Source organism: Hylobates moloch, unplaced genomic scaffold (genome assembly GCF_009828535.3).
Source record: "Hylobates moloch isolate HMO894 unplaced genomic scaffold, HMol_V3 SCAFFOLD_15, whole genome shotgun sequence".
Taxonomy (NCBI): domain Eukaryota; kingdom Metazoa; phylum Chordata; class Mammalia; order Primates; family Hylobatidae; genus Hylobates; species Hylobates moloch.
Genome location: NW_026652290.1, coordinates 77,898,946 through 78,103,969, shown reverse-complemented (window position 1 = coordinate 78,103,969; position 205,024 = coordinate 77,898,946). Strand labels below are relative to the sequence as shown.

General features: G+C 50.2%; 2 protein-coding genes across 9 annotated transcripts; one reads left to right on the top strand and one right to left on the bottom strand.

The window, feature by feature from the left end:
* Nucleotides 1-15,180: 15,180 nt before the first annotated feature.
* MCFD2 (multiple coagulation factor deficiency 2, ER cargo receptor complex subunit) lies at nucleotides 15,181-25,772 on the bottom strand. Of its 4 annotated transcripts, XM_058428374.1 has the most exons (6): nucleotides 25,688-25,762; nucleotides 20,731-20,823; nucleotides 19,795-20,036; nucleotides 18,944-19,098; nucleotides 17,731-17,890; nucleotides 15,181-15,538 (listed from the first exon to the last, which is right to left on the bottom strand). In XM_058428374.1, the coding sequence occupies exons 4-6, from the start codon at nucleotides 19,090-19,092 to the stop codon at nucleotides 15,407-15,409; spliced, it is 441 nt and encodes a 146-aa protein (XP_058284357.1). In that variant the 5' UTR covers nucleotides 19,093-19,098; nucleotides 19,795-20,036; nucleotides 20,731-20,823; nucleotides 25,688-25,762; the 3' UTR covers nucleotides 15,181-15,406. The 4 variants fall into 4 exon arrangements, with proteins under 4 accessions (XP_058284357.1, XP_032032789.1, XP_032032788.1 ...); XM_032176898.2 differs by lacking the exon at nucleotides 20,731-20,823 and having other exon boundaries at nucleotides 25,688-25,772; XM_032176897.2 differs by lacking the exons at nucleotides 19,795-20,036; nucleotides 20,731-20,823 and having other exon boundaries at nucleotides 25,688-25,771.
* A 140-nt stretch (nucleotides 25,773-25,912) lies between these two features.
* On the top strand, nucleotides 25,913-185,711 carry TTC7A (tetratricopeptide repeat domain 7A). 5 transcript variants are annotated; one of them, XM_058428372.1, is made up of 20 exons: nucleotides 25,913-26,510; nucleotides 61,370-61,533; nucleotides 67,813-67,981; nucleotides 85,903-86,033; nucleotides 90,030-90,145; nucleotides 105,048-105,126; nucleotides 105,948-106,105; nucleotides 106,727-106,790; nucleotides 117,613-117,750; nucleotides 118,332-118,415; nucleotides 123,019-123,123; nucleotides 133,577-133,694; nucleotides 135,128-135,185; nucleotides 136,008-136,080; nucleotides 140,954-141,114; nucleotides 157,988-158,104; nucleotides 161,610-161,707; nucleotides 163,413-163,547; nucleotides 172,325-172,527; nucleotides 185,353-185,711. In XM_058428372.1, the coding sequence occupies exons 2-20, from the start codon at nucleotides 61,480-61,482 to the stop codon at nucleotides 185,572-185,574; spliced, it is 2,283 nt and encodes a 760-aa protein (XP_058284355.1). In that variant the 5' UTR covers nucleotides 25,913-26,510; nucleotides 61,370-61,479; the 3' UTR covers nucleotides 185,575-185,711. The 5 variants fall into 5 exon arrangements, with proteins under 5 accessions (XP_058284355.1, XP_058284354.1, XP_032032784.1 ...); XM_058428371.1 differs by lacking the exon at nucleotides 25,913-26,510 and adding an exon at nucleotides 52,282-52,859 and having other exon boundaries at nucleotides 105,048-105,123; XM_032176893.2 differs by lacking the exon at nucleotides 25,913-26,510 and adding an exon at nucleotides 52,284-52,859.
* Nucleotides 185,712-205,024: the final 19,313 nt, after the last annotated feature.

Sequence of the window (205,024 nt, the reverse complement as noted above, 5' to 3'; positions counted from 1 at the left end):
TTTCTGTGACTTCTCCTATGTCCAACCTAGAAAGTGGTCTCTTTGGCAAGCATCTGAGAAGGTACTTCACACTAAAGGATAAATGACTAGAGACTTTCATTTCAGGAGGATTTTCATTTAACAAGACTCAGAGCATTTACTTATTTATTATTTTATTTTATTTGTTATTCAGACTAGGTCTTGCTCTGTCCTCCAGGCTGGAGTGCAGTGGTGTCATCACATTTCACGGCAGCCTCAACTTCCCAGGCTCAAGTGATCCTTCTGCCTCAGCCTCCCAAATAGCTGGGACCACAGGCATATACCACCATGCCTGGCTAATTTTTTGTTTTTTTGTAGAGATAAGATCTCACTATGTTGCTCAGACTGGTCTCAAACTCTTGAGCTGAAGCAATCCATCTGCCTTGGCCTCCCAAAGTGCTGGAATTACAGGCATGAGCCACCACACCTGGCCTATTTATTTTTTCCCCTGATTCAAAACATTCATGAACACAAAGGACTGGCCCCTCTGTGGGTGGCGTTTGGTTGTCTGGCAAACTGCCTGATGCTCTGGGCAAGGTCAGCCTCCCCTTGAATCATACTGTCCCTGCCAGACCTGCCCATATGCATTGATAAGGTTTCCTTGGTTAAAAGAAATACAGAGGCCGGGCGCGGTGACTCACGCCTATAATCCCAGCACTTTGGGAGGCCGAGACGGGCGGATCACGAGGTCAGGAGATCGAGACCATCCTGGCTAACACGGTGAAACCCCGTCTCTACTAAAAATACAAAAAATTAGCCAGGCGTGTTGGCGGGCACCTGTAGTCCCAGCTACTCAGGAGGCTGAGGCAGGAGAATGGTGTGAACCTGGGAGGCGGAGCTTGCAGTGAGCCGAGATCCTGCCACTGCACTCCAGCCTGGGGGACAGAGCAAGACTCCGTCTCAAAAAAAAAAAAGAAAGAAAGAAAGAAAGAAAGAAATACAGAAACCAAGCTGGCCAGAGTTAGAAAAAGGCAATTCAACAGGAGGTCACTGTAATGCAAGGGAGCATGGAACCCCCCTTCTCAGAGCAGCAGGAACTGGGCAGCTCAGGCCTCTTGGTGATAAGTGTTGTGGGACCTCTCCAGAGCAGAGCTTCTCAAATTTAAATGAGCATGGAAGTCACTGGGGATCTGTTGAAAAGTAGATTCTTCAGTCCTGTGGGATCTGGAGGAAAAAAAGGTAGATTCTGACTCAGCTGACCTGGGTGGATCCTGATGTTCCACATTCATAAACCCCTGGGTGACACTGCTGGTGCGTGGCCCACACATTGAGTAGCAAGGACACGGAGCTCTACCACTCCTGTGCCTTCCCACGCCTCCTGCCTGCCGCTGTGCTCCTCAGGCCCTGTCAAATCCCAGGGGAGAGTATGTGTTGGCCCAACTTGGGTAGGAATCCAGGCCTAGCTCTGAAGCTGTGGTCAGTGAGGCTGGGCAGGTCTGCTTTCTTGGAGGGGATGAACTGTGAGAAGAGCAGAGAGGGAGGCACACAGGTGCCCGAGCTGTAGCCTGGAGGCCCCACCTTGAGGCAGGCGAGGTGGTCAGCTGTGGCCCTAGACTTCCCCTGCTGGACTCTGTGCAGTTACCATCGGCCTCTGCTCCACCTGCACCACCTTCTTCCCATCCCGTGACCTGCTGCGGGACCCCAAGGCTGGGCTGTTGATGAGGTTGTCACGGATGGGTTCCTGGGCTCCCATTAACCCACAGGCTACAAGAACAGGCACTTCCAAAACCCTTTAAGAAAAGACCAAGGGCACCTGGCTTAGCATCCACCACATCTTTGTCCCTTTAGAGATGGTTACCTTGTTTCCTTCTCACACCGGCCAGAGCCCAGGAATTTAACTACAGACACCTGAGACTCCCTCATGGCTAAGCCCTTACTACCTCCTGCACTCTGATTCCCTGGCATGCAAGAGACTCAGGATCTCTCCCCAAGATCTCCTTGATTTGCATGCCTGTTGGATCTCTAGTTTCAGGCTTGCCGTCAATGGCCATGCCCCATCCTCTCCTCTTGGGCTGTACCCTCAGCTGGGGGCAGGGGACCCTCAGCCTGCTTCAGTCCTGTGGGACTTGAGCCACTGAGGCCAGCCCTACACCACCCCCTCAAACTCTCCCTCCCCTCCCTGGGCAGCAGGGCTCATCACTCTGGACAGGCATGACCTGCAGTCCTTCCCCAGCCACCCAGGGAGAATTGGAAATCCATGGACAGAAAATGCCCAGCGATGAGGTTTCCTTTCAATTCTGTCAGAGCAAAGCCAATTCTCTGAAAGCCTCTGCAACAGGATTTTATCGAGAGCGCTACCAATACAGTCCCCAGGGCCAAACACCAAGTAGTGGGCCTAGTGAGATACTGTCCCAGAGGGCTGAAGTTTCAAACTGCCATTGTGGTGTTGAAAAGATTAGGTTGCCTTCAACACTTCTTTTTAATTTTTTTTAATTTTTAAAAATATAAATAGAAACAGTCTCCGGCCGGGCGCGGTGGCTCACGCTTGTAATCCCAGCACTTTGGGAGGTCGAGGCGGGCGGATCACGAGGTCAGGAGATCGAGACCACAGTGAAACCCCGTCTCTACTAAAAATACAAAAAATTAGCGGGGCGTGGTGGCGGGCGCCTGTAGTCCCAGCTACTCGGAGATGCTGAGGCAAGAGAATGGTGTGAACCCGGGAGGCGGAACTTGCAGTGAGCCGAGATTGCGCCACTGCACTCCAGCCTGGGCGACAGAGTGAGACTCCGTCTCAAAAAAAAAAAGAAAAAGAAACAGTCTCACTATGTTGCCCAGGATGGTCTTTAACTCCTGGGCTCAAACAATCCTTCTACCTTGGCCTCCCAAATTGTTGGGATTATAGGCATTAGCCACGGAACCTGGCCTTAACACTTGTTTTTAAAATTACACTTTTTATTTTGATTATTGTAGATTCTCATGCGGTTGTAAAAAATAATGGAGAGAGATCCCGCGTACCCTTGACCTTGTTTTCCCCAATGGTAGCATCTTCCAAAACTATAAAACAATATCCCAACCAGGATGTCGACCCTGGTGCAGTCAAGGAACAGATCATCCCCATCTCTACAGGATCTCTCCTGTTGGTCTTTGATAGCTATACCCACACCCTCCTGTTCCCACCCCTTCCTTAATTCTTGGCAACCACAAGTATGTTCTCCATTTCTATAATTTTGTCTTTTGAGGAACCCAGTATAAATGGAATCATATAGTATATATAACCTTTTGGGATTGGCTTTTTTCACTCAGTATAATTTTCTGGAGATTCATCCAGGCTGTAGCGTGTTTGTTTCCTTTCTACTGAGTTTGCTCCTTTTTATTGCTGAGTAGTGTTCCATGGAACAGATGTGCCACAGTTTGTTCAACCATTCACTGTCTCCAGGTTTGGCTATCACAAATAAAACTGCTCTAAACACTCATGTGCAGGCTTTTGTGTGAACATAAATGCAATTGCTGAGTCATATGGTAGTTGTGTGTTTAGTTTTTTAAGAAACTGCCAATTGTTTTCCAGGGTGGCTCTACCATTTTACATTTGTCATTTTACTACTTAAACTGACATGTAGAAAACTTACTTTTCTTTACATTCTTCTACCCTCCCCCCATTTAAATATCTCTACATACATTTAGAACATTAGACTATGTTACAATTTTTGCTTCAATCACTAACCATAATTTAGAAAATTCAAGAGGAGAAAGAAAGTCTATTGTGTTTATCTATATTGTTGCTTACCATGTTCCTGATATTCTAAGTCTCTCTTATGTATTGTTTTTCTGCTTAAAGAATTTCCTTCAGTTTGTGCCTTTAATGTAGATGCTAAGAAAACAACAACAACAACAACAACAACAACAAAACCAAAACAGAACAACAACAAAAAAAGAATTTCCGGCCAGGCACAGTGGCTCATGCCTGTAATCCTAGTACTTTGGGAGGCCGAGGTGGGTGGATCACGAGGTCAGGAGTTCAAGACCAGCCTGGCCAAGATGGTGAAACCCCACCTCTACTAAAAACACAAAAATTAGCCAGGCGTGGTGGCGGGCACCTGTAATCCCAGCTGCAGGGAAGGCTGAGGCAGAGAATTGCTTGAACTTGGGAGGCAGAGTTTGTAGTGAGCCGAGGTCGTGCCACTGCCCTCCAGCCTGCGCAACAGAGTGAGACTCTCTCTCAAAAAAAAAAAAGAATTTCCTTCTGCCATTCTTTTAGGGTACATCTGCTAGGGACAAATTCTCTTAGTTTTCCTTTAATTGAGAATATCTTGATTTCCCCTTCATTCCTAAAGGATATTTGGAATGGATATAGGATTCTGGATTGATAGTTCTCTCAGTGCTTGAAAAATGTTGTGCCACTTCCTTCTGGCCTCCATGGTTTCTGTTGAGATAGCTGCTGTCATTCCATTGTTTTTCCTTTATATATGAGCCGTTGTTTCTCTTGCACTGCTTTTAAGATTTTTTCCTTTGTCCTTAGTCCTCAGAAGTTTGACTATGATGTGTCTTGGAGTACCTTTACTTAAGTTTACTCTCTTTGGGGTTCACTCGGCTTCTTAAGTCTATAGCTTCACATCTTTTGCCAAATCTATGAAGTTTTCATCCATTATTTCTGTGAGTATTTTTTCAGTTCCACTCTTTTTCCCCTTCTTCTGGAACTCTGATGACAGGAATGATAGATTTTTTTGTTATAGGACACAGGTCCCTAAAGCTCTGGGCATGTATTTTTCAGTCTATTTTCTCTGTGTTGGTCAGAACACTTATTGTTCTGTCACCCAGGTCATTAATTCTGTCCTCTGTCCCCTCCATTCTGCCATTGAGCCTATCCATTGTTTTTTGTTTTTTTTGAGATGGAGTCTGTCACTGTTGCCCAGGCTGGAGTGCAGTGGCATGATCTCGGCTCATTTGTGCAACCTCCACCTTCCAGGTTCAAGTGTTTCTCCTGCCTCAGCCTCCCAAGTAGCTGAGATTACAGGCGCCTGCCACCACGCCCAGCTAATTTTTTGTATTTTTAGTAGAGATGGGATTTCACTATGTTGGCCAGGCTGGTCTCGAATGTCTGACCTCGTGATCACCCACCTTGGCCTCCCAAAGTGCTGGGATTACAAGCATGAGCCACCGCACCCGGCTGCACTGAGTTTTTTATTTCAATTATTGTATGTCTCAGTTCTAAAATTTTTATTTGACTTTTCTTTATATCTTCTTTATATTTATTTGCTGAGATGTGTTGCTTTCATTTGTTTTATATGTGTTCATAATTGTTCATTGAAGCACTTTTAACTATGGATGCTTTAAAATCTTCATCAGATTATTCTGATATCTGTTTTCTCAGTGTTGACATCTTTTTGCTTTATTCGTAATCTTCCTTGTTCTTGGTATGAAGAGTGATTTTTTTTCCTTTTTGTTTTTTTTACTGAAAGCTGAACATTTTTGTAATATGTTATAAGACTGGATCTTAGCCGGGCGCGGTGGCTCAAGCCTGTAATCCCAGCACTTTGGGAGGCCGAGGCGGGTGGATCACGAGGTCAGGAGATCGAGACCATCCTGGCTAACACAGTGAAACCCCGTCTCTACTAAAAATACAAAAAAAAATTAGCCGGACGTGTTGGCGGGCGCCTGTAGTCCCAGCTACTCGGGAGGCTGAGGCAGGAGAATGGCGTGAACCCGGGAGGCGGAGCTTGCAGCGAGCTGAGATCGTGCCACTGCACTCCAGCCTGGGGGACAGAGCAAGACTCCGTCTCAAAAAAAAAAAAAAAAAAAAAAGACTGGATCTTATGTAAACCTTCTGCTTTAGCTGGTGTTCTAGGACACCCCTCTGGCAGGGGAAAGGAGGTATGCCACCGTATCACTGACAGGTGTCCAGGCTCCCTGCTCTGCCTCCAGTGACACTCAAGGAAAGGACTCCTCATTACTGCTAGGCAGGGGTGGGAGTTTGGGCTCCCAAGTGGTCTCTCCTGACACTGTGGTGAACATGACCTTGTTATCACTGGGCGGTGCTGAAAGTCCTGACTCTCCAGTAGGCCTCTTCTGACACCATCCAGCAGGAAGGGGAGGGGAGCCTCCCTACTGACAGTTAGGGGTCCGGGCTTCTTGTATGTTCTCCACTAACCCCGTGGGCAGAAGGGGGGCTCGTTGACACCCAGGGATAATCCCAGCTCCTTCCTTGGCCTCCTCTGATGCTACCACAGCAGGAAGAAGGAGGGGTGCCTTGGCAAGCCGTGGTGAGGGTGGAAGTCTAGGCTCCCCACTCTGCTGCCATGGATGCAGGTGGGTCCACAGCCTTCCTGTGGTGTTTGGTTGGAGCACAGCGGTTATTATCTAGAAGCTTTCTGTCTTGCTTGTCCTTTTCTTCATCCTTTGGGTAGAGAGAGCAAGTTTTTATTGGGGCCTTTCTACATCCTTTGGTGTTTCTGAGCTCCTGCTTCCTTAGCTCCAAGTCTACATATATGAGGCAAAATTAAAAACCGGGGAACTCACTGCCATGTTGTTGCTCAGGTCTCAAGGTCCCTGGACAGTCTGCTTTCTTTTCTCCACTTTTCAGAATCTTTTTGTTGTTGTTTTTATAATGTCCAGGGTTTTTGTTGTAATTTGCAAGAAAAATTAGGGGGAAGTGCCTCTACTCCATCTTCCTAGAAGCAGAAGTCCCGTTTGGTTTTTAAAGATCCAGAAAGTTCAGATATAATGTTCATGGTTTCTGCTATTAATTCCGTGGTTGAAATGATGATAGATAGATAGATAGATGATAGATAGATAGATAGATAGATAGATAGATAGATAGATGATAGATAGATAGATAGAGTTCTTAATATAATGAATTCTCTCTTGAGGTAGAAATGTGACTTAGCTCTTTTTATTCAGGATGCTATGCAAAAATACATCTGTGTCCTCTGATGAAAATACTCTCAGGGGAAGCCTTTAAGCTGGGCATGGTGGCTCACACGTGTAATTCCAGCACTTTGGGAGGCTGAGGTGGAAGGGTCGCTTGAGCCTAGAAGTTTGAGACCAGCCTGAGCAACACAATGAGACCCAGTCTCTACAAAAAATAAAAATTAGAAACAAAAAGTCTGTTTTCTTTTTCTCTTCTTCAGAAGGTATTTAACTCCAGAGCCTAGACCAAAGAAGTAACATGGCAAACACACAATAAATATCCAATTAATGAATCAACAAATAAACAAACTCACAACTGAATAAAATGGTAGATATATATAGTGATAGTGTATACAGCACTAATGTCACCAGAAATTTAAAAGCACTAATATCTCGTTGCTCTATGTTTAGGGAAACGCTTGTTGGGATATGCTATGAGTCTAGCTAAAGGAAATAGCCTCTTTACATACTATGTGAACGAAGTTTTAATTACCGTAACTCTTTGGGACAGCAATTTAGCAATATTGACCAAGGTTTAAAATTGCCCAAACCTCAGTAACTCAATTTCCTCAATAAATAATGGTAAAAATAGAAAAGGTTTTATGCATGAGCATGCCTTTGATAAACCAACAAACATACAATTATATAAATATCACGATTACAACTATGTAAGAAACAAACAAAATAGAAACAGGAAAAAAACATCAAAAGGAGATAGACCATAATACAGTGGCTATATTGGACAATTAGATTGTGTTTTCATCCCTCCTGTATTCTGTATTTTCAAATGATCTTTAATGAAAGGGTGTTTTCTTTATAATAAAACACCAGCATTTTATTCCTGTAGCACCAAGAGTGATAGAGTGAATTACAGTTGTGTAGTCAAGCACAGAGTGGGAAAAGATGTCACATTTATACATTTTAAAGAGCATTACTGTAAAAATCAATTACATTTGACATACAAACTCCCCTCCCTTGAGTTCCCCTGCTAAATATTCATCCTCACACAATATCCTGTAGACTTTCCCAGTCCTGTCCCCATCTGCAATTCAGCACCCTGGTGCCATCGAATCCTGGGCACAGACCAGAACATGGCTGACCTTCCCGTTTGCCTCCCATCTCATCTCTCATGCGCCTTCTTGGCATATTTCCTTTCTCTCTTCCTGGCTATAGGAGTTGGGTGGGTGACTTAATTTTTGTAGGCAGACCTTCCCGCTTGCTCAGGAAGCATCCCCCTGAAAGGATCTGTCAGTCTCCTGCCTGCAAATCAGGCACTCCTCCCTACTAAGGAATGCCTGGGGTAAGGGGAAGCAACCCCAGTGCAGACGCTTTGGGTTAAGATGTTGAAAGGTGTAGATTGGCTCAAATGGCCCTTGCATAGCTGAAGAATTTTTGTTTTCCTAAAATGGTTTTAGACGGGATCGTGTCTGAAAACTACTGTTTGTTCCTGGGAGGTAAGTTTGAGTGATTCCCGGCAGTCAGGGGGCAAAACTGGATGATGATGTGCTGACAGAAAGAATAGGGAACACAGCTTCCCCTATTGTTGATGGTGGGGGCACAGGAGAGAATACGGTGCCCACGGCCCTCTGGACTGCTCTGCTGAAGGCCCGAGCCTTCCAATACGGTATAATAATGGCCCCATCAGAGCCATGAGGCCAGAATACCAGATAGCGGGAGGAAGGAGATTTCTCTGAAAGAAGCGAATAGTCCATTGCCAATCATCCTATGGCATTCCATGCAGCAGCTCTCCACCCGCCTCTTCCGGTAATTGTACCTGGATTTCCATCTTTGAAATGCCTCCTCCCCCTGTCAATCATTTTATTACGAGTGGGGCTCCAGCCCCTCATCCAGGATGCAGCACATAACCAAGGCCTGAGCCAACTGGCCCATGTGGCATGGCCCTGGCCTCAGTGATTTGTCCAGGGGTGGGCTGAGAATAATAATGCTGGCTGTCGCCGAAAAAGTGCTTCCTCTATCCTGGCTTCGTTGTTAGGATTTTACTATGTTAACTCAATTAACCCTCACAGTGGCCAGATGAGGTGATACCATCGTTATTTTCCCTATTGTCATATGAGGAAACTGAGGCACAAAGGCGCAAAGTAGCATGCCCAAGAGACACAGCTAATAAGTGGCTGATACCAAGGACTGATACCAAGATAGGCTGACGCCAGAATTCATTCTCTTAGCACTATGCCATAGAGCCTTCTAGGTCAGCCGTGGCACAGGTGTGTTGCATAGGTGTGCCGTGATGGGCTTTTTTCTGAAGCTGAGGGGCATGCTCTGGAGCGGGCGCCGCCATCTTGCCCCTACGCGGAGCGGGAGAATGCAGATCTGAAGATGGGGAGGAGAGCAGAGCCTGGTGGCAGGGTGAACTCTAAACTTGGTCTGGTCTGAAGCCAGTTCATAATTTGGCAAAAAAATTCTCACGTTCCCACCTCCCGGACCCATTTGTTTCTCATTCCAGGTTGAGTTGGTTTTGGTTACTCTCCTCCCCCTATCGCATTTTGTCTTTTCTTCTTAATAACTCCTAATGATTGGATATTAAATGTCCACGATAGATCCTCTTATTTTCTCATCCATTCTCTGTTATCACTTATCTATTTGTCTTTTTGTTCTGCTTTCTGGGAGATTTCCCTGAGCTTATGCTTTAATCCTTTTAAGAAAAAGCATGGGGGAGGGGTATCATCATTTTTATTTCTGGATTCTCTTTTCCAGTTGTTCGTTTTTTTATTGGCATCTGAATGTTGTTCATGGATGTGATGAAGTCCTACTTCTCTGAGGATATTGATTATAATTTTAAAAAGTTATCTTCTAGTCCCTGCATTATCTCCTTGATGTTTCCTTTCTGTTTGTTTTGATTTCTGTTTCACGTTAAAGCTTTCCTTCAGGCTGGGAGCGGTTGCTCACGCTTGTAATCCCAGCACTTTGGGAGGCCGAGGTGAGCGGATCATGAGGTCAGGAGTTTGAGACCAGCCTGGCCAACACAGTGAAAACCCGTCTCTACTAAAAATACAAAACTTAGCTGGGCATGGTGGCGGGCGCCTGTAATCCCAGCTACTCGGGAGACTGAGGCAGGAGAATCGCTTGAACCCGCGAGAGGGACGTTGCAGTGAGCCGAGATCGTGCCATTGCACTCCAGCCTGGGCGACAGAGTTAGACTCTGTCTAAAAAAAAACGAACAAACAAAAAATGCTTTCCTTCAGCTGTCTTATGATTCTAAAGAATCCATTTAGATTTAAGTGTGAGACACTAGAAAGCTGGTCTGATGCTATCGGGGCATGGAAGGGCTCAGTTTGGTGGCTTCCCTGATGGGGGAGGAGGCCAGCCAGATTTTTCATAGGAACTCCTAAATGTCAGGACTTGAAGGTCCTTTCCCTGGGGGCAGTTCAGTTTCTCCAGAAAAAGAACCTTTAACCTCATTCCCAGGGCATGCGAAACTGGCTGCTGTGATCACATGCAGTTCATTGCTGTTCTGTTTTCAGCATGGTCTCTCATTCCCACTCTCTTTTGCTTGGTATTTCCAAGCTGAGAGTTTCTCTGGCTCAATTTCTTCAGTATTCTGAAGAGACAGAGAAGTCACCTGTCAGACCAGGTGAACCACAAACTACTTTGGTCTGGCTCCTATGTCAATACTTTTGTGTTGTTCATTGTACTTGCCATGACCCTTAGTTCCTCCTTGAGAGAAGTCACTCATTAATTCATCCATTCATTCACTCAGCATTTATATGGAGGAATGTAAGAAGCTGAGAAGACCCTTTGAACCTTGCCCCTGAAGAGTCATCAATTTCTTCAAAGCCCCTCCAACCCCTAGTTTTCAAAGAGGAAGGGGGTCAGGCTCTTCAGCCAGGCTGGGGAACAGATGACTGTTTATTTAGCACCTACTCTGTGCCAGGCACAGCACTAGGTGCTTTATCTACTTTCTCTCATTTTGCTAATCCCGTTAATCCTCTGCAGGTAACTTTTATTATAGTTATATTTTAGATGAGAAACTGAAGTATAGAAACTTCAATGCTAAGAAACAGGCCTAGGATTTCAACTCAGGCCTGCCTGAGTCCAAAGCTTGTGCTCTTTCCTCATCTAAGGCTGCCTCTGCTGAATATATTTACCTCCATTTTAGAGAAAAGGAAACTGGGGTGCAGAGATGTTCCTTATACGTTCTGAAGAATTCTTGAGGCAGGCTGCAAGAAGCCAAGTCCCCACGTGTGGGAGATAGAGGGCATATGCAGGGAAGGGCCCATCATGCTGTGTCCCTGATGTCCCAGGAACCTCTCCCATCAGGAGAATTTTTTATAAGGAAGGGCAGGCAAGGACCACAAAGGCCAGCATGGAATAGTTACTAACAGCAGCCAGCTGTGGAGAAGGAAGGTGTTCCAGCCTTGTCTGTTTGATGGGGTGATTCCACTATCTGAGGATCTGCTTCTCTCCCTCTCCCAGCTGCCAACTACTGTGAGCCCATTCACTAGATCCATCCAGAGGGGCAGTTCTGGATGAAGAAGGGTCAGCGCAAGGTCCCAGGGTCTCAGAGGGTAGGGAGGGAGGCAATGATAATTTCCTTTTAAAAGGCAGAAAAAAGTGTGTCTTCTCAAAATGCCAGGGGAGACTGTTTTTTTGCTTGGGTCTGGTATGTTTTCAATAATGCTATCAAATTAAAAAATAGTCGCCAGACCAGGGGAAAACGCTATGCATTCTCCTAGAGAATGGTGTCATAATCGAAATTTGGCCAGAGAATGACGATCCAAAAGTGATTTCATTCAGAAGAAAAAATGCCTAAAAGGGGAAAGTAAGTTTGAATTCTGAGAATTTACTCTTGCAAAAGGAGCAGGGTATAGCCAACGATAGTCACAGAACTATGATAAGAGCAGGCACATGTGAATATTTGTATTAAACACACCCTGCATGTGGCAGGAGAAGAAGCTGATGTGAACAAAATCAACTGCTCGAGGTTTTGTTTCATCAGTTTTATTGGTCATATATCCAGAATTCATCATATATAAATCTTTCAAAATAATGAGCTATTACAAGAATAGTTTACAAGTCAGCTCTGACTGCACAAATACTTGACACAGGAAACCATTTTTACAAATACATATGTTTTCTTATAATACTTTAATAAACAAAATAAGTCTGTATACATCTTACGGCAAATTTTATGTAGTCTCTTTTTCCCATTCAATCATCGTTTCAGGTTTTCTATTACAGAACGTCCATCACACCCAATAAACCAAATTACAATCTGCTGCTGCTTCTTATTTTCAAATATTATTAAGATTCACACTGTTAAAGGGTTTTCTGGGTTCCTTTTCTAATCTTTCCTGATTTGAAAAGAATCCATGTATCTAGGCTAAAGGAGGTAACTTCAACAATATCCCTCCTGACTAGAACTTCTATCTGATTAATCATTATTTGGTGAATTATCTTTTCACTTCCTACTTAGGCTAGGCCAGGTGGTAGTTTTACCCCTGCTGATAAAGTCCTGACATTCCTAATAGTTCCTAAAATGCAAATAAAAAACCCTAGAAACAAGAGTGAAATAGAAATATTAAGAAAGCTAAAACACTATTGATTAGAGAACACACTTAAATTCAAGGTCTCTCCCAGGTTGAAGAAGACAGAAAAGCAATAAAGTATAAGGATGTGGCAGTAGTTGTACAAAATACTGAAAATCTGAAAAAGAGTCATCACTTAAGCCAGTAGTGTATCATTTCCAAAATGTCAGAGGATACAGAATCTTAGACTCTGTGGCTAGGCTGAACTCAGAATCTCAGACTCTGTGGCTAGGCTGACATTCTTATGCTGTGGCTTTGAAATAGCCTAATAGATATCCACTTGCCCAGAGCAAGTAATCATTTAGGCCAGGGGAACTTTACAGAATACTGACCATGTTTACTTGAAGAGATAGGAACCACCAGGGCAAACATTTGGCATTCACTCCACTCCTTCACTGTTACTGAAAAGCATCCACTTGGCAAAGCCTGTTGTTTTACTTTTCAGGTAACGTGAATTAAAATTAAGAAACTAGCAGTATTCTACTACAGTCAAGTTCCTGAGTACTCAGCTTCAATTATCTAATATTCTTGAAAGGATGCTGATACGGTTTGGTTGTGTCCCCCCACAAATCTCAACTTGAATTGCATCTCCCAGAATTCCCACGTGTTGTGGGAGAGACCTGGGAAAGGGGGGGTAAATGAATCATGGGGGCTGTTCTTTCCCGTGCTATTCTCGTGACAGTGAATAAGTCTCATGAGATCTGATTGGTTTATCCGGGGTTTCTGCTTTTGCTTCTTCCTCATTTTTTCTCACCATGTAAGAAGTGTCTTTCGCCTCCCACCATGATTCTGCGGCCTGCCCACCATGTGGAACTGTTAAGTCCAATTAAACCACTTTTTCTTCCCAGTCTTGGGTATGTCTTTATCAGCAGCGTGAAAACGGACTAATACAGTAAATTGGTACCAGTAGAGTGGGGCATTGCTGAAAAAATACCCAAAATGTGGAAGCGACTTTGGAACTGGGTAACAGGCAGAGGCTGGAACAGTTTGAAGGGCTTAGAAGAAAACAGGAAAATGTGGTAAAGTTTGGAACTTCCTACAGACTTCTTGAATGGCTTTGCCCAAAATGCTGATAGCGATATGGACAATAAAGTCCAGGCTGAGGTGGTCTCAGATGAAGATGAGGAACTTGTTGGGAACTGGAGTAAAGGTGACTCTTGTTATGTTTTAGCAAAGAGACTGGCAGCATTTTGCCCCTTCCATAGGGATTTGTGGAACTTTGAACTTGAGAGAGATGATTTAGGTTATCTGGTGGGAGAAATTTCTAAGCAGCAAAGTGTTCAATAGGTGACTTGGGTGCTTTTAAAGGCATTCAGTTTTATAAGGGAAGCAAAGCACAAAAGTTTGGAAATTTGCAGCCTGACTATGCAATAGAAAAGAAAAACCCATTTTCTGGGGAGAAATTCAAGCCAGCTGCAGAAATTTGCATAAGTAGCAAGAAGCCTAATGTTAATCCCCAACACCATGGGGAAAATGTCTCCAGGCCATGTCAGGGCAGCCCCTGACATGTGTGTGCAGCCTAGGGACTTGGTGTCCTGTGTCCCAGCCACTCCAGCCATGGCTGAAAGGGGCCAACATACAGCTCGGGCTGTGGTTTCAGAGAGTGGAAGCCCCAAGCCTTGGCAGCTTCCACGTGCTGTTAAGCCTGCAGGTGCACGTAAGTCAAGAATTGAGATTTGTAAACCTCCGCCTAGTTTTCAGAAGATGTATGGAAATGCCTCGATGCCCAGGCAAAAGTTTGCTGCAGGGGAGGGGCCCTCTCAGCTGCAGGGGAGAGAACCTCTGCTAGGGCAGTGCAGAAGGGAAATGTAGTGTGGGAGCCCCCACACAGAGTCCCTACTGGGGCACTGCCTAGTGGAGCTGTGAGAAGAGGGCCACCATCCTCCAGACCCCAGAATGGTAGATCCACCAACAGCTTGCACCGTGCGCCTGGAAAAGCCGCAGGCACTCAACACCAGCCATGAAAGCAGCCAGGAGGGCGGCTGTACCCTGCAAAGCCACAGGGGCAGAGCTGCCCAAGACCATGGAAACCCACTTCTTGCATAGTATGACCTGGATGTGAGACCTGGAGTCAAAGGAGATTATTCTGGAACTTAAAAATTTGACTGCCTTGCTGGATTTCGGACTTGCATGGGCCCTGTAACCCCTTTATTTTGGCCAATTTCTCCCATTTGGAACAGCTGTCTTTACCCAATACCTGTACCCATGTTGTATCTAGGAAGTAACTAGCTTGCTTTTGATTTTACAGGCTCATAGGTGGAAGGGACTTGCCTTTTCTCAGATGAGACTTTGTACTGTGGATTTTTGGGTTAATGCTGAAAAGAGTAAGACTTTGGGGGACTGTTAGGAAGGCATGATTGGTTTTGAAATGTGAGGACATGAGATTTGGAGGGGCCAGGGGTAGAATGATATGGTTTGGCTGTGTCCGCACCCAAATCTCAACTTGAAATTGTATCTCCCAGAATTCCCCTGTGTTGTGGGAGGGACCCAAGGGGAGGTAAATGAATCATGGGGGCCAGTCTTTCCCATGCTATTCTCATGATAGTGAATAAGCTTCACAAGATCTGATGGTTTATCAGGGGTTTCTGCTTTTGCTTCTTCCTCATTTTCTCTTGCTGCCATGTAAGAAGTGCCTTTCACCTCCCGCCATGATTCTGAGGCCTCCCCAGCCATGTGGAACTGTAAGTCCAAGTAAACCTCTTTTTCTTCTCAGTCTCGGGTATGTCTTTATCAGCAGCATCAGAACAGACTAATACAGATGCTTTAAGCAAGCGCTTGTCCAATAAGGTATTTAATAGCACTTAGGGACTATTAGATGCCCCATTTCTCTTCTCTTTCATTTCTCTTATCTCTTCTCAACCCAGTGTAACGAATCGCTACAGGTTTTTACCAAAATGCTGCAGCAGTAGTTTGAAATGAGTTATTTTGCATTACTAAAGTGTTCAATCACATTATCACGGGTCACATTTGTATATAACCAGGAGATGGCCAAATAACATCTACTGCAGTGATTTTGCAAATTCAGCATAGTCAATGTATCCATCATTGTTCTTGTCATCATCTCTCAAAACACCATCTATTATGTTAATCAGTTCATCTTCGGTCATTAGTGGTGCCTGTTCACTCCCTTCCTACAAAATACAAATTAGACAATGATGAGTTGCACATTTTACCGGAAGAAGTGCTTAGCTAATGTCCAAAATATCTGTGTTCTTTCATGGCACTGTTTATTTAAAAAAAAAAAAAGGAAAAACAAAACAAGAAAATGTCCACGCTCATATGTGTCCAAAAACTTTCAATGGAGTATGGGGCTACTTCTAGGAATCTAGATATATATAGAAAGAATATGTATTATTGAGTCAATTTATCATAATCCAGTTTAGAAATTATATTTGCCAGTTAAAAGATGGCCCTTCAAAATAGGCTTTTGCTTATTTGTTTCATTACGGCTCATTCTTTTTTAATTGGAAAAGTGCCAGTCCTCCTGAGGGTCAGCTCTGTGCACAAATTTGCCTGATAAAACAGAAACAGTGACGAATTGGACAACAAGTTGGCATCAAAACAAGAGGAGGAAGGCACTGCCGATCAGCAGAACCTGTTATGATCTTTGAGGAGAAAGTATTTCCCATGCTCCAAGAGCAGGGGTAGTGGGCTGAGGCCATTCACATCCTTGGCGGGTTCTTCCTTTGCCACATCTCCCACATTCACCCTTCCCTCTCCTATCACCACCACCATCCTCATCTGCCAGGACTGCTGAGCCCTAATTCCTCTGCCTAACACTAGTCTCTCCTCATGTACTTCAGTCTGTCTCCCACAGCCAAGGATCTTCCCTAAACAATGCCATTCTCCTGTGCAAAATCATTCATGCTCTCTGCCGCCTTCAAACCTCACCTGCACTCCTAGCAGCCAATGTAATCCCACTCACCTGGCTAACTTTGCCTTGCTTTCTCTCTATAGAGGGCAGTGTGGCAAAAGGGGAATGACATTAAATGTGGAGGCACAAGGATTTTTTTTTTTTTTTGAGACAAAATCTGACTGTCACCCAGGTTGGAGTCCAATAGCACGATAACAGCTCACTGCAGCCTCGACCTCCCAGGCTCAGGTGTTCCTCCCCACTACCCTCCCACCCCGTCACCCCAGCAGCTGGGACTACAGGCGAGCATCACTATGTCCAGCTAATTTTTGTAGAGATGGGATATCACCATGCTGCCCAGGTTGGTCTTGAACTCCTGGGCTCAAGCAATCCTCCTGCCTCAACCTCCCAAAGTGCTGGGATAACAGGCATGAGCCACTGTGCTTAGACTGGCACAAGATCTTGATTTCAGTTTCTTCACCTAGAAAATGGGAGGGTTTTGTTTGTTTTTTGTTTTCTGAGACAAGGTCTTGCTCTATTGCCCAGGCTGGAGTTCAGTGGCAAGATCGCAGCTTGCCACAGCCTCAACCTCTCAGGCTCAAGTGATCCTCCTACTTCAGCATCATGAGTAGCTGGGACTACGGGCACACGCCACTGAAAATGGAAGTATTAACAATGCCTGCCACTGCCTACTCAAGATGTTGCAAAGATGCAACGAGATCTCTAACCTACTTGAAAGGGCTTCAGAAACTCTGGAGCACTGTACAGTACCACACAAGCCCTCAATTACTGCCACATCCCTGAATCCCTTGGTCTCAATTCACCATTCTTCCCAAATGAAGTAACTTCTCCCTTGCTCTGCAGTTTGAATACGGTCTGTCTTTTAGGCACTGACTCTCATACTCTGGTGTGTAACAGAAATGCCTGTAGCACTTAAAGATACAAATGCCTAGCCCTGGGACTTCTGCCTCAGCAAGTTATCCTTTGCGGGAAAGATTGTTGGACAGAAAGAGGCAGAACACAGAAGAGAAAGAAACAAAAGCACCTTTTTTTTTCTTTTTTTGAGGCAAGGCCTCACTCTGTTGCCCAGGCTGAAGTGCGGTGGCATGATTATGGCTCACTATAGCCTCGACATCCTGGACTCAAGCAATCCTCCCACCTTAGCCTCCTGAGTATCTAGAACTACAGGCATGCACTACCAGGCCTGGCTAATTTTTTAATTTTTGTTTTGTTTGTTTTGTAGAGACAGGGTCTCACTATATTGCCAAGGCTGGTCTTGAACTCCTGGCTCAAGTGATCCTTCCACTTTGGTCTCCCAAAGTGCTGGGATTACAGATGTGAGCCACCATGCCCAGTGGAGAAGCAGCACTCTTGGCACATAAGGACAACACAAGTCAACAAGACTGGGGACCAAATTAACAAAGGGAAGCCTTTCTGTGATACAGTCCCCCAAGCCACCGCCAGACCTACCTCCTTATGGACATGAGTGATGGCTGTGGAGAGTTCTAAGCCATCAAGCAAATTATTGCCATCATAATCATGCATTTTGAAGTAATGGAGCTGCAATTCTTGTGGTGACATCTCCGCCTCTGGTTTGTTGATGACACCTTCTAGATGCTCCATGATATGCCTAAAAATCAACAGTCAGGTTCAAGCCAATTGACAGACACTGGGATCATGCTGAAATCTTAAGGACTCTGAAAAGTTCAAGATCTTAAACTTCCTCCAGCTCAGAAAAACAAACACCAGCAGCGGCAGACCACATTCGAGGATTACACAGAGATAGACAGGGCCTTGAGAGGAGCAGGAAAAGTCAAATAGACCATCTGTTATGCTGGCAGGATTAGGGTATTCTTTCCTCTTTATTATTAGAATTTTGTTGTAACATTTTCAGGCCATCAATTTAAAAATATGTCTTTTAAAACAATTTTTTTTTTTTGAGACAGGGTTTCACTCTGCCACCCAGGCTGGAGTGCAGGAGCATGATCTTGACTCATTGTAGCCTCAACTTCCCAAGCTCAGTTGATTCTCCCACTTCAGCCCCCCAGGTAGCTGGGACCATAGGCATGTACTGCCACATCCAGCTAATTTTTTGCAATTTTTTAGTAGAGACAGGTTTTCCCTATATTGCCTAGGCTGGTCTTGAATTCCTGGGCTCAAGCAATCCACCTGCCTCAGCCTCCCAAAGCACTGGGATTACAGGCGTGAGCCACTGCGCCCAGCCTTAAAAACAAAGGATAACCGAGTATAATGCGTGAGGCTAACTGGCCCAAGACAAAAGCTGCAACAAATGATTCAATGTTTGAATGTGTTGTTTTAAAAAAGGTCTTGTTATAGTCAAGAAACCTTAGCTATTTTCTGGATTCTGCTACTACGACTGTGTATGTGTACCTGTGTGTCTATTTGTATGTGTGTGTGTCTGTCTGTGGTGAAAAAAAGGAGAGACTGGATTCAGGCAAGTAATGTGCCCCATTTGGGCCTAAAGATCTTCCACCTGTGACACAATGATGAAAAAAGAATACCTGACTTATAGGTGGCAATAAGGAGTAAGAATCATCCTTGAAGAATGTCAAGGAGCCATAGAAACAGGAAGAAGGAAAGGAGGACTGAGCGTGCCCTTGCTGCTGGCTCAGCTGCAGATGATGGGGAGGCCCCTGGACCACAGCCCGGGCTGAATACGTACTCTTGGTCGTGCACTGTGTTCTTATCCAGGCCCATGCTGCCGGGTTGGGAGAAGCTGGCTGCAGGCTCCTCAGCCCTGGCGCCCGGGGCACAAAAGGCCCAGAGCAGGCCACACAGGAAGGGGGTTCTGAGCAGGGATCTCATGGTCATCAATATCTGTGAGATGGGAAACACAGAAGAGGAAGGCAGAGCATCAGAGCAAAGGTTTCGTTCAGGGCTTGACATGGTATGATCCTGGGAAACCTGATGAAGCAGTGAGGTTAGGAAGAGAGCTTGTCAAACAGGGCCCAATGCCAGCTCTGCTTTGAGACTGCGGGATGACCCTGGGCACTCCAAGTCACTCAAATGGCAGGGGAAGGCTCATGAGGTTTCCTGAAGTGCCTGCAGAGTGCCAAGCAACACGTGAAAGCTTGAAGGGACTGGAAGATTATTCCTGCCTCCCAGAAGCTACAGTCCACTGAAAGAAATATTTTCTACCAAGAGCACCAGGAAAGGCAGCCAGCGAGTTATATCAGATTATCAGAGAAAGAGAAAACCCTCTAGGAGTTCAGGGGAAGAAATCTCCTCTGAGTGAAGGAAAATCAGAGAAGGCTGATTGAACTGGTGACACTTCAGCTGGGCCTGGACAGATATGCAGGGACTGAAGGACCACAGGAATGGTGGGAGCAGAGTGGCAGGTGCCCACAAGTGGGAAAGAAACTACAAGTAGTTCAGCTGGGCTGCAGCCTAGAGGGTAGGAAGCAGACAGGACAGAGGTGGCTCCAAGGGCTAGACAGGCTGTACTGAACATGGCTCTGCACACTAGGCCAGGGCTTGACATCTCCTGCAGAGAAAGAGAGGAGAGTCACTTACAATTCATGAATGGGAGGTGACATCAGAGCTTGGTTTCAGAATGACTCATCTGGTGGCACAGTGGGGAAGGCATGAAGTGGCAAAAGCAAGACTAGAGGCAGGAGCATGGTAGCCACGGGAAGTGGTCAGTCAGGTCAGATCAAGGTCTGCGGCAGTGGACAAGGAGAAGAACACCTTAACTCCTCCTTCTGTATCTCCTGGGTGGTGACAGTGGCAAGTAACTTAACCACGGTGAGCAGGCACTGGAAAGGAAAGTTACAGAGAAATCAGGATGCCATCAGGGACTCCCAGGGTTTGGCCACACTTGGAATTGTGGTCAATAAGACGACACAGTCAGCTACAGAGCAAGCTCTCAGAGGGCAGGGAGAACTTTAATCCCACCAGTATTACCCGCCAAGGGTCAGGCAGGCCTTTAATAATTGTTGATTCAACGGAAAGTCTTGGTCTGTCCTAGGGCTGACAGACTGACTTCAAAAAGGAAGGTGAAGGACAGCCAGGTGACCCACATACAAAAACAAAAGACCTGACCAAACACTCACTTCCCAAAAGGCAAAACAGATTGTGCTAGGTAACAAGGCCAGGGATTTCTGACAGGCCAATTGTAGTCCACAGCCCCAAACCAGCAGTGGTAAAGACAAACCATAAGGCACTGGTCATCCCCTTTACATGCTACACACAGGGCTCAGCTCAGAAGCTGCAGCTGTCTCTGTGCCTGGGGCTGAGAGGTAGAGGTGTTATAGTCCCTCTTACCCATCCTAAAAGGCTCTCAGGGCAGAACCCTGAGAGTATGAGTGTGCCACCCTACAACACTTAGAAAAATTTCCCAAATCCATTTTTCCCATTACCAGTATTGCTTCCCATGGCCCCCTCTTTAAAGGGGACAATAGTCACTGGGATGTCTAACTTCCAGGATAGGCCAGGCATGGTGGCTCATACCTTTAATCCCAGCACTTTGGGAGGCTGAGGCAGGAGGATCACTTGAGGCCAGGAGTTTGAGATCAGCTTAGACAACACAATGAGACCCCATCTCTACAAAAAATAAAAAATTAGCTGAGCATAGCAGTGCACCCCTATACTCCCAGCCACTCAAAAGGCTGAGATGGGAAGATTGCTTGAGCCCAGGAGTTCAAGGCTGCAATACACTCCAGCCTGGGTAACAGAGTGAGACCCTATCCTCAACTGCCAAAAAAAGGAAGAAACTTCCAGGGTGCTAAAAAGCACCTAGAATCTAGTCTACTTCTAAACAGTGACATCAAAATGCAATCTGTCTCAGACCTTTTATTTTTTTAATTTTTATTTTTTTGAGACAGAGTCTTGCTCTTTCGCCAGGCTGGAGTGCAGTGGCACAATCTTGGCTCACTGCAACCTCCACTTCCCAGGTTCAAGCAATTCTCCCTCAGCTTCCGGAGTAGCTGGGATTACAGGTGCGTGTCACCACGTCCAGCTAATTTTTGTACTTTTAGTAGAGACAGGGTTGCACCATCTTGGCCACGCTGATCTCACACTCCAGACCTCAGGTGATCCACCCGCCTCGGCCTCCCAAAGTGCTGGGGTTACAGGCATGAGCTACCGTGCCTGGCCACCTCAGACTTTTTATATCCATAGTTAAAAAAAAAAAAAAGCAATCTGTCATACATAATAGGAAAGAATGCTCAATATACATTGAATGAAAAAGAATAGGCTGCAAAAAAGCGATAAAGAATAATACACTTTTGTAAAATAAAAATGTGTATTTCCTACACAAACTAATAACAAAGATTATCTTGAGACATGAGATTAGAATTGTGATTTTCAGCCGGGCACGGTGGCTCACGCCTGTAATCGCAGCACTTTGGGAGGCCGAGGCGGGCGGATCACGAGGTCAGGAGATCGAGACCATCCTGGCTAACATGGTGAAATCCTGTTTCTACTAAAAACACAAAAATAAAAATTAGCCAGGCGTGGTGGCGGGCACCTGTAGTCCCAGCTACTTGGGAGGCTGAGGCAGGAGAATGGCATGAACCTGGAGGCGGAGCCTGCAGTGCGCCAAGATCTGCTACATTTTTTTATGAATATGTATTCAATGTAATCTATCCTATAATTTTGTCCCAATACTATATGGATCGGATACAAAAGGAGTTTCCAGTTAATTCTTATCTCCACAAAATAATTCAGAAACAGTCAGAAACTACACTTCCAATTTTACCAAATAAAAGTGCCCAGACCTTGGCCAGGGACAGTGGCTCACGTCTATGATCCCAGCACTTTGGGAGGCCGAGGCAGGCGGATCACTTGAGGTCAGGAGTTTGAGACCAGCCTGGCCAACACAGCGAAACCCATCTCTACTAAAAATACAAAAAAAAATTGCTGGGCATGGTGGCATGCACCTGTAATCCCAGCTATTTGGGAGGCTGAGGCACAAGAATTGCTTGAACCCGGGAGGCAGAGGAGGAAGAGGCTGCAGTGAGCCAAGATCACACCACTGCACTCCAACCTGAGCAAGAGAGTGAGACTGTCTCAAAAAATTTTTTTAAAAGCGTCCAGACCCTGACAAGGCCACTGCCACTGTACCTGGTACCACAAAACAAGGTTTCAGGTTACTCCTAGCAGTGACTGCCTAGGCCATAGCAGAACAACTTGTTCTGACCACACATCTCAGAGTTCTGGGACAGGAGGGATTAGAGAAGGGAATCAAGCTCCTCCCAAGCCTTTCAGACTCATTTACATCAAATGTCTCTTTCTCCAGTGAGGCCTTTTCAATTCCAAGTCTGGCATAGGTATTCTTCCTGCAGGCTCCCAAGTGCTTCCCTTCAGAAGGCTCCCGTCCACAGCTGATGACAGCTGCAAATTAATTCTTTTTTTTCTTTTGTTTTCTTGTGTGTGAATGAATTCTTGAAAAACTGCCTGATTACTTGTCAGTGCCCCTTGCTGGATGGGCTTCGAGAGGATTTGGACTGAATCCACATTCCCAGTATCAGGCACAGTGCCTGGAACAGAAGCTGCTGGTTCTTAGCCTGTGTGCCATGGTCCTTGGGGAGCTGGGGGGATTACCACCTTTGCAGATATGCTGCCAATTTTTAATGTCACTGTAACAAGATGAAACTTTTCTTTTGGAGATATCTATCATGGAACTCATGGCACCATTTCCTCCAACTATGTGATTGGATGCTTAGTATATCAATTTGGTGTGTGTGTGTTGGGGGTGGGGAAAATTCTATTTAGATAACACCAAAAAGCAAGCAAGCGATTAATCATATAGTAACTATGAGTCCAAAATATCCCTTCTTTAAGGGAGGTGGGATAAAGGCCAAGAACCACTGATTTTGAACTTGTCTCATTTTGGTTTGCTGTTGCAAGTTTCTAACCATTGGAATGCAACAAAAGCCAAATCGATAAACATAAAGAAAAAAAATTCCTCCAAGTAGTACATTGAAAACAGGGAATAGGGCTGGGCATGGTGGCTCATGCCTGTAATCTCAATACTTTGAGAGGCTGAGGCAAGTGAATCACTTGAGCTCAGGAGTTCAAGACCAGTCTGGACAGCATGGCGAGACTCCCTCTCTAATTAAAAAAGAAGAGGAGAGAGAGGAAGAAAGGAAGGAAGGCAAGCAAGGGAGGGAAAGATAGAAAACAGGGAATCTAACTGCTAACTAACAAATTAAACTGCTGACAGTCAAGAGAAAGCATAAGCAACTCCCTCTACCCAAATAACAGGTTGCATCATCCATGCTCTAACTACTTAGCTCAAGGCCATGGGCAAACAGCCTGAAGCCCTAGCTCACTGGCCTTCTTTAGGAAATATATAAAGGCCAGGCTGAAGAAAAACCCAAGGGAGGAGAAATTTCTGCAAAGGGACTTCAGAGCACAACCCATACCTTGGGACAGCCCTCACAAGGCGCAGCCTCAGTCCTGGGAGGGCAGTGCTGGACCACGAGCAGCAATGCACCTCCCAGTGCCTTGGCTGTCATAGTGCTCCCCTCCTGTTCTGCCAGCCTCTTCCTGTACCACAGCCTCCGCTCCTACTGGTTCCATCTGTCCATCTCCAAACTTCCTTCCAGGACAGGTTCAAATGTCACCTCAGGATTCTTCCAGCCAAGACCAATTGCTCTCTCATCTGACCTCAGTCTGCAGCCTCTCACACTCATTTGACCTGAACATACGATCACAGGTTGTTCTCCTTTTCCGTTTTTCTCCTTTCCTCCCTCTCTGAGAGTCAGGACCCTCTCTCCTCTGGCTCTCATTTACCTTACTGATGTCTGCTGAGCTGACCTGGCTCATCATTGAATCAGGGAAGTGAGTCTTGGCACCTAGGTGTATTGTTCCCTATCCCACAGCGAATCTAGCCTAAGCTGGAACTTCCTTTGGAGCCTTCCAGTGGTTTGACCTGGCCCAACCCTTTCCTCCTGGTGTGTCATCAGTCCTATCACCACTAAGAGTTTGCGGCCAGCCTTCCTGCCAGCAGCTAATAGCAGCTTCTCCCTCAAGGGGCCCTTGGTTAAGAATTCAAACCTAAAGCAGCCACACTCACCAACATCCAGACATCCTGTACCCACAGCCAGTGCCAAAGAAAAACTGACCAGTACTGTCTCACTTACCCCTGTCATGGTCCTGGAATGAAGGCAAGAAAATAACCAAGTTCCTACGCTAAAATAAAGAAACCTCTACACGGACTGAGGGTTGAGAATTGGTTCTGAAAAAGCAGGCGTTTAATATTAATAACTTGATCTATTTGTTCATCTAGGGAGCCCAAGGAGCACCCATGCTTCATTTATACATTTAATGACCGTACTAACAGCACAAGGTACTGAAGATAGTACTATGACCTCGACAAACTCCTCTCACACAGATTACAACCTGGTAGAAAAGAGAGATCAGCAGGCAGACACCCACGGGATACCACGAAACCCCCAACTCACACCTGAAATAACACATGAAGGATAAGAAGGATTATTTCAACCAAAGGACAGTGCCTCAGACATAAGGAACATATTGAAGGAACATGTAAGCCCAGAAGGAACTTGCTCTGATCTAAGAACCAAAAAGGATTCAGTATGGTTGAAGACAAAGTACAGTCAAGACAAATGAATCTAAAGTTAAAAGAAGACAAGTCATGAAGGGCTTTGCAAGCCCCGTTCAAGAGCTTGGAAGGGCAATGAGAATCCACCAAAGGGAGGTAAGGGAATAGGGGGACGGTTCCGGTGACATGATCAGATTTCCGTTTTAAGACCATGGCTCTAGCCTGTCCGTATAGAACAAACTACAGAGAATGAAGAAGAGATGCAGGGATCATCAGGAAGACACCGAGGTAGTCCAGAGAAGAAAAGGTGGCCTGAACTAGGTAGGACAGGGGGATGGGACTGGAGAATGAACGTATCCAAGACAGCTTTGCGAAGGATTAGATGTGCGTGGGTAAAGGAATGCAGCAAGTGAGAATGATGCCCAGTTCTGGCTTAGGCACCCGGGTGGATGGCCATGCCCAGAGAGGGAACACAATAGGAGATCAGCTTCCCCCGCCGGGCCCGACAGGACCTGTGATCTCCCCGAGAGGGAGATGGGGGAACAAGGAGCAGAGGGAGAGTAAGGCCTCCGGCCCGCTGCTTTTGGGCCGCGCCACAAGCAGTGTCCACCCGACACAGCTGGTCCCACAGGCCGATCCTCGGGTCCCCAGGGACCAGGGAAGGGGGCGGAGATCTGCCCAGCCGGCCCTGTCTGGCTCCAGAGCCCCCGGGGGGGGCACAGGCTTCCGCCCTGGGAGACAGGCCGTGCTCCTAGCCGGTTAAGCGTTCCGAGACGGCCTGGGGGCCCAGCCCCCGCCCCCAGACCGCTCCTGCCTCTCATCTTGAGCCCAAGCCCCCAGCTCACAAGAGAAGCGCTGGGATCCCGCCAGCTGCGGACGGTGCGCTGGTTCACTCACCCTTACGGTCTCCGAAGCAGACGCGAAGCCCTCCAACGTGAGCCTCACCAGCCCCCGTCCCCAGAACGATCTTCCTCGGCCTCGCCCCGCCCCCCCCGACCTGCCCTGCGCACGCGCGCTCCCTGCCGCCCGCCCATTGGCGCCGCCGGGCCCCTCCCGCTGCGCGGCAGCTGGCTGTGAGAACGGTTCGCGTGAGTCCACGTGTAATGGGCCCGCGCCCAGCACTGGCGGGACTGACGCAGTTTTTCTATCTGCTTTCCCGAGGGCGACACACGGCTCCACTCCAGTTGGGCCACTGGACGCCCTAGGGGCCCGGCAGGTTGCTGGGCAACCCCGGAAGCCCTCAGGAACGTAGTTCCACGTGCGACGTAGGATGGCGGATCCGGATGGGGCGGACTCCAAAGCCGGCTCCCAACTCCGCTCCCTCTCTCATATACGGGGCCCTTGGTTCAGGTCTCTTGGTTCGTCCTGCTGCAAGTTGGGAAGAAAGATAATAGGAATGCTAATTCCTTGCTGATGAAACGACCAGAACACGCTGGAGCCGGCCTTGTACCCTACGTTTCAAGACTGGCCTGCTTCCGGCGTCTGCCCGCTCCACTGCACAAGCTGCGGCAGCCGTTCGCTTCCACTGGAGTCCCAGCAAGACTATGCGACCCAGTTCAAATACCACCTTCCCTGTGTCGTTCTTGAAATCAGCAGCTTTTGTCATTCAAGAGAGGACAGATTACTTAAAAACAGACTCAGGAACAAATAGGGAAACGAATACATCATCCCTGTATAATCCTGCCCTTACACCTGTGCTCCTATACGGGATTACCATTCAGTGAGTATCTATTGACCTGATGGATAAATGAGTGTAGGACTGTCGTTTTGTTTTTGTTTTGTTTTGTTTTGTTTTGAGACGGAGTCTCGCTCTGTCCCAGGCTGGAGTGCAGTGGCACGATCTCGGCTCACTGCAACCTCCGCCTCCCAGGTTCAAGCTCTTCTCCTACCTCAGCCTCCTGAGGAGCTGGGATTACAGGCGCGCGCCACCATGCCCGGCTAATTTTTGTATTTTTAGTAGAGACGGGGTTTCACCGTGTTGGCCAGGCTGGTCTCGAACTGCTGACCTCTTGATCCTCCCTCCTCAGTCTCCCAAAGTGCTGGGATTACAGACGTCAGCCACCACGCCCGGGAGGACGGTCGTTTTTTTAAAGCCCTTCTCCCATTTCTGTCCATAAAGGTACATAATCGTTTTTCAAATGAGCCTGGGTCCGGACAGGAAAGACACAGGAAGTGGCTAAGTAGTTGGATGCCTTGAAAGTTGGCTAACGCCACTGCCATTGACTGTCTCATTCCTTTTCCCACCTTCATCTGAGATTGAAATCTGCCACCCTTATCCCAGAGAAAAATCCCATAATCCCTAATTTTTTTTTTTCTTTTTTTAAAGAAAAGAGTCTCCATGTTGCCCAGCTCGTCTCGAACTCCTGAGTTTAAGCAATCCTCCCACCACCTCCGCCTTCCGAAGTGCTGGGATTACAGGGGTGAGCCACCGCGCCGGGACAAAGAATCCCTAAGTTTTGAGGAAACCCTATTAATTCAAGACCCATTCTTCTTTCCTTGCTCTGAACTTTGGATTAGTTTGATCTAGTTCCTCTTTCTTCCTGCATCTGCCATTCATCCATCTCTTCATTCATCCAACCCTCCCTTTGTTCATTTATTCATTAATTCAATAACATTTCTTGAATATCTTCTGTGTACTAGGCACTCTACTAGGAGCTACTAGAGATAGAAATAAGACAAATGAAGTGTCGATAAATTAGTGTCTGGTAGATGGATAAAGTGTTCTCATTCTAGCCAGTGCTTTCATTTTTTTCCTATGGATGTTATCCTCTGTTATGTCTCTCTTGAATCGATAGTCACTCCCTCTCTACCAGATAATTCCCATCAACATATAAACTTGCTCTATTTTCTCCCCCACCATACCACTGAAACTGCAATCTCCATGCAAATCTAGTGGTCTCTTTGATCTCTTGTTTTTATTTTACTTGCCCTCTCAATACTGTTTTATCAAAGCCAACCACTCTCACTTAGAAACACTTTCTTCTCTTGTTTTCTGACACCACACACTCTGGGTCCTTCTGCTACCTCACTGGTTATCCTTTCTTGGACTTCTTACTTGGCTTCTCAACCTATAATTATCAAAGTGTTCAGGGTTCTGTTCTGAGTCACCTTCTCTACCCACTCTCCCTGTGTGAGTTTACCTAGTCCTGTGCTTTAGATACCATTTATAAATAGATGACTCCAGAATATGTCTCTCTGACAATGACCTCTCTGTGTAATTCCTGACTCCTGTAAATAACTGCCTACTTGACGTCTCCATTTGAATGTCAGACTGGCATCTCAAACTTAATGTGTCCCCCCAAAATCTTGATTTTCACCCCGAAACCTGCACCTCTCTCAGTCTTGTCCATTTTAGTAAATGTCACTGCTACTCATTCTGTTCAAGCTAAAATTCTACGAGCTATTCTTGATTTATCTCATCCCTTTACCTTTAAATCCTTCAGCAAAGCCTGTTGATGCTATCAAAGTATATCCTGAGTCTTTGACTTCTTTCCATCTCCACTAAACCATTCTAGTCCAGTAGTAGATGATGCTGCTGGACTACTTGAGAGAGAGCTTCCTAACTGACCGTCCTGCTTCCATTCTTGCCCCACTGTAGTCCATGAGTGAGAAGCCACCTTTGATTAAGCCATTTTATAGGTGGGTGTTCTGTAACTTGTAGCCGAACCCATTCCTAACAGGCAAATAATTTGGTACCAGAAGCAGGATGCTAAAAACAAGATACTAAAATGTGGAATTGGCCACCTGGAGGTTAAGGTAGCCAGTGTTAAAAGACTCTCTTTCAAATTGGAAAGTTGGTGACCCTTATAAGCAGTAGTGAAACTGTCACTTGCTGGACCTTGGATACAGGCCACGTGCCAACCAAAGCTATATTTTTGGAGAAATCTCAGGAGCAATATGGAACATTAGTGAGTGTTGCCTTTTCTAGTAGCTTTCAGCAAACTCCTTTAAGAGAGGGGCAACTCTACATTAGAAATAACTGATTTGAAAGCAGAGATTAAAGAAAGTAACGACTAGGTAAGAGAGGATCTCTTTACCTGCAACCTACTATTTAAATTGGCCAAGAGTCTCATAACTTGGAACCTTGCTGAAATACCCCATTTACTTTGTGTACTCAGGTTGAAACTAGTACAAGTAGAGACAAAGAGGTGGCTTTATCAGGAGATAAGACGGCCATCCCAAGATACCAGAATGGCCTCTAGGTGGCACCTCTTTCCTCAGCTGTTTTGAATTGTCTCAAGACAATATTTTACCTATGTAGGGGATTCCAGAGTGGATGAGAACAGGGGTGAAAATAAGATTTCAGTTTACACCTTTTAATGTTGCTTTGATGTTGTAAACTATATATTACTTATTTGTAAAAATAAATAGAAAAATATTGAATAAAAACAATTTAAAGACTCTAGATAGGCTGGGTGTGGTGGCTCACGCCTGTGATCCCAGCACTTTGGGAGGCCGAGGCGGCAAATCACCTGAGGTCAGGAGTTCGAGACCAGCCCCGCCAACATGGTGAAACCCTGTCTCTACTAAAAATACAAAATTAGCTGGGTGTGGTGATGCATGCTTGTAATCCCGGATACTTGGGAGGCTAAAGCAGGAGAATTGCTTGAACCCGGGCGGCAGAGGTTGAGGTGAGCCGAGATTGCACCATTGCTCTTCAGCCTGGGCAGCAAGAGCTAAACTCTGTCACTAAATAAATAAGACTTTAGGTAAGTTATTTGTGATTACTATACATGAAATTGATCAGAAGTCTAACAAATGATTGAGGTAATCCTGTGTCCCTAAAATCTCAAGCCTGGTCAACAACAGTCTGTTGCTGTTCAGCCCTGTGGTAATCTCTGAACCCTGGAATTCCTTCCAACAGGGAGTAGGATGCAAAAAGTGTGCGTTCTGCACAACTAGAGGAAAAAACAAGGGTGCGGCTTCCAGATTCTCCAACTGAGAACTTAATACACTGTCACCAAAGAAACTGCAGTTTCGGCCGGGCGCGGTGGCTCAAGCCTGTAATCCCAGCACTTTGGGAGGCCGAGGCGGGCGGATCACAAGGTCAGGAGATCGAGACCATCCTGGCTAACATGTTGAAACCCCGTCTCTACTAAAAATACAAAAAATTAGCCGGGCGTGATGGCGGGCGCCTGTAGTCCCAGCTACGCGGGAGGCTGAGGCAGGAGAATGTCGTGAACCCGGGAGGTGGAGCTTGCAGTGAGCCGAGATCGTGCCACTGCACTCCAGCCTGGGCGACAGAGCAAGACTCCGTCTCAAAAAAAAAAAAAAACAAAAACTGCAGTTTCTTTTGTTTAGAGAAAAGGTCTTGCTCTGTCACCCTTGCATTGCATGAGGGTGACCTCAATGGGTTGCATGTTCTAGGCTCCCCTGTCAGCTGGGATGGGGCTTTGTATTTCTCTCTCCCTTATTCATATTTCTGATAAGGTGAACTGTGGTGTTAAAAGCTTGGAATTTTGGCATGTGTTGTGTTGTTCTGAATTCAGATATACTATAAACTGGGGTGGTGAAAATGATGGCCATCTGCATTTGATGACCTTGCTTCTTCCATCCCTGACTTTATCAAAGCACACATCACTCCTAATGAAAAGTCTGACTGTTGATTTCTTCAAATTCACGTTGGGGGAAGGCATATATATTAATTATGTATACATTAATACATAATGTATGTATTAAGTCACATAAATGAGCATTCCTTAGTATCCCTTTTGTCTCCCTCTCCTCTCTCATCATGTTGTTGTTTGAGGTTTTTGACATTAGTTATTCTAGATAAACATTCTGTTCTTCAGTCTTAGCCTGTTTTTTGAGACGGAGTCTTGCTCAGTCGCCTCAGGCTGGAGTACAGTGGCACAATCTCGGCTCACTGCAATCTTTGCCTCCCGGGTTCAAGTAGTTCTCCTGCCTCAGCCTCCCAAGTAGCTGGGATTACAGGCGACCACCACCATGCCCAGCTAATTTTTTGTATTTTTAGTAGAGATGTGGTTTCGCCACATTGGCCAGGCTGGTCTCGAACTCCTGAACTCATGTGATCTGCCTACCTCAGCCTCCCAAAGTGCTGAGATTACAGACATGAGCCACCATGCCTGGCCTTAGTCTTATCCTTTAAAAAAAAAATAATAGATACAGTTATCAAAAATTTTGATCACCCTGACATCCCATATCTCTTGAAATTTCTCCTGAACTTGCCTATCTATTTAAACACTTCTTTCAAAGGCATTTTCATTATGAATTTTGTGTGGCAAACTTCTGAGGTCTCCCCTGCCTGAGGATATTTGTATTACTCTCACATTAAAATGAAAATGTGGCTGTCTACAAAACTTCTGAGTTCTTTTCCTTCGATACTTAAAGAAATAAATATATGATCATAAGAAAAACTATATGATAATTTTTAAAAAGCATCTGACAAAATTTAATCCCTATTCATGATTTAAAAAAAAAAAACTTTCAGCAAACGGAATAGAGGGATACTCTCTCAATCTGACAGGGCATCTGTTAAAAACCCACAGTTAATATTCTTAGAGTGAAAGACTGAATGTTTTTCTCTTAATATCAGGAACAAAGCAAGGATGTCCACCTTCAACACTATTGAAAGTGCTTTAGTATATTCATTTTACTAGAGCTTTAAGCCATTAGAGAACAAGATATAAAAGGCATACAGACTGGGAAGAAAAAGTAAAACTACCTTTATTCACAGGTAATATGATCATGCACATAGAAAATCCTAAATAACCTAGAAAAGAGCTAGAGCTATTGATTTAGCAATGTCACAGGATACAATATACAATTAATGGTATGTCTGTATATGAGCAATAAGCAAGTAGAAATGGAAATGCTTAAAATACCATTATAATAGCATCCTGGAACATGCAATACTCAGGGGCAAGTCTAATTCAGTTATTTGGAGCATACTTTGTCTTAATAGTCTAGTCATTCTGTTCTCTGAAGTTCTTGTGCTCTAGTCCTGCAACGGTGTCTACTCTTTTGTCTCTTGTCAAAGCATAACTCAAAGACAATAGTTATCTTCATGCAAATGATATGCTCACTTTAAAGAAAATAATCATTAAACTCTATCAACAAAAAAAAAGGGTTTATAAGACAGCAATCCCCAACTTTGGCACCAGGGACCGGTTTCATGGAAGACAATTTTTTCATGGAAGTGGTGGGGGGAGGGACAGTGGTTTCAAGATGAAACTGTTCCACCTCAGATCATCAGGCATTAGTTAGATTCTCATAAGGAGTGTGCAACCTAGATCCCTCACATGCGCAGTTCACAGTAGGGTTCGCGTTCCTATGAGAATCTTATGCTGCCACCGCTAATCTGACACTGACAGGAGGCAGAGCTCAGGCGGTAATGCTCGCTCACCCACCCAGTGCTCACCTCCTGCTGTGCAGCTGACCCACACTAGTTGGGGGCTGAGGGCCCCTGTAAGAAATAAGGGAGATAACAATAAAAAACTAAAGACATTCTGGGAACGAGAAGTTTTTGGATTTTTTTGGTTTTGTATTTGAGTGGAGGAAAGCTGATTAGCTGGCATCCAGCAAAGAGTCTAGTCTGTGAAGCGTGCCCTTGAGCAGGCTGGCTAGGGTCATCAAACAACAACTTTAGTTACTTATAGATTCTGATGACCTGGAGATTTTAACCGTGGAATATTTGTGCCAGGCTGATACTATAATGTTGCATTAGGCCTATACCATTTCCTCCTCAGAATTTCTTGGCTCTTACTCATGGTGGATTATTTCCTTGAGCATTTTTATAATTTTTGATGATGAGTTCATTTTTAGTGGGGCTTTGTCTATGGGAGTCCTATGTGGCCTGGGTTGAGACTGTGTTTTCTCAAAGAGATTTGATGTTTGCTTCTATCTGCCTGCTATACATTTTTAGTTATTTTTTTAACTTGTGGGTCCCTGGTTTCTATAGGTAGTATTAGACTATACTCCAGACCTGAGTGCAGAGTGTAATTATAAATGCTCAGGAAAAAATTTTTTTTCCCCAGTCAAGGGGCAAGGCCAAGATATACAGCTTTACTGTGTTTCTCTGTGCATCTCTGCAAATTTTGTTTCTGGTTCGTATGTACTTCAATCCCTGAAGGTGTGAGAGGTAGAAACCACTCAGAGGTTCTTCCATTCTCTCACTCAACAACAAAAAACACGGAAGACATCTCTACCAAAATGTGGGAAGGGGCGGGGGCTCTTCCCACACTGGAGCAAGCACATCAATTCTGCAGCAGACACCAGCTGGAGGGCCTCCAATTCAATTCAATTCTGATGCCATCTACCTAGAGATAACCTCAGAAACCGCAGGTTGAGGGTTCAATTTTACAGAACAGCCCTCTCTTTCCCGCCAGTCACAAGTCCAAGGCCCTTAAAACATCTGACCGAACAGCTTCTAGATGGGCTTCCCAAGACCCCCTGTTTGTTAAAGTTTATTACAAAGGCTATTTTAAAGTATAAGAATAAACAGCCAGATGAAGAGATACATAGGGTGAGGTCTGGAAGGATCCTGAGCACAGGTGCTTCTGTCCCCATGGAGTTGGAGTGCACCACCCTCCTGGCCCGTGGATGTCTTCTCATTCATCTTCCTGTCAGCCTCCATGTGTTCAGCTCTCTGGAAGCTCTCCAAACCCTGTTCTTTTGGGTTTTTATGGAGGCTTTATTACATAGGCACAATTGACCAAACCATTAGTCATTGGTGATCAACTTAACCTTCAGCACCTCTCTCCTCCCTGGAGGTTGGAGGTGGGGCTGAGAGTCCCAACCTTCTAATCACACGTTGGTCTTTCCAGTAAAGAGCTGTCATTCTGAAGTTACCTGGGGGCTGCCAGCCATCAGTCAACCGTTAGCTAACAAAAAGACATCACTGTGGAGTCTCTAAGGATTGTAGGAGTTGTATGCTAGAAAACAGGGTCAAAGACCAAATATATATTTCACAATATCACAGAAAGTATAGGCCTTGGAGAGTCCTAGCCATATGTGAAAGTATCAGATCTGTCTCTTTACTCTTTTTAACCCAAAATTTCTTCCCTTGTTGCAGTCTCCATTAAAACTCAGAATTGGCCAGGTGTGGTGGCTCATGCCTGTAATCCTAACACCTTGGGAGGCCGAGACAGGAGAATCGCTCGAGTCCAGGAGTTTGAGACCAGCCTGCACAACATAGGAAGACCCTGTCTCTATAGAAAAACTTTTTTTTTTTTTTTTTTTTTTTTTTGAAACAAAGTCTCACTCTTGTCCCCCAGGCTGGAGTGCAATGGCGTGATCTCAGCTCACTACAACCTCCGCCTCCCAGGTTCAAGTGAATCTCTTGCCTCAGCCTCGAGTAGCTGGGATTACAGGTGCCTGCTACCACGCCCAGCTACTTTTTTTTGTATTTTTAGTAGAGATGGTGTTTCACCATGTTGGCCAGGCTGGTCTTGAATTCCTGACCTCAGGTGGTCCACCCACCTTGGCCTCCCAAAGTGCTGGGATTACAGGCATGAGCCACTGCGCCTGGCCTATAGAAATTTTTTTTTTAAATAGCCAGGCATGGTGGTGTGTGCTGGTAGTCCCAGCTACCCAGGAGGCAGAGGTGAGAGGATCGCCTGGGCCTAGGAAGTCAAGGCTGCAGTGAGCTATGATCCTGCCACTGCACTCCAGCCTGGGTGACAGAATGAGATCTTGTCTCTTTTAAAAAAAAAAAAAAAAAAAGCAAACAAACAAAAAAAACCCCAACTAAAGGAACCAAAAAAAAAAAACCTCAAAGTCCCTGTAAACCAGTAAAACTGTAACCCCCTCCAGGGAAGCCTTAGTGTCAGCTCATCAACACTCTTCCCTTCTCTCCACTAAGTTAGCTCCTTCTTAATTTTTTGAATATCGAGAATTTTCCCTACTTTCTTGTGAGCTTAGCTCTCCAATTAACTGAAAGCTTGGGTTTGTATTTATGGAATATAATCATATTTGTGAAGAATTTATATTTTGTATTTGAGTATAATAATATTCTAAAGAAAAATTATAAAATATATTGAGTATGAGTGTTTTGAATAGAGTATGAGAAGAAAACTTGAAGAAAATCTTGAATAAAAATATTCCATGTGATATTCATAAGAGTACCTTACTATTCATTGGATATTTTCTTTTTTTTTTTTTTTTTTCCCTGGAGATAGGGTCTCGCTCTGTCACCCTGGCTGGAGCACAGTGTTGCGATCTCAGCGCACTGCAGCCTCAACCTCCTGGGCTCAAGCCATCCTCCTGCCTCAGGCCCTGGAATAGCTGGGACTACAGGCACACTGCCACCACGCCTGGCTAATTTTTGTATTTTTTGTAGAGACAAGGTTTCACCATGTTGGCCAGGCTGGACTCGAGCTCTGGGCTCAAAACACTCTGCCTGCTTTGGCCTCCCAAAGTCCTAGGATTACGAGCGTGAGCCACCCTGCCACAGCCTTCACTGGATATTTTCAAGAGTACTCTTAGTTTTTGGTAAATCATACATTTGGCAAATGGGGTAGCTTGGATATTGAACTAACTAATCCTTCAACAAATTGGCCTTTAGGGATATGGGCTGCTGCCATTCAGCTTTCAGTATTTTTCTATAATACAGATCTCTTCATTGCACTGCACTTGTTTTTCAATTATTTACTTATTTATTTATTTATTTATTTATTTCAGTGATGGGAGTTGTCTCACTATGTTCCCCAGGCTAGATTTGAACTTCTGGGTTTAAGCGATCTTCCCACCTCAGCATCCTGAGTAGCTGGGACTACCGGCATGCACCACCACACCCACTTGTTTTTTTAACAATATGTTGAGCCGGGTGCAGTGGCTCATGCCTATAATCCCAGCACTTTGGGAGGCTAAGGTAGGTGGATCACTCGAGGTCAGGAGTTTGAGACTAGCTTGGCCAACATGGTGAAACCCCATCTCTACTAAAAATACAAAAATTAGGCAGGCGTGGTGGCGGGCGCTTGTAATCCCAGCTACTTGGGAGGCTGAGGCAGGAGAATCTATTGAACCTGGGAGGCGGAGGTTGCAGTGAGCCAAGATCACACCACTGCACTTCAGCCTGGGAGACAAAGTGAGACTCTGTCTCAATAAATAAATAAATAATATGTTGACACATGCCTGGTCAGAATAAATTAACCTGACTGTATCAACTGGCTCATTTGATGTGAAAAGGCAATTCACAAACCAGTTCCTAAGCTGACTTCTCCCCTGCCACCTCCCCCCAAAAAACCTACGTTTATTTTTCATTTTTCCCTAAGCAACATTAATAATTGATTCTGTCTAGGGAAAGACCATGTTAACCCCTGTTGAAAGGGATTAAAAGTCAGTGGACGATAAAAATAAAGTGGCTTTGGTGGATATAACCCATACTTCCTATGTGTTCAGCATACCAGTTCCACAAGACTCGTTTCTTAAAAACCATTCTGCCTTGAGTTCTTAGATACACTACAACAGTGCCACCCAGGTGTCAGCTAAGATCTTATTTTTTGGAGGTCTAGGTATAATGGGATCAGACTTAACCTGGAAAGTTTGGGTTCGTCCAGTAATATCTGCTCGTTGTCAGAGACTTACTCACTTAAAGTGCCCTTAGTCTCTTATTTCTGTGTCTGTTTTGCTTCCCACCCTGCCACCTCATCAGTGAGGATGCAGAAATCAGCATTTCTTAGCATTCCCTCCACAGAAGACTCTCCTCCAACACAGAGCAGTTGTGAGTTGTGAAGACCTTACTGAAGCCTTACCATCTCCTCAGAGTGGAGCAGTGCTAGATGGTCGGGGAGACATCGTTAGTTGATTTTGGTTTAGTTCCACAACACTTACTGAGTGTATGCCATTGCCCAGATACTGTGTTAAACAATGGAGATTGGAATAAGTGATGCTCACTATCCTCAAGATACAGGCTAGATGGGGAGAGAATGTAAAATAATATGGTAAATGGTAAATGCCTGTTAGAGCCCAGGTTGCCATGGGAGCACACAGTGGGGGCACTTAAGCCTATGGTGAGGGTAGGGAGAGTCAAGGAAGACTTCCCTCTATGATAAAATAGAGGAGTGAATAGATGAGCCTTCTCATGGACCACAGCCGAATGTCAATTGGTCTGGGTTGAGAAAATCTCAAGCCCAGATTTTTTGAATAAGGTGATTTCAGATTGGTAGAGCCCCCCAGGTGCCTAGAAAAAGCAACTGGACATCCTTTCAGAAGAATATAAAATTATCCTAAGCGTCAAATGATTTCTACAATAATTTTTCAAATGCAATGTACTACACAATTAAAGACAACTAGACATGAGGAAACAAGACAGCATGAACACGAACTAGAAGAAAGAACAATCAACGGACCTACACAGCTTGAGACACTGGAATTCTCAGGCAGAGGTTTTAAACACTGCTTACTATCTTCAAAGAAATAAAAGCCAAATTTAAAAATTTTGACACGGGAGCTAAAAGCTACAAAAAGTAACATAACATTAGAAAAAAGAACCAAATAGAAATGTGTGAACAGAAAAATATAAGGGATAGATTGAACTATAGTTTAGACACACAAAAAGAGAGAATCAGTAAATTGGAAAATATGCCAGAGGAAACTATTATTGTATCTAGAATGAAGAGAGACAAAAAGATAGAAAATACAAAAGGATAAGGGTCACAGAGAATTCAGTGATGTCTTACTTGTATGTAGTGGGAGTCACAGGAGGAGAGGAGAGAATGAGCAAAGACAGTAGTTGAAGAGATAATATCTAAAAATTTTCCAGAACCATTGAAAGGTTACAAGTTCAGGATCAAAAAGAGTGACAAATCCCAAGCAAAGTTAATGAAAATAAATCTAAGCTAAGCGCATTAAAATAAGTCTGTAGAAAACCAAAGAAAAATAATATTAAAGATAGAGGAGAAAAAAAGATTTTTTTTTTTTTTTTTTGAGACGGAGTCTCTTTCTGTTGCCCAGGCTGGAGTGCAGTAGCGTGATCTCAGCTCACTGCAAGCTCCGCCTTCCGGGTTCACACCATTCTCCCGCCTCAGCCTCCAGAGTAGCTGGGACTACAGGCACCTGCCACCACGCCCGGCTAATTTTGTTTTTGTGTTTTTAGTAGAGACAGGTTTCACTGTGTTAGCCAGGATGGTCTCAATCTCCTGACCTTGTGATCCACTCGCCTCGGCCTCCCAAAGTGCCGGGATTACAGGCATGAGCTACAGCGCCCAGCAAAAAAAAGATTATTATTATTAAAGGAGCAACAGACAGCCCTAGGAACAATGGAAGCCAGAAAACAGTATATCTTCAAAGTGCAAAAGAAAACTTCTCACCTAAAATACTACAGCCAGCTAAAATATCCTGCAAGAGTAAACGTGAGAAGACATTTTTAGAAAAAAACTGAGTGATTTATCCATCAGCAGAAACACTAATTTTTTTTTTTTTTTTTTGGTACAGGGTCTCACTCTGTCACCCAGGCTGGAGTATAGTGGCATGATCATGGCTTACTGCAGCCTCGCCCTCCTGGGCTCAAGTGATCCTCCCACCTCTGCCTCCTAAGTACCTGACCACAGGTGTACACCACCACGCCCAACTAGTTTTTGCATTTTTTGCAGAGATGGGTTTTTGCCATGTTGCCCAGGCTGGTCTCTAACTCCTCAAGTGATCTGCCCACCTTAGCCTCCCAAAGTGCTGGGATTACAGGTGTGAGTCACTGCACCAGCCTTGTATTAGTTTTCTCTTTCTGCATAACAAATTACTATCAGTTTTGCAGCTTAATATAACACCCATTTATCATCTCACAGTTCTGTAGATCAGAAATCCAGGCAGGTTGTGAAAAAACATTACAAAAAAAAGAAAAAGAACTCCAGGCCAGGATCAACTGTGTCCTCCACACAGTATCACAAGACTGAAATCAGGGTGTTAACTGAGGCTAGAATCTCATATGAGGCTCAAAGCCCTCTTTCAAGCTTGGGTGGTGGAAAGGGAGATTAAAAAAAAAAACTTGGGCCATGTGTGGTGGCTCACACTTATATCCAGCACTGTGGGAAGCCGAGACAGTTGGATTGCTGGAACTCAGGAGTTTGAGACCAGCCTAGGCAACATGGCAAAACCCTGTCTACAAAAAATATAAAAATTGGCCAGATGTGGTGACACACACCTGTGGTCCCAGCTATTTGGGAGACTGAGGTTGGAGAATGGCTTGAACACAGGAGGTTGAGGCTGCAGTGAGCTGTGATTGCACCACTGCACTCCAGCCTGGGTAATGTGAGACTTTGTTTCAAAAGAAAAAAAAAAAGTCCAAAGTTTGAAATCATATAAAGTTTATTCACTGGTATAATGCAGTTACACCGGGGTGGTGGGGGAAAGCTTTAAAAGCCACATTTATTTTGAAATTAAAAAACACTTCTAGTCATGCCTGCAATCCCAGCACTTTGGGAGGTTGAGGTGGGTGGGTCACCTGAGGTCAGGATTTCGAGACCAGCCTGGCCAACATGGCAAACTCTGTCTCTACTAAAAATACAAAAATTAGCCGGGAGTGGTGGCGGGTGCCTGTAATCCTAGCTACTCTGTAGGCTGAGGTGGGAGAATCGCTTGAACCTGGAAGGTGGAGGTTGGAGTAAGATGAGATTGCACCACTGCACCCCAGCCTGGGGCAACAGAGTGGGACTCTGTCTCAAAAAAAGAAAAACAAACACACAAAAAAAACACTTCTAAGCTGGGTGTAGTGGCTCATGCATGTAATCCCAGTGCTTTGGGAAGCTAAGGTAGGAAGACTGCTTGAGGCCCAGAGTTCTGAGACCAGCCTGGTCAATATAGCCAGACCCCATCTCTATAGGAAAAATTTAAAAAATACCTGGGTGTGGTGGTATACACCTGTAGTCCTAGCTACTTGGGAGGCTGAGGCAGGATTGCTTGAGCCCAGAAGTTTGGGGCTGCAGTGAGCTATGATAGCGCAACTGCACTCCAGCCTGGGTGACAGAGCAAGACCCTGTCTCAAAATACATAAATAAATAAATAAATAAATAGCACTTCTAAATAACATGTAGGTCAAATAAGATATCATAAAGGAAATGTAAAAAAATTTATGAACTGAATGTTAACAAAATTTCTGTGTATCAGTGCTTATAGGGTACAGCTAACATAGAAATGTATATCCTTAAATGCATATATCTTAAAAATAAGAAAGTTTGAAAATTAATGCGCTGAGATTGAATTGCAAAAAGCCAGAAAAATAAGATATGGAATGCTATATTATTATTCACAAAGATTCACTGCCCATCTCTGGGCACTGGTATTAGACTGAGTCATATTTCTTCCTCTGGTCAGTGGAATATGTACAGAAATGTTATGTGTCACAACTAGACAGAGGTTTTAAGAGTCAACATATGGTTCACCATATCATCTCTTTTCCTTCTGCCATGATAATTGTCAATGTTTTAGACAGTGGCTGCTTTGCTAGCTTGAGCCCCAGAGTGAAGAAATGTGGAGAAAAACACAGCCAAGCTGGGTGGAATAGGTGGCACGAGTGAGAAATAAACTAAGTTGGTGAAAGACCTGAGATTTTGGGGGGAGTTTTTTACTATGTATCATAACCTAACATTTCCCTACTGTTATATAAGTACAGAAGAAACTTGAATACAATAAGATAAATGAAATAATAAAGGTAGCAAAATTAATGAAGTGGAAAGCAACATGTAATAGAGAGGATCGTTATAAACAAAAACTGGTTCTTTTTAAAAAAGTAATAAAATTTATAAATCCCTGGAAAATTATCAAGAAAAATTTTAAAAAGAGATAATGCACAAATGACGAATATGAATACCAGTAATGAAAATTCAAATAGCACTATAAATTCTACAAACACTTAAAAGATAAGCAGATTTTATAATTAACTTCATGCCTAAAATGTAAAAAGCTAGATGAAACGTATTCCTAAAAAAAAAAAAAAATTTTACCAAAAATTGACCAAAGAAGAAATGGAAATTTGAAGTCCTATAGTTTTTTTTTTGTTTTTTTTTTTGTTTTTTTTTTTTTTGAGACGAAGTCTTGCTCTTGTACCCCAGGCTGGAGTGCAATGGCACAATCTCGGCTCACTGCAACCTCTGCCTCCCAGGTTCAAGCGATTCTCCTGCCTCAGCCTCCTGAGTAGCTGGGATTACAGGCGCCTGCAACCACGTCCAGCTAATTTTTTTTTTTTTTTTTTTTTTTTTGAGACAGAGTCTCGCTCTGTCGCCCAGGCTGGAGTTCAGTGGCGCAATCTCGGCTCACTGCAAGCTCCGCCTCCCGGGTTCACGCCATTCTCGTGCCTCAGCCTCTCTGAGTAGCTGGGACTACAGGCGCCCGCCAACACGCCCGGCTAATTTTTTATATTTTTAGTAGAGACGGGGTTTCACCGTGGTCTCGATCTCCTGACCTCGTGATTCGCCCGCCTCAGCCTCCCAAAGTGCTGGGATTACAAGCGTGAGCCACCGCGCCCGGCCTAATTTTTGTATTTCTAGTAGAGACAGCGTTTCACCCTGTTGGCCAGGCTGGTCTCAAACTCCTGACCTCAGGTGATCTGCCCGCCTCGGCCTCCCAAAGTGCTGGGATTACAGGCGTGAGCCACCGCGCCCGGCCTGAAGTCCTATAATTTTTAAAGAAATCCAATCAGTATTTTTTAAACCTTCCCATAAATAACTGAATAGAAAAATAATGCTTTATACAAACTCTTTGGAGAAAAGAAAAATATATATATATACCCTCCAATTCATTTACAAAGCTATCATAATTTTGATGACCAAAAGCCAATGAAGACAGTTCCAGATGAGAAAATTTAGGTATATCTCATGAACATGGGTACCAGAATTCTAAACAAAACATTGTATTAGCAATTCAAATCAAACAATATATAAAAAGGAAAATACATATTGATCAATGTGGTAGACAGAATAATGGCCCCCAAAGATGTTTATGTCCTAATCCCTGAAATCTATGAATGTTATTTATTTAGAGTGCAGTGGTGCAATCATTGCTTACTGCAGCTTTCAGCTGTAGCTGGGATTATAGGCATATACCATCATGCCTAGCTAATTAAAAAAAATTTATTTTAAATAGAGACAGGGTCTGGCTATATTGCCCAGGATAGTCTCGAACTCCTGGCCTCAAGCGATCCTCTCGCCTCAGCTTCTGGAAGTGCTGGGCTTACAGCCATGAGCCACCATGCCCAGACTGAATGTTATTTTACATGGCAAAAAGGACTTTACAGAGGTGATTAAATTGAGGACCTTGAGATGGGGAGATTATCCTGGATGATCTCCGTGAGCCCAATATAATCACAAGAGTCTTTCTAAGAGGGAAACAGGAGGGTCAGAGTCAGAGAGTAGAGGTGCCCATGGAAGCAGAGGTTGGAGTGATGAGCTTTGAAGATGTAGAAAGGGGCCACCAGCCAAGGAATGCAGTTGGCCTCTAGAACTGATTTTCCCTTTTCATGTTTCTAGAGGCCAACTGGTTCTTTGGGGAAAAAACAAATAGACAAAAAAAAAAAAAACAATAAAATTGATAAATCCCTGACAAATTATCAGTAGTAGATTTGAGAAGAAATGCAGCTCTGCCAACACTTTGATTTAGTTCATAAGACCCATTTTGGACTTCTGACCTCAGGAATTTTAAGATAATGAATACATGTTGTTTAAAGCCATTTAAATGTGTGCTAATTTGTTACAGAAGCAATAGGAAATTAATACAACTAAGTTGATTCCAGAAATGTCAGGATGGTTTAACCTTTGAAAACCAAAGTATTTCACCGTATTAATAGATCTAAGGGAGAAAAATCATATGACAATCTCAGTAAGTGCAAAAAAGTATTCATAAAATTCAATTTCAATCATAATGTTTTTAAAAAACCTTTAACAAACTAAGAATAGGAAAACCTTCCTAAATCTGAGAAAAGATCTCAGAAAGCAATGTAGGGCTTCTGGGATTCTTTTTTTTGAGACAGAGTCTTGCTCTGTCACCCAGCCTGGAGTGCAGTGGCGGGGTCTCGGCTCACTGCAACCTCTGCCTCCTGGGTTCAAGCAATTCCTGTGCCTCAGCCTCCCAAGTAGCTGGGATTACAGGTGCCCCCATCACACTTGGCTAATTTATGTATTTTTAGTAGAGATGGGGTTTCACTATGTTGACCAGGCTGGTCTCTAACTCTTGACCTTATATGATCCTCGCACCTTGGCCTCCCAAAGTGCTGGGATTACAGACGTGAGCCATTGTGCCCAGCCTGAAACCTTATTTATTGACCCTAGTTGATGGTAAATAAGAGTTTGCTGTATAATAATTACATCTATGCACTTTCCTTTGTGTTATTTTTCACAACAAAAATGTTTTTAAAAGAAAGAGAAGAAAAAGAGAAAGAAAAGAAAGAGAAAGAAAGATTAATTTAGAAGCAGGTGGAGGCCAGGTGCAGTGGCTCAGGCCTGTAATCCCAGCATTTTGGGAGGCCAAGATGGGTGGATCACCTGAGGTTAGGAGTTCAAGACCAACAAGGAGTTTGGCCAACAAGGTGAAACCCCATCTCTGCTAAAAATACAAAAATTAGCCAAGTGTGGTGGTGCATGCTTGTAGTCCCAGCTACTCAAGCAGCTGAGGCAGGAGGATCGCTTGAACCCAGGAGGCAGAGGTTGCAGTGAGCACAGATCATGCCACTGCACTCCAGCCTGGGCAACAGAGTGAGACTCCATCTCAAAAAAAAAAACGAAAACAAAAAACAAAAACAGATGGAGCAAAGCGATATTTTAAGGCTCAAAACTGCTGTAATCTCTGAGTGGCCAGACACTGAAGGCTAGCCTTAGGAGTGGTGGGACTTAAAACCAGACCAGCTAAGCTGCGCAGAAAAGGCTCTAAGCCCTTGTGGGTTGGGATGGCTTCTCTCCCTCAGGATAGCAGTAGCTGGGCAGAGAATCAGCGCTGGGCAAGAAATCATGGGCTCCTGCTCTGGAGAGGGGCCCATTGTAGCAGTCTTGCAAAATGACACAGAAGCCACTAACGAGAATTAGGAGTCACCTGGGACCCCGAGGAACAGAAGGGACTGGGATGGTAGGAGGGAGGGCAGTGCATGGAGAGATATTGGTATCTCAATCATGAAGTGAGTGGCTGGGGATAAAAAACACCCCAAAGCTCTCATCTCCCAAGTGTGGGAAAATCTTCAACATTCTGAGATTCTAAAATTAATATAACCAATAATTACTGAGTGCCTACTATGTGCAAGCACAAAGAATTCATGATTTTGAAGCTTGCCTTTGTAGGACTTCATCTCTTAGCGTAATGATTACATGTAGTTTTTCTGGCAGCTGTCAAAGGAAAAGACCATATAGCCAGCTCCTGGCAGAGTTTTAATGTCAACATTCTGGGAGGGCTGGTTCAGTATTGAAATTAAGTAAGACATAAGATACCATGGGCAAGATATGCTCTAAGCCAATGATCATGGTAATGAGTAAAAGTTGATTTCTGAACGTAAGGATCCTGAGCCATGCACATGACTACATAAAATTGGGAAGGCAGTTTTCATTGTGCTTTACATCACATATACTGATTATCTGAGTGGCTGAAATGACTGTTGATCATGAAGCAAATGTTTAATTCATATTTAAATTTAGGATTTCTAGGGTGACAGCAAGGTGAAGTGTCATAAAAAAGGCAGAGCACTGGTCAGAAATTTAGCATGTGCTGGGAACACAGGGCTCTAGGGGACCCCACATGGTAAGTATGAAAGAAGAGGCCAGAGTGGAAGGTGGGGAGGGCATCTCATTAGGCTTGGTGCTCTACTTCTGACGGCTGGGAGCACTTGGTGACCTCCAGCCCAACTTACTCACAGCCACTGTGACAACTAGTATAACAATGATTTGATGAAGGCGAGGAGAATGTCATAATAATCATCCATAATAAATTTTTGAGTCAGTACACAGGAAGAACAGAAACCATCTACACCTAAGGTACTGTTGACATTGACATGGCTTTACTATTGCAGGAAACTCATACCCAGGATGATAAAAGTTCTAAATAACTTCATTGTTTTTTGCAGAAGTTTTCAGAAGAAACCATTTAAAGGAACTCGATGACTTTTGTTTTTGAGAGAGAGTCTTGCTCTGTTGCTCAGGCTGGAGTGCAGTGGCACAATCTCAACTCAGTGCAACCTCTGCCTTCTGGGTTCAAGCAATTCTTGTGCATCAGCCACCTGAATTGCTGGTATTATAGATGCATGCCACCACGCCCAGCTAATTTTTGTATTTTTAGTAGAGACAGGGTTTTGCCACGTTGGCCAGGCTGGTCTTGAACTGGCTGGTCTCCAACTCCTGACCTCAAGTGATCCACCCACCTCAACCTCCCAAATTGCTGGGATTACAGGTGTGAGCCACCCTACCCGGCCTGTGACTTTTCAATAGATAGACTCAAACTGCTTTTTATTCTCTAAAACGCTTTAAAAACCCTCCCCTCATAGGTTGCAGTAAGCCTGGGTGACAGAGGGAGACTCCGTCTCAAAAACACAAACAAACACAAAAACCCACACTTCAAAACCATCACTTTGCCCTGTCCCAACGATCCCAATCCTGGAATAAGGTGTGAAGACTACTGCTTTTTTTTTTTTTTTTTTTTTGAGACTGAGTCTCGCTCTGTCGCCAGGCTGGAGTGCAGTGGCACAATCTTGGCTCACTGCAACCTCCGCCTCCCGGGTTCAAGCGATTCTCTTGCCTCAGCCTCCCGAGTAGCTGGAACTACAAGTGCGCACCACCACGTCCAGCTAATTTTTGTATTTTTAGTAGAGACAGGGTTTCACCATGTTGGCCAGGATGGTCTTGATCTCTTGACCTCGTGATCTGCCCTCCTTGGCCTCCCAAAGTGCTGGGATTACAGGCATGAGCCACCACCCCTAGCCCTAAGACTACTGCTCTTTAAGGCCTTTGATTACTAGACCAATACCCCTGAGAAGCGTTGGTCACTAGAAGGCTGAAGTCTTGTCCCTGCTGGGAAAGAGCTGTGAAGGGGTCAGGCGTGTGTTGAGGAACAGCTCATTACAAATGTGAGCCATGACAACTGTTCCTCCCCACACTCCTTCATCCTGAGCCCAGGAGTTCAAGGCTACAGTGAACTATGATACTGTTGTATCATGATCCTTGCCCAGTCCTAATCAAGTCCCGTCATTGGAAGAGCTGCTTTAAAATAAACTCCTTTCTTGCCACTGAGCTTAAGCAAAAAAAATAAAAAAACAAAACAGACCCCAACACTTCATAACTATTCCAACTTTGCCTTCCCTATTCCAGGTACTGCTATGACTCTGTCAGGGTAGTGTTCTCCCTTCCTGCCATGAGAACAAGCTAAGCTTTGCGTTATCACAAAAATTGTCTTGATGGTATTTGCTGTCACCCAAATGTGTACACTTACTTTTCTAGATAGCATTCAATTATTGAGGCCCGCAATGATCCAACTGAGACCTCCTGAACACTGCGGTCCAAGACCCCTGACTCGGAAATAGGGTGATCCTCTGAGGCTCTTAAGCTTCCTGCTTGGAGTTCTTTCAGACTGAAACAATGAGAGATGCAAGTCTTGTATTGGACCCAAGCTCCAATTTCTTTTTTTAATTTTTCTTTTAGGTGTGATGGGTCACACCTATAATCCTAGAGACTAGGGAGGCTGAGGTGGGAGGATTTGCTAGTGGCCAGGAGTTTTGAGACCAGCCTGGGCAACATAGCAAGATTCAGTCTCTTAAAAAATTAGAAAACATAGCTAGGGGTGGTGGCATGTGCCTGTAGTCCCAGCTACTCGGGAGGCTGAGACTGGAGGATGGCTTGAGCCCAGGAGTTCAAGGCTGCAGTGAGCTATGATTGCACCACAGCACCCCAGCCCAGGTGACAGAGCAAGACCCTGTCTCTAAAAACATGAAAAATAATAAGAAATAAATATATCTGCTTATTTAGCTTCCCAAATACTGAGCCTATTTTCTCTTCTACCAATAAAGAACCCTTTGATTATCTGACCATATTTGAAAATCTTTTCTCCTTGGTAGATATCTGCCTTATTACTAACAACGCTACTACTTGTCTGTGTTCATCCTTGTCACTTTTTTGTTGTGCATCTGTAAAAGGAAAATTTTTGGTGAAGAAGACAGGTGTAGGTCTCAGTCTGTCCCTTAGTCGGCCCAGGGACAAATTTGGTCTCTGATCAAAACTTTATGAGAACTTTTCTCAGATGTGTCTTATTTTGTCTTTAAGAGTTTGGTTCAGGACAATCTCTCCAGACCCTCTGTCTGCTGGGAACTGTAAATTCATCAGGGTTACAGTTGGAAAAGGTCTTGCTATGAGGCTGGGGGGTCCTGAGCCACAGGATCCACAAGCAACTGTCAGCTCACCATTCGCAGACTCTCATGGGTCTGCCTCAATATCAACCTGTCTATGGCTTCCTCGGGCCAGACTTCTGCTTCTTGGCATGTATTTATGCTGTCACCCAAATGTGTACACTTACTTTTCTAGATAGCATCATCATTTCCCCAAAGATAATTTAGAATTGCGGTAGCCAGTATGAGGAATTCCTGATATGAACAAAAGTATTCACTTTAGAATGCAAAGTGAACACAATTCCAAACATCCAGTGGTCTTCGTTTTTTTCATTAGCATGAGCAAGCATACAAAAGAAACAAGATTCCAAAAATTCTTTTTTTTTTTTTTTTTTTTTTGAGATAGGCTCTCTGTCACCCAGGCTGGAGTGCAGTGGCACGATCTCAGCTCACTGCAACCTCTGCCTCCTGGGCTCAAGCGCTCCTCCCACCTCAGCCCCTCAAGTAGCTGGGACCACAGGCACTTGCCCACCATGCCAGGCTAATTTTTGTATTTTTTGTAGAGATGGGGTTTTGCCATATTGCCCAGGCTGGTCTCGAACTCCTGAGCTCAAGTGATCTGCTCACTTTGGTCTCCCAAAGTGCTGGGATTACAGAAGTGAGCTACCACGCCCAGCCCCCAAAATTACTTCCTTAATAGATTTCTTGGCCAAAGCAAAATAAAAAGCTGAACTACTTAAAACTATCTTTTAGACCTCCCCTGCCCCAGTATCACAGCTGAACCCTACTATTTCTTTTCCCCTACCCTATGCTCCTCCATCTCCCTCTGCCCTTTTCTTTCCCTCGGGTCCACTCCCCTTTCCTCCTGGCTGGCTAGATAGCCCAAAGCTCACTTAACTTCAGAATAGAAAAAAAAAAAAAACTCTATGGTGGATTTTTTTTTTTTTTTTTGAGACAGAGTCTCGCTGTCGCCCAGGCTGGAATGCAGTGGCGCGATCTCGGCTCACTGCAGGCTCCGCCCCCCGGGGTTCAAGCCATTCTCCTGCCTCAGCCTCCCGCGTAGCTGGGACTGCAGGCGCCCGCCACCTCGCCCGGCTAATTTTTTGTATTTTTAGTAGAGACGGGGTTTCACTATGTTAGCCAGGATGGTCTCAATCTCCTGACCTCATGATCCGCCTGCCTCGGCCTCCCAAAGTGCTGGGATTACAGGTGTGAGCCACCGCGCCTGGCCTCTATGGTGGATTTTAAGCCCTGTTTTCATTTTTAGCTGAAAGCCATTGTAAAAGACTCTTCAAGGCCTAAATGGGACTTTGAATTGTTTTAGGAACATATCATCCAGAGCAGCCAGATTTATAGCAATTCATTTATATGCCAGTAGGGGCCTCAGATGCAAAACATTGGATGAAAAAGTCAGAATGGAAAACCCCCCAATGATGATTTTTTATTTATTTTGTAGAGACAGGGTCTCACTAGATTGTCCAGGCTGGTCTTGAACTCCTGGACTCAAGTGATTCTCCTGCCTCCTTCTCCCAAAGTGTTAGGATTATAGGCACGAGCTGCCATGCCTGGCCCAATGGGGATTTCAAAGACCATGGATTGCATAGGAAGCCGAAGGGGTTTGGGGAAGCTGTGAATGTTAGTCAAGGTCTTTTGGAGGCTATTGGCAGTCTTCCCTGTGAAAGCAAAATGTGCTCTAATTAGTTCTTTGTCAAGAGAGAAGTCTGTTCAGCAGGCCATGGACTGAAGAAAAATACTATGTATATATATGTAAAAGAGAGAAGTCTGATGGAGACTTCAGGGCTAGGTCCTTTACTATCTAGTGGCAGAATTCTGGAGTAGATCTTGAAGCAGATGTGATGGGACTCTTTTCTCTTTTTGTGAATGGCCTTAAACCAGAAATAGGGGATTTATTACGCAAACAAAAACTAGAATGGGAAACAGCCCCATGGCCAGATCTCCAAAACCTCCTTGAACATTTTGAAAGAGCCCTAGAATTAAGAAACTAAAGAAAAAGAAAAAAGCAAAAAGCAAGTCACCAATGAAGGTGTTCAATTTCCCATTCAGCCTTTAAACCCACAAGGACAACCTTTCAAACTTGATGGATATAGGCACAAAAAATCTTAAAATTGATCACTATTACACCTTTTTTTTCCTTGATATTAGTAAACTTCTTGGGTCGTATGCCTATCTAATAATCCTCAACACAACTTCCCTATGCCACAGCCTAAACCCGTGCCTCGGGCCTTCAACCGAAGAGGCATTCTCTTCTACTTTGTGACACTATACGTTAATAACTTAATAGCAAGGGATTCATTGTGTGAATGGAGTTGCCACACAACATGCTCTCCTGAGGGTTTTTTCCTTCTAGTCCCTGAGGCCCTTCCTATCCATAATAAGGTCATAGCTGGCCGGGCGCGGTGGCTCACGGTTGTAATCTCAGCACTTTGGGAGGCCGAGGCAGGTGGATCACGAGGTCAGGAGATCGAGACCATCCTAACACGGTGAAACCCCGTCTCTACTAAAAATACAAAAAATTAGCCGGGCGTCGTGGCGGGCGCCTGTAGTCCCAGCTACTAGGAAGGCTGAGGCAGGAGAATGGCACGAACCCGGGAGGTGGAGCTTGCAGTGAGCCGAGATTGCGCCACTGCACTCCAGCCTGGGCGACACAGCGAGACTCCGTCTCAAAAAAAAAAAAAATAAGGTCATAGTTAATTTGGATATTGATTTATCAGTCCTTTGGTGTGTAAATCAAGCATTAAGTTGAAGTTCTCTTATAGTCAAAAAATCCTATGGGCCCTGTGTGGTGGGTGGTTCATATCTGCAATCAAAGCACTTCGGAGGCTGGGCGGGGTGGCTCACGCCTGTAATCCCAGCACTTTGGGAGGCCAAGGCGGGCAGATCATGAGGTCAGGAGTTTGAGACCAGCCTGGCCAACATAGTGAAACCCCGTGTCTACTAAAAATACAAAAATTAGCTGAGCATGGTGGTGCATGCCTGTAGTCCCAGCTACTTGGGAGGCTGAGGCAGGAGAATTGCTTGAACCTGGGAGGTGGAGGTTGTGGTGAGCTGAGATCGTGCCACTGCATTCCACCCTGGGCAACAGAGCGAGACTCTGTCTCAAAAAAAAAAAAAAAAAGCACTTTGGGAGGCCAGGGTGGGAGGACCGCTTGAGGCTGGGAGTTTAAGACCAGCCTGGGCAACACAGCAAGATCCCATTTCTACAAACAAAATAATAAATTTTAAAAAATAGTAAAATTAAGTAAAAATTTTATTGATATTCTACAGGAGCTAAACCCATCAAGGTTCAGACTGACCCATCTAAACCTCTACCCAAAATTGTACAATAGCCTCTAAAACAAGGTACTAAGGAAGGAATAAAACTGGCCTGGCGCGGTGGCTCAAGCCTGTAATCCTAGCACTTTGGGAGGCCGAGGTGGGTTCTTGTTCCTAGTTTTTTTACACCCCTGAGAAATGTTGGTCATCAGAGGGCTGGGGTTTTGTCCCTACTGGAAAATAGCTGTGAAGGGGTAAGGCGTGTGTTGAGGAAGAGCTCATTATAAATGTGAGCCATGAAGACTGTTCCTCCCCACACTCCTTTATGCCCACACATTTATGAGTATTGGTGACCCCCTCAAAGCAACAAGCAGTGATTCCCTCTACAGTTAGTTCACTAGGTGCTCTACAACCTGGGGGCAGGGCTGGCAAAGGACTAGGAAAAAAGAGGCAGGAAGGGAGGTCTTATTTCTGCCAAGGTCGCCTCCCTCTTATCAACCCTGCTGTTCACTCCCTGCCCCAGGGCTGACTCCCAGGAATGCCAGGCGTGGGGCAAATCACAGTGTGTTCTCGGGTCACCCTAATCCAACCTCTCTCTCCAAGTGAAATCCGGTTCTGGTGACCATCAAAGGCAGCCAAAGGGTAACAAAAAGCCAGCTTGAGGAGTTGACTGGAGTAAGCCAGGAGTTTACAGGCTGCTTGAGTAAACTGTCTCTAAATTCCAACTGCCAGAGCAGCCTCAGCTTCCCTTCATCTACCTCCTGGCCTCTGGGGGTTTCAGAACAGTCCCCAGGTGCTCAGAGCAGCAACCACCGTTAGGAAATCCTGCCCACCAAACAAGGACTGGAGCTGCATTTAGAACCCGGAGAGGAGGGCCTCCACGTGGGAGTCGGGGGTCAGTGGGAACAGGAAGACTGTCTTCAACTAATCACCCTGTGTGGCTTCATGTGAAAGGCCACACGGGACTGTGCACTAGGAGCCTGGGTTCTGCTTGACATAAAAACCTTTCCTCGGTTACAGTTGTCCAAAATCACTTAAGGCAGTGGTGAAGCCTCCAGAGGGAGGACGTGGAGCACCTTCTAACTCTTAGGAGTCTGCTCAAAAGTTTGCCCTGACCCTGCTGTCTTTTGGGTCTTCAGTCTGGACCATACAATATGTCACTCAAATGCAGGTGGTTTTTGGTTTCGGGTCTTGCTGTGGCTTCTCCAGCACTGGTCTGTGAGCTGCGGAGGCAGCGGGGCCGGTTCCCTGTAACAGGTCTCCCCCCAAGGGTGGACCTTGGCTGCCCCCGCTAGGCCCCGCCCCGCAGTCCTGTGAACTTCTGGGCACCCCACAGCCCTGGGCTAAATCCTGCTAAGCGCTCCATAGAGCTTTGATCACAGTCTTAGACCAGGATGAAGAAATAAATAACAAGTTGGTGAAAGAGCCTAAAGCCTTTAAGAAATCCAGGGCAACAGAGATTCCACAGAGGACAGGTCAAGGGGTTAGGGAAGCCAAGTTGGAAAGAGGAACTCCGCTAAAATAAGAAAATACAAATGCTCCCAGCGGAGGGGCGTCCAGAGAGTCGCCGGCCTGGGAAGGGGCCTGGGTCCTCGCGAGCATGCCTGGCCCGCATCGCAACAGGGCCGGGCGGGCAGCGGCAGGCCAGCTCCCGGGAGGCTCGCCGTCGGGGTTGGGGCCCGTCGGCCGGCCTCTCCCCATCTTTGTGACGTGTCAGGGGCAGCAGCGGTGACGGGGCCACCACACAAAGCCAGGTCGTCGGGCGGTGATCTCCCAGGCCAAGAGCCACGATAGCATGGGGAGGGAGCGGGAAGCTAGGCGCCCCCGGGCGCCCGGGCTCCGCGCGGGATTAAAGTGAGCTCGGACTCCGTGGCTGCGGCGGCGGCGGCGGCGGGGAGCGGGTACCGGGCCGGCCGCGAGCGCCCGTCGCGCGCCTGGCTGCTGTGGCCCCGATGGCAGCCAGCGAGCCGGGCTCGCCGAGGCCTCGCCACGCCCCCGCGGGGGTGGAGCCGCGGCCCGGGGCGGGTCCGCAGCTGGCGGCGCCGGAGCCCGGGGCGGAGGCTGTGGCAGCAGTTGCAGCGGCGGCGGCGGCAGCGCCAGGAGGTGCTACAGCGGAGGCGGAGGTTGCTCTTGTACGCGTCCGGGCCGCTCAGCCGGAGCCGCAGCCCGGAGGCGCCGGGCGGTGCGCTGGGTGCTGCTGGTGGTGCTGCTGCTGCTGCCCGCCCTCCGCCGCCCGGTCCCCCGCTGCCGCCCGGGCCCCGGCTGCCGTCTGCGCCCCCGTCGACCCCGCCCGCGAGTGCGCCCCAGCCAGGACGCCGCCCCCGGCCGGGTTTCTACTTCTTGGCCGCACCTTCCATGACTGCGCCCGCAAGAAGATGGCTGCGAAGGGCGCGCACGGCTCCCACCTGAAGGTGGAGAGCGAGCTGGAGCGCTGCCGCGCGGAGGGCCACTGGGACCGCATGCCGGAGCTGGTTCGGCAGCTGCAGACGCTGAGCATGCCCGGCGGCGGAGGTAGCAGGCGAGGCAGCCCGAGCGCAGCGTTCACCTTTCCGGACACCGGTGAGTAAGGGAAGAGGCTGGCTCGCCCGCAGCGAGCGCGCGAAATTCACCGCCTCCTCCAGGAAGTGCGCCCAGACCGTCTTTGGCCGGCAACGGGCGCCTACCCGCCCACCGTGCTGGGCTTAAGAGCAGCCAGTGTAGTTAGGAAGGTCCTTCTGCCGCGAGAGAAAAATCACATGTAGTTTGGGGGCTTGGAGGGAAGAGAAACGGTTTTTGCTGTCTGTCCTTTAGGATAATGTGGCTAACTCCGTCTACCGTGAAATGGTGGTTTCTGCACATCATGAGATCAGTGCATTGGCTGGACTCTTTGCCCCCCACCGCGGGGTGTCCCTAAACTCCATCAGGTGAAGTGTGTCTGTGTCGTCTTTGTCCATAGTTCTCGCAAGTAAAGTTGAAAACGGAGCTCCGTTCGCAGCAGACAGGGGCGAGGGTTTGACGAGATCCAGGGTGGGGTAGTGGAGAAATGGGGAAGAGGCTTGGCCAGCCTCAGTTTCCTCATCTGTGACGATCTCGGGACACATCCAGCTCTGGCAGTCGGTGGCTTTAGCAGTAGGGCTGGTTTGGCTGGGCCGGGCTCTTGTGCTGGGGCGGGAAAGCACCCTGATGTGGCAGCGGGGAGCACTCCGCCCCAGTCTCTAACCTCAAATCCTGTTCCTGGGGCCTTCAGCTTACCCTCCCTGAGTCCTCTCTGTGTGCACAATCACTTAGGAGGCTTTGTGGAAGGAGGCAAGGAATAAATGAACACAGATATAAAGAATTTTTAAAGACTGCCCAGCCTGTGGAAGGCTCTGAGAGGGACAGATCGTGATAGTAATAGTCAACACTTATTTCGTGCTTCCTGTGTGCCAGACATTGTCCTGAGCACTTTAATCAACCCCGTGAAGCAGGTACTCTTGTTTGTTCCACTTTACAGATAAGAAAACTGAGGAACAGAGCAACTAAATAACTTGATCAGCTAGCCAATAAGTTGTGGAACCAGGATTTGAGCCCAGGTTTCTGAGTACATCCTTTAAAAATCACTTGCACTATTACCTCTCAAAGATGTGCAGCACAAAATCCTTGCCCTTGAAGAGCTCCCACAGTGAATGGGGAGGCAAGAAAGTGATCGGAGGGCAATTGTTTGTGGGGGTTTTTTTTTTTGTTGTTGTTTTTTTTTTTTTTTTTGATACAGGGTCTCTCTCTGTTACCCAGATTGGAGTGTAGTAGTGCTATCTCAGCTCACTGCAGCCTCAACTTCCTGGGCTCAAGCGATCCTTCCACCTCTGCCTCCCAAGTAGCTGGGACTACAGGTGCAGGCTACCATGCCCGGCTAATTTTTGCAGTTTTAGTAGAGACGGGGTTTCGCCATGTTGCCCAGGCTGATCTCCAACTGGGCTGAAGCATTCCGCCCACCTGGGCCTCCCAAAGTGCTGGGATTACAGGCATGAGCCACTGTTGTCTGGCCGCTTTCTCTGTTTTTTAAATTCTTGTAAACAACCCTATTAGGAGGGCAGGAGTTATTGTCCCCATTTTAGACACAGGGACACCAAGGTCCAGAGAGGTCATATAATGTGTATGTGGTTAAAGCCTGTACTCAAGCCTGAGTCTCTTCCACCAAGTCTCCTAGTGTCAGAGTTGGGGACACGGAGCCTGGGCTGGCTTTACTGTGGGAACTGGCCAGTATAAGGAAGGAGATGGAGGGTCAGCAGGGTCTCTCCTGCCAGTTTTGGGGTCTGTGAATGATTTTTCTCCCGGTTAAATCCAGATACACTATCACAAAGCGTGCACTCATACTGGGACGCATAGTCATACATGCATATGCACACACAGAAACACGAGGAACAAAAACAAATGCCTCCCAAAGCCCATGCGTAGAGCATTGTTTGCGTTGACTGCTGTTTTGGTCCTTTCTCTACAGGGTTCCTTGATCACTCAAGGGATTGAGAGCTTGTTCTTTTTTGGGGTTTGATGCAGACTCGCCTGCAGCCCTGAAGGGAGATTCTTAACATCCCACCTGGCCTGTTTGACTCTTACAAGTCAGTGATCTGAAGCTTCCACAGTTACAGAATTGGGAGAGGTTCTGAGACAGGGGGTTGAAACCCATTTTACTGAGGCCTTGAGGTCCAGTGGTGTCTGATATTTCCTACGGAAACGAAAAGTAGCTCCCAGAGGTAGATTCAGGGGGGCAGAAGGGGAAGATGAGCTGTGGGGACTCTTTCTGATCTGGGGGGATGAAAGATCAGGAGATGCTTCAGCAGAATAGGCCCCTGTACCCTTTTCCTGTCTAAGGTTGCTCCTCGCCACCCAACCAGGGGGAAGGTGCTTGCTACTGTCTTCTCACTCACATCCGGTCTAGATTTGGTCAGGATGGAGCAGGGGAACCCCAGAGTCCTGTTTGCTGTGCTGGGGTTTGTTCATGTAAAAACAAAGACCCCATCCAAGTGGTTAAAAAACAACTTTATTATGAAGAATTTTCAAAACATCAAAGAACATAAAAGAATGAGTCCCTCGTATCCATCAACCAACTTCAGTGATAGGAACTCACGAAGTCTCGTCTGAGCTATACTCAACCCATTTCTCTTCCATATTTCAGTTTTTCAGTATGTACTTATTAAATGACAACTCTGGTTTTTTGGGTTTTTTTTTTGTTTATTTGTTTTTGTTTTTGTGAGACAAGAACTTGCTCTTTCACCCAGACTGGAGTTCAGCGGTATATTTATAGCTTACTACAAACTCAAACTCCTGGGCTCAAGGGAACCTTCCACCTCAGCCTCCTGACTAGAAGGAAGGGCAGACTGGGCAACAAAGTGAGATCCCATCTCTACCCCCCCCCCCCCCAAAATATTAGCTAGGCATGGTGGCACACACCTGTAGTCCCAGCTGTTCGGGAGGCCAAGACGTGAGGATCACTTGAGGCCAGGAGTTCGAGACCAGCCCAGGCAACATACCTCAGGCACACGTCAGGAAACTCAGCTAATTTTCAAAATTTTTTGTAGAGATGGGGTCTTGCTGTGTTGCCCAGGTTGGTCTCGAACTCCTGGGCTTAAGCTCTTCTCCTACCTCGGCCTCCCAAAGTGTTGAGATTTCAGGCATGAGCCACCACACTCAGCAATAAGAACTCCTTTTAAAAATATAGCCACTGTACTATTATTATACCTTACAAAAATCTAACAATTAGATTTTACAATTAGCTGAGGCAGGAGAATGGCGTGAACCCGGGAGGCGGATCTTGCAGTGAGCCGAGATTGTGCCACTGCACTCCAGCCTGGGCGACAGAGCCAGACTCCGTCTCAAAAAAAAAAAAAAAAAAAAATTTGCAGTGAACACCTGTGTACCTATTAACCTTTTGCTGTGCTTGCTTTATTACATATCTGTTCTCTACTCATCCTGAGACTTTTAAATTTTTTTTTATTCTTAGAGACAAGGTCTTACTCTCATAGCTCACTTCAGCCTGGGCTCAAGTGATCCTCCTGCCTTAGCCTCCCAAATGGCTGGGATCACAGGTGTGTATGCCACTACACCCAGTTAATTTCTTTTTTTAGTTGGAGTCTCGCTTTGTCGCCAGGCTGGAGTGCAGTGGTGCAACCTCGGCTCATTGCAACCTCTGCCTCCTGGGTTCAAGTGATTCTCCTGCCTCAGCCTCCCAAGTAGCTGGGACTACAGGTGCGCGCCACCACACCCAGCTAATTTTTGTATTTTTAATAGAGACATCACCATGTTGGCCAGGATGGTCTCTATCTGTTGACCTTATGATCCACCCGCCTCAGCCTCCCAAAGTGCTGGTATTACAGGCGTGAGCCACCGTGCCCAGCTACCCAGTTAATTTTTTTTATTTTTTGTAGAGATAGGAATTCACTATATGGTCCAGACTGATTTTGAACTCCTAGACTCAAGCAATCTTCCTGCCTTGATATCCCAAAGTGCTGGAACTATAGGTGTGAGCCACCGTGCCCAGTCTTTGAGTTTCTCTTAATCTGTAGTCACCCTCCCCGCCGCCCTGCTTTTTTTTTTCTTCTTCTTAAGACTGGAGATTGTTTTGAACATTTCTTCAGTTTTAGTTAGAAGGGGTTTGTTTGAGGCAGATGGTCTCTTGCTAGTTTCAGCCTTTTCCTCCTGGCTGTGGTTGGCAGGTCCCAGCCCTCTATAGTCCTGGGAGGTGAGCAGCTGCAGAAACCACTGTGCTCCTCTTTGCCCCAGCGGGGAGGGGCCTGGTCTGAACCCTGGCCTGGCTGGCTAGACCAACGTTACCTGACTGTGAATGGGTGGGTTGTGGAGAGAGGATCACTGTCATCCAAACATGGGGTCTTGAAGGGTATCCCTGTGACCTGGCACTCTTGGAGAGGCCTGGAGAGGATGTGAGCTGAAAGGGCTGTAAGGAAGGTGGGCACCGAGGCCTTCTATACACGATGGGGCTGGGAGACTGGGTGGCCAGTAAGTGGGGCTTTGGGGCTTTGCTGAGGGCAAGGTGCTGAGCAGGGCTGCAGAATCAGTACCCAGAGTCAGATTCACTATCGGTCTGATGGGAAGGTCTTCTTAAACACCCCTGGGTAGAGAGAAGCTGCAGCACTTCACCAGAACTGGGGTAGGGAGTAGGTTTCGGACAACACGATGATACAAAGCAACTTGTTTTCCCTTTGGAAGGACAGTGAAGCCTTTATCCACCTGAATCCTTTTTTTTTTTAAATTTTCTAGAGATGAGGTATTGCCCTGTTGCCTAGGCTGGAGTGCAGTGGCACAGTCATGGCTCCCTACAGCATTGAACTGTTGGGCTCAAGCCATCCTCCTACCTCAGCCTTCCAAGTAGCTAGGACTCTAGGCGTGTACCTCTAACCTCAGCTAACTTTTTTTGTGTGTAGTGACAGAGTCTCACTGTGCTGACCAGGCTGGTCTCTAACTCTTGGTCTCAATCAGTCCTACCACCTCGGCCTCCCAAAGCGCTGGGATTATAGGCATAAGCCACCACACCAGGCCTGAGTTCTTATTTAACAACTAAAAGTCTAGAACTTCTAATTCCAAAACATCCTTCAGTTCCATAGACTGGACAGTTGAGAACAGTTGGATGGAAAGAAAAGAGGAAGGCAAGAGACAGGTAGGGCAGGGAGAGGAGAGTTGAGCAAAGGAGGAAAAGAAAAGTGAATTTCTGCTGCCTGCTGAGTGTCTGGTAAACAAACAAGTAGATTGAGTTGGGGGCTGAAAGGGGCAGGCAGAAAGCCTTCTGAGAAGGACCTGAAGTGTCAATCAACAAAATAGTCTGAAAGTCACAGGTATATGAAGGTAAGGACAGTTCTTATCCCTGTCCTTGGATTTACAACTAGCTTTTAACATACTCTTTTAAGTTGTGAAGACTGTTGTTTATTTTGAAATTACCAGCAGCTCTGCTGTGCATGGGATGCAGGAGAGAGGGGGTATTTTTTTGGCTGTGTCATGTTTTATTCTTGTTACTGGCTGTGACCCTAACAATATTGCACATCTTTATTATCATCTATAAAATGGTGATAATACCTGCCTTCAACAAATATTAGTGCCTCTTTCACAGTCAGTCACTCTTATGGTTTAGAGATATGTGGTGAAGGATCAATTTTGTTTTCTTTAAATTCTCAATCTGGCCAGGCTCAGTGGTTCACATCTGTAATCCCAGCATTTTGGGAGGCCGAGGCGGGCAGATCACTTGAGCCCAGGAGTTCGAGACCAGCCTGGCCAACATGGTAAAACCCCGTCTCTATCAAAAACACAAAAAATCAGCTGAGTGTGGTGGCGCATGCCTGTAGTCCCAGCTACTCAGGAGGCTGAGGCAGGAGAATCCTTTAAACCCAGGAGTGGAGGTTGCAGTGAGCCGAGATCGTGCCACTGCACTTCAGCCTGGGTGACAGAGACCCTGTCCCAAAATAAATTCCCAATCTGTTATGCTGTGATACTTTCATAAAGTACAATAAAAATGAATTACTAGAAAAATAAAAGAAAAATACACAAAGTACTACCTCCCAATTTTTTAGTATTAGATTTCAACAGATTTAAAATTACTCTGTCAAATTTCTAAAGGGGTACTGTTAAGTTTCTGCACTCATCTCCTTGGTATTGGATCACAAGCATTGAGAGACCCACACTAGGCCATGGCCGGCCGCACTTGGAGCAGCCCGGGTCCAAAGGGGCATGCTCTGGGGAGGAAGCTGATTTGTCTTGGCATGAAAGTACCCAACCAGACAGCTCAACCAAGCTAGGAGCTCTGGTCCGGGCAGGTCGATGGCAGAGTGCACGGGATGGCCACCGATGGTGCTGTGTCTGGTGGCACGGTGGCCCAAGGGCGCAAGTCCTGCCAGTGTACAGAGGAAAGGGGGCAACGAGACAGGGACCAGCTGGGGGGCGGGGCCGACGTCCTGAGGGGTGCGTTTCCCTCTTTAGGCTCTGACTTCAAACCCCACCCCTGGCTTTACAGAGGCAAAGCAGGTTAGAAGCAGGGAGCAGCTTTCCCCAAGGCCCACAGCTCTGGAATGTGGCTCTGACTGACTGGGCCTATGGGGATGTGCAAAAATAATTTTTATGTATATTGCCAAATTACCTTAGAGGTTCTACCAACTTATAGTCTGCCAGCAATGAATGATAGTTTGAACCAGGTACTTTTTTGACCATTTCCTTAAAATGTTAATTTTAAAAGTCATGAGGTACGAAGCAAAGGATCCCATAACAGGTGCCTTCAGAAGGAAACCCCCCTGCAATAGTGTTCTTGGGATTCTGGGCTTTAGAACCGTTCTCTGTGGGGAATCTCCCTTATGGTGAGAGATTCTTCTTCAGAGGCATGAAGTTTTTTGTGTTTTTCTAAAGACAGGGTCTCCCTATGTTGCCCAGGCTGGTCTTGAACTCCTGGACTCAAGCAACTCTCCCACCTCAGCCTCCCAAGAAGCTGGGGCTACAGGTTTGCACCATTGTGCCCAGCTAAGGCATGCAGTTTTGGACCAGTGGCTATGAGATGTTAGCAAACTGTGGTATGCTGAGAGTGAGGAGGGAATGGCAGCCCCGTAGATCTGAGAACACTGGTAGCAAAAAGAGCACTTTGAAAAAGATGGCACCAAGCAGGCATTCCTAGGGGCGTTTTTGGATTGGCACGTAACTCTCAATCCTGATGGCTTCCCTGTGGGGTAGTTGAGAGGATCCAATTCACTCAACAGATATTTACTCGGTGCTTATATTGAATGGTGGGCCTGCTCCTCACCCCAGTTGCTGGGAGGGGCAATGAGCACAGCCACCCAAGAACGATGGTGAAACCACCTTGACCTCAGACCCTGCACACTGAACACCCAGCTCCCGTGCTCGAGCCGCCTCTGCTGTAGGTAGCAGGAATCTGGTGGTCACAAGACGAGCTTTCAGTGTGGTAAAGGGAGGCAGCAAATAAACCAAGCAGTATTTTTTTTTTATTTTTATTTTTTGAGACAGAGTCTCACTTTATTGCCCAGGCTGGAGTGCAGTGGTGCGATCTCGGCTCACTGCAACCTCCACCTCCCGAATTCAAGCAGTTCTGCCTCAGCCTCCCGAGTAGCTGGGATTACAGGTGCCCATCATCATGCCCGGCTAATTTTTGCATTTTTAGTGGAGACAGGGTTTTGCCATGTTGGCCAGGCTGGTCTCAAACTCCTGACCTCAAGTGATCTGCCTGCCTTGGGCTCCCAAAGTGCTGGGATTACAGGTGTGAACCACCGCGCTCGCTAAACCAAGCAATATAAAACCACCTACCAGGTGGTGAGGGATGCAAATGAGCTACCCTCATTTGCGGGTATACCCTATACGTGAGAGAACTCCAGAAAATGCAGGTATTCAACATGTTCGAGGATTTGCTTTGGCAACAAGTAGATCTGCTTCCCACCTAACTCTACCATGGCTGCTAGGTTATCCTGAGTCATGTCAAATTACCTTAAAAATGGGATGGTGCGGTGGCTGATGCCTGTAATCCCAGCACTTTGGGAGGCTGAGTCAGGAGGGTCACTTGAGCCTGGGAGTGCCATGATCATGCCAATGCACTCCAGCTTGGGTGGCAGAGTGAGACTCTGTTTAAAACAAACAAACAGACAAAAACACTTAAAAATGCAGAAAACCAATTATGGTTACGTAGAAATTAGGAGCATGTGAAAGTACATTATTAAGCCACTTCATATATTTTTTCTCTTCAATCATTTGGGGAGAATTCTTCTTGGTTTAAGAACTTATTTTCCACAGCACAGCATGTGTATGACTTTGTCCTTTATTTTAAATGCTGAAATTCTGGGAATTTGTCCCCAAGTCCTGGGAACTCTGTCTTCCCAACCATTAAACTACAGCAGAAAATAAATCCAAAGGGGCAATTTGTATTGTGACCATAGTAGAATGCCTGTGTCTTTTCTTTAAAGGCTGTTGAAATTTATGGAAAATGTGCCTTTATTTTCTCAGACCTGAGCCATTCATGTACTGGGTAGGGGTGGTTGGGTGGCTCCAGGAGTGTGCAACTCCCTCCATTATCCGCCTTGTTCAGGGTTTGCTGCTCTGACCCCTACTTTGCTTTTCAGATGACTTTGGGAAATTGCTGCTGGCTGAGGCCCTCCTGGAGCAGTGTTTGAAGGAGAACCATGCCAAAATAAAAGACTCCATCCCTTTGCTGGAGAAGAATGAGCTGAAGATGAGCGAAGCCAAAAATTATCTGAGCAGTATCCTTAACCATGGGAGGCTCTCGGTAAGTCGTCAGCCTTCAAGCCTGAGACCTCCTCTCCTTGTCTGTCTTGCCTCCCATCTGTCCAGCCCTTCCTGAGTCATTTGGTCACCTGAGCAACAAGTCTCCCTTACAAGCTGCCCTTCCACTTACAGTAGCCACTGGCTACACGTGGCCCCTTGAGCACCTAGAGTATGGCTAGTCCACATTGAGATGTGCTGTAAGTATAAAGCATACACAAGGTTTCAAAGACTTAGTACAAAACAAAGAATATAAAAGAGCAGTAACTTTTTATGTTGATTACATGTTCAAATGGTATATTTTGGATATACTGGGTTAAATAAAACATGTTATTAAAATTAATTTCACCTTTTACCTTTTTCAGTGTGACTAAAAAAATCTTTTAAATTTTTAAATTACACATTGGTTCACATTTGTGGCTTACATTATATTTCTGTTGGACAGTACTTGGTTGACTTAATATGTGCCTGGCCCTTTGGGCTCCTTGGTTCAGGGGTCTCTCAGGGAAATAAAACCTCAGTGAACCTGTGACCTAGTTAGAAATAGGCAAACATGCAGAGTTGGCTAGGGACAGAAGAGCTCCATAAGAGGGCAAGCCCATTTAAGTCCACGTGCATTTATCAAGCACCTACTGAGTACAAGACACTGAGGGAGATAGAGGACCCACCTCTTCCTCCCAGAAGTGTAGTCACAACTTTCTCTGCACTTAGCTGCTCAAAATGTGGTCCACCCACCAGCAGTGTAGGCATCATCAGGTAGCTGGTTAGAAATGCAATTAAGAATTAGAATCTGCATTTTAACAAGCTGTCCTAGGTGATTCATATGTGCATCCAAGTTGGAGGCTGTGGCTGTGTCAGATTACAATGTATCCTGAGCTATAATAGTGGCATGGGTATGTCATTAGAAACTCAAAGAGGAGGGGGAGGGGGTAAAAAAAAAAACTCAAAGAGAAAGTGATCCTTCCCCTCCCTCCCTTCCTTCCTTACTTCCTTCCTCTCTCTCTCTCTCTTTCTTTCTTTCTGTCTGTCTTTATTTTCTTCAGGGTCTCGCTGTGTTACTCAGACTGGTCTCCAACCTCCTGGGCTCAAGCGATTCTCCTACTTCAGCCTCCCAAAGCGTTGGGATTACAGGAGTGAGGCACTGCACCCAGCTGATTTTTAAAGAGCTATTCCAAAGTAATATATTCACTTCCTTAAACCTTTTATTCCAACGTGCTGTGTGCAAGGCATTGTGTTGTACACTCTGAGGGCAATCAAGACAAATCCAGCGTGGACCCTGCCCTCAAGGAGGTTGCAGTTCTCTTGGAAAGATAAGTCCTATCAGCAAGTAAATAGCCTTCCTCCAAGGTGGACCATGATAGGAGTGGTATCCACGAGGAAGCAAGTCTGAGGGGGATGCTCTTTGGGGATAAGCAGAGAGCAGACCCCGAGTAATGGCAGTACTAGAATTGGATCCTTCTGGGGCTGGATCTAGACAAGGTTGTAAAGGTACTTTGGGGCTAGTAAGGGCAGACTGGAACACCAGGCCGGGATGTGCAGGGCTTATTCTGTAAGGGAGGGAAGGGCCAGGGGAGAGGTGAGTGTGTACTAGAAGTTGAAGGTTACTGCTTTTAGGCTCCTTGACAGGTATTGTAGCACTGGGAGGTTTGTATTGGGTTAAAATAGCTGCCTGACCCTGAGCATGCTTGACCCCACAGACCTTCCAGTTTCTCATCTGCTGGTCAAAAGGGTTGGACCAGATTGGTGGGGTTCAAGCTTTTCCCACCAAGACCTCTTTTCATTTTAAAAACATTAAATTAATAATTAAATGTTAAATTAAATATTTAAAAATTGTTTTTAAAATAAACATGATTCAGGCTTATCGTAAAAATTCCAGTCAACAAATAAGTAATTTGAGTGATAAATAAAAGTTCCAGCTGGCCTATGGCTCACGCCTGTAGTCTTCTTAGCACTTTGGGAGGCTAAGGCGGGAGGATTGCTTGAGCCAGAAGTTTGAGATCAGACTGGGCAACATGGTGAGACCCCGTCTCTACAAAAAATTTTTTTAATTAGCTAGGCGTGGTGGCTTGCACCTGTGGTCCCAGCTACCCAAGAAGCTGAGGCTGGAGGGTCACTTGAGCCTAGGAGGTTGAGGCTGCAGTGAGTTGTGTTCATGCCATTGCACTCCAGCCTGGGTGACAGAGCAAGATCCTGTCTCACAAAAAAAAAAAAAAAAAAGTTCTTGTTTTCCAACCTCACCCTCATGCCCACACCCATCCTCAGAGCTGAGCACTGGTCAGTATTTGACGTGCATCTCCTATGCCTTTCTTTGTGCATTTACAAACGTATATATACACAGATTTTTCTTTTCATAGAGTTGTAAGATATATATTTTTCACTAAGAAGTTTTATTTAGAGCTTTCTCCATGCCAGTATTGTCTCATTCTTTGTATTGGCTGAATAGTAACCACATATATTGTGACAATAGTTTTATTAAATACAAATTGTACCATATTTTGTTAAACAAAGACATACATAGGCAACAATAACATGGAGAAATTTACTGTTATCCAGGGCAGAACCAAAAACTTAATGTTGATCTGTAAAATAACATATTAAATGTCATTTGTGGGATTCTTTTTTTGAGACAGGGTCTCACTCTGTCACCCAGGCTGGAGTGCAGTGGCGTGAACATGGCTCACTGCAGACTGAATCTCCTGGGCTCAAGTGATCATCCTGCTTCAGCCTCCTAAGTAGCTGGGACTATAGGCATGCACTACCACATCCAGCTAATTTTTAAATTTTTTTGTAGAGACCAAGTCTTGTCATATTGCTCAGGCTGGTCTTAAACTCCTGGGATCAAGCAGTCCTCTCGCCTCTGCCTCCCAAAGTGCTAGGATTACAGGCGTGAGCCACCGTGCCGGGCCATCGTTTGTAGTATTCTCTATCTCACCCCCAAAGATCAGGTTGTAGTTGGGGTGACCTTTCTTGGCAGCTGATGCAGTCTCAGGTGGATTCCTGTGCATCCAAGCAGCCCTGCTGGATGAGAAGGAGAGCTGGGAGAGGTGGGTCCTGAGGCCCCTCCTTGGGAAAGCTTGAAACCCTTTCCTTTTGGTGATCCTAAAACCCTGTCCAGCTCAGTTGTGTGGAAATCAGTGAAAACAAGCCACTTGTCCTAAACTCTGTTCTCCACTAGGTTGAGGCTTTGCACCACCCCATGCAGGCCTCCAAGGAACCTTCTGCAACGGTATTTACTGTTAGCCCCATTTGTTTTTCTTTTTCTTTCTTTTTTTTTTTTTTTTTCAATTTTTTGTAGAGACAGGGTTCTCACTATGTTGCTCAGGCTGGTCTCAGATTCCGGGTTTCAAGCGATCCCCTTGCCTTGGCCTCCCAAAGTGCTGGGATTACAGGCATGAGCCACTGTGCCCTGCCAAGCCCCATCTCTTGAGACCCAAGAAAGGTGATCACAACCCAGGCTTTTGGTGTCTACAGCCCATGCTCTAATGCTGTCTCTCATTTCTTGGTGCTGCCTCCCAGAGTACTGGGGTGGAAATAAAATAATGACTGGGAAAGTTGGATTCATGTGAAAGATGGTGATCACACTCCCACTTTTATAGTTCCCACGTTAGTCTGTGAAGTATTTCCTCATCCGTTCTTTCCTCATACCTGGGTATTTCCATGAAGTCCTTTTTCACCTTTTATTGACAGGGACAGTGAGGCACAAAAGGAGTAGGTGATACGCTGATCCACACAGTAGAGGGGATTGCTCCCCTGGTAAAGCGACCTCCCCCATGGCACCCTCCCACTGGGGAAGGGGTTCTGTTCCCTGACTGTTGGACTGATAGACCAAGAATATTTCACATTCAAATGCATGGGTCCCACAGAGTGCAGTGTACTTTTAATGCTGCCAAGTAAGGACATTAAGAAGCAAAAAATAGCAGCAAAATGATACCATCTTCTGCTCTTACTGTGCTATAACAGAAAAACAGTTTAGCATTGAAGGGCAAGGTAGATGTTCCTTCAGAACTAAGAGCCTTTTTTTTTTTTTTTGAGACAATGGAGTCTCGCTCTGTCTCCCAGGCTGGATGACCCAGAGTGGCGCGATCTGGGCTCACTGCAACCTCCGCCTCCCAAGCTCAAGCGATTCTTCTGCCTCAGCCTCCCGAGTAGCTAGGATTACAGGCGCCCACCACCACGCCCGACTAATTTTTGTATTTTTAGTAGAGACAGGTTTTCACCATGTTGTCCAGGCTGGTCTCAAACTCCTGACCTTAGGTGATCCGCCTGCCTCGACCTCCCAAAGTGCTGGGATTACAGGCGTGAGCCACCGCGCCCGGCCGAGCATTTTTTTAAATAGTGTAAATGTGGCTTTATAAAACATGCCCTGCGTTGTCTAATTTTTCCCCAGCTTGGTGGAAGCTCTGTTGTAAACTGCCACTGGTCCTCCAGGAACCACCACTAGCCACACCCCATCAGCATGCCTGAAATGTCCTTCTCTGCCTCGCTGCCCTTGTCTCCATGTGCAGGATAATGATAATTACGCATACCCTGTATTTATCTTGCTCTTTTCCAAAGAATAGTTCAAAGCTCTTTTCTGGACTTTGCCCTATTAATGCCCTCAGCATCGCTGTGATAGGTGGTGAGGAGTAGGTGTTATTATCTCTCCCTCACCCACGAGGAAGACGCAGCCCAAGCAGGGAGGAAATGAGGCCGTGGCTTGAGACCAGTGCAGGGAACGCAGAGTCACTGCCCAGCTTGGAAGGAGTGTGGGCCGCATACCTCTGGGATGTGTCATCTGTGGCCCTGGCCCAGGGAGTGGGTGGCCTATCTGGGGAGACTAGCAAATCCCCTCAAAAGATTCAGCTTTGGAGAGTTAATTAATAGAGCAAGCAGATCAGGCGTGCAGAGGCTGAATGGGCCCATTGGTAGAGGCATTGGAGGAGTTCAGCTGAAGGGAGCTCCCTGGTAGTCAAGGAGGCTTTCAGGAGAAGGTGGGCCTGAGCAAGGCCCCAAAGGATGGAAGAGGATCTGGTTAGGCCAGGGGGAAGGGGACCTGAGGAAGCACAGGCAAAAGAGGAATGTGGATTTACAAAAGCCAGAAGGACCAGTTGGGAAGGTGAATTTGGCTTGCCTGGAGCCTGTCTGTGCCACGCTCCATTTCTCTTGGCTTCTGAGAGGGCAGTAGATGGTAAGGAGTGCTGGAGGCTTGCCCTGGGGTCACAGGGACCCCAGACTCTTACCTCCCTGCAGGGAGACAGGGGTAGCACCTTCCTGCCAGTGACAAATGCCAGGGGTAGGACCAGAGCTGCATCTTTGGGGAGCTTTATGGACAGAGTGGTGCCTGTGCGGCAGGAGCAGTGCCCAGGGCCTGGCCCATAGGCGTTGTGAGCCAGCTGAGGACAGGATCAGAGGCAGGGGGCCAGAGCAAATGGCCTGAAGAGGCGGGAGGTCACAAGGAGAACTGGGGCCATGTCCAAGGTCAGAACTCACACGCCAGGGTGGCACAGCCCAGGGCCAGCACAGCCTCCCTCAGGCAGCAGCACAGGAGCCCAAGCCACAGTAGGGGTGATCAGGGCTGACCAGACCACTCCAGGCCCTAAGGGAGGCCCTGAGAGTTCCTCTGTGGGGTGGAGATTGAGATGTAAGCAGCTTTTGAAAAAGGAGGGAAAAGAAAACAGGTTTAAATTCAGCCACTCTTGGCCTCCGTGATTCTGCACTTTGACCCATTTCTGATAGGAAGAGGATGGTGATGCAGCAGGCCCTCTCCTCAATCTGTTCCTCCGCCACTGTAGGGGGAGGCATAAGCTTCAGGGTCCCCACAGGCTGTTTCTAAGGCCTTTCACCTAATTATGATTTGCATATACGTGTACACAAGAGGACTCCCAAAATGAGAAGCCTGGGGCTCCACAAAACTTCACTCCATCTCTGACACCCCACTTGTGTTTAGAATAAATGCCTGAGCTTCTGAGTGCCCCACCTGGGCTGCAGTCTTTGAGGGGCTTCAGGAGAGGGAAGACAGGGCCTAGTCTTCAAGGTCTCTGGAGTCTTGCTGGGGGCATAAAACGCACACACATGAAACAATTAGGGACTCATAGGAGAATTTCATCGAGAGCCACAATGTAGGCTGCAGACCATAGGTGAGAGCGGGGAGCTGTTGGCATGTGCTTGAGCATCAAAGAAGGCTTTGTGGAGGAGGAGGGGAGTTCTGAGCAAGGTCTGAGGCAAACGGTCCAAGTTCAGTGAGGGGTGTTCACCCCAAGGTACCTTTGGGGCAGGCGCTGGTAACATGTCCTTGTCCTTTCAGCCACAGTACATGTGTGAGGCCATGCTGATCCTGGGCAAACTGCATTACGTGGAGGGCTCATACCGAGATGCCATCAGCATGTACGCGCGGGCCGGGATTGATGACATGTCCATGGAGAACAAGCCCCTGTATCAGATGCGGCTGCTGTCGGAGGCTTTTGTCATCAAAGGTAGCTGTGGGTGCCAGCCTGGGCTCCCCTCCACTGTGTGCAGCTCGTTGCACTCTGACTCCCAGGGCCCTGCTGGGCTCGTGTCCAGATTCTTCACCCCTCGTAGTGCCCATGCCCTGGCACTGGTGTCCAAGGTGGATGCTGGTGGCAACCAGCCATGTTGACATTGCCTGGTGCCTGGGACATCAGGAGACTCAGATTCTCGCCCTAGCTCTGTCAACAACAATTACCCTACTGTGTGTACCCTTGGGCAATCACGTCTTCACCTTCTTTGGCCTCAGTTTACTTCTTTGGAAGATACGGTTGTAATACCTGCCCTCCCAGGGTTACCATGACCAAGAGTCATCAGCAGAGTTGTGTAGCAAGGTTGAGAAAGGTTTACAAAGTATGACCTCTCACTGGCAGGCTGGCTCTGCTGACTGGTGCTGGCCCCAGAGCAGGTGCTGGATGCTGTAGGAGTCTGCCACTCCTCAGTGATTTGTCGGGCACCTGCCGTGAGTGGCCCAGGGAGCAGGGGCTGAGACCCAGTGATGAACAGGTCAGAACCAGTTCCTGGAGGAGCTCTTAGCCTTCCAGGGGCAAGGGGTGCTCCGGAGGGGATTTAGGGACACGGGTCAGTGATGCAGGAATTTTATGAGGGGGCTGTGGACAGCCCAGCTGGGGAAATCATGCCATTTAACTGGACCACAAATGTGTTCAATGTTAAAGTCATCCTACGGCAAACTATGTGCTTCAGGCTCCTTCTTCCCTGGATCCCTGGCTGCGGGAGCCCCTCTGCCCAGCCTGCTGTCCGGAATCTTGGATGTTTGATCGTCTCTCTAGTGCAGCACAAACCAACCCCCAGAGAAAAGTCTAGAAAACATGCCTGTGGCTCTGTGGGCATTTGGTGCCTGGCATTTGTAGAGGATGTGACACCCTCTATTATAGATAGGGACATTCTCTCCATCTTGTGGGGAAACTGAGGCCCAGAGAGGCTAACTTGCCCAAAGTTACCCAGATTCATGGTGGAGCCAGGACGAGAACCTCCATGCTCTGACTCCGGCCTTGGAATATGAGTTCTCCAAGGCCCTGCAACACACACTCAGTTTCCCCTGTCTCCCCTGGGTCCCAGGAGGAGTGACTGTGACATCTGTGGAGGGCACACCCTTCTTGACTCTGGCTGGTGGGACTTCTGAGGGGGTTCGCCCACCCAAGATCCTTGGATCCCTTTTACGTTGGGTCCACGCCATGCCAGGAAACCTGGCAAGATGGTCACTGTGGGTGGACCCAGCGCCAGCCAGCGGGAGGGCAGGTGCCTTTCTGGGACGGCCCGGTCTATGGGTGGTCTTCTCCCTTTGCTCTCTCATCCCCTGCTCTGCGCCTCTGGCACAGGCCAGTCTTGGGGGTGATCTGCATTTGGCATTTGGGTCTTTCGGGTCTCTTAGAAACCCCTTCAGCCATGGATGCCCTGAGCGGAACCCCCTTCCTCAGGCTTCCTTTCCGGGACTTTCTCCTGAGCCTGGCTCAGGACGGATTGCCCCCTGTCTCCTGCTCTCTCCTCTTTCCAGCATGCCTCCAGCTTCTTGGGGGAACACAGTCCCGGTGGTCAGAGGTCCTGCAGGGGAGGTAAGGAGCCGGGTGCCACGCGGGCTGCTCGGTCGCGGGCTGTGCTAGCTCCCATTCCCCAGTGACTGCACATGGCCTCCCCTTTGCCTGCCTCCTTTCTGCCTGTCCTCCTCCCTGTCCTGCTGCAGTGACCATGCCTGCTGCCCAGCATGCTGAGGTTTGCCTGACCCTGTGTGTGCTTGAGACCATGCACGTGGCCACCAGGGTGTGCATGATGTTGATCTGCCTGGGTTTGGGGGATCTGGTGGGTCTTCCCATGCAGAGTAGAGGCCACACCCTTCAGGGGCTGAGGACTCTGGTCGTTGGTCCTGACTCCGTCTGTGAGCATGAGGGTGGTGGCTGCAGGGGCCACAGAGTTCACAGAATGCTGGTATTTATTCAGCCCCCCTCCATGCCAGGTAGGCCCTCATTGAGTCCCCTCTGTAACCCTCTCAGGTGGTGTTCCCCTCATTCTGTGTCATGGATGAGGAGTTAAGGTTGGAAGAAGTGGGGTGACTCATTCGAGGTCTCACAGGAAGTGGCAGAGGCAGGATTTGAACCCAGGCAGCTGGAGCTTGTGATACTGTTGCTGAGAATCCTAGGATGAAAGGAATCAAGTGATCCAGGCCAAGCCCTCATGTTACAGTTGAGGAGACTGAGGCTGACAAAAAGGAAGCAGCTTGCCCAAGACATCAGTTAGCATGTATGTGAACTGGAGCCCTCCGTCCCAGGCAGCCTCTTGTTCTTGGGCTCCGTTTGACGCTGGGCTGCCTGCAGGAGCCTGACTGACCCACACGCAGCACTCCTTGCCAGACTATTAGGCCATAGCTTGACTGGCCATTTTTCACAGGAGTCTGTTCTGTGGTTCTGTTTGGTACTCTCAGGGGTTGGGGAGTCTCAGGCACACCTGGCTGGAGGAGGAGGACAGGGCCTGTGTGTCACAGGGGAGCCTGAGCTGTCAGGCTGGGAGGCTCTGTGGGGGCCCCAGTGTGGAGTGGTTCCAACATGGAGCTGCTGTTCTTTTTAGGGGAGTCAGGAGCAGGCCCTGGGTCTCTTTGCCTCCACCCTCAAAAGACATAAAAACATACTCCTCTCACCCTCTTTCCCCATCAGAGCAGAGGGACTTGCACTGTGACCCTGTGAGGCGTCACTCACAAAGGCCCGGCCTTCCTCTGAAATGTGCCTCGGTGTGTTACACCCAAAGATGCTTTCTGATTCCCGGAGAGGCTTTAGACATCAACCCAGGAGCCTGAGTGAAGGGGCAGTTGCAGCAGTCTTGGGTTTTCATTAGCCGGAGTGCAGAGACATCACATGCATATTTGTGTATATAAGGTGTGGGGGAGTACATAACCTCTGCCTCCTCTGAGGGGAAAAGAGTTATTTTCCATGTCACATTTGTTTAGAAACAATAGAAAAACCGCATGTTCCCCACTAAGATAGAAAAATAAGACAACTTCATGGGAAGACCTATTGTTTCCATATCCAGGTGGTCTGTGCCCAGCCACCAGCATTCCTGGTCCCCTAACATTTGAGTCACACATGTGCTCAGACTGACCAGGTCCAGCCAGGAGTAGAAGACTGGATTTTAGGGCCTCTTGGTAGCACCTGGGAGGTGGGCTGGGCCCTGCTGGAGGCTCTGGAAGAAGAATCACCTCTTCCCTGGTCCTGCCTTCAGCTGCTCCTGGCTGCAGAGAAGTCATCATGTTGACCTGTTGCTCAGTAATGCCCTGTCCTATGGCCAGCTGCTCCCAAGTCACCTATGGCCTTGGGCAGAGCCTCCCCTGCCTGTCAGAATCCCCTGTTTGGTTCTTCATTTCCCAGGTACCACTTTCCTGAGCTCCTCTGGTATACCTGATATTTGGTGGCATTCCCAGAAACGTGGGGTACAGACCCATCCCTCTGAAAGCTGACCTCTGATGTATGTCTCTGATGTATGTGCATGTAGGGGGATGGGAGGTAGTGGGATGATCACATGTGTACCACCCAGGAGCTTGCAGGGGCCCTTCCCAAACCCACTGAATCAGAATCTACACCTTACAACTTTCCCGGTGATGTACACGCACATTACAGTTGGTGAGACACTGCTCTGGAACACTTGTTTAATAAATATTTGTTGACTGATGGTTAACCTTCATCTCTACTCTGTAAATGGGAGGTGGCTGTTACACCCATTTTAAGAATGAAGAAGCTGAGGAAGTTTATGCAGCCTGTAAGTAGCATTGGTGGCCAGATGGATGTCTCTAAAGCTTGTGTCCCACCTGTAACAGAGGAGCCCACCAGAGGGTGCTGGGAGGCAGATTACAGTTGCCTCCAAGATGGGTCAGACAGTTGAGGACTTTCTCCTCTCTGGGCCTCCTTCAGCCCTGGCTTGAGTAGGGGCTACAGCCCTGGCGAAGCCCTGCAGCCGTTTTCTTGGCATTTGCTTTCCCAGGGCTGTTTGTGGGTATTTGTGGATGAGTTGTTCAGAAAATTTGCTTTTATATTTCACCTAACATCTGTCATCTTGGCCTAGAGTGGAAGCCCGCTCCTCTCCTACCCTACTCCCCAGGCCCTGCCATGGCCCCCTTGTAACTTCTGCCAGCCCACTGACCCCTGACCAACCATGTCAGATCAGGGGAAGGCCCTGGAAAGGAAATGTTCCCAGCCGATTCCAGGTGCAGGTGACAGATATATATTCAGATGAAACAGCTCCATTACCATTCTTGTTTGTTTGGTAAAGAGGGAAGATCCTCCATTTACTCTGTATTAAAAATAATCAGGCCGGGCACGGTGGCTCACACCTGTAATCCTAGCACATTGGGAGGCCGAGGCAGGTGGATCACGAGGTCAGGAGATCAAGACCATCCTGGCTAATACAGGTGAAACCCCATCTCTACTAAAAATACAAAAAATTAGCTAGGTGTGGTGGCGGGTGCCTGTAGTCCCAGCTACTCGGGAGGCTGCGGCAGGAGAATGGCGTGAACCCGGGAGGCAGAGCTTGCAGTGAGCTGAGATCACACCACTGCACTCCAGCCTGGGTGACAGAGCAAGACTCCATCTCAAATAAATAAATGAATGAATGAATGAATGAATAAATAAATAAATATAATAAAAAATAATCTAGGCTGGGTGCAGTGGCTCATGCCTGTAATCCCAGCACTTTGGGAAGCCGAGGCAGGCAGATGACTTGAGGTTAGGAGTTTGAGACCAGCCTGGCCAACATGGTGAAACCCTGTCTCTACTAAAAAAAAGAAAGACAAAAAATTAGCTAGTCCTGGTGGCATGCACCTGTAATCCCAGCTACTCGGGAGGCTGGGACAGGAGAATCACTTGAACCTGGGAGGCAGAGGTTGCAGTGAGCCTAGATCACACCATGGCACTCCAGCCTGGGTGACAGAACGAGACTCCGTCTCAAAAAAGCAAAAATAATCTAGAATGCTTTGGTTTCAAGGCCCTTCTAGGATGGCCTGTCTGCAGTGCTGCCCACTCCCTTGGCAGCACTCTCTGCATTTGACTCCATGTGCTCATGGCTGTGAGCCCTGTCTTCCACTAAATTCCAAGCCTCTTGAGTACAGGTGGTCATTTCTTTTGTACCCTCAACCAGTCGCCGTCTCTCCTTTCCTGAAGCCCCACCTGTCAGCCTAATGAGGTCTGCTCCTGGTGTCCAATATAATCTGTGAAGTTCTTCCCTTCACTTCTTCTTGGGACATTGTCCTTCCCTTTTTTCTTCACTCTGCACATAGCTCTGTCCTTACATTCTCCTCCGACACAGTTCGGTGCTTCCTGTGTCGGGAGCTTCCCTTGGTTGTTCAGCCTGCAGCATCGTCTCCCTCCTCCCAGCTCACTTGGACCTCACCTCAGTATGCACGTCCATTCTACCCAGTTAGGGGTCAGTATGTTCCTCCACTGAGCGTCTGACCTCTTGCAGTTGTATCCCCCAAGGCTCCTGGCCCACCTTCCACAGGAGGAGGTAAAATTTGTCAGCAGTTGATTCAGCAAACACCTGCAGAGGATGCCAAGTTAGGGTCACTTCCTTTGAGGGAGTGGCAGGCGGGTGAGCAAAGCATGCTCCTGGAGGGATGCAGCTCCAGGAGAAGCAGCTGTTTGGAAGACCCCAGAGTGGCTGGTCTGCTGCTCCTGCCATGGCTTGCTGGGGCAGTACGGCAGACTTCCTGCCTGGCCGTGGTGTCTCGGCCATATGGCTGTCTCTAGTTCTGTCCCATGGGAAGCTCTGCCTTGACTCTTGGCCTTTTGGTCACCAGAAAAAGCCATTTGTGAAGAGTCCCCTCTGGGCTGCTGCTTCTGGGCAGCCCAGCCCCTGATGGGAGTGGAACACTTGAGCCTACCTGATAGGTTGAACAGTACAAGGGCTTGTTTGCCAGGTTTGGGGTCTGTCTGCCTCTACAGCTCCTTAAAACTCTGTATTAATAAGCCTTTGGGCAATTGGCATTGCATCATCTTCATGGGTGAGAACCTAGAGATAAAGATTGTGTTGACTTCAAGTCCATGGATCTAGATCCAGGCCTCAAGGGTCTGTCCCTCAGCAGCAGGCCTCAGGGCTCCTCTCAGGCACCCACCCCTGGCTCTCTGGCAGTGCAGTGAGAGCTGCATTAGGGGGTCCATGTGAGTTTTGCATGGGGAGGGATTCAGGCCTTTCCAGCCTTGTCTCCTAATAGAGTCTGGTTCCCTTGTCTCCTCTGGTACTGCCTTCAACAAAGACAGAGAATTTTCAACTCCAGTTATCTGACTTCACTCTCAGCTGTCTTGCATTGTTTTATACAGGCAAAGCTTTCTTATTCAGAGGGGCTGCCAGGAGTGATGCTTGTAAGGCTTTTTTTTATAGGACTTAGCATGGGCCCCAAGAAGCATCCGGCATAGGCCAGTATCCTGAAGTGTTCCACCACATGCCCAAGGTCTCACCTCAAGACAAAATAGGCTGCATTCCAGCCGGTAGTGCTGCTGCTGTGTATCTGGAATTCCAATTTCTTAGCTTGGAGATGGCAAAGTCCTCACTGCCCCACCTGACCTCAGCCCAGCCAACCCTGTATTTCAGGAATTGTCCCCTCGGACACCATGCCTCTGGGGATCAGTTTCTGCATAACCAGACTTATGGTTGTAATGACAAATGTGCAATTCCAAGTAGTTGGAAAGTAGCAACAAAAAGGAGGAGGGACTGGATATTTATGGCCCCTTGTACTAGAAAGTTGTTGGAGCAGCATGGCATCAGGCATAGCTGAATCTGGGGGGCTCAGCTATTGAGATCAGTTGAGGTCTTCCTCAGCAGCTCCAGGAGTAGTACATGGTTCTTACAGCATGGCACCCACAACCTCAGAAGGAGAGAGTGCCTGGGGAAGCTTCTCATGGACCTTGCTTGGTCTCATGCCTACCCTGGAGCCAACTGTGGTGCCCAGCACCTAGGATACTGGGCTGGTGCCAGGGGTGGGATTTCCCCCGCCTGAATCCTGTGGACTGAGATGTGGGAATGGTTCCTCAAAGGAAAACCAGGGTACGGTTACGAAAGTAGGTAAAAGGCATGGAGGCAAGCCCCAGAGCGCAGGCAGAAATGATTCACCTCAGGAGACACCAGTAGTGGCAGGGTCAGGCTGTGGACGTCGCTCTCTCTGACTCCAGCATTCGGGCTTGTTCAGTTGAAGCACTCTTGCAGAGGGAGGTGAGATCCAGCTAGTTGTGGGGCCTTCACAGGCAAGCTGGGTGGTGAGCCTGAACTTGAGGATGAATCACCTACAGTTGAGGGGAAGAGGTGCCTTCCAGCAAGGGAAGGCCAAAGGGAAGCCCCAGAGGAAACAAGGGGAGGTAGCTTGTTTGGAGGTGCAGTGTAATCATACTTCTTGGAGCTAAGAGGAGGTGTGTGTGGGATGGATTGGGAATGAGTGTGAGGGCCAGGTGGGCCCCATGGGAGGGCCCAGAGCGGACAGCCCACAGTAAAGCTCAGGGTGTCTCTCTTCACTGGGTTTCTGGAACTTTGGCTGCGGATCACCACACCATGAGGTGCAGCACAGCCTGTTCCCCCTCAAATCAGGCTCACCTATGAGTCAGCATGCTGTCTAAGGCAGTCTTTTCTAGGGTCTGGAGCTGAGGGGTCTGGGCCCTAGACTAGGATGAAACCTTTGTGGATCCAGAGTAACAAATCACCCACTTTTTTGTTGGTCTGAGCTCTGAGGGTTATTCCCTGGCTTTGATTGGCATCCAGGATGTTTCAGGGCCTGCTCTTTGGACATCTCCAGCTTTAGCCGGTTCAGCCTTCCCAAGCTCCGGTGGGTCTCTTCATTTCTCTATCACTAGCTCAGTGTGCTAATGGCATGGAGAGTGACTCCCATTTCTCCAGCCATTCATTCTACCTTGAGCCTGGCATACCTTAGTCATTGGTGCCTAATTGAGGGTTCACTGTGGCTCCATAGGTGGAGCGCAGGCCCCTTGAGAACGGGTCCTGCCCCCAGCGTCAGCCTGGCCAGCTCGTGTTCTCCTTTACCTCACACCCAGCGCCAGGGTAGTCCTGGTGCCCTGACCCTGGTGCACATGAACTGTGCACTGCAGTGACGTGCTAGGTTGTGAAGTTGCTGTGCAAAGTCAAAAGGTGAAATGCCCTCAGCAGCCAGAAGGGTTATGATCTGCAGATTCTCTTCTCCCCGCCCCTTGAAGATGGGCTTCTTTTTTTACTGTTCTCTTTTGATCAGTGCAACCCCAAGGTATTCTGCTGTCACCTGGAATTGTGTGGCTGATTAAAACTTTTTAAAAAGAAAGAACACTACGCTGCTTCCAGGACAGGATATGATAGCATACTTGGTTTTTGTGTTTTTAGCCCTGGTATGGCAGGAATTCACTGTTGATTTTCGCTTCCCTCTCCAAGGGGTGTGGGCTGTGTGCCTCACATGGACAGGAGCTCAGTCCTTGTGGCACTGCTGTCTTGGCCCCAGGTGAGAGGCTGGCTTCCAGATGGAGAAGGAGGAGCAGGCTGCTAGGGGATCAGGCCTCATCCAGCCGGAGACCTGGAGCTAGTCAACACTGATGCTTTTAGCTGAGGGGTCTTGGAATTCATCTGTTTTCCCTGGATTCATTTTTTTTTTTTTTTTTTTTTTTTTGAGACAGTCTTGCTCTGTCCCCCAGGCTGGAGTGCAGTGATGCGATCTCGGCTCGCTGCAACCTCTGCCCCCTGGCTTCAAATGATTCTCCTGCCTCAGCCTCCAGAATAGCCGGAATTACAGGCTCATACTACCACGCCCGGCTAATTTTTTGTATTTTCAGTAGAGATGGGGGTTCGCCATGTTAGCCAGGCTGGTCTTGAAATCCTGACCTCAAGTGATTCGCCCGCCTCAGCCTCCAAAAGTACTGGGATTACAGGTGTGAGCCACAATGTCCCGCCTAGATTTTTTATTTGTAACTCTGCAGAAGGGTTAAACCCCTACCTAAGAGGTTATTGTGAGTATCACTTGAAAATATTTTCTAAGTGCATACTCTTTTTATTTTTCTTAAGGTGGAGTCTCACTCTGTTGCCCAGGCTAGAGTGCAATGGCGCGATCTCGGCTCACCACAACCTCCGCCTCCCTGGTTCAAGCAAGTCTCCTGCCTCCGCCTCCCGAGTAGCTGGGATTACAGGCATGCGCCACCACGCCTGGCTAATTTTGTATTTTTAGTAGAGATGGGGTTTCTCCATGTTGGTCAGGCTGGTCTCGAACTCTCAACCTCAGATTATCCTCCCACCTCAGCCTCCGAAAGTGTTGGGATTACAGGTGTGAGCCACTGTGCCCAGCTGGCATACTTTCTACTCTTTATAATATTTCATCCAATTTAATGATCATGGCTACACTACGAGCTAGGCATTATTAGTAACTCCATTTTGTATTTGGGGAAACAGACTTAGCACTCTGTGAACATTTTGAGGTATATCTTTCCAGTCTTTTTTCCCTATAGGCTTATATGTGCTTTTAAAATGTAAGTTCATACAGTCATGTTTTATAATCTGCTTTTTAAAAAAGTTAGTATTTCATAAGTCATTTTTCAGTACACCTCTGTGTCACTCTAAGTAACTTCATAGCATTTCATTGTAACATTCTATCCTAATTTTGTGAAGTCCCGTCATTGGACCCATATGCTAAATCTTTTTTTTTTTTTTTTTTTTTTTTCATTAAAAAATTGTGTTGGCCAGGCATGGTGGCTCACGCCTATAATCCCAGCACTTTGGGAGGCCAAGGCGGGTTTATCACCTGAGGTCAGGAGTTCAAGACCAGCCTGGCCAACATGGCGAAACCCTGTCTCTACTAAAAATATAAAAATTAGCCAGGCGTGGTGGCGCGTGCCTGTAATTCCAGCTACTCAGGAGGCTGAGACAGGAGAATTGCTTGAACCCAGGAGGTGGACGTTGCAGTGAGCTGAGATTGTGCCACTGCGCTCCAGCCTGGGTGACAGCAAGATTCCGTCTCAAAAAAGAAAAAAAAAATGTGTTAAATATACATACCATAGAATTGACCATCTTAACCACTTTTAAGTGTATAGTTCGGTACTAAGACACTGTTGTGCAACCAATCTCCTGAACTCTTTTTAACATTTGCATTATTGTGCAACTGATCTCCAGGATTCTTCTACCTTGCGAAACCAAAATTCTATGCCCATGAAACAGCAACGCCCCATTCCCTCCTCTCCAACCCCTGGCAACCACTCTTCTATTTTCTGTTTTTATGAATTTGATTACGCAAGTACCTCATGTAAGAGGAATCATACAGTATTTGCCTTTTTGTGTTTGGCTTATTTCACTTAGTAAAATGTCCTCAAGGCTTATCCATATTGTAGCATGTGTCAGAATTTCCTTCCTTCTGAAGGCTGAATAATATTGTACTGTATGTATGTATAGATGACATTTTGTTTATCCGTTCATCTATCAATGGACACTTGGGTTGCTTCTACATTTTAACTTTTGCAAATAATGCTGCTATAAATGCTAGTGTACTAATATCTCTTTGAGACCCTGCTTTCTATTCTTTTGGGTATATACCTGGAAGTGGAATTGCTGGATCATATGGTAATTCTATTTTTAAATGTTCTAATTTTAACAGAGTGATCTGTGAGGGTTCTTTCCTACCTGGCCTTTCAGTTTCCCCCTGAGAGCTGAATGAATTGCATTTTTTCACTTCGTCCCCTGACTGCAGGGTACCCAAGTCTGGGATTCATCTTCCGTGGGTGCTGCAGCAGTCCCCGTGCCCTTTGACAGGCTGGGTAGGTGGGAGGGAAGGGGTTCTGTTGCTGAGGAAGTTATCTGTTTTCTACCTCTGCATCCAGGGCCCAAGGCTCCAGGATTCCAAGGGTGGGGCTTCTTGGAAGGGTGGCTGCCTGGGATGTGATGAGTCATTCAGACTGAAGGAACTGGGACCAGCCTGGTGTTGGGCCTGAGGCTGTGCCAGGATCAGCTTGGCTCCAAATCAAAAGTTCTGAGTTAATGAAAAAGCAAGTCCTCCTCTTGCAAGGGGCCTCTCCTAGAGCTGGGTATTGGCACAGAAAGGCCCTTGCTGGTGGGAATCACAAGGCAGTGCCTGCCCCGCAGGGCTGCATTACAACCCTCCGATGCCTCAAGGACTGGGCGCAGGGCAGCCCACCTTCATCCTGGATTGAGCGCTGCAGTCTGGCCGCTTGTGCAGAAGCGCTCCCGGGGCAGAGGGTAAAGAAAAGAAACCCAAGCCTGGAGTACCTGGGTGGGCTTCCAGTCAGATGTTTGTGGACAGGAAAATAGACCTTGTCAACCAGGGGACAAATACAAGGTTCCCGGCCCCTTTTTATGGGCAGAACTGCGTGACTGGACTGTGACCTTGCTTAGGAAAAGCCACTGCCAGCCCCAGAAACTTTTTGGCCCTGTATATATTGGACATTGCTTTACAGATGACCACCTCAGTGAATGTACCCCTCTACGTCGAACTTTTATTTCTCTGAATCATGGCAGCTCCCTTCAAAAAGGCATTATCTCCATTATTTTTAGGTAAATTTTCATATAGTGACATGTACAAATCTTAACTGTATAATTTCATGAATTGGGCCAGTGTAAATATCCTTGTGACCAGTACCCTAATAAAGAAAGATACAGAACATTTCTATCACCACAGAAAGTCCCCTTGGGCTCCTTTCTAATTGGTCTCCACCCCAGGCAACCACTGTTTTGTTTTTGTGTGTTTTTTTTTAAGAGATAAAGTCTCGCTATGTTGCCCAGGCTGGTCTCGAACTTCTGGGCTCAACTGATCCCCTGCCTCAGCTCCCACAGTGCTGGGATTACAGACGTGGGCCACCACTCCTGGCCTTATTTTCTATTGATATAGATTAATTTACTTTTTTGAATAAATGAAATCATACAGTATGCATTTTTTTATGTCTGGTTTCTTTTGTACAATGTAATTTTTAAGTAATTCATTTGTGTTATGTGTATATAAGAGTTTGTTTTTTAAAAAAAAATCTGGGCTGGGCACGGTGGCTCACGCCTGCAATCCCAGCACTTTGGGAGGCCGAGGCGGGTGGATCATGAGGTCAGGAGATCGAGACTATCCTGGCTAACACAGTGAAACCCCGTCTCTACTAAAAATACAAAAACAAAATTAGCCGAGCTTAGTGGCGGGTGCCTGTAGTCCCAGCTACTCGGGAGGCTGCGGCAGGAGAATGGCATGAACCCGGGAGGCAGAGCTTGCAGTGAGCCGAGATCGCCCAGCCTGGGCGACAGAGCGAGACTGTCTCAAAAAAAAAAAAAAAAAATCTGAGTAGTATTCCATTATATGACTGTACCACAATTTGTTTATGAATTCTCCAAGAATTTTTTTTTTTTTGAGACAGAATCTTGCTCTGTCACCCACACTTGAGTGCTATGGAGCAATCTCAGCTCACTGCAACCTCCGACTCCCTAGTTCAAGTGATTCTTCTGCCTCAGCCTCCCGAATAGCTGGGATTTACAGGCACGTGCCACCATGCCCAGCTAATTTTTGTGTTTGTAGTAGAGACGGGGTTTCACCATGCTGGCCAGGACGGTCTCAGTCTGACCTTGTGATCCGCCCACCTCGGCCTCCCAAAGTGCTGGGATTACAGGCATGAGCCACCATGCCCGGTCTAGGAAATATTTTTTAAGTAGAGAGGGAGGAACTCCTTTGGGCTGTACACTTGGCTACGTGAATACGCTCATTCATCTACACATTCATCTGCATGCTTCCTAAACCCTAGGCCCTGGCCATCACTGGGGTGCAAAGATCAATCGGAAATGGGTAGAGAGGATGATGACAATGCAGGAAAAAGGCACATACATAGAAGATGCAACCAGACTGTTCAACTGGTTTAGACACAGGGAGGCTTAACTCTACCTGGGAGGGTTTCGGAGAAGAGGTGGCTTTGCTTTGAGCTTTTCTTTAAATTGAGGTGGGTCTTGTTCTGTCACCGAGCTGGAGTGCGGTGGCATGATCTTGGCTCACTGCAGTCTCCGCCTCCTGGGCTCAAGCAATTCTCCCAGCTCTGTCTTCTGAGTAGCTAGAGTCACAAGTGTGCGCCACCAAGCCTGGCTAATTTTTTCTATTTTGGGGGAGACGGGGTTTCACCATGTTCCCAGGCTGGTCTGAAACTCCTAAGCTCAAGCAGTCGCCTGCCTGGGCTTCCCACTGTGCTGGGATTACAGGTGTGAGCCACGTCGCCTGGCCTGCTTTGAGCTTTCAGGAAGGATGGGATTTGGGGTTCTTGGAGAAGCATGGTGGGGAGGCCCCTGCTGGGAGTGGAAGGAACAAATGCCACACGGGGAAGGTGGAGGCCCACAGACCATTGTTCCTGAATTCACAGCTTTGCAGTGGCCAGCCCTCTGGAGGCTTGGGGCTGGCAGCTTGAACTTGCCAGTAGCTGGCATCACCCATCCTAGTGCTGGACCTGGAGGTGTGGCAGGAGGGAGCCCAGCCTCAGCACATCTCTCTGGGGACCACAAGGCAGCTGTGTTGAAACAGATCCACTCTATGTCCCCTGGAATTGGCTGTGCCCTGCTACCTGCAGTTGGTCTCCTGGGCCAGGCCTCTGAACAGTTCATAGGTTCGCCCCACCTTCCTGCAGGGTGGATAGGCTGCATGTCTGGGGAGCAGGGGCTGGCCCAGCTCTGGCAGTGAGCAACGAGGCCTGCCTCCTTGATTCTTTTTCGGTTCCTCTTCCCCCTTTAGTCCTCTGGAATAAGGATCTTCCCCGTCCTCGTTGTGAGTCATTTGGCAATCGTTGACAGCCAGTGACCTGGGCACCTGGGTCTTTGTGTTGAGCAAGGACCTTCATATTCTCTGCCGGCTTTCCTTCAGGCCAAGGCACCTGAACTTTGGATCTGGTCACACCCCAGCCTGGCAAAGGGACAAGGTCACTGAATCTGTGTTCATGGGAATGTGGCTAAGAAAAACAATAATAATTCCTTACCCTATATTTGCAGAGCACTTTGTACTTTGTCAGACATGACCAGGCTTGTGTTTTTTCATCCAGCCAGCAAATGCTTGTCCAGTACCTACTGTGTGCCAGGTGGTAGAAAAGTAAACACGATTAGGTTGATGTCTTGAAGGAGCCTACAGTTTGGGGAAACATATGAACAAATAAGTATAAGAAATGGTGAGTCAGGAATATGTATAGACTGGGGCTTAAAGGAGGAATGTTTGGTTATACCAGGGAGTATCGGGAAGGGCTTTGTAGAGGAGGTGGCATTTAGTGGGTCAGAATGTGAACAGTAATTTTGGGTAGACTTGGTGGGATGGATACTTTCCAGGTAGGCGGAACAACTTGAGCAAGTCAAGAAGGCATCCTACAACCTAGCAGTTGGGAGCAGGAGGTTGGTTGTGGATATGGCAGGTAAGGCGAGAGATGAGGCTGGAGAATTGATACCAGGAGGGCCTGGTTTGGAGCTTCCAGAGGTTGGACCTTACCCTGTAGCAGTGTGGACCCCTAGAGAGTTTTAGAAGGATCCCCCTGGGGATTAGAGTGAGACTGGAGGCAGGGAGGCCAGTTAGAAGGCTGATGTAGTCATCCACTCAGGAGATAAAACCTGAAATAAGGTAGTAGGAAGAGAGGAAGGGAAGGTTTGAAGTGTTGAGGACTTGGTCATTAGGTGGATGTTGGGGCTTATAGGGCAAGAAACAGTTGAGGATTCTTCTATTATACATCCCTTCAGTAAGTTCATCTTGAGCCTCTACTTACTACATGTAAAGTACCTAAAGTACCGTGTGGGCACAAAGATGAGACAGACATTGATTCTCCCCATTGGGAACCAATAGTTCAGAAGGACAGCACTCTCTAGTCAGGTCTATATTAGCTGCAAGTGACAAAACAAAAAACAAAAAACAAAACCGAAAGGAAGGGAGGGAGGCAGTTAGGGAGGGAGGGAGGAAGGAAGGAAGGAAGCAGGGAGGGAGGGAGGAGACATGGGAGCTATTTAATGGCGCTCATACACTGGAAAGTTCCAGCAGGTAGAGCTTCAGGCAAAGCTGGATCTAGGTACTCAGTCTCTTTAGGAATCCACCCTTCTCCATCATGTCTTACATTTTCTCTGCATGGATTTCATTTTTTTCGTGACTAAGAGTTTATTCAGTATTTTTCCTGTCTTAAAAAAAAAGTAACCTGACACAAATAGAGTTGTTTTTCTGTACAGCATTAATTTCTAGTAAGGCTAACAATGCGGTATCCCTTCTGTGTTTCTTACAGGTTATTTTTATTTTTCGAGCTTTTTGGTTTTGGCCTTGAAGCTTTTATTTAAAAAATTTTTTAAATCGCAGTAAAAAAGCCCCATACAACATAAAATTTACGATCTAAACCATTTTTAAACGTACACTTCAGTAGTGTTATTTATGTTCACATTGTGTAGACTTCATTTTAAGGCAGGTTTTCTCTAACATTTCTAAGCCGATGTCTGGTACCAGCTTAACAACCCCAGTGGAAAGAGTGACAATTCTGAGACTGGTTTTTATTGGCCCAGATTGGGCCATGTGCCCACACTTAGCTGATTGCTGTGGCTGTCATGATCAGCTGAGATGGCAAGAGAGGTGGTCAAAAGGAGAGCAAGGTGCTATTACTGATAAATGGGAAAGTGGGTGTCCCCTGCAGGCAGAGACCTGAGCATGGGTAACTTCTGCAGGGAGGAACTGTTGGGTCCCATGGGAAGTGTGCATGTAAAGTGCTGCATAACTCGAGCACCTACTATGTGAGGTGCTGTGCTAGGGTTGTGGTTGTCCAAAAAGGTTCACATTTGCCCCCATGGAGCTTTCAGCTAGGTGGGGAGAGAAGAGCTGGCCAGAGATGACCAAAATACAGTGTAGAAAGTGGTGAGCACCAGGAGGGTGGATGTTTTTCTTCTAACAACTGGAAATGTAACCAAGTAACCCCATCTTCAGGCCAGAATTCATTGTGGCCCAGGTGGTATTGGGTCCAGATAGTATTATGGTTAAATATCCTCTTTTTCCTAGTCATGGGCTCACAACTGTATGCTTTTCAATTAACCAAAATGCACCCCGAGGGGCTCTTTGAGGGGACAGAGACCTTGTTGCCCATGTCCAATCCTATTCCCTCTTTAATTCCAAGGCCCAGGAGCAGAATGGAGCCCCTGAAAATAAGGCTTGTGGAACAGCAAAGTGAAGGGAAGGGGAGAAACTTGTCCTCGCGTTTTACAGAGGAGATAAGAGTATGGAATTTCTGGCTGGCTTTTGCAGCACAGCCAGGTTTTCCAAGAGTGGCATGAGAGAGAGAATGGAAAGAGAGAGGAAAAAGTAGAGTGGCAGAAGAGAAGCTTGAGAGCCTTCCAGCCACCGCACAGTGCAGGGAAACCCTTGCTACCCTCATTTATCCCCTATCAGAGAGGGCCTCAGTGCCCGGTGCGGCGGAGGACAGATCTGTCCGACTGCCACCGGTTGAGGTGAACTGTTTCCACCCGGAGGGAGCTAAGGAAAGAAAGAAATAAGCCTGTACACAAAGTCATACATTCACACAAACAAACGGCCTGCTTCCAAACAAAATCCCCAGTCGAGGGACTGAGTGGAGTTCTGAACCCCCTGCCTCAGCTCCAGATACCTTCACAGGCAGCTGAGTCCCTATAGTGCCACAAATGTAAATGCTCAAAATGCCCAAATGGTGCCAGTAGCGGCCAAGTCTGCACAGAATGAAGTCCCAGGGACACCCAGAAGAGACAGAAAAAAGTTGGGTACAGTCCAACTTGCTCACCCAGTTTCAAGGTTGCCGGCTTCTTCAGAGGTCACTTTCTTTGTACCAGTGAAGCATTGGAGGCAGCAGATGTCGTGCCAATGGGTGAAAGGGAGGTTTCCCCAAAACAAGAACGTTTTGCCAGATGCTGAGCAATCCCCTTAACATTCCTATCCTGGAGTCCAGTAGCCAGGAGCAGCTGGCGCTCCCAGGCAGCCCCCGCCTTGCCTGGTAGTGAAACCAGGCTGATAGGCTCAGTCGTCCAAAGTGTGCCGCAGTCCTCATAGGGGCCACCAAAATTGTAACTGAAATGCAGTTCAGTCACTCGCCACTTGCAGAGTCCAATTAACAAGAGCGAGGTCTGGAATAAAGAAAGTGACTTTATTCCAAAGCTTAGCTTAGGGGAAAAGATACAGGCTCCTGCCTTTAAAGATAACCACTTCAATTCCTGGGCAAAAAGCAGGGGCTTTTAAAGAGGGACTTGGCATGAACGCCATGCAGAGGAGGGAGCGAGCAAGTGCGCAGGGTCTGCATGACTTGCCTTGGTGCCTTACCTGCCAGGTGGTCGAGCTGGCGCCATCGCGGGCAGAGCTAGGCTGTAAAGTGAGCATTGCTTCAAGATACTCTCCGGTTGGGAGAGAGTTCCCTCTCAGTCACACTTTAGGATGTAAATTGACTGTTGTCTCTAGAGGCAGTCTCCTGGTGGGAAAGTTCTGGATCTGGAGCTTCTAAGTCAGCACATGGATAAGCTTGCTGTGTAGGGAGTGTCTGGTGAAGGGAAGGTAAAGGTTATTGCATTTCTAAAGAGCTAAGTAGGAAATGGGGAACTAGGGAAAAGGAGGAAAGAGGAAAGAAAAAAAATAAAATTTTTTTAAAAACCTCATTCTCTTTCGCTTAGAAAAATGGGGATACTGAGTTACAGAGGAGGGGTCAGGAGTGGCTTCCCCGGGGAGTTGGGCTGGGATGATGCAGTGTGATTCCCCACGTGCTGTCCCATCGCTTACTCCCAGCCACTGCTAACACCACCGTCGCTTCAGCTTCCTCCCTCCCCTCCGCAGACCTCCGCCTCCTCCTGGCTGCACCAGAGTGTGTGCCCCCTCGGATAAGCCCACCCTGGGCCCATGGGGAGGGCCTGGAGTCAGGGGGCCCGAGCAGGGCAGGTCTGAGGCACCCTCTTCCTCCTGCAGGCCTCTCTCTGGAACGCCTACCCAACTCTATCGCCTCCCGCTTCCGCCTGACGGAGAGGGAGGAGGAAGTGATCACCTGTTTTGAGAGGGCCTCCTGGATCGCTCAGGTGTTCCTGCAGGAATTGGAGAAGGTGAGCTGGAAATAACACGATGGTAGGGGCTGCTCTCTATTGAGCACCTATGTCTATGGATCCCACTAAACCCATAGGTCACCTATGTGCTAATTAGAAGAAGTCACCTTCTCTGTCCCCCAAAGACACTCTACTTCATAGTTGGAAAACTCATTATAGTATACTGATTCCACTAGAATGAGACTCTTTACTGGAAAATAGTTTGATAAATGAGTCCATGCCATCTGCTAGGATGTTTAATAGATGAGCTTTAGGAGATTGAATCATTTGCTCACCATTCTTTCCCTGGCAGGGGTGGAGTCTGCCTGGGTCTTGCAGCTGGACATCCTTCCCTGCTGTTGGTGTCCCAGAAGCTCCTCCCTGGATCCTGTGAGGAAGCAGGATCTTGGGACTCCTTCTCCGAGCCTTTCAGAGGCTGGTAAAAGAGCTGGTCAGCAGGGCTCTGGCAGTTTTCAGATCCCCCTCCCTCCCCACTCCCTATGGTGGGTCTGGGTTAACTGTCTGCAGGGTATCAAGTACAGGTGGTAGCAGTGTTTACGATAAGTATCCCAGCCCTTCCCCTTCTGGAAGGCTCTGGTTTATTTTTATGGTTTTTTTTTACTTTTATTTTTAATTTTTATGTATTTTATTTATTTATTATTTTTTAGATCGAGTCTTGCTCTGTTACCCAGGCTGGAGTTCAGTGGCATGATCTCAGCTCACTGCAACCTCCGCCTTCTGGGTTCAAGCGATTCTTCTGCCTCAGCCTCTCGAGTAGCTGGGACTACAGGCGCCTGCCACCATGCCCTTCTAATTTTTGTATTTTTAGTAGAGACAGGGTTTCACCATGTTGGCCAGGCTGGTTTTGAACTCCTGACCTCAGGTGATCCACCTGCGTCAGCCTCCCAAAATGCTGGGATTACAGGCCCGCCCCCAGCCTCCATTTTATTCTTTTTCCCTCCACATCTTAATACTATGCCATGAGGGGCCCTTGGTTCAATGCTAAGGGAACAGGCAACTATATTCAACAGAGATCCTGCTAGCCCTTCTTGGGTGCCTGCTTTTGTGTCAGACACAACTCCAAGCACTTTACATTCATTCTACAATTTAACCCTCACACTGACTGGATGAAATAGGCCCTGTTGTCATTCCCATTTTACAAGTAAGAAAACAAATTCGAAGAGGAGTTAGCCTGCCAGAGTTTACCTCATTAATAAGTGGTGCTGGCAGGATTTGAACCCAGGGAGTGTGGCTGTGAATACTCACGGGGAAGATATTGGGGGTGATGCTTAGGTATTCTGTGGAATAGATAATTTAACATGTTAGATGGAAGGTTCTAGAGCAGTATAGATTAGGATTGGTGCCCTGAAGGAGGAGGTGGTCATGGGCCGAGAGACTTAGAGCCCAGGAGACACTTGCACCTCACCTGCCTTGGCAGATGCCAGAATGTCAGTCCAGTACCTGTTTTTGTGATGGGCCATTTTGGAAGAGTCCACCCCAGGCCAGGTCATTTCCCCTAGAGCAAGATTCTCAACCTCAATGCTGTTGACATTTGGGGCTGGAGAATTCTTTGTTGTTGGTGAGGGCGGGGGCTGCCATGTATATTATAGGATGTTTAGCAGCATCCCTGGCCTCTCCCCACTATGCCAGTAGCACTATCCCCCTCGTTGTGACAACCAAAAATGTCTTCAGTTACTGGCAACTGTCCCCTGAGGGCAAAGTCACCCCTCTGCTGACAGCCACTGCTCTAGAAGATGTCTGCTTGATTGGACTTCAGGAGGAAAGGAGAAATGACCGATGGGCTCAGCAAATATGGACTTGAGTGCCTGTTCTCTGGCAGAGGCCACTTAGAGACTCAGCATGGTTGAGTTGACCTCCACCAAGGGGGAATGGGTCACTGCTAGACAGTAGTAGTGTTTTAGGAGCTTTTCATATTTGCATTGCATGTGGTTGGGAGGAAACTTTCATGGAAAAGATAAAGTCGCCGGGCGTGGTGGCTCACGCTTGTAATCCCAGCACTTTGGGAGGCCGAGGCGGGCGGATCACAAGGTCAGGAGATCGAGACCACGGTGAAACCCCGTCTCTACTAAAAATACAAAAAAATTAGCCGGGCGTGGTGGTGGGCGCCTGTAGTCCCAGCTACTCGGAGAGGCTGAGGCAGGAGAATGGCGTGAACCCGGGAGGCGGAGCTTGCAGTGAGCCGAGACTGCGCCGCTGCACTCCAGCCTGGGCAACAGAGCGAGACCTCCGTCTCAAAAAAAAAAAAAAAAAAAAAAAAAAGATAAAGTCTGCTGCTCAGCTGGAAGCCTAGGCTTTGGACTTTCAAAAGGGGATTAAGGCGATGAGCTATAATGCCAGGCACTGTACTGTCCCTGTCAAAGGTCTGACGATGATGTCCAGGGCTGGAATCAGTGCCTGGTAGCAGTGGGCAGACAAACGGGGCCCTATAGTTGTTATCTTAAGTTGAGGGAGGGCAGGCCATAGAATTTTGTTCATCCTCAGAAATACTGTATGTCCTTCCTAAGACCCAGTCCTGACCTCTGAGGAACTAAGACCTTCTCTTAAATCTCCTTTGAATTCTGAAAGAGGAGGTGGATGCCTCATTGATTTTTTTCCCCCTCAGATTAGACAAAGGAAATGGTATACAGAAGGCAGGCCCATCTGGTTGGGCTGGAGGACCCTGTTAGAGCCGAGGCTTTTAAGCGACAGCTCAGTTAATGAGGTAATTGTTCCTCAGCTTTTCCTGGAACCAGGGGGTCTCAATTCTCTGGATGTTCTGACGTTCCATGCTTGTTTGAGAGGGACAGTACAGTGCCTGGCATATAGCAGACACTCAGATGTTTGTGGAATGAATTAACTGATATATAGTAGAAATAGCCTGGAATCCATACCTGGCTAGGCTTGAGTTTGAGGTCCAGACTGACACCAGCTTTGTGACCTTAGGCATTAAATTATTATTGATGGACTGATTGGGACAGAGTCTCACTCTTTTGCCCAGGCTGGTCTGGAACTCCCAGCCTCAAGCAATTCTCTTGCCTCGGCCTCCCAAAGTGCTGGGATTATAAACATGAGCCACCACGTCTGTAATTGATACTTTTGACCTTAGACATTTTCTGAGCCTCAGTTTCCTCATCTATAAAATGCAAACAAAACCAGCCCTGTAGGACCGTTGTGAGGCATAAATAAGATTTGGGCTTGTGTGGCGATTTTGTAAGAGTTTCATTTCCCCTTCTCTTTTCTTAACTGGAGGTGGGGCGTGGACAGTAGTGAGACTCAGGAGACACCGCTCCCGCCCTGTGGGAGTGAAGTCTGGTGGGAGCTGAGGTTTGCATACGCAGAACAGGGAAGCAGTGCTGCGTGAAGCGGTCTCTCTACCATGTGCTCAGGCAGTGAGTGCTGTCTGGTTGAAGAGTGAGTGCTCAGCATGGCTCTGGACAGACAGGGAAGTCCTCCTGCAGTAGAGGGTAAGAGTGGAGAGGGGAACCTGACTGCCTGGCTGTGCCACCACTTGCAACCTTGGTGGCCTTGGGGCAGGAAGAGACCCTCTCTGTTCTCACCTGTGAAATGGAAATGATGACAGTTCCTACCTAATAGAGCTGCTCTAAGGACTAAATGAGCTAATGAATTTAAAGCTCTGTGATTGTTGAATGAATGTTAGGGGCTTAGTGCGGTGGTTCATGCCTGTAATCCCACCACTTTGGGAGGCTGAGGTGGGAGGACTGCTTAAGCCCAGGAGTTTGAGATCAGCCTGGGCAACATAGTAAGACCCTGTTTCTTTAAAAAAAAAAAAAAAAAAAAAAAGACACAGGGCTTGTGGGCTTCTAACAGTTGAATGGGGAGAGAATGCTTTAGACGTATTTTGAGTTAAAGCCAGTTAGATCGAGCCTGGTCTGAGAATTGCAACAATGTGCCCTGAACAGCTGGAACTGGGATGGTGATGAGGCCACCTCCTCTTGCTGAGTGACCCTCTGCCTCAGAACTTTGAGACAATGGCTCTCTCTCTGTTCCCCTTCCCAGACCACAAATAACAGCACCTCGAGGCATCTGAAAGGCTGTCACCTGGTTGACTATGAGCTCACCTACTTCCTGGAAGCCGCCCTCCAGAGCGCCTATGTGAAAAACCTGAAGAAGGGGTAGGTCACCGGTAATTGAGTGAGTGGGAGAACGATTCCCCTGGGCTGAGGCTTTTGACGTGGCCTTAAGGCTGCTCTCCCTCTTCTCTGGCCTGTGCACACATGCTCTCCCAAGAGGATCAGTGGGGACTGGCTTGTGTCACATCTTGTCAGACAGGAGTGTGCAGAGGCGTTCTCAGTGGGAAGGGCCACGCTTCAGGAAGCCACGGAAGCAATAAAGCCTGTGTGTGCTCGGGAGAGACTGCCAAGAAGAGAAACAGGAGTGGGCATTTCAAGAGGGGAGGGCGGAGGGCACCTGGGAGGTGATGTTGAAAAAGCAAAGGACAGTGAGCTGGCCAGTGGGACTGGTTTTGTCCTCTGTCGTCGTGGTGTCAATGAAGTTATTTGGTTCCTCTGAGCCTCACGTTCCCCAAAAACCCAATGGGAAGGCAGATTCCTGTTCATTCCGGCTTTTAAGGAGTGGTGAGGGACAAGAGAAAGTATGGTAGAAGTAAAGTTCTGGCATCACGCTGGGACTGTTGCTGTCCCTGCTGACGAGGCAGCAGAAATGCTTGTTTTCCTGTGGGTTGTCTCGAGGTCCCTCGGAATACTGGCCTGAGACCTAAGAACCATAGTGCCTGGAATGCCTTCTGAAGGCTTTTGCTCCTGGGTGAAGCAAGACCTGCCTTGTTGAATAGTCGAGGGGGTGGCTGGTGTTAGGCCAGGAGTGGTTGTTTCATGGGGTGTGTTGGGTGGTGGCAGGGGAGGGAGAAGCTACAAGATGAGGAGTGCGTATGGGCGGCAAGCGTCGCTCTGAGGCTATTCCGTAACTGGTCCTGTGTGCTGGCAACATCTCCACCAGTCTGGGGACTCCCAGGTGAGAGCTGGGGTTTCCTGCCTGTCTCTGCAGCTGAGGCTTTGGGCCCCTTCCTCTGCATCATTACAACCTTGCACAGACACAATGGGCTGGGGCTGGAGGACATCACTGACGAGAGGAGCGGACCCATAGGTGCCAAGTGCAGCCGTCCCCTGTGCGTGGTCACACCCTGCCCCATCAGCCTCCCATGGCCATGGGTCAGGCCCAGTAGGTGTGACCGCCTCCTCACACACAAGGAAACCAAGGTCAGGGTCACACAGCTTTCTTGTCACTGACTGCCTGGAGTTCTCTGAGGCCCGTGTGCCATTTTTAGTGTGATTTATTTTGTTACATTTCACTTTATTCATTCTTTTCATTACATGCTTTTGAATACATGATTGTTGCATATGGTACTTGTTTAGTAGGGTAAAGCAAACTTACTGTTTTCTTCTACCCTATACCCTCTCTTTTTTTTTTTTTTTTTTTAAAGACAGATCTTGCTCTGACATCTAGACTGGAGTGCAATGGTGTGATCATGGCTCACTGCAACTCCCGCCTTCTGGGCTCAGGTGATCCTCCCACCTCAGCCTCCTGAGTAGCTGGGACAACAGGCATGCACCATCACACCTGGCTAATTTTTTGTATTTTTTGTAGAGAGGGAGTTGCACTTTGTTGCCCAGGCTGGTCTCAAACTCTTGGACTCAAGTGATCCTCCCGCCTCAGCCTTCTGAAGTGCTGGGATTACAGGCGTGAGCCACTGTGCCTGGCCCTACTTTATACTCAATACAACACAGGTCATTTCTGTGACCAAATGTGGGTTTTTTTCTGCGACTCACAACCAATTCTCTGACACCAGCTGGGTTCCAACAATTAAATTCACCTCTGATGCTAACCGTCAGGCTTGATCTGGGCCCTGGCTGGGGCAGGGGAAATGGAAGGAGTCTGGGAGGGGCACAGAGGCTCAGTCCCATGAAAGACTGCCTTCCATGGCAGACACCAGTCACAAGTAGCAGGTCCCCAGGTTACCAACAACTTCTGTCTAAATTGGCTACAAATCAGGTTCCCACGACCTCTTCTCAGATCCATAAGTTGCCAGAGCAGCTCATGGAACCCAGGAGAGCAGTTTGCTTGCTAGATGACTGGGGTACAGTACCACATAAAATGGCACAGCCTAGCCAGGTGGAAGAGGCGCATAGGGCTAGATATATGGAAGGCAGGCGGAGCATCCAGGGCCTCTCTGGGTGCACCACTGCCACGTGTCCGGCAACCTGGAAGCTCTCCAAGCCCATGCTTTTGGGCTTTTATGGCTGCTACATTATGTAGGCATGATGTATTAAATCATTGGCCACTGGTGATCAGCTCAACCTTTAGCCCCTCTCTGGCCTTTGACAAAAAATTTGCTGATCCCCCCTCCCCCCGCCGACTTTAAATAATTACTTTAAACATTTTCATACATGTCTTTCGTGTTTTTCTATATGTAGATGCACAAATGTATTTTTTTTATAACAACCACAACAAAATAGTATCCTAGAGGACACACTGCTTGTAGCTTGCTCTTTCCACCCAGGCTTGGCTGTGAGCCTCTTTCCTTCCTGCTTATCTCCCTTCCCTACAAAGTTGCTCGATGTGGGGGTCAAGGAGGAGGTGGGCCAAACCCACTCCTGCAGGTGGGCTCAGAGCTATGTGGGGCTGGGCACATAGTGGACTGTGGCAGGTCAGGCTTGATCTGGGCCTTGGTGGGGGCAGGGGAAATGAGAGGAGTCTGGGAGGGGCAGAAAGGGTGGGATGAGGCTGAGGATTGTAGGACAGCAGGAATCTGCAGGAGAGGGTCCGTGGCCAAATAAGTTTGGGAAACAATGGATTGAAGACCTCTGAGACTCTCTAGAACCGGAGCCTGAGGTGGGTCATGAATCTTCAGGAGGAGGCAAAGGCCCGTGAAGCTGCTGACTGTTCGATGTGGTGCCCTTGGATGGAGTGGGTCTCCAGGTGCTCTGGGACTGCCAGGGGAGCATTCTGACCAAAGCACACGGTTCTGGCCCAGGCAGCTTTTCCATCTAGCAGGTATCCCTGCCCAATGGAGCTGCTTATCAATAACATTGAGCTTGAGTTCTCAACTGCCTGGAAGAGAAGGAGGTGGAGTTTTTTGTCCAGAATGTGGAACAGGCTGTGGTGAGGTCACTTCCAGGAGGCAGTGGCTGTGATGACTGCAGCAGGCAGGTGGACCTGGGCCTTGGGGAGGCAGTCCTGCCCCAGCAGGACCCTTGGCCCAGGGGAGTCCTGTGCCCTCTTCCTTCTCTTCACCCTGCCCTTGCTGTTGTGGGGACAGGCACGCACGAGTCTCTTGTCTTCCAAATGGAAAGAATAGGGTGGAAGGAGCTGGGAACAGTGGCTCACATCTGTAATCCCAGCACTTTGGGAGGCTGAGGTGGGAGGATCGCTTGAGGCCAGCCTGGGCAACATAGGGAGACTTTGTCTCTACAAAAAATAAACAAAATTGGCCAGGCTTAGTGGCATGCACCTGTAGTCTCAGCTACTTGGAAGGCTGAGGTGGGAGGATCATCTGAGCCCGGGAGGCAGAGGTTTCCGTGAGCTGTGATTGTGCGACTGCACTACAGCCTGAGCAGCAGAGTGAGACCCTCTGTCAAAAAAAAAAAAAAAAAAAAAAATGAATAGGTTGGAAGGGCCTCTACTGGGAAACAGGCTGCCTCCCCTTCTCTCCTCATGCCTGGCAGACAGGAGAGTGAGAACCACAGCTGTGGAGTCAGCACACCTGGGAGTGAATCCCAGCGCTTATGACAAGCCTGTGTGTGCGTGGGCAAGTCCCTTAAGCTCTCTGAACCTCTGCTTTCCTTACCTGTAAGGTGGTGGTAAGGACCATGCCTGCCTTCTTATAGCGTTGTTGTGGGGATCAAATTATATGTGAACACCCACCCACCCATCCACCAGGGTGCCTGATAGATCACAACTGCCTAGAATTCATGCCTATAATTCCACAGCTTTAGGGGGCTGAGGCAGGAGGATTGCTGGAGTCCACAAGTTTGAAACCAGCCTGGAAAACATAGTGAGACCGTCTCTACAAAAAAAAATATTTTTAAGTAGCTGGACATTGTGGTGTGCACCTGTGGTCCTAGCTGCTCGGGAGGCTGAGGTAGGAAGGTTGCTTGAGCCCAGGAGATTGAGGCTGCAGTGAGCCATGATCCCACCACTGCACTCCAGCCTGGGCCAACAGAGCAAGACCCTCTCTCAAAAAAAATAAATAAATAAAAATAGAAATAAAGGAAAAGAAAAGGAAAATCAAAGCCAGTATTATCATTTGTTTTATTATTTTTGTGTAGTCCACAGCTGGACAGGCTTGCTGGCCCAAATATGAGCCACCTTTTGTTTTCTTTCTGTAATTTCTCAAGTGGTAGGCCAGGGAGGTGGTGGTGTCACTGTTTGGAATATGTGGATGTGGAGGCTGGGAGAGCCGAGGCAGTTCACCCGCAAGGGTAGGGCCCGCCATGGAGTCCTGGGCTCCTTGGACCACCTGTGCCAGAAATGAGGCTAAGGACGGCCCAGGGGCACTGAGAAGCACAGCTGCCTCACTCCACCTCCACCACCTGCTTTTTTGATCCTTTTTCGGTTGCTGAGCTTTGGTTTCAGAGAAACGGTGGCCTGGAGTTCTGGTTCCTGTTTTCATGGCCCAGGAGTTGAAGCTGGAGACCACCACTCCCCCACGGCTGCCGCTTGGAGCCCCCTTGTCTCCCTCTGCCAGTTGTTAGCTCCCAGTGATGAGTCTGGGGGACCTGAAGAGAGGCCGTCCTCAGCTCTGCCTGCAGAGATTTGGGAGGAGCAGGGGTCACCACTCTAACTCCTCAGTGACTTATGAAGCCTGGAGCGGACCTGGGGCGGTTGTGTGTGTAAGGCAGGGGTGGCCTGCCGCCAGTTTTTTCGTAAATAAACTTCTGTTAGAACACTGCCATGCCCCTTCATTTATATATAATCTCACCACAGACTAGAATAGCTGCATTTGGGACCTTATGGGAAAGTCTGTAAAATTTGCTGTCTTTATTTGCCCTTTAGAGAAAACAGTTTGCTGACCCCTGCACTACAGAGGTTAAGGAGTCCTCCCTCCCTCCCAAGGACCTGCATAGGCACGAAGACCAGAGGGGCTGTTCTTATCTATGAAAGCTTCCTGGAGTGGATTTCGTGGGGAGGGGACAGTTCTAATTTCAATATTCTGTCTCCTTCATTCATCCATTTCAGAGATATTTCTTAGGATAATGCATGCCACTTAGGAAGTGCTAAATTCACACCAGGCACTTGCATGTCTGTTAGTCCTCCCAGTATTCCCTGAGGGAAGCGCCACAGTTAGCATCCCTGCTTCACAGATGGGAAATCGAGGCACGGGGAACAAAAGTGACTTGTCCGTGGGAGAGCCAGGATTCTGTGCACAGGGCCCGGCTGACTTTCTTAGCTGGCGGTCTTATCTGATAGGCTACACTGCCCACAGCAGCAATCCTGTTACTGAGCTGAGCCCCTGGGGATGCTCACGCCCTGCAGGTGCTGTGTCCCAGCTTCTGGTGTGAAAACTTTGGTGGGTGCCCTCACCATCTGGAGGAAGTAAGGGTGAGGCCTTGGGGTTGGAGGCCGCTCTGTGGCCCTGAACAGGCTCCCCCTCTCCCCCTCTAGTTGGCTTTCTCCCCTCTAAGATGGGGGCCTCTGTTTGTCCATGTCCCAGAGGGTGTGAGGGTCCAGTGAGAGGGAGGGAATGCAAAACACCTGGAGTATTTTCACAGCTGTTAACTTCCTCTCCATTGAGAGCCCCCCCACAGCCACCTCTAGGGGCTGCCTGCTCCCCTTCCCCACAACTGAATTTTCTGCAGGTATGACTTTAACGTGAACATCACGGACAGTCAGGAGGGAAAGAGGGAGAGAGACCAGCGGCAGTCATGCTTCTGATGGGGGCCTGGCTGGACCATGTGCTTGGTGTACAGTGCTGTGGGAAGGCCAGGTGACCCCATTCACTAGTGAGGGAGGCTTGGAAAGGTTGAGTCACTTGCCCGAGCTCACCCACTGGGATTCCAGCTTCGGGCCTGAGCGGCCTGGAAACTCATGCCATTTTCAAATTTTGGGGCATGGAAGGACAGCCTGTGCAGCCCGTGGGTGTGTGGGAGAAGCCAGGGCCTGGTGACGGCTGGGAGCATAGAGCTGATCCACAGTGCGCTGACTCCCACCCCTCTGGGACCCTGAATCACCATTCTCAAAGAATGTCTCCTTGCAGGCGGTCCCACCCTCCCTAGAGCCTGCTTCCCCCTGTCTGCACTCTGTGCTGAGGCCACGCATGAGGGTTGTGGGTCAGTGGGTATGCAATACAGCAGTGGGTGGAGGTGTTGACTGACCATCACCCCCCAGAAAGCCCAAGTGCTTTCAGTCACTTTCTGTTCCTGTAGCTCCACCCCCTCCCTTCCTCTTCTTTCTTCCTGAGGCACACGTTTTGGTCCTTACAGCCAGGATCCTGGCTCTACCCTGCCCCAACCTCACCACCCTGAAGAGGGGTAGAAATTGAGTCATCATTTCTTTTCAAGGAAACAGCACAAACCTTTGAAAGTCTTGGCCTATAAGTAGCAGTCCCAGGACACGTGGCAGTTACTCAGCCCCTCTGTCTGTTTCCTGTGGCCCATCCAGCCCAGAGGAGCTGGAGTTGCAGCCTGTGTGGCTGGACTGTAAATAATTTCTGTGCACTTTTCCTCATAATTGTGGCTAATATTTGTTGAATACTTAATACTTACTTCATGCCAGGCAGAATGCAAATGCCTTTCTGTATAATCCTATGAAGCAAGAACTAATACAATCCCCATTTTACTGAAGAAAGGAGAGGTTAAGTAACTTGCCCAAAGTCAGAGCTCACAGGTGTAGACCCCATGAGCCTGGTGCCGAAGCTGGGTCTGTCCAGCCCATGGCACCACGCCCAGCACACCGCCTGCCCATGGCATGTCTACATTCGTGAGCCTGTGTAATACCACATTGTCCCTTGGTCACAGTGATATCCTTGTAGGTGAATCGTCAGTTTCAGTATTTTTTTTTTTTTGAGACGGAGTTTTCACTCTTGTCGCCCAGGCTGGAGTGCAATGGCGTGATCTGGGCTCACCGCAACCTCTGCCTCCTAGGTTCAAGTGATTCTCCTGCCTCAGCCTCCCAAGTAACTGGGATTACAGGCATGCGCCTCCATGCCCGGGTAATTTTGTATTTTTAGTAGAGACGGGGTTTCTCCATGTTGGTCAGGCTGGTCTCGAACTCCTGACCTCAGGTGATCCGCCCACCTCGGCCTCCCAAAGTGCTAGGATTACAGGCGTGAGCCACCGCGCTGGGCCAGTATTTTTTTTTAATTCATTTGTTGTTAGGAAGTTAAAAAATAATATAAAGATACCTTAGTCCAGGGTTTCTCAGCCTCAGCACTGTTGGTTTTTGAGCCAGGTAACTTCATCATGGGGCTCTCCTATACATTGTAGGTTTTAGCAACATCTCTGGCTTCCACCCACTAGATGCCAGGAGCACCATCCCCCCACTCGCCCTGGTCAAGTGTGACACCCGGAAATGGCTCCAGACATTGGCACATGTCCTGGGTGGGGGCACAGTTGCCCCCAGTTGAGAACCACTGTCTTAGCTTAAGGTGCTAGAGGCAGAATACCTGTCAGATACTGACGTCAGCTTATCTGCATTCGGGCAGCTCTGAATGGTCTGTTAAAGGGCTGCGGGAGTCAGGCAGCATTTTCTGCTGGTTACATTCCATCTTGCCCTCCTGGCCTCTTGGGTTGTTTGGGAAGCAGGGAGAAACCCTTCTCGGTGTTCAGGGAGCTTACTACCCTGTGAGGGGAGTCAGGTTTAGGTGATGAAGCCCAGAGAAAGGCCCTCAGTTCCTGTCCCGGGTTGCCTCCGAGTGCCTGCTATGGGCCAGACGCCCTGCCCTCACTGCAAGGTTCGAGCTGTGGCCAGGAGGAGGTCTCCTCCCTTCGTGGAGTGACCATCCCAGAGGGGAGCCTGTGGTGGAGACGGTCAGGCAGTGTTCTGTGCTGGGGGGGAAAGAGGCAGAGAGGTGGGGGTGCTGTCTGGGGTGGGGTGGACCCTGAAGGTGTCTGAGGAGCAGTTCACTCCAAGGGGCCAAGAGTGGAGCAGAGGTGCTGCAGTTCCTCAGGGTCCCAGGGAGAGGGAGGGATGGTGGAGCCTGCTTCCTGCCTGAGCTCATTCCCACATGGGCCTGGCTGGACCCAGCTGCCAGCGAGACTAAGGAGACCCTGCTGAGAACAGGGTGGGGCCAGATGGCCACAGGCAGTGCCCGCCCCCAGAGTCCAGCTTGTCCCTGCCATTGAGGACTTGACCTAATTTAAAGAGTGTGCTGTTGTCCACTGTGTACGGTGGGTGGCGATTGCTGGACCCCAGACGCTTTCCTTGGAACTTCAGGAAAGCCTGGTCCTCCCCATCTCTGGCTAAGCCTGAGACTGCTGCCCAGTTCCTCATCAGGATGTCTGAGGGATGTTAATTTCCTCCAGGAGCCTTGCCCTATTGATTCAGCAGCTGATTCCCCAGATGGTTCTTGCCCCTTGCTCTGTGGCTGATGACAGGGTTCCTAACTGAGCTAGAACTGAAGGCACAGGCCTGAAAGGACCATCAGGAATTGGGAGGCTCCAGTTCAAAGGAGCCAGCGGTGGGTGGGGGTGGAGGGTGTCTCTTCCCCTCACCGCCACTAGAGGGCAGCCGTGGACTCTGGTTGGAGCCTTGCCCCAGGCAGTTCGGCCACCTGGTTGCCAGGAGGGGGCACCTTTCTGACATGTTTTTTGGGGAGGTGGGCAATGACTGCTGGGCCCAGGGTCCAGACTATAGGGGAGGCTCCAGAAATGAGCTTGGTTCTCTTTTGCATGAAACAGCTCCAGGGGTGAAGCAGTGGGGGCCTGAAAGGGGAGGGGGACCGTGCAGTGCCAGGGAAGCTGGTTGTCCCTGTCAGTGGCTCTAACTGCACTAGGATGAGTGCCTGGGCGTCTCCCAAGAACAAGAATGTGAGCCGACTCTGCTCCTTTACCCAGAGTGGGCAAGAGCCCATTTCTCTCTGAGTTGGTTTTTTCCCTTCCTTCCGCCTAGACCTGGCAGCACCTATTTTTTGCTCTGGGCCCAGAGTGAGCTTGGGCCATGCACATTGAACCAGGTGAGCTGCAGGTTTTGTGCTTGTTCTTTTAATTTTTTTTAATTAGTAAAGCAACATATGCTCACTGCACCAAAATCAAACAATAGAGAAGGGAGTGGATGTGTTTTCTAAGGGAGTTCCCCAGGGCTTTGGCAGGTTGTTCAGGCCAGTGAAAGCACTGTCCCTGTGTGTGTGTGTGTGTGTGTGTGTGTGTGTGTGTGTGTGTGTGTGTGTTGTGTGTGTGTGTGTGTGTGTGTGTGTGTGTGTGTGTGTGTGTGTGTTTGCTCCACCTTTCCAGCTGGATGCCAAGTTGGAGAGGCAGCAAAGGCACCTTAGAAAGCCCAGCCTGCTGTTTGGTGTGACCCCCATGAGGGGTTCCATCAGTAATTCTGCCTTGTTCCAGCAGCCACCTGGTATCTGCAGGGCTAGGGGAGGACAGGAGTCAGACTGTTCTCACAAATCTGGGGCTCCAGGGCCATAGTCACCCAAGAGTGAAGCTCGTTCTGAGAGCCTCCCGGTGCTCTGTGTCATGCTTTGGGGCACAGGGTGATCTCTGAGGCCCGTTCCAGCCTCTCTGAATGCACAGCCTTTGTCTACTCTTAGCACCACCTCCTCAACCTTCCCCACCCCCATCCCCCATCCCCCGCCTCACTAGAAAGGAAAGAGCCCAGCACCTGGACGACATCCTCAGTGCCACAGGAGGGAAATGTCACAGCCCTATTCTGGGGCTGGGAGTGAAGAGGAATTCTGTGTTTGAAACAGAGGATTTGGGTCTGCGACAGGGGTGAACAGTTTGATGACCATTTGAACTTCACCTGACCTTGTCCCCTGATTCACCCATTCTGCTGTTGGGATCTGCCAACTGGCTATGCTCTTCTGGGTCTTTGACTGGTAACCTTTCATACACAGTTAGCACTACTGGCCCTGGAATGGGGACATCTGGCCAGGGCCATATGCACTAGTATCTGTTTAGGTTCCATTCAGCTATCAGTTCCATGTAGTTTCTCATTCTCTGTTTGAGCTCAAACCCGGTCTTCCCCAAATTTTTTTAACACTTACTGTATGCAAAATACTTGGCTAAACTCTATTGTGAACAGAGCTGATGACCAGGCACTTGGTAGGCAGCTGGTACTTTGTAAAGACTTAGCAAATTGAGTCCCAGGAGTTCCGGAGTTCACATGGCCAGGAAAAGAAAATGTAACCATGCTGGGTCAAGAGACAGGTGTTGTCTTTCCCAGGGGTCTCAGGGTGAGAAGAGAGGAAGATCTGAACCCTTTTGTGCCTGCCGTAAGCCTGCCTCTCCGTTTGGGTAAGTGACAGCCTGGAAAGGCAGGCATCTTCCAGGCTCTTTTTCCTGTTGGAACATAGGGATTTATTTATTCAGTGATCATTTCTTGAGCACCTTCTATGCAGCACACATTGTGCTGGTACTGGGATAATGAAGCCTGCCTCCCTCACCAACCTCATTAGAAGCTGCATGGACTGAGTAAGGTAAAGGAAGGGCTCTGTGAAACGTGCAGCACTGCCTGCTGCCACCTAGGGGACTGGGGAGCTTGCCAGCCCCTTGCACATCCCACCTAGAGGCTCCCCTAAGATGAGCTGTGTCCTTGACCCATCATCACACCCACATCTCTCTTTCTCTTCCTGGCCAACCAGGCTTTACTTGACTTGGAATAAATGGCTTCCTGGCTTCTCCCCACGCAGGCTGTTTCTGGGCCAGGGTTTGTTTGAGGCCCTGTTTGGATATTGTTAAAAGTGGGCAGCTTTGCTCAGAAAGGTCAGCATGAGAGACAAGAACAAAGAGATCTTTCAAGCTGGCCTCTGGCAGGGCAGCCAGCAATGGCTCGGAAAAGCCCCAGCTCCACCTGGCACTGGCAGCTTCAGAGCTGGGACTGGATTGCTTAGGCTCATGGCCATCTGCAGAGCCCTGGAGAAGCCCCGTGTGCCTTCTCATTTCTCAGAGGGGTAAGCTGAGGCAGAGGGGCATTCCCAGGTCAGTGTTAGCTGGGACCCCAGATCTCTCCCTGTACAGCCCTGGCCACTGGCACCTCTGTATTTTTTTTTTTTTCTTGAAGGGCATTCAATAAAAATTGGGGTTTACCCAAAACATGCCTGAGGGTGATTATTTGGTTTGCTAAAGAATTCCTGGGAGCTTATATGCCAGAATCCCTTATAGATTTGAAAGTAGTAAAAAGACACAACTTTTAGATACAGAATCTTAAGATGCATGAGATGCAGTGCTGATGCCTTGAGTGCATGCGTGTGTGTGTGTGTGCGTGTGTGTGTGTGTGTGTGTGTGTGTGTGTGCATGTATGTGTGTGTGTTTTGGAGGGGAGTCTGCATTTCTCCCAAGCTTCCAGGTAATGCCAGTCTGCTGGTCCAAGAGCATTGATGATGTAAAGGCTAAAGGCTGAGCTCATTCAGCAATGCAGAGAGAGGATAGTCCTTGCGGTGGAGTGGAAAGAAGGGGCCACAGTCATTCTTGGCTTTGGCCTCTTGGTAGCGGGTCCCAGGACCTGCCGGCCCGCTCTGGGCCACAGGGCCCTAGGCAGCCCCAGGGTCCAGCCCTCTTCAGCCTGCTGCTGTTGGGCCCAGCTGCCAGGGTGGTCCTAGACTGATGTCCCAAAATCAGCCAGTTCTTTTCTCTTCCGGGAGCTCATGAGGTCTGTCCTTTTACTCGGTTTGCTGCAGTCTGTCTTTTTCCTGTCTTCTGGTGGTGGCTGGTGCTGGGCTGTCCCTTTAGCTGGCCTGGCCTATGGCCTGCTCTCCAGCTCTGGGTTATTTCCTGAGACAGAGGCCTCAGTGGAACCGAAGGAGCTTCTTGTGGGGGGCCTGGGCCTGTCCTTGGGCCTGGCTTATCTACCAGGAATCCTGTTCTGTCCTCTATGTGGCAGAGGGCTGGTAGGAGGAAGGTGGTCACAAAGCTGAAGGGTCCCTGCAGGCACTTGTGTCCTCTCCCCTACTCATTAGCTCCCAAACTTCCAAACTTTAACATAAGTCAAAACATAAGTCATATGATCTTCAAGACCCAAATTAGAAGGAGAAAGGAAGAGAATATTTAATGAACCTCTGCCACATGCCTGAGTGTGCTTGGGGCCTCATGTATGTCATCTGCCTAACAGCACTATGAGGAAATGAAAAGAGACTAGGACTTAGGGAGGCTGCCTCACTTTCCCAAGATTACAGATGTAGGGACTGGCTGCAAAGCTGGGGTTACTGTGTCAGATTGTCCCTTCTGAAGCCTGACTTCTTGGACTAGGAGAACTAGAAGACCCCAGGGCATCCCCTAAACCAGTTGTTCTCGACTTGAGTGTCCATCAGAACCCCCCTGGCGATCTGGTAAAGCCCAGATTGCTGGGCCCCACCCCAGAGGTTGGTTGGTTGGTTTTGAGATAGGATCTTGCTCTGTTGCCCAGGTTAGAGTGCAGTAGTGCAATCTCAGCTCACTGCAACCTCAGCCTCCCAGGCTCAAGCAATTCTCCTGCCTCAGCTTCCCGAATAGCTGGGACTACAGGCACGGGTGCCACCACAGCCCAGCTAATTTTTGTAGTTTTAGTAGAGATGGGGTTTTACCATGTTGGCCAGGCTGGTCTTGAACTAGTGACCTCAAGTGATCCGCCAGCCTCAGCCTCCCAAAGTGCTGGGATTATAGGCATGAGCCACCACACCTGGCCCACCCCAGAGTTCTTAATTCAGCAGGTCTGGGTGGGGGTCTCAGAATTTGCATTTCTAACAAGTCCCTGGCATACGGATGCTGCTAGTCCAAGTACCACATTTTGAGGCCCTCTTGTCTGAATTATCATTTCTGGCCAGGCGTGGTGGTGTCTCACGCCTGTAATCCCAGCACTTTGAGAGGCTGAAGTGGGAGGATCACTTTAGTCCAGGAGTTTGAGACCAGGCTGGACAACATAGCAAGACCTCATCTCTGCAAATAAATAAAATAAATTATCATTTCTTAGAGTGTGGGATGCGTATTTCTAGTGACGCACAATGTGGTTTTAAGTGATGTGCACACTAACTTTTAAAAAATACTTCTGTTATTACTAAGGGAAGGTGAGTTATTTACTCACCTTAAAAGAAGAAGGAAGATATAAGGAAAAGTATGACATGAATAATAATATTGGTGATAGGCAGCTAGTGGTAAACATGGTAAATGAGGTATGCAGTCTACAGAAGTCTGGGAGACACTGAGCTAAGTGAAGTCTTCATTTTATGGACCTCACCCAGACTTGATGGTCTCTAAGGGGGCTGAGGTTCCCTGTCCTGCTTGCCCCTCCCAGGTCTTCAGAGCACTTGGCAGGCTAGGGAAGGTCATCGTAACTCTGATCCTACCCCAGGAGTCTCCATTCTCAACTCTGAAGACAAGGGTCCGTCTTTCTTGCGTGTCCTGAGGCCAGAACTTTCCGGAAGGCAAGGGACTTGATCTGCAAATGTGTCCTTTCATGGCTCCCAGGCCCCAAATCCCCCAGGAGCCTGTTTTGTGCATGAAATTGAAGAAGGGGCTTATGTAACTTTCTTGGCTGCCAGCTTTGGCTCTTCACCCTCTGTGATCTTAATTTTTCTGAATTCGCCAGCCCAGCAGCCTCTGCTCTCCGTTGTGTGGTGTGATCCGGGGAACCCCCTGTGCGAATGAGAGGGCAGCCCTTACACTTTCCCGAGCATGTGCTACGTGGCAGGAGCTGCTGGGCGGAGCTTTAGAAACCTGGGAGCGATGCGCCTGGCCCTCAGGTGGCCACAGTGTGCGAGGGTCAGACCTGCAGGTAGAAAATGACCTCGAGAGGTTTTACTTGCTTCAGAAGAGGAATTAACAGGCAGGGCAGCATAGGGAGGGTTCTGGGGAGGCTTCATGGAGGAGGTGACATTGGAACTCGCTTTTGAAGAATGAAGTGGGGAAAGGCCATGTAAGGCAGTGGAAGAAGCCAGTGCCGAGACTTGATATAGGGGATTGCGGTCATTCAGAAAGGACTTGCTCGAGTGCTGGGGGCTGAGGTGGGAGAAAGGTGAGGGGCAGGCCCCACAGCCTCAGGAAGCTACGCTGAGGGCCTAGACTGGATTCTGTGAGCCCTGGGGCCACTATAGGGCTGGACTTGAGAGGATCCAGGTGACCTTGCTGCATCCACTAGACCCCCAAGGCGCAGTGGGAGCAGTTTTTCACATTGTGGGCCACAGCCTGTTAGTGGGAATGCAAGATCTGTTTAGTAGGCTGCAGCCAGCATGTTACAAAACAGGGGTAGAGGGAAAAGGAAAATGGAAAACCTCAGTGTTGATTGCACATAGGAGAGATGGGTATTGTGTCGAGAAACTTCGGTTTTATGTCAGGGGAGTGTGTGTGGATACTGGGTTGCAATGTGAGATGTGTTTGTCACTATGGCTCACGCTTTTAAAAGTTTGAAAACTATTTCAAGGCACAGAAGGCTGACTGGAAGTGGTGAGACTGGCTGGTGTGGTCATCAAGGCCCAAGGTGAGGGAGGCCAGCCTGGGGCCATGGTACTAGGGACAGAGAGGGGAGAATGGAATCTAGCATTGACCGGATACAGCAAGTGAAGCTGTAGAATTTGAGGCTGACTGAGGTCAGAAAGTCTGACACCAGCCCAAGGCTCTTAGGCCAAGGTCAGACCTTGTTTGAGATACTCAATCTTGGTACCCCTTTGGTGGTCAACTGGAAGCCCAAGTTGCTGGGGGGAAAGAGGGGAAGGGACTAGGGGAAAAGGGATCTTCCCTCCTTTTTGTTGATGTCCTGGGCCTCCAAAGTCCTGGTGTTACAACTCTAACTTTTCACTCCAGTTATCGAATGTGTTCAAATAAAACTCCAGCAGGCAGCTCCTCCTAGAGTCTGCTGGTGTGCTGAGAGCATCCTTCTTTGCGAGCTAGGCTGGTAACAACTCTACTTCTGCCATCCTCCCACCAGGAACATCGTGAAGGGCATGAGAGAGCTCCGGGAGGTGCTGCGGACTGTGGAGACCAAAGCAACTCAGAACTTCAAAGTGGTAATATGGGGTGCTGGCAGTGCTGGCTTATTCAGGAGTCAGTTTTGGTGGGAGACAACAGAAGTCCTTGCAGGGAGCCTTTGAAGCAGGGGTGGCAGTAGGTCTCCTGTCTGCTCGTGGCAGAGGTTGGTAATCAATCTCAGCATCCTTTCCCACGCAGCCAGGGAGGTGCAGCCTCCTTCTCCCCGTGGCATTGCAGATAGTCCCTCATGTTAAATCAGATTTCAGATCTACTACCAGCTCTTCCCTGGGAAAACTGTGTTGACAAACTTGCTACCACCACTAGCAAGGTGCTATGCGAGCTTTTAGGGATTTGTTTATGATCCTAATAAATAACATTGACCCTGCTTGCCTGCCCCAACACAGGTCTGCCCTCCTAGGCCTTAGTTCGTCCAAACCAGAGCCACAGCTGCTTCTCAAGCTATAATTCTCAGTCAAATATCAGAAAGGCACCTGAGAGACAGAGCTGCCCATGCCTGTGGCATTATGCTTTTCCCAATACTGCAAGGGCCTGCTGAATACTCAGAGTGGGGCTGGGCTCCAAGAGGTCAGGAGAGGAAGGAAATGCTCCTCTTGTCTAGGAGAGGAGAGAAAAGATGAGTTAGGAGCCGTCTGAGGCCAGCAGAGGGATGGGAGCCCCAGTGTTGGAGGGACTGAAGGAGCGAGGGGGCTCCTTGGGAGTGGGGTTGGGGGGTCTACCCAAAGGGCCGCACATTGCAAGGGGGGCAGATTTAGCTGGGTGATGGGCAGAGGGCATTCTAGGTCATGCTGGGGTAGAGCTGACAACTGTCCCTGGGTCTGAGTGCTTCCCTCTCTGCCAGATGGCGGCCAAGCACCTGGCGGGGGTCCTGCTGCACTCCCTGAGTGAGGAGTGCTACTGGAGCCCCCTGTCCCACCCTCTGCCTGAGTTCATGGGCAAGGAGGAGAATTCTTTCGCCACGCAGGCCCTGCGGAAACCTCACCTCTATGAAGGAGACAAGTAAGTTCTGCCTGCCCTGCTGCACCTTGCCAGTCTCACGTCTCGCACAGGGTTCTGTCCCCACTGGTGGCTTCCTCTTCGCCCCATGCTCTCCTCCAGTCTCCACTTAGCACACTGCCAGGCAGCCTCCTCAGTCTCAGCAGGAGCCAGATCAACTAGAGAAGGCAGGTGTTGGGGTCCAGGTAGTGGAGATAATCCTATAAGGCACTCGGAGACCAAAGAAATCATTTGGAGGTTACCTGTCTTCCCAGTTGTCTTGTCTGATACACCTCTCTCTCGCTTGTGCTGTTCATCGAAGGTGTGGTCTGTAGCCAACCAGCAGAGAGTAGTTCTGGCTCCTCCCTGCTCCTTGCCCCAGCCATTCCCTGCAGTGCTGGTGCTGGGAGGAATGTTTCCTCCCTGGGAGCATCCGTACTATTGCAGCCCAGCAGCCACCACCCACCGCAGCCTTTCAGATCCATAACTCTGGGGCATATGGTATCCGGTGCCCATGAATTATGCAGGAAGAGGTCACCTTACTGGGCTGGTGCTGACTCTGGGGCAGAAGGCTGGCATGGTGGGTCAGTGGTGCTGTCTGGTGAGGCGTGTGCTCTAGCTAGGCCTGTCATTTGTGTCTTTCAGCCTCTACTGCCCCAAGGACAACATCGAGGAAGCCCTCCTGCTCCTCCTCATCAGCGAGTCCATGGTAAGCTCCAGGACCTCCTTCAGGGGCCTCTGGCCCTCTGACCCTGTGGGGAAGGGCTGTGGGGCCCAGGTACAGGCCACCCGTGACCTAGCCAAACTCTGTCTCCCAGGGATACTCCTAAAGTAGATGCTTCTTGGCCCTGGGCCCCCATACGGCAAGTCTTGCTCATTAGGTTTGGAATTGGCTGTAGAAGACTTCATTTGGAGGCCTGCATTCTGCCCCCAAATAAGTAGAGACTGAGTGCCTAAGGCCCCACCCACCTCTTTTGGGATTAAAAAGATGATCATCAACAAGGCCACAGTAAAATGTTACATAGCTGTGTGCTGGGTGCTGTGACAGATGTGAGAACATGGCAGATAGGGAATGGAAGGAATGAGCACTTTGGAGTCAGAAAGCGTGGAATCAGGTTCCAGTTCTGCATGTTAGCTGAGGGCTGGGGCACATCACTTATTTTCTCTGAGCCTCCATTTTCTCCCCTGTAATATAACAGTACTCACAAAGGTAAGCGTGCCTATGGAAGGAGTTCATTTATTCACACAACAGCTATTTATTGAGCATCTACTTTGTGCCAGACCCTGCTGGAGACACCAGAGATGCTACAGCAAACAAAATGGAGAAAAGTCCTTTCCCTCATGGAGCTTACATTCTAGTAAAGGGAAGCAGGCAGTAAATTAATCAAAAACTACAATATGCAGGATGTCCACGCGTGAATGCTATGGGAAAAGAACACAGAGGAGAAGACAAATTGTGCTAGACAAAGCACACGTGAAGTTTGCTGTTTAGACTTTTCTACAGGACCCATTGCTCATGTCCTGGGCAGGAAGATGAGGCAAACACACGCACGTGGATGCGCACACACACTCGTGCATGCACACATATGGTGGCCATGGTACCAAGGAATGTTTGCCCAGGGCTAAGCACTTTGGATGCTCAGCAAAGGAGAGTGCACTGTGGCTGTGTGGTTGAGGAGGTGGTAAGATGAAGGATGGACTGGACTGGTCCAAAGGGGGCACAGGAAGAGTGGGGCAGGAGCAGCAGAAGCCAAGCACACAGGAGTCATCTACATGGTCAGGTCCAAGTCCTCCAACCAAGGGGCCCATCAGAGCTGGTGAGCTGGGAACCACCAGGTTGAGAAATGGGTTTTTTAAAAAACAATGCATCTGAGAGCAGTGTATGGATGCGGAGGTTAAGAAACCAAGATCCCATGAGCTAGATCCCTGAACAGCCAGAAATGAATGTTCCCTTGGATGCCTGGGACTGTGCGATGCCAGGGCTTGCTTAGATAGCGTTGGTAGTCAGATTGCCTCTGGTGCCTCAGGCCTCCCAGCAAATAGGAGCAGGCGCTGGCCTGTGGGGCAGAGGGATTGCATCCTGCCTCAGCTGGGGCTGGTACGTGTTAGATCTGAGAGTTTCTGTGTAGGGTGTGGATATTTGGATGGGAGTGCCAGCTGTCCAGGGTGTTGCCCTAAAATGTTTGCCTGTGAGGTGGGTAAGTGGTTGCCCATGGGAGGGGCCATCTTGCTGGTTAGCAGCTGTGGAGATAGAGGGACCATGTGCCACATCTGATTTTCATGGGAGAACAGTGTGCTTTTTACTTTTTAAAAATGGGCCCTTACTTTGACCACAGACTGAATCCTAGTTTTGAAATATGGAACCCCAGATGCAGACCAGTATTCCCATCCCGTCTCCGCCATTTCACCATGTTCACCCTTCAGTGAGACTGCACTGGAATCACCTGTCTGGAAACACAGGGTTTTTTTTGTTGTGTTTTTTTTTTTTTTTTTTTTGAGACAGAGTCTCCCTCATCGTTCAGGCTGGAGTGCAATGGTGAGATCCTGGCTCACTGCAACCTCTGCCTCCCAGGTTCAAGTGATTCTTGTGTCTTAGCCTCCCAAGTAGCTTGGATTACAGGTGCGTGCCACCACACCTGGCTGATTTTTGTATTTTTAGTACAGACGGGGTTTCACCATGTTGACCAGGCTGGTCTCGAACTCTTGACCTCAGGTGATCCACCTGCCTCAGCCTCCCAAAGTGCTGGGATTACAGGCATGAGCCACTGCGCCCGGCCTAAACACCGGTTATTTTGTAGCTTTTGTATACTGAGGCTTCCAGTGCAATTTACAGGTAGGTGGTGAAAGGCTGAAAACAGGGTCATCTGTTAGGTCCTTTCTCAGCCAGGGAGGTTCCAAGCTGATTGGGTGAGCATTATGTTCAGTCATATGAAATTGCCAATTTTCAATTGTTTATGACCTACAAAAACAACAGTTTCATACATTTCAGTCTAATACTATATGTTCCCGTCTTACAGATGACAAAAGCGAGGTCCAGGACAGGTATGGCTGTTGGTCAAGGTCGTATACTAATAAGCCTTGAAGCCATGACTCGAACATGTCCTTCTCCCTCAGCAGTTTCCAAGCCCCAGGATGCAGGGCTCCTGGGCTTCCATCCTGGTACTTCCCTTGCCCACTGCTCTAATCCTTGGTCTTAAGTGTAAAAGGCCAAGGAGGTGACTTTGGGGATCAGAGGGCTTTGTAAAAGGGACAAGCCTATCAGGGTGAGGATGGTCATCATTTTTCTCCTGGTAGGAGTGAGGCTGGGCTCTGTCTTCCCAAGTCATTTTCTGTAGCCTCTGCTTGATCTGAGTTCTCAGGACAGAGTTCAGATGCCTTTCAGTTAAGGCTGTCCACCTACCCCCAAACCCTCCAAGCGGAGAATGGCCTTTTACAGAAACATGGCCCATGCTTGGAGCCAGGTGGGTTTTCCTGAGTATGCGATCTCCTCTAAGCAGTTCTTTCCCTTTTGTAAGACAGTGTGGCTGGCAGCCTGCCTCAGAGACTAGGGGTTAGGGGGTGGGTGAGTCTAGGTTGGCTGGCCAGGCCGTGTCCTGGGAGATTCCCTGTGGCATAGGAAACAGAGGCACTGCCCAGACGCTGTTTGCACTGAGGCTGGGAGGAGGCACCTTTTGTGGGGCTGGCTGGTTTGTTTCCCCTTACGCACACCCAGCCTGTTAGACATTCAGAAACTTGAGGGATTTGTGGGAGAGTATTGGCAATGAACTTAACTTTAGTGTTTCATCTGCAGTGACCTTTCGCCTGGCTGCTGGATCTGGCCTATGTGGCTGGGAATGGTTTCTCCGAGTGGCCAGACCTGTCTTTTCTCCTGCCTTTGTTTTAAATTCTCCTTCCCTCCAATCTCATTCTTGATCAGTGAGAGGACTAGGGTATGGGCTCCACTCTACCAGTCTGCTAAGCTCCTGCCCTGATACCTCTCAGCTGAACCCCAAGGCTCCATGTACCTGCAGGGTTTTCCTCATCCCGCTTTGATATTGGCTGGGTTTGGCTGCAAATGATGGGCTTGGGGAGAAACCTCTAGAACAGCAGTTGGTGGCCTTGGCTGCTACTTAGGTTCTCCTAATACCTGCAGAATGCATTATGCTGCAGTGAAAGCTTTTTCCGCAGAGCCAACCCAGGAGGCATTATCATCATTGCTTCCACCTCCAGGACATCCAGAGCAGCTGCTGCAGGAAACGGTGTTTGCAGGCTTCCTTGTTTTGTGGTTTGGAACTCAGAGGAGTGGCTGTGTGGTGTGGGGCTGCTGCCTTGGATATGGTTTTTATTACAAGCTGACTATGTGCAATCAGAATGAATGAGGGAGACCTTGTCTTTCAAGAGGTAAATAGAAACCTTACTAATGCTTTCACAGGAATGCAAGGGTGATATAAGATATAACTGGTTGAAGATGATTTGTGTTTTGGACCTAGTTTTGAGTCTTTGGGGCCAAAATGGCATTTAAAAATCCACGTACTTATCATTGATTCATTCATATATCCATCATCCACCCACTTTACCATTTATCCTTCTGGCCATCTACCCTCCCATCATTTCTCCATCCACCCATCCTCCTACCCACCATCCATTCATCCACTTATTAATCCATTCATCTACCATTGATCCATCTACCCATTAATCCATTCATCCACCATCCATCCATCCACCCATTCATTCATCCATCTACGCATCCACCCACCAACCATGCATCCCCCTACCCATTCATGCATTTATCCATCCACCTCCCATTCATCCATCTACCCTTTCATCCATCCATCTACCCACCATTTATCTATCCACCTATTCATCCACCTATCATTCATCCATCCACCCATCATTCCATCCATCCTCCATTCATCCATCCAGCCACCTACCAACCCTGCATCCACCTACCCATTCATCCATTCATCTGTCTGTCCACCCACCATGTATCCATCCATTCATTCTCTTATCTATCCATCCACCTACCATCCATCCATCTAATCTTATTCAAGCAGCTACAGCATGCGGGACCATGCTCAGCACTGTAAAGACAATGATTAACAGTTCAATCATAGTTCCTGTCCCAAATGGACTCCCATCTACTGCAGTGTGTACCCAGGGATATGGAGGAAATCCTGGTCCCCAAATCAGAAGGAATGACCCCAGCATGCTGAACCTCAAATGTAAATTCTTGTTTTTGAAAGAACCGTGCATGAAACCAGCCTGATTTTCTGAGACAGTTGGGGAACTAGGAGATACAGGAATCTTTATTATTTCTAAAATACTGATCTGGGGCATAAAAATATGTGCTAAAGTAAACTGAACCCTTGGATCCCTGTTTCATTCAGCTGGTGAGCAAGTTGCTGCTCTTAGAAATGGAAAGGGTACAGAGCCCTGGTGTTGAGAGAGTGGGGTGGATAGGTAAGTCTCTGGGTCCTGGGACTCTGCAGATTAACTGACTTTGTGCCATGCCCAATGCTGGGCATCTGGCTGTTTGAATCTTGAATTTACCATTCACTATCTGTGTGGCCTGGGTGAGCTTCTTACTACCCTGAGCCTCGGTTTTCTCATCTGTAAAATGGAGCTAATCTCTCTTGTATGACTTTGGTGGATTAAATAAGAAAATGAACGTGAAGGTGCCTGGTACATTTTGGTTGTTCAATATGTGCACATTTTGTCGTGATAAATACTTGATTCTGACTTAGTCATTTTTGAAAACATTTATGTTCAGGTCTGATTGGGAGATAAATTGGATTAAGGATGCTATTCAGTTAAAAAAAAAAAAAGTGCTTCCTGGGCTTGATTCCATTAGGGATTCTGCAGATGAGCACAGATTGTTTCAGCTTTTGGGATCTGGTTTGCTCTAACACAAAGCCCTGCTCTGCTGAAGGCTGAAGCGGTGAAGGGTCTGATAACACTGCCAGCTTAGAGCCCTTGGTTCAGTGGAGGTGGGAGAGCCTCTCTTTCTAACTGGCAGAAAGAGCTATTTTTTCTGCTGCAGGAACCTGACGCAGCAGGAGCTCAGAGGCTGGCGTGGGCCTGGCCTGGGTTGCTGGGTGGATGGGACATGTCACAGAGCATGTTATTTCTTGGCTCTGTGGACTGGCAGCTCGAGAGCCAGTGGTAGTTATGTCTGCTGGTGGGGACGACAGCACAGGGGGAGCATAACAGTGTCCTCCAGGGAAGGGGCAAGTGCTGGGTACAGATGCTGCCAGGAGACTTGTTTCCAGGGTAATTTTGCGGGGGGTAGGGGTGGCAGCAGCAGGCCCTGAACCTTGTTCCTTGGCCAATGGAGAGCCTGTTTTTGAGAATGCGGTTGATCAGGGCCTTGGACTTGTTGCCCAAGGAGCATGTTCTTTGCAGAGAAGCAGCACCCAGGGCCTGATGGGAGAAGCCTGGCCTTGTGTTTTGCTTCAGTTCTTTTATAAGCAGAGCCAGCCCAGGATCTCTTATGGCATGGATGAGGCTATTGGGCACTTCCTCGGAGGTACCTGGAGGCAGAGAAGGAGCCAGGAGTGAAGTCAGAATGTTTAGGCTCTAATTTACGTCCCAACCCCCTGTCTTGTATGCATTGGAAAGCTTACCTGGCCTCCCTTAGTCTTCTCATCTGTAAAATAGGCTGAGAGCACACAGATTATTGTGAGCATTTTGAGATGCCGTACAGAACGTGCTCCACATGGTAGTTCCCTTTCCTTCTCTTAGACTGGAGTCCTGTTTATGTCCAGGGTTAGAGAGGAGAAACAGGGCTGGGCAGAAGGAGAGGTTAGTGCTGCCTGTGGCCCTGCAGCCACCAAAGGATCAGGACTAGTCTTGTATCTTAGTCGGTTGGAAAAAGCTGGCAGAGGAGCCCCCAGGCAGCTAGAGCTCAGGCAAGCAGCAGCGGTCCCTGACTGGCTGACTGAGGGAATGGGGGGTGGTTCAGCCTCAGCTCCCTGGGGCCTTACGCAAGGTAGTTCATCTTCTGGGGCTCAGTGTCCTCATCTGCAGAGGGTGGGGGGTGGTCAGTGGTTTCATCCCTGCCCAGGGTTACTGTGAGGCCAGATGAGACGGTGGATGTGACAATTCAGCTTCTAAAAGAGTAATGCGGGCTGGGAGCGGTGGCTCACGCCTGTAATCCCAGCACTTTGGGAGGCTGAGGTGGGCGGATCACTTGAGGTCAGGAGTTCAAGACCAACCTGGCCAACATGGTGAAGCCCCGTCTCTACTAGAAATACAAAAAAATTAGCCACGCGTGGTGGTGGGTGCCTCTAATCCCAAGTACTTGGGAGGCTGAGGCAGGAAAATTGCTTGAACCCGGGAGGCGGAGGTTGCAGTAAGCCGAGACCACACCACTGCACTCCAACCTGGGCAACAAGAGCGAGACTCTGTCTCAAAAAAAAAAAAAAAAAGAGTAATGCATGTCACACGCATAGGGCTGGCTATTTGACCAAGAGTAGTCCCTGCCTTAGGTTTCTCATGGGCCAGCCTGCCTGAGGCCTTTCTCTAAGGTCCCATGTTTGCTTCATGGATACCTGGTCAAAGACCAGAAATGTGTTATGCTAGCAGTGCTGAGCTGTTGGGTGATGGGTGTATGGGGAGTAGTGTTGTTTCTTTGGCTTCTCCTCTTCTGACCTGCCAGAAGGCTTGCAGTGAATGTTCTTTATTCTGTGAGGGGCTACCCTAGGAGAACAGCCAGAAGGACAAAGGCTAGGAGCAGGACAACTACACAAGCGCTAGGTTTAAATCCAGGGATTAAATGCATGGATTAAACGGAGCGGTACATCCCCAGCACTGGGCAGCCTTAGGGTGGGTGTGGGGGTTATGGCAGTGCGCACTAGGCAGGGAGAAACCAGAGGAGAACATACTGCCATTATTCTAAGACCAGTGAGGAAGAGACGGTGAGAAGATTTAGTGTTCATGTATTACTTTAAGGGTCACAAGTGCATTCACATCTGTTACTGCATTTGATCTAGAGGATTTTCTAATGAAAGCAGGATTCTGAGGCCACTTCAATGGTGGAAGGGAAAGAATGTGGCTGGGAGTAGGTCAGAGCTACTCCCAGAGCATGGGGGTGCCCCATGTGGCCTGAAGGCAATGAGCCAGGGAGGAGGGAGCAGGACAGCTGGGGGTGCTGGAGGCAGAAGCCCAAGCCCCTGAGGCCTCCAGACCACAGGCTTTGGGTGTGTCCTGCAGTGCAGGACTGGAGTGTCTGAGGCCCTGGCCTCTGAGGCTGGCCCTGGCCCCTGAGCTGCACATGAATTCTATTCTGCTGTGGCTTACCCACCAGCCCCCATGCCTGCCTTTTCTCTGTCCCATTTCCCTCTACCCCGCCCTGTTGCCATGGTTACACACACAGGCACTGCCCAGCAACCACCAGGAATATTTCACTTCTATCCTGCCCCAAAGCCATAGTAACCACTCAGCCCACTTCTGCTTCTGGCTGAGGAATCACAGCCCTCTCTTGCACAGGCCCCAGTTCGCACCAGTCCCTGGGACCCCCAAGGAGCCTTCCTGGCTGTCTGCCTATTGAAGGCCTATCACCAGCCTGAGGGTTTATGCTGTTGCTGCTGCCGCTGCTGCTAGGATGCTCCTCTCTTCTGTTCCTATTCTTCTGACCTAATTAACGCCCAGTTCTGAAAATCCACCCCTCCCTCTGCCAGACACAAATTCAGACACTGTTCTCTTAAAGGTCAAGGTCTAGGGTGGACAGGGGGAGGTTTCCACTCCAGGCCCAGAATCTTTCTCTCCTGCGTGTCACGCCCTGCGAAGGCAGGTTGAGTCAAGTTCTGTGTGTGAGGCTGTGCCGGGGGCCAGGAGTCTAGTTATGAGCAAGAACTGGTGAACCAGACAAGGGCGTGCGGGCTGAGGCATGGGCTGGGTTGGGGGAGGACAGGAGAGGCCTGACCTCTCCTGGTGAGATGAGTCAGGGATGGTGCTGTAAGAAGGTGGTCCTGAATGGGGTTTTGAGGAGGTAGAAGGTGTCCAGGTTGACAGAGGGAACTGCAGCATGACCGAAGATGGGCCATGGTGACTGTAGGGACCAGCAAGGGGTTCCATGTCACTGGAGAGAAGCCCGCCAGTTAGGCTGCCCCAGAAAGGAGTTTAGACTTTATCCCGACGGCCATAGTGATGGCTCGCGGCCCACTATCCCCTGAACAGGACTGGTCTGCACGGACAGGCAGGAGGGTCCCCAGACCCTGGATGTGCCCAGCCAAGCTTCTTCCCACTCCTGCAGACTGCCTGGCTCCACCCCCTCCCATTATAACCTCTTGCTCCCACTAGAATTCCAGGTCAGCTTCCACTCGGGATGTGCATCCTATACTGCTGCTCCTTCCTGTTCTCCCCATGGGCAGGGCCTCTGTGCCCCCGTCCTCTCACTCCCAAGCCACTCTTGGCTGGTGGAGGCCGCCCCTGTGGGTCCCCACCCTGGGTGGCCAGAGCTGGGGAGCTGCTGGAGGTGGCGGAGTGGGGCGGTACATCGCCGGGGACAGAACGAGGGCAGTATTCCTAGTTGGCTCAGGGGACTAGCTCCTGCCAACCTCTCCCTAGAATTTCTTCTCTCTTCCTGTTGGTGGCTGTGTGGGTGGACTTCACTGGGAAGGAGGGGGATTTCTTGGCACCTTCTTTCTCCACTCCTCTCCTTCAACCCTTTGGAGCTCCTGAGCGGCTCCTGTTCCACAGGCTGACTCCAGAGCTCAGCCTTGCCGGGATTTCCAGGCATCCCAGCACCCTCTGCTGGGCCATCTAAGTCCATGGGGGCATGGGCAGCACTCACCAACTGTGGCAACGGGGCAGCCATCAGAACCCCTGGCCACCGGTCTCTCAGTGACTGAGCTGTCCCCCAGGGTGAGTCACTTCCTTGGGTCTTGGAGGTGTTTTGGCTTCCAGAGGCTTCTGGGAGGACACACTCCAGCCCTGCACTGCAGGACACACCCAAAGCCTGTGGTCTGGAGGCCTCAGGGGCTTGGGCTTCTGCCTCCAGCGCCTCACCTGTAGGAGGGGAGAGGAGTCCTGCCCAAGGGAAGCTGTGAGGCCCACTTGCTGCACAGGAGGGATGGGGTAGGTCTGATGAGGGAGATCTGGGTTTTTAGGGCTGGCAGCTCCTTTTTATTCTGTTAGGAAGGCTGAGTCCTTGGTCTTGAGGTCCTGTGTATGGAAGCAGAGGAGGGCAAGTACTATTGTACAGAAGGAGGCTCAGACAGAGGGAGGGAGATACAGAAGAGAGCCCCATTTGGCAGAGGGGAATGGGCAGGAGAAGGGAGGATGCTGGGGGCGGCCCCCAGCAGCATCTGCCCAGAATGCAGCTCTGCCCAGCTCCTGCACAGCCCTTGGAGTGGGGGTGGAGATGTTACCATTTCTGGCCCCAGAGTGTCCTCTGCCGAAGTCCCTGCCCTGCGGCTTCTTGGAGGCCCCCGTGATTCCTGCAGCTGAGGAGCGTCTCCCTTTCCACCCTGTCTCTTTTGCCCCCAGCCTGCGTGTTGCCCCCAGGGTATAGAGGTGGGCAGAGGGGTGGGACCACCTGCACATACCAAAGAACATAAGAGTCCCACATCCTTGATGGGGAGCTTCTGGCTTGGCGATGAGGAGCTCCCCTCTTGGAATTAGACAGAATTTCCCACTCATACAGCACATTTCCCTCTCCTACCCCCACCCCCAGCAGCCATCTGGCAACTCTGTGAGCTACTGAAATCCTCGGTGCTGGACGCCAAGAGCGGAGTTCTTGAGTGTGGGGAAGCTCTCCCTGGGGAGGGACAGAGGAGAGTTTCCATGGTTGGAAGGAGCCAGGAGAGGGTCCGGGCTGGGTACAGAGAGGAAGGGAAGGGGGGCTCTGGGAATGTCCTTGTCAAAGCTACTTGAGAGGCTGAAGAGGAAGAGAAGAGGGCACTGGGGGCCACAGCCCAACCTCCCCACCAAGAGTCAAGCAGCAGAGCCACCTACCCGATCCAGGCACTTTCACATCTTAGCCGAAACTCTTGCTGTAATTGTGAGAATTGCAAACACACCAGGGACTGTTCCATAAAACGACTGGCCTGTGCTCCTCAAAAATGCCAGTGTCATGAGAGAGAAAGGTGGAGGGCCTCTTCCAGGTGCAAGGAGTTTAAAGCGACATGGCACCTGAATACAAGGTATGATCCTGGACTGCATCCTGGAATAAGAAAAAGTAACCAACTATAAAAGGCAATAATAGTTATATAGAGAGAGGAACATTGAGGAAGGGTTTTCGCTTATGAGACTATTCTTGCAACTTTTCTGTAGGCTTGAAATTTTGTAGAATAACAAATTGAATACCAGAAGCTTGACCCCTCAGAACTGCTCCCTCACCTAAACTGGGCCAAGGGTGGAGGATTTTCTGTCTTGGAGAGGGCCTTTGTGGAGATGGGAAAAGGCCATTTCCGGGAGTGTGGCCATCTTTCTGGTTTGGGGCAGTGGCAAAAAGGTGATAGCGGCTGGGCCAGCAAGATGGGGGCCCTGCGAAGACAGACACCTGCTTATCTGCTGTCCTCACTCTTTCCCAAACAATGTCCCACCCACAGGCAACTCGAGATGTGGTGCTGAGCCGGGTGCCAGAGCAGGAGGAGGACCGGACAGTGAGCTTGCAAAATGCTGCAGCCATCTATGACCTCCTGAGCATCACGCTGGGCAGAAGGGGACAGTACGTCATGCTCTCGGAGGTACGGCCGGCCATGCAGCCCACCCCACTCCCCAGAGTCAGGTGGTCTGTAAAGGAAATCAGACAGAGCCATTTGTCCCTTCTCCATCTGTCACTCCCCTGCCAGGCTGCTCTGCCGCTTTGACCTTGGCAAGTTGTACAAGTCTCAGCTTCCTCATTGGTGAAATATGGGTAGTTAGAGAACCCACCTGACAAGGTTGTTGGGGAGAGTGCGTGTGAAAGGCTGAGAACAGTGCCATGCACAGTAATAATAAATGTTCGCTGCTATTTTTATTGCATGTCTACGTTTTGAAAGCACTTTCACAAATCTTATTCCATTTGCTCTTTGACATCACCCTGTGAGATCATTCACATGTTAAGGAGGTGAACTGAGGGCCTGAGAGGGTGAGAGACTTGAGTAGGGTCACACAGCATGCCAGGGGCAGGAACTGGGTTTCGGCAGGGTGTCTCCCAGGAGCCAAGTGCGGGCCTCCTGCAGCCTCCCAGAAGCGGTGACTTGGGCAGTGACTACCCTGGAAGGGTATGGATGGCTGGGATGGGAGGACCCCTGGTGGGTAAGTGCTGACTATCTGCCCTCCCCAGTGCCTGGAGCGAGCCATGAAGTTTGCGTTTGGAGAATTTCACCTTTGGTACCAGGTGGCCCTCTCCATGGTGGCTTGTGGGAAGGTAAGGCCCAGGGGGCACTAGGGGTTGCACACTCACCCTCGGGGGGCTCTGCTGAGGTGGACAGAGGGGCTTTTCTGGCCAGGGGAGAGGGTGGGGATTATTCTGCAGCTGGTTTGAACCTCCGGGAGAGGGAGGGGTGTGGGGTGGGCCACACAGACACCTTGTGTGAATTCCTGTCCACGTGCAAGCTATGAGTGTGCCAGTGTACAGGTGTGAGTCTGTGGATGCTTTTCTCTGAGCGTGCATACATGCACGGGAGCACTGTATCCTCTGTGCTGAAGAGCTAATAATGTGACTGCATGTGGTGGATATGAGGTGCATCCAGGTGAGTGAACATTGTTGCACGTGGGCTGTAGCTCTCATCCTGTCCACTGAGCATAGCATCAGGAAATGGCCTTCTTATGGACTGGAGACTTGCCTCGGATGGGAAGCTTAGAGGGTGGAGCAGAGCAGCAGCACCCACAAGGGAGTTCGGAGGGAGTACTGCATGATGCATGGGGCCAGGAGCACCTGCATGGGGACAGGGACTGGCAGGACGCTGCCCGGAGCAAGGAGCACCGGGCATGAGTTCACTCTCTATCCACCCAGCTCCGGTGCCGTCACCCCTGCTTTTTGCTCCGATCAGAATTATACTTACATAAGCCTCTATTTTAAGCAGTGACATGAAAGGAAAACCTTTCTGGAGCTGAGTTCTGAGGGTGTTGGGGCTGAGGATGCTATGAATGCAGGAAATAAGGTGGCATGAGCTTGCAGATTGTTCCAGGAGCTGTAAATATCCAGAGCCCTTTCATGGGGCTGAGGGAATTCCTCGCCCCCCTGGCCCATCTGTGCCATGTTCCATTTCTGGCCCCGCAGCCGTCTCTGAGGAGGGCCCTCCCGGCTTGCCAGTGCCTCCTCCACGCATCAAGGGCATGCCAGCCAGCTCAGGGCCTCAGCAGCCAAGGCAGGCCAGGCCCTGGCAGGGAGGGGGAAGAGGAGCAGGTGCTGCAGCCTGAGTGCTGGGAGAGGCTTGCTGGGGAGCCCCCATCTGCTGGGCATGTGTCTTTCCAAACCTCTCTCCTCTCCCCCATCATATTGGACACCTCGCAGAGCATCTTGAAGTCACAGCATGATCTCCTTGGCTCTGTGCTCAGCAGGGTCTTGTCAAGGCTCAGGGAGAATTCAGAACACAGGGCGAGGCCCTGGCCTTCCAAGGGTTAGGGAGTGAGAGAAACCCTCCTACAGAACTGCAGGCAAAGGAGACAATGTGGGCAACGGTGAAGGGGCTGGAAAAGATGAGCCGGCCATGGGGATGGGGACAGGAAGGTGTCGAAGGCACCGGTCAGCCTGGGGTAGTAGGGACAGGGCCAGGAGGAGGTGGGGCTGGAGCTTCCATGGAGCCTGGGCGGACAGCTCACAGTGGCATGGGCAGGTTCTTCCTACCTCCGGGAAACACAGAAAACCAGTCTAATCTTGGGACAGTGAGTACAGGTGGGAGAGGCCTAGGGCCAGAGCAGTGGTTCGCACCCTTCTGTGGGTCACGGACTCCTTTCAGGAGGTAAGGGAAGCTGAGGACTCCTGCTCAGAAAAATTCACTGCACATGCAAGTTAGCTTTAAATCCGAGAGAGGCTCCTAGAAGCTCTCCAGGCTCAGTCAAAGGTGTTGTGATAGCCTGGGAGGTAAGGAGTCTTCTGCCTCTGACTAGCTGGACTCAGACAGATCCAGACACAGCCTGGCACCATCCCAGCATCCAGGGAGCTGGTTTCGTGACTTGGCTCTTTCACAGACCAGCAAGGTGACCCCAGGAGTGGGTTTGCATCAGGGAGTTAAGATTGGCCAGTTCCTCATGCATGAGGCTCCATGGACTGGAGACACTGTGTGTTCAGTGCAGCAGGAGATTGTTCTGGAAAGCATTCTCCACCCACCTTGGGAACCCTGCCCACCAAATCAGTCTGCCTGATTGTCCCAGGCAGCCCTCAGGAGTGGCCAGGCCTTGCCTTTGCTGAAAGCCTAAGGTGGAATCAAGGGCCTGTGTCTGTGATTGTGCCCAAAAGGCCTTCCAGAAGGTGAGTCTGGGTAGTTGAACCTGCAGGAATAATGGATGAGTTCCGTGACATGATTTAGGTCATTCCTTCTCTTGGTCTCTGTGCAGCAATTGCATTGGCTGTGTTGCTAGGTAACCAGCATGACAAAAAAAAAAAAAAAACTGCTGCTCCGGCTGCTGAGTCCTCAGATGGCTCCTTAAATAGCAGCGTTTTTTGGTGTACATGGGGGTGGGGTGGAAGGGGTTGGAATGCAGAGGGTCAGGGTTAGAGAACCCTGTATGGCAAGGATCCAGAGTTCAGCAGCCATGAGAAGGAGGACAAGGAGAAGCCTGAGTCTTGCTGGGGTGTGGATGGAGGGGCCTTGGGGAGGGACTTGGAGTGGTGGTCCCAGGGCAGGGCCTCAGGAGGAGGTAGGTAGCCTGACAGTACCTTCAAGCCCCTCAGGCACCCTGGCACCTGCCCACACTGGGCACCCTGTGGAGTCTCCCAGCCTGCAGGAGCCGGTCACCTGCCAACACCCTCTTGTGCTTGGCCTCCTACCCTCTTGTTTCTGGAGAGAGCCATGGGGGTGGTGGCCTTTTTTGTCTCTCCCACCCTTTCTGTGGGGTCCTTTGAGGAAAGAGCCATGGCCTCATCCCCTTTCCTGAGTGACCCCACAACCCCTAGCCCAGTACTGGGTCCAGAGCACACCCTCGGCAAAGACATCCATAATTAACCTAATAAGTCTGAGCCAAAGCCCAGGGAAATCTATCACGTCTGGGTTGAGAAAAGCTCTCCCTTAGATGGCGGGGAAAGGGGGAGGCCAGCTGGAGGGAGGCGGGTTGTCCACGGTGGACATAGACCATTCGGATCCTAGCTGTGCACCTGCCAGTTGCTCATACCCTGCTGTGGATAGGCAAGCCTTCCAGAGCCTCCGTTTCCTTCTGTACCTCCAGAGTTGCTGGGGGGATATGAGAGCTAATTAATGGGGGGTTGCTTGGCCCACAGTAGGGCCCAATACATGGGAATTGTCATAGTTACACACAGGTACCTTCAAACCTGGAGGTCACACAGGTACAGGGGTGTACACACTGGGAGGATTACTGCTGAGTTTCCTAGAAAAGGTTCCAGCCCAGAAAGAGTGTGTGTGTGTGTGTGTGTGTGTGTGTGTGTGTGTGTGTGTGTGTGGTTTTTTTGGGGGGGATGGGGGAGGGGGCACACAGGGAAACAGGCCTCCTTTCTGGCCAAGGTGGTCATCATAGAAGCAGTGTAGGGTAGTGGTTAGAGCCAGGCTATGTTCAAACCTCAGCTCAGCCATTCATAGGCTGTGTGGCTTTGAACAAGTTACCTAACTTCTCCACATTTCAGTTTTCCCATCTGTAAAGTAGAATCAGAGTATCTACATCATAAGATTGCTGTAAAAATTAAATCACTTGGTATTTAAAATGCACTTAGAACAGGGGTCTCCAGACTCTTTTCTATAAAGGGTCAGATAGTAGATGTTGTTGACTCTGCAGGCCCAACAGTTTTTTGCAACTATTCCACTCTACTACTGTATCAGGGAAACAGCCATATACAGTATGTAAATGAATGCACATGGCTGTATTCCAGTAAAACTTTATTTACAAAAATAGGCAGAGGGCCAGATTTGGCCTGTGAACTGCGTTTTGCCAACCCCAGACTTAGGACAATGCCTGCACATCCCAAGATCTGGATAAGTGTTTGCCGCTGCTGTTCTTCCCATTACTGTTATTGGTAACATTCATGTCTGGCTGTGGCTGCCCCCCCACCCCAGCCCTCCTTCACACTTGGCCGTCCTCAGCAGGTCTGGTCTGAGTCCCTGAAGTCTGGGGGGATCCTCAGATTACTGTCTGGAGGTTCTCTCCAGCTCTGCCAGTTTAGAACATCTCCCCTTCCTCTCTGCCAGCCTTTATACGACCCCCAACCCCTGCCATTGGCCATGCCTCCAGAGTCCTTATTTGTTTGTTTGTTTGTTTGTTTGAGACACAGTCTCACTGTGTCACCCAGGCTGGAGTGCGGTGGCACAATCTCGGCTCACTGCATCTTCCACCTTTTGGGTTCAAGCGATTCCCGTGTCTCAGCCTCCTGAGTCGTTGGGACTATGGACACACGCCTCCACACCTGGCTAATTTTTGTCTTTTTAGTAGAGACGGGCTTTCACCATGTTGGCCAGGCTGGTCTCGAACTCCTGAGCTCAAGTGATCCGCCTGCCTCGGTCTCCCAAAGTGTTGGGATTGCAGGCGTGAGCCACCATGCCCAGCCCTCATTTAGAGAGCCCCTTTCTACCTCTAAAATTTCTGTGCTTGAAATTTGAATTCCTTTTGGAGAGCTTCCATTGGTTGTCATGTTAGCTGTCATCATGTTACCTAAAGAGTAAGGGTCACAGCCTCTAATCTTCAGATGAGGAAACTGAGGCCCAGGGAGGGATTTGCCTGCCAACTGCCTAGGCTTTTCTGCCCTGGCCCACTTCCTGGCTCCTGAGAGCAAAGGGATACAGAGCAAGGCTTGGTTGTTTGGGGAGCTCGCCCTTGAGATCCAGGGCTGTGAGTGACAGTGTTTCCTGCTCTTTTTTCTGCAGTCAGCCTACGCTGTGTCCCTGCTGCGGGAGTGTGTGAAGTTGCGGCCCTCGGACCCCACCGTGCCCCTGATGGCCGCGAAGGTCTGCATCGGGTCCCTTCACTGGGTGAGTGAGCTGTGAGGGCAGGGCCCAGAGGCCCTCTGTGGGGAGGGTGGCAGCAGCTGGCTGTGCACGTCTTGGCATGTATGTGAGGGTGCATGCGGAAGGTGGAGAGGATGGGAGCTACCAGGCAGATGGGCCTGGGCAGGGAGAAAGTCTCTGAGGAGCTGCCAGCCTCCAATGGCAGGGTCCACTGACTCAGGATGGTGCCTGGTTTGGCGGTTCAGCCTTGAACTGTGGCCTCCAGTGAGTGAAACATAAGAAAGTAGAGGTGCCCCCCACCTGCCCAGCAGCAGAGTAGTAGGTAAGACCTTGAGTTACCTGGACCAGCCCCATCATTTCTGAGGCTTCAGATGACCTTGGCATCCAATCTGCAAGGGCCTGCAAGGCACGATTCTGGGGGCAGAGTTGCTCTTGGCGGAATGGGAAGTTGGTCTTTTCCGTCAGCCCCTCTCCTTCCTCTTGGCTCCAGCCCTCCAGGGCCCTGCCCTGTGCTCCGCTGCCATCTTACTGCTCTCTGCAGAAGCAGCTGAACTGTTAGGAGGCTATGGCTCCAGGTGTGCCCTCTCCCCAGTTGGAGGCCTTTAACCCCCAGTTGGGGGTTGCAGGCTCCTGAAGACCCCCATAAGATCAGCAGCTTGGAGTAGTGAAGGAGAACAGTGCCAGGAGCCCAGGTCCCCTGCCTTGCTGTAGTCCTCCTGCCCTGGGTCTGCTCAGATGCTGCTCCAGGCCTATGGGGGCTCTTGGGCCACGGCACTGGGCCCCAGCAATGGGGCCTCTGAGCAGGTATCTCTTCCAACTGGGGGCCCACTTCTGGATAATCTTTGCTTTCTTCAGTCCCAATCAGCTTGCTGATGTCAGCCTCCTATTTCTACCCTCTCAAGCAACACAGAGCAAGTGCATCCTCCCTCCCACATGATGGATATCAGGCCCTTCCCCACCCACATCTCCCCAGTTCCTTCATCTGATCTCTGGGCCCAGGGTCTCCTAAAGTGGGCACTTCCCCTGGAGATGGCCTCCCTGTCTTCCTGTTGGCCTGACACCTTCGGCCACCCCCTCACCATTGTGTGCCCAGCTTGTTCTAAGGCAGTGGGGGCCAGGCTCTGGGTGCATACAGCAGAAGCTTCATAATTAGCAGCCTTTACAACTCTTCTTGCCACTTTCCCTCCTGTACACAAACAAATCATGGATTCTGAGGAGGGAAGCAATGAGCTTTCCACAAATTCCATGTTCCAACCTTTCTTCCCTAGGATTGGAAACTGGCCCCATCCCTCTGCTGGGTCCCCACCTTGTCATCGCAGCAGGGCTCGCCTTCTCTCTGCTCCAGGGAGTCAGTCCTCCCAAGCACAGAGAGGCTGGGTGAAAAGAGCACCTTTCCCCTTTTCCACCTGGTTCTCAGATCCCTGTGTCTGAAGTGCCCCATCCCCTCTGTGGCTGATCAGGAGGAAGGGAAAGTGTGGCATCGTGTTCTTTATGCTGTCATTTAGGCTGGGGAGAATTACGTGAGATCAATCCTGTAATGGGTTCTGGGCTTTGGAAGGAGCAGTGTAATGAGGTAGTTAAGAGTTTCATTGCCCACCCACTGGATACCCTAGAGTAAGGCAGCTAACCTCACTGTGCCTCAGTTTTCTCATCTGTAAAATGGAAACAGTAAGTCTCCTCCTCGGGTGGGACATCAATGACCAAGTAGGGAGAGGGCTGGACAGGTCAGGGAGGCATCATGGAGGAGACAGCCTCAGACTGGACTCAGAGGGCAAGGGAGGATACAGGAGGGCCAAAGCCAGGCCCTTCCATCACAGCTTGCTTTCCCCCGCCTCATGAGTATCAGGGAACTCTTGGTTCCCAGGTCTTTTGGGGAAGACAATTGGCACCCAGAGGTAGGGCGACCTTGTGAGCAAGCACTTTAGATGCAGGTGGCCCACGGGTGCTGAGCACGTGCAGCAGAGGGTGGAGATACGAGCCAGAGTGTGCAGAGCAGGTGGGCTCCCCAACCCCAACTCAGGCCGCTGCTTGCTCCTAGGGCTTCTGAGAGGGACCTCAAGCTCATCTCTGAGATGAAACCCAAAATACCCATCTCTGAGGGGGTGTAGCGGGGGAGGGCATCTGTGCCCCTCAAGGCTGCCAGCTCTGAGGTAGCTGTGGGTCCACCCAGCCAACGGCCGCCCTTGCCAGGAAGCCCTAAATTTAGGTCTTCCCACCATGCAGGAGCTGTTTCCCTCAGCAGCATAATTACAGTAATTATGTGCATTCAGATTACATGGTAATAAAATTAGGATCAAATCAGTCCAAATTGAAATCAGATGAGTTAGGAGCAAAGTAATCAATGACAACATAAATAGAAAAGCCCGAAAGGAAACTTAAACATGCAGACTTGTCATCAGAATCGAGAAGGGTGAGCTGTTTAACTTCAGCTGAGCAGCATATTTGGGTTTAGGGGCTAGTTTGAGCCAGGGTTACAATCAGGCCTAGGCCAGAGTGATGTCCCATGGGTGGCCCAGGGATGGGCTCCTGGCAACCTTCCCTGATCTGGAAGCTTCACCCCCTGCACCTCCTACCTGTCTTAGATACAGATCACGTCACATTGTGATCATCTGTGATTCTTGAGTGCAGGAATTATCTGTCTCTTCTTTGAAACCCCAGCCCAGGGTTCAGTGCCTGGTGCTCGCTGAATGGATCCTTCTTGCCGATGGACACGTTCACTTGGCAGTGCAATTCCGTCTTTTGTGGTGCATGACTTCCCAACTAGATGGGGAACTTGCTCACTTGCCATGTCTTGCACTCTGACCCCCTCTCCCCAACAGGAAGCCTACGTGTAGTAGGTGCTATACTAGTAACTGACCAAGCGACACACATCCCAACCTGCCAGGAAGGGACCAGATGAGGGATCTGTATTTGGTTTGGGGGTTCTCCCAGCACTCTGCAGCTAATTCTTGCTCCCTAGGTGGCACTGTAAAGAGAGCAGGCTGTGGGGTATCCAAGGATTCTGAGAAGGGAGGCAACAAGCTCCCCACAAATTTCGTGTTTGAGCCCCTTTTTCTCAAGGACTGGAAACTGGCCCCATCCTTCTGCTGGGTTCCTGCCTCGCCATCCCTAGTTCTACAGGGAGGCCCAGAGTGGGTCAGCCCTGTACTCTCTGTTCCCGAGGCCCACGGTGAAAAGAATGGGTCTGCCTGGCAGGCAGGGGGTGTTCGTGCATGAGACAGGGCACGGATCCCAAAAGGCAGCTCACACCCCTTTCGTCTCCTGCCTTCGCAGTTATTCTGGCTCATGTCAGCCCCCAGCAGGCCCAGCCAAGCCCCATGAGCAGGGGACGGAAATCTGGGGATGGACAATTTGGCCTAGGTTGCAGAAAGGGAGGCTGAAACTAGGACATTTGAAAAACGAGTTGTGCTGGGTGAAGTTGGACTGGGTGGCCATGTGCCCAGAGGCGGAGCACCTGCTGTTCCCATGTCCTGTCCTCATGCCCAGAGCCACTGTTGGACACCCCATACTGGGTCTGGGTCTGAGAGCAAAGTTGTCTCTTGGGGACTGTGGCAGGCAGAGGGACGTGCATGGTCACATGCTGGCTGGCTGATTCGGGGGTTTGCACCAGGGTGGGAGTAGCTGAGCAGGGTTGGGTTTGGAATGGGAGAGCACTGACCCTGGGGCTTAGCCTGAAGCTCCCCTTGGTGAGGGAGGGCTTCCCAGGCTCTGACTCAGTGACGCCAGCACTGAAATCAGAGAGGCCTGCATTGCCTTGGCATGCCCAGCCTCCTGCCAGGGTCCCTATTTTTGCAGCGGAAGGAAAGAGAGATGTCAATATTTTTTTTGTATCCCTCCAATTATTTAAAATTCATTTAACTTAAAAAGTTGAAATCTTTACAGGAGGCAAAGAGGATAGGCTATGCATGTGTGGTGTCACACAGACAGGAGAGGAGTTGCAAAATGGAAACAGGGCATGGTCATCTTTGGAAAGGTCTCTAATGCCATCTCTCACCTCCTTCCTGAGGAGGGCAGCAGGGGGTAGTGGAAAAGTGCATAGGCTTTGGAGGCAGAGATGGTAGAGTTCAAATCTCTGCCTACCCATGTACTCCCACTTACTAGCTGTGTGACTTTGAGGGAGTAATTTACCCTGTCTGTGCCTCAGTTTCCTCATCTGTGGCCTGGAAACAATCATGTCCGCCGTTATAGGGTAGCTGTGAATATCAGAGATGACATGAAAAGTGCCCCTGCTTAGCACGCTGCAGGTACCTGAATGGTAGCTATCACTGTTATAGCCCCTTAAAAATAGCAGGCACACAAAAAGGATGCGCCTTGATGTTTTTGACTTCATTTTTCAAATTCAGGGGTGGGCAGAGCCAGGAAGATGGATTAAGTGTTGATGAGGCAGGGGAGAAAGAATGCCAGCCCTCCTGCCACCAGCTTGTAGAAATTAGAAAGAGTGCCTACTCCTCCCAGGGAGAAAAAAAAAGGGGGGATTTTTCAGTAGAGCAGCTAACAGCAGGTTCTGGGCTCGTGGGAAGGAACTAAGGAGAAACTGGAGGTGCTGTTAAAAACTCTGCAGGCTCAGAAATGAACTTTCTGTAGTTCCCAGAAAGAGAGGAATGAGGGTGAAGATTCCGAGGGTAAACCTCTTTGGCTCACTGCAAGGTGAGGTAACCCTTGAAATGGAAGGCAGTCCTGGGCATTAGCAGAGTGTGTGAGCAAGAAGCCAGTCTGTGTAGGGACCAAATTCGAGACACTGGAGAGATAGAGGAACTTGTAAAGTCACAGGAAATTTTTCCTTACTTATGTAACACAAAAGCAAAGGATCAAAACATTATGTCCTTCAATGGATCCTTTTCCAAAGGGTCAGAGAGGAGAAAAATGAAACCCTACAGAGGGTGGCTGTGAATCAGCATCAGAAGACTGGGGTTGGAAACACAGTTCTGCTACTTCCTAGACAGGTGACCTTGGATAGGTCGCTTCAGCTCAGCTCCCTGTGCCTCAGCGCCTTCTGCTGTGAAACACCGATGCCATCAGGTAGCTGTGGTGTTGTGAAAATGCCAGGGGGGCCCTTAATCACTCTAGAATTGCAGAGCACGAGGCAGGGAAAGATCTTCGCCTGGGTTTTAGTGGCGAGGTTCCATGGCTGCCCTAGATAAAGAAGGCATTCAAGAGCAGTGTATCATTGGGAGAAGGAAGTTGACGAGAACTCTGGAAACTCACCCTAGAAGTATTTTGATGAGCAAGGAGGGCCCGGTGCTGTAACCTGAGCTTGCTGCAGAAGCAGCAGCCTGGACTACAGAGCCACCAGCTGTTAACTTGGAGGCCACAAGGAGGAAGTGTCTGGAGACGGGAAAGGGCACATGAGGTGCTGGGCAGGGAAGAAGATGTCTGGAGTAGAGCAGAAGGGCAGGCGCTGGGCCAGTCCGCAGCCATCTGATTAGAGCGATGTTTCCGGATCGCAGGTGGAGCCCATTACTGGGCTGTGAAATAGAACTCTTAAAAAAAAATTTGAGGCCGGGGGAGGTGGCTCACACCTGTAATCCCAGCACTTTGGGAGGCCGAGGCGGGTGGATCACCTGAGGAGTTCGAGAGCAGCCTAGCTAACTTGGCAAAACCCCATCTCTACTAAAAATAACAAAAATTAGCCAGGCATGGTGGCAGGCACCTGTAATCCCAGTGACTCGGAAGGCTGAGGCAGGAGAATCGCTTCAACCCAGGAGTCGGAGGTTGCAGTGAGTCAATATCATGCCACTGCACTCCAGCCTGGGCAACAAGAGCGACACTCTGTCTCAAAGAAAAAAAAATTGAGACTGGGGTGGTAGCTCATGCCTACCATCTCAACATTTTGGGAGGCTAAGTGGGAAGGGTCGCTTGAGCCCAGGAGTTCCAGACCAGCCTGGACCACATAGTGAGACCCACCCTGCCACATCTCTACAAAAAATAAAAATAGAAAGGTAAAAAGTCAGTCTGTTGCGATGGTGTGTGCCTGTGATCCCAGCTACTTGGGAGGCTGAGGTGGGAGGATTGCTTGAGCTCAGGAGGTCAAGGCTGCAGTGAGCCATGATCATGCCACTGCACTCCAGCCTGGGCTACAGTGCGAGACCCCATCTCAAAAATAAAACAAAATAATCAAAACCTTGAAATAGACTATAGTTTATCAGAGAATAAGATAGGAACTACTCCAGTGTATTACCCACAGTGGGGTGAGTGGACCCTGGATAGGGGATGGAAAGCTCGACCAGCTCAGCATAGTGGACTGTGCAGGGCTGCAGAGGTGCCAACTTATCCTTATGTAGAGTCACTCCTTCTCTGTGGCTAAGGATCTGGCTGAGAGACATAAGGCAGGCAGTAATGTCTACTCTATGGATTCCAGAGGGTCTTTGATGCCACTTCCCAATTTGTCACATAGCTATGAGGAACCAGGACTATACTCAGATGACACTTGCCATCAGAGACTTAGGCTGAGATTTTTTTAAAACCCTGGAAGATTAAACTAATTGTATAATACATATACAAAATATGTATATATATATATTAGTATATATGAGTAGTTATAATTGATATACATATATATGTATATACATATATACATATATACATATGAGCCTGGCTAGGTGCAGTGGCTCACTCCTGTAATCTCAGCACTTTGGGAGGCCAAGGCAGGTGGATCACTTGAGGTCAGGAGTTCAAGACCAGCCTGGGCAACATGGCAAAACCCCATCTCTACGAACAATACAAAAATTAGCCGGGCATGGTGGCACACACTGGTAATCCCAGCTACTCAGGAGGCTGAGACACAAGAATCACTTGAACCTGGGAGGCAGAGGTTGCAGTGAGCCGAGATGACACCACTGTACTCCAACCTACTGGGTGACAGAGTGAGAGTCCGTCTCAAAAAAAAAAAAAAAAAAGGCTGGCCAGGCGCAGTGGCTCACACCTGTAATCCCAACGCTTTTGGAGGCCAATGCAGGTGGATCACCTGAGCTCAGGAGTTCGAGACCACCCAGGGCAACGTGGTGAAATCCTGTCTCTACTAAAAATACAAAAAAATTAACCAGTGTGGCGGTGTGTGCCTCTAGTTCCAGTTACTTGGGAGGCTGAGGCAGGAGAACCACTTGAACCCCAGAGGTGAAGGTTGCAGTGAGCTGAGATTGCGCCACTGCACGCCAGCTTGGGATACAGAGCGAGACTCAATCTCAAAAAAAAAAAAGCTTATATTATTATATTAAAGCTTATATACATATAAGAAAGTAGATATCATATATGAAATATACAGTTATATGTCTACATATGTAAATATATAGATATATAAATTACAACTATTAATAACTATTAATAATAGTTAATTTTTTTTTAAGCACTGCTGTGAGCATTGCCCCATCTTATCTCATCCTGCCCTCCTAGCACCTCATCCAGGGAGAGACACTGTTGTTATCCCCGTTTTACAGAAGAGAGAAGGAAGCACAACAAAACAAAGTGACTTGCCCAGGTTAGCAAGTGACCAGCCCAGGATCTGGACCAGGGTGTTTGGCCCCAGAGCTTGTGTTCTTAGCTGCTAGACTGCCCTGCCTCTTTGCATGAAGTACCTACTCATGGATGTGGGGCTGATTCCGGAGTTGGGTGGGATTATAGTACCTCAGAACAGAGGTGACAAAGTCAAATTCTCAAGGGCTTTAGGATTTCCACTCTTGTGACATTATTCTCCCCTTTTGCCAGCTACAGTACCCATGTATATTAATACTGTGTGCTATTGTATTGTATATTGTCATACTTAATAGAATTGATCATACTTTTTTTCCTTCCTAATCACTGCTATGACTCTGCATGCAAAAAGCCTGCCTTGTAGTATGGTAATAGAAATCAAAATTATGGCTGGATGTGATGTGTCACACCTGTAATCCCAGCACTTTGGGAGGCCGAGGCAGGAGGATTGCTTGAGCCCAGGAGTTCGAGACCAGCCTGGGCAACATAGTGAGACACCATTTTCTATTTTAAAAAATAAAAAGAAATTAAATTATGTTGGCCATATAGGGAGATGGTACATTCAGCCTTGGGATTTTGATTTGAGGCAAATGCTGACACCAGGCTTAGAGACGGTTTTAAACTACGTGGACAATGCTGGCAAGTACTGGACAAGGAATGCTACTAATCTCGGAGTCAGAGTGGATCACAAGTTGGACACACTAAGGATGTGTGTCTTCACTTTATAAAGCTAAAGGATGATGAGCTCTTTTAATCTAGAATATGATGTATATAAACTGGAGAACAGATACTTTGCCAGTATTTGCTGAGCCGTGTTCCTGGCACCCTCTCTGCATGGGTTGCAGGAGCTGAAGCTGGCATTTGCTGAGCAGAAGGACATGGCCATGGGAAGAGTATGTATTCATGGAGTGCAGCGGGTGTCTGGATTCTTTTTATAACTTGTGCTTGGTGTTTATAAGAAAGCTTTTTCTGTTTGAGTGGAGCCTCATAATGCCTGAGATAGTGTGTGAGATGAACCTCATCAGCCAGGGGTATATTAGGAAGAAAAGAGGGTGCTATTTGCTTACTTTCCCCTCCCTTGTTGCCTCGTTTTCCACCTCTGCCGCCTCCTGGGGTAACCACAGCCACCTGATAAGCTCTTGGAGTTCCAGTAGCCCTACGTCAGCACCACACAGTGGGGCCTTAACTAGGGGCCACCTGGTCCTGCCAGGTGTGTGCCTCCTGTGTCAGCTCCTCAGCCAGGCCTAGCACAGGGCCTGGTGCTACAAAAACCTCAGTGGAGGGCTGTGGGGAGGGGGCAGGAGCGGGGGTCCAACCTGCCATTTTGCAGATGAGAACCTTGGGACACAGAAACTGAGTGTGTTCTTTAAGCCGCACAGCTGTCAGATGCTGAGCCAGGACTGGAGCCTGTCTGGGGCTTGTCTTCCAGTGCTCTTCTCACCACGTGGTTCTGGCTTCAGGCCCCAGCAGCCCTCCTGAGTCCTGCTGCCACGTGGCCTAGGAGACAGATCTTAGCATCTATAGCCTTGGGTCCACCTGGCCGGCTGAGGCTGAGCTGTAGACAGCTGTGGGGTTTCCCCAACTATGGCCTCCCATGAACCCTGGGTTCTCGGGCCTATTGGTGCCGAAGACAGAAACCCAGCTCCCCAGACACCCTCATCCTTCCAATGGCCAGCCCAGCAATCAGGGAGCAGCCCACTGCCCAGGCTGGCAGCTTGAGCTCGCCCACGATGTGGCTGGAGGGCTGCTCTGGTCAGCTGAGTCGGGCATGGTGGGCAGACAGCCTCTCCCACAGTCTCCCTCCAGGCCATCATGCAGCTTCCTTGGCTTCTCTGTGCCTTGGTGTTGTTTTCTCCTCTCTGCTCTTTCAGTTTGCACATAGCTCACCCTGGCTAATAGCCTCTGTCTCATGATCTCACTTCCTAACTCCAGGGAGTGAGAATCCACTGCCCCTCTTCCTAGCTGTGGCCAGTGGTCAGGCCCCAAGTTACCCAGAGCTGCCCATCTCCTGCTAGCGGGTTGGGCCTGAGCAGGGATGAGGGCCAGGCAGGGGCAGCGCTGGCTTTGGGGCCAGAAGCCACCTTGGGTTTGAATCTCATTCTCTGGTCTCCTGACTCTGTGAGCCTCTGACTAGGAGAGATGCCCATGGCTGGGGGCTTTGATGTCTGGGTGGCACTGACATTCAGTCGCTTGCTGTGGGTCAGCGCCAGTCTTAGTGACAGAGGAAGCATCCCTGCCCTCTCTGGAAACTGGCGTTTTCAGTGACATGAACTTGGGTACACTACCACACCAGGCATGCCATTTCCTGGGTTGGATGGGAGGAAGGGGGCCTTTCTTGGAGGCATGTGTGCCATGAGTGGGCATGACAAAGGCCCCTGGCTGTCCCCTGCCCCCTAAACCGGCCTGACTCCTATGGGGGCCCAGAGTGTCCCCAGGCCCACCTTGTGCGTGCCCCTCTCTTTGTGTCGCATGTCGTGTGATGATGTGTGCACATGTGACCCATACCGGTTGGTCCATTTCCAACTGGAACAGTCCCTCCTTCTTCCAGGACAAAAACAGCCCCAGGCCTTTTTCCCCTGAAAGTTTGAGCTCCTTGTCTCAGAGAGGGAGCGAGCTCATGGACGGGGCCAGAGTGGCTGCCTGCCTGCTCCATGGGGCTGAGGACATCCAGCAAGGCATGTGTTCCTGAGGCCCAGCCACAGACCCCTGCCTGCCCCGGCCCTGGCTTCCCCTCTGTGTGCCGAGCAGGACAGGCACAGACACAGGCCCCTACAGAGGCCATGGGAGGAAAGGAGCTGGCCCAAACTGGCCTGGTCTTGGGTTCATGCTCTCAGCAGAACAAGCTTTGGGGAGCTGGGATCTCTGGGGCAAGGGAAGCTCCTCCCTGTGAGAGTAAGGCCCTGTGACCTTGAGCACAAGGCTTCTGTTTCGGGAACAGGTCCAGGGAGTCACTCACTGGTAGAGGAAACTCCAACCCCACCCCCATGACCTCTGTCTCTCCTCTTTGCAGCTGGAGGAAGCAGAGCGCTTTGCCATGATGGTGATCAGCCTCGGAGAGGAAGCCGGGGAGTTCCTCCCCAAGGGCTACCTGGCTCTGGGTCTCACCTATAGCCTGCAGGCCACCGACGGTGAGTGCCAGGCCCCAGGAGGCCTCTGTTTGGGGATGGCTCAGGCTTCCTAACTGCCTCAGAGGCATCTTGTCCTACCAGCGCCCCTCCCCTCAGGCCATGCCTCCATAGACACCATGCACTCCTCTGGGACAGATGCCCATGTGTTCACACATACACACATGCATACACACACACACGCCCCTCAGACCCATTTCCACTGTTTTGCCCAGACTGTCGCCACCCTCAAACATGCCTTCCTCTCCCCTCTTCATGGGCCTCAAGGCCCAGCCGCAGCTCCAGCAAAGCCCATGCTGATCTTCTCTGTGGAACTCTTGCTTCCTGTCTGTAATACGCCATCAGCCCTCCACCCCACAATGTCTCCATTCTGGTTCTCATAGGCCTGCCTTTAACCTCAGCACTGCTATGATCTTCTGGAGCCTTTTAAATCCCCCTCAATATGTGGCATAGGGCTGGGTACACAGCAGGTGCTTAGTAACTACTTGTGCTTGGCTAATGGATTCTGCTCCTTCCTGCCCCACACCTGGCCTTCTCTTGCCAACCCTGCCAGCTCAGCCATGTGTCTTACCCCGTCTATCAGGCAGCCACCTACTTTCATCTCCTTGTAGCTTGAGGGATGGGGAGTGACGGGCTGCCACCCAGACCAAACTCAGAATAGTAATCAGCCCATGCCCACCTCCCCCAAACACCAGTTGCTGGGAGCGGCAGTCATGGCGACATCAGGCATAAATGAGCCCTGCATAAGGAACCCCTGGGTCTGCACATGCTGATCAAGTGAGGGAGTCATCAGCCCCTTTGTCAAAGTCTACTTTGAGCAAGACACCCTCCTTGTCCCTTTAACTCTACAAATAGCAGTTGCTTTCTAAGCTTTCGAATCTGGGGAGCTCTGACAACGGCCAATGCTTGGTCCTCGCCAGTGGGATTCTGATCTGGTTTGGGAGGGGCCTGTATGCAATCATGTTAAAGCTTCCTGGGTAGTTAGTTAAGTGCGCAGCCAAGGCTAAGAACACCTGCCCTGCTGCATTTTAAATGGGATGCAGTTTACCAGAAGGGTGCCTGGTTTGGGTTCAAACTTCCTAGTGGGTTAGGAAGCCTAGGAAGGTATGCGGCCAGGCAGAGGTGGTGGCCCCTCTCTCAAGGCTTGGGCCTCCTGGGTGGGATGCCCATGTCGTGGAATGCTTGTAGGCATCGGCCTTTGAAAGGGTTAAGGTGGTTCAGGCAGTGGAGAAGGCAATGCAGTAGAAGCAACTGGCATGCCAAGGAATGTGCTAGAAGCCAGGGCATTGGCCCAGGCTGCTGGAGTTTGAAGTTTGCCAGATGGGACCCTGGTGGGGCCTTTGTCTGCAGAGCTGTGTGCTTTGAGGATGGTGCAGGGCTGGGCCGGCACCCTTCAGTGACCCCTGATGGCTCAGTTTCTGTCCTGTGCCCTGCAGCCACCCTGAAGTCCAAGCAAGATGAATTGCACCGGAAGGCACTGCAGACGCTGGAGAGGTGAGGAGGCTCCCACCTGTAGCAGAGGCCCCTCTTGCCTTTGGTGGCACATTCACAAGCTTTACCTCATCAGACCTTCTGATGTGGGCAGAACAAACATTTCTGTCTCCATTTTACAGATGTGGAAACTGCACACAGCAAGCAGGGATAGGCATTTGGGGTTGGGCAGGCAGCCGAGCCCTGCCCTCAGCTCTGGGGGGGCTCCAGCAGCCACCAGTCTCGGTTCCTGCTCTCCCAGGGCTCAGGGGTCTAAAATGGGTATAATAACCCATTGCTGTTGTAGTAATTACAGAAGATAAAGCAGAAAAAGCACCTTGCACAGTATCCTGTATGTAACAGGGGCTCAAAAATGGCATTCACCTCCTTCTAGCTCCTCCCCAGCCACCCCTCCGACTAAACCCCCCCCCCCCCCCCACCATTCCCAGCCCCTACAGGGATTTCCTGGCAGATGCTCAGAGCAGCGAGGCTAGCTTCTCTGCCCTGGTGCCTGACTTGTCACTCCCTCTCTGCCCATGGGATGTATATTCATCCCATCGTCTTTCTTCTTTGGGGTCTGTCACCCCAGGGCTGCCCTCCCAGATGGCCCCTACCTCAGCGAGTGCCAGCCCCCTCGGGCCCACCGTCCCCGCCTTGGACTGCCTGTGGGCCACCTTCCTTGGTCTTCATCTGCCAGCTGGATGCCCCTCTGAGGCAGAGCCTGGCAGAATCCCCCAGGGTATTGCCTTATAGCGCCCAGCACAGGGCTGGCATGCTGGAGGCCCGAGTCACACGTTGGTCACTCAACCCCTGGTGCCTGACTTGTCACTCCCTCTCCCCATACAGGGCTCAGCAGCTGGCGCCCAGTGACCCCCAGGTCATCCTCTATGTCTCACTGCAGCTGGCCCTCGTCCGACAGGTGGGTTGTCCCTGTTCTAACCCCCGGGTCCCCGGGAGCTGCTGATCTTCTCCTGGAAACCCAGCTTACTAGCTGTGTGACCCTCTGCAAGTGACTTCGCCTCCCTGAGTTTGTTTCCTTATCTGTCATGTAAGCCCTCTGAGCCCTCATCAGAGAGGCCCAGTAAGGACGAGGTCAGGTAATGTGGGTAAAGCCATGGCAGGTACACAGGAAGGGCATGTTCTCTGCCCTCACTCCCCCTACAACATTTCAGTGGACTGAGATGTTGATGAGTGACCACCTGTCACTCATTTGTTTGTGTCCTTGCCTTCCACTGACTTTTCCCCAAGAGTCTTGGGGATAGAGTGATGGGCGGGCTCATGGAGCTGTTGCAGGATGGGCTTTTTCTGTGACCCCCAAGCTACTCCTTCACTGTATGGACACCACCATCAGGCCTTGGCCTCTGGGGTCCCATAGGGGCCTCGTGTCTGCTGACTACCTTAGCCCCAGGACCACCTCCACCATGACTCTGCAGGCAGACCCACCTTTTCCCCAAGCGTGCTGAGAGAATGCTGGTGTGTCCAGGACTCCCCACCTCAGGTCCTTCAGAGCCTCCTTTACTTTCCTGTGGTGCCTCAGCCTGCAGGCTGGTGCTCTGGACACACACACAGCCTCCAAAACAGGACCTCTCAGGTGGCTTGACCCTGATGCCTGCCGACGCCCCCACCTGACTGCCCAGGGATTGCAGACAAGCCTTTGGCTCCCACAGTGCAGCTCTCCTGGCCTGCACCACCCAGGAAATGGGCTGAGCTCCAGGCTGGTGGAGGGAAGCCCGCAGAAGCCCATGTACTTGCTGTCAGGTAGAGGGCAGCCCCGCCTGCTGGGGGTGCTGCTGTGTCCCCCATACCAGCCTGGGGAAGCCCTACCTTCTGAGGAACGGGCCACAGCAATCCCATTTTTTACCGGAGGACACCACGGAGGCCGAGCCAGCATAGAACCCAGGCCTCTCTGATCCACAGCCCACGGGGTCTAGGTACCCCGCTCCCCTGACCCTTTTGGAGATGCGGCCCTGAGAGCATGCTGGGGTTTGGTCTTATGGTCACCTCGGCTAGCTGCATTTCTCCTGCCTCTGGGGCAAGCCAGGCTCTGCCCTGCGTCAGCCTGGCTCCTCCTCTCATCACAGTTACTCTCATTGCTGGGACCCCTTCCCTCTCACCCCGTGCTTAGACCCTTGTCCCAGCACCTGTGTCTGTCCTGACCTGACCTGAATTGTCACTCTGTTTCTGAGGCATTCTGTCTCCCGCTCCAGGTCCTTCTGTCTCAACTGTTTTCTCCCCCAACGGCCCTGATGTCATTCCGGCTGTTGTTTCCACTGTCATTGGTGGCTTCACTCCCTTCCTCTTGCACTGCCCCTCCACCTGTGACTCCCTCCATCCTCCTCCACTTCTGGGCTGCGTCCCCACCCTGTCCCCACTCCTCACTCCTCACCCCAGGTCCTGGACAGGCACGGGGCACCTCTGTGCCCCTGCAGGAGCATCCCTCCCCTCCCAGGAACACCAACTTTATTTTTAGTTCCCTGTAAAAGAACCAGTGCTTTTCTTGCTAATCAAGGGAATGATAAACCTTTGGTGATGCATTTTTTAACCTGTTCAGTTATTCATCCCTCTCTGATGAATAGCATCCATCCTTCTAGAGAGATGGCGGGCCAGGCCAGTAGAGCCAGTGGAGCCTAGTGCCCAGTTTCTTTGGAGACCTCATTTTGGCAGCCTCAGGGAGTTGAGAACTCGAGAACTCCCTGAATGGACTGTAAGCTAGAGTCCTAGCCTGCCTGGGTCTCTGAGCCCCCAGCCAGCCCATCTTGCCAAGAGCATGTCTGGCTGGCCGGCACAGTGATGGCTGTGGATTTGGATTTGTAGCCCAGGATGATTGGGTCTGCTCTAGTAGAGTCACCAGCACAGGAGCAGCCTTAGGGCCACCGACAGGCTGAACCAGTGGCCCCACTGATCTTAGTGTCCTCCTCGTATGCTCCTTGACCTATCCACAAAGTAAGGTGCCCAGGGGAGAACTCCGGGCCTGGCACTGGTGCCCACAGCCTGCACAGAGGCCAGGCTGGAGGCCAACACAGAAGCCAGGCAGACTGGGGACCCAAGGCCCCACGAGAAGGGCGGAAGGCTGTGTCTGAGGTTTGGCAAGGAGCAGGACTCTTAAAAAGAGACTCATGGGGTTCCTGCAGGGATGGAACCCTGACATGGAGAGAGTCACAGGAGCTAACGCAGCTCCCAGCCCTGACAGCAGGTGCCTTCAGGCTGGAAGGAAGCTTCTGTCCTATTCGTTAGTTTTCTGGCTTTGGGGCTTGAAGAGGGAAACTCACACTTCAAAAGTGTTTGTTCCGCCAGTACTTTGCAAGGCATTTTTCATAGTGTCTCATCTTCATGGACACTGAAATAGGTTTAACCATTATCCTCATTTTGTAGCAGCGAAACTGCAGCTCAGAGAGGTGAGTCCTCTTGCCCTAAGGTGCCAGCTTGGGAAGTGGCAGAGCCGGGAGCCACACCCCAACCTCACCCCAGAGCCTCTGAGCAGGAGAGGGTGTTTATCTGTCAGCCACACATCAGATTCTTTCCACATCACCGTGTGAACTGTTCAGAGGGGAGGGCCTCATCAGCCCTGGGTATGTAGCTGGCAGATTCTTTATCCCAGGGCCAGGCCTTCCCGGCCCTCCACCCTCCAGCCTGCTGCAAGTTTCTCTCCCAACCCTCTCTCTGCAGACCTGGTCACAGCCTTTCTACAGGGTGCAGAACCTCAAGTTAAGGGCACTGCTCAGTGAAGCAGCAGTGTGTGGGGGAGAGGATTCCCTGCATCCTGGGGAATCAGGCCAGGTTGGAGGTGCTAGGAATCAGGGATGAGGAGGAGATGGCCAGCTGGGCCCTGCCATGCCCCTGGACCCACAGCACAAGGAGGGCTGGCCTTGACCTGTGACAGCTTTGAGGCCAGGCCCGTCACTCACCAAACACAGGCTTAGCAGCCTGCATAGCTCACACAAGAGCACTTGGCCTGGAGTCAGGACCCCCACCTGGGAGCGCCTGCTCTGCTGCTAACTCGCTCTGCTGCCAACTTGCTCTGCTGTGTGAAAAGAATGGTAGGGATAGAAGATAGCGTTTTTGCACGTACATTAGCTCTTTGAACCCTTCTATGGAAAAGCATATGCCTAATTTGCAGATTAGGGAACTGAATTCAGAGAGAATGAGGGACAAAGGCGAGTGAGTGGCAGCGCCAACTCTAGAACCCAGCTCTTGTGTATTCCCAAATATAGGACCCCTCCACTGGCCAAAACGAGCAGGATCAATCAGCTCAGATGACAGGCAGCAGATGGGGGCTGCCCCAGGCAGGGCATGGTGCAGGGGTGCCCAGCAGGGTGCACGGGCCAGGGTCTCTGGGGTGTTTTGTAAAGAATGAGGAGATGACATAAGGGGGGCAGCGGGCCACCTCACAGGTCACATGGGACTGCGTAAGGGGCTGCTGCAGTGACCAGGACTGGCCAGCCTCTTTTGAAGAAGAGAGTTTATGTTGGTAACTGCCACAATTCTTTCTTCTCCTTAATGCTTGTGGAAACACTCCCCAGACCCTGTCAGGAGTGCGCAGGCCAGGGCCCATGGGGCGGGGAGCTTTTTCTCTAAAGGTAGTAACCTCCACAGCTGAATGTAGATGGGTCTGGGGAGGTAGAATCGGAGGCAAGGAGAGGGGCCTCGGGTGTCTCTTGCATCCAGGGGACTCTTGGGACCCATCCTGGGGGCGTTGTGTTGTGCTGAGAATGGTCTCTTCAGGAAAGGGCTCCTTGAACCTTCCATATCCTCCCATAAGTCCAGCTATGGGCAGAGACCCATCCTGGCAAGGTGGCAGGCAGCCAAGCAAGTGTGTGGTCTCAGCCCTGAAATAGTCCCCATAGGATGTGCTGGGGCACCGACTGACCCCATGACCCTGTTACCACTTGCAGGTGGGGCCCTGGCCACAGCTGCAAATCACCCGTGCTCTCTGCAGCCAGATCCAGTAGAACGTTGGAGTCCTGCCTACAGGGTTGGCGGGAGCCGTAGAAGGTGCCTTTCCATTGCACCAGCCCCTCCTGGGCTCACTGACTTGGCTACTGGAGCAGCTGAGGCCTGCCCTCTTTCATGCAGTGCTCCAAGAAGGGAGGCAGCAAACTCAAGCCAGTGAAAATTGGGACCCATAGTGACCTCTGGTCTCCCCACCACATGGAAGGAAAGGCTTTCCTGAGGCCACATCCAAATCCAGACCCCTTCGGGTGTGGCTTTCCTGACCCTGCATAATCTGGCCTCATCCCATCTGTCCAGAACCAGGCTTAATAAATATTTGTTGAACTGAAAACAAAACACAAGACTAGAATTTGGATTCTAGTCCCAGATTCCCACTGTGCCCACATTAGAGGCCAGTCTCCCCATCTTCTAGGCACTTGCCTCTGCACACTTCCCTTCCTGTGGTCAAGCTGCACCCCCTACCTGGAGCACCCCATTTTCTTCATCTCCTCCTAGAAGGCAGGGTCTCCTGACACATCAGCAGAACTCCAGGGTGAGGTTTCCACACGTGGCTGCCTCACCCTGTGGCTCCCACCCCTCCCATTTAGGAAGTGCTTCCTGGTGGCTGCCATGGTCCTTTGTGCCACACCACAAACCTGCTTCTCTTTATTCCTGAGTGTGACAGCAGACCCCTCCTCACCAGGCCATCTGGGGCAGGTGTTTTCTCACAGCAGCATCCCTGCCCCCAGTGCCTGAGGCTCCCTTGAGTTGAGTGTGAGTGCCCTTGTTGACTGGCACCTGGCTCCTGAGTCCCAGGGCAGCATGTGCCTGTGGAAGGCTAAGCTGGTGGGTTCCTTCAACAGATCTCCAGTGCCATGGAGCAGCTGCAGGAAGCCCTGAAGGTATGCAAGGATGATGCCCAGGCCCTCCACCTGCTGGCACTGCTCTTCTCCGCCCAGAAGCACCACCAGCATGCCCTAGATGTTGTCAACATGGCCATCACCGAGCACCCTGAGAACTTCAAGTGAGTGCCCTGGGAACACTCTGGCAGTGAGGGAGCTGGCTAGCCTCTGCAGCAGGTGCCCATGCACACCTGCCCTGCCATGGTACCAGCCAACACACATGGAGTAAGCACCTGCTGCATGCACAATCCCTGGTGGAGAGACAGGGGGGTGAGGGTAGGTGGGGTCAGCAGACAGCTGTGGTGCTCTGCACCAGAAGGTGCCTGGTGGGTAATGGGGTACACATGCTGCTCCTCAGCCCCCACAAGGTGGGGTCTGCATGGGCCACAAGGAACACTGCTTGAATGCATGTGTTTGGGCTGCTTCTGCCTGCCCTGGGCTCTGCATGAGCCTCAGGATGACACTAACTTGTGTAAGTTAATCATAGCCCTGACACAGTCAGCCAAGGATGGGATTCTAACGTGAGCTAGGCTGGCAGCTGGAGACAGGGGTTATGGCCCTCCAAGGTGGTCCTGTTCCTTCATACCTCCCCACCTCCCTCATTTACTGCATCAGCCAGATGCCCCACTTCTTGGAGCAGGGTTTAAGTTGCACTTGGCCTAAGTGGTGGTAGGACACAGAGGACCTGCTGCCACCCAGCCAGGACAACTGGGAACAAGGCCATGCTGGGCCAGCTGAGGTGAGAGGATGTGTTGCTCTGTCAGGGGAGCTAGGGGGAGTCATCTTTTGATTTCTGCCTTCTGCCCCTAAGGGCAGGTGACACTGAGTGTAACAGGCTTTGTTTCTCAGAATCCTGTGATCCCAGATGAGGGACGCCTAAGTAACCCACCTCCCCCTGTTCCACCTTGGGGCCTGAAGGAAGGCGATTTAGAACCAGCCCAAGGCTGTCTCCCTGCAGACAGCAAGGAAGAAGCTAGAGTCCTGGCTGTCCTGATAGGTGACTCACGCTGTGTAAATAGGTTCACAAAGGATTAGGAAAAAATTGCTGGGTGATGAAGGGAAGCTTCAGTGGTCCCAGCCTAGGGAGTTTCCCATCACTGGGCTTTCAGCTCTGTCCATCCCCAGCCCATCAGAGGCAGGGCTGACCGCAGGGGGGGGTTCAGGTTTTCCTGCACCCTTGGCCTCCTTCAGATGACAGCAGATAATTCTGCTTGTGGCCTTTGCCAGTGTGCTGAGCACTGCTGTTGATGGCTTCCTCCTCCCCAAAGCTAAAGAAAGGTGCTTTGGGAGTGGCAGTGTTTCCTAAATATAAACCCCATAATGTGCCTCCCTGAAGAGGGGAGCCCCGGTGACCAAGGCCAAGGACGGGTGTTCATCCTGCTGGTCAGCCTGGTCTGCAGCCCCAAGACCCCTGAGCCTTGCCCTGCTTGCCCTAGTCCACACTGACCCCTGTCCCGCCTGTTCACCCTCCATCCTGGCCTAGGCAGGTCCCCACTGCTCACAGCCAGGTGTAAGCAGAGTGTGTGGCCGACAGCCTTTCTTTTGTGTTCGTGGCTGGCCGTGATTCTGAGCCTTGCCCCAGCAGCATTTAAGAGACTACTAAAGGCCAGGCGCAGTGGCTCACGCCTGTAATCCCAGCACTTTGGGAGGCCGAGGTGGATGCATCACCTGAGGTCAGGAGTTCAAGACCAGCCTGGCCAACATGGTGAAACCCTATCTCTAATAAAAATACAAAAATTAGCCGGGCGTGATGGCAGGTGCCTGTAATCCCAGCTACTCGGGAGGCTGAGGCAGGATAATCACTTGAATCTGGGAGGCAGGGGTTGCAGTGAGCCGAGATTGCGCCACTGCACTCCAACCTGGGCGACAGAACGAGACTCGGTCTCAAAAAAAAAAAGAGAGACTACTAAAATTCCAGTCACTTCACCCCCAAAGGCGGGTAGCTTAGGAAATCCTAACACAGAGAAAACTGTGTGGACAAGGAATTAGTTGCCTTGCCTTGTTAATCCCAAGTACAATACAGTAATATAAGGTAAGAACATTTTATTTTTAATGAAAATGCACAAAAGATGTAGCTTCCCCACTCCTAGTGCCAGTAACCTTGCTTTGATCCCAGCTCCATCCTCACACGTCTCTGGCAGGGTCCGACCCACTACCGCTGGCCTGCGTGCCTGTGTGTGTTTACACTTCAGTTAGGCCTTATCGGAAACTGAAATGGCCAAGCAGAAAGATTTAGAATCCTAGGCTGGGGAAAGGAAAGGGCTCTTTGTCCACCCTGGGTCTGTGGAGCACAGGAGAAGCAAGAGGCCTGGCTCAGCTCGGCGTCAGAATTTCCTAATGAAATCTTCCTTGGAAACTGAGACTGTGATGCAGGCAGGAGCACTGCTGCTCTGATGGAGCCAAGAAGGTGATTCGTACCTGCCCAGTCCCAGCTGAGGGGGCCCCTCCATCCCAGCACCAGGCATCTCACCACTCAGCATCTCTTGCTGACTTCTGAGCTGATTGCTTTCTGCCAAGCTAAAGCAGCTCCCCTGGCCTGCTGTGTGGAGGCTAGCTCCCTTTTTTGGAAATCTGGCTGCAGCCCAGGCTGTGTGAGGTGTGGCAGAAAATGGGGTCTGCCCAGTGTGGGGGACCCACTCGTGGCTCCGCATCAGCTTCCTTGACTCTCATCCAAGGGGTGCCTCCTGCCTTCATCTTCCCAGGCTCTTGGACTGGGCTAGGAAACTGTCCCTCTCCCTGCAGGCAGTGTGTGTGCCCCCTCTGCTGCCCTGCCTCGACACGCACACTTTCCACCCTTCCCTTCCTCCCACGCTTACTCAGGTGCTGACTCCTTCCCCAGGAAGTGCTCCACTCACTGACAGTGCAGTTGGTCAGGGGCTGCCTTGAGGTTGGTGACTGCCCCCAGGAGGCCTAAGGGTGGACATCTGGGTCTCCAAGAACCCCCGGACCTGAACTATGACATTTTGTGCATGTGAGCCTGAGTCCATGGAAATGGCTTTCAGCAGATTCTCAAAGGGAGCCCGACTTCAAAAAAGGTTGAGAAGCCCTGGTGCAGACTGTGCTGTTTGTCAGTGTGCAGGGTAACTGTGCCCCTGTCTCGGGTGCTTCCCCAAGGCTTGCAAGGAGCTTCCTGGAGAGCAGTGTCTGCAGGCAGGAACCTCTGCCGTGGGAACAGCTCACCCATGCAGACATCACAGAGCGTCTGCAAGGGCTTCAGGAGCTGTGGAGGGTGGGGCCTAGGGGCCGCACCAGGGAGTCAGCTCTGAGGTCAGAGGAAAGCATTCCAGTTCTATGCCCTAAGGGATTCTGGAGGTTATTCTGCAACCTGTCACTGTAGAGTGTGCTGCGAAGCATTTGGGGATCTGCAGGCCCCGCCCCCAGTAGTGCCTCACTTTCCTCAGTCTGCTTGTCCAGGGCTGTGGGGCTGGGGGGAAGCAGCAGTAGGTTCTTCATCTTGAGCCACCATGAGCTCCTCACCTCCAGGATCCCAAGGAGCTCTGTTTTGATCCAACTGGCCCTAAAAGGCTGCAAAACTAATTGGGAAAAAAAAATACAGTGACTTTTGGCCTCCAGAATTGTAAGAGAATAAATCTCTGTTGTTTTAAGCAAAAAAAAAAAAAAAAAATTGTATCTCTATATACCATTTATAGAGATATAATACTATCTATATGGCTGGGGCGGGGCTGAGAAATCCATCTACTGTCAAACTATGGTGACCATAGGGTATGACCATTGTCTCTTTGTAAATAAGTCAATACTATTCCCCACAGATGAAACCTCAGAGCATAGAAACCCATGGATTAGCAGGAAATGTCACTGAGTCCCTTACAGGTCAGGGATCACTGAAAAATGTCATTGCTCTTCAATTGACACTGCACCCTGCTTCCTCAGCTGCTCTCTGCATTTGAGGAGAAGCCCTGTGTGGCTCCAGCTGTTGCCAAGGCAGTTAATTAAACAACCGGTCCGGTAAATATCACTGCAGCAAAACAACAAAAACCAAACTCCCTTTGTCCTGACCTCATCGTCCCCAGCAAGATCTGTATCCACAGGACACTTAAAGGCACCTTACAGAGGGCTATCCCAGTGCCTGAGGCCTATTAGGGGCATCTCCTTTCAGCCATCAGTGTTAGAGGCCATCTGTGCATGGGATCCCAGAGCCTGCCTCGGGGATAGCAGAAGGTGGCTGGTGCTGGGCGTGGGCTTTGCCTGTTTCACCGCTTTCAGGGAGGCCTGCCACAGGGGAGGAAACTGGTGGGGGAATGGACCCCTGTCCATGTGAGCTGGTCCTTGTGTGAGAGCCACAGTGAGCTCCCAGCCCTTGAGTCATGTCTGTCACTGACCTATGCCACCTGCAGCAACTCACTCCTCTTCCCCTTGCCTCTGTTTGCTCATCTGCCTTAAAAGACGGACACCTGCTCTGTCTCCCGTGGCTTGCGAGGTTTATTGTGAGACTCAGGAGAGGGCACACAGTCGATGGACAGCTGTGTTTGAAAGGTGGCAGTATGGAGGGTAGAGGAGGCTGCCCACCAACAGCGTCAGGCTGTATCCTGGGTCACCAGGGTGGCAGTGCCTGGGGAAGGCCAGGTAGGCCAGGAGGTGCCGGCAGGTGAGGCTGGGCCCTGACAGAGGCAGGGAAGGAAGCTCTGGGGAAAGGTTAGTGAGCTCTTTGGCTGCACAAGAAGTCGCCACTCCCATACAGGCAGCCTCTAGGCTCCCGGAGAAAACTCGGCTTTCGTGGAGTCGAACTTTTGAAAAGCCTTCTGAATTCAGGGGTTAGAAAGCAAAGCAAAGAACATCTTGATTTCTGTGCTGTGGGATGACCTTTAGTTAGTGGAGCTTGGGTTTAAAAAGGCAAAAAACGTGATGAGGCAGAGACAGACAGCCCCACAGGGACAGCATAAACCTCGCACGGTGGGAACCAGACACCCCGAGCAGCTTCCTGAAGTCCTGTGGGCTTCTGACTAAGCCCTGGACACATGTGCCAGCCGGGCTGTCCCTGGCCAAGAGGCCAGGCCCGCAGGGGGCCTCAGCGGGCAGCAGCTCCCTATCCAGGCCTGGGTTGCGGGCCAAACCGCGGAATGTGAAAGGTCCCGTGCATGCTTGGAGATGCCTGTGTGAGTCCTTTCTTCTCGTTTTGGGTATGAGAGGCAGCTGGGAGGCCCGACCAGGGAGGGGCAGGAATATGAGGTGAAGGGGAACGGGCCACTGATAAGCGTCCTTCCTGAAGCCATGGACTCCGTGGGGCGATGGTTTTAGGTAACAAATTCCTTGGGCTTTAGTCAGGCCGCTTGTAGTGAAGGTCACCATAGTAACCAAACAAAGTTCCTCAGCTCATGATGGGAGCTTTCCAATAACCAGCCTGTCACGGCTCCCGTCCCAGGCCTGGCAATTTGCCAGGCTGGTTTTGAAAGCCCAGGCCATACATAGGTCAAGGGAAGAATAATTTCCCCTTCCCCTCTCCACAGTGGGCAAGGCCACCTCCTCCCACCCCCCGGAACCTCCGTCGGTCGGGGTAGGCCCTCTTGGGAGCTTCTGCTGGCCCAGTACTGGTCCCAGGGGACTTGGAAGGTCATGGGGGAAGCTTTCAGAGCCCCGGAGACCCTCCCCAGTACAGGAACAATATGGGCCTCCCGACAAGCCAGAGCACGTGCCTGTAAACAAATGAAACAAATGGAACCACACAGCCTTCTGCCCCAGGAAACCTAGACTGTTTTGGAAAATGTTTGAGCTGATAACCAGGTGTTAGCTGGAGCCATACCTTGGCTGACTTCAGCTAAGGCTAACGTTGGAGCTCAAGGGCACCCCTGGGATCTACCTGGTGTGCCTCACCTTTTTTTCAGGTGGCGTGTGTTATATATTTCTCGTGGTACATTCCACTGAGCAGGGGGATGAGTCCCGGGGCTTCTGTTAACATTTCTGACTTTAACCCAGTGTGTTTATTTGATCTTATTAAGGACTTGTAGTACGTCAAAAGGATGCTTAGCATACCAACACTCTAGTGAGGGGGTGGAATCAAAGGTATTAACACAAACATAGTTTATCACTTTGCTGGGTTCATTAAACACGTTTGGCTGCCACAGCCCCTGAGGAGGACACCAGCCATGGGGGAACCTTGCAAGCCACGTGGCAGAGGGAAGTGTTAAGCCAGTCATAATCACTGGCAGCGCCGGATCCTTCCCCAAAGGTCAGTTCCTCATTAGCTAAGCTGAGCTGACGTTCAGCATTTCCTTTCGTGGGTTGTCCTGTGAGAACCTCTGTGGCCTCGCTCTGTGTGACATGTACAAGTGAAAGTTGATGGTCGTCATTCTCCAGTTAGTGGTCTGCCTACATTCAGACTTCTAGGGTAGATGACACAGGTTGTTTTGTTTGTCTGGGGAGGAGAGGAAAGAAAGGAAAGGGGAAGGAACATGGATATTTTCAGGTTTTGTTTTCAAAGGTGGTTGTAACCCTTTCCTTCTGGTACTTGTTGCTCTCCCTGCTTGCAGCAGGGGCTGGGAGCAGGAATTGTGGCCCAGGGCACATGGTTCTCTGTAGCAGGGGAGGCCCAGCTCCAAGACAAAGCCTTTTTGCCCCTGGGAGAAGGCCTGTGTCCACAAAGCAGAGCTGACCTCTCCTCTGCAGTGGGATATCTTCAGGTCCCTGGGGGTCTGACACAGGGCAGAGAGACCAAGGCAATTGCTTCTTTGTGTCTCAGCCCTGGCTGGGAACCTGCCTTTGTTCCTAAGGTAAGAAGACCTAAGGGTCTTCTTTTGGGAAGTTCTTCCACCCCTGAATGGCCGTGAAAAGGCACTGTGTGGTTTACATTTAAGTCTTTCAAGATCAGGAATTTGTGTTTGGGAAGTCCTCTCAAGGTAACTGGAGGTAGCTGCAGGGAGGGAAGCCGAGACCCGGAGGCCAGTTGTGTCAGCCCAGAAACAGATAAGAATGCCATGTAACCCTGCGGCCAGCTGCAGGGTAGGGGCGGGCTGCTCTCAGAGCAGCCCTGGGGCCCTTCACCAGGTCAGGGACAGTCTTTGAAGTAAGGAGGCGCTAACTTCAGGAAACCAAAGCTTTCAGGCTGTTGATTTTTAAAGCTTCAAAGTGAGATCACGTTAAATGAATTCATTAAGAGGTGGAGGATCATCATGAGCCTTATAAGATTAGAAGACATAGGTCAGTCTAATCCTCCAGACCCAAGGAAAAATAATTAGTTTTAGGGTTAAGAAGAGTTGCTAAAAAATGTCCCTTCTGTGTTAGGGATTAATCTCTGGGAAGGTAATAAAACTGGGGCTGACTGTGGCCCTCCCCCTTTCAGGGAGGGTAATGCCTATTAGAGTCCTTTTAAAAATCATACCCTCTAGGCTGGGCACAGTGGCTTTGGGAGGCCAAGGCAGGAAGATCACTTGAGGCTAGGAGTTTGAGAACAGCCCTGGCAACGTAGCAAGACCTCGTCTGTACAAAAAATTTTTAAAATTAGCCAGGCGTGGTGGCACACACCTGTAGTCCCAACTAGTTGGGAGGCTGGGGTGAGAGGATTGGTTGAGCCTAGGAAGTTCAGGCTGCAGTGAGCTGTGATCACACCACTACACTCCAGCTTGGGTGATGGAACTAACTGTCTCTTTAAAAAAGTCCTGAGCATGTGTTGGATTTAACATGGGTGAGAGACCATGTGTCTGGGAGACCTAGATCACTCAGCACATCCCCCGCATCCTGGCCAGGGCCTGGGTGATCACACCTGAATGGGGGTGAGGGGCAGGCTGGCTCCTGCTCAGAGGGCCCTCCCTGCCCCATCCTACTGTGCAGGTAGGGTATCTATACCTTGTCAGGCTGGCCCCTCTCTCCCACTACAGGCCTTTGTCTGCCCTTCCTGCCCATCTTCAGAGGACCCCCTCAGGTCCACTTTGTCCCCGGAGCCCCTGTACTTCAAAGCTGAACCACTCAATTGAGTACCAGATTCTGTTCTTGTTGTGTTTCCCAATGCGTTGGCTGTCTTGTTTGAGTTTGGAAGTACCTTTGGAGCAGAGACTGGCCTCTCCTCTGCCTGCTTACCCCCATGGTAGGGAAACCCCCACTAAGCACAAAACACACTCCAGTGGACCCTCCAGCTGCTAGACAATGGGAGGGAGCTGTTTTGTTTTTTGGAAGGAAGAGAACCATGGGGGGATTGGGGGATCTCACAGCCAGAGTGCTGTCACACCCCTCACCCAGTTTGGTTGTTTTGGTTTGGTTCCTCTGTTTTTTGGTCTTTACAGCACCCCTGTTTTGAAGATGAAGAAACTAATGTGAAAGTTAGATGACAGCTCAAGGTCACATAGCTGATGAGTGGTGGAGCAGAGGCGAGAACCCATGCTGGCTGATTGGCAGGACCTCCGTGGTATACTTGAACTCCAAGAGCTTCAATAACAATAACAGTGATGCACCCAGTGCTGGCTCCACCCGGGCACTGCTGTGAGCACCTTGCTGCATTAGCTCTGTAATTCTCTCAGCACCCTAGGAGGGCTAGAAACTGTCATGATTCCCATTTTACAGATGAGGAACAGAGGCACGGAGGACCTAAGTAAGCACCTGCATGTAATGGGGGCGGGAGACTGAGAATGAAAGTTTGGGCAAACATGTATTGAACCCTTTCTGAAGTGCCAGCCCCTGCTGGGCCTTTTATGTGCACGACGTCCTGCAGCAATCCTCAGGGTAAATAGTTGCTGTCGTTCTCATTTTACAGATAAGAAACTAAAACTCTGGGCTGGGCGTGGTCGCTCATGCCTGTAATCCCAGCACTTTGGGATGCCAAGGCGGGCAGATCATTTGAGATCAGGAGTTTCAGACCAGCCTGACCAACACAGTGAAACCCCATCTCTACTAAAAGTAAATTTTAAAAAAATTAGCCGGGTGTGGTGGCGCATGCCTGTTGTCCCAGCTGCTCAGGAGGCTGAGGCAGGAGAATCGCTTGAACCCGGGAGGTGGAGGTTGCAGTGAGCTGAGATCACGCCACTGCACTCCAGCTTGGGCGTCAGAGTGAGACTCCATCTCAAAAAAAAAAAGAAAGAAAAAAACTGAGGCTCTGTGACTTGCCCAAGGTCACATGGCTACAAGGAGGGACACTTTGGTCATCAGACTTGGACCCTGCTTTTCACCACTGAGTCCGACTTGGTGCAGCCCAGGCTGGGGACCATTTACTATGCAGGCTCTGGCCTCCTGGCCAAGGAATTAGACTTTCCAGAGGCATGGCCGCCTGACTCAGAGAATAGCCTGCTTTTTCACTCAATTATGTGTTTTCTATAAAAACAGAACTCTTCATTAAAACAGCTCAGCACAGCCATCAGCTGCAATTACTAATTACTGTCCTTTTAAGAGATAATGCCCCTTTCTATGCATTCACCACACCTGCCGCCACTTCCCACCCACCCCCAACACACAGAGGGTTCCCAGAATGGCCAGGAGCCAGAGGGATCCGGAAGAGCTGCCCAGGGCCCAGTGAGCACACATGGGACCAGTAGGACCCAGAAGAATGGAGAGTTTCAGGAACGTCCTGCAGCTTCACTTCCTTGGAGCTGCTTGGATCCTGGGAACACCCACAGTGTTCCAGGCCTTGGTGAGCCCTTGTGACTCAACTTTACTCCTCCGTTCTTCAGCAATTTGTTGAGTGATATGAGAGGCAGGCACCAAGGATACAAAGATAAGAAAGACCTAGTTCCCCCCTAGATGAAGGAAGGCTCTCACAGGAAGACAGGTCTGACAACAGCAAAGATGACTGAGAATGACAACTAACCTCTCTTGAGGGGTGACGTGCGCCAGGCACAGGCTCTCTTTCCCTTAGTCCTCCCAGCAACCCTCCTGGGCAGTACCATGACTGTCCTGCCTTGCAAATGAATAGGCACCATCAGAGGTGAAGGCACTTCTAGGAAGCAGCAGAGCCTGGAAGTATACCCACATTATCTGATGCTAAAGGCCATGTCTCAACAGGGAAGTGGCTCCCTTATGTACATGGTGGTTACTGTGTTCAAGTGTTCATTGCAGGTGCTGAGTAACTACAGGGAGTTGCTTTCAGGAACACGAAAGTAAAAATGTGGACCCGACGTGCTTGCTGCCCACACAGTCTGTGTTTCCCTGCAGCCAGCTCTGCTCTGCCAACTTCCCCCACCAGCAAGAGTGGTGTGCTGGGGTGAGCAGCCAGGGAGGGGACACAGGAAGGGTGAGGATTGGTGCCCCCAGGTAAGGGGATGGAAATGACCTCTGACCCCAGGACTGTGCTTGGCTTAGCCAGAGACACCACAAAAATATCCCCTATCTACAAGACAACTATTTTTTTTTTTAAGTTTTTGGAAAAGCCATACTTACTCAGTTCTGAAGAGTCTCACCCTAAGATCTCTTTATAGCAGTGGGTGAAATTGTTTATCTTTGCCTCACATGGGAACAGGTCCAAGTCTTACTCCTTTTGACAAATAATTAGCAGTGTGATCCTGCCCTAGGAGTGCACGTGAGGCATGGCTAGGAAGAAAAGGGGGAAGAGGAGGCAGATGCCAACATTCCCCTGGGAGCCTCCATCCTCAGCCCAAGCTGGAGCGATTGGGGAGATTGGCAAAGCTGGTGGCCTGTGGGATAGCCATTTTCTAACGGGGAACAGAGACACCAACCTCACTGGTCTCCGTCTTTCTCCACAGAATCAGGGCTGCCCTAGACATACAGACCCTGTGGGCTGAGATGTCCCACGGTTCAGCAGGGGCTGACTCTGTCAGGTCACCTGAGTGCCTTTCTGTGCCCCTGGGTGCTGCATCATGCTTGCAGATGACATGGGAGTCGGCAGGTCCTGGCGGTTAGGATGGTGGGTGAGGGAGCACCAAGCCTGGGTGTGGGGTGGCCGGTGTGGTCTACTGAAGGCCCTGGCAGCATCCTGACGAGGGCATAAGCACATAAAGAGGGGGCCTCTGTCTGCACTGGGCTCCCCGCCCAGACCAGCGCCTGTGTGCCACATGGCCTGAATGGGGCTGCAGAGAGTACCAAGGATGGGGCACATCTCAGGACCCAGCCGTCCTTCCCTAGCCCCAGCAGTGTGACCAAGCGCATGGGGTGTTTACACTGACCCACGCTCCTTCTCCTTTCCCAGACGGAACACTCACTTTCACATCATCCTTCGATGCCGATGGCGTTGCAAGGGCGTTCGGCCTTAAAAGACCTCAGTGTTTACTTCACATGGGCTTCCACAGCTTAAACAGGAAAATGCTTGCAAGAGGGGTCACAGCGAGCATGCTTTGCCCAGAGCCCAGTTCCTATAGCTTTATGCATCTCCTTCCATCGTCTTCCTGTCATAAGCCTGTCTTAAGGGCCTAGTTGAACAGACCAAGAAGCTTGGGGCTTCCTGGGAGCCTTCAGAGGCACCTGGCCTGGAAACTTGCTTCTTAGGATCTGGCCGGCCTGCGGCTTCAAAGCAGGAGTCCCTTCCCTGTGTGCTGGAGAGCTGAATGCAGCTGCTGCTTAGAGGTCATCACAGTTCAGCCTGGTGGAAGTTCGTGGGACAGGTGACTTTACTCCTGTTGTACAGGTGTGGGACCTGTGACATGACCAGCTGGGTGACCACAGAGCTTGGACTCTGGCTTGGGTTTCTGATTCCTGGACCAGTGTGTATGCACTTTGAGTAACGACATAGTGTGGGGCTCGAGGACAGTACTGTGACCATTGCTCTTCTGGAATGGCTCTTGTCGGAGGGCATAAATGTTGAAAGCTGCTGGATTTCAGTATTCAGGCATTTCGATCACAGAGTCTCTCCTCAGTGATACTTTTTGGTCCTGCCCAGTGACTGTGCCCTGGGATGGAGGCCCTCCACCCCCACCCCAGTCAGGAGGAGCCAGAAGCTTCCACATCTGGAGCCCACTGTTCCTCCCCAGGTCCTGCTTTCACAGGGAGGAAAACTTTGCTTCTGGACAGTTTGGAATGGAATTGGCCAGCGCTCTGCTTGTCAGCTGTGGGAGTCCGGCCCACACTGCAGCTATGGGGAATCAAGTAACAGGCTCCAGGACTAGGCAGATACTGTGTGCTCAGCACTGCGCCAGGCACTGGGGAAGGGCAGTGGGGCCCTGCCTGCAGGCACTTGCAGACCAGGTGGGGACGCATGATGAGGCACAGGACAAGATAAATGGTAGTTTCACCATCTATAGGCCGGGCTGGCTGCACACTGATTCTAGAATGTCTGACATTTAAAATGCTTGATATGCCAGTCGTAGTGGCTCAAGCCTGTAATCCCAGCACTTTGGGAGGCCAAGGTGGGTGGATCACCTGAGGTCAGGAGTTCAAGAACAGCCTGACCAACATGCAGAAACCCCGTCTCTACTAAAATACAAAAAATTAGCCAGGCCTGGTGGCGTATGCCTGTAATCTCAGCTGGTCAGGAGGCTGAGGCAGGAGAATTGCTTGAACCCAGGAGGCAGAGGTTGCGGTGAGCCAAGATTGCGCCATTGCACTCCAGCCTGGGCAACAAGAGCAAAACTCCGTCTCAAAAAAAAAAAAAAAAAAAAAAAAAAAAAAGCTTGATATGAGTTTATTATTAAACTCTTAAGCCTAGGTGGCAAAAAATTATATACATAGTAGGGGAAGGGAAAATGGCTTCCCTTCACCCTTCTAGGGAGGGGGCTTTGACTGGGCTACAAATTAAATTGACATGACAGATTAACGGGAAAAAAACCGTATTTAATTATATACATATGCACGGAAGTCCCACCAAGTATGAGATTCAAAGGAAGACGGGATGATTGAAGCTTAATAGCATCTGGAGCTACAGAAAGGAAACGGGGACTGGGGTTCCTGCGGGTGGTAGAGACAAGTTATAGGAGGGTGATAGAGAGGAGATGATGAATGTCCTCTTGCTATGCAGATAAAAATCTCTCAGGTGATAGAAGTTGTCAGGAGCAGCCCTCTTCTTTATAGATACTTTTACTAATGTAGATTTCCCTGAGAGATGGAAGTTTCTAGGCCAGGCAGTGTGGCTCATGCCTGTAATCCCAATGCTTTGGGAGGTTGAGGCAGGAGGATCATTTGAGCCCAGGAGTTTGAGATCAGCCTAGGCAACATAGTGAGACCCCGTCTAACAAAAAATTTAAAAATTAGCTGGGTGTGGTGGCCCATACCTGTTAGTCCTAACTACTCAGGAGTCTGAGGCAGGAAGATTGCTTGAGCCCAGGAGATCGAGGCTGCAATGAACTATGATCACGTCACTGCACTCTGCCTGGGCAGCAGAGCCAGACCCTGTCTCTTTAAAAAAAAGGAAATTTCTTTTATAAAAGGGCAACTTTTCAGAGCTACTTCTGTGCCTGCGGTTTCTCGGAATAACCAACTCAAAATATGCCAAAGTATATTTTGGGGTGGCATATTCTGGTCTCAAACAGTCATATTTTAGGGTGGTGTGTCCTGAGCCCCGAGTATATATATATATATATGTATAATGCAATTAAGTGCTGATGGAACACAGTGCCAGACATTCAGAGAAGGACAGCGTGGTCACATAGGGACATCTTGGAGGAGGGCTGGAGCCATGGGATTGAAATAGTTTTTTTAGTCTCAGAATCCTTTATTCAAGTGATGTTTTAGGCTCAGTTAGTTTATAAGACAGGTAAGCAAGGGGAAGGGGAGCCCAGGCTTGCCTACTCTATCCCCAGCCCCGACTGCCAGCAGCCTCCCCCCAGCTTCCCCCAGGAGTCACAGCATTCTGATGAGGCTGTGGCCACAGCTTCGATTCCCCCTGGCTGTGAGGGCCCCAGAATGTCACCCACCAGCCCTGACGGCATGCCAGGCTTCCTGAAGAAATGGGCTAAGCATTGATAGGTGGGTGAGCAGGCAGCAGCTACCCGTTGCAGTGGACAGGATGGAGAGGGGGCCTGTGCTCCTTAGTCAGAAGAGCAGCTGAGTCGCTCCTTCTGAGGGAGTGGAGTTGTTTGCTGATCCCTGTTGGGAGTGGGAGAAAGTTCTGCAGTGAACTAGAGGCAAGCCAGCAGAGGCACAGATAACCACATCCTGACATCAGGAAGGCTGTCTTAGAGGGGGCGTGCACAGCCCCCATGGGGACACAGAAAGCCAGAGGGCGACATCTGGTTAGGAGCTGGCTGAATGTCAGAGGGGGAAGGGTGATCTCAGCAGAGGCTGCGGCAAAAGCACAGCACGGATGAGTCCGGGAGCCTGTTCTGAGGCTCAGGGAGCTGCTAATACCCATGTGATCAGTGTACCAGCGCCCAAGGTCATGGGGAGGATGGCAGGAAGGGAGGGTGGAGCCAGAGTGGGAAGGCTGTGAAGGCCATACAGAGGCACAGAAGGCGAGGACCACGGGGCAGAGTTCTTATGGAGGAAAATCCCTCTGGCAGCGCTCACCTGCCAGCCCGAGGAAATTTCAGGAGCAAATCTGGATCCTCCCAGGATCCTGGAGTGAAAGATCAGACCAGAGTGACTGGTAGAGCACTTGCCCCAGCCCAGAAAGGATGTGTCGGGTTGAGAAAATCCGCTCTGGGCCACTCATGCTAATGGAATGTCAGCAGCTGCGAAGGTACAGCCTGCCTTTGCTAGAACTTACTGTGATGCCAGCTCGGTTTTCAGCTACTTCTTTGCCAGGCACATGGTGTGGTCGGGTCTGCCCTAGACCCATTCCGGCCCTCAAAGATGAAGAAAATGAGAAGGGGGCTCCGGCAGAGAGAAGTGTGCTGAAGAGGCGATGCCTGCAGAGGGCCCGGGGAAGGCAGCAGGGCTGGCCTGCCCAGGGAGCTGTCCCCAGGAACCAGCCCAGCCCAGGGGACTTGGTTGCCTGAGGGAGGGGCTTTCCCACCTCACTGACACCTGCTGCTTCAACCAGCTGCCCCACCCTCCACACCGGAGCCTCTTCTCTCTCCCTGTCTCCCAACCAAATCCCACTCCACCCTGCTTTTCACCAAACACCAGCTCCAGCAAGACCCCTTTCCTGTTTCTTCCCCTGCACTGAGTCTGATCCAAAAATACAGCCCTTGATTCCCTGGGCAATATGTCATTTATAGCACTCTAATTGTTGTCTCCAAGGCAGCCATTGTGTTTTCTTCATATTCCCGAAAGCAGACGCCTCTGATACTTACAGAGTGTTGGATCCTTTGCGAACCTTGGGAAGGAGAGTACAGTGGCAAGACCAATTGTCCCCAGCAGTTGCCCACTGAGGTCATTCCTACTCAGGGCTGTGTCCTGCCAGCTGTGCACTCAGGTCCGTGCAGTCCATGCTAGGGGATCCCGGATTCTGTCCTTGGGACCTGATAGGCAAGCCAAGTGGTCCTTAGTTATGTTCCAAGATGGGCGCAGGGCATCCTAAGAATTGGGAGAGGTGGGATTTAAAGCCCGGCTTGGGATGGATGAAAATGAAGAGGAGAGGTGGTATCTGGGGGGCAACCCATGTGCAGGGTCAGGAAAGGCATTTTGGGGATGCCGTGAGGAAGAAAAATACTTGTCCAGAAATCCCCTCTTCTGAAAATCCTGGGGTAAATTCCACCCTCTTCATTCTCTACCAAGTTGCAATCTAAGAGACAAAGTATGGAAAGACGGGCAGAGAATAAGGACATCAGAGGGCTTCATGAAGCTGGGAGCCCAGGTCTTAGGGCAGAGGCCCAACGGAGAGAGAAGATCAGAGGGGCAGCTGCCAGGGGCAGGCCTGGCCTCGCCGGGTGGCACCTGCAGCCTTCGCAGTCTGGGTGAGGACCCTCCGATGGAGCAGGCCTGTGTGCTACCCTCAGGTGGGCTGGTAGAACCACCAGGCAGGGCCTGACAGTACCGTGGTCTTGCTCATCAGTGATATTGAGAAGAAAGGGCCTCACTACTCACCACTGGTGAGAACCGGGAGATGCTGCTGTCTGGCCCTCGGTGGTTCAAACTCTCTGCAGGCTGCCCAGGCAGCTGGTGTGTGTTGGTACTGCTGGCAGTACCAGGGTGAAAATATGGCTGGACTTCCATATGGTTGCTGTATAGCCACTGCCTGGACCCCTCCAGAACCCCCAGACCTCCCCAGCGTCTGAAGGGCCAACACCAGTCACAGCAGGGCCTCCAGGGCTCCACCCCAGCTCTTGGTGAGCAAGTGTCATGACTGGCCTGTGAGAAGCATTCTGGCTGTGCCTGCTGTGTCCAGGGCAGAGGGAGGGAGCCACCCACCCACCCTGAGGTCCTGCCTCCAGGTGGGACCAGCTCTTCTTCTCAACCATTCTAAGGGCCACTCCCCACACTGGTCTTACCTCAGAGGACTTCAGGTTTTCAGGTCAAAAGAAATTCCGAAGTTGCTTGCTCTCATTGCACAGTAACTGTCCCTAAATGGTGATTGAAAAGGATTTCACATCACTTTAATCCTATGGATTATGTAAGGGGAGCTGGCTATTTTGGGAAACCCAAGGAAGGATCCTTTGATAAAGCATAACACCGCCTTCTTTGTGTATCTCCAGGGTCAGGAAGCAAACTTTGCAGTTCCACTTAGGAGGTGTTGCTTGGGCACCTATACTGTTGTGGCTGGCAAGGTGGGAAGCGGAGCTCTGTCCTTAGGGGACCTCCTTGCCAGTTCCTTGCTCTGCCCTCACTCACTGATTCTAAGTCACTGTCTGGACGGGTCTCTTATCCAAGGTCCCATGCTGGGCCCTGTGGGGAATGTGAGTGTAAGCCTGGTCCCACGTTCAGTAGGCACAGGGTGTTGCTTAGCGGAGGATGTGGGTAGGAAGAGCAAACCGAGCAAGACCAGGACTCACAGGACAGTGCTTCAGAGATGGGCAGGATGGCACATGGTCAGGGGACATGGGGCATCAGCAGTGTGGGCACTGACAATGCGTCATGGAGTGCTTCATGCTTTGGCAGCCAAGATGGGGAGAAACTGAGGCACAGAGAGAAAGCAGGCGGTCCAGGGGCATGGCAGAGGCTGCTGCCCTCTTGGCACTCTGCCTTCTGCGAGCTGGGGAGGTGGGCATGTGGGGCCGCCCTGGTGGGGCAGGATCCCCAGGTGAAAGTGGGCCCTCGCTGGGGTGTGCTGATGGCCGCTCTCCCTCCCCATAGCCTGATGTTCACCAAGGTGAAGCTGGAGCAGGTGCTGAAAGGCCCAGAGGAAGCCCTCGTGACCTGCAGACAAATGCTGCGGCTGTGGCAGACCCTGTACAGCTTCTCCCAGCTGGGGTGAGTGGCCGTCATTGTCTCTTGGGTTGCCAGAGGGTGGTTGCCAGGGCAACAGTCCACAGCTGGGTGGCCACCATGCCTGCCAAGATGGGGAGGAGAGTGAGGCTGTTGAATGAGAGCGTGGAACTTCCTGCCCACAGAGCTTTCACATCCGTAGTCCAATTTGAACCTCCTGACAGTCCTCTATGAAGTACACAGAGACCCTACGTAGGACATTGAGGTTCAGAGTGGTAAGAAGGAAGAGAAATCATTCTCGAGCACTGGAGCTGGGTGCTAGGCTTGTTCCTTTATTTTATACTTCAGCTGCTTATAGCTTATGCATTATCAGATTTTATTCCCAGCCCAGTGAGGAAACTCAGACACAGAGATTTTATATATAGCTTACCAGAATCACTCGCCTGGTAAGTGGTAGTGCTGGAACTTGAATCTGGGTCTCTTGAGTTCCAGCCCATGGAGCCTGTCATTTCTTTCCTCATTCCATTTGGAGGCTAGAAGAGGAGGAGGAGGTGGACTCCTGAAGGGTCACCCTTTCTTCCCTAGTCACCCACGGCCTTCATGCCTCTTGTTTCCTGCTGGAGACCCTGGCCTGGGATCTGGGTCTTTCATGGGCCACAGCAGGGCACTCTTGTCCAAGCTGAATCTGCAGAAAGTCTTTGCTCAAACCCAATGGGATGCCTAGGCTTAGCCTATGTGGCCCAAAGGGAAAGAGGGCCTCCTACAGGTCAGGAGCCCTGCCTCTTCCTGATCCTCTTGTCCTTCTTTGGGATAGCTGGCTGTGTCATCTCCCTGAGGCCTCAGGGGACCCAAGTCTGGTGTATATTTGTGTTTTCACAGAGAGTCTAGGAGCCCAGAAGGCTTCCAGACTCCCCAGAGGAACATCTGTGTAACAGTGAAATTTACAGAGGAGGGTAATCAGACAGAGTAAAACACCTTGGGCAGAGTCAGCCCTCACTTTGCAGGCCTGGGAGACCAGGGCTGAGCAGGAGCAGTGGGCGGAAGCTGCCAGAAGGAGGCTCTGGGGTTGAGGGACTTTTCAGAATGAGAATGTGAAGCTACCTGGCAGCTGGATGCATGAGGCTTCCATGCATGGGTGAAGGGACCTGCATTCCGATGGCCTTGTTCTGCTCACTGGCTGTGGCCGCACAAGCAGGTGCACAACCCGGCTCCCCTCTTGCAAGGGGGTTGCCCCGGAGCTGGCTGCTCTGTTTCTGCATCCTTATCTGGATGGCTGCTTGTCTCTTCCTCCAAGTGGTCAGTCGTGGTGGGACCCCTCTGAGCTGCAGCCTTGTCTCCCAGCATTGAAGACCTGGCCTGTGCCTCCCTTGGAGCAGCAGAACTGCAGGGCTGGGGCTTGTCACAACAGGAAGCCCCTAAGCACCTCTCCTTGGCTGCCCCAAACTAGATTTTTTAAGCCTTGGTTTCTGATCTGTGGCCCCAAGTTTAGAAAAGAATCCTCCCTATCTCCTGGGAAAGCCAGGAGGATATTGGATCCAGGCTTCTGGTCCAGATAGCACTGCCCTACACTGGGGGTAAAATCGAGTTTAGGGTAGCCAAGGATTAAAACCACAGCCTGCAGGTCTGGCCTAGCAGACCTTCACTATCAGCCGCACCTTCCACTGAACTCCCTGACCCCCTTCCTCTGCTCTGCCTGGGCCAGCCCCACACTGCTGGTCTCATGTTCTAATTGCCCCTCAAGCCCTGTCCAGATGCCCCTCCTTCATGGAGCCACCAACCACCCAGCCTCTAAAATGCTTCATTCAACCCTCTCATGTGGGTTTTTGCTAATTGCTCAACTTGAACGGTCCCTTCTCCCCATCTGGGCTGTAAGGTTCTTCAAGGTAGGGACCATGCTGTACGTTGGCCTAGAACCAAGTGTAGTCCTGGAGATGGACTCTTTGTGGAGCCCTAGGAAAGGCGCCTTCACGGGATGGGAGAAAGAGTAGGATGGGAAGCTGCACCCAGCCCTGCTTCACGCCAGCCCTGCACCAGGATCTGCCCACGTCTCATTTACTCCCCAGCAACACCTTGTGTGATGGACATTCTCACGACCATTTTCAAGATGAGAAACCTAAGACTTAGAAAGGTCAAGTAGCATTGCCAACGGTCACAAAGCTGAGAAAGGTGGCCCATGATTCCAACCTAGTGTTTCTGGCTTTTTTGTTTCGTATTGTTTTTGTTTTTTTGAGACAGGGTCTCGCCCTGTTGCCCAGGCTGGAGTGCAGTGGCACAATCACAGCTCACTGCAGCCTCTATCCCCTGGGCTTAAGCAATCCTCCTGCCTCAGCCTCCCAAATAGCCGGGACTACAGGCACCCACCACCATGTCTGGTTAATTTAAACATTTTCCGTAGAGATGGGTCACACTGTGTTATCTAAGCTGTTGTTGAACTCTTGCCCTCAGGTGATCCTCCTGCCTCAGCCTCCCAAAGTGCTGGGATTATGGGTATGAGCCTCCATGCCTGGCCTGTCTCTGGCTCTTTTGCACCACACTTTGTGCCTCCTGGGAATGGGAAGGGGTGGGAGAGGAAGGGAGCCAGCCCTGAGCCATTGTGGTTTTATAGATGGTTTCCTCTGATGCCCACTAAAATTCCCAGGCCCAAGTTGAAGCCAGGGTGAGCCTGAGTTAGGATGGCAAGGACACCCCTGGTATTCATTGTGGGATCATCATCTTGGTGCTTCTCTAAAGGAAAGAAACCTTCTTGCCCAGGCTTGGCCTGCCTCTTCCTCTCCTGTGCCTTCTGCTTCTATTCTCTAAGTTTCCCCGGTCGACAGGGTCAAAGGTTGTGGGCTTCCTCGGCAGTGGGAATGCGCTGGCTGGGGCTGCTTGTGCCCCAGGATGGCCATGGTGGGCTTAAGCTGGAGGCTATTTCCTGGCTCCACCCAGCCCCCACTCTGTGAAAAGAGGAACCCCTCCCCCCCACCAGCAGTATAGCAGCAGGGATCTGGGAAATTGGGGACAAGGGTTGGGGGACAAGATGGGATCTCCATGACTGTTTAATCTGCCACCCCAGGGGCTTCTGCTGGCTCCTCTGGGGACCCCCTGGCAGCCCAAGGAATGGAAGCCTGAGGCAGGGGGTGACATCCGGGCCCTTTTTCCATAGGGGTTTGGGGGTTGCAGCACTTCTAGTGCCCTGTGAAGACCAGGCTTTCCTTGGCAGTCAGTCCACAGTCCCCACTCTCTGCCTGGCACTCTGCTGGATGTTGTTCCCCCTGGCCTGGGGAGCTTCTGGCCTTACCCACTTCAGAGAAGATAGTAGGGAGTGTGGGAGAGTTTCCAGGTCTCAGCCTGTGTGGCAGGAGACCCATGTTGATCCCTCCTGCTTCTCTAGTGATGTTGGTGGCTTCAGCTCTGTCTTTGGGCCTGAACCCACAGCCCCAGAGCCTGCCTGAAGTGAGGCTGTCCCATTCTCCCTGCCAGTCCCTGTGACACTAGCCCTCTACCTCACTGGGCCCTGTGACGCTAGCACTCTTCCTTACCGGACCCTGGCCCTCTTTTTGCCTTCCAGAGGCCTGGAAAAGGATGGCAGCCTCGGTGAGGGCCTCACTGTGAAGAAGCAGAGTGGCATGCACCTGACTTTGCCTGATGCCCATGATGCAGACTCTGGTAAGAATGAGCTCCTTGAGCAGCTGTGTGCCTGGACGCACAGCTCACGCTCCCAGCTTGAGAGCACCAACACGGAGAGGGGCACCTCCCAGCCGGGCCAAGCCCACCACTGGCTCCTCGCCAGCTCGGGCAACTTCTAGGGCTAATCTTGGCTCTGGGTAGGGGCTGGCTGCTGGTCCCACAGTGGGCAGTGGGCAGGGGAGGAACCTTGCCTCCTGCATGGGGGTGAAGAAAGAGGAGCCTGGCTGGAAAGGTGGCTGTGGAGCACAGAAACCGTTTCCCCTTCAGCTCAAGCCAGAGGCCACAGTCCACCTAATGTCCTCGGCAGATCAAGTCAAATAGAAAGGAATGGACTGAGCTCTTTACAATTCTAAGCTGAAAGCAGACTCTTTCCTGGAAAAACTCATCCTGAAACCCATGGCTTGTGAAATTCAAATGAGTTCAGGAACTGCAGACTTAACATTTTTTAACTGAGGACCTGCTTTAAACAAAACACCTTCATCAAAAACACAAGAATTAGTCATGGGAAAGAAAGTGTGAGTGGAGTTGTGTTTAGTGGAATTGCTCAGTTTTTTCGCTTCTGTGGACATGAGCCTTTGTTTTCACTTCTGTGGACATGAGCCTTTCTGTGGACAAAGCCTTGCACCTTTGCTGTCAAGTGACAGAGTTGATTTCAGAAGCCAAACCTAGCACCCGACTTTAGAGGCACATCTCAGGGGTGTATGGCTGTATGCAGAGCTTCTGTCTCCCAGGAGGGAATGGTTAAGGAAGGGGGGAATGGTAGCTCCCTTGCAATTAAAGAGGGAAGAATCATGAACAAAGTTATTAGGACTCCACATACACTTGTCTCATAAACTGAAGTCATCCGTGGTTTGCCCTGAGGTCTCCTGAGTTTATTGGATCCTTTATTGCGTCTGTGACAGAGAGAGAAAGTACTCACATTTCACCTGCATGGGAATTATAAATGTCAACAGCTTATATATCCTGAACCGGAGCCCATGTCACACAGAACTGCCACTGGGAGAGGTTTTCCAGAGGGCAGTATTCTGACTTGAGCTGCTATCCAGTCCTTCATAGCATGGGGACCTTTCTACAAACAAATGATAATATGCACTTGTGAAAACAGAGAGTGAAAATAGCCAAGGGAAGAAAAGAAAAATCATTCCTAATTTCACCACTTAGACCTTAATAAATGGCCTTTCAGACTTTTTTCCATGCCCATATTTTTTATAAAAATGTGGTCCTATTCTTTTGTAACTTGCTTGTTTTCACGTAACTATATAGTGTGAACATCTTTCTACATTGATATCTGTATTTGTATTTTGTTATTTTACTGACCGCAGAGTCTGGGATGATTATACCCCCACTTATTTTTAATCAATCCCTATTGTTGGACACTGAGGTCATTTCTGTTGTGTTCACATAAAGAGCACCTTTGCTGACATTACTGTTTTCCTAGGAACAGATTCTAGTGGGATCTCTGCCTGATTTTCCTCCAAAGAGCTCCCCTCCCCAGCTGTGGGTGAGAGGACATAGTGGGCCCTCCCTAGTGGGTCTGTAGGCTGCTTTCTGGCTGCCCAGCCACACCACCCTACCCTGATTCAGGGTGCCCTGTCTCCCCATGGTGCTGGGCAATGACTGCTCCTGGGGCCTGCAACGTGTGGACCTCTGACCACTGTTCAGCTCATGCCCTCTTGCTCTGCAGGCTCCCGGCGAGCTTCGTCCATCGCAGCCTCCCGGCTGGAGGAGGCCATGTCAGAGCTGACTGTGCCCTCTTCGGTCCTGAAGCAGGGCCCCATGCAGCTGTGGACCACGCTGGAACAGATCTGGCTGCAGGCTGGTGAGTGCCCTGGTCCCAGTGACACACACAGCCTGTCTACAGGCCACCCGTGCTCTCAGAGCCCTGTCCTGGAGAAGGGAGTGTGGGGAGGTGGGGACTCCTTGCTAAGCCCACGCGGGTTACAGAGTCCTCGCCTCTGGCTATGGGTCTCCTTCTCTGCCCGGTGGAGATGGTGTCTGCCTTCCTGCCTGGGACAGCTTCCCTGGAAGCAGGCCCAAACATGAGAGGATTGGAGGTCCTGAGAGGCCGCACAATTGGACAGTTGTCTCAGTCTCAAAAACAGGCTTCAAACCCTGGAGAGCTCAGAGAGGGGAGGTGTGGAGGCCCCAAGAAAGAGAGGGCTGGGGGTAGAATTCATTGAAGGTGGAGGAAAGACTGGTAACTTTGAGGTTGCCATTCAGGTGACAGTCCCTCTTGGTAACTAAGTGATACCATTGCCTCCAGGAGTCTGAAGACCAGCCAGTATTGGGGAGGCAGGCTGTAGGAAGCCTGGCTCCAGAGTTCCACAGACCTGGGTTCTGAAAGCAGCCCACAGCTGGCTAGCCCCGATCTGAAACGAACCAGTGTGTGACACAGTCAGCGTGGCCATTACAAGTGCTCAGCAACAGGTGTTTGGCTTCCGTCTCGTCCGTGGCAGTCATGGTGGAGGAAGAGGCAGCATGGCCCCACAGACAGCGAGTGTCCTAACACTGGCTTATGAATGCCCAGGAGGGACTCACTGCCAAGAGTTTTGAAAATTTACCCTGACAGTAGTGTGAGAGGTAGATCAGAGTGGAAAGAGAGCGAGCCAAGGCCAAAGATGACAAGTGCCTGAATGAAATAAAATGGCAGCAGAAGACAGAGGAGGAGGATAGGCTAAATGGACCCCTAAAGTACCCCAGGCCAACACACCCACCCTTGGCCTAGAGCTGCCCAAGTGAAGTTCTGGGCCCAGGAGCACCTCTTGCATTTTCTCTGATTACCCTCCTCTCTGCTCCTTCCCCATCATGGGGGTGTGCTGTTGTCCCCAGGGGGAGTTGGAGAAGAAACTGAAAGTTGATGATCTATTACTGGGACGTGGGGATTTGGTAAATCAGAGTCAGAATATGCTTGTTAGCTGAGAATCTAAGGTTTCCCACTGCATGTTCCTCACATACGGACACATTAGTATGCAGTACGCCCCCGCTCTCCCCACTGTAGGTTCTGAATCTGCAAAAAACATTGGATAGGATTCACAGGAAGGCTAGACATGGGAGCAGTTTAACAATGCAGAAACTGTCCCAGTTAGCATCTCAGGGTCCCTTCAGATGCTGGGGGTGGGCGGAGGCTGCACTTGCTCCACAGTCAGCTTGTTGGGTCTTAAGTAGGAAGAGGGATGTTGAAAAATCCAGAGGAATAATAAACAAGGCTTCGCCTTAGGCAAAGGTTCCCGTCGTCCTCTAAGATTCTAATGACTTCTAAGACTAAAATAATGACTTCCACCTTCTAAGGGGCCGCATGGAGCCCCAGCCCCCACAGATTCGCACCCATGATGGGGGCTTCACCAGCTTTAAGGAATGCAGCATATCACAGTGATCAGATTCTGCAGTTGTGGGTTGCCTGTACCAGAGCTCCCAGGCCTTTGTTTGAATGATTTGCCTTGGTTTTGGGGGGGTGGGGGGGCTTGGTGTTTTTTGGTTGGTTGGTTGGTTGGTTGGTTTTTTGAGGCAGAGTCTCACTCTGTGGCCCAGGCTGGAGTGCAGTGGTGCAATCTCAGCTCACTGCAACCTCCACCTCCCAGGTTCAAATGATTCTCCCACCTCAGCCTCCTGAGTAGCTGGGACTACAGGTGTGTGCCACCGTGCCCGGCTAATTTTTTTTGTATTTTTAGTAGAGACAGGGTTTCACCATGTTGGCCACACTGGTTTCGAACTCCTCACCTCAGGTGATCTGCCTGCCGTGGCCCACCAAAGTGCTGGGATTACAGGTGTAAGCCACTGTGCCTGGCCTGATTTCGTTTGTTTACTACCATCATCACAAACTTGCTTGCAGTTCTCAGGTTGTATATTGCTTTATACTAGGGATGTTAGCATGTGCTGGTAACTCCAAGTAAGGTTAAAGGCCCTCCTGAAGCCAGTAATTAGACTTGGGAATGTCAAGAGAAACACACGCCCTTCAATCATTTGCACATGAGCCTTTCTTCTTTGGTCATTATCTTAGATATTCACTCCACAGAAGAGAACTCCGAGAACAGCATCTGAATGCTTTGAATGTGGTGCTGCATCAGGGTCAGGCAGTGTAGTATTAGGAGACCAGTTTGGGTGCATGTAGCAGATCCAAAATAGCAGTGTCTTGCACAAGGTGGGTGCTTATTTCTTTCTCATGTAACAGTTTACAGATGACAGCCTTGACTGGGACAGCGACTCTTCTGTCCCTAGGGTATCACTGTCATCCTTGTGGTCCAGGATGGCTCTCTGCCACATTGACATTCCAAGGCAAACGATTTACAAGGAAGAAAGGCACCCCCTTCCCTATAAGGACATGTCCTGGAATTGGCACACATCACCTCCCCTCATGATCCGTTGGCCAGAACTTAGTTATTTGACTGCCCCTAACTGCAGAGGGCTCTGGCAGATGTCATTATTCCGGGTGTCCCATTAAAAGGCAGGGGATCAGGCCTGGCGCGGTGGCTCATGCCTGTAATCCGAGCACTTTGGGAGGCCGAGGCAGGCAGATGGCTGGAGCCCAGGAGTTCAAGACCAACCCAGGCAACATGGTAAAACTCCATCTCTACTAAAAATACAAAAAAATTATCTGGGCATGGTGGTGCATGCCTGTAGTCCCAGCTACTCTGGAGGCTGAGGTGGGAGGATCACTTGAGCCTAGGAAGTCGAGGCTGCAGTGAACTGAGACTGTGCCACTGCATGCCAGCCTGGGCAATGGGAGTGAGACCCTGTCTCAAAACAAAAAAGTCAGGGGATCTATCCTGCTAGAAAAAGGGGAGAATAGACTGGTGACTGGTGCACAACCGCCACGGCCAGGAAAGGAACATGAGAAGGTGTCCTAGCTCTTTCATTCTGAGCATGAGAGAATTCCAGGGTAATTTGCACCCCCTGAGCCCTCTCCCCTCCCCTGGCTGCCATCATCACTAGCAAGCATCTACCAAGCACCTGTTGAATGGAGGGCTGCCAGGACCAGATCACCAGGGCAATGATCTCCCTAAACCGCCTCCCCCACCTGACCCAGGCTAAGAATACGATCAGCATCCCCCCGCCAAACCCCGCCTAATGACTCCACCAGCTGCAGCAAATTTGCAGGAAGGGAAAAAGATGCCTTGATCATTTTGGAAGGAGCTAATCCCCCTGGTTTGGTTCAAGATAAATTGCATCCCAATCTGTTTGACAGTAAGTTCCATCGTGAATTCACTCTTTGGTTGAATTCAAACGGACTGTCATAGCCTTCCTCTCTCAACTCTTGCCCTCCTCTCCTGCCTTCTGCAAGCCTCCTTCCAATTCCAGTCCAGTGTGAGAAGCTGATGAATGGTACCCAGTTGAGAGACAGGCTGCAGGGCAATGCCTCTTGAGCAGCGGGTCTGTGTGAGAGTGGGAGAGGCACAGAGTCCCATAGATGCTCCAGGATCTGAGTGTTGAGAGAGGTGCTTTCCCTAAAAGCAAGAACTACCCCTTCATCCCCCATGATCGCCACGATCCCAGGTCACGGCTCTGGGAGCTGACAGTGGGCCAGAGCAGGAGATGCATGTAGGGACAGTGCCCCTGCCCTGGAGGTCCAAGGGCTCATGGGCAGCTCTGGGCTTTCTCTAGGTTTAGGGGAAGCTGGCCTGAGTCTCAGCTCCCTGATGCCAGACTCCTATGGTCTGGTGCCAGTGCCCTGGCCCGCAGTTGGAGGCCACCCCAGGTGTCTCCTGGGCAGACTTGAGAGGCTGGGGTGGGGTGGCCAGCACTGTGGCTGAAGCAGGTGTTTATGATGAAGCCATAGTCCAGGGGGAAGCTGGCGCTCACCCTTGGTCCTACATGCTCCTCTACTCTTTGTCATCCTTCCTGCCCCCTCCTGTCTTCATTCAGTGCCTTCTTCCCACGTCCTCCTCTTCCCTGGCTCCAGCTTTTTCTTCCCTCCTCCCAGCTTCCCAAGTCAGCGAGGCCACTCTCAGGACAGGCCCTTGCAGCCCCTGACTGCCTTGTGCCCTCTGGGTCCCAGGGATGGAGGGTCTCAGACCAACCTGAGAACTCCCTGGAGACCTTTGGATTCCCTGTGTTGGCCTGGGCGTTCTCTGTTCTAGCCCCCTTAGTCTTCACTCTCCTTCCTCCCTTGCCCTCTCCCCACCTTCCTTCTTTTTCTGGGCATTCATATGCTCTGAGCGTCTGATGCTTATTTCCTTGGGGTCACCAAAACAGCCCCCACTGAGGGTCAAGGCTAGCCATGGTGAATTATTTTGGCGGGCCTAACCTATTTCTCTACTGCCCTGTGGCTCACCTCTCTGAAGTCTGGGGGAGGGTCTCTGTAGGAAGCACACTCACCTGGAGAGGTCCTAAGAGACCTTAGGGGTGAGCCCAGGCTCTCTCTACCCTGCTCATCAGCACAGGGCCAGCCTGTGGTCAAGGCCCTCCCTGCAAAGGGGGTGTGGAAATATCCCACGGAAAGTGGGCCCATCCCCCTTGCCTGGGGTGGGAGAGCCTCAGCTTTGGCAGGAAGACTGGAAGCAGCTCTGGGTGCGGGGTTAGACCAGGATGCCTCAAAAAAATAATAAAAGGGCCCCTTGCAAAGCTCCAGGGAACAGATGTTTTCCATTTGTAGCCTGCCGAGAGAAAGCACAGAGGAGAGGGGGTGGAGAGAGATGGAGGGAAGAGGAGGAAAACTGGAGACAGACAAGCAAGAGGAGGTCAGGGGGTAGGCAGGAGGATGATGAGAGCAGAGGGAAAATCAGAAAGGGGAAGACAGCGTGAAGGAATGGAGGGGCCCCTTGACGCTGAGGGTGCAGTAAGGCCCCATGTGCTGGATGATGACCTCGACAATGAAAATTCAAGGAAAATGTGGTGCCCTGGCCAGGGGATGCTGGGATGGGTGTGGGCACCACTGGGTCCTGGCAGCCAGGGCCAGGCTGGGAAGGATCAGGGCCATGGGTGGACGTGGCACCCCAGGGCTACTGCAGCTATCTGACCATGGTGGGCAAAGCATCGAGCAGGAGCTGAAGGCACCTGCTCAGAGACACTGAGACTAGCAAGGGGCGGTGCACTGTCACCCCAGACTTTTGGGCCTGTGTGCAGGTCAGAGGCCTACCCTGGAGGCTGGCCCTGCTGGGCACTGTCTGCCAGGCCGCCGGAAGCCCTCAGGAGGCCTCCCTGCTCGGGCTCTGGTCTGTGTCTTCTGGTTTCCTGTCTAACTGGGGATGGAGCCCCGTCAGTGGAGCAGCCCTAACGGTTCTTCAGGACGTGTTCTCTGGTGTATGGCCAGCCCAGCAAGGCCCTGGCCTCTGGAAGACCCAGGGCCCCAAGGCAAGAGGGATTGGGATTGGGTGGGATACCCTCTAAAATCTGTTGTTGTGAATACACTATGAGGGGTCCCCAAGGGAGGGACCAGGGGCAGCCTCTGGAGACAGGGCAGCAAGTTGTAAACAGCTTAATGAGCTGTGCCAGGGTCAAGTGGACCAGGGGAGTGGGGAGCTTGACTCCTGGGCCCTCAGCTAAACTGAGCTTCTGGTGATGGAAGAAGCAGCCACCCTGCAAAAGTCACACCCACACACCTCCTTCTGCCTCTCCTCTCTCATGACCCTGAGGGATTCTGCCACAGTGGAGCCCAGCCCACCTTCCTTGTCCTCTTAGTCCAAAGGCCTCTGCAGCCTTCAGGCTCCAGCTCCAATGCCACCTCCCTCAGGAAGACTTCCCTGACCACACCAGCAGCACCGACCTGGCCCCTCTTGAGTGCCCATAACACTCAGATGTGGCACTTGTCATTCCACTGCCCTGGTCTCTGAAGTGGTTTAGTGGCTCAGCTGCTCCCACCCCTGCCCCCACTCTTTCTCCTCCTTGTGGGGAGACCAGGCACATAGTCAGTACTCAGTAATTGTATGTTAAGCACTCAGTTATGAAGGCAGCCTGTTCAGACGCCCCAGCAGCAGCTCAACAGCAAAGCAGAGAGGGAGAGCTGAGGCTGAGATAGCCAAATCTCTGACCCCTCCCCTCACCAGCCATCTGCCCCTGGGTTCAAAGCCCCCATTTCCTGTGCTCTCTGCCTTGGGAATCTCCATTTCAGGCTGTCCCCAGGGACTAGAGCCCGCATTTCTCTCCCATATCCAGGAAGCCTGGCTTCTCTGTGTTTAATTCTCTGATCCTCCCAAGTTCTCATATCCACTAGAGAAAAAGAGTTCTCTCACTCAGAAAGCGTTGTATTTTAGGATGTGGCAGGCTACTCCGGTTGCACAATGAACCTTAGGCAATGCTCGTGCTAAGTACCCCAGTGCCTGTGTTGCAGTCAAGGTTTTAGTTAGGCCTTTTCTGCTGCCTATTGGGACAGGAGGAGGGAATGTCTGGGCCTGGTTTCTCCACCTCTTTCTGAGAGCTTCCCTTGGGCATATCTGTTCTCTATCCCACCCCAGACATAATCTGAACTAGGGTAACCTCAGCTGTCAGCTTTTGCTAGGCAGAGTTCTTGGCAAAACCACAAGTCAGACTCTGCTGGCCCTTCTGCGTTCCCCATCTGTGTCTCGATCCTTCTGTGCCTTCAGCATAGGCTCAGCCCCAGGAGTGGGCAGCCAAGCCTGGGGGCTACTTTGGACAAAGGCTGAGTGCCCAGTGAGGCCGAAAAGCCTCGTCTCCTAAAGTGCCTGCCGTGGGGTATGCCTGTGCCGCGTGGGTCTGAAATGTGTGTTTGTGTGGGCTGGCCTGGGTTGGAGAAACTGCCCCATTTCCTACTCCTCTGATTGCGGGACAGATCCTCTCCTGCCTGCTGGCCCAAAGGGGTGTGTGTCTGCTTTGGAGGGAGGCCACAGAACTGCTGGGGAGTCCAGCCCTGGCTTTGCCCTTTCTCAGTGAGGGAATGGGGTGGGGTCCTTACCTTCTAAGCCTGCTTTTTTTTTTTTTTTTTTTTTATGGAGTCTTACTCTGTCACCCAGGCTGGAGCACAGTGGCGCGATCTCAGCTCACCACAGCCTCTGCCTCCCAGATTCAATCAACTCTCTGCCTCAGCCTCCCGAGTACCTGGGACCACAGGCACCCGCCACCATGCCCAGCTAATTTTTTTGTGTTTTTACTAGAGACGGGGTTTCACCATCCTGGCCAGGCTGGTCTTGAACTCCTGACCTCGTGAACTACCCGCCTTGGCCTCCCAAAGTGCTGGGACTACAGGCGTGAGCCACGGCGCCCGGCCACCTGCATTTTTTAAGTATGGATTAGGATAGCACCTGCCTGCTTCCAAGACTTGCTGTCAGGATTAATGAGAAAGTGTTTCCCAAACCCGGGGCTTGGCCCATCAGCTCTCCATCAGCACAGGGGTAGTTTCTGTAGCTGTTAACAACACTGCCTGGTTTGTGCCCTCCTTTGCCCCTGAGCTGCTTCTCCCTCATCCTCCCACCCCATCCTTGGCAGGGTCATTTGGTTCTCCCTGGCTCTGAGCACACGCCCACCTTCAGTCAGCCCCTGCCTGGGAGACCAAGGGGCCCAAAGAGAGCGCCCTGGTCTGCTTCCATCCCCTTCTCCCTGGACATGCAATGAACAAAGTGAAGGAACACTGAAAAAGAGGCTGGAGTCACCTGAGCAAGCTCTTAGCTCAGGGGACGCCATGTCCCCACGCAAGGTTCTGAAGTCAGACGGCCCAGTGCAAACCCTGGCATCATCACTTACTCCCAGTGTGGCCTTAGTCCCATGCCTTGACCCCTCTGCGCCCAGTTTTTGCCCCTCTAAAGTGGGGTAATAAAAGTACTTGTGCAGGGTGCGGTGGCTCATGCCTATAATCTCAGCACTTTGAGACTGAGGTGGGAGGATCTCTTGAGCCCAGGAGTTCAAGACCAGCCTGGGCAACATGGCAAAACCCCATTTCTACAAAAAAATACAAAAATTAGCTGGGTGTGTTGGCACATGTCTGTAGTCCCAGCTACTCGGGAGACTGAGGTAGGAGGATTGCTTGAGCCCAAGAGGTCAAGGCTGCAGTGAGGCCAGGCACGGTGGCTCACACTTGTAATCCTAGCACTTTGGGAGGCTAAGGTGGGCAGATCACTTGAGGCCAGGAGTTTGAGACCAGCCTGAGCCCCTCTACCAAAAATACAAAAATTAGCCAGGCGTGGTGGTGCGTGCCTGTAATCCCAGCTACTCAGGAGGCTGAGACAGGAAAATCACTTAAACCCAGGGGGCAGAGGTTACAGTGAGCTGAGATCGCGCCACTGCACTGCAGCCTGGACAACAGAGGGAAACTCTGTTTCTAAATAAATTAATTAATTTAAAAAAAAAAAAGCTGCAGTGAGCCATGGTCACACCAGTGCACTCCAGCCTGGGTGACAAAGGAGACCCTGTCTCAAAAAAAAAAAAAAGAAAAGAAAAACTTGTTCTACAGGGTTTTTGTGAGCATTAACTGGGACGATCTTGGTGCCATTGACTGGCACTTAGCAAGGTGCCTGACACAGAGGAAGCACTCAGAAACCGTTACCTAGTGTTCCCACTACATCCCATAGTCAGTGTGTCCCATGCTGTGATTCGGTGGGATAGTGTTCGTCACCTAAGACTGGTTCCCCAGCTCTGAGGATGCAGGGAGGGGGTCAGGATGCCTCTGACTCCCCACCACTCACACCTCCCACTGCCCTTCTGCTTTTGCAGCTGAGCTGTTCATGGAGCAGCAGCACCTCAAGGAAGCAGGTTTCTGCATCCAGGAGGCAGCGGGCCTCTTCCCCACTTCTCACTCAGTACTCTATATGCGGGGCCGGCTGGCCGAGGTGAAGGGCAGCCTGGAGGAGGCCAAGCAGCTGTACAAGGAGGCGCTCACGGTGAACCCAGATGGTGTGCGCATCATGCATAGCCTGGTGAGTCAGAGCCCCCCCGCACTCCCGCCACCTCCTCCCACAGCCTCAGGGCCCTTATCCCCCTTTGTCCCTCCTTGTCCCCATACTCCACTGCCTGCCTGTGCCTTGCTACTGCTGTTCCCTGGTGTCTGGGGGAGGGGGCTTCCCTCCTGCTCTGTTGGAAGAGACAGTTCTTGGGATACTTAGCCTTCTCTTGTAGACACAGGCCATTTCCCTTCAATCAGGGTCTGTTGATGACAAAATCTAGAAGGTTTGGTTGATACTCTTTGTGACTTCCTTTTGCTATAAGTTTCTGCAAAGGAATCTAGCCCCAAAAGGCTCTCGTTGTTACCCATGAGACCCTTGACCTGAAGGCTAATCCAGACTCTAGGCGGTTACCAAAATGCTTTTCTTTCTGGGAGTCCCCAGACCCTCCCTGCCTCCTCCATTTCCGAGGAGTTCCACATCTCTTTGGTGGGATTCAGGGGGTTTTCTGGGGTGCGCTGTCGTGTCAGACCTGACTCAAGCACACACTGAGAGTGGTCCCTGGGATGCTAAGAGGATCCAGTAGCCCCTGGTCCTCATTCATGGGCTCAGGACTTGGGTATCCAGGGCACAGGGGCCTCCCTGTGGGAAGCTCAGAGGCTGGGGAGCAGGATGCTGATACTCTTGTCCTGGCCTTACCTCTACCTGGTGATGATGAGTAAATCAGCCACCTTCTCTGAACCTTAGTTTTAATTATCTGTCCGGTGGGTATCCTCTGGTCCAGGCAACATTTATTGAGCACCAGCTCTGGCAGGTGATATACTAGACCCTATAGATTATCATTTTTTTTCTGCTTTCCTTTGCTGCTTCCGGAGAACAGGTATCCAGATAAATGTAGTGATCTGAAAGCTTGCAAGCCTGCGTCTGCACAAGTGATTTTTGAAGGATAATCTAGGAGCCCACAGTTAGTAACAGTCTTTCCCTCTTAGGGTCTGGGTTCCACCTTGGATGTCCCCCTGTGAGAGCGTGTTAAGGAGAATAGCCATTAGGGTATCCCTGATGTCTTCTGGCACGTAGAGAGCACAGAGGCATCAGGAGAATGGCTCCAGGTGGCTGAAGAGTTGGCATTGCCAAAAGGGGGCTGATTTGTCCATGAGTAGAAGCTACAGGGAGTTAGATTTCAGCCATGTCAGGGAAAACGTTAACTCTTAGCATAGTCTAGGCACATACTCAGTAATCATCTGGTGAGAGTGTTGCCAAGAGAATGCAACGTCACATGGGGAGGAGCCAGACCAGGTCATCTTCACAAAGTCCTTTCCAACCTGACAGTCCTTGAAAAGGAAATACAACAGAAATTCCTAGCTCAGCTATTATTCCCGCCGCCTGATTTCTATAGATTTCTAACTTAGGTCTGTGTGAATGTTCAGCCTCAGATGAAGAAAGCCCGTGCAGCCACCATACACCCTTGTCCATGTTCCCTCCCACATGGCTGCATTGCCTTCCAGTCAGCTCAGCAAATGTTTGCTTTCTGCAAGAGGCTTCCTCCTTCCTCCCTCAATTTAGACATTAGCTTCTCTGATAAATGCCTCGCCAGAGGTCACATCCGGAAACTTGATTAGGGCAGTAGGAGGGAGGGTGTGGGCTATATCATTGGGCCTGCAGCCCGGCAGAGATGTCTGCCTTCCACTGTGTTCACGGATATGAGCCTGCAGGCTCAGCCCCGAAAACCCAACAAAATCCAATAACAAGTGCAATTTTGAAGTAACTGTGCCATTTTTCATTTATGCTTATTATTGTTTGTAGCTATTTTCCTGAAATTGAAGCAGTTTCCAAGGGTAGGTTTCCATGGTAACTGAATAGCCGTCCAGAGTGGCTCCCTGCAGATGTTTCTGAAACGGTCCCTTTTTCCTTCCTGGGGTGCCTTGCTGATTTGATGAAATTAGAGCAAGTCAGAGCCAGGCCTGCCCTCTTTTAAAGTTGCAAGCAACCAGAGGGGCAGTTGGCTTCTGCGTGGGCAGCCCATCCCGTCTACAGGCTCTGTTCCTGCCAGCATCCCACACATATGCATAAAGAATAGCAAATGTTCAGCCTGAGGAAGATTTGCTAAGCACTCGTTTTCTGAAGACATTTGAACACTTTAGTGAGTCGATCTCAAGTGTTCCCAGATCTAAGTGTCTTCCCTGTGCTGGCCTGAGACTCAGGACATCTGGGATCTAATCCTGGCTCTGGCCCTGATCCAGTTGGGGGACTTAGGAAAAGACACACTTAACTTGCATGCTCCTGGTGTCCCCTTTTGTACATAATAATCCTCGTTGTTCTAATGAAATGAGGTGATGCATGTGAAAGTGTAAATATCTGCAGTGCAATCCCAGAGACGGCAAAGCACAGCACGGAGGATCCCCCCCCCCTTCAGTCCCTCACCGGTGTCAGACATTGCTAAGCAATCACAGCACCTTTTTCCCACTGAGCAAAGATGTGATCTTGGAATCTTTTTCAATGTGAAACAACATGATAGGAACTACTAGCTGTCATTCTAGGTCAGTTTCACATTTATGTAAGGGATTCATTGTAAAAATAGTAGAGGAAAGATGTCCATCAGTCATCTGAGCCTTTGTGAACTCTGGAGGTTGGTACAGCCTTAGATAATTACCAAGAGAGCAACGTGGAAGGTATCCCTGCTGTGGAGTCAGGGCAGGCTCCCAGGGAGGACACTCTGGCCTTACCATGCCACTGTGACTTTATGAGGACATTGGCCTCTGATCAGTACAAGGGGAAGGAGAGCCTCCCCTCCCCTGAGGGCACAGCCACCCACAAGCCTGGGCTGGAGCGAGCCCTCTGAGGTCATGGGTGAGTCCCACTCCCTGAGGTCTGGAAAGTGGTTGGTGGAGATATTCTTAGTGTGCTGTGTGGGTGCTGGGTTTAGCCCTCTAGTCCTTGGAGTGGGATTGGCAAGTGCCAAGAGGCTGAAGAAAGCCCACTGGGAGTTGAAGACTTTGCTCTTAGGGGCTGGGGACCCCACGTTTCTAAGAATATAAGCTTCGGCCAAGAGCGGATTCTCTACTCTCCCTGTTCCCGTCGGTGCCCTAGATGCAATAAGGGATGTTTCTGTGGTTCTAGCCCTGCTCTGGGTTCAGCTTAGGGTTTTCTACCCAGCCCAGACAGGAAGGAGATGCCACCTTGGCAGTTCTCTGCTGGGCAAGAGAACCGCGGAATTTGTCCCGAGTTTGTCCATCAGGCTCTGGTCCTGCTGGCTGCCATCTGTGCCAGGCTCAAGGATGGCCAGGGGCCTCCGGGAAACTGGCAAGTGTAGAAAGAAAAAGAAGTGTGCTCTGTGCAGTGGAAATGCAATCACAGGAGCAGGTCCTGACAGTCTGCCAGTGTGGTCCCAGACTTCTCTCCAGTAGCTGGAAATCCCACTCAGCTGGGGGTATTCAGAACCAAATTCACTGGCAGAAAATTCTAGCCAAGAAGGGGAAGGCTGAACTTTGCCTGCCTGCCAGTGGGGAAATGTGAGGAGGATGGCAGAGGCCCTCCCAGGATGCGCAGGAGTCGCTGGTTGACACTGCTCTTCAGAGAGGGCTTCAAGGCTTGGCCAGGAAGGGACCCCCGGCAGCCTGCACTCCTCTTGGAGCTTATTTCTGCCCTGCCACCTCCCTGGATCCCCTCTGCACCAGGCACTTCCAAGGGCAGAAGAGGCACCTGAGGAAACCAGGGAGCCCCAACAGTGACTGGTGGAATGGTTGGGTCATTGAGAGCCCTGCCAGGAGGGGGTTCCTTTGAGGTCACCTGACCTTCGTGGTGGGAGGGTCATTGGTTGGTCATGAAGCTGAGATTAGAGCACCTCAGGGAATGTCTGGCTTGACTTGGTGGTTGGGTCATTGAGAGCCCTGCAAGGAGGAGGTTCCTTTGAGGTCACCTGACCTTCGTGGTGGGAGGGTCATTGGTTGGTCATGAAGCTGAGATTAGAGCACCTCAGGGAATGTCTGGCTTGACTTGGTTTCCCAGTGTAGGGAAGGAAAAAACAATTTTCCCTCTACCTTTCTGAGTTCTTAGCTGGGACCTTGGTAGCAGGAGACAGATTAACAAGGAAAAACAAACAGAACTTTATTAACATGTATAAAATGTACTCATGGGAGACTCTCAGGGAAAATGAGAAAAGCTTAAAGAAGTAGCTTAGAGGCCCAGTGCAGTGGCTCACTTCTATAATCCCAGCACTTTGGGAGGCCAAGGAGGGCGGATCACGAGGTCAGGAGATCGAGACCATCCTGGCTAACACAGTGTAATCCTGTCTCTACTAAAAATACAAAAAATTAGCGGGGCGTGGTGGCGGGCGCCTGTAGTCCCAGCTACTCGGGAAGCTGAGGCAGGAGAATGGCGTGAACCTGGGAGGCAGAGCTTGCAGTGAGCCAAGATTGCGCCACTGCACTCCAGCCTGGGTGACAGAGCGAGACTCCGTCTCAAAAAAATAAAAAAAAGAAGTAGCTTAGAACTCTGGCTTACATAGCACTTTCAACCAAGAGCATACAATTTAAAAGAAGCAATGAGACAGAAAAAGGACTTGGAGTCTCTGGGGATGGCAAATTGTGGGAAGACAAATCAATGGGAAACTAATGGTGGATAAAGGCCAGTTAGCAATGCTTGTTATGTAGATTCCTTTGTGCCATCTCCAGGCTGATAAGGTTCTAACATTGTCTTCTGTGATCAACCTTTGTCCTTCCTGGTGGGGAGGGGAGGAGGGACACCCTTATAAATTTATATCCTGCTTTTAGGCAAATAGGGGGAGGGCAGAGAGCTTTTCTTGTCTCTGCTTCTTCTCAGTTGCCTTCAGCTCAAAACAATCCTTATGCCCAAGTGACATATTTTGGGGTGGCATGTTCTGCTATCCTTCAGCAGCCTCTGAAGAAGGTCCTAGCCCTGGCCACAGAGCCACCCACTCTCCCTGCCCTCAGCTTGGCTAAGGAGAGCGTGGACACTTTGGTGCAGCTTGTCTGCACTGCAAGAGACAACTCGACACCCTCAAGCATGAGTGGGCAAGCGAGGTATCTGGGTGGCACTCTGCCCTCTTCTCCCAGGGGCAGACTGGAGAGGAGGAGTTTCCTGGTCCCTCCCCTGCCCCAGCCCCTCCCCTCCTCATGCTTTCTTCTTGATGAGGGAGCTCCAGGCTCTCCAGAACCTCCGCCTGTCAGGCACCCCAGCAGTAGTGGTGAGATGGCTCTGCATGAGCTTTGGCTAATTTGGTAATTCCTGGGATGCAGTTTCTGAAGCATTCCTGGCATGTGACCCAGCTTCTTCTCTCTCCAAATGCCCCTGGAAAGACAGGAAAAGACAGCGTTGTTATCTGCAGTCCTCTTGATGACAGAGTGATGATAAATGATTTCCCTTTATTGGTTCCCTCTTGCTGCCAGTGTGGAGCAGGCCGCCTCATTCTTTAAGTGGGTTTGCCGGATCAAGAGCGTGGGTATGGCCTCCGAGCCTCTCACCCCTCACCCCAGGCTGTGGTGTAAGGGGGCACATCTTAAGTCCCCAGAAGCTCCCTACCACCACCCCTGGTACTGCCCAAGGAGGGACCTGAGTCACTGAGGGCCAGAGCTCTGCCCATCCGAGCCCTGAGGCTCTGGGCTGGGCCTTTTTAGGTGCTCTGGGACTCCAACAAGAAGGCTCTGGTCTCTAAGGCCAAAAGGATGAACTCTAGCCGCACAGAGCTTCACCCATCACCCCCTCCCCCATCATGGAGGGTTGGACCAGATACGAGAGGTGACAAACCTAAGACAACCAGCCCTGCGTTATGGGGGTACTTGAGGGTTTTCTTCACTGGGTGTCTCAGTCCATTTTGTGTTATGGGGGTACTTGAGGGTTTTCTTCACTGGGTGTCTCAGTCCATTTTGTGTTGCTGTAACAGAATATCTGAGACGAGTAATTTATTATTTTGTTTTTATTTTTTGTAGAGACAAGGTCTCACTGTGTTGCAAAGGTTAGTCTTGAACTCCTGGGCTCAAGGAATCCTCCTGCCTCAGCCTCCAAAAGTGCTGGGATCATAGGCATGAGCCACCATGCGTGGCCTTTTTAAAAAATATATTTTTTATAGTAATTTACAATAAGCAGAAACTTATTTGGCTCACACTTCTGGAGGCTGAGAAGGCAAAGATCGAGGGGCCACATCTGGCGAGGGCCTTCTTGCTGCCTCATCCCATGGCGGAAGGTGGAGGGGCAAGAGAGTGTGAGAGAAGGGGAAGCCGAACTCATCCTTTTATCAGGAAACCACTCCCGAGATAACAGCATCAATCCATTCAGGAGGGCAAAGCCCGCCTGACCTCATCACCTCTTAAAGGTCTCACACTTCAATTCTGCTGATTGAGGCTTAAGTTTCTAACACATGAATTTTGGGGGACACATTCAAACCATAGCACTGGGTCAGTTTTTTCTCCTATCAAATTGGGATGATAATTTAGACTCTTGTGACTCCAAGGAACAGTTTTAGGGCTCAGGTGAACTGAAAGCTGTGAAAAGATAAGTCAACATTGGGCATTTTTATTGCTATATTCACATAGATGACTTGGTGGCATGTGGCCTGAGCCCCACCTTGGACCAGGCTGGTTTCTGTTGGACCATTCTTAGTGTGGGATGATGGTCTTTGGCCCAGATTTCCTTGTGATGCCAGCAGGGTGCTGAGAAGACAGGGAGGGAGTGCCTGGCAGAGACAGGGACCTCCGAGCTGCCTTTGAGGTTTTCTAGGGTTGGTTGGCTGGGATGGTTTTTAAAATGAGTATCAGAGCTGGCTCTGGAGGAGGCACCTGCAGGTTGGAGCAGGGCCTTCAAGTTCATCTGACCTGGACCTGAGTCCCACTTTGCCTTCACTCACTGGCCAAGTTCCATAACCTCTCAGAACTTCAGTGTTCTCATCTGTAAAATGAGGCTTGCTATACCAAGCACCTAGGGCTGTTGTTAGAATTAGGTTAAATAATTCCATAAGTTAATGGTCCAGTCACTGGGGTTATTTTTATGTTTTTCACTTTGAAGCATAGCTGCCGGGCCATCTTCAGATGCTCTTGGTTCTTGGTGGGGAGTGGAAACCTGGTGCCAAGCCCCAGAGACTTCATTGCAGTAAAGCCACTCTGTCCTCACTGAGTCCACAGGGGAATCTGGCCAAGGCCACAGACCCTAGCTGCCTTGTGGACAGGACAAGAGTGCACACAGTGCAAGGCCCGGCTGACCTTAGCTATGGGGAGGGCAGCCTGCTTTACAGGAGAGAATGAGTTGAGGGACGAGGGAGATATCTTGGGTAATCTGCGCCTGTTGGGGCAGAGGGTCTGCGGTGGCAGGCTCCGGGGAGGCCCTGGCCTACCGTCATGCCAGTTCAGCATCTGGTTCAGCATCTGTTTTCTGACATGAAGGAGGAAGTTATGTCCCGAGCAGCTGAGGAATGACACTCAGTGCCTGGCATTTTGGAGATGCCCTGACACTGGGCGGGGCTCAGTGCACTAACAGCAGGGTCCCGGGTTTCTGGGGCCAGTGGCCTCTGCTGCTTATGCCCCGGGTCTCAGGGTCCAGGACACACCACCAGCTCTAGGCTTCTTTCTCTATGTTCATTTCCGGAGCTGTGGCAGGTGGCTTAGAGGAGTGTAGGCCATGAGAGGACATGGAATCTTGCTCCTGCTTGGCAGGAAAGTTCAACAGGAGCGTCTTGGCTGTGTGACCTCTAATGAAGTGATTTTATTGTGAGCTTTCTCTTTACCCCTCGCCAGTGCTGCCTGAGGTCACACTCTCTGATGGGAAAGTAGAGGAGACGAAAGTAGAGTGTTCTGCAGGCCCATGGTGTGGGGGGCACGAGGGTGTGTCCCCCAGCACCTGCTCAGCGGGGATCAGAGGCCCCTCCATACCCACCTTATCCCTGGGCTGGCACAGCCCCACACACACACATACCCTGAGCCCTGGCTCAGGACTCTGGGGAAACCTTAAGCTGATGTAGGCTCCTGAAGTCCATCACCAACCCTGATGAGGGACCCTGTCATAGATTCAGATCAAAATGATACTTGAGCACTGTTGGCTTAATTAAGCTCCAGAATCAATTTTTTCCAAAAAAGAAAGACTCACCTTACATGGAGAGAGAAGGTGATGTGGCCCTTTCTCCCTGTCCAGCAGCCCCCTCCCCAAACTGGCCTTCACTGTGCTTTTGGCTGTACCTCCTGCCCAGAGAGGGGAGCTTCTGTGACTGGGCCCCCTTCTCACTCCCCATCACGGGGATTCACTTCTAGAACCCGGGATCCAGAGGCCTAGCCACAGCCTCTTGACTGACCTGGAGGGCTGGGCCAGGCAGTGTTCCAGGATGTGCAGAGGCCCCTACAGACCTAGAACCTGATACCAGCCCAGGAAGGGGAGGAGAAAAGGCCCAGCCGCTGCCCAGAGGAGATGGCTGGCAAGGAAGTCAATTTCTTGGTGGCTTGTCAGGCTCCAGAGTCCCCCAGGATGTGACCCATCTGGCCCCTGGCCGCTGGTCCCTGCCCCTCTGAAAACAGACAACGCTTAGCCCCAGCTGAAGAGGCCTACTTGTGTTCTTTAACATCTCACTTGTAAAGGACCCCAAAAGAGAAAGGGACAGGTACCCACTACCCAAGGAGACCCCCACCTAGGTTGGGCTCCATGTGAGTCTGGGCTCTTCTCAGCAGGAGCCTCTTCCTTTGAGGCCCAGGGGGCTCTGGGGTGAACACATCCCACCCCAGCACTGGGTGGGGCTGGAAGGGTTTGCTCCCCTCCCCACATCAGGGAAGTGGGACCCTGTGGCTTTGGAGCTGCCCTGGCTCCAGGAGGGCTGTGGTGATGGGAGTGGGAGGTTCTCAGCCTGGAGAGGTGCCTCCCTCCCTCCCATTCCAGGTCTGGTTGGACAGGTTAAGGCTGACACACCTGAGAGAATCTGGAATGCTGGCCTCCCTGGAAGGGTGTGTCCATGTTTCAGGGTGGCTTTAGGGAGGGCCCTTTCTGTAGAGCAGGCTCCTCCCAGCAGCCCTGGTGTCCCCAAACGCAGGCTCCAGGGACCAGAAGGCTCCTGCAGCTTCCAGCTGATTCCTGGCTTCCCAGCTGGAAAGGCTGTTACAGAATCCCAGGAATGTGCCTTGAGCTCAGAAAGAAAATTCCCAAAATAACTTCTATAAATACTTGAGGGCAGGGGTGGGGAGGGAGGGCTCAGCCTGGCCCACAGCTGGCCCAGCACCAAGGCTGCTTCCCAGGGCAGGCCCCCCTCAAAGGAAGAAGAGGCATGCGCACCCCTAGACCTTTGTGCTGCTCTGCCCTTGGAGGGCATCATCAGGCACTGAACTTATGGGCTGGGATGGTGTGCAGTGGAATTCTGAAAAGGCAAGGCCCTTTTCCCCTCCTCCCCTCCCAGGCCACAGCCCCTGGCCACACACTGTGCCTCTGCAGAGGACCTGGGTCTCACAGGGAGGCTCCCCACTGAGTGTGAGTCCAGACCCCAGCAAGACCCTAGGCCCCTTAGGTTCTGCGCCTGCGTGGCCGTAAGAGGCAGGGCTCGCCAAGCTCCATGTGGGCAGCATCCCTGGTCGGAGGTCCACATCTGTAAGTGCGTGGGTGCCTCTGGGTTCCCTGGCTCTGTTTGGGCTACATCCTGAGCTCTGAGCCCTGTTGAGCTGCTGTCCTTTGGGGAATGACGAAGCAGGCAGGAGGCTGGGGCTCTGTCCCTCTCAGCCTGGGGAGGGGCAGGACAGGGATCACATCCATGAGCCCCACAGTAACTAAGCATGACCTTGAGGCGGTTGTGTGGTCAGGAGGAACTCCGTCCTCAGGGAAGGCTTCCTGGGAGAGCAGAGTCTCAAGCAGTTGAGATGTGGCCACACGTCCCCACTCCCTGAGATCCAGGAAGGGAGAGAAGAAGGAGGGTCCTGAGGTGGGAATTTCTGGGGACTTCCCCCAGAGCCCTGCACCTCCCTGGAACCATGTCTGTGGCTATAAGCAGCCCAAAGCGCCCCCTTGGAGGTACGATGTCTGATCACCATAAACAACTTGGGCATCACTTTCGAATCCCTGTGGGCTGGCAGCACAGCTATGGCATCTCCCAAGGGATGGTCAAAAACTGGGAGCCTCTCAGCAGATCTGGTCTCTCTCAGCGTGGGGCACGCCCTCACCAGGATAAGGGATGGGGGAATTCACTTGGGACATTTGGATGAAATCGAGATGTCAGTTCTTGTTCCCACCATCTCCCAGGAGGCCTGTTCTCTGGGAGGGTCGGGGTGCCAGGAGGATTGCCTGCAGGTCCTAGGTGCAGCGCTGGGCTCAGGGTAGAGTAGGTGAGACCTCGCATCTTCCTGGGGCTGTGTCTTGCCCAGTTGTCAGGCAGCAAACAGCGCTGAATTGCTACCAAACATGAACTCAGCTGGTGTCAGGGGCAGATGGCAGAAGATCCTGTTACAGGCCCTGGGCCTCTGGGCCCCAGCCTGACCCCAGCCTGGTGTCTCCTTTCAGGTTCTAAGGTCAACACCCCAGGGTGGGGGGACATGAGCCAACCCACCCTAGCCTACAGTCCTCCCCCACAGAGAGCCATGCCCTCTCCCAGCTTCTAGAGAGATCAGCCACTCCACGCGCTCCCCACCTGGAAGGACCCTCTGCTCATCTCGAAGGCGCTGGTTTGCTGTCTGCCCCCGCGGTGATTTTTCAAGTTGATCATTGCAGAATCCTCACAACAGCCCTGAGAGGAAGGACTGTTTCATTGCTTTGGTTTACAGATGAGGAAACCACAGCTCAGAGAAAGTTGGCCATTTGTCCATGGTCACAGCACTTGTCAGTGGCAGAGCTGGGATTCCAACCTGGCCAGGGCTTCCGGCCACCAAGCCCTGGGCTTTTTTCTCTCTACAGACACACAGAGGAAGTTACTGCAAACCTCCCAAACTGAGAATAAAATACACACACACACACCAGCCTGCAGACACATCTGGCCCCTTCCCAAACACCCACATACTTCTTGATATCAGGGGTTTTCAAACTTGTTTTTAGCAGTTGAGCCCTTTTTTCAAACAAAATCCCATGTGCAAGCTCAATATAGAAAACTTAACGTGTGGAAGCCACTCTGGCCCTGCCCCTCTCTGGGAGGCCTTGCCAGCCTTTCCCTTCTGTTCTGTGTTGCTCCCTCCTGGGCAGAACTCACAGGGCTCAAACCCTTCATTTTTGGTGCTTAATTTTGTGTCTGGCGGCCCGTCGGCTGGCCTTCCTTCCCTTTTCCCTGTGGGCCCTGTTCCATTGTGAGCTGCTGGGGTCTGGCCCTTGGGTCTGGTGTGGGCAGAACAGCTAGGCCTGCTGCCCTGCTGGCCAGCCTTGCCACTACCCTTGGTCCCAGGCAGCCCTGAGTCAGCACCGCTCCCATCTGGCGAGAGCGGAAGACCCTGCCTGAGGCCCCACCCCGGCCCGCAGCCACCCTGTCCTCCCCGGCCTCTGCACGCCTCATCCGTGTGTGCGGTTCCTTGGTACGGCTTTGCCCAGGGCTGACAGAGGCGCTGTGAGGACAGCCTCTTCCTCCCCCGCCCCCTGGCCGCAAGATCTCCAGCCAGCGCCTCTGGAGAGGGAGAGGCTTTTCCTACGGCTTCCTGAGCGCCATCTTTCACTCCCGCCGAATTGGTTATGTTCCAAGCTCTCCGAGGACTTGATGAAACCAGGCATGCGCATCTTCCCCAGCGCGTCTCCATAGCAACAGAGGGCCTAACTCTGGGGAGCTCGCTGAGGAGGAAAATGTTCCAGCTAAAAATGTACATGGCCGTCAGTGGGCGAGCACTGGAGAGGGGGCTCCAGGCACATAGAAGGCAGCTCCCCACCCCCCCTGCAGCCCCCGCCTGTCCAGGAAGTCAGTGGTGGGCTTTACCTCCCGTCTTGGAACAAGAGAAGGGCCCCCCGTGCTGTCATCTCATGCCACCCTCAGGGCTGAAACAGGGATCAGTGGGACGGCGTGAAGCAACCTTTGTGGGACCTGAGGCTGAAAGGGGGCCCTGCCCCTCTCCCTCCGCTCACTACCCTGTCCACCCTACGCAGTTCCCAGCGTAGGTAGAAGAGGATGTAGAGGGGACAAGGTGCCAGTTTCACTTCCCAGCCTCTTATGACAGTTCCTGTTAGTTCCTCTATCTCTTTGGTAACAGGGTTGTTTGAGCCAAACAGCAGGGCCAAGCTTCCCTGCGCCAGACCCAGACCCCCCAGGCCTTCCATCTTTCAGCCAATCCAGCCTGTTCACCCAGCTCCCCTTTCACCCAGCACCCCATCCCCTGCCATCCGACTCTCCTCCCATGACCCGCTCCTGAGGAGCCACCGCACACATGCTTGAGCTTTTTCTCCCTGGTGGCAGTGGCGAAGCCCCGCAATGCGTCCTCCTCAGTCTTTCTGCATCCCTGGGGTGAAGGGCAGCAGGAAGGACTGAGAAGCATGGTCCCACTGAGTGAGAACACACTCCTGCCAGACACTTTTCAGAGCTTTACACCTCCTGACTCCTTTCAACCTCACCCCTGCTCTCGAGAGAGAGGCTGTGATTTTCCCATTTACAGATGAGAAAACTGAAGGCCAGAGAGCTGGGATTTGCCCAGGATCCCCCAAACGGTGTGACACAGCCAGGTCTGAAAGCCAATTCCTCGGGACCGGCAGGAACAAAGCTCCTGCAGTGGGTTTCCCAGGAGGCTGAGGTTAAAGCAGGGCTTGGGCAGGGCCAGGTAGGATTTGCATGGGGAAAGGCACAGTCACTTCACAGTGCCCAAGCTAGAGACGCCGGGATCCTCTCGAGCTGATGGCTGCTGCCACCCGTGCACCTGTGCTTGGCCCAGTTGCCAAGATGCCTGTGCCATGGGACACTCCTACTCACCCTGCCTTGTGCTTGGTCCACAGGGTCTGATGCTGAGTCGGCTGGGCCACAAGAGCTTGGCCCAGAAGGTGCTTCGTGATGCCGTGGAGAGGCAAAGTACGTGCCACGAGGCGTGGCAGGGCCTGGGCGAGGTGCTGCAGGCCCAGGGCCAGAACGAGGCCGCCGTTGACTGCTTCCTCACCGCCCTTGAGCTGGAGGCCAGCAGCCCTGTGCTGCCCTTCTCCATCATCCCCAGAGAGCTCTGACGACGCTGCAGCCGCAGGGAGGGAGGGGCCCGCCAGAGGGAGAGGCAGCAGGGAGCGTGGGTCAGGGTGAGGCAACGGTGGCATCAGGTGCAGGGCGTCAGGGAAATACATCTTTAGCGAACGGCTCCGCAGCTGCAGCCCTTGTTCTCCTTGCTGGGCCAAGAGGGTCTTCCTGGATTTCTTTGTTGGTGCCTTGGGAAACAGTCTGACTTGAATCCTAAGTGCCTTTGCAGAGTTTTGTGGTGACCAGACTTGCTCCCCAAGAGCTGGGCAGGCGGGAGCCTCACAGCTGTCCTTCACCCTCACCCATGTCTCTGGCTTGGGGTCTGGAGGTCTCACTCCCCACTCTCAGCACAGCACAGACTTCTGGATCTCTCTCAGGTCTTGCCCAGGGCAGTCACAACATGAAGAAACTGTGGGCAAATGGGAAGACGATGGGATTTCTGGGTTCCCTTCTCAGACTTGGAGTTACTAGATGATGCCTGCGTTGCCCCTCCTTGCCCCCCTGAGGCCAGCTGGGCCCCACCTTGCTCTTTCCCCCTGCTACCAAGTGCCTTTGGGGCCTCTGGGGTCTGACTAGGGGTACTGAGCACTGGCCCTAACGCTTCCATTTCCACCCACCCCATCTCCCTGGAAATGTGCTCCAGCCCAAGCAGCCTCCGTAGGCTTTAGATCCTGTGGTTGCTAGATCCAGTCCTTTCTAATACCCTGAGTCAACACATTACTCCTGCAGGTCTTAGGCTACAATGCAGGTCCCTTGAGGGCCACCAACATGGAGGTAGGCAGTTTCTAGGACTGTCCCCAGTACATCTCGCCACCCACAGCCCTTTTTTTGCCTTGATTCGAGCCTCACCCTGGCCTTCTGGGTTTCCCTGCCTGAGAGAGACCTGAGGAGGGGACAGAGCCCAGCCCCTCTCCTGTGGCTGAGCAGGCCTCTGTGTCCATGACACCTGTCTTCTGGGCCTGGGGGCTGTGGGTGTATGTCCTCCCTACTGGCTCCCCCGGCCCGTGCTGCATGATGCTCTTGGAACTCTTCCCCAAGGAGTCAGTCCCCCAGGCCTATTAGGGCATCCTTTTGTATCTGCACTTTGGGTTTTAGTTTCAAAGCTCCATCAGGTACAGCTTGCATTTCAGGATGTGTGGAAAGCTCGGGTGGGGGCTGCCCTGGTTCATCATAGCTCCACCTTCCTCGGAAGGAGGGGCTGTTGGAGACCCCCCATCCACGGCACACTAGCTCAGCACTGCATGTCCCGAGATGATTCCCAAGATAGCTGATGCCTCCTGGGTTTCCTGCGCCAGGCCAAGGGGTACCCCAGAGGACACTGGATCCTTTGCCTCTTCTTAGTTGAAGGAATGTATGTGTGTATATAAATATAGTTTTTTATCTATATATATATAAAATAGAGATCTATTTTTTTCTGGAATTCTGTTAGAAAAGTAAAGAAAAAGCAAATGCTGTTGGTTTATCTCAGGGTGCCCAAAGAGGTTATAGTCAATTTTTGGTACTAGGAAAGGCACCCAATGCATTTCCTGACTTTTAAGCATTTCCTTGTTGGAAGCAGCAGAGGGCCAGGCCAAGTTGCTGACCGTGACTTTGCAGGTTGAATAAAGAGACCCTCGGAGGGGAAGCAGGCTTGTCTGAAGCAGCATGTTTATTCATCGGGCATGTAGCTCCTGCACCAGCCTTGAGCCAGGCCCTGGAGAGGAGGGGCTGTTGCAAGAGGAGGGAGGCCAGAGAAGTCATCGAAGCTAAGACCTGGGCCCAGCTGGGGAGGGATGTGGGGAAGGAAGGATGGGAGGGAGGACCCTCTGGGAAAATGTGGATTTGAGCTGGTGAGAGTGTTGCTAAGGCTGGGCTAAAGCCTGGAGGGGGTAGGAGGAGGCAAGAGAGGTCCAGGCAGGGCTGATCCTGGCCTCTGACCTGTCCAGGGCGGCCCCTGAAGCCCCTGCTGCCTCTGGGCATTGCTGGGAGAGGCCAAGGCAGGACTCACGTCTGAACAGAGATCCCCTCGGGCATTGCTGATGGGCCACCTTCAGCTGCAAGGAAGAAGCCTCAGAGAGGAGGCATGGGAGGGACCTGGGCCTTGTTCAGATTGGCCACCTCTGCTGAGAAGTCCATACCAGTACACCCCAATAAGCTATGCCACATACCAACGTACTGTGGATATTATAACCTGCATCAAAACAACTCTAAAGAACGCTGCTCACTTATACACAGAAGCTCTGTTTCTTCATGTACCCCAGGGGATCACCGTGGCACCCCCAAGGCTGCAGCTACCTCATTTTGAAGACAGCTGTCCTGAGGCTTCCCCTCAAACCCAGGGCTGTTCTTGGCCATCTGGACTCTTCCCTCTTGCCGCGCCTCCCAGCAGCTTGGCCTCCCCCAATGCCCACCCTCCGTGCCACACTCAGCCAGACATTGCTGTCCCCATAAGGAAGGGCTTTGCTTGCAGCCTTTGGGTGCCCAGCTTCTCTTGCTGTGGCCTTATTTTAAGGTAACACATTTACAAGCTTGAGTGAACACTTGGTATCAAATTACTTGTCACGTACCCTAACCCCCAGCTCATGGCCTCCTTGGGTGAGAAGTACAGGCCACCTTAGGTGGCAGGGGGTGTCTGCCAGCCTGGAGGAGAGGCTTAGAAACTCATCCTGCAGGGAGGGGAATGGAGGGAATGTGGAAGGAGGGAAGGCTCTGCCTTCCTCTTCTGACGGGAACAGGGTTTCCCAAGCTGACCTTAAATTGGTCGAATGTTGGAGAGTCACGCAGCGGTGGAGACCTGCTGTGGGCCCCAGGCACTGCCTTACCCCAGTTGCCCATCTGCAGGCCCTGTGCTCACACAGAAACCCTCACTGGAGAGTGAGGCACCTGGCTTGTATGTCTAAACACACCATGCTGGGACCAGGGTTAGAGTCTGGGGACAGACCTCAGACTGCCTGTCACCCCCTCAGACTTCTGCCCACGTGCCACTTTCCAGGACACAGCTCCCACTTGTGCACTTACGTATTAATAGTGTTTCCTGCAGGCACAACTATGAATGGCATTTCAGCCGCCACCACCCAGACTCCTTTCTGGTACCAAAGTGCTCATTGTTGCACTCCTGTCCCCCACCCAGCACTCAGATGTTGTCACTGTGCAAATATTTCTTGGGCTTGGGAAGCCTCTGACTTAGCAAACCTCCCCATCCACCTAGACTTTGATGACGACCCACGGGCAGGGAGCCTCATGCCTAAGTGGCCTGTGAAACCCACCCATGAGGTACTGATCCAGAGGATCCTGAGAGGTCAGGGAGGTCCTGACTCGAAAGGATCCCCCTGCAACCCATCCCCTGCCAGAAACTTCTTAGAATTTTCATCAAGCTCTTTCCGTTGCAAAGAACAGAGAAACCCTGAAGGTAACTCAAGAGATAAGAGGGAGCTCGCTGGAGCCCTAGGGCAGGAGGTGCAGCGCCCAGGCCTGGGGCCAAAGCAGCCACACACCGTGAAGGAGACAGCAGGGTGACAATGCAGTCACCAGTCTGAGCTTGAAGGTACAGCTCTACCACTACAAGCTGTGTGGCCTTGAGCAAGTTTCTTAATCTCTCTTTAGCCGTTTCTTCATCTGTACAATAAGAATGGTGGAATAGTGCCTGCTTTGTGGATTATGATTACGTGATCCTAGAACAGTGCCTGGCCCATAGTAATTGCTCAATACACGTCAGCAATTATCGCTCAATACACATGAGCAATTATCTTCTCTGCCTTTGCCGGCTCTGCCCTCCTCTCCCTGCTACTGACTGTTCACGGAGAGGTGCTGCTGCCCTAGAACCATATTCAACACTGCCCTGGCCCTCCAGCCCCACCCCTGACTGACCTACCACCTACAGCGCTTTGGCCACTCCCCTCCTAATGGCTAAATCTTGAATGAGAGGGTCTGATTGGTCCCACTCATTTTCCCATGGGTCACTAGGCAGCCCGTAGACTGATTTTCCTTGGATAGGTGTCTTCTCTTGATCCAATCGGCTATGACCAGGAGCCATGGGCCTCAGGACACATACAGCTGCTTTTGCAGCTGGAGTGCTAAGTGGGCAATGCCCTGAGCCCTTCTGGTCCCCTGTCTGTGTCAGCCCATCACGCCACGCCATGTCCTTTCTGGGCAATGGGTACAATGCAGGTCCCTCTAGAGAGGGCATACAACAGAACACACCTCCTTAAACACCCTCCTTTCTCCTTCGCATCATCATCACCTTAGGGTCCGTCCATGGAGGAGCTCCTGTCCTGGTTCTGGTCCTGGAATGAAGATGACAGTGGGAATACTAACATGCCTCCTGCGCTGTACTGCTAATACGATGCTTCACTTATCAGCTAACTCTCTCCCGGTCACTCCTTTGATTGGGAACCTCTCCAATCGACAACCTTGGGAGGTGGGTTTTGTCCCCAAGAAAGATGAAGAGATCACGGGGCCTCCACTCTCAGTGACTTGGTACAGGGCAGGGCCTGGGAGCGCAGGGCCTTGCCCTTGGAAGACACTGCGTGGTGCCGGCTCACCCATTCTGGGCAGAGGCAGGCGCCTCCCTGAATCGCCGCAGCAGAAGGACCCCTCTGGGATCCATGGAAATTCGCATCACCAGGAGTCCTCTACAGGAGTGCCCAGGGAGGAAGATACATGGGTCCAGGGGCCTCTTGGGTGCCCGAAACCCCAACTTGCCAGCCCCGCCCCACCACCAGCTTCGCCCCACTGGCTGCAGAGGAATGACAGTGCTCTGCGATGCCTACCACCCCAGCTCCTCTGTAGCGGGGGTAGAGGCCCCTTAAGCAGCGGTCACACAAGAGGCTGGACATTGCCCCAAATAGGGTGTTCAGAAGATGCCGGAAAGCATGGGCAGCCACGGCAACTGTGTTGGGTCATGGGACCCCACGATCCTAACCACTCGCTGACGGCATTGTGGCTGGGTTCCAGAACCAGTGTGTCCCCCACGGGCTGGCCCACAGCCTCAGAGCCCACATAGGGGCCCCCAACACAGGCGGGGGCTGTCATTGTTCTCTTGTTCCCGCTCACCCTCAGTCTCTCACTCTCTTAACTGTCTCTGGAATTTGGCAAGAAGTCCTTGTGGACTTCTTTAAAAACACGTATCATTGTTTCTTGAACCATTTGAGAACAGGTTGCATAAATGGTGCCCCGTTCCCCTTAATACTTCAGTATGTGTTTACCAAGAACAAAGGTCATCCCTGTATCTAACCACAGCAGAGCTAACAAATAGGACATTTGACACTGCCACTGTGCTCTTATCTAATCCACCACCCCTATTTCAGGTTAGGCACTAGTTTTCCTTAGAGTGTTCTTCTCCAGCCCAGGATCACACCCTCCACTTTATGGCTAGCTTCTTCTGCTCCTCTAATCTGAAAGAGCTCCTCCTCTCCCTTTGCCTTTTGTGATGCTGACATTGCTGAAGGCTGCAGCGGCCTGGCCTGTGCAGTGTGACAGTGAGGTAGGCAGAGGGAAGCGGGTGCGGGGTGGGTGGCAGGTGGGGCCAGGGGGAGCAGAGGCTAGAAAGCAGCTGAAGCGAAGGGGCTGAGAGAATGGAGAACCATTGATTGGTAGGAGCTGGAAGATAAAGCAAAACTGAAGGGCAGGTGAATCTCTGTGCAGGTAGAGCTCTGGAAACAAAAGAAATGGCCACCTACTTGCAAGGTGCATAGAGATGATGGAAGCACTGGAGCTCCATTCCATCCTGAATGAGCTTTCCAACTCTTGCGGCCTAACTGCAGGCAAGAGTCCCATCTGCCTGCTCTCCTTATACAGTGGCCCCCATGAAGACTTGAGGGACCCTGAGTGTGAGTGTGTTTGTTCCTGGCAGCCCTGCACATCCCCAGAGAGGGGCTCACTCTGCTTCCCTGCACCATCACACAAGCGGAAGCAGGACATGTTCCAGAACTTCACCATTTGCTTTTGTCTGTGGCACCCACGCCCACTCAGAGAGCACATGTGCCAAGCTGGGAATGGGGCAGGCATGGGAGACTTCCTGAAGAGCAGCAGCTCTGACCCCTGAGGTGGGGCCCATCCCCACGTGAAGGTCAGGAGCACAGTCTCCCCCAGGGTGCACACAGCTGGGCAGTCTCCTGCCACCCTGACTGTGATCTCTCATTTCAGCCTGGGCCCAGGAGGAAGAGGCCATGGCAAGCTTCCTCTCTCCTGTCTGTGCCAGGCCTGAGCCATCTCAGGAGCACACAGCTCACTCCCCAGCCCCCACGCAAGGCCCAGGGCTCAGTGGCTGTAGTGGTGGCATCCTGCCCAGCACACACACTCCACCCCTGAGAACACCCACGCCAAGGGTAACGGCCTGGTGCAAGCTGGGCTGAGCCCACAGAGGCCCCTGTCCTGGGGGAGGTAGGGGAAGGGCTGGGTACTCTCCCCCATGCAGAGAACTTTCTGAGCTGGGAGCCCCACCCTTCTAGGTGCTTGTCTTCTTTCCTTTCTCTTCTTTCTTTCTTTCTTCCTTCCTTCCTTATTTCTCTCCCTTTCCTTTCTTTCCTTTTTCCTTTCCTTTCTTCTCTCTCCCTCTCTTTCTTCTTTTTTTTTTTGGAGACAGTCTCGCCCTGTCTCCCAGGCTGGAGTGGAATGGTGTGATCTCGGCTCATTGCGACCTCCGCCTCCCAGGTTCAAGTGATTCTCCTGCCTCTGCCTCCCGAGTAGCTGGGAGCCACCCTCCACCATGCCTGGCTAATTTTTTATATTTTTAGTAGAGACAGGATTTCACTATGTTGGCCAGGCTAGTCTCGAACTCCTAACCTCAAGTGATCTGCCCGCCTTGGCCTCCCAAAGTGCTGGGATTACAGGCGTGAGCCACCGCACCCAGCTTTTCCTCTTTTCTTTTCCAGTCCATCAGGCCTCTTGTGGTCTCAAAGAGCCAAGCCTCCCATGCCCACTCCACACCCTGCAAGACGCCTTTCCAGAATGCCCACTCCTTGCTTGTGCCTTGTCCTTTAAGATCCTTCCCACGCCTTCTAGAAGTCCTCTGCCAACTGCCTCCCACCTTATGGGGCCCTTATGCTTTGGCAGAACACCCAGAGGCCAGCACAGCCCTGTGGGTTCTGCTTCTTGGGTTGGACCCCCACATTCCACATACCCGGGCTCAGCTGCACCTGTGGGTGCCCCCATGAATGGAACACGAAGCTGGGTCCCAGGAGGTGCCCCTGTGGCTGGGAGGCTTGCGGTACAAATGTGGAGTGAGGCCGCCATGTCCCCACTCGCAGGCTGACCTTGGCCTTCTCTCTCTGCCCAGATGGACTTGCCCAAGCCATGCACCATCCCAGCTCTGTACCCTGGTGGTGTCTGAGAGGGGACTTTACACAGAGGCACAGCCCTCCTGAGCCTATTGTGGCCGCTCAAGGGCCTGTAATTGGTCCCGAAGCCATTATATTTTCTTAATAAAGTTATACATATGTTTAATCCTATTCTATAAATTACTTTAGAAACATGCATCTTTACATTAGGATCTTCTGGGTCACACGGGCCATTGAACGCAATTTTCAGAACCTTCATATTCATGTCTATGAAGGTATTTCAGATAAAGCACTTTAAAAAGGCTTGAATAATGTGGCCACCAGAGATTTTATCTGGAGCCATAAGTACCATTTGTAAAACATTAGGAGAGTTCTTCCCATCCCTGACTCCATTCTCCATAATGCAACTTTTAACTAGATTGCTTTTTAAGTGATCTACAAAGAGCTTGTTGATAACATCTAACACGAGCAACCATAAACTCAAACCTCCGGGGATGATTTGTAAACCAGTTCTAAATTTCTTTACTACTTTTTTTTTTTTTTAATTATTTCATCAGATGATTTCCATCAGCATCCAACACCAGCAATGACTGAGGTTATTCAGGCCAAGAGATCTTGCCTAAATAGTATTTTGTGACTCAAAATAATCCAAGGAGCCTCCCCACGTTTCAAGGTGACTTTCTACAAGGCTTCTATTTCCTGATAGATCATTGTGAGGGATCCAGAGAAAGGTTAGAAAGGTAGTGTGGTAGGCTGAAATGTCCCCCAAAAGTGTCCATGTTCTAACCCCCAGAACCTGTGAATATGTTACTTACAGGGTAAAAGGGATTTGAAAATGTGATTGAATTAAGAATCTTGAGATGAGGCCAGGCGAGGTGGCTCACGCCTGTAATCTCAGCACTTTGGAAGGCCGAGGCGGGTGGATCACTTGAGGTCAGGAGTTTGAGACCAGCCTGGCCAACATGGTGAAAACCCATCTCCAGTAAAAATACAAAAAAATCAGCCGGGCGTGGTGGTGCCCAGCTGTAATCCCAGCTACTTGGGAGGTTGAGGCAGGAGAGTCACTTGAACCTGGGAGGCAGAGGTTGCAGTGAGCTGAAATCGCGCCACTGCACTCCAGCCTGGGTGACAAGAGCAAGACTCCATCTCAAAAATAAATAAATAAATAAGAATCTTGAGATGAGGAGGTTATCCCGGATTATCCAGTGGGCCCAATACAATTAACAACAGTCCTTATATAAGGCAGGCAGGAGGGTCAGAGTCAACAGGGGGAGATGCAATGATGGAAACCAGAGTGGAGTGATCGGAGCAAGGGCTGAGAGGAAAGAAATGCAAGTGGTCTCAAGAAGCAGAAGACAAGGAAGCCAACTCTCAGAGCTTCCAGAAGAAACCAGCCCTGTCAAAATCCTCACTTTGGCCAAATAAGAATGATTTGGGATTTCTGACCTCTAGATCTGTAAGGTAATAAAATTGTGTTGTTTTGAGCAACAAAGTCTGTGGTCATTTGTTACAGCAGCCACAAGAAACTCATACAGAGGGTTGAGTGAATGAGCTACCCCAGCACAGATGGGCACAAGGGCTCAGGGAGGCCTTTGTCAACCTGCGCTTTGGGGTATTCTGCAGTCCAGCTCCCATGCCCAGCCCAGGAGGGGCTGAGGATTAGAAGCCTGAATAGGCGTGATCCTGCCTGGTATATTTCCAAGTGTCCACTCTGATGCTGTTCAATCGGGAAAGCTCCAGCAACTTCCCTCCTCCTTGATGGCCCTCAGTGACCACGCAGGGCCTTGGAGCCCTGGAACTTCAGAGCAGGGATGAGGGGGCAGCAGCCAGCCTTCATCAAGCCCTGCACTCCACCTGTGACCGGCACAGCTCCCAGCACATTGCCTTGCTGTCCCCACGGCCTCCTCCCAGGCTGCTAGGCTGCAATGGGGTGAGGTGAATAGAATGCTTGTCAGTGCCTGCCTCTGCCCCCACCCAGCCCACTCTGGTGACCTAAGATGCAGTGTCATAGCCTGAGCTACCTTCCTGCAGTCACCTTGTCTGCCTACAGTTTTCAGGAACTAAATCACACTCCCACCAAAGCAGTCACGGTGCTACCTTGCTCCCATGCTAGTTAGACCCCTTGGAGCCCCTACAACTGTCTAGAAGGATGGCACCTTTTTATGGGCTCAAATATGGGCAAGGCTGTTGTTGACAAGACAATGAGGGGTATGTACTGGAAAGCCTTCCCCTACAAGTCCATCCCCAGGAGCCCCTTCTCTTGCCACTCCGTCCTCCCTCCTCCCATCACCCATCTCCTGCTCCTTCCTTACTCATGCCCCCACCATCTCCCGGAGTCCCATGGTTCCAGCCTTGGCCCCTCCTGCTCCCCAGAGTTGCCTTTTCTCTGAGGAGGCTGCAAATAAGCCCAGCCAGGGTCTGGGGCTTGGGGACTGGCCCCCAAAGCCCACCCAGCCCTGCTAAGAGGTTGGGATGGGCAGGCCATGAGGCCCTGAATCCAGAGCCCAGCCCCTTCGCTTTGAGCCTGGCAGGTTCTATGCGCCTGCAGCCCTGCCCTTGCCCAAAACCAAGGGGTCTGTAGGGACCCCAGCCAAGAATCAGGCCAGCAAAAGCGCATGGGTTCAGGCTCTTGCATGTCCTACCCAGAACAACTGTCGCCTGGTCATGGTCAGGCACTAGCTTTCCCCAGAAAATCATGTAGGAGTGCAGTTGGCCGGCACCCCAGGGATCTGGAAGCTGAGATCAGCAGAGGAGAAGGAGGAGGGTCAGGGGCAAGGAACCCTATCTGGGCAAAAGCCTAGAGCAGGAAGAAACATCTGCTGGGGGAAACGGAGGCAGCCCAGATGGCCCTGCAGAATCTTCTCCATTGGTTCCACCTCCAGGGGAAGTCTCTGCAGGCCCCCACCCTCTTCCTGCAAGCTGGTATAAATGCTCTCCCCTTATGATTCCAACAGGGTCCTCATTCTCTCCTGGGGACACCGGGGAGCTGCCCTACACCCCAATTACACGCACCTCACACGGGCCCCCGCAGCCGTGCCTGCAGCAAAGGTCTGGGCCTTTCTGACCACAGCTCGTGACCCAGGCGCAGACCCCTGACCCAAGCTGGCCAACTGGATTCTCTCTCCTAGGAATTGGAGACTTGAACCAAGGAGCTGCCGGTTCTATTCTTTTAGAACGTTGACTCAGAAAGTGATACGAGGAGAAGCTGAGGTCGCCACATTTGATCCTCTACACATAAAGAGGCAGTGAAAGCCAGCCTCCAGAGGGAGAAAAAAGCAGGCCTGAGAGGTGAGGGAAGACCCTGAGGCCTGAGAGAGAGGCAGAGGGCAGACCATGAGGCCTGAGACAGGAGGGAGACCATGAGGCCTGAGAGAGGCAGAGGGGAGACCATGAGGCCTGAGAGACAGGTGAGGGGAGACCATGAGGCCTGAGAGAGAGGCAGAGGGGAGACCGTGAGGCCTGAGAGAGAGGTGGAAGGGAGATCATGAGGCCTGAGAGACAGGAGGGAGACCATGAGGCCTGAGAGAGGTGAGGGGAGATGATGAGGCCTAAGAGACAGGTGGAGGGGAGACCATGAGGCCTGAGAGAGAGGCGGAGGGGAGACCGTGAGGCCTGAGAGGCGGAGGGGAGACCCTGAGGCCTGAGTGAGAGGCAGAGGGGAGACCGTGAGGCCTGAGAGAGAGAGGCGGAGGGGAGACCGTGAGGCCTGAGAGAGAGGCGGAGGGGAGACCGTGAGGCCTGAGAGGAAGGCAGAGGGGAGACCGTGAGGCCTGAGAGAGAGGCGGAGGGGAGACAGTGAGGCCTGAGAGACAGGTGGAGGGGAGACCTTGAGGCCTGAGAGAGTGGCGGAGGGGAACCATGAGGCCTGAGAGGGTCAGAGAGTGAGAGCAAGAATACACACACACACACACACACACACACACACACACACACACACAGAGAGAGAGAGAGAGAGAGACCTGAGAGAGGCAGGGGGAGATCACGAGGCCTGAGAGAGGCAGAGGGCAGAGCATGAGGCCTGAGAGAGAGGTGGAAGGGAGACCATGAGGCCTGAGAGAGAGGCGGAGGGGAGACCATGAGGCCTGAGAGAGAGGTGAGGGGAGACCATGAGGCCTGAGAGACAAGAGGGAGATCATGAGGCCTGAGAGAGAGGTGAGGGGAGACCATGAGGCCTGAGAGTGGCGGAGGGGAGACCATGAGGCCTGAGAGAGATGAGGGGAAACTATGAGGCCTGAGAGGGTGAGAGAGTGAGAGCAAGAACACACACACAGAAGATGGCCGAATAGGAACAGCTCTGGTCTACAGCTCCCATCATGAGCGATGCAGAAGATGGGTGATTTCTGCATTTCCATCTGAGGTACCGGGTTCATCTCACTAGGGAGTGCCAGACAGTGGGTGCAGGACAGTGGGTGCAGCACACCGTGCAGGAGCCAAAGCAGGGCGAGTCACCACCTCACTCAGGAAGCTCAAGGGGTCAGGGAGTTCCCTTTCCTAGTGAAAGAAAGGGGTGACAGACAGCACCTGGAAAATCGGGTCACTCCCACCCTAATACTGTGCTTTTCCTACGGGCTTAAAAAACAGCACACCAGGAGATTATATCCCGCACCTGGGTCAGAGGGTCCTATGCCCACAGAGACTTGCTGATTGCTAGCACAGCAGTCTGAGATCAAACTGCAAGGCAGCAAGGCTGGGGAAGGGGCACCCGCCATTGCCCAGGCTTGCTTAGGTAAACAAAGCAGCCAGGAAGCTCGAACTGGGTGGAGCCCACCACAGCTCAAGGAGGCCTGCCTGCCTCTGTAGGCTCCACCTCTGGGGGCAGGGCACAGACAAACAAAAAGTCAGCAGGAACCTCCACAGACTTAAATGTCCCTGTCTGACAGCTTTGGAGTAGTGGTTCTCCCAGCACACAGCTGGAGATCTGAGAAAGGGCAGATTGCCTCCTCAAGTGGGTCCCTGACCCCCGAGCAGCCTAACTGGGAGGCACCCCCCAGTACGGGCAGATTGACACCTCACACGGCGGGGTACTCCTCTGAGACAAAACTTCCAGAGGAACGATCAGGCAGCAGCATTTGCAGTCCATGAAAATCCGCTGTTCTGCAGCCACCGCTGCTGACACCCAGGCAAACAGGGTCTGGAGTGGACCTCTAGCAAACTCCAACAGACCTGCAGCTGAGGGTCCTGTCTGTTAGAAGGAAAACTAACAAACAGGAAGGACATCCACACAAATAACCCATCTGTACATCACCATCATCAAAGACCAAAGGTAGATAAAACCACAAAGACGGGAAAAAAACAGAGCAGAAAAACTGGAAACTCTAAAAATCAGAGCACCTCTCCTCCTCCAAAGGAACGCAGCTCCTCACCAGCAACGGAACAAAGCTGGACGGAGAATGACTTTGATGAGTTGAGAGAAGGCTTCAGACAATCAAATTATTCCGAGCTACAAGAGGAAACTCGAACCAATGGCAAAGAAGTTAAAATCTTCGAAAAAAATTAGACAAATGTATAACTAGAATAACCAATACAGAGAAGTGCTTAAAGGAGCTGATGAAGTTGAAAGCCAAGGTTCGAGAACTATGTGAAGAATGCAGAAGCCTCAGGAGCCGATGCGATCAACTGGAAGAAAGGGTATCAGCGATGGAAGACGAAATGAATGAAATGATGCGAGAAGGGAAGTTTAGAGAAAAAAAGAATAAAAATAAATGAACAAAGCCTTCAAGAAATATGGGACTATGTGAAAAGACCAAATCTACGTCTGATTGGTGTACCTGAAAGTGACGGGGAGAATGGAACCAAGTTGGAAAACACTCTGCAGGATATTATCCAGGAGAATTTCCCCAATCTAGCAAGGCAGGCCAACATTCAGATTCAGGAAATACAGAGAACGTCACAAAGATACTCCTCAAGAAGAGCAACTCTAAGACATATAATTGTCAGATTCACCAAAGCTGAAATGAAGGAAAAAATGTTAAGAGCAGCCAGAGAGAAAGGTCGGGTTACCCACAAAGGGAAGCCCATCAGACTAATAGCGGATCTCTAGGCAGAAACTCTACAAGCCAGAAGAGAGTGGGGGCCAATATTCAATGTTCTTAAAGAAAAGAATTTTCAACCCAGAATTTCATATCCAGCCAAACTAAGCTTCATAAGTGAAGGAGAAATAAAATACTTTACAGACAAGCAAATGCTGAGAGATTTTTGTCACCACCAGGCCTGCCCTAAAAGAGTTCCTGAAGGAAGCACTAAACATGGAAAGGAACAACCGGCACCAGCCACTGCAAAATCATGCCAAATTGTAAAGACCATCGAGGCTAGGAAGAAACTGCATCAACTAACGAGCAAAATAACCAACTAACATCATAATGACAGGAGCAAATTCACACATAACAATATTAACGTTAAATGTAAATGGGCTAAATGCTCCAATTAAAAGACACAGACTGGCAAATTGGATAAAGAATCAAGACCTATCAGTGTGCTGTATTCAGGAAACCCATCTCACATGCAGAGACAGACATAGGCTCAAAACAAAAGGATAGAGGAAGATCTACCAAGCAAATGGAAAACAAAAAAAGGCAGGGGTTGCAATCCTAGTGTCTGATAAAACAGACTTTAAACGAACAAAGATCAAAAGAGACAAAGAAGGCCATTACATAATGGTAAAGGGATCAATTCAACAAGAAGAGCTAACTATCCTAAACATATATGCACCCAACACAGGAGCACCCAGATTCAAAAAGCAAGTCCTTAGTGACCTACAAAAAGACTTAGACTCCCACACAATAATAATGGGAGACTTTAACACCCCACTGTCAACATTAGACAGATCAACAAGACAGAAAGTTAACAAGGATACCCAGGAATTGAACTCAGCTCTGCACCAAGCATACCTAATAGACATCTACAGAACTCTCCACCCCAAATCAACAGAATATACATTTTTTTCAGCACCACACCACACCTATTCCAAAATTGACCACATAGTTGGAAGTAAAGCTCTCCTCAGCAAATGTAAAAGAACAGAAATTATAACAAACTGTCTCTCGGACCACAGTGCAATCAAACTAGAACTCAGGATTAAGAAACTCACTCAAAACCACTCAACTACATGGAAACTGAACAACCTGCTCCTGAATGACTACTGGGTGCATAACGAAATGAAGGCAGAAATAAAGATGTTCTTTGAAACCAACGAGAACAAAGACACAACATACCAGAATCTCTAGGACACATTCAAAGCGGTGTGTAGAGGGAAATTTATAGCACTGAATGCCCACAAGAGAAAGCAGGAAAGATCCAAAATTGACACCCTAACATCACAATTAAAAGAACTAGAAAAGCAAAAGCAAACACATTCAAAAGCTAGCAGAAGACAAGAAATAACTAAAATCAGAGCACAACTGAAGGAAATAGAGACACAAAAAACCCTTCAAAAAATTAATGAATCCAGGAGCTGTTTTTTTGAAAAGATCAACAAAATTGATAGACTGCTAGCAAGACTAATAAAGAAGAAAAGAGAGAAGAATCAAATAGACACAATAAAAAATGATAAAGGGGATATCACCACTGATCCCACAGAAATACAAACTACCATCAGAGAATACTACAAACACCTCTACGCAAATAAACTAGAAAATCTAGAAGAAATGGATAAATTCCTCGACACATACACCCTCCCAAGACTAAACCAGGAAGAAGGTGAATCTCTGAATAGACCAATAACAGGTTCTGAAATTGTGGCAATAATTAATAGCTTACCAACCAAAAAGAGTCCAGGACCTGATGGATTCACAGCCGAATTCTACCAGAGGTAGAAGGAAGAACTGGCACCATTCCTTCTGAAACTATTCCAATCAATAGAAAAAGAGGGAATCCTCCCTAACTCACTTTATGAGGCCAGCATCATCCTGATACCAAAGCCTGGCAGAGACACAACAAAAAAGGAGAATTGTAGACCAATATCCTTGATGAACATTGATGCAAAAATCCTCAGTAAAATACTGGCAAACCGAATCCAGCAGCACATCAAAAAGCTTATCCACCATGATCAAGTGGGCTTCATCCCTGGGATGCAAGGCTGGTTCAACATACGCAAATCAATAAATGTAATCCAGCATATAAACAGAACCAAAGACAAAAACCACATGATTATCTCAATAGATGCAGAAAAGGCCTTTGACAAAATTCAACAACCCTTCATGCTAAAAACTCTCAACAAATTAGGTATTGATGGGACGTATCTCAAAATAATAAGAGCTATCTATGACAAACCCACAGCCAATATCATACTGAATGGGCAAAAACAGGAAGCATTCCCTTTGAAAACTGGCACAAGACAGGGATGCCCTCTCTCACCACTCCTATTCAATATAGTGTTGAAAGTTCTGGCCAGGGCAATTAGGCAGGAGAAGGAAATAAAGGATATTCAATTAGGAAAAGAGGAAGTCAAATTGTCCCTGTTTGCAGATGACATGATTGTATATTTAGAAAACCCCATTGTCTCAGCCCAAAATCTCCTTAAGCTGATAAGCAACTTCAGCAAAGTCTCAGGATACAAAATCAATGTACAAAAATCACAAGCATTCTTATACACCAATAACAGACAAACAGAGAGCCCAATCATGAGTGAACTCTCATTCACAATTGCTTCAAAGAGAATAAAATACCTAGGAATCCAATTTACAAGGGATGTGAAGGACCTCTTCAAGGAGAACTACAAACCACTGCTCAATGAAATAAAAGAGGATACAAACAAATGGAACAACATTCCATGCTCATGGGTTGGAAGAATCAATATAATGAAAATAGCCATACTGCCCAAGGTAATTTATAGATTCAATGCCATTCCCATCAAGCTACCAATGACTTTCTTCACAGAATTGGAAAAAACTACTTTAAAGTTCATATGGAACCAAAAAAGAGCCCGCATCGCCAAGTCAATCCTAAGCCAAAAGAACAAAGCTGGAGGCATCACGCTACCTGACTTCAAACTATACTACAAGGCTACAGTAACCAAAACAGCATGGTACTGGTACCAAAACAGAGATATAGATCAATGGAACAGAACAGAGCCTTCAGAAATAACACCGCGTATCTACGACTATCTGATCTTTGACAAACCTGACAAAAACAAGAAATGGGGAAAGGATTCCCTATTTAGTAAATGGTGCTGGGAAAACTGGCTAGCCATATGTAGAAAGCTGAAACTGGATCCCTTCCTTACACCTTATACAAAAATTAATTCAAGATAGATTAAAGACTTACATGTTAGACCTAAAACCATAAAAACCCTAGAAGAAAATCTAGGCAATACCATTCAGGACATAGACGTGGGCAAGGACTTCATGTCTAAAACACCAAAAGCAATGGCAACAAAAGCCAAAATTGACAAATGGGATCTAATTAAACTGAAGAGCTTCTGCACAGCAAAAGAAACTATCATCAGAGTGAACAGGCAACCTGCAAAATGGGAGAAAATTTTCGCAACCTACTCATCTGACAAAGGGCTAATATCCAGAATCTACAATGAACTCAAACAAATTTACAAGAAAAAAACAACCCCATCAAAAAGTGGGCGAAGGACATGAAGAGACACTTCTCAAAAGACATTTATGCAGCCAAAAAACACATGAAAAAATGCTCATCATCACTGGCCATCAGAGAAATGCAAATCAAAACCACAGTGAGATACCATCTCACATCAGTTAGAATGGCGATCATTAAAAACTCAGGAAACAACAGGTGCTGGAGAGGATGTGGAGAAATAGGAACACTTTTACACTGTTGGTGGGACTGTAAACTAGTTCAACCATTGTGGAAGTCAGTGTGGTGATTTCTCAGGGATCTAGAACTAGAAATACCATTTGACCCAGCCATCCCATTTCCGGGTATATACCCAAAGGACTATAAATCATGCTGCTATAAAGACATATGCACACGTATGTTTACTGCGGCACTATTCACAATAGCAAAGAGTTGGAACCAACACAAATGTCCAACAATGATAGACTGGATTAAGAAAATGTGGCACATATACACCATGGAATACTATGCAGCCATAAAAAATGATGAGTTCACGTCCTTTGTAGGGACATAGATGAAACTGGAAATCATCATTCTCAGTAAACTATCACAAGGACAAAAAAGCAAACACCACATGTTCTCACTCATAGGTGGGAATTGAACAATGAGAACACATGGACACAGGAAAGGGAACATCACACTCCGGGGCCTGTTGTGGGGTGGGGGGAGGGGGAAGGGATAGCATTAGGAGATATACCTAATGCTAAATGACGAGTTAATGGGTGCAGCACACCAACATGGCACATGGATACATATGTAACAAACTTGCACATTGTGCACATGTACCCTAAAACTTAAAGTATAATAAAAAAGAACACATACACACACACACACGTGCACACACACACACAGAGAGAGAGAGAGACAGACCTGAGAGAGGCAGAGGGGAGATCATGAGGCCTGAGAGAGGCGGAGGGCAGACCATGAGGCCTGAGAGAGAGGAGGGGAGACCATGAGGCCTGAGAGAGGCAGAGGAGAGACCATGAAGCCTGAGATAGCAGAGGGAGACAATGAGGCCTGAGAGAGAGGTGAGGGGAGACCATGAGGCCTGAGCAAGAGGCGGAGGGGAGACCATGAGGCCTGAGAGAGAGGCGGAGGGGAGACCATGAGGCCTGAGAGAGAGGCGGAGGGGAGACCATGAGGCCCGAGAGAGTCAGAGACTGAGAGCAAGAACACACACACACACACACACACACACACACACACACACACACACACAGAGAGAGAGAGAGAGAGAGATGGTTCTTGCCAGCCCCTGGTTTACACTTTTGTCGACGAGATGCCTCTAAATCCTTACAATCTGACCCCCTTCTTCCCCTTGCTAGTTTGAGGGGTTTCTCTAACCTTTGTATCAATGAGCCTTGGCTAAGACACATGTGGCCATCTCCCTCCTCTATCTCACTCTAGAACGGCATCTGAGTGCCAGGTGCTGCCTGAGATGTTGCTTCCTAGAGGAAACACCCTCCATCAGAACCTCCAGCCATTACTTTCAATCACGCAGGGGACTTTAGCCCACTTGGAGAATAAAATTGGAAACTATCTTCCCTGCAGCCATCTTCTCATCAAAGTGGGACAGGAGACACTATCCTGAGACATCAGTCCAATCTTCCAAGTGTCTGTTTTCTTCTCCAAAGGAATGTAATGTAGGGCGTTTATTCCACAAATGTGAATACATTCCAGGAGATGATGGCCTTCCCTTTCGTCCCTCAACAACCATTTTACAAGGGCCTGTAAGTCTAGGGCTTTGTTGCAGCCAAGAAGAGACATTCCCTTTGGTTGGAGCCCAATTCAGAGGGCAGTTGTGGAAGGAGGGTAATGTGTGTGTGGGAGGAACAGAGGGATTCTCGGGGGAACCAAAGCAGGGACCTAGAGAAGCCAGCATCATAGCAGTTAATGGGGAGGGGCTGGGCTATTTACTAAAATATAACAAAATGTAAACATTTTATTAGCTCTTCATTTTATTAGCTTTTTAAAAAGACCCTTTGCAATGATTTATTAACCACTCTGGAATCTCCCTAGCCTTTGCTGAGACACCACTGTCATGCATAGGATCCGCCTAGCTAGAGCCCCTTGGGCAGAAAGCATGTGGTCCCAGCCTTTTGAGGACCCTCATCCCCTCCCCCACCCTCACTTGCACCCTCCACTGTCATTGGTCCAGGCTGCCCCTGTTCCCCTCCAGCAAATGTTTATTCCTGCCCTGGGCCTTTGCCCAGATAGGCTTCCTCACCCCTGACTCTTTCCTCTGCTGATCACAGCCTCCTGATCCCTGGGGTGCCGGCCAATCTACTCTCCTCCGTGAGGGCCACCCCTTACCTCCCAGGCTCAGGCCACACTGCCTTCTCCTTCCTCTGAATGCCTGTGGCCTTCCTTGTCACAATGGCTCCTCTGTGCACCTGGCGCAATGATTTGGCAGCTTCCTGAAACTACAGCTCGTCTTCCTGTTGGAACTGCCATCCGCGTGAGGGCAGCCCCTGAGCTTCAAACACAGGGCAACTGGCAGGAGAGTCTTGGCACAGCTTGTATGGCCTTCCCCCAACCGGCACTACCCCACACTCCATTTCTGGCACAACCCTCCCCAAACTCAGTCACGTGCCTCATTCATCTTTGTTTC

What these genes read in the sequence shown, in the direction of transcription:
- TTC7A (XM_032176893.2), top strand. Translation starts at nt 52,676, where the DNA reads ATGGCTGCGAAGGGCGCGCACGGCTCCCACCTGAAGGTGGAGAGCGAG. An exon ending in TCCTGCAGGAATTGGAGAAG is followed by an intron (nt 86,034 to 90,029) that starts GTGAGCTGGAAA and finishes TCCCCTTCCCAG; the next exon opens with ACCACAAATAACAGCACCTC. An exon ending in GCATCGGGTCCCTTCACTGG is followed by an intron (nt 123,124 to 133,576) that starts GTGAGTGAGCTG and finishes TCCTCTTTGCAG; the next exon opens with CTGGAGGAAGCAGAGCGCTT.
- MCFD2 (XM_032176898.2), bottom strand. Translation starts at nt 19,092, where the DNA reads ATGACCATGAGATCCCTGCTCAGAACCCCCTTCCTGTGTGGCCTGCTC. An exon ending in AACACAGTGCACGACCAAGA is followed by an intron (nt 17,891 to 18,943) that starts GTACGTATTCAG and finishes GTTGATTTTTAG; the next exon opens with GCATATCATGGAGCATCTAG. An exon ending in TCACTCATGTCCATAAGGAG is followed by an intron (nt 15,539 to 17,730) that starts GTAGGTCTGGCG and finishes TGTATTTTGTAG; the next exon opens with GAAGGGAGTGAACAGGCACC.